The 261,668-nt window shown below is 40.4% G+C and overlaps 10 protein-coding genes and 1 long non-coding RNA gene across 19 annotated transcripts; 7 read left to right on the plus strand and 4 right to left on the minus strand.

The window, feature by feature from the left end:
- Positions 1–7,145: 7,145 nt before the first annotated feature.
- slc16a13 (solute carrier family 16 member 13) lies at positions 7,146–17,765 on the plus strand. Of its 3 annotated transcripts, none has more exons than XM_055007793.1 (8): positions 7,157–7,283; positions 7,585–7,759; positions 8,645–8,700; positions 11,265–11,495; positions 12,264–12,407; positions 13,024–13,280; positions 13,550–14,081; positions 15,225–17,765. In XM_055007793.1, the coding sequence occupies exons 4-8, from the start codon at positions 11,267–11,269 to the stop codon at positions 15,449–15,451; spliced, it is 1,389 nt and encodes a 462-aa protein (XP_054863768.1). In that variant the 5' UTR covers positions 7,157–7,283; positions 7,585–7,759; positions 8,645–8,700; positions 11,265–11,266; the 3' UTR covers positions 15,452–17,765. The 3 variants fall into 3 exon arrangements, with proteins under 3 accessions (XP_023130748.1, XP_054863768.1, XP_054863769.1); XM_055007794.1 differs by having other exon boundaries at positions 7,183–7,283; positions 7,582–7,759; XM_023274980.3 differs by lacking the exon at positions 7,585–7,759 and having other exon boundaries at positions 7,146–7,283.
- On the minus strand, positions 17,757–46,506 carry acap1 (ArfGAP with coiled-coil, ankyrin repeat and PH domains 1). 2 transcript variants are annotated; one of them, XM_023274978.3, is made up of 24 exons: positions 45,982–46,506; positions 39,424–39,481; positions 37,337–37,456; positions 37,052–37,105; positions 36,914–36,972; positions 35,215–35,398; positions 34,867–34,911; positions 34,643–34,738; positions 31,342–31,416; positions 30,968–31,080; positions 30,695–30,746; positions 30,398–30,498; positions 28,619–28,730; positions 28,253–28,464; positions 28,025–28,094; positions 27,786–27,880; positions 25,915–26,108; positions 25,611–25,661; positions 22,746–22,921; positions 20,905–21,014; positions 20,685–20,795; positions 20,546–20,607; positions 19,497–19,523; positions 17,757–18,289 (listed from the first exon to the last, which is right to left on the minus strand). In XM_023274978.3, exons 1-24 carry the CDS (start codon positions 46,032–46,034, stop codon positions 18,192–18,194), a joined length of 2,328 nt encoding a protein of 775 aa, XP_023130746.1. In that variant the 5' UTR covers positions 46,035–46,506; the 3' UTR covers positions 17,757–18,191. The 2 variants fall into 2 exon arrangements, with proteins under 2 accessions (XP_023130746.1, XP_023130747.1); XM_023274979.3 differs by lacking the exon at positions 19,497–19,523.
- Positions 46,507–50,787: 4,281 nt separating this feature from the next.
- On the minus strand, positions 50,788–53,709 carry LOC129348176 (uncharacterized). The gene is made up of 2 exons (XR_008600656.1): positions 53,569–53,709; positions 50,788–52,002 (listed from the first exon to the last, which is right to left on the minus strand). It is a non-coding gene; the product is annotated as an uncharacterized LOC129348176 (long non-coding RNA).
- Positions 53,669–74,844, plus strand: agfg2 (ArfGAP with FG repeats 2). Of its 2 annotated transcripts, XM_023274983.3 has the most exons (14): positions 53,669–53,979; positions 56,724–56,817; positions 58,323–58,438; positions 59,915–60,059; positions 60,428–60,548; positions 60,636–60,740; positions 64,695–64,727; positions 67,158–67,409; positions 69,143–69,215; positions 69,350–69,393; positions 69,608–69,700; positions 71,452–71,571; positions 73,510–73,580; positions 73,733–74,844. In XM_023274983.3, the coding sequence occupies exons 1-14, from the start codon at positions 53,813–53,815 to the stop codon at positions 73,778–73,780; spliced, it is 1,482 nt and encodes a 493-aa protein (XP_023130751.1). In that variant the 5' UTR covers positions 53,669–53,812; the 3' UTR covers positions 73,781–74,844. The 2 variants fall into 2 exon arrangements, with proteins under 2 accessions (XP_023130751.1, XP_023130753.1); XM_023274985.3 differs by lacking the exon at positions 64,695–64,727.
- A 4,216-nt stretch (positions 74,845–79,060) lies between these two features.
- On the plus strand, positions 79,061–139,560 carry si:ch73-335l21.1 (insulin receptor substrate 1-B). The gene is made up of 4 exons (XM_023274982.3): positions 79,061–79,955; positions 99,412–99,713; positions 100,233–103,428; positions 136,075–139,560. Exons 1-4 carry the CDS (start codon positions 79,607–79,609, stop codon positions 136,080–136,082), a joined length of 3,855 nt encoding a protein of 1,284 aa, XP_023130750.1. The 5' UTR covers positions 79,061–79,606; the 3' UTR covers positions 136,083–139,560.
- A 14,756-nt stretch (positions 139,561–154,316) lies between these two features.
- On the minus strand, positions 154,317–156,642 carry si:ch73-335l21.4 (E3 ubiquitin-protein ligase-like). The gene is made up of 2 exons (XM_023274998.3): positions 156,079–156,642; positions 154,317–154,803 (listed from the first exon to the last, which is right to left on the minus strand). Exons 1-2 carry the CDS (start codon positions 156,602–156,604, stop codon positions 154,745–154,747), a joined length of 585 nt encoding a protein of 194 aa, XP_023130766.2. The 5' UTR covers positions 156,605–156,642; the 3' UTR covers positions 154,317–154,744.
- A 9,877-nt stretch (positions 156,643–166,519) lies between these two features.
- On the plus strand, positions 166,520–170,859 carry si:ch73-335l21.2 (RING finger domain-containing protein). The gene is made up of 2 exons (XM_035950362.2): positions 166,520–166,847; positions 169,035–170,859. The coding sequence occupies exon 2, from the start codon at positions 169,117–169,119 to the stop codon at positions 169,765–169,767; it is 651 nt and encodes a 216-aa protein (XP_035806255.2). The 5' UTR covers positions 166,520–166,847; positions 169,035–169,116; the 3' UTR covers positions 169,768–170,859.
- Positions 170,860–175,091: 4,232 nt separating this feature from the next.
- On the plus strand, positions 175,092–196,642 carry dvl2 (dishevelled segment polarity protein 2). The gene is made up of 15 exons (XM_023274977.3): positions 175,092–175,600; positions 179,983–180,052; positions 184,117–184,271; positions 189,067–189,176; positions 189,413–189,542; positions 190,723–190,813; positions 190,968–191,037; positions 191,182–191,321; positions 191,479–191,555; positions 191,669–191,736; positions 191,836–191,970; positions 192,415–192,546; positions 193,298–193,474; positions 193,947–194,171; positions 194,898–196,642. The coding sequence occupies exons 1-15, from the start codon at positions 175,440–175,442 to the stop codon at positions 195,458–195,460; spliced, it is 2,304 nt and encodes a 767-aa protein (XP_023130745.1). The 5' UTR covers positions 175,092–175,439; the 3' UTR covers positions 195,461–196,642.
- Positions 196,643–199,000: 2,358 nt separating this feature from the next.
- Positions 199,001–235,909, plus strand: acadvl (acyl-CoA dehydrogenase very long chain). 5 transcript variants are annotated; one of them, XM_055007490.1, is made up of 22 exons: positions 199,001–199,155; positions 199,380–199,467; positions 199,560–199,626; positions 202,746–202,817; positions 209,924–209,996; positions 210,114–210,178; positions 210,280–210,414; positions 210,552–210,696; positions 212,300–212,429; positions 212,580–212,705; positions 212,914–213,112; positions 216,519–216,623; positions 216,963–217,049; positions 217,423–217,485; positions 221,440–221,541; positions 221,935–222,032; positions 222,760–222,832; positions 223,099–223,171; positions 223,483–223,555; positions 223,754–223,829; positions 226,055–226,204; positions 234,553–235,909. In XM_055007490.1, exons 2-21 carry the CDS (start codon positions 199,394–199,396, stop codon positions 226,190–226,192), a joined length of 1,974 nt encoding a protein of 657 aa, XP_054863465.1. In that variant the 5' UTR covers positions 199,001–199,155; positions 199,380–199,393; the 3' UTR covers positions 226,193–226,204; positions 234,553–235,909. The 5 variants fall into 5 exon arrangements, with proteins under 5 accessions (XP_054863465.1, XP_054863462.1, XP_054863461.1 ...); XM_055007487.1 differs by having other exon boundaries at positions 234,563–235,909; XM_055007486.1 differs by having other exon boundaries at positions 234,581–235,909.
- A 1,321-nt stretch (positions 235,910–237,230) lies between these two features.
- Positions 237,231–242,203, minus strand: zgc:194312 (uncharacterized protein LOC794943 homolog). The gene is made up of 2 exons (XM_023280809.3): positions 241,117–242,203; positions 237,231–238,412 (listed from the first exon to the last, which is right to left on the minus strand). The coding sequence occupies exons 1-2, from the start codon at positions 242,049–242,051 to the stop codon at positions 238,271–238,273; spliced, it is 1,077 nt and encodes a 358-aa protein (XP_023136577.2). The 5' UTR covers positions 242,052–242,203; the 3' UTR covers positions 237,231–238,270.
- Positions 242,204–247,406: 5,203 nt separating this feature from the next.
- Positions 247,407–252,386, plus strand: LOC111575589 (placenta-specific gene 8 protein-like). The gene is made up of 4 exons (XM_023280811.3): positions 247,407–247,587; positions 248,912–249,028; positions 249,873–250,024; positions 251,878–252,386. The coding sequence occupies exons 2-4, from the start codon at positions 248,914–248,916 to the stop codon at positions 252,007–252,009; spliced, it is 399 nt and encodes a 132-aa protein (XP_023136579.1). The 5' UTR covers positions 247,407–247,587; positions 248,912–248,913; the 3' UTR covers positions 252,010–252,386.
- The last annotated feature ends 9,282 nt before the right edge of the window (positions 252,387–261,668 follow it).

The raw sequence follows: 261,668 nt of genomic DNA on the forward strand, positions 1-261,668 counted from the left end.
CTCCAGGGTCATAATCTTCCACGCTCACACGACTAGCCGACAACACGTGTGCGAGCTTGCTGGTGCTTCCTGAAGGTGAGGGGGTGACTGTGGAGGGGCCGCCGACTCCTGCTGAACTCTCCCACCTTTTGAAATCCCCGCTTCCTGCTTCTTGATGAGTTGTGGCTAGCTGAGCTTATTGTCCGAGCTCTGCAGACAAACATTGGAAGTTTGATGGGACTTTCCAACCTTCAACCCCCCCTCCTCAAATTAAGAAACAATTTAACACCGATGAGATGTTGTTTTTTCCCCTTCATCAATTCGTGGCCAATCATGCTTTGCCAGGAGTCTCCCCAAATATTACTTGAAAAATTCACACAGAGTTGGTTAGAAAAAAGGACTTCTGTGTATAATACATTCCAGGAAGTGAATATGAAATTAAAAAAAACTTTGTACTGTACTTTGTTTCAAGTAAGTATTACTGGAAACCTTGTGATGGTTTTATTAAAAATTCAAAACAAATGAGTGACCATGATTAATACAATGAAAATTTCCCATCTTAGGAAAGCCAAATGAACAAAAATCCTCCCACTTATCATACAGATGAACACTTTCATTTGCTTGTGTGTCTGTTAAGGGAAAACTCACAGAGAATGATGTAATAGATATGACAGCAGTGGTGGACAAAGTATTCAGATCCTGTACTTGAGTAAAGCAATTTAAAAATACTTCATTACAAACAAGAAAAGCACTCAGAGAGTGCAGTACTCCACCAAGGCTGTTCAGTCATATCATTTCTGATGGATGAAATCCTTAAAAAATTTGTGGTCCACAGCGGTGGATTTGTAGTAGGATCGCAATCATGTGATCGTCAGCAGGCAGCTGACGTAGTGTTCATTTGTTGTCATAGTTACAGTGACGCCATGATGCTGTCTGGCAATGATACAGGAATCTTTAACAAATCTGTGGATCCAGACTATAAGCCGCATCACTGCCAAAATCTAATCACTTGGACCTTGTGTCATTTCTGACCTTTCCTGAAAATTTCATCCAAATCTGTTAGTCCATTTTTGAGTAATGTTGCTAACAGACAGACAAACAGACAGACCAACTCCGATGGACACATAACTCCGACACGTTCCTTGGCGGAGTTATGAAGTTTCTGCATGAAAAATCCTACTTAAGTAAAAGTATGTTAGTAGAAGCGACAAAATGTAGTTAAAGTAAAAAAGCATTGATTTGTTTCCTCTGACTGGTTGATTAGTTTGACCAGTGTTTAACCAGCCTGTTGCTGTTGTAGCTGCTGCAAGTAGAGCTAGTTTGAACTTTATATATGATCTTATATGTAAGTGCAGCAGACATATCAGAGAAGTTTGGAGGGAAAAATCCCTATTTAGTGGAGCTGCTGACAACTCAACATCAGGAACATGACCTCACACTGCTTTTTGTATGCTGTCAGTGACCAAAAGATGGCTGGAAATCATCGGTTTAATCTTGAACAATGGGTTGTATTGTAAAAACTTGATTTATTATTTGTTGTAGAGCTATTCAATAACTAAAGATGTCAGATGTAGTGGAACGGAAAGAACAATATTTCCTTCAGAAGTTTAGCAGAATGGAAAAAGTAGCATAAAATGAAAAGTACACGTAATGCAAGAGTCAACACCCAACTTTGTTGGTCACTGGCCTGGCAATTTACTAAAGATACATCCATCCATTATCTCTACACAGCTTAATCCTCATTAGGGTTATGGGGGTGCTGGAGTCTATCTCAGCTGACTAAGGGTGAAGGCAGGGACACCCTGGACAGGTCACCAGTCTGTCACAGAGCTACATATAGAGACAAACAATCACAATCACATTCACACCTACGGACAATTTAGAGTTACCAATTAACCTCAGCATGTTTTTGGACTGTGGAAAGAAGCCGGAGAACCTGGTGAAAACCCACGCATCCACAGGGAGAACACGCAAACTCCATGCAGAAAGATTCCAGGAAGGTCAGGACACGAACCATTGATCTTCTAGCTGCAAGAAGACAATGCTAACCATCAAACCACTGTGCAGCCTACTAAAGATACAATGATAATTAATTAATTGGTTTGTGTAATGAGTCAAACTGCTCTGATTGCAGTTTCTAAAATTTTAACATTTCCACTATAACAATAAACAGAATATCTTTGGTTTGTGAACAAAACAAGACATTTGGGGATGTCATCTTGGGACTTTGGATGATACTGATGGATGTTTTTTCACCATTTTCCCACATTTATCGATATAAGCATTAGTTGCAGCTCTACCATATATACGAAATCAAATCCACAAATACACACATAAACATACATGTTTGTGTGAATAACCAGACCAATCCACTAGCAAATCTACATGAAACTGGTAAAGAACAAAGTAAATGGGTCATGGCAACGTGACATAGGAACAGCATGAACAACACCAGAACACTGAACTAGCTACATGGGATTCAAAGATGTGTGACAAAGCAAAACCTTCTATTAAAAAAAAGCCTATAGTTTAGGAACATTATTGAGTCATTACACTGAACAACATGGATTCTTAATGTCATATTTTGATTGATCCATAAAATCATCCTCACAAGACAAGACCAATAAAGTAAAAGTTTGGACTCTGGATGTTCAGGGTCTCACTGTCAGAGTTGCTTAGTAGGAACAGAAAAAACAAAGAAGTCATTTTTAAACCTTGTTGTTGCCTCCCCCTAGTGTTTGTTTCCTGAACACCCATATGACATTTTTCTATCACACCACACTAGGAATATTTTTCACTTTGTTTAGCTGCATTTTAAAGTTGTTCTGCCTCACTTTCACTTTCTCTTTCATTCACCTCGACCTTCAACTTCTATGCATTTTTCTTAGCGTTGTCTTCCATATTACACCAGATCATTTACTGGGCTGATAACGCTCAGAGCAAGTGCCTCTTTGTCACTTTATTCGCTACGTGCTGAGGTCACAAGTTTACAGGTTAAAATAACACTATGGAGTGTTTTCATGAATTGCATTGTTAAAGTTAGGTTTAACAACACGGAGACCTTCTAGTCTCTAGTACTGAATTTTTGCCATTGATTTAACATACTCGTTTTTGGTTAATGTTTAACTGCCTTAAGCTGTGAATCATTTCTCTTCTTGTTTCTGCAGGACAAGCTAATCGAGTCATGGGCTTTCTAAAATCAGCAGCAAATGGTCTAAAGATAGCATTATCTCTGTTCACGTACACTACAGTTCAAAAGTTTGGGGCCATTTAGAAATATGTCCTTATTTTTGAAAGAAAAGCTATTTTTTTCAATGAAGATAACATGAAGTGAATCAGAAATACAGTCTTGACATTGTTAATGTGGTAAATGACTATTCTAGCTGGAAATGGCTGATTTTTAATGGAATATCTACATAGGGATACAGAGGAACATTTCCCATCACCTCTGTGTTCTAATGCTACATTGTGTTAGCTAATGGTGTTGAAAGGTTAATTGATGGTTAGAAAACCCTTGTGCAATTATGTTAGCACATGAATGAAAGAGTGAGTTTTCATGGAAAACATGGAATTGTCTTGGTGACCCCAAACTTTTGAACGGCAGTGTAACATTTGAAGTCAAAAAAGTGCTTGATGACAATTGTGAAATTTATTTCTTGTTTATTTTCATGGGTGTAACTTAATTGTCAATATCATGGTAAGAAGCTATTCGGTGAGCCAAACCTCCAGCAAGGCTCAGCCTCAGGAGCCAGGATGTTATGATCCTGCTCCAGCCCCTGTCCTTCTTCCCCCTTCTTCCTCTTTTTCCTCCTTTCTCCCTTGGGTCCTGATCTGTTTCTACTTTGACCTGTCTCTCTTTGGCTGCCTCTGTCTGTCTGTCTGTCACCTCTCCCTCATGTCTCTCTCTCTCTCCCTGTCTCTCATCCTCCTGCTCTTCCTGTTTCACCTGCCTGCATTCTGCTACCTGCTGATTGCTGCAATGTGTGTCAGCTGCAGTAATCAGTTCACTCAGGACACCTGTTCACAATCACCTCTTGCAGTATAAAGCTCAGCTCATTCAGTTACACCTCCCTGGATCATAAAGACTCACTCCCTGTCATGGACTCACTGCTCTCCCACTCTTGTACTCAGTTTTCCCCCCCTGGATTTTCCCCACCTGGACCCTGTTCTTCTCAGGATTTCCACCTGCCCTGTTTCTAGTCTCCAGCCTGCCATAGCCCCACCTGGACTCTTGTCACCCTCATTCCAGGATAACTGCCGATCCCCCTCTGTCTTCAGCCCTCTGTCTGTCCGTCTTGTTTCCCCGCCAACTTCCAGATTCCCCGTGTCTGCCTACTTTGCCCCATTAGTCCTGTCCCACACTGGTTTTGTAAGTACTTTGTTTGTTGCATAGTTTAGTTTATCCCAGCTTGGTTTTTGTAGTTTAGCAGTGTTTTTTTTTTATAGTTTTTGTAATGTAGTTTATTTTAGAATTAGATTTGGTTTAGTTTCTCCTAGTTGTTTTCCCTTTCCTGTATTGTTTTAGTTTTTTGTTTGGGCTAAATAAAGACCCGTTTCTGTTGCCACCTGTCTGCCATATCTGTGCCTGCACCTGGGTTCTCAAACCAACCCTGTAACGCAGGAGATTCAGAGTGGTGCTGCTGGAGCTGGAAAAGGAGAATAAAAGATTACCAGGAAAACCGAGACCTGTTAGTTGAGTTCCTACTTTCTGCCACACCCTAGTGGTGGCAAACTGTGCCAGCACCCAACTGCCACATCTCAAAGAAAGGAGCTACACTGACAAGAAGTCATAACTGAACTTAACATGAAAAGCTTGACTTTTACAGTTTTTCTCAGTCGCTTTGGTACATTTCTCGAATCATCCTCAACATCTTCAAAACAGTCAGTGCATTTCTCAGAACAATTCGTACAAATAGCAAAACACCATGGATTACCTGCAAAAGCCAGTCTCTTGCTCAAAATCCTTAGTACATCTCTCAAAAGTAAATATGTGTCAATGAACAGGTCGGTGCCATCAGAATGACAAGTCATTGTGTATGGACAAGAGACAGTCAAATTGCTGAGTCATGTCATTATAACAGTGTGTTCTGGAGGGGTTTTCTGATGTAAACTATGACTGAAGTTTTGATGACATTTTTTTTGTAAATTGTAAGTTACACCTTAGTGTATGTGGGAGATTGACTGGACAAGATTCACATTTAGGCTTTTACTGTTTGTATTGTAATCTGTTGACAGACCACGTGACTGCAAAACAGAAAGGGAAACAGCACTGCCTAGCACAAAGAAATAAACAAAAGTAGAACTGTGAACATAGGACAATCTCCTTAGGGAAAACTGTACATGCAGTGCTGTAGGAATTACAATGCAGTCTTCCTACACCTCCTGATGTTCGTGTTTGTTGGGCCACAAATTCTCATCCACATCATGAATATCTTCTCTTGCGTCTTTGAGTGATTTCAGAAAATCCCAACCCTTCACACATTTCCCTTTGTTAGAGGAAGTCAAGATTCACCTGGAAGCAATTTACCAGTTTAGGACAGATTTAGGGGGAAAAAAAGTGTAATGGAAATGCATAGAAACATCCTTGACATATTATGAAAACTTGTTCAACCATTTTGCATGTAAAGACTTATGCGATGAACTAATGCCTAAATGTTGTGGAGGTGAGACTATTCAACAGAGACCCATGATAATACATTACACTGTGAGCCTGGATGAAATGTATTAAACCTTGGAAAAAAAAAAACTTGAACTAAATGTTTGAAGAGCCAGTAGCGTCTGCAGCAGAGGAGGCTGCTTGTTCCAGTAGGACCACATTTCTAGGACCTTTGTTCTTCATGACAATGCTACCTACTGAACTGAATAGCTGATTGAGTAGCATGTGTTGGTTCAAACTTGTCTCACAGCTGCCAGACATTGAATCAACTGAAAAATGGGATTTCTTAAGAATGAAATTGAAATAACTAGAATACAACAACTTCTCTTTTTATGGTTGTGTTGTCATTAAAAGTAAACGGATTAAACAAATTACAAAAAAAGGAAACGACCAAATATGCACTATACTGGAAATAATAACATACAGATGAAGGGTGGGGTCCAGAAGTCAAAAAGTGTCTGTTCAGGAAATTTTCAGAGTTGAACAAATACCTGCAAACAGAACATCCTTCCTGAGTTTTATTGGACACACTTGTGAAAGTGGACCCAGTCAGTCACTGAGCAGCGTCTGTGGCTGAATGCCTCAGCTCATTCAACAAACATCCTCACACATTTCTGATGGAAGTAATTACATTATCCTCACCTCGTTCTTTATTCTCCAGAGAACGCTAGCTTTATGTACTTAATACTTTTCACTGGGGCATGTCTGTACCGATCTATGTACGGTCAGGAGGTCAGGTTTCTGATGTTTGTCATCCAGTAAACAATCGATGTCACCTACTGCTGACATGAACTCTTATGATAGCGTGGGTTTTTACTGGTTATGCACATACAATTTATGCCTTTGTGCAGTTTCCTTTCTTCGGATTATCAGAACCAGCAAGCAGTTAATGTAGGTCAGCTGGGATAGACTCCAGCCTCCCATGATAATAATGAGGATCAAGTGGTGTATAGATGATGGATGGATGGATGTTAGGCTTGCAGCTATTGATTATTTTGACAAATAATCTGTTAATTACTTTCTTGATTAACTAATTAACTGTTGTTTGTCCAGCAAGGTGTAAGAAAATGATTAAAAATGTCTCTCAAAGCCTAAGATGATGTCATCAGGTGTTTTGTTTTGTTGACAACCCAAAGATATTCAGTTCAAATAGTTGCCAAATAATTTTATTGATAACAGCTAGTTGAATAAATTATTAATTATTGCAAGTCTGCTTGTAGTTTCTTTATTTTGCAGTAAAATACCTCAAACATGTTATAAACTGCCATGAAACCACTTAGCAAAACTTTTACTTAACTGAAGAGAAAATGGTGACATGTCATGCCAGTTTTTCATAGTGGAAGAGATGCTGGAATTGATCAAATAAAAAGAACAGCGCTACTTTAGGCTCAAGTCCATGTGTTGTTCAGACCACACAGGGGTACGTTGGTATATTTTGGTTCCTGAGTTACTACCCTGAACTTGTGACATTTTAATGTCCAGTCAGCGCCTTCCCGGTGTAGACTGCGCAGGCGCACCAGCTGTGTGGCGGCTGGGGAAGTTTTGTCCGCGGCGGTACAGTAGTACCTTATGTCAGTATGCTGTTTACCGCCGTGAGCATGAACACTGAGGATCATGTGCCGCTCCAGAGACGGCTGACAGACCGGGGGTGAGTAGTGGCGAAGCACAGTGAAGCCTTTTCTAAGGCTGTCAAGCGTTTAAAAATGCTGTAAATGCTTAATACCTTCTTTGGTCGCCCGGGTTTATGTAGCCATGAAACGGTTAATTTCGCGACGTAAACGAAACGGTGTCACAACCTCGTTAACCGCTGTAGCACAGACCTCATTAGCAACTGCTGAGAAAACAGTTATAAAATATTCTGACGTGCATATGCACGTGCCAAATATGTCTGCATATGTTGCGTGTTTTTGAACGCTCTGTGGTGTTTTTTTTTTCTGTGTGTAAAGCAGTACCGTGTGACAGCGAGTGCGCAAGCGCCGTGTGAGAGTCGTACGTCATGTGCACGTGGTTAGAGACGATTCACGTGCATTGTCCAGTCCACGTTCATCTACCTGTGAATGGCAGTAATTAACCAGGAGTCACTGACTGACTGGAGCAGACGCAGCACCAGCAGTGTCTGTAGGGGTGTGTGAACGACCCACATGTTTTTGGTTATTCAGGCCAACATACTTCCTATTAGGTGTCACAGATTGGTTTTGTTTTATTAGATTTTTTTTTCAACTTTTTTTTCCTGCAGGGGATTTTAGCCCTGGCACCATTTACTATTGAATCTGCTACCGTTTTGTTTACCAGAAACCAATAATACTTACATTGGCCAGGTAAATTTGTATATTATGCAGTATTGTAGGGCCTTGAATAAATAATAGTACTACTATAATAATATAATAATAACTAATAATACACTACCGTTCAAAGTTTGAGTTCACCCAGACAATTTCATGTTTTCCATGAAAACTCACAGTTTTATTCATGTGCTAACATAATTGCACAAGGGTTTTCTAATCCTCAATTAGCCTTTCAGCACCATTAGCTAACACAATGTAGCATTAGAACACATGAGTGGTGGTTGCTGGAAATGTTCCTCTGTACCCCTATGCAGATGAATAAAAGTGTGAGTTTTCATGAAAAACATGAAATTGTCTGGGTGACCCCAAACTTGTGAACAGATTTGTATATATGCTTATCCAGAAAGTGGCTAAATAAAAATTTTCACCTCGTATTAGTCCCACAGGTTGCTTGAACAGATGAGTTGTTTTGTGTGTCTTCAGCCATGCCAAATATGTGATTTTTGATTTTAAGCTAAATAAACAAAACCCTCTTGATTATACATAGACGTTACTATAAATGCTATAACGAAGACAGGAATAAACTTCCTGTGGCAAAAATACATATCGGAAATGTAGCTTTTAAGGTACTGACTGCCTAGAAAAATCAAACCCTTGCAAAACTTTGCAAAACAAAGCAATCGCAGCACATGATGTTAATGTTAAATTGTCTGTTGTCCTGCAGCTTTTGCTCCCCTGGAATCTGGTGCTTGTAATCCCCTTACGCCTCTGCTTCTTCAGGTGGGTTTCATCTCAGTTTTGCGACACACACTGAAGTATTGCACAAAAAGTAGTGAAACCGATAGAAAATCAAGTGCTTAAGCTAAAGTTTGAGTATTTGCTGAAGTTGTTGTTTTACCACCAGTTTTACTGATTGATTTGTGTCATGTTTTTCACTGCAAGTGAGTTTTAGAGTGTGTTGACTGCAAATTCCTTTCATTCCTTGAGCTAAGCAGTGAGTGAGCATTAGGTTAGAAATGGCTCAAGTGACTTTACTGCTCATTCTGACTTAAAATTAACTTGCTACTTATTAAAGTGAACAACACTAAATGGAAAACACTGCTTAACCCAATAGTTTGAATTACTGTCACACTTTACATATTCCTTAGCCATTCATTCCTTAAGAATTGTTTGGCTTGTGTACAATGGTATCTTTTTCAGTTTTGGTTAACCACAAATTATTGTCATGTAACCTTTTTCAGTGCTAATGAACTGATCAGTTATATGAAAGAGGAAGTATAGCAGAATAGCAGTAATACAACAACCAAAGCAGAAATATGGGATATTCCTGTCTAAGCAAAGTTTGAGTCATCAGGTCATGGTATTTCCAAGTGCTTCAGTATAAGGCAAGCCACTGTTCTCTTTTTGGTTCTTTGAGACATTTCAGCTCTCATACAAAAGGTTCAGTTCTACGTGACTGGTGGGAAGTTCCAGTTATATATTCTCACACACAAATCACATGACCCATGGCCTGTTAACAACAAGGTCCATGTAATTTTGGGGTGAAAATAAATTCCTAGGACTGCCCGCCAGTTATTTAGGATTGAGGAAGCCTTTTGAAAGAAAGGTAAAACATCTTCAATAACCAATAAGAGAAGTTGAGTTGTCTTCCTTTGAAGCGCTGTGGTGGGAAATGCCGTTGTACATTCTGGTAATAGCAGATCATACAAGGTCAGTAATTGCATCATGACTGCTGCAGCAGCTAAAAGAGAACTTTGGCACTGTGGTCCTTTGTTTCTGCCAGTAGCTGAAAATGTGGTTGTTAAACACCACTTCTATTAGAAATAAATTCTGGATGTCAAGACTGGCACTGGATTTTAAAACAAGAAAAGCAGTCAGAGAGGGCAGTTCTCCGCCAAGGCTGCTCAGTCATTTTATCATTTCTGATGGATGAAATCTTGAAAAAATTTGTGTCAGAAATCACAGCACTGTAGAATGTGCCCATTTAATATAGATGCACCCATAAACAAAATGACGTGCTGAGCACAGGCGTGTGTTACGCATGTGTACGTTACGTACGGATACCGAATCGCATGACCTAAATATGTAGTGGGTGGCGGGAATTGTTTGGACTTGCAAATACCCCCACAGTTTAAACAATTGTTCCTTGTATCATTTCCAACAGATAAGTCCCAATAAGTCCACAGCAGTGGATTTGTAGTAGAATCACAATCATGTGATCGTCAGCAGGCAGCTGACGTAGTGTTCACTTGTTGTCATAGTTACAGTGTAGCCGTGCCGCTATCTTGCAATTATACAGAAATCTTTAACGAGTCCGTGGATCCAGACTAGAAGCCACATCACTGTCAAAATCTAATCACTTGATCCTTGTGTCATTTCTGACCTTCCCTGAGAATTTTACCGAAATCCGTTCTTGAGTAATGTTGCTAACAGACAGACAGACAGACAAACGTACGCTGATCATCACATAACTCTGCCGTTCCTTGGCGGAGTAATGAACTCTTTAAAACATTACTGTCTTTTGTCCACCTTTAGGGATTTGTAAAAAACATTAACTGCGTTATGAGATCATTTTTAACAGTGATGCAGTACATTAAAACCAGCAACACTGCAATATAGAAAGCCCTGGTTAGGAAAAACATACACAGCTGCATCCGACTCTGTGAATCATTCATTAACACAAATGGGCTCAAACTCACCAAATCCTAAAGGAAATGTATGTCCATTTGTATTATATACTGTATGTGGTCACAAGAGATTAATATCTTCATGTTTTCATGTTAGAAAATGTCTTGTCACTACTTTAATCCGTCCTGTAATTTAAACGAATCTGCAGTTTTAAAAAGACAATGACTTGAAAGGTTCACTGAAAACACATAAAAAATAACTGTTAAACAATGACCAAATGCAGTGACCAACCTTCTTTTATTTTCTCTCAGTTCTGCAGACTACTGTGTATATAGTCACGCTAAAATATTAACAAATGTGAAATTGAAAGTGAACTAAGAAGGTTTTTTTTTATTATTAAACATAGAAACATGAATCACAGCTGATTGTCAGCAGTCACTGTCAGAGTTCACCTCTCACCCACATGTTGTTGTCAAATAAAGGCCAACTTGTTTAACGGCCTAGTCACACATACAAGACACAGCCAGGGAATTTATTGGCTTGTGGGAAGTTAATCATTATTGCACTGAGAGGATCAGACTTGTTCTGCACTGTTACATTTCCTGAGGCGTCTACATTCACGTCCTCGGTAGTTTCTCAATACCATTCCCTGCCCATTCTCCTTTTATGTTGACCAGCATTTTTCTTTCATTTCTGGCACACTTCTCTTTTTTTAGAAATGACCAAAGTAAAGTCCAATCCGGAGAGCCGGAGCGAGGAAGTCGAGGGCCCAGATGGAGGCTGGGGCTGGGTGCTGCTCGCTGCTTTGTTTGTCAGCACGAGCCTCGTGTTCGGCCTGATGCGGAGCTTGGGCGTCTTCTTTGTGGAGTTTGTCCAGTACTTTGAGGAAAGCAGTCAGGCTGTCTCCTGGATCTCATCCACTGGCTTAGCAGCACAGCAGTTCTTCAGTGAGTCCCTAATGCTTGAATGTGCTGGTTGGAATGGTACAGCTATTGACTGCATTTATTGTCCATTCATTTGCTACTTATCTTTACCATGAGTCTAATCATATACTAAATAAAACATAAGCAGAGTGTGAAAAATTTAGAATTTTATCACATCCCAATCTAATATCTTGAAATTCTCCAAAAATCACTGTATACAATTTAAAAAAAAAAAAAAACACCAAATCTTTACTTTTGAGGAACTGGATCCATTGCATGCCGCTTGACAAATTACCTAAATGAATGATCCACTGAGCGTTTCAGCTTTTTTTTCGTTGTTATTTGTTTTTACAATTTTACCTGCTACACCAATACTAGTGCACAAGAAGTACACAATTTATTGATAAATTCTTGCTGCTGCCACATGTTACTCCTTTCTAATTCACCAATGGAGTCCCCCATTACAAACTCAGCAACTATGCATATTTCAAACATTAATAACAATTGCAGTAAAGACCCCAAAGGTTTCAAAGATATGAAATACGTCAGACTGAATTTTTCACGAATGTGTGTAAAATTATGCAGAGGACATCCAGTAATTGTTCTTTGCATGACATAGCCATATAAAACATTTTTCCTTTGGTAATAAGCATAGAACACTGAACAGGGTCAACAAACAGCGAATACAGAATGAATCTGATGGTGTTTGGAACAGGATGATTTTGACGACCTTAAAGCTACTCTGAGAGAGAAAGATCGCCTTGTTGAGATGTCTGTGGGTTTGTTTTCCAGGTCCTCTGGGTGCAGCGCTATGTAACGCATATAATGCCAGGCTGGTAGTGATGACGGGGGGCTTTCTCGCTGGACTCGGTCTCATTCTGGCCTCGCAAGCCACCTGCCTTGCTCACCTGTACCTCACGATGGGTGTAATTTCAGGTAATATGTGTGACAGTGTGGCCTGGTGTTGGGTCAAGACAATATCTGTCTAACAAATTTAATATATAGATTATGCCGAGTTGTAAATGTTTCTTTACCATAGAGCCCAAGGTTTTCATTTTGGCCTTGCAGTTGAGGAGCTGTTACTGAATTTATGGATGTTTTTTACGTGGAAATTCAAAAAATTTGACAAAAGCCCTTACTGTTTAACCCTCTGAACCCCAAGCAGATCATTTTGATAATTTTTCACTGCACTATGACAGTCTTCCACATACAGTCCCTGAGATTTTGTTGTGTGACTATTGCTTGGAGGAGAGTGCAGATTTTTTCCTTTTTTTTTTTTTAAACAGAATCTGGTTACAACAAGTGGGTTATATTTGTGATTTTTAAAAAATGAGACATGTAGAATAAAATGATTTTGATAAAATATCACAAATTAAAGTCTTGAAGTTGGTAATTTTCCCAACAGAACAAAATGTCACACACAAGTTATTCAAAGACATTGGAAACTACGAAATCTCATAATCGCTGGCATTTTGGGGTTCAGATGGTTAAATAATGAACTGCTGATGATCTGTGACCTCTCACGGTTTTACTTTACTTCACTGTCCTCCAGGTTTGGGCTGGGGGCTGGTCTTTACGCCCATGGTGGCCACAGTCATGGCTAACTTTACCCGCCGACGCACCTTGGCTTTGGGACTGGCTTTCTCCAGCATTGGCCTGTCTTCATTTGCCTTTAACCCACTCTTCCAGCTGCTGGTGGAGATGTACGCCTGGCGAGGAGCTCTGCTAATTCTGGGAGGCCTCAGCCTCAACATTGTGGCCTGCGGGGCGCTCATACGTCCAAAGCAGCGCTCTGAAGCCCCAGCAAAGGTAAACTGGATATAAGAACATTGTAGTTGTTTAGCCTGAAGGATATAAAAACATGCGTCAGTCTGTCTGTGTCACTCTAATAGAAATGGCAACACCTGTGCTTTATTTTTGAGATGATAAGTCAAGTGGCATCAGTCATAGCCCACAATGACACCACCACTGTTTATTAGAGTTTTAGGAGGGCTTAACGCTTGTTGAACCTGTCTGCCAAAGAAAAAACAGGGGCATTGGGTGACAGCTCAGCATTTCCTTATTTCCCTTCCCTGCAGGTGGATCCAGACAGCAGGTCGTCATGTGTTGCTCAGCTGCAGCGAGTCTCCTCCTACCTGGAGCTGTCACTGCTCTTTGAGAGGCCTTATGTCACCTACACCTTAGCTATTTCTCTTTTAAACGCCGGCTACTTCGTGCCATATTTCCATCTGGTGGCCCATAGCCGCCAAGCTGGCTTCTCTGAGTACCAAGCAGCTTTTGTCATGTCAGCCGCAGGAGCTACAGACATTTTGGGCCGCGTAGTGTCAGGCTGGTTCGCTGACCTGCGCCACTTTCGGTTAATTCATTTACTAAGCTTGTGGACAGCTCTGGCAGGTGTATTCATCATGCTGCTGCCCGTGAGCTCCTTGTCTGGGTCCTATGTTGCGCTGGTGGTGATCAGTCTCCTGTATGGATTCTGCTCCGGGGCTTTGACCTCTCTGGCGTTTGCGGTGGTACCTTTGATTGTGGGCGTGGAGCGCATGATGGGGGCCCTCGGGCTGCTGCAGCTCATTGAAAGCAGTGCAGGTCTGCTGGGGACTCCTCTGTCAGGTAAGACAGTCTGTTTTTTTTAAATAGATAACACCCCCATATCTTTAATTTGCAGGTCAGGTTGCCCTGTGTATGATTTTATCTGTCAGCGTAGGTCACTGCAACCACTTTCATGTTATCTAGAGTGACCTGGGTCAGTCCATGAACACAAGTTAACACACGGAAGCTTAAAGCAGTGAAACATTAAGTGGAGTAATATGGGTCACTTAGTTCTCATGCTCCTTGCTCATTTCTCAACCTTACCACACATTGTATAGCCATTGCACACAAACTGCAAAATAAACACTGCTTCCTCAGGTACGCTCTAGTGGTATGTGGCCACTCAGATAGGTATGATTATATTTGTGCTTGTTTTGAGATGTATTTCTCAGAGATTGATCTTTCGACATACAGTGCAGATTCCTTAAATTCATTTGTAGGCTTTAAATCATCAAAAATGACTTATATCTGGATTAACATTTAGTAGGAAGAGGCTCTAGTAAAAGTGGCGAAGAAGAATCCTGCTTTTGAAAATGAAACCTTTTAGTTTTTGTTTGTTTTCTGTCAAAAGTCTGTGTTGCACTTTACATGTTGTGTTGCTTCATGCATATATCTTCCGATGTAAACCGTAACAGCTGTGAGGCATGATGGGCCTTCTGGTAAAAACAAATCAAATGCACTTTTCCTCTAGTGATAGGTAAAGCTAGTATCATTTACAGTGACACCTGTGGGACGTTCAGATACCTGCTGTGGAAAAAGTTCCGTGTAATTCAAACTTCTTGCCTCATTGATCTTGGCCAAATGAAAAACTAACTGCACAGCTAGATATCATTAGAGGCAGAGTGGAAATTGTTGTGTTTAGTTTTGAAAAAGCACTTGGTTTACTTAAAAAGTGTCTTTGTTCATTCTTTTTGAATGGTTAAACACATGATTTGACTTGAACCCAAATTGTTTTTAGAGAAAAGCCACAATTTTCTTGCGTAAACTGCAGTGAATGTTTCTCTTAACTAGCATGAGACCAGGCTTTACACAATTACATCTTAATGGTAGGCTTTCTTGTTAGTTTCATTTACTCTTTGATTATCTCTTTGTAACATCTTTATGTCATTTTGTTTTAATGATCTGCCTTTTAATGTGAGTATTCTCCCCTCTATGTGTCCAAAGGGTTGCTCAAGGACATCACAGGCAACTACATGGCCTCCTTCATGGTAGCAGGCTCTTTCCCCATTCTTGGTACCTTGACCATGGCCACTCTGCCTCACTATTTCTCCTGCACCGACCCACCGCCTCCTCAAAGACGTTCCCTTGACGACAAAGATAAGGGTTTAAATTCAGAGTTGGAACAGATGAATAGTTTGCCTTCTGACACAAGTAACAGAAGTGCTGAATGATCTGACAGATGAGATAACAAGGTTCAGTAAGCCTCGAGACTGTGTCAAATTAAGGCTTCGGGAATGATGGCAAATTTCTGAAGATGCCATCAACATGATGCTGTTGCACATGTGTATGAATGGTGGTGTATTGGTGCTATACCTCAGAGACTCGGACCCAAAGTGAACAGTGAAGCTTCCTGGTTGGCAGACAGAGCCTCCTGAGTTCCTCGCTCTGTTACATATCATAACCTTGGTTTAATGTTGAAGCCAGTAGATGCTGCCACAAAGGAAACTCTTCACAGTTTAATTATTTAATTACAGCTCATAAACCTTTGATTAAGATAGGATATGTGAAGTAAATTTCAGTTTGTTTTTCAGTTATTACCACAACATGCTAATTGCACTTTTAGCTTACTTGACTAAGAAACACAAAACTTTGAAATTGATCTTTGAAACTGTGAATCTGATTCCGCTGCTGAAAGACTGACTGGCATATTTACATTTTGTACATAATGATTTAACTAGAAATTCACTATCTTCATTTAAACTATTTTCTGACAATTAACACTGTAGATTCTGTTCATCAGTGACTGGATTAAATCACTGTGGGGCCATTTTTTATTACCCGCTGTTATCTCCAAATAGTCAGTAAACACAATCTTCAACTACTTGACAACATTTCATTTTGTGATCAAAGGCTAACAACTAAATGTTGATATAGGATACCTTTTATACAATACAGTCTTAGATTATGAAGCACAACTTCTGCAAATCATGTGACACACCTTAAGCTTAGCCACAGCCTTCCCAACACTGGTCTTATATTTTTATTTGATGACATAGGGCATTACTGAATCCTACAAATGACTGTTTTTATACTATGTAATTTGTGTGTGAAGATATATTGTTAAAAAAAACTCTTGCAACACACAGTGCCATTCACTGTAGACACTGATTTGAGTCCAGTAAAGCTGCTGGTATCAACTCTTAGACTCAGGAATTTCTCTTTCCACCAGTGCATTATAATTCTTGGCCGGAGCACAAAACCATGTTTTTCCAAGTGCATTTTCTAAAGACACATTCAGCTTGTTTGCATAAGCACTTTGTACTTTTGTAAACCATAAGCAAAGACTGGCTTTGTAGAGCAGTGTGGTTTGGCTTTGATAACAGCTGGATGAACACCATGTCTTGAGCAGAAGCACTGTGACCTGCTGGTAACTGACATACTAACTTGAGCAGCGATGCAAAAGGAGTTTGGTCAGTACTTGAAAGAGGAACCTCAATCACTGTTTTTAAAGTTCATCAGAAATCTTTTCACTTACAGACTCATGCAATGCTGTGGTCCTTCAATCCTAAAACCATCACTCTACCTGCAAAATGTCATTGATGTGTTGAAATGTAATATTTTGTACTTGTACTTGATTAAATACATTGTGCTTTTTTTTAACTGTCTTTTCTTTAACTAGTTTTGTTTCAATTTTGAGTGTATGAGGCAGGTCTTCTGTTGTAATGTCACTTGAAATGTCAACCATTTGCCTCAAAGGTCAATCACAGAATGATGGCGCCCTCTGCTGGGGTTGTGACCGCAAAACAAACCGTTTTACGTTTCTATTTGAAAGCTATCCATCCATTATCTATATCTAATAAGGACATTTGTAAGTGACCCCAAACTTTTGAACGGTAGCATACCTTTTTCTCTAAATAACCACAACTATCCATCCATCCATCCATCATCTATACACCGTTTAATCCTCAGGGGGCTGGAGTTTATCCCAGCTGATTTAGGGTGAAGGCAGGGGACACCCTGGACACGTCACCAGTCTATCACAGGACTACATATAGAGACAAACAATCACATTCACACCTATGGACAATTTAGAGCTACCATTTAACCTCATCATATTTTTGGACTGTGGGAGGAAGCTGGAGAACCCAGAGAAAACCCAGGGAGAACATGCAAGCTCCATGCAGGAAGATTCCAGGAAGGCAGGATGCGAACTGGGGATTATCAAGCTGCAAGGTGAAAGTGCTAAAGTCACTGTGTAACCCCTATTTAAAAACTAGAATCTGTAAAAATTGTCTCATTCCAAATATACAGTTTAAACACCAACACGAAAATACACTTAGACATAAGTTTGTATTGTATTTTATTTGATCTTAATACAAATTTGAAGTACCTCATAATTTAGACAAAATAGACATGAAAATTGTCTAAAAATGTAAAAAGCTACAATTACTACAATTTGTCAAATATCACTTTTTGCAACATTTATGTACATGTCCAACAAGCATTTTCATTTTATTTTCATGTAACAAGTCAATAAAAAGAACAGATTTACTGGTTTTAATTAGGAAATCTTGGCAGAGTGATGGTGTTACCCCTGCTAGACATAAAGACACCTCATGCTGGTCTCATAAAACTGTTGCAGTGTTTCCACTTGGACGCAGTTGTTCTGCTCTGACGTGTTCACACAAAGAATTCACTGTTTGGAACGTTTGTCCCCTCTGAAGTCAACACCAGCTGAGCTGTGACTGAACATGTGGCAGGTAGCCAGGAAGAGAGTGTGTGTGTGTGTGTGTGTGTGTGTGTGTGTGTGTGTGTGTGTGTGTGTGTGTGTGTGTGTGTGTGTGTGTGTGTGTGTGTGTGTGCATGCCTGTGGGCTGAAACTTTTCTGCATGTGTAATGTGGAAGTATGTTAAGCTGAGGTGTGAAATGTGGCATCGTACAGTGGGGTGAGGAGGAGGAGGCAGCAGCTGGTTAAGTTTTGGGATCTGCACTGCGGCGTTTGAGCTTCTCGGGGTTGTTTGAGGCCATGTGTGAAAAGTCTCTAAAAATGTCCTGGTAGGTTTCATCACCTAGAAAGAAACAGGAGAAGAAGTGAGACTTAAAATTCAAATTTTACCAGTAAAAGCTGTACAGTTTAAGAATTAATACTGAAATTAATGGCATCTATTCATCTGTGTCTCTCTCACTATTTTAATGAGATGCAGCTGTTTGAGTCATGACATGGGTCAATTCCATTAAAACATTCAGTTGTTGTGTAAATGCACTTGTCCTGAGACCAAATCTAAAAAAAAAAAAAAAAACTAAAAAAAAAACTAGGAGAATGTTTGAAAGTATTTTTTAAAATACCAAGTAATTCTGGATTCCCTCCTAAAAAGCCATTTTTCTCTTACCCCACCCCCCTGAGGACAAATTGAATCCCAAATAAAACAGTTAAAATGAAATTTAAATCTCCTTTTTTTAAAGTATTTTTTTCATTGATGTCTCTTAGAAAAAAATGAATCAACAAAATATTTTAAATAATTATTATGGATAGAACGTGTGTCCCACAACAACCCTGTTAGCATAAACTTTTTAGCTGGAATTATCATTAAACAGTTTTTCAAAAAGAATGGGTAAAGCAAAGCTATGTCTTCTATTCTTCATATTTTCATAACATTGTCAGCCTTGCTTGAATGTCTCACTCTACCTCATGAAACTCTGTTCTGCATATTTTCAAGATAAGACAAATTCTTTTGACTTTTTTCCATCAGTCAGTTTGTCCTCTTGGTCAGCAGTAACAGCTAAATGTCTAGCTTCTACTCCTGAGAAAAAGCTAACATTAGCATGGATTAGCAACCCTGTTACTGTGATTAGAGTAGGGTTAGCAAACAACACATAAAACATGGAATAAAAATGGTACCATTGATGTGTAAGCTGAGCCAATCACGCCTTTGATAGTTTATTACTTATTACTGATGAATATGGAGCAGAAAATTGTAAAAGAGGTTTATTTTTCAAAAATGTTCAAGCCCAAAGTCCTCCAATTCTGGAATGACCTTAATACTGAGATTAATGGCATCTATTCATTTGTGTCTCTCCCTATTTTAATGAGATGCAGCTGTGTTTGAGTCATGACATCTTTTATCAAAAGCTACATTACATTGGAGAAGACACATTCAGTTTTAATGGCAGAAACGTCAACTATTTCCTGAACATATTAAGAGCTGCAGCCCTAAAGCAAGACACATGCAACTGAACAAATAAACACACATGTAAGGGCATGCACATGCACTTTACCTCTTGGTTTTTGCTGTAGGTGGCACACTGTGAAAGCAGTTGAGACCAGCCGGACGTCCCAGTGGACAGAAGGCAATGAGTGCACACAACAGAGACAGACAATGACAAAGCACAGCACGTCAAATACTGACCAGCAGTCGTTTCAAGCAGACAAACGCATCACGTTTCCATTCCTTCACGACTGAGGACTGGATGCAACTCACTCTCTATGGAGCAAGAGCCTTGATCTAGATCAGCCATGAAGGAATGGACTTTGCAGCTTGAAAAAGAGCCAGGTGACAAACAAAACCCACTGTTAACCTCAAGCTCATGGGCTACAGCACAGAGCTCTTGGACCTAGCTGACAGCATAATAAATATAAACAGAACAGCGTAAAAGCTTAAACTGAGTCACTATTCACAGATTAGTGTGAGAAAATTGTCACTGAGAACCAAACCCAACACTGAATTTAGCTTACATAACTGGAATGAAAGGACAGTTCAACACACATCCAGATACACCATAAAGACTGTCTGAGAGTCAGCACACTGTACATACTGGATATAAAAATATCCAAAATATACTGAGAACAGGCCTGGTATAGGTCTATTATAGATACATGTTCTTAAAGCTCAGTTATACAACAGCGAAACATTGAAAACACCCACATATAGCACTGTCTCCTGAGAGGGGATTTAGATAGTTTGTGGGTTTCAAAGTGCAGGAAGATGTGCATTTGTAATTCAAAGTGCATGCAGATTCCTAAGTAGAATGTTTCAATGTCCGTCCTGTGTTAATAAACCTGTTTCCATCTATGTTCTTGCTTTTATTCTTGTCGTACCTTGTGTTTTTTAGATTTTATTCTTTCACAATTTTACTTTTTTTCCCTCTGTAACTAACAGCTGATGATGTATGTCTCGACTAGGCATTTTATTCCTGTTAATCATTTTGCCCCCCTAGAGCCCAGCCGCTTATGTGGTTCTTTATAGCCTGGAGACTCTTCCTGGTGTGGGCCAGCCCACCCCCTGTCCCACCCACTAACCCTCCAGATCCCTGCCCCCCTGAATGACCTGATTGGCCGAACGCTCCGTCCATCTCCCGCATCTCCTTGTTCATTTTGGCAATCCGCAACCTGAAACACAGAAGCTCAGTTAGAAGGGTTGCTGTTGCTGACTGCTACACGTGGCTCACTTTGACTCAAACACTCACAAAGTGACGATGTCTGCGTTTGCGTTGTCCACAGCGATGCTTATGGGGTCTTTTTGGTTCTTGTCTCTGGCGTTGTAGTCAGCTCCTCGCTTTAAGAAGAGACAAACCAACCTGGGAATGCGAGCAGAGCAGGCATGAGAGCGCTCAGTGTAGTCATTTGCTTTGAATTATGTGGTCTGTAAGTTGCGCTGATGAAAGTGTGAGAGTGTGTTCGTCCTACCCTGTGTGACCCAAGATGGTGGCATGGTGCAGCGGTCCTCTCCCGTTGCTGTCGGCCTGGTTGACATTGGCGCCATTCTGCAGCAGGAACTCGCAGGCTGCCAGAGCATTCTGGTCAAAACAGAAGGAAGTCAACTGCTGCTGTGCTGATTTCTACTCCCAGGCGAGACTCTGATCCTCCCCTGTTATCACATTGTCCAAACGGGTTCACTCAACTGGACTAAAATGATAAAAACCCTGCAGGTGGCACCTAATGGCTGCCCACAGATTAACAGCTTTGCTATTCTTATGCTAGTTTTGAGGATAAAAATGCTGCATTCATGCAAAAGGTTTGCCCCCTGGTTACATAAATGGTCAGTGAGTATTTCATGTCAGTGCAATGTGCAATTTGAGGGTGGTGCATCTTTAACCCCTTGACACCTGAATTTATTTACAATTAAATTTAAAAAAAAACTTTTGCGTGTTTTTGCTTTCCAGCTGATGCTAAAATAAGTAGGGATTGTTAATTTGTCTATTACACATAGAACAGATATATAACAATAATAACAGATGTATAATAATTAGGTCCCACTCCGACTGATCCTACAAGAAACCAGTGCTTACAAAAGGTTCCGAGGTACGTATTGAATATGCACAAACCGGCATTGGGGGAATGGATATGCTATCTTGGCTGCAGTCTGAATGAAAGTGGTATGTTGCGAATTTGCGACAATAGACGTCAAGAGGTTAAAACTCAGTTGAAGGTCACCAGAATGGGTCATAAAAATCATCATCATTCAAGCTCGGGGGAGCAATATTCACAAAAAATTTGATGGCAGTGAATTGTATGTGGGCTGCACGGTGGCTCGGTGGTTAGCACTGTTGCCTCACAGATAGCAGATCCCTGGTTCACGTAATTCCCGGGATCTTTCTGCTTGGAGTTTGCATGTACTGCTTGTGCATGCGTGGGTTTTCTACGGGTTTGGTAAGGGAGACAATTTTTACAGATTCTATTCTTTAAATAGGGGGCTGCACAGCGGATTGGTGGTTAGCACTTTTGCCTTGCAGCTAGAAGTTCCCCGGTTCGTGGCCCGGCCTTCCTGGCCATGAACACAATGGTGCCACATCAATGGTACCATTCTTATTCCATGTTTTATTTGTTGTTTGCTAACCCTACTCTAATCACAGTAACAGGGTTGCTAATCCACGCTACTGTTAGCTTTTTCTCAGGAGTAGAAGCTAGATATTTAGCTGGCTGTTACTGCTGACCAACAGGACAAACTGACTGATAGAAAAAATTTAAGAAAAAAGAATAAGTAAATTTTTTCCCCAACAAATACAAGAGACATCAATGGAAAAAATAATACCAAAAAAAGGAAGTTAAAGTTTCATTTTAACTGTTTTATTTGAGATTCAATTTATTCATCAAGGGGGTGGGATAAGAGAAAAATGGCTTTTAGGGGCAACTCCAGACTTATTTGGTATTTTAAAAAATCTTTTCAAACATTCTTTTCTCCTAGTTTTTTTTTTTTTTTTTTTTTTTTTAAGATTTGTCCATGTCCTTTCTGCATGGAGTTTGCATGTTCTCCCTGTGCATGCATGGGTTTTCTATGGGTTCTTCGGCTTCCTCCCACAGTCCAAAAACATGCTGAGGTTAATTGATTATTCTAAATTGCCTGTAGGTGTGAATGCAAGTGTGATTGTTTGTCTCAATATGTAGCCATGTGATAGACTGGTGATCTGTCCAGGGTGTCCAATGCTTTCACCCTAAGTCAGTTGGGATAGACTCCAGCCCCCCATGACCCTAATGAGGATTAGATAATGGATGGATGGATGGATGGATGGATGGATGGATGTTCTCACCACTGAGACAGCCTGTATCAACGGTGTGCTCGACTCCTCAGCCATATTGACCCAGTTGACGTCAGCTCCATGAGCCAGAGCGTCAGCCATGACGGGGAAGTTCTGCAGGGCTGCCGAGCGGTACAGCAGCGCCCCGGGATGGAGACCACTGAGATCCTCTTCTTCCTCTTCAACATCTGATTGATCATTTTTTTAAAAGTGGAGACACTACAGGTGAATAGGGTAAAGTGTTTAACTAAAAGATATCACCATGAAATTACAGGATTTCTGAAAATGCATGTTTAAATATGAAAATGAGTTATTATATATGTAAAAATTTGCCTTCATGTGAAGAACAAAAATCAGAGCACTGGAGGAAGAAAGCTTTTGTTGATTTGTTAGAGTTCAGGGTTTTTACAGAAGGTATAATAGATATCTTTACCAGTCAACATTTTTATGAATAAAGTTTGGGGTCACTGAAGGCGCTTACTTTTCCACTAGCACCTACTCGGCTCGACTCAACTTGGTTTAACTCGTTTTCCATTACAATTGAGTACCACCTCATCGTGGGTGGAGTCGTCATAGCACGGCGGCCCAGAAGTCCCTTAACGTCATTTGTGTGCGACACAAACACAACACAACAATCGAGGCAAAGGTATACCTGCTGCTCGATCTGTGGATTTTTGTCAGATTCAAAGTAAAAGAAGAGAGTCAGAGAAAGCTGAGGGCGTCGAGTTGTTTCAAAAATGGCGGGTTTGGTTTTCATGAAGGAGTCGCTCTCGTGTGTCGTCACTCCCTGCCCAATCAGTGGCCTGCACTCTGTAGACGTCGCATTATTGGCTCGACTGAGCTCGCTTGGAACCCTGGCCGAGTAGGTACTAAAATAGTACCTGGTACTACGTCCTAATGGAAAACCTCACAAACCAAGTAGAGTCGAGACGAGTAGGTGCTAGTGGAAAAGCGCCATTAGAAATAATAATAATAATAAATTTCATTTATAAAGCGCTTTTCCAAAAACTCAAAGACGCTGTACATAAAATACAATAAGATAAAACAAAACTGTTAATTAAAATCAGTAGGTAGTAAAACAAGTTCAAGATAAAATACAGAATCACTTAAGGAAAGCAGATCTAAAAAGGTGAGTCTTTAAAAGGGATTTAAATGTGGTGAGGTTGGTGCAGTCACGGAGGGCATGGGGGAGTGAGTTCCAGAGTGCGGGGGCGGCGATGGCGAAGGCTCTGTCCCCCCAGTGTCGCCGGCTGGTCCTGTGCGGGATGGAAAGGAGGCTTGTGTGGGAGGAACGGAGATTCCTGGGGGGGGTGTAGGGGAGGAGCAAATCGGTAAGGTAAGAGGGGGCAAGATTATGGATGGACTTGAAGGTGAGGAGAAGCAGTTTGTACTGGATGCGGTGTGAAATGGGGAGCCAATGGAGGTTCTGCAGGACGGGGGTGATATGGTCGTGAGAACAGGTTCGGGTGAGGAGTCGGGCAGCAGAGTTTTGAATGAGTTGAAGTTTATTGAGAACTTTGGAGGTGGAGCCGAAGAGAATGCTATTGCAGTAGTCAAGGCGGGAAGTGACGAAGGCATGAATGAGGGTTTCAGCGGCTGAGAAGGAGAGGAAGGGGCGGAGACGGGCGATGTTGCGGAGATGGAAATAGGCAGTTTTGGTGATCTGATTAATGTGGGGTTCAAAAGTGAGGTTGCTGTCAAATATCACACCGAGGTTGCGGATGTGAGCAGAAGGAGATAGGGTGGTGTTATCAATGGTAATGGGGGAGTGGGGAAATGGTGTGAGTGATTTAGGTCCAATAAAGATGAGATCAGTCTTGTCGCAGTTTAGCAGGAGAAAATTTTTCCTCATCCAGGATTTAATGTCGGCCAGGCAGCTGGAGAGAGAGGGGAGGGTGGTGGTGGCGGTGGTGTTGGTGGAGATGTAGAGTTGGATATCGTCGGCATAGCAATGGAAGTGTAGGTTGTGGCGGCGGATGATGTTGCCGAGGGGGAGGAGGTACAGGATAAAGAGGAGGGGGCCAAGTACTGATCCTTGAGGGACACCATGGGACAGGGGGGCGGTGGCGGATGTGCAGTTGTTGACCTTGATGAATTGTTGTCGATTTGTGAGATATGATGTGAACCAGGTGAGGGCGGTGCCGGTGATGTTAATGGAGGATTGAAGGCGGGACAGGAATGTCCTTATTTTTGAAAGAAAATCAGTTTTTTTCAATGAAGATAACATTAAACAAATCAGAAATACAGTCTAGACATTGTTAATGTGGTAAATGGCTGTTCTAGCTGGAAACAGCTGATTTTTAATGGAATATCTCCATAGGGGTACAGAAGAACATTTCCAGCAACCATCACTCCTGTGTTCTAATGCTACATTGTGTTAGCTAATGGTGTCGAAAGGCTAATTGATGATTAGAAAACCTTTGCGCAATTATGTTAGCTCATGAATAAAAGTGTGAGTTTTCATGGAAAACATGAAATTGTCTGGGTGACCCCAAACTTTTGAACGGTAATGTAAAGTTTGGTAAAGATAAGTGCTACTGAAGTGGAAATTTCCTGACTGAAAAATCTCATTTTTAGAAATTGGCTTTTGAATTGAAATATTATAACTGAAATCTATAGTTGCAAACTGACATGATAGTAAAATAAACACCTAAATGTGTATTCTGATTTTTGCCTTGCTCAAAATCTCAAAACTGACCAGCACATAAAGCAATGATGATTTTGGCCTTAATTTCATTTGAACTTGACATCTAGCATGTAGAGGCTTGGTTTAATACATTTAAGACACTTTCAAAAGGTTTGACAGTCCACATACACCGTCAAACCAATGACTTGTTTCTGTCAAGTCAGGTGACGCATCTCTGTTTTTGATCTCACCTTTGTGAAAGCCTGTGTTGTTCTTTTGGACGATGTCACTGGGGCTTAGCCCTAAGGAGTCAAAGAAAGTTGTGATTACTGGTTCATTCTGCAAACTGACACAACAAAGCACACACACAGATAAAATACAGCAGAATAGGCCCACAGGATTATCAACTTTCTGCTGGGTCACCAAGTTTGGGGATTTGTAGGTGTGTGTTTCTGTTTTGCTAACATCAGCAGGAGTCAGTAAGCGATGAAGATGACGAGAGCAAAGCAACAAGATGAGTTACTTCACATCCATCTTGACTTTCTCATGATTTACCTGTGAGCCGCGGCAGAGTGGCTCGGTTTGGTTTAGGTTTTAAAGCCGGTTTCTGTACGGTCCGATCCTGCGTGGTCGCTCGGTTTCTCCTGGCGCTGGATCGCCTCAGTGGGGGGTTCCTGCCGGTCTCGGGCAACTTTTGGATAAACTTCTTTTCAACGTACTTTGAACGGATCCAGGATTCCTTGTCTCCCCTTGGGGGCAGAAATAATAGATCAGCAAAAAGAAAAAGAAGGCAGCAAGCTTCTCTCCCAATATGAGGCGATGTAAAAACATGAAGAAGCCTACATGCGGGCTTGTGTTTGTCAGTATGTTTGTGGTTTCAGTTGATCTCACTTTCAGTCCACAACTTGTGCTGTGAATCAACAACACGCGATTATGACGCACTGAGTGTCCTTTAATGAAGTGATACATTCAGCTTAAAGAGGTCTTAATGCTCACCCTTTCTTTAATATATCCCAAACTTAAGCTTTGCAAACACCTACAATTCAGGGAAATAATCAGATAAGGCATTAATTTGAAAGTTTGCACATAAAAAAAGACCAAATTAGTGATATAATACACTACCAGTCAAAAGTTTGGACATACCTTCTCATTCAGTGCTTTTTATTTATGTGTATTATCTTCTACACTGAAGATTAACACTTTTTTTTACAACATAATTCCATATGTAATCTTTTATAGTGATGATGTCTTCAGTATTAACCTACAATGTATAAAATAATTAAATAAAAACCACTGAATGAAAAGGTGTGTCCATACTTTTGACTGGTAGTGTAAGTCTAGACAAGAATGGAAGCTCATGCTACGCAAAGCATGCGGCCTCACAACAAGTTTCCGGATGTCACAACATTAACCATCTGCATCATATACCTGCGGCACTTCCTGTCTGCTGCGGCGTAACACTGGAGAGAGAAGAGGAAGTCACAATAGAAGTCTAAAGTGAGTGGTAGGTTGCTGATCAACTTATCTGTAAACTACAGCGAGCACATCTTTCTAACTCAGCCTCTAAGATCACTGATCTTCTCAACAAACTGCTATTTTGTGAAGAGCTGGATCTAATCCCCTCTTACTCAGAGTTAGTTAATGTAAAAAAATAAAATAAAAGGGCATGCACAGGCAGACGTACATGTTCATGTAATGTCATCAAGACATCAGCAGGAGGAGATGAAGAGTGTGTTTTTGTAGCTGCACCAACATTGATATTTCATCAGTTACTTAATAAGTAATGCCAGAAAAAGAGGACCTTATAAAAGAGGACTGCAGTTCTCTAAGTGTAATACAGTCTCATCTGAAGGACCAAACATGACATACATCCAATATTTCAGCATACAGAAGATCAAATATGGCTGAAATTAGGCACTGTAACGTGAATCAGATGCTGCAATTTCAATACACCTCTATAATAATCTTATAATTAATTTAACAAGTCATTGGAAGCTACAGAAAATAAATGAGGCCACGATTGTGGAAAAGTTGGAATGTACTAATACAAGCATTTTCTTGTTCCTTTCTCTTCTTTCAGTAATGTTTAAATAACTTTATTTTTCTTTTCATATTTCAGAACCCTTCCCTTGGGTGCTACAAAAACTTAGTACTGCAATTCCACAAAGTTTAAAGACTTGGAAATGACAAGAATAATTCAAACTGAAGCAACAGAGGCCCAGATATTGTGGCGTTCCCTCCGTAGCCCTCATTTCTAATGAATTTCCTGTTGTTATTGTTGAATCTAAAGCAGAAGCACGATAACCCTTAGAGCTCCTCCACAGCAGGATTCTTTTAATGATCCTGTGACAAGCAAACTGAACTGCACGTGGGAAATCCGTGAAATTACGGTTTAATATCTTTACCTTTGGGTTGATTGTTTTTACCTGGGACTGGAGGAGTGGGGCTTCTTGATGGTGATCTCATCGATCCGAGCCTCGTAGATCCTGTTGATTACTGTGTTTCCTAATTCACACATCAACTAAACAAAGCGGCGAGACAAGAAAAAGTGTTTCAGTTTGAAAAAAAAAAAAAACTTTTATAACACATTGCTTACTGATTAATCCCACTGGAACTTTGCTGCTAACACAGAAAAGGGCCAAAATGAGTTAAATGGTTTAATTACCTTAACGAGCTCAGGCTCCCAGGAGTCGAGAGTGAGGGAGCGTACTTTGGAGAAATGGACTCCCAAGCTCCTGTCGGGGGGAAAAAACATTAAAGAACAGGTTTCAAGATGTGTGTGTGTGTGTGTGTGTGTGTGTGTGTGTGTGTACCTGTGTATGTATGTATGTGTGTGTGTGTGTGTGTACCTGTGTATGTATGTATGTGTGTGTGTGTGTGTGTGTGTGTGTACCTGTGTATTCCTGAGCAGACGATACAAAGTGTGATGCCAAGGTTGATGGAGGCCCAATCAGGACCGGGTTCTCCACAGTCGCAGCACTGCCTGTTCCCTGGAATCGCCTGAACCTCGTCCAGCGCCTTGTAGCCCTCGTCTTCCTGATCCCCGCCCCCCCCGCCTCCTCCTCCTATCAAATGGCTCGCTGACATCGAGCTGCAACGCTGTCTCTGGTAACGCAAAAACACAGGATTGACGAGATGCACGAAGGCGTAGAGCTTCCTCTGTGTCTCTGCTGATTAAACTCCCACTGAAAAATGCAGATGGAGGCGACAGTGTGTGCGCTGTCTGTCTGAGTGTGTGAGCGGAGGTGTGTATTCTCACTGGGCTGTGTGTGTCTTCTCTGCGCTCCTGAAAGGCTGAAGCGATGCTGTTTTGGACGGCGCTGATCCATGCTTGCTGCTGCCTCTCTGAGTCCGCCTGCAACAAGCAGCACCTGCATATACACACATAAAATCACACATAAATACAAACACACGGCGTCCCGGTAGCTCAGCTGGTTGAGAGAGTGACTCATAAACAGCAGCATAGTCCCCGAAGCAGAGGTCATGGGTTCGAATCCAGCTCACGGCCATTTACTGTGTGTCTTTCCTCTGCTCCTCTACCCACATTTCCTGTCTTTCTCCACTGTTGTATATAATAAAGGCCAAAAAAATTATTTAAATTTTTTAAAAATACACACACACACTGACCATCTAATTTCTCAGCACATGAGAAACTAGAAAAGCACTCAAAAAGTGCAGTACTCCGCCAAGGCTGTTCATTCCCCATATGGCATTGTCAGAAATGCAGCATTTTTTTGTGTTAGAAATGCAGCATTTACTTATTAGTTACTGATGATCAGAAATCACGGCGCCATAGAATGTGGCCATTTAATATAGATCTACAGCAGTCCCTCACCATATCGTGGTTCACTTTTCGTGGCGTCATCGCATCGCAGATTTTTAAATTGCATTTGGTGTCGTGGAATTTTCGCTGTATCACAAAATTTTGCGGTATATAAATATTTTTTATATATTTATTATTATGGCAAGCTGTGTTGCAGAACGATGCTGGAGAAAAGATTTCTGCTTTTTATGCGCTCTGCAACTGCCAGATGCTTTTATTTTGACACACACAGCCATCAGCCATTTTGAAAATGTGGCCGGCTCTGCGATTGCTGCATTATTTTAATTATTTTTGCGGCAAAATAAGCATTTTCTAGTCTAAAAAATGTAAAACAATAGAAAATATAGAAAAAAATTATAATTAAAACATATTAAAAGAATAAGTAATCGAAATAAAATGCGTATCTTACAGCATCTGGCCTTGTCCATTTCACATAGACGTCCGATTGCTGCACATGGTGTTGCTCTGCGGTGTTGTGCAGTGCGTGGGGAGGGTTTATGAAGCCTTAAAATATATACAAATAATAAAATAAATATGGTCGCTACTTCGTAGATTTTCGTCTATCGTGGGGGGATCTGGAACGTAACCCCCGTGATAGACGAGGGACCACTGTACCTACAAATGAAATGACCTTGCACTGAGCAAAGGCGTGTGTTATGCATGTGTACGAATTGCGTGACCTAAATATGTAGCAGGCGGCGGGAATTGATGGGACTCGGAAACACCCCCACAATTTAATCAATGGTCCTTTGTATGATTTCTGATGGAAAAGTCCTGATAAGTCTGCAGTGGTCGATTAGTAGTAGGATCACAATCATGTGATTGTCAGCAGGCAGCTGATGTAGTGTTCACTTGTTGTCATAGTTACAGTGACACTGTGTCGCTATCTCGCAATAATACAGAAATCTTTAACAAATCCGTGGATCCAGACTATAAGTCGTATCATTGCTTAAATCTAATCACTTGATCCTTGTGTCATTTCTGACCTTTTCTGAAAATTTTATCCAAATCTGTTAATCCGTTTTTGAGTAATGTTGATAACAGACAGATGGACAAACGTATGTTGACCGTCACATAACTCCCCCACATTCCTTGGCGGAGTAACTAACAGCAACATGCTTTAATCCACACACTTGCTGCTGATGAAAATTCACCACCATCGCTCAAACACATGTATGCACGAATGCAAGAAGCTGTTCTCCCACGCAAACTCACTTTGACGGGGAGACCACTTCAAAGCAGAACCGTCTCTCGTTTTCAGAGCTGGGCTTGACTGTGCAAAGACGCAAGTCTTCCACCACAACTGTAGGCTGGTCCTGCAAGAGACGAGGACAGGAAAAACATGCAGGTCAAACAGTGCATGTACTTGTACTTGTGTGTGAGTGTGTGTGTGTGTGTGTGTGTGTGTGTGTGTGTGTGTGTGTGTGTGTGTGTGTGTGTGTGTGTGTGTGTGTGTGTGTGTGTGTGTGTGTGTGTGTGTTCTCATACAGCTCTTAATAAAATGAGACATACCTTGAATTTTTTTTGATACACCAGCTGATTTTTCTGAATTGAAAACCAGCGCCTGAGGTGGAGAAAGAATATAAAAGATGATAATGGAGTCTGTGATTTAGCTATTTCACTTTTTGTTAAAGAAGAGACAATTAGTGGACATATGCAGCTCAGCTTAGAAAGTAGCATGAAATACAGTGAACATCTGAGTCCTTTTAGTGAGACGTACAGAAAGAAAATGCACACAGACCAATGCAGCTGTTCTGTGTTAAGTACTGGTGGTAAAACGCGTACCTGCTCCAGGTCTTGAAGGCGTTGCTGGCTCTCTTATAGAGGTAGCCCTCCATTGCAATCCCATTAGCTGCGTCAGCATTGAAATCCATGATGGAGTCATCATAGGACATGTCCTTGAAATGTTAAAGAGTCATTTGTGTTACTGAAGTTACTTTGTAGGGATTTGAGAGCTGTAGCTGTTGCATTGTTAATCTGGTTCTCAGTTTCTACAGGTTAAGAAAAAGTCTGATATAGCATCACAGATTCTAAATGTGGAACCTTTGTTACCTTAAATACAACACAACCACAAACATACAACTAGTACTCCCAACATCTAAACAGACTTTGATGTGGTATTAGTGGTGTACCCCTTTAAATTGTAAATCTGTATTCACCTTTTGCTTGATTGCTGCATGCCTTTGCTCCATGTCCCTCTTCTCCCTGGCAGCGTTTAGAACAAACTGGGTGTGCTGTCAGAAAGGAAACAGACACACATTCTTTAGATTCTTCAGAATATTATATTATACGTTATTACACTCTTGCTATGCATTTCACTCAATAGTGCTTTCTTCAGGACATGAACAGTTTTAAGAAATTATTAAGCAATCTGATTTGCACTTTTATTCAGGTCAGTGTGGAACTAGTATAGATTTAGTGTCTTGCCAAAAGACACACTTGTAATAAATCCAGCTCTAGAACTGTTAATAACTGCTATAATCAGCATCTGAATGATGGAAAGTTGCTAAGAAACTCACAAGAATACATAATTGTGTGTACTGATAAGAGGCTGCTTGGTGGTTAGCACCGTCGGCTTGCAGCTAGAAGATCCCCGGTTCACATCTCTGGGATCTTTTTGCAATGGAGATTCCATGTTCCCTGTTTTCTCCGGGTTCTCCAGCTTCCTCCCACAGTCCAGAAACATGATGAGGATAAGTGGTGATTCTAAATTGTCTCTATATGTAGCGCTGTGATAGACTGGTGTCTTGTCCAGAGTGTCCCCTGCCTTCACCCTAAGTCAGCTGGGATAGACTCCTTTATGAGGATTAAGCATTGTCTAGATAATGGATGATGGATGGATGTATTCATAAAAAACCTGCATGGACTTTTTTTCTCCATCTAGCTGTACTTTAGTTTCTGTTTAATGTACTGAAGGACAACTTTTCCCTCCTTATTCTTCTCTCTAACAAATCTGCCTCTGTGTAGGAGAGAAATGGAGTGAGATCCACGGGTTTGAGGCGAGCTATCACCCCTCTAGACTCTTCTGGAAACACAAATAAGGAAGTGTTGAACTTTTTTGTGTATCCAGCGCCAAACAAAAGAACAACACGGGTAGTTTCTCTTGTAAAGAGTCTGTTCAGTGTATCATTCCAGCGTCTTTCCATTTCTCTGTTTCATCTGCTTTTTCTTGTTCCTATCATTTCCTGTTGAAACAGGAAGAAGGCTTCATGTGGTTTGATTCCGCCATCGAACTTTTTCACAATTCATTTCCTGGTGCTGTTTCTTTTCAAACAAAAACATTTTAACCGTGATACTGCTGCTGTTCAAGGTTGACAGTGCAGAAAAGTTTTTCCAGTTTCCTCAGTCAAAGTGCAGGAGGTAACACACACACACACACACACACACACACACACACACACACACCTACACACACACACACACACACACACACACGGACATGTGAAATATTTCCTGTTGTTGATCTCTTTTTCCTGTCACGATGAAAATGTGATGTCATCTTGTGACTACTCTGCCCCACCTCAGAAAGATGCCAAGACCAACAACTTTTGGGTCATTTCACTAAATCTGCCAAACCTTTTGAATTTGTATCCTGCTTCATAAATCATCTGCAAAAGTATGTTTTAGAGTGTCTATCCTTCCTGTCTTTAAGTGAGACACATGTGCTGGCACTTTTACTGCCACTATGTGTCAAACTGCAGTATATGAAGCAGTTCTTCTAAATATTTTGTCTCACGGCTTGTTGAAACTTTTAGATAGATTCATATCAACATCTGTTAGAGGACAGAGGATGCATGCAAACAAACCTTGCACAAGAAAAAAGTCAAGGTTTCAAGAAAGTTTCAGAACCTTGTCTTTTTTCATTTATCCAGTAATGTGCATCACATCATCCCCTAAAGCTCCTGTATGCAAATGCAAACTAATATGATGTTAGGAGAGCAGCACATACAGTTAATACGGAGATCTGGACCCTGTACCTGGATAACTGTGTTTACCAGAGTACAGCATTAAAAGATCTGGATTTTAGGGTTCTGCAAAACTGCCTTAAAAATCACCTCAAAAATAAGTGAAAGCTGAGAAAAGTGCAGATTTATTGGCAGTTACACATCTCATGACCGTGATATTTTAGGGTTTAAATAATACCTTATTTTTAAATACATAAATATAGAATAGACACAACAGAGAATGTTGCTAAAATTGAGATTTTAGGTGATAATATGCAGGAAATTGAAAATTCACGATCTGTTTAGGTAATTATTGCAATTTAATCATCACAAAGATAAATTATACTTAACAAACATAGATTTTTTAAAAGTTATTGCTGGGAAATATGCCTGATATTTGTATGGGTCATTCCAGAATTGGAGGACATTTTATGTGCCATCCTTTAAATTTCGAATAATCCATGTACAAAATACTAAATCATGCAGTTGTGTAAATGTACTCGTCCTGAGGCCAAATCTAAAAAAAACTAGGAGAAAAGAATGTTTGAAAATATTTTTTTAAACACCAAGTAAGTCTGTAGTTCACCCTAAAATGCTACTTTTCTCTTGTCCCACCCCCCTGATGACCAAACTGAATCTAATAGACGACAGTCAATGAAACTTAAACATCCTTTTGTTGGTATTATTTTTTCATCAATGTCTCTTTTAATTGTGGGAACATTTTTTTTTAGATTTTTACTTTTTTCTTTACATTTTTTCCATCAGTAAGTTTGTCCTCTTGGTCAGCAGTAACAGCTAGCTAAATATCTAGTTTCTACTCCTGAGAAAAAGCTAACATTAGCATGGATTAGAACCCTGTTACTGTGATTAGAGTAGGGTTAGCAAACAACAAATAAAACATGGAATAAAAATGGTACTACTGATGTGTAAGTTGAGTCAATCAAGACTTTGATAGTTTGTTATATATTACGGATGAATATGGAGCAGAAAATTGTAAAAGAGAAGGTTTATTTTTCAAAAATTTTGAAGCCCAAATGTCCTCCAGTTCTGAAATGACCCTTCAGTCTCTATAGTAACTATCAAGCTGAAACCTGGAGGTGATTAGAATAGCTTAGCATAACAAAAAGAAACACTTAGCCTGGTTATGCCCTAAGTACAAGGGTCATTCTTTGTCTTTACTTTATTTCTCTTTTCCCGAAGCTAAGCTGACAGCTTGTAATGACCTTTTTTTGCAAAAAGAAAGCATCATTATAACTGCTAAAAAGCACACAGACATGACAGGTATGAAAAAGAGACCAAAGGCCCAGCTAGCAGCATCCTTTAGCTGGCTATTTGCAGCAAAACTGAATTTCTATTCTTTCTATTCTGCACTTTCACGTGCACATAATACATGTTTAGTGTCAAGTTAAGTGTCTCTTTAATGACTTGAGCTAAGCTAGATTTAGTCATAGAATTTCATGTCAACATCTCAAACAACAGCTGTATGACTTGCAGTTGTAACAAAGGAAATGATTACCTCTTCATTCAATTTATGACGATATTGATCGAGTTCTGACAGAGACTGGTGGCCTTGTTGGAAGAGCTGGGCTTGGGCCTCCATCAGTGACAACATCTAACAGGAAACATTTAGATAGACAGGTATCCTAAATTATTACAGTAATAAAACAGCCTGATCAATATGAACAGTACAATGTAGATTTTAAAGAGTCAACAATTTAAAATAGGTCAGAATGAACTCACTGCCATCAGAATGTCTGTCTTCTTCTTGGCCTCAATGACATTTATCTGAAACAAAAGGAAGTCATGGTTAAAGAGATTCATTTTCCCATGACCAAAAAACTCTCTGGTCAGCTGTGAGCCACAACCACAAGCCTGGAGAGAAGCCCTGAGGCAAACTTGTTATCATTCACAGCACAACTAGAATCAGATGGGCTCTTCTATATTTGATCCAGGCTCTTGTCGGAACCTGGCTGATCATTAGCAGTGAACCCTGTACAAGCGTGATTCTCTGCACACAGGTTAATAACTAAAGAGCTCAAAGCAAAAGAGGGGGAAGAAGCTTTAATGACTTTAAGCGTCTTTTCTCACCTGCAAAACATAGTCCAAGGCCTCAGACCGAAAGGCTTTACGTGCATTGAGCAGAGCGCTACTGGCCTCCTCCACTTCGTGCTGCTTCCCTCGTGGAGCCTGAGCGTTTCTGGCCAGCGCCCCCTCCAGGGCTTCACTGCTGCGCTCAAACTCTTTTTTCACATCCTTGAACCGGCGAACATCTCTGAAGGGCAGGAGGTGAAGAAAACAGGCAAATAGGCTTTAATCATCCTGGTTTTGTGACTATTTAGCCTTTATTTGACAAATAAATTAATTACTCTGCCAAGGAACTTGGTGGAGTTATCTGACGATTCGCATTGGTTTGTCTGTCTGTCTGTCTGTTTGCAACATTACTCAAAAACGGTCTAACGGATTCGGATGACATTTTCAGAGAAGGTCAGAAATGACACAAGGACCAACTGATATATTTTGGCAGTGATGCGGTTTATAGTCTGGATTCACGGATTTGTTAAAGATATCATCCAGGCCCAATAAAACCAGTGTATTCAATACGATTTACACTATCAGTCAAAAGTTTGGACACACCTTCCCATTCAATTTTTGTTTATTTGTATTTGTTTCTACAGTGTAGATTGATACTGAAGATTAACACTTTTTTTTGTTTACAACATAATTCCATGTGTATTCTTTTATAGTTTTGATGTCTTCAGTATTAAGCTACAATGTATGACATAAATAAACAAATACCATTGGATGAGAAGACGTGTCCAAACTTTTGACTAGTAGTGTACATAGCAGTACTTAAACAGCACTAACTAATAAATAAATCATCTTAGAGGACTGTAGATGCACATGTTTAAGGGTAAAGACACCTTATAGTGTTAAAGAGAGAAACCCAACAATTCTTCTTTGAGCGAGGGCTGGGCAACACTTTGGAAAAGACTCTCTTTGCATAATATAATGTATGATTTTAATAGACTCTTCTCATCATATGTCTTCCTGTCATATTCTTATACAGTGTATTATACTGCAGGCATGTTAGCTCTGTGACTTCCATAAGCGCTGACAGATTGTGTAGGTGGGAACTGGGGGAAAATAGAATTAAGTCATGTATTATTCATGTAGTGTTGTGTGTTATATACTGTAGAGTGGTGCAGTGGTTAGCATTACTGCTCACAGCTAGAAGGTTCTGGATTTTGATAGTCTACAGATATGCATGACAGGTTAACTGATAATTCTAAATTCTAAAAAACTTGTGGATTAAATCTCATTAAGTTTATTCAAAGTGCACTTTGTTGAAACATGACAAGCAACGACAAAAGTATTTGGCAAAACCAAGACAGAAAACAGGATAAAACTTTTAAATGTTCGAAATATAAAACACTAAAGAACAAGACAAATAGGATAACATCTTGTAAGAGCAATTACTAAAATCAAAACGTGTCATCTTGACTTTGGATGGATGCTGTTTAAATCAAAAAAGCTTACTTGAGGAAAATCATATGAGTCATTGGGTAAAAATGCAGCAAATGACTGCTCACATGCTCCTGACGTCCTCTGTTATCTAATCTACCGTACGATTCCCACTAACAGAAGCACACTGAAGTACGAGGAGAAGGAGAGGGAAGGATCATAAGTTAATGGTTGGCAGTGACTCAGTGTGTGAACTACACTGTTGCAGGTGGGAGAGAGGCACAAAAGGATTACATGAAACTAACAGGGAAAGCAGCTCACTCACTCTTTCACAAAGTTCTGCAGCTTCGTCTTGACTGACTTCTGTGTGGTCTCAATGACTTCCTAAAAGAAGACAAACTGTTAAAAAAAAGTCACATTACGGAGAAGCGAAAGGCTGGAACAGATTGATAGAAGGACTCACCCCCTGTAACTCCAAGATGGCAGACAGCTTTTTGGAAAATTTATCCAAGCAGTCCTGCAGGGCAGACATGCCAGATTAGACTCTCATCAAACCTTAATTTAGCATCTTTTATGTGTTACAACGTCTCTATTCAGTGCAGTTTGTGATCCAAATTCCATTTAGTGCGAATATTCTTAATTTAAACACTTTCTTTGAGTAAATGTGACACCCTCTGAGTGGTAAAAGAGATAACAGGAGTGTATAAATAACTCCCGGATGGCTGGTATGTCAGTGTTCTCCCCTCACCTCCATCATTTTGTCCTCAGAGCAGTGGTGTCCCAGCTCCCGGAGGCCGTTCACAAAGCTCTTGCTGGTCTGGCAGTAGATTTTGCCTGCTTCCAGCATGGCCTGGCACTGTTTCACGAGCTGGGTGACACAAATATGCCAAGCCACAGTCAAATATAAAAATGAATACACTAACAAGAGACACCTGGAGCAACGAACGTCAGAATCAGTCTGTGCAATAAACAGAATTTATTTCAGGAATTGCAACATTAAAGCAGCAATCCAGCTGAATATAATCAAGCTGAATATAACCTCCTGCATCTGACTGTCCTGACCTCATTGAACTCTTCTTGATCATTGATAAAGTTGTAATGACTGATTAATTAAAATAATTGTCAATTACTTTGATCCCTGATTAATTAGAGGTGGATTAATCTGTTATTTTTTAAGATAAAGAAGTTCTCTATTTCCACTTTAAATTTTAATGTTTCCTGGTTTCTGTACTCTTCTATATGAATAAACTATACAGATTTGAGGACATCATCTTGGGCTTTAGAATGCATTGACTAATTGAGAAAATAGTCAAAAGCTCCAATCAAAAGCTGCAGCCTTGTTCATAGATTTAGTATACAACAGAACAAATACTACAATACACATTACATCAGATGTAACATGTAGGGCATCAGCTTAATGAACTACAGACACTTGATAATAATGTCTCATGAACTAATATTTTAAAATGCTTTTTCCATCATAAAATCAACTGTGTTGGCTCTGGGATGGACTGGTGATGTGTACAGGGTGAACCCCACCTTCTACTATAGTCAGCTGGGATAGACTCTCGGTCTTTGCTCCACAAGATAAACAGGTGGACAGAAAATAGATGAATGGATACCAGCAGATATGTCAGTTGAGCTCATGGAAAATGTTCTAACGGTTTCTAAATCTCTGCTTATTCATTGTCATTGTTCTGTGGTAGCAGAACAATTCTCTAAAGGCAGTAGTGAAATGCTACTAAATTCTCCACTTAAGCACAGTGTGGAGATACTATTTATGCTACTTCATAGTTCTACTCCTCTCTGCTTTTTGAAAGTTTTACTATTTACTTGGCAAATTAGGATTTTACATACAAAACACACACTTGTCTTATATAACTACCAACTATGTGTACTTATTTGTACCTGCATCCAATAAAAGAACTCTATATAGTCAACATAACCGTTGACCTGAACACTCTGAAAACAGAACTTGTAGTATTTTACATCACATTATTTTTACTGCAGTAAAGGATCAAACTACTTCTTCTACTAGAGTCTAAAGTTGTAGAGGACTTTTTGGTAACTTCTTCTTGAAATAGGAGATATAAAAGGACTTCCAAAAGTCCTTTTATATCTGTCTGTAGATCAGACATGTTGCAGCGTGATATGATAAAGAATGGGAACAGAAAAGAACTATCTGCATCACTTCTTTAATCTAATTTCATGAGAAAACATGCCACACTAGCTGGGAACTTTGCTTGTTTTTTTGTTTCTTTCTTTGGCAGTAAAGTTGGCTACACTGAGGAAACACTGACACTGCTGTGGTGTTTGCCCAAGGGGTTCTTACACAGAGCAGATTAACCCAGTTAGTCCAGTTTTTGTAATCACTACACGGTGCTGCAGCCAAACATAAATCAATCACCTCTATGATTCTTTGCAGGTACAGCACATCAGGTGCTTTGGTTATTGGTAAAACGTGCAAAAGGTGAAAACCTGGAGTCACAAATTATTCAGTAGGGAACAGAAACACAGTACGGGACTGATGACTGTCAAATGAATAGACCTGAAACTGCGACATGCATGAACCCAACGAGAAACAGAGAATATTGGTCATCTCATCAAAGCAGAACAAAGGCTTGTTCTCTAGCAGGACAATATGATGGGGAAGCGGCACCTGCTGCTACTTCCTGCTCATTGTCAGGTAGAAATACCTCAACAACCGATGGCCGCCTCTCACTTCACTGCCTCTTCTGATACCTGTGCACGTCTGTGTGCTTGTGTGTGTACAATTCAAGCAGAGAACTGAGTCAGTATGGTTTTAGAAAAGCTTCTGTAGGAGCAGCATCTCACCTTTTCCAGCCGTGTCTCAAGTTCACTCACATCGCTTTGGACTACCTCGATGTCAGCTCTGAAAAACACAGACACATAAATATGCAGTCATACGCAGGACTTGGGTGTTAAATATTGCTATAAACGTACTTATAATTCCTGATTTATCCATCTAAAATGTGGTTTTACTGGAAAAAAGAGTAGTCATCACTTGACAGTGGATCATTTCGCTTCACAACAATGATTCTTTGTCAATCAGTCAATTTATCATTCAAATGCAGCAAACATTCACCTCCAAAATTCAGCTTTTTTTCTGTTTTACATCACTGCTGTTTGGATAAAACATTTATCTGATATGTTATGGTCTAAATCAGTTGGGTCAAACATATGGCCTGTGGGCCAAAACCGGCCCATCAGTTGGTCCAATCTGGCCCGTGGGCTGAGTTTGCAAAGTGTAAAAAATAACAGAGACGACATAAACTGCAGTTTTTCAATAAACATAACTGCTATTTTAAATTTGTCCTTTGCCTTTGCAGATACACTGTGATCTGTAAGTTGTCATGCACATGTGTAAATGATGAACTGAGACATATAATATTGTTACTCCGCCAGTTCTGTCACGATCGCCGTTGGTTTGTCCGTCTGTCTGTTTGTCTGTCTGTCTGTCTGTTAGCAACATTACTCAAAAACTCACTAATGGATTTGGATGAAAGTTTCAGGGAAGGTCAGAAATGACAAAAGGACCAACTGATTTTGGCAGCGATGCAGCTTATAGTCTGGATCCATGGATTTGTTAAAGATTTCTGTATCATTGCGAGATAGCGGCACAGCATCACTGTAACTATGACAACAAGTGAACACTACGTCAGCTGCCTGCTGATGATCACATGATTGCGATCCTACTACAAATCGACCACTGCAGGTTTATCGGGACTTATCCATCAGAAATGACACAAGGAACAACTGATTAAATTGTGGGGGTGTTTCTGAATCCTGTCAATTCCCACTGCCCACTACATACTTAGGTCACGCGATTCGATATCCGTACATAACATACACATGCATAACACACGCCTGTGTTCAGCGCAAGGGCATTTTGTGATCCAAATCACATTTGGCGCAAATACTCTGAATTTAAATACTTCCTTTGAGTAAATGTGACACCCTCTGACTGGAAAAATCATGCAAGAGAAAACAGGAGTGTATAAATAACTCGCTGATAGCTGGTATGTCAGTGTTCTCCTCTCACAAAAAGTTTGTGGGTACATCTATATCATCTATATCTGATCATCAGTAACTAATAAACAAATGCTGCATTTCTGAAAAAGTGCTGCATTTCTGACAATGCCATATGGGGAAATGAACAGCCTTGGAGGAGTACTGTGCTCTCTGAGTGCTTTTCTTGTTGAAAATGCACTTATTTTTCTTTAAAAATTCCAGGTTGTTCATTAATGTCTTGTAAAAAGATATGTAAACATTTTCAGGATGTACTATTTTGCGTTGCATATTTTGAGTTGTTGTCATTTATAGGTTATTGTGTTATGATTTTACTGGTCGGGCCCACTTGAGGTCAAATTGGGCTGAATGTGGCCTCTAAATGAGCTAGATACCTCTGGTCTAAATGTCTTATTTAGTGCATAATTCTAATAACATTTTCTTGCTGAGTATAACAGTGTAGGTAATACCACACATTTCTATGCTGCATGTTGCATATTGAGGTCATGTATGATATTATCACAGGCAGTAACTTCAAATCTTAGGGATAATCCTGGTGAATTTACAGAAATGATTGTAAATAGTTCAGCATTCATAGCAGCTTTACAGAAAACATCCTTCTATGATGCTGGAAAAAAGAACACATTTTAAATATGAAGAAGTGAATGACTGCAATGCAGTTTAGTTGTACTAATATAGTTTTATGATAATTACTTGCAACTTAACATTATTCTTACATGTTTTCTTTTCTTTTTCAATATAACAGATTGAGATTTCTTTTGTACATACATAAACAACACTGGTTATTTTGTTATTTTAGTGCTGTGCAGTGAATCTACAGCATTGCAGTGTTATACATCATGGCTGCTGCTAATTTCAAGTCCAGGGACATCTTTTTATACGTGTTTGTCTGTAATTTAGTGTGATGTGTTTGGGTATTTTTAGAAACTGTGTGACATTCAGCACAATTCAGAATACATTCCTGTGGGTTTGAACCAATCTTACTGGACACTTAAGTCGTCGGGAGTTTGTGTAGGCCTGCACGATTGCAAAAACAAACAGCCAGTCTTGAAAACTGCTTGATGACTTTGTTTTTGAGCACAAAATGTGACCTCTTTGAGCATCCCTCACACATGCACGATTGTTTAAAAGTTTGGGCCACTTAGAAATGTCCTTATTTTTTAAAGAAAAGCAGTTTTAGTCAATGAAGATAATATTAAATGAATCATAAATAAAGTCTAGAGCAGGGTTGTCAAATTCATTTTAGTTCAGGGGCCACATTCAGCCCAATTTGATCTCAAGTGGACCAGAGCAGTAAAATCATAACATAATAACCTGTAAATAACAACAACTCCAAATTTCTCCCTTTGTTTTAGTGCAAAAAAGTACATTCTGAAAATGTTCACATGTAAGGAACCATCTTTTTACAAAACATTATGAACACAATGAAATTTGTTAAGAAAAATAAATTAAATTCTAACAACATTATGCCTCAGTTTATCATTTACACATTACAACTTCCAGATCCCAGTGTATCTACAAAGGAACAAATCATTTAGTCACAGGTATCTGGAACTGAATGATATAGTATTTTACTTACTACAACAAAAACTAGACAAAATATTACAAAAATAAGATACATCACGACAAAAGCGAGAAACAAAATGACAATAAATGAGACAAATGACACGAAACAATAAAAAAAAAAAATAGGCACAAATGAGACAAAAATATGACAAAAGTGAGAAACAAAACAACAAAAACAACACCCAAAACAATGAATAAAGCAAAACACAAAATGACAAAAAATGACACAAAAAACACAAGCGAGACAAAAAGGAAACACAAAACGACAAAAACATGAGACAAACGATAAAAAACACATAAAAAAGACAAAAAAAACCCCAACAAAAACAAGACAAAATATTACAGAAATTAGACACAAAATGACAAAGGAGCAATATAGTATTTTACTATATGATCAAAACAATTTGTCAGGGTCTAGGAATTATTTTAAATTTATAGTTTTACAAATTTACAAAATGTAGTTAAAGTCTTCTCTGTAATTTCTAGACTTTACAAAGTCGTCCTGTGGGCCGGATTGGACCCTCTGGTGGGCTGCTTTTGGCTCGCAGACCGCATGTTTGACCCCCCTGGTCTAGACAGTGTTAATGTGGTAAATGACTATTCTAGCTGGAAACAGCTGATTTTTAATGGAATATCTCCAGAGGAACATTTCCAGCAGCCATCACTCTGTGTTCTAATGCTACATTGTGTTAGCTAATGGTGTTGAAAGGCTAATTGATGATTAGAAAACCCTTGTGCAATTATGTTAGCACATGAATAAAAGTGTGAGTTTTCATGGAGAATATGAAATTGCCTGGGTGACCCCAAACTTTTGAACAGTAGTGTAAGCACGAAACTCTGTAAGTGGTCCCGGCTAGTTTATTGCTTCTCTGTATCTCTTTCTGCATGCCGCCTTCTTCTCATACCAATAGCTCAACCATGTGGTTTCCGCTGCCTTCCACCAACAGTACAGAGATACAGAGAGACAGAGGAAGAAAAAAAAGAGACGAGTGTGAGTGAAGAGAAGAGAGGAGGGCCTTGACAGACAGTAACTGTCTGTGTTTGTTAGTGTGGGGAGATTTGAATCAAAGTCTGAGGTCATGTCCTCTTGAAATAGGACCAAATGACATGTCAGCTCAGGACAGAAGGAAAGAAAAGACAGGACAGGATTAAAACAAGTTGAAAAGGAGACCACTGTGGAGGAGGAGTGAAGGATTCTTTCAGTGAAGAGGAACATCCTTTTCACTTGTCCTTGCATGAGATAACACGGAGTAAGAAAGCAAATTAAGACGGTGCTAAAGCTGAGTTTCCGCCGCGATTCTCCCCACAGAAAACACACTTCCTGTCTCCTGTTGATCACCTCAGCACATCTCGCCTCTCTTCCTGTTGCCCTCCCACCCCGTGGTTACCTAGCAACAGGAGGTAGCACATTTAAACTGCTGTCCAAATCTGTACAGTTTCCTCCCCCCTCATTTTGCTCCTTTGTTTTCCTTCACTTTCCCTGTGAATTAGTTTGATTGACTGCTTGATAACCTCCCTGTCCCTCCTTTCCTTCCCTTTCCCTCCTCGGATCTCACCCCGACACGAGACCTCACCCACGGCAGCCGCCACAACTCAAACTTTCCACCGCTGTGCAAGTCCCATAAATTCAAGACGGGCAACGGAGAGAGGGTGGAGATGGAGAGACTGAGGACTGAAATGTGCCAAATCAGCTGTGAGCTACAACCCCGGCCACTGCGGCTCAGGCGAGGTGCCAGAAGCTATCAGGGCACGCCCAAGCTGTGCCAAGCTCTCTCTTCGAGCCGCTTGCAAAAGCAACTTACTGACACTTCCCTTTTGATTACACCACGTTGATGCTGATGTTGAAAGAAAATTAATTGCAGTCTGTTGCTGACACTCAGCACAATGACAGCTAAATTATGCAATTATCTAATTAGCTAGGACTTAACTCTTTGCATGAGTAAGAAAGTTTCTGATTATGACATACACTACCGTTCAAAAGTTTGGGGCACTTAGAAATGTCCTTATTTTTTGAAAGAAAAGCATTTTTTTTCAATGAAAACATTAAATGAATCAGAAATACAGTCTAGACATTGTTAATGTGGTAAATGACTATTCTAGCTGATCCTGCAACCATCACTCCTGTGTTCTAATGCTACATTGTGTTAGCTAATGGTGTTAAAAGGCTAATTGATGATTAGAAAACCCTTGTGCAGTTATGTTAGCACATGAATAAAAGTGTGAGTTTTCACGGAAAACATGAGTGACCCCAAACTTTTGAACAATAGTGTAGATAACTGAGGCATCATTCCATGTTCTGAAGTTTCACACTATAGGGCACGTAAGAGGTTCTTTCTATCCACTAGATACAGTCATGTTTCCTTTGAGAGTATTTGCCTTACTAGATCACATTCACATAGTTTTAGTGGTCTGAGGAAATCAAAATAAATATATTGATGCAACATTTTGACAGTACACAAAAAACTGTCTTAAATAAGAATATACATTCACAAACTCATTTTTACTGTTTACACATTAGATATCAGTATATGATATTAACGTACCATATGAAGAATTATCCATGAGTTTGAACAAAATATAAAAAACACTTTGTATCTCGTGAAAGAGTTTTGAGGGAAGACACAACCCTTGACATACACTACTGTTCAAAAGTTTGGGGCACTTGGAAATGTCCTTGTTTTTGAAAGAAAAGCATTTTTTTTCAATGAAAATAACAGTAAATGAATCAGAAATCCAGCCTAGACATTGTTAATGTGGTAAATGACTATTCTAGCAGGAAACGGCTGATTTTTAATGGAATATCTCCATAGGGGTACAGAGGAACATTTCCAGCAACCATCACTCCTGTGTTCTAATGCTACACTGTGTTAGCTGATGGTGTTGAAACGCTAACTGAAGATTAGAAAACCTTCATGCATTAAGTTAGCACATTATTTATTTATTTATTATTTCTTAACCTTTATTTAACCAGGAGAAATCCCATTAAGATTAAGAACCTCTTTTGCAAGGGAGTCCTGACCAAGATAGGCAGCAGCAATTACAAAATACATGAAATTACACAGTTAAAACACAATTAAGACACTAACAAAAAAAAACCAAATAAAAAGATTTAATTTACAAGCAAATTGTGGAGCATGTTGTGGAGTCAGGCTCAAGAACTCTCAGTTTGGATTTAAAAGCACTCAATGAGATTACCTGGGTTAGTTTCCTGTCTTTCTGCAACATATTCCATGCTAAAGGGCCAGACTAAACAAAAGCCTTTTTACCCAATTCAGTATGGGCGTATGGAACAAAAAGCAACAAATGATCTTGTGAACGGAGAGAGTGATTCAAACTTTTCATGAATAAAAGTGTGAATTTTCATGGAAAATATGAAATTGTCTGGGTCACCCCACCCTTTTGAACGGTAGTGCACATCAGGAGTGTCATCACTATGATCTGATGTTACTGATATTCTAAAACGTAAGGTTTTGAATGGATGTCATCAACTTTTCAGGGCAGATTGAAGCTTCCTGTGTCTCAAAGATACAGGGCAGCAGTGGCAGATCTCAGATCAGGGTTTACAGCCTGCAGGCCTGCATGCAGGGTCTCATTGCTTTTAGTGGCATGACAGCTCAAACTCACTGAAAATAAGACTGTTGGAGCCTGAACAGCCACACTGAAGCTCGATCGTCATTCAAAATAGTTCAGTTTAGTCGCTTTTTTCCTGCCAGGTTTACATTTTTCCCCCATTGGCTGCATCACCATGAGTAATAAACGCACAGGTGGAACTCTTACCTGAAACGTGGAGAGTCTTTCAGACACTCCTCAAAGTCCAGCTTGACTGTCATCCTTGCCTTTTTTTTAACTGCAGATCACAAAAGCGTTTCTGTATTTATCTGAACCGCCACTTGAAGCTGGAGATAATGGACAGGAAGAAAAAGCAGCTCCTCTCGGTCTTAACGCTCCACAGTCGGACTCATGCTTCTGGGTTGGTTTGTTTTCCTGCCGCCGGTCCTCTTCTGTCGTCCGATCACAGCTGAGTCCGAACACGACTTGTCACCACTTATGAATGGACGGAGGGGATGGTAGCAGCTGCGTTGTTACCATGTTATCCGGGAAATTAAAAAAAAGAAGAAGCGAGAAAGATGGAGAAGATGCTGTAGAGAGCAGGGCGCAAAGTTTCCTCGAGTGATCGATACGGATCGATATCCCTAAATGAGTTGATCAGAAGGCAGCTCGTGTATTAGATGTTAGATATGGACTTCCCGGCGTGCAGACTACAGTACTCTGTGTCGCTGTCTCTCACGCACACATACGCGCGCGCACGAGGTCCAACCCCCCCTCATGGCACCATTTCCGGGTTTCTTACTCATGGCAAATTGTGGTTTGCAAGTAGGAAACTGCTGAAAATGAGAGGTTACACTACAAAGTCTGTGCTTTCTTGACTAACTCCAGCAGGTTGCCTCATATGAAATGACATATAATCTGAAATTTTTTATATATATATTTAGATATATAACTCCATACAGGTCGTGTGGGATGTCTCTCCTCCTGCTGCTGTATTTCTTGGTTTCACAGAGACTGGGTGTGTATTCTTGTTAGGCAACCTTGTCTGTTTTGTTTTTGTTGAGGGGTAAAGAAACACCTACCTGCCCTAAAAGATTTCCACCGACTGTGAACCCAATTCTATGGAAGCCCATGTGTGCCAAGAAAAAAACTGTGGTAAGTGATGTATGGTAAAAATAAAAATTCTTATAGTAAGTCAATATTATGTGATAGAGAATAAAATTAATATACTGCAAATCATATAAATAGATGGTTACAATTTTTAAAATACCAAGTACAAATTAGAACTAAGGTCAAGTCAAGTCAACTTTATTTATATGAGTTGTAACTGCTGGTCATTGAAAGAGTCCACGCTTCGTACAGATGTCCACAAAAAGGTTTAATCTTCACAGAAGCTATATCATTTGATGGTACACCGTGAAAACTATAAACACAAATATGACAATATCACATTCAAATCATGAAATGGCAATAAAACACCCTTTTTCTCACAGTTCTCTCTAAACAAAGTATACAGTTCTCTGAAAACTTGTTCGCCTGGATGACCGATGGAAAACAAATAAAAGCAGACGGGATGCAAAATTGGCCGCTTAATCTCACACACGGTACCTCATGTCCGTGCCGTGAGTCACATGATGTGCAATACAATTTTATCTACCAGGACAAATAAACAAACAAAAAAAAATAAAACTAGACTAAAATAATTGTTGTTACAGGGACAAAATGATCAAAAGTACAACAGAACAAATATTCTAACACTGCTTTCCAAAATAAGATTTCCTTAATGATCGTAAAATGACCAACTTCCTGTGTTGTCATGGCAACCTAAGGACTCTTAAACTGCGTCAGCTACGTGGGTCAATATATAATTGCCAGACTTTGTAACATAGTTGACAGGTGTCGTAGTTGAAATTTTTGCTGTTTTCAGGCCTAAAATCAACATGGCTGCCTATAACCAAACACCACATGGCATTTTTACAGAAAGATATTTCTAAATATTATATATACAATTGAGTAGAATTGAAATTGAAAGTTATTTTCAAAGATATTGTAGTAAACCTGTTGACATGCGATAAATCCACACTGGAATAAAATAAAATAAAAATGCATGCAAGATATATCCCATGGACTTCAGAAGTCCCTCAATTATATATATTGACACATATAGCACATTTTAAAAACACCCAAGGTTGACCAAAGTGCTTTAAAGTTCAAAATAGAAACCAAGACATAATCTGTGAGGAAATATATGAAGCAAGATAAACAATGGCATGTATCAAGGTGTCAACGCTCAACTACAATTAAAAGCCAGCGATAAGAGTACATGTATGTCTTCAGTAGGCACTTGAAGGTATCAAGAGACCGAGCGGTTCTAATTTCAATAGGTGGATGGCTAAAAACAACAATCTCTGTTTTGGATTCATTGAGACAAAGAAAGTTAATATCCGACTATGATTTTACATCCTTTGGACAGTTTAGCAATGGCTGCAATGAACCATAAGTTTTGGGTCTAATTGGTAGGTAAATCTGGACATCATCTGCAAAACTGTAAAAGAAAATGTTATGTTTCTTAAAAGTGGACCCCAGGGGTAGCATGTACTTAGAAAATAGGAAAGGGCCTAAAATACACCCCTGGGGTACCCCTCAGGAGAGAGAGGTGAAATGAAATTAAGAGGAAAAAATGCAAATATGATTAAGTATGTACAAATAATTAAGGGGTTATTTAAAATTATGCCATGCTGATGAAATACTAGAAGAAAAAAGAAGAAATACTAGAAGAAAAAAAACAACTCTAGGACCAAATTAAAACTGTGAGATTCTGACTTATTAAATTAAAATGTGGCATAATTAGGTCCCCATTTTTCATATGCGGTTAATAGATGGTAAAACTAAATTACGCAATCCCATATAGACTTGAAACTTCAAAGTAAAAAATATGACTGATTAAAAATGTTGAAATACGAAGTCAAAAAGTAAGTAAAAAATTAGGACTAAACAGGGCAAACAATTAGTAGATACTAATCCAAAATATGACTTAGTATGTAGAAAGTACAACATTAAATAATATTTAAAACTAAAATGAAAACTATAAGGTAATAGGTCAAAACTATGACTTACTATATCGAAATATGAAAGATATTCTAGGTTAAAACTATGCAAACTATGACTCAGTAGGAATAAAATAAGAAACACTAGGTCAAAAGACATTTCAAAATAGAAGTGACATAATACACCTAAATCATGATTTATTATGTCAAAAATGGCCAACTAAAGATTAATACCAAATGTAAGACTCACTAATTGAAAAAAAGCAGTTACAACTACTGAGGCTTACTAAGTCCAAGTGACATAGTTTTCACTCTGCCAAGGAACGCAACAGAGTTATGTGATGATCGGCGCTGGTTTATCTGTCTGTCTGTTTGTCTGTTATCAACATTACTCAAAAACAGTTGGGTCAAACATGTGACCTGTGGGCCAAAACCAGCCCATCAGCGGGTCCAATCTGGCCTGTGAGCTGAGTTTGCAAAGTGTAAAAAATAACAGAGGTGACATAAACTGCAATTTTTCAGTAAACATAACTGCTATTTTAAATTCGTCCTTTGCCTTTGTAAGCTGTAATGCACACGTGTAAATGATGAACTGAGACATATATTGTTACTCCGCCAGTTATGTCACGATTGCTGTTGGTCTGTCTGTCTGTCTGTCTGTCTGTCTGTCTGTTAGCAACATTACTCAAGAATGGATTTGGATGAAATTTTCAGGGAAGGTCAGAAATGAAACAAGGACCAAGTAATTAGATTTTGGCAGTGATGCAGCTTATAGTCTGGATCCATGGATTTGTTAAAGATTTCTGTATCATTGCCAGATAGCAGCACAGCGTCACTGTAACTATGACAACAAGTGAACATGATGATCACATGATTGTGATCCTACTACAAATCGACCACTGCAGACTTATCGGGACTTATCCATTGGAAATGATACAAGGAACAATTGATTAAATTATGATGGTGTTTCCGAGTCCCATCAATTCCCATCACTCGCTAAATATTCAGGCCACGCGATTCGGTATCCATACATAACGTACACATGCATAACACAAGCCTGTGCTTAGCGCAAGGTCATTTTGTTTGAGGGTACATCTATATTAAGCATTAAATTTCTAATCATCAATAACTAATAAACAAATGTTGCATTTCTGACAATGCCATACAGGAGAATGATCAACCTCGGTGGAGTACTGTGCTCTCTGAGTGCTTTTCTAGTTTAAAAAAATGTCATATCACTGAGTCAAAATACCAAGATACCAAGTTAACCTGAAATGTTAGTCAACTATTTTCAATTTAAGTAATTTTTTCATTAATTATATGCTAAGTTTGATATAAATTTTTAGCATCTTTAACTGTTCATGTTTTTGTTTATGTTTTTCCATAATTCCCACATCTCAGGAAAAGAGAAAACAAGCCATTCCAACGTGTTGGGCAACATTAGATATGCAATCTGCACTTTGTTATCATCATGGAGTCAGACACTGAAACCTGTGGTTGACTCCTGTGCAGGGAAGTGTAATTACAGCAGCTCAGCAGGCCTAACTATCTATCTATCTGTCTGTCTCTGTCTGTCCGTCCGTCCGTCCGTCCATCCATCCATCCATCCATCCATCCATCCATCCACCCACCCACCCATCCATCCATCCATCCATCCATCCATCCATCCATCTATCTATCTATCTATCTATCTATCTATCTATCTATCTCCCCCTGCTGGTCACAAACAGACACAGCAGCTCATCCGACAACAATGTCAAAGTTGCGATATTTTTGTGTTGCTTGTTGATTCATTGATCAGTTTTTCTTATTCTCTTGATGTCTGTATGTCAGAGTCTCCGGCGTCGCGATGCTTTTACTGTCTTCATCCCTGGTTTGAGCGTTTTTGTAAGAAACACTGAAATTCACAGACGTCACAAAAAAGGGCGTAGGTAGGTCTGTTGCTACTTCATCAAAAATAAATAAATAAATAAAAATAAGCCAGTAATGATCTCAAAACAAAGAGGTTTATATGTGAAATGGTGCCATTAACTGCAGTTCTGTGGCAAAATTAATTCTGTAAGAAGCTGGAGTTTAAGAAACAAACTCTGACTCTCTATATGTTTTTTTTTAAAAATACAATAATAAGTGCTTTATTATCTCTCTCCTTCCCCTCGTCTGTCAGCATCTGGGCTCAAAAATAATCTCTATCGATTCCAGAGCGCACAGGAGCGTCAGAAGTGCAACGCTACGCCAATAACATAACATGGGGGCGTGTGCGTAAATGGCGCACACAGAAAGCGCAGCGCAGACAGTCCCTCTGGACAGACAGTCGGTTCGGAAGAAGAAATAAAACGGTTGTCGTACCAAGTAAAACTTGGCTACTCGACAGGTTCTTGTTTGTCTTTGACAGGAGATCCCCTACGCATCTGTCCAAGTACCAAGCGACACGGATTATACTTTAAAACATCCGGGAAGGTTTTCGAAGTAAAAGCATGGCTGGCCTGAAACTCCAGTAAACTATTTGACAACGATGCATACAACATTTGAGTAAAATATAGAAGGGTCATTCCTGAATTAGAGGACATTTTACGTCCCATCCATCAAATTTCAAATAATCCTTGTATAAAATACTAACACTTGCAGTTGTTGTGTAAATGGGCCATATTTAAAGAAACAAACCTCCTGTAACTACTAAAAATTAAAGAAATAATACCTGTATATCAACTGCATTACACAAGGCTGGATCAACCAGGGATGAAGTAACCTTTAACTGTGGGCACCTTGAATTCCTTTGATTATGAATTTTGCTGTACAATGGCATGTAGCTGTATTGACTGAATTATTAAAGTATTAAAACTAGATCCCGGGGACCGAATAGTGGTCAATGATAAACCATAACATCCTTAATTGATGCCCAAAGATGGATCTTTTTTCCATTTCTGCCTCCCCTCATTTCTCGAAACTGGAACTAGATTTCAATTTCAGGGTTGAAAAACAAAAAAATAAGTGCTTCAATGGGTCAGGAACTATAATGTTGGTTGATTAAAAGTGACAAATACAAAATCAGGTAGGGTTGCACAGCGGTTTGGTGGTTAGCACTGTTGTCTTGCAGCTAGAAGATCCCTGGTTCGTGTCCCGGCCTTCCTGGGATCTTTATGCATGGAGTTTGCATGTTCTCCCTGTGCATGTGTGGGTTTTCTCCAGGTATTCCGGCTTCCTCCTACGGTCCAAAAACATGCTGAGGTTAGTTGGTAAATCTAAATTGTCTGTAGGTGTGAACATCAGTGTGACTGTCTGTCTCTATATGTAGCCCTGTGATCTGTCCAGGGTGTCCCCTACCTTCACACTAAGTCAGCTGGTATAGACTCCAGCCCCCCCACAATCTAATGAGGATTAAACGGTGTACAGATAATGGATGGATGGATGGACAAAATCAGGTTGCTCCTCATGAATCAGTCATCAAGGATCAAAAAACACTGACTGTCCCACTTCTTGTCCTTCCTTAGTATTGGTCAGCAATCCAAGGAGTTTGCAAGCATTCTGATTTAAAGTACAGAAATCCCTCATAATACATGGATGAAGAAATGTCTTCTGACTCAAAGAGTATTCATCAGGGTGTTGAATCACAGTGTTGGATTCTCTTTGAACTGTCAGTCAAAGCTATAGACATTAACAAGAAGGTTTAATATTTTTTCATCTTTATTAAATGCAAAGTTGTTATACAAGACAAGGGCAACATGATTGGGTAAAACTGCAGGAATTTCCTTAGTACGGACAACCAGTGCCTTCAATGCTAAACACGTTTTCTAAGCCTGTTTTCATTTGGTAAAACTGCAGTTTTGTACTATGCACCATGGGCCTTAATATATTATCTACATAGATGACTATCCTAGGCTGTACAAATGCATCTCTTGTGCCATCCTTCCTAATGAATAAGGCTGAGCATAAAAATCATAATGAGAAGTGATCAGAAATATTAAAAATAAGGCTAAATGATTTGGAAATAATGTCTAATTCTACTTCAGATACCATAATTTGCAGTATCTGCTATATTGAGACTCTAGTTTCATTTCAATATTCTTTGTTTAATAGATTTAAAACATGTGATGGAGCATTCCCACATAAAATAGCATCAAAATATGAACTTGTCTGTATTCAAATGCAAAGATGAGAACAGTTATCACAAACGTTTTGACTCTGTTAGTTTAAACGAGTAAAATAATGATAAATCCAATAGGAAAATAATCAGACCTTTCTGTAAACAGTCTCTGACATTGAAACAGGTCGGTCATTCATGGCTCAGGAACAGCATCTAATCTAATCTAGTAATAATAAAAGTAAACTTTGAGTCAGACATGCTGTAAATTGCAGCTTTTGTAATTTTCCAATTGCATTTTTCAGAAAGCAATTGTCTTTTTTTAAAAAAATATGAACATCTTTCTTATATTATTTTATTTTTTCCACTTCTTGGCAACCAGTTAGAAGCTTCAGATCACCTTTGTGGTGAGACTGACTTATCAGCTATTATTTCCAACTGCTCTTTTTAACAGAAAACTTGAATTTAGAGGAAAACTTTCCCTAAACTATCACACATTTAATGTTTTCTTAGTGTCTTTACGCCAAAGTGATCTGAAAACAGCTGATTCACTGGGCACACACGGAATAACTGGAAAATACCTTGACCTACAAAAAGGTTTGATGAGGTAACCAGTGGTTATATTGGAACACATTTTTAAAGAAACAGGCAACCAAAAAGTAAAAATGTGACTGACATCAGAAGCGTCACCTGTTAGTCGCTTCTTATTTTGAAGGAAAGCTGCAGTATTTCCGGTATGTCCGCGGCTTTTTCTGTGTGACTTGACGCGCCTCTCCTCCGTGTAGCTTTGCGTTGGGGTGAAGCCGCATAAAAGCGTTTCCACAATGCGGGCGTGAGGTGCTCCGTGTGGTTAACGGAGGGGGATCCGGGAGGACAGCGGAGGGCCTACCGGGGGCACACCGAGCCTTGCCTGTCGGGCACCGGCCAGGATAAAATGTCGAACCGAAAGCACCGGGACAACCAAGAGATCTGCGCCCGCAAGGTCCGGGAGCTGGCCCAGTCTGGAGTAAACAAACACTGCTTCGAGTGCAACCAACCCGGGGTGACTTACACCGACATCACGGTGGGCAGCTTCGTGTGCACGTCGTGCTCCGGAATGCTGTGAGTAGAAACCTGCGGGCTTCATTTAGCGCACATTCAGCATCAGTGTGAGGACAGAGAGTAAAAGTACCAGGCCTGAGATTGCACCACGCACCACCCAGAGACAAACCTACAGCGTGTTATGTTATTTCCCCCCCACGTTGACAGGGGCTGTTATTGTGGAGAATGTTCATTTACGCAGTGTCTGCCTGTGTCTCTCTCTTTCTCTCATGCGTGTCTTCCAACAGCTTCATAACCGACAGACAGCTAGTTGGTCATTTTCCAGCTCTGAGTTACGTTTCATTTCGTCATGGTGCAGGTTTGACACTACCTCTCTCTCTCCAGGCTCCTCTCCGGTGTGGGCGTGTGAATGTGTGTCACATTTTGTTCTGCATGTTCAGCCTCCTGTCCAGGGGTGTCAAACGTGCAGCCCGCGGGCCAAAACAGACCCGCCAGAGTGTCCAATCCGGCCCGCGGGAAGACTTTGTAAAGTGTAAAAATAACAGAGAAGACATTAACTGCAATTTGTAAATTTGTAAAACTATACATTTAAAATAATTCCTAGACCATGACAAGTTGTTTTGATCATAAAGTAAAATCCTGTATGCCTCATTGCTCCACTAATGAAGCTGAGCTTCACGAGGTTGGTTTGTCTGTCTGTCTGTTAGCAACATTACTCAAAAATGGACAGACAAATTTAGATGAAATTTTCAGGGAAGGTCATAAATGACGCAAGGACCAAGTGATTAGATTTTGGCAGTGATGTGGCTTATAGTCTGGATTCACAGATTTGTTAAAGATTTCTGTATCATTGCCAGATAGTGGCACAGCGTCATTTTAACTATGACAAGTAAACACTACATCAGCTGCCTGCTGATGATCACATGATTGTGATCCTACTACAAATCGACCGCTGTGGACTTATTGGGACATATCCGCTGGAAATCCTACAAGGACTGAGTGTTACCAGCCCATTTTTGTATAACACCTTTTAGTATTATTGGTTATGGTTCACTGTATATATATATTTGGTCATTAATTCACTGTTTTTTGTATAAATGTTTATTGCATTTGTCTGAACGGGAAGTCACGTGACGCGGGAGGTTTTTGTTAAAAGCTAGGCCCACAGCCATTCATTCGTGGAATGGTGTGTTGGAGCAGCAGTAGCCAGGCTGTGGCCTCCATACAATTTTCATCGTGGCACGTGTAAGTGTTAACATTTGTTTTGTTTCATTTTACTAGTCGAATAACTTAGTCATAAACATAATTTAAAACTGCACTGTATTGTGTGTTTGCAGGGGACCGCTTTGACCTTTGTAACTTTTTCGACGGAGACAAACTTTTGAAAAGACACTTGACACTGGTCATTTCAAGGGGGCAACATGAGCAGCCTTGGAGGAGTACTGCGCTCTCTGAGTGCTTTTCTTGTTCAGAATATTATGTTGATTTAAAAAAAAATGCTCCCACAATTACTAGAGACATCAATGAAAAAAATAATATCAAAAAAAGGAGATTTAAATTTCATTTTATCCGTCAGAAATGATACAAGGAACAATTGATTAAATTGTGGGGGTGTTTGTCGGTAAAGGCCACATTCTATGGTGCTGTGATTTCTGCCACAAATTTTTTCAAGATTTTATCTGTCAGAAATGATACGACTGAGCAGCTTTGGCGGAGTACTGCACTATCTGAGCGCTTTTCCTGTTTTTGTAATATTTTGTCCTGTTTTTGTTGTTTTTTGTCTGACTTTTTTCATTTGTCTCACGCTTTTGTCGTTTTGTTTCTTGTTTTTGTCATTATTTGTCTCGCTTGTGTTTTTTGTATCATTCTTGTCATTTTGTATTTCACTTTGTTCATTGTTTTGTGTATCGTTTTTGTCGTTTTGTTTTGCGCTTTTATCATTTTTTGTCTCGTTTTGTGTCTGTCCATTTTTTTGCCGCTTTGTAACTTTTTTGTCTCTTTTTGTTTTGTGTCGTTTGTCTCATTTTTTGTCATTTTATTTCTCGCTTTTGGTATTTTTGTCTCATTTTTGTGATATTTTGTCTTGTTTTTGTTGTTTTTTTTCTTTTTAAAAGTAAAATACTACATCATTCAGTTCCAGATATCTGCCAATAAATGTTTTGTACCTTTGTAAACACTCAGTGATCTGGAAGTTGTAATGCGTAAATGATAAATTGAGGCATAATATTCTTGAAATTGAGCTTATTTTTCTTAACAAATTTCAGTTTGCTCATAATATTCTGTAAAAAGCTAATTCCTTAAATGTGAATATTTTCAGAATGTACTTTTTTGCACTAAAGCAAAAGAAAAATTTGAAGTTGACGTTATTTATTGGTCATTATGCTGTTATTTTACTGGTCCACTTGAGATCGAATTGGGCTGAATGTGGCCCCTGAACTAAAATGAGTTTGACACCCCTGGTTTAGTCCCAACTCTCCTCAGGAAGACGGTTTCAGCACTTTAGCGAGCGTTGTTGCGCAATCTTGCACAGTGTCCCACTTTGTGTCCCCAGCATGGAGAAAATAGGAGGCTCTGGTTACTGAAAGCATTTGTTTCTCTGTCACAAAGGGTGTGTGTGGCACCTTTTCTCCACAACAAATCTGTCCTTAAATTCACGCAGCACATGTCAGATAATTCCTCTCCCACCTGCTCTGTCCCTCTGTGCTGTCTAGAAGTGAGGACTGACTGCAGATCTTCACATTTTGCTTCCACCCTTCATTTTCTTTGCTTCACTATCCTCCCTCCGTGTCTCCTCTGTGTCCCAGGAGAGGCCTCAACCCTCCCCACAGAGTCAAGTCTATCTCCATGACAACTTTCTCCCAACAGGAAGTGGAATTCCTGCAAAACCATGGCAACGAGGTGAGTGACGTGGCGCCAGGTGGGCTTGGGCGCCTGTTTTTCACTTCGATGCGTTCCTTCTTGTATTATTGACATCTTGAAGACATCTGAGGTTATTAGTCACTGTTTTGTGCGAGTTCAGTGTGATATGGAATATAAAACGCCTCTTAAAGCTACCAGTCCAACAAGTCTTTGTGGTCTGGCGGTTTTTGGAGGCGTGGAGGGAAGAATGCTGCTGCTGGGCTCACAGTGTGCCAAGAAACAAAAGGAGCAGCCATTTCTGTCCCACAAAAACCATGATCTATTTCCTTCTTGTGTGTCTGTGTCTGTGTCTGTGTGTGGTGGACACTGAAACTTTTTTTAAACCAAGGTGCGCCTTCATAGAGATTCTTAACTGTAAAATGATCCCATGAGTACATATTTTGACCTAAAAACTGATATAAGGGATCATTTTTATTAGTGATTCATATTTTTAATCTTGAAATGTTCCTAAAGCTTAAGATGCAGTCATCATGTTGTGTTTTTTTGTCCAATATACAGCCTGAAACAAAGAAATATTCGGGTTACGATCACTTAAAAACAGCTAAACCCTCAATAATCAGCCATCAGTTAATTGATTTTCTGTTGATTAACAAAGAGATATATCTTTGTTATATGTTTGTAATTACTCTGCCAAGAAATGCAGCGTATTTATGTGATGATCGGCATATATTTGTCTGTTTGTTTGTCTGTCTGTCTGTTCGCAACATTACTCAAAAACGGACAAACAGATTTGGATGAAATTTTTAGGGAAGGTCAGAAATGACACAAGGACCAAGTAGGGCTGAACCCGAATATCCAAATTTCCAAATATTCGGTTGATACGGTGGTATGCGAATATTTATTTTGAGATCCGAATATTCGGATTTCAACCCACAGATTTACTGCATTGCGCTCTCTAAGGGCTTTCTTGTTAGAATTTGTTTCTAATTTTGGTAATTAGTCTTTATTTTATCAGATTGAAAGTTTACATTAAATATCAGGCTGTGTAGGTTTCCTTTTTTGTATGTTAAAATGCTATTAAAATCGTCCAGTAAAAATGAAAATGAGCCGCCACACAGCACCCACTCTGGGAACCGCTGATGTAGGCAGCATTCACTCTGGAGCCTACATCACATGGATAAACGGTGAAGTGTTTCAGCCTATCAGGATGAGTGCTTGCTGGTTTTTTTATTAGCTTGTCGGTGGCCAGGATGTGAGTGCATCAAGTATAATGTGCAGAGAGGCAGAGGTGTGTATCGTCCAGCTTTTCCCTTCTAATCGTCCTCTGAGGAGTGATCCGGCCAGTCGTGATTCACTGGCAGTAATATTTGCTGCACTCTGACTCTTACTCCGGAGACGAATCATGGATGAGATGTGTTTTTGAGAGATTCTCTGAGGTTAAAAAGTCACGTGTTGATTTGATACTCCGGCAATTAGACAGATCAATCAAGGCTTTATCTGCATGATTTAATTTTTTTTTCCTGCAATAATGTGTGTGTGTTCAGGTTGGGAGAAGGACCTGGTTATGTGTGTTTGACCCGAAGGCCGATGGCTGCTCTGACATGAAGGACTCTCAGAAGTTCAAAGAGTTCCTTCAGGATAAATATGAGAAGAAAAAATGGTGAGAATTTGGCGTCAAACTTATCCAACATACTGATGTAACCACACAGAAGCAAAGGCTTCAAGGCAATTAGGGCTGCCTTGGAATATTTTGATTGTTTGTAGATCATTGTGTGCGTTCTTTTCTCTTTTTTATTTAAATCAGTTAATTGTTTGATGCAGAAAACAGTAACCCAAAGCCCAAATGTCATAATATTAGAAGAAAATGTCATAATATTAGAAGAAAACTAGCAAATGAGACATTCTGCGGGGATTTATTTGTATTTTTATGATTCCTTATCTTTTCAACTAGCAGCATTACCACATCCAAACATGCATATTTTTCCAAACTTCATTTCTATCAGCCTCTGCTATGCTAGTCATGCTAATTAGCAATGAATGTTAGCATGCTAACGCGGTAAATACACACCTGCCAAGCAACAGCATGCTAACACTGTCAGAGATTTAAAAACTGATGTAAAACAATTTGAGCTGCACTGTATGTATAAAAGTCGCTATACAAATAAAGTTTATTGTTATTATTCTAACTGTTATTGTTAGATTGCTAATGTGGTAAATGACTATTCTAGCTGGAAACGGCCGATTTCTAATGGAATATCTCCATAGGGGTACAGAGGAACATTTCCAGCAACCATCACTCCTGTGTTCTAATGCTACATTGTGTTAGCTAATGGTGTTGAAAGGCTAATTGATGATTAGAAAGCCCTTGTGCAATTATGTTGGCACATGAATAAAGTGTGAGTTTTCATGGAAAACATGAAATTGCCTACATGACCCCAAACTTGAATGATAGTGTACATATTTTACTCTGCTATGATGGTCTTGCTAATTAGCAAGGAGTGTTAAGATGCTAATGCAGTAAATACATACCTGCCAAGCAACAGCATGCTAACACTGTCAGAGATTTGAAACTGATGTAAAGCCATTTGAGTTGCACTGTATGTATAAAAGTCGCTAAACAAATTAAATTTATTATTTTTCTGTCATTGTTAGTATGTTAGTGTTAGCATTTAGCTAATTGCACCAGTGTGCCAAAGCTTTTTCTTACAGATTTCTAGAGCTGCTAACATGACTGTAGAATCTTTTTTTTTTGCATTTTTATATGTGAAATAAATATATTTTGATGGTTAGTTAACTGCAAAAAATGCACAAAAAATGAGATTCACTTTGGGATGGACTACTTTTCAGTGGGTAAATGGTATAAGAAGGTAAAATTAGATCCAGACAGCAGCTAATAAAGTTTGTTCCAAAATTAGACATTCTTTCTTTGAAATGGAGATGCCTGTTTGGAAAAATTTGCTCAAGAAAAAAAGCTGCTTTTGTGCTAGAAATTGAAGGGGGGGAAAAGTAATTGTTACATTCCAAATTCTAGAAATGTCCTTGATGTTTGGTAATAAGATAACTAGGTAAAAGCCTTGGTTGGTCTTCTTATGAGGACGGTTGATGACACAGACAATTTTTTTTTCATCTGTTGCAGGCATTTTTCCAAAAGTAAGAACCGGCGGGATGTAGAGGGTCCTTGGAGTCCCGGGGTCCAGGCTGTACCCCCTTCCCATGGTCCCTTAGCAAACCAGGGCCCTTCCCATAATTTACCACCTAATGCCAGATCCACAAGGCCACTGGTAAGAGGCTAAATGTGTCCTAACTGCGCATTAATAATAGAGATACAGTGAGGCGAGTGAAAGTAAGAGGATGAGGATTCAGGAGGGAAACTGGGTGGGTGTGGTAGAAAAAGAGGAAGTGAAAGAGACAAAGTGCCAAAAAAAGAGAATAGAAGGTGAAGAAACGACCTGAATTCACTTCCACACTGCGGCACAGAGACCGAGACTGATGGGTCGGACAGTCGGAGGGCCAGGTAGCTTCCACATCAAAGCCTCTGCTTATGCATTATTGAGAAAAGATGAAAGAGACTCACTTTGTCTGCCTTTGTGTCTCTTTTTCTGCCTCCCATCTGCTACTTTTCCTTTCCTTTATATCTCATGTCCTGTAGTCTCAGTCCCAGCTGCCTTCGTGGGATCGAGCTCCTGCCATCTCGCCTGCCGACATGCGGACGGACGTGTTCACCGCTCGGCCATCGCGCTCCCAAAGCTTCAGAGACCCCCCTCTGAAAGGTCGGAGGTTGATCGTTATTGGAAGGAATGAGCATTTTTGGCATGAGTCTGATCACTTGTTTGAGCAGTTGTTTCTCTCCGCCACAGATCCAACCCTGTGTGGGATTGAGAGACAGCGGCCAGGCTCCCTGTCGTCAGCACTGGGAGCTCAGAGCCACGGCCCCTCATTCCCTGCCCTTCCACGGCCCTCAGGTTCACCCCCTTTGTTTTTGTTGTGCTTTCGAAAATTGAAACTATATACTTTGTGACCTGTTTTTAAAGATTAGCGCTTGGGTTTGTGCTGAGTGTTAAAGCACAAGCCCAAGGGGAAAGTCCAAAAGTACTGAGCCACATTGTTGGTTTTGCTCTCTAAGAGAGGTTTGTTGACTGAAAGAAAATGTCAGACTAATGCTTGTTTATCATCTACCTGGGTCATTCCAGAATTGGAGAGCATTTGGGCTTCAAAATTTTTGAAAAATTACCCTCCTCTTTTACAATTTTCTGCTCCATATTCATCAATAATAGGTAATAAACTATCACAGGCATGATTGGCTCAGCTTACACATCAATGGCACCATTTTTATTCCATGTTTTATGTGTTGTTTGCTAACCCTACTCTAATCACAGTAACAGGGTTGCTAATCCATGCTAATGCTAGCTTTTTCTCAGCAGTAGAAGCTAGATATTTAGCTAGCTGTTACTGCTGACCAAGAGGACAAACTGACTGATGGAAAAAAGTCAAAAGAATTTATCTTATCCTGATAATATGAGGTAGAGTGAAACATTCAATCAAGGCTGTCAATGTGTTAAAAATCTGAAAAATAGAAGAGAGGACAAAGTTTGCTCTAAACATTCTTTTGGAAAACTGTTTAATAATGTTAATTCCAGTGTTTCATGTCATTCACTGTTTTCTCCTTCTACCAGCTAAAAAGGTTATGCTAACAGGGTTGTTGGGGGGGACACGTTCCATGCATAATAATTATTATTTAAAATATTATGTTGACATCAATGAGAAAATAATACCAAAAAAGGAGGTTTGTTTTCATTTCAACTGTTTTATTTGAGATTCAATTTGGTCATCTTTGGGGTGGGACAAGAGAAAAATGGCATTTTAGGGGGAAATCCAGACTTATTTGGTCTTTAAAAAAAATTTCCAAACATTCTTTTCTCCTAGTTTTTTAGATTTGGTCTCAGGACAAGTACATTTCGACAACAACTGCATGTTTTAATATTTTGTACATGGATTATTTGAAATTTGTTGGGTGGAACGTAAAATGTCCTCCAATTCTGGAATGACCCACCTATTAGTGGAAAGAGTTTTGCCACTTTACTACTGAGCAGAAATACCAACACTGTGTGCAACTGTTTCCTTTTCTGACTTAGAGAAAAAGTTAAAATTTAAATTGCTATGGGTGAAAAATGGTTAAATTCAGCCAATTGTGACCCAAAACCTTTTGAGCTGTTCGACTAGTGGCAAATTGTTGAGCTAATCCACACGATAGTTTGGTGTGTCCGCCAGTACAATGAGCAGTTAGCATGACTAGTACACAGACAGTCCTTTGACCAGTTGCTATAAAAAGCAACCTTAAAATGCAGTGTTATTTAAATAATACCATTACAAGAGAAAGAGAGGAATGGGCTGTTGGCATGTTGAATGCTAGCCGGTCAGTTAGAGCTGTGACCAGGAACTTGAATGCCCACAACTCCATCAAACAGCTCTTTCAGACAGCGTGATGAGACAGATTATCTACAACAAGACCAGAGACCTTGTGTCGCCACCCAAGCCAATTATCCGCACATGCAGTTTGTCCAATTGCTAAATTCTTTATGATTGGCTACAGAGGCTGCTGATGAAATTATTGGTGTGCACACCAGAGAATATCTGCTCATACTGTGAGGGATCGCCTGAGGGAAGATGGGTTGTGATCTCGTCGCCCACACCGAGGCCTTTATCTAACCGCATCACAGTCGGCTCCAGTGGAAGCCACTCGTGTTGTCCTTGTAAGGCAGCAGCTGAAAATGTTCCAGTCCTACCATGGCCTGTATACTCTGCAGACATGTCACCTATCTGTGTGTCCAGATCCTGTTCCCCTTGTATATTCACCAGCTTCTCCAAGCCCTTCAGGAAGAGCTGCACAACACTAAACCCGTAACTCCATTATCGTTTCTAATACAGTGTATGCTTTTTGTTTCATGGTGTCCATTCTCTTGTAGAGAGGCCATGAGTTGGTACAACTAATACATGTTCCCCTATGTTGAAAAGACTAGGTAGAATTTAATATACATGTTGTATTTATGTTCAGTACAGATATATAGATATAGAGTCTTTTCCACACTGTTGCCCAGCCCTTGCTCAAAGAGAAATTGTTGGGTTTGTCTCTTTAACACTATAAGGTGTCCTTAACCTTAAACATTCATGTGTAAAGTCCTCTAAGATTATTTATTTATTAGTTAGCGCTGTTTAAATATTGCAGTGTAAATTGTATTGAATATACTGATAGGTTTTATTGGTCCTGGATGATACTGGAACAAACTGACACTGAAATCTTTTCAGCTATGTACACTACTGTTCAAATGTTTGGGGGCACTTAGAAATGTCCTTATTTTTGAAAGATAAGCAGTTTTTTCACTGAAGATAACATTAACTGAATCAGAAATACAGTCCAGTGTTAGCGTTAGCATGCTAACACTGTCAGAGATTTAAAAACTGATATAAAGCAATTTGAGCTGCACTGTATGTATAAAAGTCGCTATACTAATAAAATTTATTGTTATTACTCTGTTATTGTTAGCATACTAGTGTTAGCATTTAGCTAATTGCACCAATGTGCCACAGCGTCTTCTTACAGATGCACTTCTGTTCAAAAGTTTGGGGCCACTTAGAAATGTCCTTATTTTTGAAAGAAAAGCATTTTTTTTCCAATGAAGATAACATTAAATGAATCATAAATGCAGTCTAGACATTGTTAATGTGGTAAATGACTATTCTAGCTGGAAACAGCTGATTTTTAATGGAATATCTCCATAGGGGTACAGAGGAACATTTCCAGCAACCATCTCTCCTGTGTTCTAATGCTACATTGTGTTAGCTGATGGTGTTGAAAGGCTAATTGGTGATTAGAAAACCCTTGTGCAATTATGTTAGCACATGGATAAAAGTGTGAGTTTTCATGGAAAACATGAAATTGCCTGCGTGAACCCAAACTTTTGATCGATAGCGTACATATTTTTCCAAACTTCATTTCTATCAGCCTCTGCTATGTTAGTCATGCTAATTAGCAAGGACTGTTAAGACGCTAACGCAGTTAATACATACATACCTGCCAAGCAACAGCATGCTAACACTGTCAGAGATTTAAAAATGATGTAAAGCCATTTGAGCTGCACTGTATTTATAAAAGTCACTATACAAATAAAGTTTATTATTATTATTATAACTGTCATTGTTAGCATATTAGTGTTAGCATTTAGCTAATTGCACCAATGTGCTACAGCTTCTTTTTACAGATTTCTAGAGCTGCTAACATGACTGTAGAATCTTGTTTTTGCATTTTTATATGTGAAATAAATATATTTTGATGGTTAGTTAACTGTGCGTTTTCATGGGAAACATGAAATTGTCTGTGTGACCCCAAACTTTTGAACGGCAGTGTAGGTATGGCCTAAACTGTGGTAGCCCGTGCCTTCTGCATAGTGTGGACCAATGGCAGCAAGTGTTATATTTGAGAGGCTGATCCCTCTTCCCACGTGATCTAAGGAAAGAGTTGTGGCGGCATGGCTTTCTTGTCCTTTCCCGTTCTATTCTGTGGCCTCTAGCTAGAACATTTAGTGGTGCACAATGTCATTGAATTATTTCAGTGATGACACTGTGCACGTCACTGTTGGCTCTAAGGGTCACTCTGCAAAGCACAAAGAGAGAGAAGTACTGAGGCTGCAGTCATGTTTTCAGCTGGTCACTGTTTCCTTTATAGAACGCCACGTTGGTTTAAAATGCCTCCATGTCATCAACTTGCCACACTTGGTTACTTTTCATGAATAGTAAAATTCAACAACGGTTTAGTGTGACGTCTGTGACGCTCTCTTTTCTCTCTTCTCCCCTCGTATCCCTTGCTTCTTTTCTGTCTCTGTCTATCCTGTCTGACTTCCCTCTTTTCTCCAACCTCGTAGCCAGTAGCTCTTTCAAAAACCACTTCACTTTAGGTAAGACACAGCGCCAGCTGATGCTTTTGAATGTGTGCTGCTGAATGGCTGAAATCAATAAGCTCTTCTATGCTGTATCATTTATAATAGATGGCCAGTGTACGGGGCGTGCTGGCGCTGCCCATGCCTCACATGCATGTGAATTTATCTGAGGGCGGTTTGAGAAAAGACACGGCGCTCTATTTTCATTTAGCCGTCAGGGTCACGGCTGGCCAGTGTCACATACTGCAATTGGGGTCAATATTTTTCTTCATCAGTCAGGTTTCCCACTTCAAAGCATAGATCTGAAGGCTGTGAGGGTCAAGGAGGTACACACACACTGTTCCCTCAGAGGAAAAAGAACAAGTTTAAAGTTATTTTTAGGCCGTCGCTGCTGCCGCTGCTGCCCCCGTCAGCAGCAGGCCGCTGATATTTCGCACCACGTTGGCGTTGAAGCACTTAAAAACTATCTAGGGCACAGCTGTAATCCCACGGTGCACATCCACATCCCAAACAAGTATTCAAGGAAGTTCAGGTATGTTCACAAAGATAGGCCCTATCTCTATCTCTACAGCGTACCTGATCATATCCCAAAAACATGCAGCCTGACTTTTGCATGCTTTCTATCAGTCTGTATCAGGTCTAGTGTGGTCTGGTCTTCATTTCTGACTCCCCATGCTAAAGGCTTACTGGCTGATACTAGCATGCCTTGTGTTTAATGTTTGCTTGCAGTGATGTTAAATGGAACTTCCTGTCTTTGTTGCATCGAACAATTGTGTCCAAGAACTTCTTGGCTTGCTGCTGTGCCTTTTTTGAATGCTTAGACACAATTAAATTACATGCTGCATTTGGTACGTGCCAAGCTAATCCTGCCTTTGATAAGCCTCATACCATGCAAGTGTTAACCTAGCATGAGATAATTTGCTTTTTTAGATGTTTGTGATTCTCCTTTCAGTATATCTTTCTATATGAACAGTAATATAGTTTAAATTATTTCTGTTTAAATATATTTAAATTAATAGACCAAAATTTTACATGATAAAGCACTTAATACATTTATTTAATTAAATATTATTAGGGTCAACATATAATTGCAGGACTTTTTGAATCATCGTTGACATTTTTCCTGTTTACAGGCCTAAAATCAACATGGCCGCCTATAACCAAACACCACATGGCATTTTTAGAGAAAGATTCTTCTAAATATTACATATACAACTGAGTAGAATTGAAATTGAAAGTTATTTATAAAGATATTGTAGTAAACCTGTTGACATGCGATAAATCCACACTTGACTCACACACTACTTTATATTAAATAACTCAGAAAACCTTGGAGTCTGGCCAGTCTTTTCTTCAGGAGGAAATGACATCATGTGGAGCCGGTCATGTGATCTGGAATTAACACACTTCCTTGAGAGGTGTTTTTGTAATGGGTAACTTAGTTGAAAGTGATTTCTAGGACACAGATACAATTTGTTATTTTCCATATAAAATTTGATAGATTGCCAAAAAATAAAATATCTGTCATGATTATCTCAACTTAATAAAAACACAATGAAAACAATTTTTGAATATTTTTAATATTGTTTAGCTAATTAGAAGGTAGTTGTTATTAAATTGGGATGGTTATTTAGTTGACATTTTAGTGATATCTACTCACTTTTTATTAATAAGTGATTGTTTCCATAATAAATAATTATGGAATTTGTAAAGACATGATCCTAATGAACATGAAAACATCACTTTTTTTTTAACTTTTAATAAAAATGTATGCAAGATATATCTCATGGACTTCAAAATGTCCCTCAATTATATATTGACACATTAATTTTTTCAGATTTTTGACTAAACTGTCTCACTTCCAGATCCATTTAGGAGCTTTCAGTCATTTTGCATGGTCTTCAGCAGCAGATAGGGGACTTATGGGGATTTAAGGACTTCTTGTTAACATTGGCTTGATGTGAGCAAAGACTCCACCTAGCAGTGAGATTGTTGTGTGAAGTGCTGTTTGCAGAAATTCATTTTGCAATGTGTTTCAATGTGTTTTACATTTGAACAGCTTCATATTGCATTTGCAATACACAGTAACTTTATTTTACTATATTAATACACCATTTTATGTGTGTTATGGAGACTGATGGGAAAAACAAAATTTATGTGCAATGTACGTGTGTGTGCCCCGCACAAGCATTCCTATGGGCCTAAATTGTCTGTTTGTGTGTACAAATGGCAAATACAAATCTTGAGTAAGTATTAGTACATTATGACCCAGACCTCTACTCATGTCGAGGATTTGCAATCATAGTTTATATATTTTTTTTTACTGGTAATTACTGAAAAATCATGTGGTGTTAGCTCTGCCTGTTTGAAAGTTCCGAAGTGTAAACTGTACTTGAATGCATCACTGGAACCTCTCTTTTACCATCAGACTTATTCTCTGTCTCTCAGGACGGACGGTGTCGGCCTCGGGGGCCACAGGGCCTTTCAGGGCCTTTCCTAAGTCGCTCAGCGTGGACTTCGGAGGTCTGAACCATCCCCAGCCTCAGCCTCTGCCACAGTCTCTGTCCCAGCCACAGCAGCAGCAGCTGCCTGCAAATGTTGGTCAGACAACACCGCCGGTCAGCAGCTCCAGCTCCCAGGACAGGTACGCTGCTGTGTCACACCTGGACAGCGTCTTCTCTGACACATCATCAGCCCCAGGTAAGAAACTCTTGTGAGCCAGTGCTTTTAATGTCAAGTTTTTCTCACTTTTTTTGGAGAATTTGTTGGGAATTTAACTAGCGGAGGCAGAAGTAGGAAAACGGCTAAGTACATTTTCTCAAGCACTGTGCAAAAGTAAAACTGTGAGGCTTTTATGCCACTTTCACTGCATTGCTACGCCACTTGAACTCAGAGGAAACAGCTGTAGTTTTAAATTCTTGACATTTGTGTGACAGGTTTAGTTACTTTTCTGAATAGCGGTTTCAAAAAAAACAAAATCAAATCATCAGCTTATTGAAATGAAACACTGTTGTCAGAGAACGCAGTGGTGTAGTGGTTAGTACTGTCGCCTCACAGCTAGAAGATCCCCGGTTTGCGTCCCGGCCTTCCCAGGATCTTTCTGCATGGAGTTTGCATGTTCTCCCTGTGCATGCGTGGGTTTTCTCTGGGTACTGGGTATATAATAATAATAATAATAATAATAATAATAATAATAATAATAATAATTTTATTTATACAGCACATTTCAGAAGTACTTTCACAAAGTGCTTTGACAGGCAGAACATGGTGATAAAAAAATATAGAGACAAACAATCACTCACGGAATACTGAGTGTTCTCAATTAACCTCAGCATATTTTTGGACTGTAGGAGGAAGCTGGAGAACCCAGAGAAAACCCACACATGCACAGGGAGAACATGCAAACTCCATGCAGAAAGATCCCAGGAAGATGAGGATGTGTACTGGAGATCTTCTAGCTCCAAGGCGACAGTGCTAACCACCGAGCTACTGTGCAGCCCCAAAAAACTAATCAGTCAGTTGAAAAAATAATTTTAGGAATAATGGAAATAATCATCATAGTTGCAGCCCTGGTGGTTTCTGACATTTTACTTCTATTCTGCCCATCAAATCATATCATAAACCCTCAAATTCAGCATTTCACCCATACGATCAGGCGGCCACTGGACTAAACTGCCCTGCTGTATGCTAAACACTTCCAACTAGCTTCTCCCCTACTAGCCACATCTGTAAAAAGCTACATGTGCATTCAGTCTTATAAGGTCATGTGTAATAATATATCAGTCGCACGCTGTGTTTTTGCACTGTTGTGTTGATACTTTGACTTTAATAAGGACCCGAGTACTTCTTCCACCACCGTTAACAGATAGCTAGCGAGGCAGGGGGAGAGTTTGAGTGTGTGTGTGATCCAGATTGTCACGGCCAGCTCAGCTAGGTTGCATAACATCCTTACTCCAAATGCCAAGGCTTTTAGCAGCTGAATTATGCTCATTGTGTTTGCCCCAGATCATGCACAGTCTGATTGAAAGGACCCCGTTGATACATTTTCAAATCAGCTATATTTGTCTAATAACCAAGCAGGCCGGTTTAACGCATAGGACTCCTGTGAGGAGCCCTCGAGCTTTCTACAAGAAGCTTTGTTGTTTTCCGCCTTCATCGCAGCCTCCCCTGCCTGGCAGAGTAAGGAGGTTATTGATTTTCTGCCCCGGCTCACTTTGATTCATATCAAACTGAACACAAAGGCGATATTTTATTCTAGGTGTTTGTAATTCCTTTGTTCTTTGATGACTTACATGCCTAAGATCACCACTTTGAACTCTGTGAGGTTTTTTTACTCACATTTCAAGATAATAGCAGCACTTGATCTCTTAATTTAAGGCTCATTACAGGCCTGGGGTTATGTTGTGGTGTGTTTGTGAACCGCTTGTTTGCAGCTCCACCTGGTGGCCCTCCGCAGTACAGCACCATCTTCGGCAGCAGGCTCTCATCCAGCTCCACTCCTGCCAGGTGGGGGGAAAAAAATCAGTCTCCTGGAATCAGCTTTTTGCTTAACATGTCTGACTTGCAAATATCCAACGTGTACAGCCCTTTAAAGGTCATATTCTGATCGATCCTCTTTTTTTTTTCAACGTTTCCCCCAGTTCCCCCGGTGTCGATACTGTCTCCAGCTCCCAAACCTTTGCAAGTAGGTACCGAGCACGAACGGCATTGATCCTTCTTGCTAACTTATTTTAATTCGGTTGCTTCATCTTCAAAGCCGCCCAGCAGCCCTAATTACACTGCATCTGTGAGACTTAGAGCTGTTGGTTTGAATAGGCAGGAATGTACCCTGTTAACCCCACGCACTGTGAATTATCTCCCTGTCTCTTCTACCCCCCCCCTCTCCCTGTGTGTCTCAGATTTCCCCAACCCATTCAGTTCCAGCTCCAGCTCGGCTTCCCAGCAGCCTGTTGCCCTCTCCCCCAGTAACCCCTTCAGCAACGCATCAGGAGGTGAGCCTCGTGTTCAAACACGTACTCTAACTCTATATACTTCCACTTTATTCAGATGTTTAATGGGTAGTTTTATATGTAATTGTTTTACTAGTACAATATCGATTTTATGCACATTTTTTATGAGATAATGCTGAAAACTGTGAGTTTATCATCAAGAAATCTTGGTGTTTGTGGGATTATGTTGCAGAATAATCCAGAATCTGCATGTGGAAAGTCTTTTGTAATCTTTCTAAAAGTGCAACATCACTGTCAAATTAGTTTCTTTATTTGACTCTGAGGGGAGAGTCTGAGGATTTTAGAGCAAACAATTCATTCACACATTTACAATAGTCAAAAAATGCTAAATATGTTTGTGTAAAGAATCAAGGTGCAGTAAGTCATATTTGAACTCAACAGCAGCGTAAACACATACACTGCCGTTCAAAAGTTGGGGTCACCCAGACAATTTCATGTTTTCCGTGAAAACTCACACTTTTATTCATGTGCTAACATAACTGCACAAGGGTTTTCTAATCATCAATTAGCCTTTCAACACCATTAGCTAACACGATGTAGCATTAGAACACAGGAGTGATGGTTGCTGGAAATGTTCCTCTGCACCCCTATGGAGATATTCCATTAAAAATCAGCCTTTTCCAGCTAGAATAGTCATTTATCACATTAACAATGTCTAGACTGTATTTCTGATTCATTTAATGTTATCTTCATTGAAGAAAACTGCTTTTCTTTCAATAATAAAGATATTTCTAAGTGACCCCAAACTTTTGAAAGATAGTATATCTGTAAGAAGAAGCTGTGGTACATTGGTGCAATTAGCTAAATGCTAACACTAGCATGCTAACAATAACAGTTAGAATAATAATAAAAATAAACTTTATTTGTATAGCGACTTTTATACATACAGTGCAGCTCAAATTGTTTTACATCAGTTTTTAAATCCCTGACAGTGTTAGCATGCTGTTGCTTGGCAGGTATGTATTTACTGCGTTAGCATGCTAACATTCATTGCTAATTAGAAAGACTAGCACAGCAGAGGCTGATGAAAATTGAAGTTCGGAAAAAGATGTATGTTTGGATGTGATAATGCTGCTTGTTGAAAGAAGATAAGGAACAAAATGAAAATAAATCCCCACAAAATGTGAATTGCAATTAATTAAAGTTGCTCTATATGAGCTAAAGTTGATATTATTAGTTAAAGTTGCTCCATATTATTTAAAGTTGCTCTAAAGGAGTTAAAGTTGCTCTATGTTAGTCAGAGTTGCTGGATATTAGCCAAAGTTGCTCTATATTAGTTAAAGTTGCTCTAAAATGAGTTAAAGTTGACCTACGTACAATAAAACATATAAAAGAAATCCAAATATTCCTATACATACAGCAAAAAAAAATGGAAGCACATGTACAGCAGTTGGTAATGAATTGTGATAAAATTGAACATTCTCATGCTCTTTTTTTAAATTTTGCTTGGTTTATTATGTCAACCAAAACGTCTTTTTTACACATCTGAGCTCCATGTCTTTCAGCAGCTCTATTTTAGTTAATTCACCAGCCGTGTTATGAATTCATGTACTCAGTTCTCCTTTTGACAGCTCTCATAGCTCATTACTGCTTTATGTCTCCTGTGGGTTCTCTATATAGAAGATACAGAAGCTAGCAATAAAAAACAGTTGTCTGCCACTTACTTTTCATTTGCTAACTGTTTTCTCCACGGGCTCATGGTTTCACTGTATATGGGTGTTTCTTTTCTCCAGGTGACTCCAGTGCGTTCGTCACTTCGCCCACCTCAGTTTTTCCTCCGTCCACCTCCTTCCCATTGCCTGCCGCTCAGAATGCATTTCCTCATGAGTCAGCCACTAATCAGGAAGCCAACGGTATGATTTTAAAAGTCTCTTATTTGTCATCATCCCACATGTAATGTGTCAGAGTTGGTGCTTTTAGTCAGAATTGGCAATTCATTTTGCATTGTCTGACCAAAATACTCACTATTTAAAACTATGAATGAACACGTCTGGAATTATGTAGTAAACAAAAAAGTGTGAAAAAAGTCAAAACATGTTTTATATTTTAGATTCTTCAAAATAGCCACTCTTTGCTTTGATTACTGCTTTGCACACTCTTGGCATTCTCTCCATGAGCTTCATGAGGTAGTCATCTGAAATAGTTTTCCAACAATCTTGAAGGAGTTCCCAGAGATGCTGAGCACTTGTTGGTCCTTTTGCCTTCACTCTGTGGTCCATCTCATCCCAAACCATCTGGATTGGGTTTAGGTCAGGTGACTGTGGAGGCCAGGTCATCTGATGCAGCACTCCATCACTCTCCTTCTTGGTCAGATAGTCCTTACACAGCCTGGAGGTGTGTTTGGGATCATTGTCCTGTTGACAAATAAATGATGATGCAACTAAACGCAAACCGGATGAGATGGCATGTCACTGCAGGATGCTGTGGTAGCCATGCTGGTTCAGTGTGACTTCAGTTTTGAATAAATCCCCAACAGTGTCACCAGCAAAGCACCTCCACACCATCATACCTCCTCCTCCATGCTTCATGGTGGGAACCATGCATGTAGAGACCATCCATTCACCTTTTCTGTGTTGCACAAAGACACAGAACCAAAGATCTCAAATTTGGACTCACCAGACCAAAGCACAGACTTCCACTGGTCTAATGTCCATTCCTTGTGTTTCTTGGCCCAAACAAATCTCTTCTACTTGTTGATTTTCCTTAGTAGTGGTTTCTTAGCAGCTATTTGGCCATAAAGGCCTGATTGGTCAGTTTCCTCTGAACAGTTGATGTAGAGATGTGTCTGCTACTAGAACTCTGTGTGGCATTTATCTGGATTCTAATCTGAGCTGCTGTTAACTTGTCATTTCTGAGGCTGGTGACTTGGATGAACTTCTCCTCAGCAGCAGAGGAGACTCTTGGTCTTCCTTTCCTTCCTCATATGAGTCAGTTGGTCGTAGCGCTTAATGGTTTTTGCAAACTGCACTTGGGGATACATTGAAAGTTTTTGCAGTTTTCTGGACTGACTGACCTTCAGTTCTTAAAGTAATGATGAACTGTGGTTTCTCTTTACTTAGCTGATTGGTTCTTGCCATAATATAGATTCTAACAGTTGTCAAATAGGGCTGTCAACTGTGTACCAACCTGACTTCTGTACAACACAACTGATGGTCCCAACCCCATTAAGAAGGCAAGAAATTCCACAAATGAACCTTGACAAGGCACAGCTGTGAAGTGAAAACCATTTCAGGTTCTACCTCATGAAGCTCATGGAGAGAAGGACAAGAGTCTGCAAAGCAGTAATCAAAGCAAAGGGTGGCTATTTTGAAGAATCTAAAATAGAGAACATGTTTTGACTTATTTCACACTTTTTTGTTTACTACATAATTCCAGATGTGTTCATTCAAAATGTTGATGCCTTCAGTGAGAATTTACAATGAAAATAAAAGCATTGAATGAGAAGGTGTGTCCTAACTTATGACTTGTAGTATACTACGAAGTAGATTGCTGTAAAAATAAAAAATGAACAGTACCAATAGTAGAATAGCACAGACCAGACCAGAATTGTCTGTACCACGTGTTATATGTGCACGGGTTACAGATGAAGCACTGAGGCACGTTGCAAATGATTCATTATTTCAAGAGTTGACCACCAGCAACAGCGCTACAGGAATACCAAGTGTACCCAGTATAGCCCTGCTGCTGCTGCTGCTGCTGCTGCTGCTGCTGCTGGCTCTGCGGTTTCTGCTTTCAGTGCTGTCTTCACATCACTGAACGTGTTTTTCTTTCTGTCATGTTATGTGTGGCAGGTTTCGCCTCTTTCCCTGCGTCCGACTCTCAGTCCAAAATCCCTCGACCCATGTCAGTGAACCCGTTTACGGTGAGTACCCCTTCACTGCCTGGCAAGCAAGTGGCGCCGAGTGCACTCCACTGGGGATAGAAGGGGGGCTAATTGGTAGTTTTCGCAGGTTTCTTTAGAAGGCGTAGTAAGTCCTTGCTGCCGTTTCTCACCCTGCCTCTCTTGTCTTACAGGGGAATGTTTACCCCAGTCGGGGGACATCGAAAAATCCTTTCATCTGACCCCTCCTTACTTCACCCAACCACCCTTCTCTGGGAACCGAGGGAGGAGTGAACTTGAGGAGTCGCTGCCATTTCAATGCCTCTGGAGTATTTTCACCCTGTCGGGGAGGGTTGGATGTCCACGCAGACGCCCACTCCTCCCTCCCCGACTCCCCTCCGCTCTCCCCTATCTGTCTGTGTTTACGTGTTTGTGAAGGAACAAAAAAATGTGCGAATGTAATTATGAAATCCGTGTTTGTACGTGCGAGAGTTGTCGGCCTGCTGTGTTCGTACCACGTGACATGAAGTCAGAAAAAGGTGTTAGTGTGCCAGTAGACGCCACCTCAGGGCTCTGTGGGAGTCACGAGTAAACGACGCCTCTATGATTTTCTTTTGCAGAAATGCACACTTACATGCACACATATTACACACACATGTTGCTGCTGCTATTTTGCTTTCATCTCCTGCTTAGAAATGCAAAAAAAAAAAAAAAACCCAGCCCCACCGGTAGTAAATACGTTGTCTCCTGCTTTAAAACTTTTCAAACTCAGTGGTCCATAGGAGAAGCCAGCAGAGAGCCCAACCCTGCATCACGAGTTTCTACACATGGTCTTAACAGCCTTAACAGCCTCCTGATGCATGTGAATTAGCGTTGAAAGATAAGACAGGCTTGTTTCTATGGTGTGTGTGTGTGTGTGTGTGTGTGTGTGTGTGTGTGTGTGTGTGTGTGTGAGTGTGAGATTGTGTGTGTGTGTGTAACATGTCGGCATATGTCACCGTTTTTTTTTTGTTTTTTGTTTTTTTATTTTTCTTTCCTTGCAAGGAGAATCTACGTTTTTCCACTCTCAGGCTGCATGCGCTTAGAGGGCTAAAAGGAGATGCTACTGAATGTAAAAGTAATTTCAGAATAACTAAATGTGTATAAAAACTTCATGTACCTGACCAAAATGTTTTCTCGCTTTTTTTTGGATGAGGCGAAGTTTGATTCCCTTATTTTGCCAAAAAACAAAAGAGAAGAGATTCATGTAACAACATCTTTGTAATGACAAGTATTCATGTTCATAAAATCAGTTTGTTGCTTCTTATGACAGCTTGGCTCCTTTTTTGTGTCTATTTTGACCCTCCTGTTGTCCTGCGGGTCAAAATTGACCTGTTTTAAAGTTCAAAAATGTGGGGAAAAAAATATTTTCAAAGTGAAACTTCTGATGTCCACATTTTCAACATTTTTTTAGAAATCTTTGAACATTTTTTTTGTGAATGTTTTTAAAGAAAATAGAAGTTTTACTGATCTATATGTAATCACTTTAGATATTTTTAGGATTTTTTTGGAAGATTTTTAATCATTTTTTTGAAAATATTTACAAGAATTTTCTTGCCATTTTTTTTTTTTTTTTGCTGAATTTTTAAATTTTTTTTAGACAAGGAAACAATATTTTTTGGTGCCCGTAAATGAGGACAACAGGAGGGTTAATGTGTGTAATTAATCTCAACAAAAATTGAAGCCCCCAAAAATGAAACGAGCTTGTTTATAGAGGCTGCAGTGACTTTTTGAAGCAGCAGGGGGCGTGTGGTGTTCAGTTTTGTCTGACCTCCTGCACAAGGTTACTTTTGGATGCATATTGCATAACAACATACATACTGCATAAGCATACAGCACAAAGATAGAAGCCCCTGAGAGCCACTAGAATGACTGAAATAGCAGCCTTTAAAATATTTACTGGAATTTTATATTCAGAGAAAGTCTGAATCTACAACGTGCCCTTTATTAATCCGTTAAAAGTGGTTTTTGGTTAGATTCAGTGAAGCAGCCAGACAGTGGAGACAGATAAAAACACCGAGCTCAAGAAATATGTCTACAAATCACTTATCTATCCAAATGTAGCAGCCTAATCTATCCAGAAAACAGGAGCCAATAATCTGCATGGAAATCAAAGTATATCCAAATCATTGAAGAGGTTACAGTGACACTTGATTTCTGCTGTTTTAATGCAACCTTCTGCAGGATCAACATTTTTGAGGAATAAATGCTCATTCTGCTGAATTGCTGCGAAAAAATATGTTCACATTTCAATAGAAGGCAGTGGGGGATTTTCTTCTGCGATAAATAGGGCAGGATGGAGTCTTGGAAGCACCAAATATTTTCACTCCACAGACAGACTCGAAGCTTTGCTGCCTTCAGGGGTCGTGGGAAATTCTGCAAGTTGGTCGAGACCACCTCAGATAACCCTCATAAAAAAAATATGCTGAATGGTTATACCAGCAGCAAAGGCAAAGAAAAAGAAACAGGTAACAGAAAATCACTTAAAATGAAAAAAAAAGAAACTAAAGTAATGAAATGGTAAAGCTACTTTGTTTACATTGCAGTACTTTAGATCACATATACACTACCATTCAAAAGTTTGGAGTCACCCAGACATTTTCATGTTTTCCGTGAAAATTCACACTTTTATTCATGTGCTAACATAATTGCACAAGGGTTTTCTAATCATCAATTAGTCTTTCAACACCATTAGCTAACACAATGTAGCATTAGAACACAGGAGTGATGGTTGCTGGAAATGTTCCTCTGTACCCCTATGGAGATATTCCATTAAAAATCAACCATTTCCAGATAGAATAGTCATTTACCACATTAGCAATGTCTAGACTGTATTTCTGATTCATTCACTGTCATCTTCATTGAAAAAAGTTTTTCTTTCAAAAATAAGGACATTTCTAATTGACCTCTTCTATGCTTTTTCTTGCACAGAGTACTAAGACATTGAACTGCAGGTGTAAAGTGTACAAGCACAAATGTTCAGTCCAGTTTTCCAACTCTGATGGCTTTACTAAATAGTAAAGAAGGAAAAGAAAAAGGAAGTAAAAGGTAGAGGGGATTTAGTTGTAGACACATGAGGTGATAAGAACTTTGAAGAATTTACTTTTCAGTGTCCTAACTAACTGTTAATGAGTGACTGGACCCTACATTCTTCCATAAGTGGGTCAAAAATGATGAGAATCGGTGTGTTTTTATGCCATTTTTGTCATTTTGTCAAGAATAATCATTTGTATTATTGTTTGCATTATATTTTTGTCCACACAAGAATGATTTCATGTTTGAAATATGATTATTTTCACTTTACAACAGATTTGATACATATTGATAATTGAAAAAGAAGAATATTACACAGATCAGTGATAAAGAGCTTGGGGTAGTAGTACAAATATTACATTTTTTTTTAAAAGTCGAAAAAGTAACTTAAAAATTGAAATAGAATGATATCACAAATATGTTTTTTGAGGAATAGCTGGAAGATGAAATGATAAAAACTTTTCATGACAAAGATGTTGCAAGAAAACGACCTCACTGGGTCATTTTTGACTCAATTATGCATGTATGGGTTAAGAAAATGTTCAGTATTCACAGTTGTTTAATGTTACTCATCTGTCAAGCACTTTGTACATCCCTTTTTTGCCCGGTGGTTCGAGGCAGGAGCTTGACAGGCGTTGTGCAAATGTTACAAGGTGATGGACAGAAGTAATGGAAGAAAAGCCTGAACTTCAAAAGAGCAATTCCTGCTGCATTTTAAGGTGACCCTCTATAGTCACCAGTGGAAGGAATGTTTGCTGGTCACCTAATCGGATCGCTGTCCTTTAACCCTCCTCCTGTTATGTTCATTTCTCATGAACAGCAGTAATGTTTCTGGGGTACGTTAATCATCCAAAAATGGCATAAACCAAAAAATCCCAATAAACATTGCTTATGTCTCATTATTAACTCCATTATGAACTATTTCAATCAGTTTTTAGTGCAGTGGAGTTGTTTACCTCTCACACATCATGGTTCAATGAGGATAATTCACTTGTTTTTCATAAAAGATGCATGTTAAAACCTGATTTTTAAAAAAATATACACTGGAATAATGCACATATATAATACAACAGTTTTACATGACATTTTTTTGTTTACATTTTATTTTACATTTTGATTTTTTTTCTTTTTATGGAGTTAATATATTATCACAAAACACCTCTTCTGTTCAGGGTGGGGTTGCAAACATGTGAAATGAACCATTTTCATGTTATATGTTGATTACAGTTATTAAGCCAAGCAGAAGTTTCATACTAAAAAAATACTTTCAACATTTTCGTTTATTTATTTATTTTTGGCTTTTTTTTCTTCTTTAAAATGGGTCAATTGGACCCGCAACGTAACAGGATGGTTAAAAACATCTGGATTCACTCAGTGGTTGAGAATCTGTCAACAGCTGAGAAGCTCAATAAACAAATAGATATATTGTGATTATAATAATTCATGCCTTTAAAGCTGTATGTTTTGTTTATTTATTACTCCGCCAAGGACCGCGGTGGAATTATGTGATGTTCGGCGCTGGTTTGTCTGTCTGTCTGTCTGTCTGTTAGCAACATGATTCAAAAATGGACTAACGGATTTGGATGAAATTTTCAAGGAAGGTCAGAAATGACACAAGGACCAAGTGATTAAATTTTGGCAGTGATGCGGCTTATAGTCTGGATCCATGGATTTGTGAACAATTTCTGTATCATTGCGAGATAGGCACAGTGTCACTGTAACCATGACAACAAATGAACACTACATGTCAGCTATCTGCTGATGATCACATGATTGTGATCCTACTACAAATTGACCGCTGTGGACTTATCGGGACTTATTCGGCAGAAATGATACAAGGACTGAGCAGCCTTGGAGGAATTCTGCTCTCTGAGTGCTTTTCTTGTTTACGATATTATATTGATTAAAAAAAGTCACCACAATTACAAGGGAGATCAATGGAAAAAAAACAAAAACAAAAAAAGGAGATTTAAATTTAATTTTTTTCAACTGTTTTGAGATTCAGTTTGGTCGTCAGGGGGGTGGGACAAGAGAAAAATGGCATTTTAGGGGCAACTCTAGACTTGTTTGGTATTTTTAAAAATATTTTTAAACATTATTTTCTCCTATTGCTTTAAGATTTGGTCTCAGGACAAGTACATTTACACAACCATTGTATGTTTTAGTATTTTGTACATGGTTTAGTTAAAAATTTGTTGGGTGGGACGTAAACTGTGCTCCAATTCTGGAATGACCCGGTTAATATTTTCATGATGTATCTTTTTTTGTGTGTTTTATTGGCTGCTGCAGTGTCCTATACGTTCTGTCCGTGTTTATCATTAAAATCGAACCAGAGAGAGCTGAAATGTGAGGGGTGGAAGAAGAAAAAAAAACCGCTGGTTGAAAAGTGTGTTTTCGCAGCTTTTCGGGTGACGTCCGTGAACGCACCGTGTTCCAGCGTACTAGTACAGCGGTGAGTGACAGCGGCGGTGCTCCACGGCAGCCCGCTCCACTCCACGGTACGCCACGAGAACAGAGCCGAGCGGGGCAGGGGTGGGGGGGACGGACGGACAGACAGACGCGCAGACAGATGCGGCAGGACGGGCTCTGAGATGTGCAGTAAATGGGATTAAATCGCTCGGAAACACTCGCACTAGTAGTAGTAGTAGTAGTAGTAGTGGTGGAGAGTAGGGGGAGCTGCGCCGCATGCGCTCGTCAGTGTGCGCGTGGACAACTTGCGCAAAAGAGAGGCAAAACAAGCTAGAGAAGAAGAAGAAAACTAGCGACACTTGCAGTTATCAGCAAACCCTCGTTCAGCTTTTTTAAATTTGTTGTACCTCCGGGGCTGTGAGGAGCAGCGCCGACCTCCGTCTCCTCTCACATGCCTGCGTTGATGGGGGAGACAGGGAGGGGAGCGGAGCCGGGGGATGTTTGAACCTCCTCTCTAAACTTGCACACATACAACAAGAGAGATTAAGCAGGGGTGTTTGTTTTAGTTGGGACACGCAGGAGCCCTCATGGAGAGCCAGGTGAGCGAGCAGCACGGCTCCGAGGACGTGCGGCGGAGCGGCTACCTCCGCAAGCAGAAGTCCATGCACCGGCGCTACTTCGTGCTCCGCGCCGCCTCGGAGCGCGGTCCGGCCCGGCTGGAGTACTACGAGAGCGAGAAGAAATTCCGCGGCAAGGCCCCCGTGCCGAAGAAAGTGGTGGCGCTGGAGACGTGCTTCAACATCAACAAGCGGGCCGACTCCAAGAACAAGCACATGATCGTGCTGTACACCCGGGCCGAGAGTTTCGCCGTCGCCGCGGAGAACGAGGCGGACCAGGACGAGTGGTACCAGGCCATGGTGGACCTGCAGTGCAAAAGTAAGCCAAAATAAAGTCGCACACATACGCGCAAGCACGCATGCATACACTCGTGCACACCACACTGCATGGAGAGGAGAAACGTGGCAGTGTGTGCAGAAGCGCACTGCAGATCAGAACACGTTTCATTCCAGTGTTTTTGGAGAACATGCGGGGATGATTTCAAAACCATTACCGCCTGCCAAGAAGAGTTTACATAGGCCGGTTTGTTTTTGCAGCGTGGGTGCCTACCTGCCTCTCAGATGTTTTGGATTTTAGGCAGTGTTGTGTTCATTTTTGACACTTTAAAAAGCAGGTTCGAGCTGTTTACAAATGGCCCCTTGACTGGAGTTTGCGTAAACATCCGCCTCTGAGCTGCACAGTAGGGCTGATCCTCTCCGCCGCTTCTTATCACGCTGGTGTCACACTCGATATTTGCTCCCAGTTGTCCCCCTCCAGACTTGTTGGGTTTGTCTCCGTGGGCCTCAGCTGTGTGCTCTCTGTCCCAAGTCAACTGTACTCAAACACACCTCTGGCCTCTTGTTTACTTTGCCTGTTGGGCTTTTTTTTTTTTTTGCTTTCTGCTGACACTGCAATATTACATCAAAAGAGCAGAAAAGAAAATCAACCAAAAGCAGTCAGAGAAGCAGCTCCTGACTGCTGTGATCCGTTCATTACGTTTTAAACTGTATTCACTGATTGGTAAATGATGTGCTGACAGCTTAGGGCAGGGGTGTCAGAATCATTTTAGTTCAGAGGCCACATTCAGCCCAATTTGAGCTCAAGTGGAGCAGTAAAATCGCAATACAAGAACCGATAAGTAAACACAACTTCAAATTTTCCCCTTTGATTTAATGCAAAAAATGCATTCTGACAATAATCACATTTAATGAACGATCTTTTTACAGAATATTATCAACAAACGTGAAATTTCTTAAGAAAAATAAGTGACATTTTCACAATATTATGCCTCAGTTGATTATTTACACGTTACAACTTACAGATCGCAGAGTGTCTACAAAGGCACAAAACATTTAGTCACAGGTATCTGGAACTGAAAATTCTAGTATTTTACTTTATGATCAAAACGACAAAAGTCAATCAAAAAGCAACAAAATGTTACAAAAGCGAGACACAAAGTGACAAAAAAGTAGACAAACAACACAAAAATGACCCAAAACGACAAAAACAACGAATAAAGTGAAACACAAAATGACAAAAATAAGACAAAAAACACAAGCGAGCCAAAAAGGAAACGCAAATCGACAAAATCGAGAAACAAAATGGCAAAAGCCAGACAAAAAAAGACTAAATATTACAAAAATGAGACACAAAGCGACAAAAAATAGACTGACACAAGACAAAAAAACGACCCAAAACAACAAATAAAACGAAACACAAAATGACAAAAACACGAAGCAAAACGACAAAAATCTCACAAAAAACAATAAAATATTACAAAAATAAGACAAAAAACACAAGCGAGACAAAAAGGAAACGCAAAACGACAAAAAGAGAAACAGAATGACAAAAACATGAGACAAATGACAAAAGTCAGACAAAAAACTGAAAACAAGACAAAATATTACAAAAGCGAGACACAAAGCAATAAAGAAAGACACAAAATGACAAAAAAAATGAGACAAAAAACAAAGACTAAAGCAAAACACAAAAAGACAGAAATAAGACAAATAGCGCAAGTGAGACAAAAAGGAAACACAAAATGAGAAAAAAGCGACAAAAGGCAGCCAAGACAAGACAAAATATTCCAAAAACGAGACACAACATGACAAAAGAACAATGAGCAATATAGTATTTTACTATATGATCAAAACAACTTGTCAAGCTGGAGAAATGATTTTAAATTCCCATTCATTTCCACATCTGTGTAGTAATTCTGACCACCGTGCCACACAAACTAAAGTGGGAACTATTAAGGAAGAAGGTTAAGTTTTCCCCCTGCCTTGTAAATGTAGAAAATGTATACATAAAAATGCATGAAAGTTGTGGCAGTGCATCAACAATAGGGCTCAACCAAACCAAACCCTGTCATACTGAAGCTGCTGACTCATATCATATCGCACAATGTTCAGTGTCTTTAAATATTTTCACAGTAAATAATCATTTTCACCTTTGCAATTGTGACACTTTGCAGAGTCCTTCCATGGGCCGTTAGACACCCCTGGCTCAGTGTCACATTTCTCCTGCAGTGGATTTTGTTGCCTAACTGTGCAAATGGCTTGAAGCTCCCCCCAAAAAATCACCCACATAGATTTTTTTCTCAAACGGTGTGTGTGTTTGTATCAGCCGCCTGTGTAAACACAGCTGTCGGAGTAATAGCGTTAAGCACAGCAACTCCAGATCACCTGTTCAGCCGTCCTACCTCTCGATGCGAGAGGCCAGACAGGCCACAAGGGACGCATGACGCAATCCTGGCAAACGAAGATACGAGTTCAAGGTGCTTCTTACACATGACCTGCTGCTGTGTTACATAAAGCAGCTGATTAGTGGCGAAGGGAAAAAAAGCACCTGAGAAGAGATAACAGGCCCCACTTGAAATGTTGCACTGCCGTTCAGTAGTTTAGGATCACGTACAAATGGCCTTATTTTTGAAAGAAAAGCATTTTTTTTCAATGAAGATGACATTAAATGAATTAGAAGTACAGTCTAGACCAGGGATGTCAAACTCATTTTAGTTCAGGGGCCACATTCAGCCCAATTTGATCTGAAGTGGGATGGAGCAGGAAAATCACAGCATAATAGAGAAACAAAATGACAAAAAATTAGACGAACGACACGAAATGAAACAAAAAAGCGAAAAAAATGGACCAGAAATCACACAAACAAGACAAAAAAGAAACAAAACGACAAAAACATGAGCCAAACAACTAAACAAAGACAAAAAACAGCAAAAACAAGGTAAAATCTTACTAAAATAAGGCACAAAACGACAAAATCAAGAAACAAAATGACAAAAAATGAAATGACACGAAATGAAACAAAAAAGTGAAAAAAAGGACCAAAAATCACACAAACTAAACAAAAATGACAAAAAACAAACAAAACAACAAAAACACGAGACAAATAAACAAAGACAAAAACAGCAAAAACAAGGTAAAATCTTACTAAAATGAGGCACAAAACGACAAAATCGAGAAACAAAATGACAAAAAATGAAACAAACGACACGAAATGGAACAAAAAAGCGAAAAAAAATGGACCACACAAACGAGACAAAAATGACAAAAAAGAAACAAAATGACAAAAACATGAGCCAAACAACTAAACAAAGACAAAAAACAGCAAAAACAAGATAAAATCAAATACAAACCAAAAACACCCCCAAACTACAAATCCACGTCACCTGATTGTGTGCAAAGGTCAAATGCACAGAAATCCCTGTTTTATAGGCTGGGGCTCAGCAGGTGAGTGTTCCCGGCCTTCCAAGGAAACGAGACAACGAGCCGACTCCAGCATCATCATGCCGTCGCCGCCATGAGTTGTCTTTGAAATTACAGGTCCGGTGTGCGGCGCGGCACTGCACTGCGCTGAGGGCTTCTCGTCTCCTTCCTTTGTCGTTCCAAGTGTTGGGTTTCTTGTGTAGATCACCCTCGCTGACAGTGACAAAGGGCTGCGGCTGGCTGCTGTGTAAACCCCAACGCTGGCAGGCATTTTTTTGTGGTATGCGCTGCAGCCCGTACGCAGTTTCTGCTTGTCGAAAAACGAGGCCACACGCACATGGATGCAGGATCACGGGCCCGTGCAGGGACAGCTTTGCAAGAGAGGGGGAGATGCAGATTCACACTCAGTTGTACGTGTGAAAATGGCCAAACACACACAGCGCCGATAGGATTCTTTGCTATTTCACGTTTTCTATGAAAACTCACACTTTTATTCATGTGCTAACATAATTGCACAAGGATTTTCTAATCATCAATGAGCCTTTCAACACCGTTTCAACACAAGCAAAGAACACCAAATGTCCTGCTGTAGGCTGTAAGAGAGAACACACGAGTCTCTATATCAGGGGTGTCAAACTTGAGGTCTGCGGGCCAAAAGCAGCCCGCTAGAGAGTCCAATCCGGCCTGCAGGACGACTTTATGAAGTGTAAAAATTCCAGAGAAGACATTAACTGCAGATTGTAAATTAGTAAAACTATAAATTTTAAATAATTTCTAGACCATGACAAGTTGTCTTGATCATAAAGTACAATACTAGATTGCTCATTGTTCTTTTGTGTCTCATTTTATGTCATATTTTGACTTGTTTTCGTTGTTTTTTTTTTGTCTGACTTTTGTCGTTTGTCTCATGTTTTTGTTGTTTTGTTTCTCGTTTTTGTCATTTTGTGTCTCCCTTTTGTCTCGCTTGTGTTTTTTGTTGTTTTATTTTGTCATTTTGTGTTTGGCCTTATTTGTTGTTTCGTGTGTCGTTTTGGTTGTTTTGTTTCTTTTTTGTCATTTTTTTCTTGTTTTTGTTCACTTTTTTGTCGCTTTGTAAGTTTGTAGTGAAATTTTTTCTCTTTTTTGTTTTGTTTTGTGTCATTTGTCTCATTTGTTGTCATTTTATTTCTCGATTTTGTCTTTGTGCCTTATTTTTGTAATATTTTGTCTTGTTTTTGCTGTTTTTTGTCTTTTTTTTTAGTTGTTTGTCTCATGTTTTTGTCGTTTCTTTTTTTTGTCATTTTTGTCTCATTTGTGGTTTTTTTTGGTCTTTTTTCTCCATTTTTTTTTTCGCTTTTTTGTTTCATTTCGTGTTGTTTGTCTCATTTTTTGTCATTTTGTTTCTCTGTTATGCTGTGATTTTCCTGCTCCGGCCTACTTCAGATCAAATTGGGCTGAATATGGCCCCTGAACTAAAATGAGTTTGACACCCCTGCTCTATATGCTCCCAGCATCTGAAGAACTAAAGATCTAGTGGATTACTTATTTTTGATTGCATATCACTATAACAGAATGTTAGCCCTGTGCGGCTAATGTGTCTAATACTACCATTAGCTTTAGTCTAAGGGTCAGAGAGTGTATTCTCAAGACTTTCTCTAAAAACCTACAAATCCCAGTGTCGGATAATGGGTAATTACACCCATGGTTAAAAACTTTCTTTGTTGGCCTTTCTTAATCAGACCCTGATCCCAAAAAAGGGGATGTTTAACAAATCATGGCACTTCTCTAATTCAAAATTGGCTGATTAACTGCTGCCTACTTCATTCAAGAAGAGCAGGGTGTTATTATGGAGAACTACAAAGAATGTAAAAATTTGTAATGGTGAAAAGCGCTGTTACCGCACATGATGCAAGGAGAAATGCTGGTAGAAAGCTTGAGTTTCTACATTTTGCCAATGCAGCTGCTTAATACTAACATAACAGCAACACATTAGAGCTACTAAAGTTTAGACTTCATTCATTTAAACATGATAGTCAAGAAGTGCATTTAGGTCTGACATCCCATGATGGATATGTGGAAATCGTTTTAATTTTGGCCAACTCAAAGTGAAATTATTGCTACTGATTGCATATTCTCTGTAAATAATACCAACTGACTGATACATTTTCAAATCTGGGTTCTATTGGCTGCAATATCTGCGGTGTAAATCGGACTGGGCAACAATCAGATTCAAACATAACAACAAAGTTTTGAATACATGTACACTGCTGTTCAGAAGTTTGAGGTCACTCAGACAATTTCATGTTTTTCATGAAAACTCACACTTTTATCCATGTGCTAACATAACTGCACAAGGGTTTTCTAATCATCAATTAGCCTTTCAACACCATTAGCTAACACAATGTAGCATTAGAACACAGGAGTGATGGTTGCTGGAAATGTTCCTCTGTACCCCTATGGAGATATTCCATTAAAAATCAGCTGTTTCCAGCTAGAATAGTCATTTACCACATTAACAATGTCTAGACTGGATTTATGATTCATTTAATGTTATCTTCATTGAAAAAAACTGCTTTTCTTTCAAAAATAAGGACATTTCTAAGTGACCCCAAATGTTTGAACGGTATGTGCAGCTCCTACATTTTCAAGTCTTCGGTGTCTGAGTGTCGATTGAAGTCCTCATACCTCATTGCTCTCCTGCCTCATCCGCTCACACTCTACTACTGCCAGTACAGGAAAGTATCTGCCCCCTCCATTTGTCTCAGTGGGCAGACAGAAGAATTCACAGCCTGTCGACAGCAAACAGGGTGAAGCTGAGCGGCGCAGAGCCAGGAGATGCTGCACTGTGTCTCACATAGTTTCCAGAAGACCACTCCCTCAATTTGATACCTGCACAGCTGCTCGTATTGCCTCTTTAACCCTCCTATTGCGTTGAAATTTACTAACATCTTTTATGCATGGGCTCAATTTGACTCCAGCAAATTAAACCTCCAGAAAATTATTTGTCCTCATTAAATTAGGAAAATTCATTAGATATGAAGAAATAAAATGATGTCAGTCATTTATTTAGTGACATAAAACATTGAATGGGTTCAAATTGACACTAAGGATAATAGAAGGATTAAAGCTTTGCTGCATGGGTGAAGTTCTCTGCTGTACACCTCAACTGAAGGTAGAATCAAAGTTCTGGGTTGAAGTTTGGATTGCTTTTCGTCAATACAGTAGTAGTGCAGTATGTGGTGGATGCACAGTAAATACTATGGAGGTCTAATGCTGTCATATTACACTGTGCTTTAGGCCTGGGAACGTCACCTAAAGTGGCCTAGAATCCATCCAGTATCACACGGGCTCCCCTCGAGCCGGTGGTAATTAAACATGAGCCAGCTGCCGTGCAGGACGGGATCTCAGTTATTTATTCAGCTGAGTCCAGTAAGACCCTTTCAGGCAGCGAGTACAGTATCAGGCTTGAGGGCAGCTATTTGCTCGTCTATTAGGAGGCAGTCGAGTGTGTAAAGGTTTAACCTCCACGAGACGGGCAGCAGCACGGCCCTGCAGTCGCTGTTTGCCAGGAAATCGTTCCCGCAGCTCGGGCAGCACCTCAGGAGTTGGTGTTGACTTCAATAAAACAGTGCGATAGAGTTAAACTTTGGAGCCAGTAGCATTAAATAAGAGAGAAACACTATCTACAGATACACCCACACATTCACAAACATGCCAAAACATACACAGCTAAAAGAAGACAGAGGCTGACAGCAGCACAGCCAATGATGTAATGCGAAAACTGACCTTCCCTGCTACTAGCGGCCGATCGTTTTGGGCTTTTGAATGGCAGATTCTGATTTGTAGAGCAGGGTAGCTCATAGCGGATATGCAATGCCAATATAAGCACTGGAATACGTAGTTAATGATGAATTGTTCTAGTTGTTTAGCATTCTGTACTCATGTTCAAAGTAATTTGAAGATGAGAGGACACCAGTCTTAATTACTGGCAAAAATATACAACTTTTGCTGAGTCTAATTCTGAATTGGGAGAATTTGTTGCTTTTTTTTCTGACATATATAATATAATGGCAATTTTTAAACAATTTTCTGACATTTTCAGAGCAAAATGAACTAGAAAAGCACTTAGAGAATTCAGTACTCTGCCAAGGCTGCTCATTTCCCCCATATGGCATTGTCAGAAACGCAGCTTTTTTCTTCTAGAAATGCAGTATTTGTATTTGATGATCAGAAATCACAGCAACGTAGAATGTGGCCATTTAATATAGATGTACCCACAGACAAAATGACCTTGCACTGAGCACAGGCGTGTTTATACCTGTGTACGTTATGTACGGAAACCGAATCGCGTGACCTAAATATTTTGTGGGCAGCGGGAATTGATTGGACTCTGAAACACCTCCACAATTTAGTCAGTTGTTCCTTGTATCATTTCCAACGGATAAGTCCCAATAAATTCGCAGCGGTTTGTAGTAGGATCACAATCATGTGATCGTCAGCAGGCAGCTGACGTAGTTTTCACTTGTTGTCATAGTTGCAGTGGACACGATGCCGCTATCCGGCAATGATACAGAAATCTTTAATAAATCCGTGGATCCAGACTATAAGCCGCATCACTGCCAAAGTCTAATGAGGTGGTCCTTTTGTCATTTCTGACCTTCACGGAAAATTTCATCCAAATCCGTTAGTCTGTTTTTGAGTAATGTTGCTAACAGACAAACAACCGGACAAACCAACACCAATCGTCACATAACTCCACCGCGCTCCTTGGCGGGGTAATAAACTATAATTCAATTTAAATCATGCAATAATAAAAATAATGTTGATTTCTTCTAACCAAGAGCTGTCTATCCATTTACATGGTTTTGTTTTGATCTTCTGAGGTTTGTTGACATCGCTGGAGTACACTAAATCTCTGTGGAATTTAGTTTTCCGTGTTCAAAGCTCCAACAAAAAAAATACATTTTAAACAGAGGAGCAACATCTGTTTCCAAATATAATCATATGGTTATTCTTGCTGATCCGTAGACCAGTTTCACCCTAAACCTGCTCCTGATTAGGCTTGTGGATTATCGTCATGTCATTGTTGACACCCATAGAGGCCCATAGATCAGATATAGTTGCGCCACTTGTAGCTGCAGCCAGTGTTTCTCAGTGAACCGTACCAAAGGCTTTATGAGAAAGTGCATGTTAGAGTAAAATGTGTTTTGTGATGTACATCTGAGCTAGAAGATCTCGGTCAGACTCTCTCTGTTTCTAAAGCAGGGGTGGCAAACCTGCGGCCCGCAGGCCAACAGCGGCCCGCTAGAGGGTCCCATCTGGCCCACGGGACGACTTTGTAAAGTGTAAAAATTCCAAAGACATTAACTAAAAATTGTAAATTTGTAAAACTGTAAATTTAAAATAATTTAGTTTGTGCCTTTTGTCATATTTTGTCTTGTTTTTGTTGTTTTTTGTCATGTTTTTGTCTGACTTGCCATTTGTCTCTTGTTTTTGTCATTCTTTGTTTCCTTTTTGTCTCACTTGTGCTTTTTGTCTTATTTTTGACATTTTGTGTTTCACTTTATTTGTTGTTTTTAGTCTCGTTTTGTGTATTTTGTTTGTTCGCTTGTGTTTTCTGTCTGTTTTTCTGTGGCTTTGTGTCTTGTTTTTGTAATGTTGTGTTTTGTCTTTTTTTTTTTTTCAGTCTGACTTACCTGAGGTTAAATGTCTTGTTCCTTTATAGACACACTGTGATCTGGAAGGTTGTAATGTGTAAATGATAAACTGAGGCATAATGTTTTTGAAATTGAACTTACTTTTCTTAAGAAATTTCAGTTTGTTTATGATGTTTTGTAACATGATAGTTCCTTAAATGTGAACATTTTCAGAATGTACTTTTTTGCATTAAAACAAAGGGAAACATTTGGAGTTGTCATCATTTATAGGTTATTACGCTATGATTTTACTGGTCTGGCCCACTTGAGATCAAATTGGGCTGAATGTGGCCCCTGAACTAAAATGAGTTCACCCCTGCTCTAAAGTGTTTCTATCCTGTAGTGTTGTTTGGCTGCTCTGGCCCATGAGATCTGGATCTCACCGTTGGTTCGCTGAGCTGGCCGATTAAATGTTAAGCCATGCTTAAGCACTGCTCATCTCCCTAATTAGGCAGTAATTATTGTCTCAAGGGTCAGCCGCTGGTATCGCTGCTAACGAAGTCAGAGATGGGTGGTTACTGTTGAAACTTTTTCAAGTGCCACCATGTCTGCGTTTTCCGCTGATCGACAGCTGTAGTGGAGGTCGACTAGAGCTCTATTAGAGCTTCAATCCAGGCTGAAGAGCGTTTAGCTGCCACTGGGTGCTACTCTGCATAAAGAGTTTGTGCACATTAACACCCTGTAATTTGATTTAACACAACAAGCCGGCCTGCCAGGTTTCAGTATAGCCAGCTTTGGCGTGTTGTGATGCAGCTGTTCATTGCATTGGGTTTACAGTGAAAAAATTGTAGTTAGAAATGGCCTTGAGCACTCTGCTGCTGAGCGTTGGGGTCGGCTCAGTGGTGAAGCAGCCCCGTCAATTAAGTGCTCTGGTTTGATTGACAGTAAAGCAAGGCCAGGAGCAACATAATCCATCTGGTCAATGGGTGCCAATACGTTGAGCACGATAGAGCCATGGGCTTTTAAATGCATAGTAACCTTTTATAGCAGTCCGTATTGATCGCTGTTGGTTGATACTAGCCCATTACCGCTCTCATAGTGGAGGGCAGGAAGTTCATGAGATGGTATTTATCAGTCTTACAGTGAATGCATTAGAAACAAGGACAGAAATGAGTGGAAAAACCCACCTCATTATCTGCAGGCTGTTTCTCTGGGGGATGCAATATAATATATATAAGGTGTATTATAACACCAGCATAGAGGCCGAGATTAGAGGTGGCAATCTATGCAAATTTAACACTGTTCTTCTGTTCGCCAATATTAAGGAGCCCTTATGCATTGCTTTTGGGAGTGAAATCCCATCAAAGGAATTCCTCTCAGCATGCACACCTCTCGCAAATATCACCGATAAAAAGGTATTAATATCAGGTTGATTAATAGTATATAGCTACATATGCTAAAAATATTTATATGTACTCTAATAAAATATTTAAGTCCAAATGCTTAAAAAAATCTGAGTTTTCCTCGCTCAGAATGGCTATTACAGTGTCATTGCCATAAACAATAATCTGCTGGTGCAGAGGGTCTGTGTTACTTCATTTGACAACAATCTGTGCGTTTTCCTTTTTATTCCCTTAATCTCCACCTACTTTATTCTGTCTTTCATGCTTGTTTTTGGTAGATTTTTTTTCTTACTTGAACATCTGGGGTCTTGGTCACTGCCTCTTATTATATAAAACATAAATCTCGTCCTGCACGATACAATCAACTTACTGATGTTTTTCAGGACTTCCTGGTTGTAATGCGATGTGATAGGACAGATAATAAAACTATCTAGGTGTGTCTGGATATTTCAGACATGTAGCCCAAGGGCTCAAGTAACAAAAGAATTAAGTAGAGGATTAAAACTGTAAGCTGTACATGCAAGAGGAGGATATTATTCTTTAAAAGTTGCTATTCAACAATGCCACAATAGTAGTGCTTGTAAGATATAAAGTGCTAGTGCTTCTGCAATGTCTTGTTTTGAGTTGATGCTGGACAGTGAGGCTCCAAATACTAGCTGGAGTAAGTTTCTTGTGCCTCACTTCTGATTCCAACTGAGTTTTTCCAAACTCATCCACTTAACATCCAATTTTCATACCTTTGTTTGGTCTTATTTCATAACTGTCAGCTACTGCTGCCATTATAGAATTATATTAATCTGTGCTGGGCCCATTATTATTCACTATTTATATCAATAATCTAATACAGAATATTCCAAACTCAACTTTTCATTTCTACGCTAATGACATTGTCATATACTGAGCAGCACCCACTCTTGCTGAGCCCTTTCAGTACTTACAACTTGTATTTTGCATTGAGATCAGCGCTGTCTGGAAAAATTTTAACAAGAAATGGTGAACAAAATGAGTTGGTATCTACTTTTAAATATCTAGGATTTTTAATTGACGACCATTTGTCCTTTAAGGAGCAAATTCATTATATTGTAAAAAAAAAATGAAACTCATATTAGGATTTTACTGCAGAAACAAGTCTTGCTTTTCTTTTTGTGTGAAACAGAAATTGGTAGAAACAGCCTTTTTGCCTGTCTACCTTGTCTGTGTGCAAGTGTTATATTTGAGCAAGTTTTAATGTTAATTTTATCTGTTCTTTACTGTTTTTAATGTGACTATGCTGCTGCCCTCTTGACCAGGTCTCCCTTGTAATTAAGATCTCTGTTCTCAGTGGGACTAATCTGGTTAAGTAAACAGTAAATAAAATAAATATAAAGTGTGTGTAACTGGAATTTCAATTTAGATTTATTTATATCAAAATACAATGTATCCGCTTTGGCAAATTTCAAACAAAAAACCCACATTTTCTAAAATATATTATTTTGTTAAAAGCTCAGTTTGGACTAAAATGGTCCTAAACACAGCTACACTGTTTGTTCTAAAGAGTTTCCAAGAATGTTTAGTAACTGAACCAGACTGACCGGCCGTGGCCAAGATGGCTCCGAGTTTGGGGAGCTGGTTTTTGGAGAACTTCAGCTGATTTTCACAGATTTTGTTTTTTTTTTTGTGTGTGTGTGTGTGTGTGTGTGTGTGTGTGTGTGTATCTTGTCAGGGGACAAACCTTGAATGCGTCACCAATCATTTCATGTGTGTGTGTGTGTGTATGTGTGTGAGTGCAAACTTGTGTTTGTGTGCGCTTCTGGCTAATGCAAACCATATGTGAAATTAGCCTCTGGCAGATGCTGGTGTTGGGGAAGCACTGTGTCCCCGAGTGTGGGCCCAGATAGGGGGATTACAGATGGTAGAGATGGATGAAGAGTTAGGAAGTAGAGGAGTTGAAAAAGAGTGAAACGGGTCCACATGGCAGCCAGAGATTAGACCAACTGTTTTCACTGCTGGGTGGCTCGCTTCTCTCTCAAATATGTGCAAGGATAAAAAGCACACAGCTGTCTCCTATCTGTCTGCACTAGTAAGCTGGCAGGGCAGTCGGGGGTGGTGGTATTTGGGGGCACAGTGGCAGAGATAGAGGGTAGAAAATGGGATTTGACCCTCAGAAGTGTCTTTGCAGTGTTTTGGCGCAGCTCAGCGTGTTAGGGCAGTGAGGTCAGAAACTTGAAACAGAACCCAGTGAGAGCCAGCCATTCATCGCCAGAGTAGTTTTCCCTGATTTACAGGCTGCATTAGCTAACTAAGAAGAAGTCCTGCTATAAAATTGAGTCATTTAACTTTCCTCTCCTGCAAATAGTTTTCATGGAATCACATTACTTGAAGGTTGTTCCTTGATTTTTACTTAACCCTCTCAACTGAAGCAATTTTTTGGGACTTTTTCTTCATGTCACATCTTTGCTAATTGTGGGATACTTTTTTTTTTACTGCAATCTAAAGTCCTGCACCTCTATGGACAACAACGGCTACTCCATGTGCTATAGATATTTTACTGCTTGCATTTTAAATTTGTTTAATGCTTGTGTTCTAGCTGCTTTGTGTAAGCAGTTCAGGTCAAAAGTCCCTACATTTTTGCGACGTGACTGTCGGTCACAGTCGAGTCTAACGGCTTCACACCTTTTCTAAAGACTACATAATTTTATCTTTTACAGATTCTTGTTCGTGCAAACCGTTCATTCTTGCCAAATTTAAAATCAGACATGTTAAGTGAAGTAGGCTGCACAGTGGCTTGGTGGTTAGCACTTTGCCTTCCCAGGATTTTTCTGCATGGAGTTTGCATGTTCTTCCTGTGACTGTGTGGGTTTTCTCCAGCTTCGTCCCACAGTCCAAAAACATGCTGAGGTTAATTGGTGATTCTAAATTGAGAGTGAGAGTGTGATTGTTTGTCTCTGTGTGTAGCCCTTTTTGACCAAAAAGAGCCAGGTGCTAGTTCGGTGCTAGTTTGGTGCTGGTGCTGAGTTTGTTCAGATCTTGTAGCAGGGCGTCTGAGAAATAAAACTTACCAGGATCAGGATCGGTGGTCTGAACGGCGGACTCGTTGTGCATCAACTCCAGCATGGCTGTGGCGTTCAGGGCCCGGGTTAGGATCACAGAATGCAGCAGGTCAAAATGGGGGGCTCTTTTTTGGCCGATCACTGCTGCGTCCCAGCTCCCTTTTCTGGTCTGTGTAGTCATTTTTGAGCTTTTTAAGTTTATTGGGAAGTTAGCCGAGGCTCCACTTGTACCCGGCCGCAGCCATCTTCCGCTAGATCTTTTCGAACACCATCTTGATCCGAGAGGCCCCCTCTAACTTCGACTGAATTTCATACGAAGACCACAGTGAAAGGAAATACTGACTCTCCTCCTCAGACCACTGCTGCTTGGATTTGGCATCCATATTTACCATTTTTCAAAACACTAAGACTGAACACTACTACTATTACTGCTGGTTAGGTTGTTTAAAAATGGTGGTTCTGTGTTTTCACCGTTGATCGTCGGTCATTGTAACCCTACCCCCAGCCCATGATGTACTCAGTTCTCAACTCTGACCCAGCAAAGAGTTGGTGCCTGAAGAGCACCAGTTTTGGAGCCTGGAGCTGGTGCTTGGTTGGTGGAAACACAAAGTACTGGAGCTAAGTCAGGCACTGGCTCCGAACTAGCACTGGAACCAGCTTGGTCGAAAAGGGGCCTTTGATAGACTGGTGACCTGTCCAGGGTCTCCCCTGCCTTCACCCTAAGTCAGTTGGGTTAGACTCCAGCCCCCCACGTCCCTAATCGGGATTAAGCGGTGTTTAGATGATGGATGGATGGATGTTAAGGAAAGTGATTTAGATTTTTGTTAAAGCTTTGATTGCGTCAAGTTTTCTGATGCCTTTCAAACCTTTTGACAGGTTTTGGGGTTCAGAGAAATTTTAAAACTTAGCTGGAATTGTGCCAGTGGGAATCAGAATTGCCTAAGACCTACTTTCTTAGAATGTGTGTGATAATCATGACAATAATCAGCTTGTCACTGACAGGGGAGCTGTCAATATCCCAGCAGGGATCTGGCAGCCTCGGGGGTAAGCATGGTCCCCTATATAAAATCACAACCATCTCCCTTATAGCATAATGGCAGTTGAAAAGCATGGGAGACCCCACCAGCCCCATCTCCCCCTTCAGCACCAGTAACTCATCTCATATTTAAAATTGTAGTTGAGAAAATTAGGTTACATTGTGGCCTCTTTATATACAGCCTGTGATGTTGAGGGAGGCAGCTGAAGCATAGCAAATAAATCACCATGAATGGACACCAGTGTTACCCGTGTAGGTTGCAATGCTCAAGCCACATGTCAGACAGCAAGTTTCATGTGTGGCCAGGGCGAAAGTGAAGTAAACAACTTTTTGCGTGAATAAGCCAGTGTAAGTTGTTTTCAGATTTGCTAAAACCCTGAGATAAATGCGTTCACCTTGTGTGAACTCTTGGACCTGGGATGGACCACGCTGCCTCCAAGGTTGTATCAAGGTTGGCTGAATGTTTTCCTGCACGCATTGCCCTTATTCAGCCAGCAAGCTTTAAGCAGATGCTTCATTACCTCCAGGTGTATTTTTGCTTTCATGTGCATCCGGCGTTAGCGCTTAGATTGATCTCCGGCTGAGGGCCATTCTGTGTGCATGTTTTTCTGTGGGCTCATTATGTTGGATAGGGGTGGCGTTGTGCTGCACGGAAGCTGACCGCCTGATAACCTCCCGATGCCAAATGAAAAAAACATGTACTGATTCTCAACAGCCATCTCCGGTGAGCACTGCGCTGCTTTAAGGATTCCCCAGCGGAAGCAAGGGACGGTTTTTATTTGATGCTGTTTTGTGTCAAATCAAGCCCAGCTTTAGGCAACCATGAGTAAAAATCTGTGATGTCTGATAGGGGCAAATCAGTCTGCACCTATGTAGGATTCCAGCAAAGCCTCTTAAATGTTTTCGCTGATTTTGAGAGTGTGCCGAGCCAGAGTGGCCCTGAGATCAAGGGTGCACTGTACACACAACAAACAACACACTTATGCTCTCCTCAAGACACATTAAATGGGCTCTTGAGAAGGAAAAGATACGCTTTGAGAAACATGCTGCACTGCAATCCAAGTCAATCTCAACAAGCAGTGGGCTAAAAAATTAATTTTAAAATAAGCCTGTAATCAGATGCTTTTAACCCAAGTAATCCTAAAATAAACCTCTCCATTTTCCCTGCTTTAAGATTCTGTTAAAAGGCCCTTTATTCCCTTCTTAATGGCTCTCTGATATCTCATTGCAATCTCCTGCAGTCCCTTATTTTCCTTGGTCCCCTCTGAGAAGTCCCAAACCTTCGCTTCCTGTTGTAAATCTAAATCGAGGAAGCAAACAGGGCTTCTTGCAACGAGGTCCTCGCACACAGAGAAAAGTAATACATGACACAGCCATGCATGGCCTTGAGTGAGTCATCTAATGTAGGGGGAGGGCCTCCACACACAGCCACGAAGCCGCAGCCTCGCTGGCTTTCAACAAAACATCTATTCGAGGTCTCTTTCAAGTTGTGAGCGTTCCTTCAGTTTTGGGGAAGCATACTGGTAGAAGACACAGGGAGGCACATAAGACTTCTCCCTGTTTTGCAATCACAAGTAAAAATGTTTTCGGATGAGGATCTGGGGAAATGTTTGTCATAACGGAAGCTCTCTTAATATGGCGTCTGCTGCATGCTGAGGCTTCTTGTCTACATATGGTTGTCATTGTAGGATCTGCAGCAGAAGCATGGGAAAGGAAGTAGAAACGCATGCAGAAATACAAGAATATATTTGTAATGCCGCGGTCAGGTTCATCATGATTGGGCCACAATCACAGCTGAAAGTAGAATGCAACACAGATTTTGTGAGAGTAGCGCTTTTCATTCAGTTAGCTGTCAAAAAAATCATTTTTCCTGTCAGTGTTTCAGTGTGTCACATGTCCTAATGAGACAGGTGTTCCAGTCCATTCATTAATGCACAAAGAACATCCTGTTCCATGAAGCAGCCAGGTGAGCCGTTTTGTCGACATCTTGTTTCTTCAGTCTTGTCATGGAGTTGATTGATTCTGTGTTATAGATACTTATCATGTTTAGACATATCCATCCTGGCAATATGACAGGAAAAATAAGAACCGTTGTACATGGGAGGATTGAAGCCATGTTTAATGTACTTTTTTGGAGGATTGCTTGAAGAAGAATTAGAACCCACCCTAAACATGTATCACAAAATCCTTGAAATCCTTTATACTCAACAGATGTGAGGCCTTTTGTGGGTGGAAATAATGAGGCTTGAGGTAAATCTGTAATAGAGCCGAAGCATTGTCACTAGCTGCTCACAATGAGTTCCACCGCATGCTAGAATTTAGGAACTTTAATGAGATAACAGGCATATTTGTTGCTTCAGATCTGTCAACCTTACACCGCGTTCCAAATTATTATGCAAATTGTATTTAAGTGTCATAAAGATTACATTTTTTGTTTTTCAATTAAACTCATGGATGGTACTGTGTCTCAGGGCTCTTTGGATCACTGAAATCAATCTCAGACACCTGCGGTAATTAGTTGGCCAGGTGAGCCCAATTAAAGGAAAAACTACTGAAGAAGGATGTTCCACATTATTAAGCAGACCACCATTTTCAAGCAATATGGGAAAGAAAAAGGATCTCTCTGCTGCTGAAAAGCGTGAAATAGTTGAATGCCTTGGACAAGGTATGAAAACCTTAGATATTTCACAAAAACTTAAGCGTGATCATCGTACTATTAAGAGATTTGTGGCTGATTCAGAGCACACACGGGTTCGTGCAGGTAAAGGCACAATGAGGAAGGTTTCTGCCAGACAAATACATCAGATTAAGAGAGCAGCTGCTAAAATGCCATTACAAAGCAGCAAACAGGTATTTGAAGCTGCTGGTGCCTCTGGAGTCCCGCGAACATCAAGGTGTAGGATCCTCCAGAGGTTGCAGTTATGCATAAACCTTCTATTCAGCCACCCCTAACCAATGCTCACAAGCAGAAACGGCTGCAATGGGCCCAGAAATACATGAAGACTAATTTTCAAACAGTCTTGTTCACTGATGAGTGCCGTGTAACCCTGCATGGTCCAGATGGATGGAGTAGTGGATGGTTGGTAGATGGCCACCATGTCCCAACAAGGCTGGTTCAAGCAGAAACTCTCCAAAAACTCACAAGTTCAATGGATGCAAGAATTGTGAAGCTGCTATCAAATAAGGGGTCCTGTGTTAAAATGTAACTTGACCTGTTGAGATGTTTTTGATTGAAAAAGCTTTTGATTTCAGTAAATATGACCTCCTAATGCTGCTTGAAAATTATGCTGACTGTCATTTGCATCAGCTATTTAGGAAAATCAGAGAAAAATATAATTTGCATAATAATTTGGAACGTGGTGTATTTTGACTTAAAACACCAATCATACACTATCATTCAAAAGTCACTTAGAAATGTCCTTATTTCTGAAAGAAAAGCTTTTTTTCAATTAAGATGACATTAAATCAATCAGCGTCCAGTCTAGACATTGTTAATGTGGTAAATGACTAATCTAGCTGGAAACGGCTGATTTTTAATGGAATATCTCCATAGAGGTACAGAGGAACATTTCCAGCAACCATCACTCCTGTGTTCTACTGCTACATTGTGTTAGCTAATGGTGTTGAAAGGCTAATTGATGATTAGAAAACCCCTGTGCAATTATGTTAGCACATGAATAAAAGTGTGAGTTTTCATGGAAAACATGAAATTGTCTGGGTGACCCCAAACTTTTGAATGGTAGTGTAGATACTAGGACCAACAAGTTTTAGTATTCGTTAATATAAGGCAACAATTCACCCAACTTTTGCCCTAATTGATAGATTTGAGCATTAAATGTGATCTGTTTAATAGTGCATATTAAAACATATATTAAAAGGTGTAGGATTTAGTGACTTCTACAGTAGCAACAATGTTGGAGATTACATCCAACCTGCCTCACCGTCATCTGCCAAGCATGTAAAAGGACCTACAGTCTGCACCCTTTGTAGATATGAAAGGGTCAATCTGAGGTAAATTGTAAAAAGCAATTATTGTTGTTTTCAGGTTATTATGCACAAATAAAAATGCATTTAGGAATATTAGACTCTGTGTATGCTAATCATTCCCCCTACATCCTACTCTTTGCTCCTTTAAGTAGTTACATTAGTCCCCTTCCTTTGTTTGTCCCTTACTAGTCTAGGATCATATTTCACCAAGACCTTTCTCTCCTGTGTTTCATTACCTCAGTAATTCCTGACTGTCAGAATACAGCACACTTAACACAAAGGGTGAATGAACTGACTGTACTGTTGCTTAAAGACACTACACTTTATTAGTTTACAGAGTCAGATTACTCCTCAGTTGAACAACTCCAGAAAATGGCTTTTGAGGAGCTTTTTGAGCGTGTTCCCTCGGGGTTCTGCCCATCAGCTGGCATTGTTTGCTTTGGTTTGGAGGAGATTCAATTGTTAAGCACTTTCCAAGGTGGTTGATCTAGGTTTTTCCACAACTGTTGTTTTTTTTCCTTTTCTTTCGTAGTCATCATTCTTCTGTTGCGCTTCAGTTGTCAACAGTTTAATTTTTCCAAAGTGGTATGTGTGCCGTTGCATGTGTCAGGATGCCTGGAAGTAGTTGACGAATGAGACCCCAGGTATGGGGCCTTCAGGTACAGTGAGCCAGTCCCACAAGCTGATGCATGCTCGTTTTGAACTCAGATCTGGTGTAAAAATCAATGAAAAACTCAGTGTTATCACAGTTACAAAATAAAGGTACCTTGCCCTCCAATAACCGGTAAATAGTCACGGTTTCACCGACTATTTTCTTTGTTCACAGATGCCTGAAGATCATGTCCATGCATTGTTGCAGCAGTCGTACTTTTTAATGTTCTTTGTAGATTTTCCTCTGTAACATTTTAAATACCTCTGTTTTTTCTATCGAGTCACCCCCACCCCCACCCCACCCCCCCCCCCGGCAACCTTTTAATCTTCTTCTGTCTCTGTTCTGTCTCTGAAGGTAAGAATCCCACTGAAAGTGGGGCTGCGGGGGACTATGGAGTGCCTAATCCTGGACCTGCTTTCAAAGAGGTGTGGCAGGTGAAAGTGTGGCCCAAAGGCCTAGGTCAGGCAAAAAACTTGGTTGGCATCTACCGCCTTTGCCTGACTGACAAGACAGTTAACTTTGTGAAGCTCAACTCTGATGCTGCTGCTGTGGTGCTGCAGCTCATGAACGTGAGACGCTGTGGCCATTCAGAAAACTTCTTTTTTGTCGAGGTGGGACGCTCTGCCGTGACAGGCCCGGGCGAGTTCTGGATGCAGGTGAGCCTGTAATCTGCCTCCCGTTTATGTTGACAGTTTCTTTCACCCTTCAGTGTCACATATACACAAAAAGCCAATAACCCACAGAGTGAAATAACCACACAAGTTAGGGTTTATTTAACCTTGCATTATGGCCTCAGGTTTAGCAAATGCAGAAAATAATTCCAGATGGATTTAGCTTTCTAAATAAAAGAAAAAGACCAATTTTTACATGACTATCGTAAATTTAATTGTCCAAAAATATTCAGTTTAAATACTCACCAATTTCAGGGTTTTCGGTCAATGTGTTGTTCACAGATCAGAAGCAAGAAATTTGTCTTTTGTCTCAGAAAAGTACCATAATTCTATTATGTGATGGTCATCATTGTGAGTAGCTACTGGCTCTGCCTCTGATATATTATAGACCTCTAGGCTCATTTACTGTGATTTGTCACATAGAGTTCGTTTCAAAAAATCTGCAATGCTCCACAGTTTAGGTTTGATTTCAATGTTTTGAAAGTTTGTTGTGTTGTGTTCTAGGTGGATGATTCAGTGGTGGCCCAGAACATGCATGAAACCTTACTAGAGGCCATGAAAGCACTAAGTGAGGAGTTCCGCCAGCGCAGCAAGTCTCAGTCAAACTCTGGCCCTGGAGGGGGTGCTACTGCTTCCAACCCCATTAGTGTTCCCTCACGCCGCCACCACCCAAACCCTCCTCCCAGTCAGGTTGGCTTCACCCGCCGCCCCAGAACTGAGCCTCCTGCAGGAGCTAATAGTGGAGCAGCAGTCAGCAATGCGAATGCTTCTCCAACCCCCCGGCATAGCTTTCCAAGGTCTCGCACCGCTAGTGATGGGGGGAAAGGTGAGGATGGGATAGCAGGGACCACACTGCTACATAGCATGAACTCCAGCCCCTCCACCAATGGCTCTTGTTCCACCACCCCAATCCTCAGATCGAAGTCCGCCCGTTCAGCGCCCAACACAGCTACTAAAACTCCTCTTGGGTTGATGCGCTCCATTTCCACCCCAGCGCCCTCTCCAGCCCCAAGTCTCTCCTCTAGCTCTGGGCATGGCTCTGAGTTTGGAGGTGTAACATCTTCTGCTGGTGCTGGTCCTGGGTCTGGTGCCTATAGTCGGTTGCCCTCTCACTGTGCCTCTGTCTCAGGCTCACCCAGTGACTATGGCTCATCAGACGAGTACGGTTCTAGTCCTGGGGATCACACGCTCCTGCCCTCCCCAAGCCTCCCTGGAAGCTCTGTTGGTAGCACCGGCAGCCAGTCCCTTGGTGACGATGGAGCCAACTATATCCTAATGGGCCAGCGTAGTGGTGGTGGCAACAGTAATCAAGGGAGCTTGACGTCCAGCTCCTTACCTGCACCAGGAACACCAGCCTCTAGCTCCCAACCGCAGACCAGGAGAGTGCTCCGTCGCTCTTCCAGCCGTGAATGTGAAGCTGAACGGAGGCTGTTGAATAAGCGGGCTTCATTACCTCCTATGGCTTTGGAAAGGCTGGCACCACGTCAACGCAGAGCTGAGGAGCCAGCGGATGAAGATTCTGCAGATTATGCCATCATGTCGAGGAGCACCAGCCGAGAGTCTTTTACGTCCACGTGCTCTTCTACACACAGGGAATCTGGCATGGGTGCTGGGTCAGCAGGGGCAGGAGGAGGGTATTTGGATGTGGCAGTGGAGTTCAAAGCTGAAGGCGGTGGAGGAGCAGGTGGTAATGTCGATCTAGGTGTGGACAATGGATACATGTCCATGCTACCGGGAGTCACTCAGCCTCCAGTATCCCTTTCCCAGTCAATGACCGTCTCTGTCCCTGACTCCGATTCCAAAGCTGCTGATGATTACATGGCCATGACTCCTAACAACAGCGTGTCTCCTCCACAGCAGATCCGACCTCCACCAGCTTCTGATGGCTATATGATAATGTCTCCCAATAGCAGCTGCTCCCCGGACCAGCGTGGAGGTCTTTCTGGAGGGGCTTGGGTGGGCAGTGGCAGTGCAGACAGCAGAGCAGGCAGTGACTATATGAACATGTCTCCAATTAGCGCTCGTTCTGTAAATGGCAGCCCCCCACCTCCTGAGCATACCTGCCATTTGGAGACCAATTCCCAACAACAAGCACCCAAGATGGTGTATTCTTACTACTCCCTTCCCCGGTCATACAAACATAACCCCTCGGCCGGACACTTTGATGATGGGCCTGGACGAGGCAGAAGACCCAATGGGAGTTGTAGCAGGGGAGTGGGTGGAGGTAGAACCATTGGAGGGCGTCAGGAACAACCAGCAGCAGGTAATTCTGTGGTTGGACGCCACCTGTCACTCTCGTCATCCTCATATTCTTCCAGCTCAGCCAGCAGTGAGAGCCTCGGGGAGAGTGAGGACCGAACTACTCAGACACTGAGTAACATGACTGGTGGAACTCAGTCCAAAGATGTAAGCTCCGGTAAGCTCCAGCAGAGACGGGGATCTGGTGGGTTATCCAAGCAGGGTAGCCATACTAGAAGCAGACCAGTGAGCCTGTTTGTTGATGTATCCAAGGCTAATACCCTTCCTAGGGTCCGTGAGAACCCTCTGCCTCCAGAACCTAAGAGCCCTGGGGAATATGTAAGCATAGAGTTTAAGGGGGAGAAGTGCAGCCAGACTGGGGTTGGAGGAGGACGTGGCAGGGGTCTTAGGCATGGCCTATCATTGCCTCATGGCTCAAGCAGCCAGCATCCTCAGCACAGGCCAACCTCTTGCTTAGGTAACTTCATACCCCTCTCCCGTAGTCCCTCAGCCCCCATCACTCCCCCAGCTGCCTCTGAATATGTCAACATGGACCTGGGCCCTTCACCCTCCCCCTCACCCCTGTCTCTTACCCCACTAGTTTTCCCTTCTTTCCACACCCCTCCCACACCTCCAACTCTTGCCCATGCCCCTAAAGCATCTAATGAGGGTGCTACTGGCCCTCATGAAGAGGAGGCTGAAGTGGCTGAAGCCTCACTTAGGAAAAGCAGAGAGAACGTTCCATCCGTGACTGAGTCAGAGTCCCCTACATCCTGTGGTGACTACACTGAGATGGCCTTTAGCTTGAATAGCAACACTGTCTCTCGGTCAACATCTAGTGTTTCCCCCAAAGTCCCATCTCCCAGCAGTACTGATCCTTCTGTTCCAGTGCTGTCACGGGGTCTAGACTTCCCCCTAGCCAAGTCAGGACCCAATCCAGACCAGGGGGCTAAAGTTATCCGGGCAGACCCCCAAGGACGCAGACGGCACTGCTCAGAAACCTTCCTTGCCTCACCTTCCCTCCCCACCTCTACCTCTACTTCGTCTTCAACTGCCTCCCTCTTTCCAGAACACACCCAAGCTGTGGCTCGCCGGCTAGGGTTTGATAGCATGCTGTGGGGGAACGGTGCTGTCACTGATCCTCCCACCCAGTTTCCCCTCCCTGGACAGCAGTTGGTTACCACAAACACTCAGACCTCATCCACAGAACAAGGCCTTAACTACATAGACTTGGACTTGGCCAACAAAGAGAGCCCTCATGTGGGTCTGGATGGACCCTCTGGAAGTCAGGCACCATCTCGCCTCTTTTCTGTACTCGGTGCAGGTTCTGGGGTCGGGGGAGTGGGAGTGGCTGCAGCCGTCAGCAGCAACAGCAGCTCTAGCCTCAACACGTACGCCAGCATCGACTTCTACAAATCAGAGGAGTTGCGGACACATCAAAATGGAAATAAGGAAGGAACAGGTAAGCTCTACTTATTTCCTTTTAAAACACATTTGTTTGTATTTAGCATCAAATCTTTAGTTCTCTTCACATAAACAGTCTGCAGTCTCTTCATCACTGTTGTCTTTCAATTTTTGTTCCCTCCCCTTTTCTTCCTACATTACCTGTGCTGAGAAGAATATGTTTTTCAAGGAAATCCAATGGAGCACAGCGACCCTTTCCATCCATGCTTGTAATCAAACTTTACCTGGCACCAGATTAAATTGCAGACACTTGTTTGATTTGTATGACTGTCACAGTATGAGATCCAAATCGATTACTCAGACGATCCTTAAATTGATTTTCTTGTCTGCGGCTTGGTGCACGTACACTTATTACGCAATGTCATTATGTAATGTGTTAAAGGCCAGACAACCTATTGGAATATCAATGAATATCGATATTCTGGAAAGGGCTATTGATCTTCTTGAAGCTTCTTGAATGTTGTGTAAGCATTCTCAGTGCTACAAAGTCACCTCAATTCAGTTTTTAGTTTCAGTGTTTGGGTGCTGATTCATTACCGTTTGTTACACGTATATGACAAGCGTCGGACTCATTCTGCTCTGGTTGAGCCATTGTTTTTAAAAGAGGAGTGCTGTCACAGACATCTCACTGCAGAGCTAATCTTTGCAAAGGCATCCATTCAGACTTACCACTGAAGCGTTTTACTCCAAGTTCACTATAGCTGAACTCTGACCCTGCTTTTCGTTGACCTGTCCAAAAGAAAATCATCTAGAAGAAAAGCTTTGGAGGATAAAAACTGTCATAAATCACATTTCAGATTTAGTTATTTCATGAGTTTCTAGAACCTTACAACCTTTTGAAGGAAAATATGTAAGCAGTCCAGTTTGATTGCTAAGTTTATAGATTTGACTGTGAAAGTATTGCTTGCTCTGATTACTTAATTCAAGTTGAAAGTTCTGAGTGTTTATTTCAGCCTGTTAGGTTGTTTAAAATGATGAGCATTTTTTCCTGTAGTGTCATGCACTCAGTGTGTAGGGTTCCTGCTGTAATTAAAGATGGTTTTATTTGTCTGTATTTACGGTTGTGCAGTGACTGCTGTGCTAAAAGCTGGGGCCAGATTATGAATTTTCACTGTATTTACATTTTTTCCTACTGTGTGGAGCATTTTTCTAACTGTGGGGGACCCCCACAGCTAAACAATGGCTCAACTGACTCACTGTGAGATGTTTTCTCACAGAAAAAACATTCTCTTTGAACCACTGTCTGCACTAAATTGGCCTGTTAAGAAGCAGACGCCTGCAGTTTAAGCAGATAGAGTAGCATTTAAATGGAGATGTGGATTTATATGCATCAGGGAAACACTCAGTAGTCTTGCTTAAGCTTCCACAGTAGGGCTCTTGTGATGAATGCGTCCTGCCAAGTCTTGTTGTTTATGCAGCCCTGCTAGCTTCCACATGATTTGCACTGTAGGCTGTGCTAGACTTACACCTCTAGGGTTTTTGTGGTAAACATTTCATAGCCCGGCTCCACAGTTGGATTTAATGAAGAATCTAAGGCATTAGCAGAAATTCATCATGGGATCTTGTGGTGAGTTGCTGCACGGCTGAGCTCAACAGTTGGTTTTCATAGATTCCACAGATGGAAATGCACCATCAGCCTGCATCCATACGTCGCTGTGGTGGTTTTATTGGGAAACGGAGGCCATGTTGGTGGAAGCAGGGGGTGATTTGGGTGGATTTTAAATAGAAATGCTAGCAGGCTACCACAGTGGGACCATATGGGTTCTGGCCGCTGAGGACGTCGACAGGGCAGTGTGGGGGAGAATGTTACACATTGGCTGTGAATGTTGAGATGGGGCCAGTGTTTCACTCATACAGCTCACAAATGCCTCTGTACAGTGTTCCCCCCCCCTTTCATCCCTTCATTCGACCTCCCCCTCTTTCCTCCTCCAATAAATGATCCTTTTGTTCGAGTGTTTTTGCCGCGGTGGGCTGGCGGGCCTCAGCAGGGCCAAGCCCGAGGACTCGTGGATGCTCCTGAAATTCTTTTTTTTCTTGCAGTCTATAATTTGAGTCTTTTCTATCTGGCTTTCGTGATTGTTTTCTTACTTCCCTCTGTATCTGTCTTTGTATCTTTGTTTTCCTATTTGACTGCTTGTCCTCATTCATTCTTAACAGTGTTTGTCCTCATCTGACATCTAGGCTGATGGATTTTTAAAATTCCTTCCCTCCCTTCTGTGCTACACATACTATTGTTCAACATTTTTCATGAAAAACTCTTTTGTCTTTATGCCTTTCGTCCTCCTCCCCTTTTACATTGTGTTTCAGTCCATCCTTGCAGATGCTTGCAGAAATATTCAGAAACTGATTTCTGTCTTGTGCTGAGACCTTTTTGCTGTAACAATCAAAGAAAGAGACAGACAAAAACAAAACTGAAAAGTGAACATACTGAGATGGTACATAACTACCAATCTATTTACACACAAAAATGCAGGTTAGAAACGATTAATTATCTTGTCTGCGTGGATCCTGTGTGTGTGTGTGTGTGTTTTAGGAGTTCAGATCTACTGTAATTACAGGGTGTTTTTTCACTAACAGGCACCAACTTGTATAGGAAAAGACTGAGTGTATGTCTCAGGGGTGCGCTTTTTTGGCAGTGAGGGCCAAAGGCTAAAATTGAACAGCAGTAGTGGGATGTGTGCCAGAAACATTCCTATTGGACAGCGGTTATGTAATGCGTAGTGTGTAAAAATAACCTCATGATTTAGATAATTAGGAAAAGCCGGGGGAGCTCTTTCACTCCAAATTATATCTTTTAGAAGAAAAATCAAATTAACGACAACAACTATGAAGTGGCTTTTTGCAGTGCCGTGGCCTCAAGCTGAACACAGTGAAACGTGTAGTTTATGAAGTGGAGATGATTTTTGGGGCAAATGTCAACTTAAAATAAATTGTTATCGTTACCATCCAGTTGTCCCTCACCAGACAATTGTTGTATTTTTTACCATCTGGAGGAGAATCTTTATGCCAGTCTCAAAATAACCTGCAAAATTCCTTCCCTGGGACACACTACTTCCCTCCATTAGGATAAAGTTTCCCATGGGAAGATCCATGTGTCTTTAGTTTTGAATTTAGCCTGGATACATAGTAAAATGTAAAGTTATTAATATAAAGCCCACCTCTGACTGGATGAACAGTATTAATTACCTGGCCAAATTAAGATAATCCAGCTCATTGATGCCAGACTCCTGCTAGGATATATGAATTATTAATGCCCCTAAAACAAATATATAGTGTAACTCCCTTCTGCCATCAGTGTAGCAACCAGAAAAATCTGCATGTTATTGAAACTAATCTGAGTTCTAGTGGCATGTAGTTTTAATTGGTAACATTGCTGGATCTCTTGGTGCGGTTTGCAGCTGTTTGGCACTTCGTCTGTTCCTCAAAGTCTCAGGTCATGAGTGCCTGGAAGAAGCAAATATAGTTAAAGTCAGTGAAGCGACCAGGAGTATGCTCACACAGCCGAGTGCTTCTAGTAACTGAATCGTGTTCACTGTAGACCGTTAGAAGAGATGTGAAATTCACTCCCGTTCCTCACTTACCTGTTCTTCTGAGAATGTTGGAAATGAAAGATGCTGTCTTTCTGAAGGGTATTGGCTGTTACCGACATTAGGCACTGAGAATGCAAAAATGAAATTAAAGGAGACTTTGGATGTGTTACAAATTGGGTCTTGCTTTCGTGATAATTTCTTTCGGTTGAGATAAAACTATACTCACCTGAGACCTGCACGAGCAGTCAGAGGAGCAGACAAATTGCAACAAGGTCACGTTCTATAATTTCCTTCATTTGAAAGTAAGACTGAACAAACAATTTGGGTAATAATTTTGCCATTAATATTTTTTCTGAATGACATCTATAAACAATTCATGCTCCACAGCGATCGATTTGTAGTAGGATCACAATCATGTGATCATCAGCAGACAGCTGATGTAGTGTTCACTTGTTGTCATAGTTACAATGACGCTATCCGCTATCTCGCAGCGATACAGAAATATTTAACAAATCCGTGGATCCAGACTATAAGCCGCGTCACAGCCAAAATTTAATCACTTGGTCCTTGTGTCATTTCGGACCTTCCTTGAAAATTTCCTCCAAATCCGTTGGTCCATTTTTGAGTAATGCTGCTAACAGACAGACAGACAGACAAACCAACTCCGATCGTCACATAATTCCACCGCGTATGTGCAGCTATTCCACTGTTTTCCGCATTCATAAGCTGAAGGAGGAATGCTGCTCTGTGCTCGCCTTAAGACTCAAATTTAGATACATTTGTGACATCACAACTACTTCAGAGCAAATTACGGCCAGATATGTGACTTTGCAAAGTGTAATATTGCCGCCTAAACTTGTATATTCATACATTCTGGATTTTTCTAATGTGGAGATTACAAATGCATCTTGGTGGTCATGTTCTCTTATGAACCAATCGCTCGAGGGGGCGGGGGGGATTTGCACTATCATCCAACTGCTCACATTTCTTGCTCTGTCTGACTTTTTTTTTGCTGCATGTTCATGTCTCAGCAAGTTCACTTGGCGAGTAGACTGTTATTACACCCAATAAAAGGTCATCACTGAGGAGATCCAGTGTTGTAATGAGCTGAGCACTGTTCTGTTCCGCACATACATTAAAAACAGCACAGTTTTCCTGCATTAGACAGGCTTATCTTGCTGGGTGTGTAATCCAAGCCAGCACTAGGTTAGACTGACAGCACTAGTGTTATGTAAAACACAACCACGTGGATGGGACATGACCCCCAAAGTGGGTGAGGCTAAGTTTGGTGTGTGTGTATTCACTTTTATCTGTTTATCTGTTGTGATTTTTGCTTTGTGCTGGAGGCAGACCGAGCTCCCGCCTGCTCTGCACAGTTAGGATCTCAGCACAGTGACACACAGCTCCACTCATTTTTATGCAGCGTCTAAGTGCACACAGATGTAGAGTCGAAACAGTGCGTCTAAACATGTGGAGGCTAAATCCAAGGTTGACAGGTGACATTTTAAACTCCTGCATTTCTTAGCAGGTAATTAGGCTGGTTTGAGGACTTCGAATGCTAATTCGTTATTATCTGCAGCCTTATTTTCCATTAAAGTAGCATGTGTTTATTTAGTGTGGCCCGTTTGAAATCAAGAGGGACCTGTCTCAATGCATTTAGTAACAGCAATTTCATAATATCACATTTTAAGGGCCAATTAGCCTCGGAGATTTTCTTCTTTTTATATTCAGCTGTTGTATAATCGACTGTATGGATATGAAAAACAGGACTAGGTGGGAGGTACAATCTTGCATCTTATGATTGCATAATCCATATTAAGCTGGAAATTAGCTTGAATTTCTCCACACTGCAAACCCAACTTTCCTCCACGAGCCTAATTACAGCATTACACAACTGATTTGGCCCCACAGGAAGATTCAGAAAAGTACAGCAGAGAGGCCTGAATCCATCTCCTCTGACGCCTAAGTAAACAAAGACATACTTCAGTGTTTATTTGATATTAACTCATTTATTTGGATTTCTTTGGATTATACCACACAGCATAGCCACCAAGGATCTTTTTTTGGGGGGGTGCAGTTTGTTTTTGTTAAAGGCAAGGATGTGTCCTTCTCTGAAGTCCGGCCTGCTTTGTTTGGGTGGTCTGTTCAGGGAGTCACCGAATTCACACCACACTTAGCAACAACTCCCTTCTGTTTGGGTTTTGGAGGAGTGTTGAAGGTTGTGTATGGTTGTGTGTCCGTCCTACCACATGTGTACACTACCGTTCAGAAGTTTAGGGTCACTTAGAAAGGTCCTTATTTTTGAAAGAAAGGCAGTTTTTTTTTTCAGTGAAGATAATTGTTTGAAGACATTGTTAATGTGGTAAATGACTATTCTAGCTGGAAACGACTGATTTTTAATGGAATATCTCCATAGGGGTACAGAGGAACATTTCCAGCAACCATCACTCCTGTGTTCTAATGCTACATTGTGTTAGCTAATGGTGTTGAAAGGCTAATTGATGATTAGAAAATCATTGTGCAATTATGTTAGCACATGGATAAAAGTGTGAGTTTTGTAGTGTAGCAGTAAGAATACTACAAAAGCAAATATATAGGAGTGACTGTAAATGCTATACACGTATTTACGCCATCCGCAAACATTCCGGCAGCAGTAGTTACAATACAATTCACAGTCATTCGTGATATAGCTCAGTGGAGATAAGAGAAGGGTGTATGACAGTTCAACAAGTGTGCAGAGAGAGAGAGAGAGAGACTCAGATGCACAAAATCCAACACACACAGCAGAGATTTAGTCTCTATTCATTGTGCAGAACCAAATCCTCCCATTTCCTCTTCTGCCTCACACTGCACTCAATGGAAGATTAGTCCGTGGCAGAGTTGACCTCAGGCAACATCTGAAACAACACACACACACACACACACACACACACACACACACACACACACACACACACACACACACACACACACACACACACACACACACACACACACAGGGCAGATGTCAGTAACTACTTTTTAGTGAAGCAACACCTGAAATTTTATTGTATTTTAACAGTTCCTTTAGTATTTTACCACTTGTAGCAGATCATTGGGATTAGAAGAAGTCTAACACTAGCCCAGGGCAGTGTTAAGATTGATATTAGCAGTGTGTGAAAAAATGCAGCCTCCTCGTTCATTCCAACAAGTTGGCACAACAAGATGTGTGCAAATTGGGTGTAATGAGTGAGGGTGTAGACACCACGGTCCTATTATCAACTTGTTTTATGGATCTTATCCAGGTTATTTTCTCCTGACTAGATCTTTGCTCGTGTTGCATCTACTCCAGGAGATCATGCATACCCATATAATAGCCAATCACACCTCCAACCTCACAGAATAACCCTAATCATCCCTAATCATGCATGTGGTCCCTTATTTCTCCACGTCAAACCCTCCGCTGCAACCTGTGACCGCTTACGGCCAAGTTGACAGCTCCTCTGTACTTGCAGAGATGTGTTGTTGAAGCGGCACCGCTGACTGTTGGTGGCCTTTACCGTGTTTGCGCTGAATTCCGCTTTGTGCGCAGCGGTGTGTACGACAGCTTGATCATCCGCAACGAAGCTGTTTGTGTGTGTGTGTGTTTGCAATCAACTCGGATTACTCTCCCATCCCTCGGATTCGCCTAATTGGATGGAGGCAAAGGGCTGTAATGAGACAATATTGCTGCCGCGGCGCACACGGATGACCTCACCACACGGTCTGCACTTGAAGTCACAGAGTCCTCCAACATACACTGTGTTTCTGATTCATTTAATGTTATCCTCACTGAAAAGAATGTTTTTCCTTTAAAAATTACGTTTCTAAGCACACAGTTGGGAATCAAGGTAGCATAAGATGAAAAAAAATCATAATACAATAAAAAAAATTGCTCGAATAGAGGCATGTTTGCGTTTCTTTTTTGTTTTTTTGCGAGAAGAAATTTCATTCATTGCTTGTCTCTTTTTCACTCTCCGTGTACCAACACGTTAGTCTTCCTTTTCCCGAGACCTTGACCAGGTGATGACGCTCATCTCACATGCCTGGCTACTGCTCAGCGTGATCTTGCTGATAGAGGCAAAAAAAAAAAAAGACGCGTGTGTGTTATAAATGACTGTGACTTTGACAGTATATTCACGAGGTCAGGGTGAGACCAACAAACCGGAGTGGCTTCATTCTTGGGCTCATCACATGAAGCTCAACAGGGATAGATTAGCTGATAGAACAAGGTGTGTGTGCGAAAATGTGTACATGTGCATAATTCCAGTAGTTCCACACGCCCAGTAGGGGTCATATCTAGTTTCAGGTTCCTAGTGTAACATTCATCCTTTGCTGCACTTCATGTGTATCACTTACACGCTCACATATGCACCCATCTTATCAATTGATCCAGGCTTTTTCACGTGCTGGATTCACACTAACATAGATGCACTTATATGTTCAGGATGTATTGGTTGATTAGTAAAGGAAGCATTTGAGAACAAGGTGCTCATAAAGTCATTGGAATGGAAACAGAAAATCAGAAGGAATGTGGTGACCTGAAAGGTACTAGAGCTGCAACAGATTATTCTTCTAATTGTGGATTATTTTCTGAATAGTTTTTTGTCAGTAAATGAAAAATTTTGATCAGTGTTTCCTAAAGTCCAAAATGACGTCCTCAAGTCTTGTTTTAATCACAAACCAAAGATATTACTGCTGTAGAGGAGTTTAATAAAAAAGGAAATATTCAAATTTAAGAAGCAGGAATCAGAGAGTATTGACTTTTTTCATCCTAAGAAAAACTATGAACTGTAGAATTACTCCGCCAAGGAACGCGGCAGAGTTATGTGATGACTGGTGTATGTTTGTCTGTCTGTTCGCAACATTACTCCAAAATGGATTAATGGATTCGGATGAAATTTTCCAGGAAGGTCAGAAATGACACAAGGACCAAGTGATTAGATTCTGGCATTGATGCAGCTTAAAGTCTGGATCCATGGATTTGTTAAAGATTTCTGTATCATTGCGAGATAGCAGCACGGCATCACTGTAACTATGACATCAAGTGAACACTACGTCAGGTGACTGAATTATCTTTTTACCAAACGTTATGAACAACCTGAAATTTCTTAAGAAAAATAAATTGAATTTTAACAATATTATGCCTCAGTTTATCATTTGTGTATCACAATGTACAGATCACAGTTTATCTACAAAGGCACAAAACATTTAGCCGCAGGTATCTGAAACTGAACAATCTAGTATTTTACAACTTGGCATGATCTAGAAATTATTTTAAGTTTACATTTATTTCCACATCTGTGTAGTAATCCCGAGCACCTGAACTGACACACCACACAAAGTAATGGGAACTATTAAGGAAGAAGATTCAGTTATCCCCCTGCCTTGTAAATGCAGAAAATTTATACAGAAAAAATGCGTAAAAGTTGTGGCAGTGCATCAACAATAGGGCTCAACCAAACCAAACTCTGTCATACTGAAGCTGCTGACTAATCTTATGTTGCACAATGTTCGGTGTCTTTAAATATTTTCACAGTAAATATTAATTTTCAGCTCTGTAATTGTTGCACTTTGCAAAGCCATCCTGCGGGCCAGATTGGGCCTTATGTTTGACAACCCTGCTCTAAAAGATAGCATGTCTTACAGAGCAGATACCTTATACTGATAAGATACCATATCAGTATAAGATACCACATCAGTTGGGTACAAAAACCCAACATTAAACTGTTCAAAAGTGTAGCTACATTTCTAGAGTCGATGCCGAAAATGTTTCTTGCTACAAGTGCAGAAAAACAATCTGTCTGAACATCCATCAAGAGTTCATCACATACAGGTGGAGAAATGTTCGTGTCTCATTAGCCCAGGTATGTTATGTATGCTAGTCGCCTGTAGCCCTCACGTGGAGTTACCTAATTATGCAAGCATGGGTTAATGACTAAAATTAGCCACCAGCCAGCAGGTTGTGTAGCTTTAACTGTGTTCATAAATTCAAACTGGAACTGTCAGAGTATCATCTGACCTGTCGTTTCCAGAGCGCTCAAAGCAGCGGTGCGACTCATTGATTTAGAGGCTGCAGGCAAACTGCATTTCTTTATGTTCACCCTGTCTAAGCAAATGTTGCTGCTGACTGCGGTGGAAGACGTCCTCTAACTGTTCTGTTTCTTAAGAAAATGTCCGGCATTCAGTGTCACGCTTCACTTAAAAATGAAGCGTGAAAGAGAGGAAATGTTAAAAAGTGAGACAATAGAGCTATGATAATTCTGCTCTTAATTAGAAAATGACAGAAAGGAACCACCAAGAGAACTCAATAAGCAGTACCAGTAAGACAGAACTGCTTTTGGAAACATCCTCCATCAGATTTCTTACCAACTAGACTGAAAGATTGAGAGAAAAAGATTGATTTATAAAACTGTCTTTAACTGTAATCTTGAAACAAATAAGATTTTCTCTCCTTCAGCTTAACGAAATGTTCAAAACTGAAGAAACTTTTTGATGTATTTTTTTTTTTAATTTTGTTTTTTTTAATTTATTCATAGAGGGTCTTTTTCAGCAATGAATCCCTTAGTTTCAACCACGGAATGGCCCAGCTGGGGGTTAAATGACTTGCTCAAGGGCTCCTTGACACGACCTCAGTGTGTGTGTTGCTGGTGAGCTGCCCGGCCGAGCGAATGGTAATTAGGTAGTAAAACCTCGACTAATGGCTCAGTACTCTAGTCATGTTTTGACTGACTAGTGCCTTATTCACATGCATTTGGCACACACACGTACAAGAACATCGAGGCAGGGGAGTGAATTGTATTGGCAGCTCGGTCAGTCAAAGAGGCGCCGCTGGACAGACGAAGTGTGTGTGTGGGTGTGTGTGTGTGTGTGTGTGTGCCTTCAGGACTGTCGCCATTGAACTTGTCATTGGACTTGACAGAAGAGTGTTTGATTGCCACACCTGCGCATTTTTGCTTTTTACTTCAGAGCTTTATATTCAAACGCCTTGGGTTGTTTGGTTTACACACATGCGTGAAAAATGCACAGCTAAATTGCTCTTACACACACACACACACACACACACACACACACAGGTCTTAGGGCTGCCTTGCTCTTAATAGGAAAAGCTCAAAACAAATCATCTGAGCCAATCACCTTTCAGGAAGCAGGGATCAGCCAGAAGCTTCTCAACTAATAGCCAAAGTAACCTTCACTGACCTGGCTGTGGTCCTCAACACACACACACACACACACACACACACACACACACACACACACACACACACCTCTCCTTTCTCTTTTGTCAATACTGTTTTGCTCATTCTGTTTTGAACAAAGCCCCTCTGCCCCGCCATTCCTCCCTCCTCTGCTCCCCAAAACCTCTTTCTTCTCCTCCTCTTCCTGTCTTTTCTCTCTCTCTTTCTCTCTCCCAGTGGACTTTTTTGTTTGCTCTCTCCTTTTATTCTCACCCCCCAGACTCTTTCTTGTTCTTTCTCACAATCATGTCGAGTTTTCACTTGGGCGTGTGAGCGGCGTTTGTGTGCAAAAGTGTTTGAACGAATGAATGAAAGCACCTCTTGTAGAGTCACCGTGGGACCGAGGCCATCCGTCAGATGGGAATACAGTACGTGATTTAGTTTGCCGAGATCTGAGGACAGATTTCTGATAACTTGCAGAGCAGGTCTGGTTCAATAAATCCTGGCCAAACAGTTTGTTTGATTTTCTTTTTTTTAAGCGGGTGACTTCAAGCTGTGAAGTATCTGCCTACTGACTTGCAGCATTTGCTTGCGGGCCAAAACCGTCCCACCAGAGGTTCCAATCCGGCCTGCAGGACGACTTTGCAAAGTGGAAAAATTAGAGACGACACTAACTGCAATTTTTCAATAAAAGTAACCGCTGTTTTAAATTTGCCACAACTTTTATGTATTTTTTATGTTTAAATTTTATACATATATAAGGCAGGGGGATAAGTTAACCTTCTTAATTAATAGTTCCCGCTTTAGTTTGTGTGCTGTGGTGCTCAGGATTACTACACAGACTTGTAAATGAATGTAAATATAAAACAATTTCTTGATCTTGACAAGTTGTTTTGATCATAGAGTTAAATTATACATTGTTCAGTTCCAGATACCTGTCACTAAATGTTTTGTGCCTTTTGTAGACACACTGATCTGTAAGTTGTGATACACAAACAACTGAGGCATAATATTGTTGAAATTGCACTTATTCTTCTTAAGAAATTTCAGTTTGTTCATAATGTTTTGCAAAAAGATACTTCATTAAATGTGTCACAATGTACTTTATGCACTAAAACAAAGGGAAGCATTTGGAGTTGTTGTTATTACAGGTTTTTATATTGTGATTTTACTGGTCTGGCCCACTTAAGATCAAACTGGGCTGAATGTGGATCCTGAACTAAGATGAGTTTGACACCGCTGCACTAAAACAAGTCAGATTCCTTGTATGTTACCTGTTTCTGTTTTTTGGAAAACTGTTAAAGGCAGTCATCACTGCTTTCTGATCTCCTGATCTTCCTCCCTCAGTTGTTTAAAGTTATGTTGGCATCTTCTGTGTGTGTGTTTCCGTCTCTGTATGCGCATACCTCTGTGTGTGTGTTTGCTTGACAGCATGCCAGCTCCCTGTACAAGCGTGATCCTGGCTACAGAGCGCTGATTGTGGTATGGGATGTATGCTGGGCTCGGAGTAGCGTCGGGCGCTGCCTAAAAAGAAACGGAGCAGCCACCCACCAACCGACCCGAGGTTACTGAGTGCAACACGAGGAGGAGGAGGAAGGAAGGAGTGTTTCCCTCTTTTCACACACTCTTTCTTATTTGTCTCCCTCCCTCCTTATACACTCTCCCAGCAAAGCGTTCAAGCTTTCCTTTATGCTTTATTTGTGTGCCATTTTCTGCGTTCCCCTCACTCTGAATTTGTTTCCCGGTCTCTTTTGTTTTCTCTGTCCGTCTCCTTCTGGTACGTCAGTTTCCTTTCCCGCCTCTACAAACACACATCTCTCGTCTGTCACAGGTGATTGTGTTGATGTCCGCACCACCATGGTGTTTCTCGCCATGTCTCCACCATGATCTGTGTGTGTCCGACTGTGTGTCTCGATGCTATTCGGGGCCGCGGCATCGATCAGCTGCTACTTTTCTAACTGGTTTTGTCTGTAAAGAGCTTAGAGCCGGTGGGCGTTGGAGAGCGCTAAGCTGATTACCGTCTACTAACGAGCCACTTTTCAAATGGAGGCCATGTATGTGTGTGTACCTCTGTCTGGCTATAATGCTGTTTATTTACACAGTTGTGTGTGGTTTCGGTGCATATTTGTGGGTGTGTGTTGCGACTTTAGCTGTGTCGAGGCCGGATGGATCAGGGGGAGGCGGTGCAGAGGATGAGAGGAGGTTAAAGTTGATCCTGGGGTCAGGTGAAGTGCTGATGGTGACAACACGGTGAGAATCCAGTTAAGACTCAAGCAGGGGGGGGTCAATTTATTCTCAGTGGAGTCGCCATGAAATCCTTTTTCCCCACTCGCTCGGGCTTTGCCAGTAAAGCTTTGCTCTGACTAGACTGTTTGACTTGGGTCCAAGTAAGCCGTTTTTGACGAGGTTACAGTTTTTGAGTAACTGCTTGCAACCATTCTGGAAAAGAAAGGTGATCAAATTCTGCCTGACTATTTCATGAATTTATCTGGACGGTTATTACACTCTCAATGATGCTTTAAAGTACTACTTAATTTTTGCAATGCTATGTTATTACTCCGCCAAGCAACGCAGCGGACTTATGTGATGATCGGCACTGGTTTGTCTGTCGGTCTTTCTTTTAGCAAAATTACTCAAAAATGGACTAATAACTTATCTAGTTCCTTTATAATCAGTTACATGCCCTCACAACTAGGCTACCAGTTGTTTTTAGCAGCAAACATCTGCAATTATAAAGAATATTGCTTCCGTTTAATAAAAAATAATCTATTCTTGAGCTGAATTTTTTTCTGATGCTTAAAGTGTCCCAGACTACACATAAAGTGACTATTAGATACTGTGTGTTTTTTTAAAAAAAAGTTTTACAGTTTTATCCTCATATAAAATATTAGCATGTTTCAACTTACCTTCACATTTTGGTACAGTACATAAAGTATATGGACAACTGAATATTTCATCTGCTAAATTATGACACATTATTACTCTGCCAAGGAATGGGGCGGAATTATGTGACAATCGTCATTGGTCTGTCTGTCTGTCTGTCTGTCTGTCTGTCTGTCTGTCTGTCTGTCTGTCTGTCTGTTAGCAACATTACTAAAAATGGACAAATGGATTTGGATGAAAATTTCAGGGAAGGAAGAACACGACTGCTAGGATGGTTGTGTGATCATTGTCTTTTAAGGTCCCACGGGATGAAAATCAGTTTTTATTGTGTTTTGTGGTTGTTATAAACTTGGTGGTGTAAAGTAAGAGCTGTTATGATATGAATACGTTTACTCTGCTTTTCCTCACTTAACCTTCCAAGCACAGCATTGTAGGAGATAAATAATCTCTATGCACCAATGAAAACATCAAGATGTAAGTGTTTACCAAGACACACCTCAAAAAACTTCACTCTGTCTGTTCAAATATAACACAGATCTAAACAGTACCACCACAATTTGTGGTCGAGTCAAAATTCTACCTATGTAACATTTTGAAAAATAGCTGTCACAGGTTAAGTGTTAGAGTCCCAGAATTTGTTAAAATGACCGCAAAAATGTGTTATAACCAATAGGAAAGGTGACCAAAGGAAAAAGAGTCTGGTCTTAAAACTGCTGACTTTTATTTAAAATAAAAGCAGAAGCAGTGTGATTGCAGTTGTTTGTAATAATGTGTCAGGGTCAGAGTAGTTGATAGATTTTAGTTTACAACAGTGATAACCTGAAACCAACATGCAGATTTTTCTTCCGTTTATTTTTCTGCTTAACTATAGGTTAAGAGGTGAAAATGCCAGTTTTTATTTGTGGTTTTAGCTCCCTGTGGCTGCCACATGGAGGCTTAAAAGCCTTCTGCAAAGCAGAAGCTGAGTTTGGCAACTGGATGTTTCAAATTAGAAACAGAGAACTGAGGATCACAGGACCAGTTGGGCCATGTTTCAACTTCATATGGATTGCTCAACTCTGACTGCCTGGAGGGAAACTATAGGCTAAACACACACAGCCTACACTTCAGTTACCTAATCCTGTCACATCGGCCTGGGTCAACGTACTCTGTGGCTCAGATGAATGTGATCAGAAAAGGCTGAGAATCAAAAATCTGATGTAATCTCAGAGAACCAACCAACGCAACTTGCATTTTCCAACCGTGACATGTGGACAGTGAGTTTTAGATTTACTCACTGTGTGTGAATGTTCACTTTGCACACACACACTTCGTCCACTGATCACACTGCAATCCATCTACACATATAAATGAATGAAACTCAACATGCAGACACTCATATAAACACTTTCCTGAACCTAAATCATTTCCATTTTCTGTTGGGTAACTGTGAGAAGGAACAAGTGGTACCTCGACCTACCTTATGTAACTCATCAGAGCAGAACGAACGAGGGAGCAGAGATGTTTGCTCATTGCAGCCATTATTGGCTCGAGAACGGTCGTTAACCTTTAGAGTGCTGCCTCACCTCTACGTCACCTCAACATCAGCGCCATAACCGGGCCTCAGTGGTAGAACTAACAGTTTCCTGTGCTTTGCAGGGTTTTTTAAAATTAAATTGCCCAAATTACTGTGGGGAACAGGGTCTGTGTGTGTCTGTGTCTGTGTGTGTGTTTGTGGTTGTGTGTGCATGTGTGCGCTGGCTGCAGAGGCAGTCAGTCACATGGGTTTTCCGACTGGAGTTAAGTTAATTTCTCTCATTTGGACTCAGGTTCTGTCTTGTGACGCTTAACCATTAACCCATCAGTAGTTAATTAATTCACATAAATCTCTTATTTGTTAAAAGTTTAAGTGATATATTTCTTCATAAGTGATATATATGAAGAAAATGCATTTGAAAGTTAGAATATTACAATTTTAAATTTTATGTTATTATTCTGCCAAGGAACGGTGGAGTTATGTGACGATCGGCGTCTGTCTGTTTGTCTGTTAGCAACATTACTCAAAAACGGATTAACGAATTTGGATGAAATTTTCAGGGAAGGTCAGAAATGACACAAGGACCAAGTGGTTAGATTTTGGCAGTGATGCGGCTTATAGTCTGGATCCACAGATTTGTTGAGGATTTCTGTATCATTATGAGACAGCGACACAGTGTCACTGTAACCATGACAACAAGTGAACACTACATGAGCTGCCTGCTGATGATCACATGATTGTGATCCTACTATAAATTCACCATTGTGGACTTATCAGGACTTATCCGTCGGAAATGATACATGGGACAATTGATTAAATTGTGGGGGTGTTTCCAAGTCCCATCAATTCCCGACGCTCGCTACATATTTAGGTCACGTGATTTGGTATCTGTACATAACGTATCCATACATAACACATGCCTGTGCCCAGCGTAAGGTCATTTTGTTTGTGGGTACATCTATATTAAATGGCCACATTCTATGTTGTAGAGCAGCTTTCAAGATTTCGTCCGTCTGATATGATACAACGACTGGGCAGCCTTGGTGGAGTACTGTGCTGTCTGAGTGCTTTTCTTGTTAATTCTGTTTTGGTCTGTGTTTTATTGGGTGGACAAAACTACAAAACAGCAGTAAAATAAAAATATCCTGACATCTGTGATGGAGCTCACGACTTAACCTGAGAAAGGCTGTGTTGTTGCAGATGATTTGACTGCAGCTTATAACCTGCGATGTTGTGTGTGATAGTTCACCTTTCTGCAGTGAAATGAAGCACACAGTGTGACTCAATGTTAGATCCTGACCTGGACTGATGGGTTTTTTGTGTTGGCAATAAGTAAGTAATAAAGTTATTGTGCTGTTGTTTGAGGATACAGGTCTTAAAAACACACAGTGGAAAGACTCTTACAAACAGCTGGAAGCAACAAACTTTCGCTCCTGTTATTGTTTTCTCAACAAAAACAAAAAAGGCCTTAATTTTTGGTTAGTGCCATTTATAAGAGCTGTTTGTATGGACACTTCACTTTGTGATCGATGTGAAATTGTAGAGCCAACTGTTACGGAAAAGTGACCGGGGTGCTTATTGAGACATGAAGCCGACATGTTCAGGAGCTGTCAGTATGATGGAAACGAGTGTCTGAGAGGGGCTTAAATGTCACAAGGAATGTGTCTAGCTTAGATTGCTAAGTAGCATTAACTTTTCATCCACTGAAGCGTCAATTGTTGAGCATCTCTCTTTGAACAGTGAGAGTACAGATTAAATGACCTACCATTCTCTTAGGACATTCATGTTTTAACCATCAGACACTGCTGGTAAGCTTTTCGTCTATTATATCTGTTTCCAACAACTGAGCCTCCAAAATCTAACAGTAGATCATGAAGCATCTTCAATTCAATTTCAATTCAATTCAATTTTATTTATATTGCGCCAATTACAGTATATCAGTATAAAGTTTGGAGTCACCCAGACGATTTCATGTTTTCCATGAAGACTCACACTTTATTCATATGCTAACATAATTGCACAAGGGTTTTCTAATCATCAATTAGCCTTTCAACACCATTAGCTAACACAATGTAGCATTAGAACACAGGAGTGATGGTTGCTGGAAATGTTCCTCTGTATCCCTATGTAGATATTCCATTAAAAATCAGCTGTTTCCAGCTAGAATAGTCATTTACCACATTAACAATATCTAGACTGTATTTCTGATTCATTTAATATTATCTTCATTGAACAAAACTGTTTTTCTTGTGACCCCAAACTTTTGAACTGTAGTGTATGTACTGGTGGAAACCCTGGGTAAGCTAATGCTAAAACATCTCTAGCTGATCAAGCCAGCAGACAGCTAACTCAAAACAAGGACAAGCATAAGTTTATTCCAATCTTTGGCTGAAACATCACCCTCCACAATCTACAAAAGGCCAAGCATTGCTCCTGTTACAGACCCATCTACGATTTTGTGGTGTGCAGAGAAATCTGAAGCTCGACAGGCCTGCTGTGGCTTGTCACTGTTGCTAGGCAGTGATTGGACAAGTTAGTGAACATTCAGTTGACAAGTAAACTAATTGTTTTCTTGCTTTTTTTTATCACCTTTTTTATAGATGCATTAAAACCAGTCAATTATAGGCATAAATCAAATCTCCGTGTCTCCCCAGAATCACAGCTCGTAAATTGCAACTTGTATAACAACGGACGAGACACGAGACGTGGATGGATGTGATGGATGTGTGTGCTGGTCTTAAGAACTGCTTCCACTGAGTGCTGGGAGCAGGCATTCAAACAGGAATAGTGTCAGGTAGTGCAGATGAACCTATGATGAGGATGAGTTCGATATACCAATTAGGAGAAAGTATAAAGCATAATAAGCCTTTGTCTCTCTTTGTATTTAATTATCATTAAGGCTTCTTTCTTCTAGGAGTTGGCAGTGAACGTCCAAAGTTGTCTGAATTCAGCGGCTCTAATCATCGTGTTTGCCACTTGAGCAGCATGTGCCATGCATTATTTCGTGTGCCAGTTTTAATTGGTGTGGAAACCACACCCATCCGGCCTCATGTCGGTCGGACTCTGAAGGTTTCTATTTGTAAATGTCCACTTGTATGCTCACATCTCTCTACACATTTAAATGTGCATGTGTTTCCAGTGTAAAGAATGAAGCCATGTATGTGCTGCTGCCTGTGTTTGTGTGTCTGCTTACGTGGTCTGCATGAGCACATTGTGTTTCCTAAATGTTTGTGTCTTTTTATGTTTCAAGGAAACTTGATGTTCTCTTTTGGTCGGCCACTCAGAGACCGTCTGTGGAATCTCCAATTACAATCCACTCCCCACGCCTCTCCACAGCCGTTAACACAATGTTCTTCTCTCTGCTGCAGGCGTCACAGCACCTAACTAGAGCACTGAACGCTTCAAATCATGGCAGTGGACAGGAAATGAGATGCGCTTTAACTCTCCTGTTTACTCATTAGTCATACCTGGTCAAGAACAAACAAGTAGAAATAGCACACGGAAGAGACGGATGGTCAGGAGCAAAGTGATGGGAGGAGGAATGATTGAGAGGCAGCACATGCTCTATATGTGCATGCACACTCTGTGTTTACTGTTTATGCTCCTGCTGAATTTCATTTGCCATTAATGAAATTGTTTGTATTCATGACCAGTTGTCACCCAGGAGAGCTGAATGAAACGTGACATGAGTGTTTTTTTCCACGTGTGCCACGTTGTACATGGCTCGTTGATTGTGTTTGTTCACATGTAAGAACGCTCATCATCAGGACTTGTCTGCTCGCTGTTTCCGCATGAAGTGGTGACGTCGTGTTGCTTTCCGCCGTTAGCTGATGATGGAAGAGCTGAAGGATTTTTGGAGTTCATCACAATCTGCATATGAATCATCGCCTCCTGTCCAAAACAACTCATAGACATACACTCAGAGCTTGTGATGAACCATGCATCATGAAGCTTATTTACATGACACGGGACATCATGTCCATAGCGATCTCTCTTTATGCATGTGTGACAGAGAGAATATGGTTACAGTTAAAACAAGAAAAGAACTCAGAGAGCGCAGTACTCCACCAAGGCTGTTCATTCTCCCATACGGAATTGTCAGAAATGCAGCTTTTTTTTGCTTAGAAAGGAAGCATTTATTTATTTATTAGTTATTGATGATCAAAAAACACGGCACCATAGAATGTGGTCATTTAATATAAATGTACCCACAAACAAAATGACCTTGCGCTGAGCACAGGCGTGTGTTATGCATGTGTACGTTACGTACGGATACTGAATCGCGTGACCTAGATATTTTGCGGGCGGCGGGAATTGATGGGACTCGGAAACACCCCCACAATTTAATCAATTGTTCCTTGTCTCATTTCCGACGGATGAGTCCCGATACGTCCGCAACAGTGAATTTATAGTAGGATCGCAATCATGTGATTGTCAGTTGGCAGCTCATGTAGCGCTCACTTGTTGTCATAGTTACAGTGACGCCATGCCGCTATCCCGCAATGATACAGAAATCTTTAACAAATCCGTGGATCCAGACTATAAGCCGCATCACTGCCAAAATTGAATCACTTGGTCCTTGTGTCATTTCTGACCTTCCCTGAAAATTTGATTCAAATCCGTGTGTCCTTTTTTGAGTAATGTTGCAAACAGACAGACAGACAGACAGACAAACACACCAACGCCGATCATGACATAACTCCGCTGCGTTCTTTGGCGGAGTACATTTTGCTGTAAATCATAACTGTCGCTGATTGTTGATCAGAAAGTAGCATACATGCGATGAAAACCACTGTTTCTTCCTACAGTAGAATTTTTGAGGGCTTTGTGTGGTGGATAATTTTAAACGCTTAAATAAAATGGCCGACAGTAAATGCAGTGTACTATATATTGTATAGGCAGCGCTTTCAGACAGAGTCCATGTTGTTTTTATGATGTGTCTTCATTCGCCTGCTGTGTGTGTGTGTTTCTTGTCCAGTTAGAGGCTGTAGTAATGCGCTCCTACAGCCCTGACCCAAGCCAGCCACCACAGTTGCCTTGCTGCCCAGCTCTACTACACACACACACACACACACACACACACACACAGCGAAACATACTCATTTCCCAACGGCTTGTGGTGTATTGACTCATACATTACACACACGACCAGCGTGTCCTGTTATTGTGTCATCTGACACTTACATCCAAGTCGCCATTTAAGTCAATTAAACTGCTGTTCTTTTTTCTGACATGTTTTTCTTGTTTTTTCAACCATCCACACATAACGGACTCCTTAGAGGACCATACCAGTGGTTTTGCATGTTTTAGCCTTTTACTGCAAATCACATATACTTTACAATACAGCTAGGCATTTTGCAAACAAGGCTGGTGTGATAACACGCTGCGTTTGAATGCTATAGTTGTATTTGACCTTTTTTCCCTTTTGGCTCTATAAACCTGCACATTGGATCTGAAGTTAAATGACTATGAAGCTTGTGTGGGGATTTCAGGTTTAATTTTAGGGTGTTTACATTCATTATGGTTCAGGAGCGCACAAGCCCTGTTATTGTCTTTCTGCAGTGTTCAAATATGGCAGAAAATGACTCTTGCTGTAAACTACACAATATGCTGTAGGTGTAATCATTGTTAAACAGCAGTGAAGTTGATTTCTGTAAGTAGCCCAGCACAGAAGCACTCCAAAACACGCAAAGTAACACATTGACCCTGTCTTGTGTAAGTGCACGGCATACTAAATGTGCAAAACTTTGAGGAATAGGAGAGATTAAGTGGGGCGAGGAGGCCAAATCCAAAATGGAGATGGAGAGTAGAAGGGGTGAATTCTTTTATGAAATTTTTTCCTCCTGTGGTGACGAGGAGAAGGCAAGAGGTGTCACTAGCGGAGCCTCCAGGGGGTTCATAGACAAATATTTGCTGTTCATGCTGTCCAAATCTACTGCCAACCCACAGGCAGACACACACACACACACACACACACACACACACACACACAGAGGCAGTCACCCACACCTACACTCATACGTGCATGCCTGCACAGTCAATCATGCTTTTCAGTGTGAACACACATACACATATACAGTCACACTCCACCCTGTTCCCCAATGCACCACCCTCAATAAAGCAACATGTAGAAACTTAAAACCAACGGGAGCTGTTGCGGTGCACAGCGGCAAGGGCGTCTCTATTAATAATTACACAATTCATCATCAGACTGGAGCAGAGGCCAGGAGCTGTCACGTGAACGCACACACAGTGGCACTGCGAGACACGGCTTGGCATCAGTTTCTAAACACACGGGGCAGGATTTCCAAACGCGGTGCAGATTCCACATTGTTCACCCCCACCTTGTCGTTTTAATGATCCAAAGGTTTGAGCGTTGTTCTCTGCCCCAACCAAACAGTCCCAGACAAACAGCAGAGTTATTTCAGTTTAGCAGGTAAGTGAGGAACACATTATTTAAAGTCACATCACAGTAGAAGCAGGACGCTTTCAGGAAGTGTCATGAAATTTTTTTCTCATCGTCATCAGATGATAAAGGCCAGCAGTTGAGCTGTTATTTAAATTTGAGCAAAAGTTTCTTTAAACAATATACAGAACATTAAAGATGGAACAGTAGCAATGACCAAAAACACACCATGCTTCATCGTCTGTTTTACTCTAAATGGGACCATAATATGCAAAATGAACATCATGCTGCTTGAAACTAGCAATTCAGAGCAGAAACTTATTAGGTAAATGTTTATTGGGACAAAAATCAAGTCAGAAGTAGGGTCATTTTCCAGCAGGCTTTTGTATATTTAAATTTTTGGGTCATTTCAGAATTTGAGGACATTTTGGGCTTCAAAATTTTTGAAAAATTACCCTTTTACAGTTTTCTGCTCCATATTCATAAATAATAGGTAATAATAATAGGCTCAGCTTACACATCAATGCTACCATTTTTATTCCATGTTTTATGTGTTGTTTGCTAACCCTACTCTAATCACAATAACAGGGTTGCTAATCCATGCTAATGTTAGCTTTTTCTCAGAGTAGAAACTAGATACTTAGCTAGCTGTTACTGCTGACCAAGAGGACAAACTGACTGATGGAAAAACGTCCAAAGAATTTGTCCTATCCTGATAATATGAGGTAGAGTGAGACATTCAATGAAGGCTGACAATGTTCTGAAAATCTGAAAAATACATAAGAGGACATAGCTTTGCTCTAGCCATTCTTTTGGAAACAGTTTGATGATGTTAACTCCAGTGTGTCATGTGATTCATTGTTTTTTTTGTCTTCTTCTACCAGCTAGAAACATTATGCTGACAGGGTTGTTGTGGGACACACGTTCCATGCATAATAATTATCTAAAATATTATGTTAACTAAAAAAATGTTCCCACAATTACAAGAGAAATAAATGGAAAATTTAAATTTCATTTTAACTATTTTATTTGAGATTCAATTCAGTCATCAAGGGAGTGGAACCAGAAAAAAAAAATGGCATTTTCGTGAACTCCAGACTTACTTGGTATTTTAAAAATATTTTCAAAAATTATTTTCTCTTAGTATTTTTGGATTTGGTCTCAGGACAAGTACATTTACACAACAACTGCATGTTTCAGTATTTTGTACGTGGATTATTTGAAATTTGATGGGTGGGATGTAAAATGTCCTCCAATTCTGGAATGACTCCTTTACTAACAATCCCTCAAATTCATCCACTGATAAAAACTATTGATCAGTGCAGCTTTAAGGTTTGTGTTTTACATGTGTGAACATGTTGCACGCAGTGGAACTTTTTCAGTACTTTGAACATCAACTGGTCAATAACAATTTTGCACACTTTTGCCATATTGTGATTCAAATCGAAAAACATTGTGGCATCACGATTGTAATTTTAGCCATATCGTCAACTTTATTTAGCATTTAGGGACTTTTCAAGGATGGATTGTTGATGGTGACCAAATCTTTAAATGTTTGTGTTGAGAAATTACCTAAATCTAAGGATTTCAAGACTTCTCTCATTTAAACGAAAGATTTACCATCAAGTTTAAACGTGTCTCAAAAGAATCCAGACAGTAATATATGCAATTATCCTTCAGCTGAATATGTTGTTTTTCACACTGTGAAGCAAGAAAAGAAACAAATGTTTCAACAGCAGTTCGGCCACTCAGCTGCCTTTCTTAAATATGGCAGAACAGCTTCTTGTGTTTCATTTCGTTTGTCCGTCTTCGTCGGAGAGCCGGAGCAAGCTGGCCACCGGCATTCTGGGAAAAGCTTTACTCCGAAGCGAGGACCCCACCTGCTTATGCTATCACTCCATATATCACTTTACTCGAGACACCACCTCCATGTGTGTGTTTGTGTGGGAATGTTCCGCAGGGCCGTCAGCATTCGCAGAAAGTGGCAAAACGGGTGGAACGACACGACGCAGAGAAATCGCTGGTCTGAATCAGCAAACAGCGAAGCCGCATGTGTGTGTGTGTGTGTTAGGCAGAGACTGAGAATGAATGAGATAACATTCCCCAGAACCCGTTATTCGTATTGGCTTTAGCTGTGTGTGTCCTGTCCAGGGACACGATGTCCCCTGTCAGATTTCAGTACAGTAGCCAGTTTTTGTTACACAACGATGTTTACAACCACTTAATGAAGTTTCTGCTTAAACCGGCTTCAATGTTTACATCAATATGTTTTTTAAGTAGCTTGCTCCAAAATGAATGTATATCCCTTATTCTGTTGACTTCTGGATCTACAGTGAAATCACTGTGCTACAAGCAGCATGGATTTATTTGAGAAATTATTGACACTTGAAAACTATTGCTCTTTATATTTGGAAATGTGCTCAAAGGTTAAATTGCAGCTAGTGCAGGCAGTGACTCAGGATCTTGCTGCAATTTCAACTAACACAGTCTGAGTAATATACATGCATTGATATATAGCATGTGACTGTAGCTGGTGGTTATTGTATCATTGATCGATTAGTTTCCTGAGTATTTATCAATTACCTATACTAAAATATCCCATCACAGTTTCCCAGAGTTCAATGTGATGTCTTCTCCGGGTGTTTTGTTCTGTCGGAATAACAGCCCCAAGCCCAAAGACATTTCATCTGTAATAATTTAAAACAAAGAAATATGGCACATCTTTAAATTACAGAAGCTCAAACCACTGTGTAGTCTAACTGCTTTACTAACTAGAAAAGCTCTCAGGGAGCGCAGTACTCCGCCAAGGCTGTTCATTCCCTCATGTGGGATTATCAGAAATGCAACGTTTGTTTATTTATTAGCTATTGATGATCAGAAATCAGAGCAACATAGGATGTGGCCATTAGATATTGATGTACCCACAAACAACGTGACCTTGCGCTGAGCACAGGCGTGTGTTATGCATGTGTACGTCATGTGCGGATACCAAATCGCGTGACCAAAATATGTAGCAGGCAGCAGGAACTGATGGAACTCAGAAACACCCCCATAATTTAATCAGTGTTCCTTGTATCATTTCCAACGGGTAAGTCCACAACGGTCGATTTGTAGTAGGATCACAATCATGTGATCGTCAGCAGGCAGCTGATGTAGTGTTCACTTGTTGTCATAGTTACAGTGACACCGTGCCGCTATCTCGCAATATTGCAGAAATCTTTAACAAATCTGTGGATCCAGACTATAAGCCGCATCACTGACAAAATCTAATCACTTGGTCCTTATGTCATTTCTTCACTGGAAATTTCATTTAAATTCGTTTGTCCGTTTTTGAGTAATGTTGCTAACGGACAGAAAAACAGACAGACAAACGTACGCCGATCGTCACATAACTCCGCTGCGTTTCTTGCCAGAGTAATTAATTAAATCGAATTCTAGATGATCTAAAAATCCTTGAATGTGAGGCTGCACATGGGGCAGTGGATGTGGTTTTCCCGCAAATGTGCTGCCCTTCACCCTTTTTCCCCCGACTCTGCAGTGCTGCTTTTCCTGCTTCCAGCTTCTCTCTAACACACCCACTCAAGCTTCCCACTGTGTTGCCGCATAATGTAAGCTATCACAGCCTCTTGTTTTTTGTATTATTTTTGTATTATTTTTGTTTTTTTACTTGCCTCATTACACACTCATAAAAATATGACACAATACTGGCAAATTACAACCTATAATGACATTTCAAACTTTTAATATGTCATGTAAAAAGCCTTTCACAAGTTATGTCTCTTTTGAGGTTTCCACCTTGTCATAGCATCTTGACTATGTTTTGCACGTGTGGGAATCCTCAGTCCATCTGTGTTATATACCATGTAAGCCTTGCAACTCCCACGTACATCATGGTGTGTACATACAGGTTACACACACACATGCTCTTGCACATGGTTAAATAGCTTTCTGCGTAGCTGTTGTAGCCGCTGCAAGTGTGATTGACAGCGGCAGAGTTTAAAGAGGGAATGGAGTGGGTGGGAAAGGGTAATAGATGTCTTTCAACACCACACAATCTGCCTTCCGTTGCCGGCTGCAGTGCGTAATGTATGGAAACTTACAGCTTAACATGGGGATGTTTAAAATGATTTAAAAAAGCTTCCTCTAGTCATGTGGTCATCACCTCAATTTTTTATTAAGCCCCACAGTATTAAAGTAGTTATGTTCATGTCCTGCAATCTCTCACAATCACTTGTTAGTCAAGCAATGATGGCGTAACAGCAGGGCCTTTTTAAAGTAATTTTTTAAATTTTTTTTTTCCTTTAGTACAGTGCACAATGGAGAGGGAGACAGGAAACTTGGGGAGAAGAGTTGGGAAATGCTGAAAAATGGCCATGGGTCGGACTCGAACCCATGACTGTTGAGTTGGGGACTATAGCCTCTGTTGATGGGTCACAGGGGCGCGACAGCAGGACCTTCTTTGGATTATCTGTGGCAGTGTTTGGTAACAGGGTAATGGACTCTAGTTGACCTTTATGGATCCCCACCTTTAAGCGCTCGTGTGAACCACGGATTAATTGCAAAATGTCATGAATCCATCCATCCATTATCTATAAACCACTTAATCCTCATTAGGGTCGCAGGGGGCTTGAGTCTATCCCAGCTGTTTTAGTGGGAAGGCAGGGGCCACCCTGGACAGGTCACCAGTCCATCACAGGGCTACATGTAGCGACAAACAACCACACTCACATTCACACTTACAGACAATTTAGGATTATCAATTAATGGACCCGTGAACAGGGGCTATAGTCTATGACGCCGCAGCCTGGGTTTGATTCATGGCCCTTTGCTGCAGGTCTTCCTTCCATTCTACTCCCTACTTTAATGTCTGCCACACTAGTAACCTGTCAGCCAACAGAAGGCCAACAAAAAAACTTTAAAAAAGGAATTATCAATTAACCTCAACATGTTTTTGGACTGTGTGCGAAAGCCGGAGTACCCGGAGAAAACCCACAAATGCAAACTCCACACAGAAAGATTCCAGGCCCAGGAAGGGATGCGAAGCAGGGATCTTCTAGCAAGGCGACGGTGCTAACCACCGGACCACTGCAAAATATCATGCATTTGCAAATTTAATTGTATAGTACAGTTTTACTGCTGCAGTTACTTTCTAAAGTAACTAGAACTGCACTCTAAGGGCTGTCCTCCACCAAGGCTAATGCCCATTATCTTGCCATTTTAAATAAAGATCCGCACCCGGTAGTTTTGTTGTAATCCCACTTACAAATAGAGACGACTAAAATATTCTAAATGTATCCCTAAATTACGATGGAGGGTTTCAAGACAAGATCCAAAGCAGTTGTGCGTTCACTTTAACGAGGCATGTTAAATGCAGTTGACTGTTTGTGTGTTTGATTTTTTAGAACTGTCCTCAGACCTGTTATACTTGTATTATCTTTGGGATTCCAGAGGTTCAATACTTTCTGTTATTCAGTATCCAATACAGCTACAGCAATTAATCACCAACTATTGTGATAATCAATTCATCACTTTGAGTAAAGCACAGTTGAAATTTTCTGATTCTTTACTGTTTTTTTTTACTCATATGACCATAAACTCAATATTGTTGGTAATGTTGCGGTCAAAACAAAGCATTTTCGCCAGATTAATCACCAATGTCAATAATTCTTATTTGCAGCCCTGATATCCAGTGTAAATACTCCACCCATAGTCTATCATTTGTTCCCTGTATGCTTGAAAGGTGGCTTTAGAAAGACTGCGCTAGGTGCCTGTGTTCAGTTTAGAGGAAAAATGTCTCGCTTTGACCCTTAAACTGTGGCTGTATATAACACTCTTTAGCACTTTTGCCTTAAGGCATTTTCACATCATGCGACCTAGTTCATTTTGCATACACTGAGTCTTAGCCTCCCTTTGTCCCATTACTGATTTGTATTTTATGTGTTCCAAACCCTGGAAGACTAGTGGCTGAGGGTGTTTTACATGGAGATTAACATGTACACTTAAATTATTCAAATGGAAACTATGTATTTAATAGGTCTGGCAGAAATATGACATTTCCAAAATTATGAGCTCCAAACAATGTCCAAACAATGCAAGGGTCATGAAACTGGGTCGCCATTGGAGGCCATTGTTACCATTGTGTAACCAAGTGGAGTGCAGCTGACGCCCTTCATGAAGAAGCAATTTTCATACTTGTTACGAGCACCTTTGAAGCCCACAGAGGCAAGTGTTTGATACTCAGATAGATATAGGGTGGAGTATCACTTCAACCGAATTGTCATGCACACATGTGCCAGATTCATGACTAACAAATAAGTACTGTGAAATCAGAAACTGGTCAGAGTGCAAACATTATATCTTCATTACTGACAGACTTTCTGGCGTCACTGGAAGAAATTAAATGAGGTGACACCGGAGCTATCGTGCCTGTTCAGCCTGCCAGTGTTCGGCCCGTGTTTCCGCAGCTGTCTTGATGCTGGATCCCAGTTTATGTTGCACTGTTGTACCTCTTACCCTCTTGCCTGCTTGCAGGATAGACGATTTAATGGAATCAAGTTTAATAACGGTACTGGAGGATTGCGGAGCTAAAGTCACTGGCAAAAGAAGTTGCTGCCATTGTGGAAAAAGTTTGTGGAGACTTTCTCATTCTTAATTCCTTAATGATCTCCAGAAGAAAATTCTTTGTTTCCCATAATGTGGAGGTCAAAGGGTCGCTGTTGGCTGCTATCGGAGTTAAAGAAATTTGTGCCCAAAGACGTTGCTGCAGGTTGGAACCATCTTTTGCTTGAAAGCACAAATTGGCATACCTGAGGAGAGACACATCTTCTGCCACTGGAGAGGCTTGTGAAAGAAGATCCAGTGATAAACTCCTCGGGGATTTCTAGTGATTCTCATTAATCTTTTCCCCTCTGAAGTTCTTCACGGTGGGGCGTGGCGTGTAGTGATATCCAACATTACAGGTGTTTTTTCTTTTTAGTTGCTGTGCACTGTTTTCATGTATTTCATTTATTGTAAGCACATGATGGAATCTAATACCTCTAGTGTGGGTCTGCCCAATTCCCTTCTAAGTAAAACATGATTTAACCCAAACTGACTGACCGGTGGACTCAGTGACTCACATAATGTTGCTTAGAACAGCCCCGTGCCTTGTGGGAGTCTGGGCGGCACGAAAATGACAGACTGACACACTCGATTTACGACCGGAGAACAGGGTGGCTTTCAATTTTAGGCAGCCCTCGATTAAGACATCACACAGACCCAGACCCTCCTAATTACACACATATACACACACACACACGTACACAAGCAGCCGGAGAACAGTTATTGGAGAGCCATGGACTGCAGATGCAGATAGTCTTGTGTAACCTCTTGATTTAAACAGTCTGGGAGAGACAGGCAACGAGAAAGACACACACACTCACACACTACCGTGGTCATTATTGCATCGATTTGCCAACTGATGGAGAAGCGATGCGAGGAAACGAATGAGATCAATATGCAAAACACAAAGTAAGGTTAAGGCCAATGAATGAGGTAGCTGGGCGGACATAAGAAGGCAATATCTGACTGGTGTGAGCAGGAGAGGAAGCATTTCAGGTGTAAATAAGAGGATGTGTGTGAATCAGTGCATTAGGTTGAGGCAGTGGACAGTTTTTTTTTCCTGAGTCTGCGAGGGAGAAAGGTCGTTATTAAGTGAATGTCATCCATATAATTATAGCGTCTTCCTCCACATTGCTGTGTGTGGCTGGTTTCAGTGTGTCTGTATCCATGGCAGAGCATCGGTGCGTGTCCAGCCTGGCTCCTCTGGATGCTTTGCTTGGACGGCTTGTTTTTGTTGCTGTTTTTCGAGCTGCATGGCTGAATGAGGGAGCTGCTCTGCTCTGCTTTAGGCCGTCGCGGCTTGGCCGGCTGGCGGGCACCGTCTGTGCTGAGGGGGGACTAAATATAGCTCACTGCACCAGGAAGAAGACAAACTGGGAAGAGAGGGAGGGGCGTAAATATAGAGTACCCTCATGCAATTAGAGAGTCGAGCAACGGCTGGGAAATTTTAGGGAACTCTCTGTGAGCCTGTTCTCTGTACCAGCTTAACAGACAACAGCCTGAGCTTATTGTGAGTCTCTACTTTTGGCACAGAGTAACTCATTTATTAATCTTTATAGCCCTAATCGTAATCCTGCTTTTAGTCCAAACTAAGTCACTCTTCTAGAATTTTTCATTCACTCTTTAATTAAACCATTGTACCACAAACTGTTACAAGAGAGGCAGAATAGTTCTACTCTATGCAGTAATTATGCTCAGCAATGCATTAGTCCGAACATCTGGTTTAAAGGCTGCTATGCACTACATTATAACCTCAGTCTTGAAGGTTAATTGCACATCACACTGGGTTAGCAGCTGTCAGAGTGCACAGTATTGAGACAGGCAGTGCATTCTGCATCATTTCAATCCATATTTTGTAGGGCTGTCAATGATGCCATTTTGGGGGATTCAAAACTTAAATATTAACTTAAGTAAAACTTAAATATTGGGAGGTTTAGCTCATTAGCAGTTGCGACATGGCGGAGACCTCACTTAAAGTTTTCAGGTAATTTTCCAAACTTGTAGGTTAGACCAGCCTTTTGGGCGTAATCTTAAGAATGTCTTAGAATTTGGAAATTATTCCAGACTTCGGACTATATCCAGAGATTTGACCAACACCACTCTGTTCCAGCGGTAGAGACTTTATCAACAGAAGTAGAAAAATTTCCTTGATGGAATGTTTTGATAGTTTCACTTAAATGCATGAGATGTAAGCTGTCATCAAAGAACAGAACTACAAGGAAAAGTTGAGTCCCATGGACAAAGCTAAGCATGCTCCCTCCCTGGCTCATAACAGCTTATCATACCTTGAAAACAGAGCCAGTCCTTCTTCCCATGTCTTCAGTTCAGGGCCTGAGCCTCTTGTTGCCTCCATGTGCTCCCCCAACTTTCCCTGCAACCAGAGGAAACTGGCGTCATGGTTAACTAGGAAGCTAGTTACACACTATTAGCAGCGTGTTCAGACAACTGCCGAAAAAGCAACTGGCTCAGTCATTTTCAACGGAAGCCTTCCATGTGAAGTTACAAACTGATGCCTAACGTTTGGGTGGCATGGTGAAGCATCAAGTCACATGTTACTGTTTCGCCATTTCCACTTTCTCTCTTTCTACACATCATCCTCTGTTCAGTTCTGTTTGAACAATGGGAGAAAATTCTATTCTTCCCGTTAACCAGTTTCCTGTTCTATTTGACTCTACCCTGCGACACTAACGACAGCGACAAGTGATTGAGCAACACTTCAGCAGCGACTCAGTGACATTGCTGCTGGCGAGTGTCGGCCATTTTGTAACTTTGTTGCTCGTAATGTAAACCTAAAAGTCATCATATCTTGCTCTATTGACACTTTAGCCCTATTCACACGGGATTAGTATTACCTGGGGACCTCCGGTGATTTGTAATAATTGCGAAAGAGGTCGGTGATCTTAATCCCGTGCGAATGCGCCATGTCGGTATTTGGTAAAGTAATAATTCCCCCACAAATTGCCTACTATATTTCACCAAACACCAATGTCCTGGGATAATACTAGTCCCCTGCGAATCTGCATCTCAGTGACCGGCGAATATTTGGATCTCAAAATTATTATCCGGATACCACCGTCGGGACCAAATATTTGGATAGTCGGGTCCAGCCCTAACTTAACCAAGTGGTTTTTGTGCCCAAACCTATCGAGACCCTAACAATAGCGTTGTTATAACATAGGCTTTTAATGTTTTTAGTGTTTATTCGCGCGACCGGTGTCTGTATGTTTTTTTGCGGGGAGCAGCAGGCCACTTTGCACATAGACATGACAACAGCGGCTGTTCCGACTGGCACAGAGTTGACATCATATCTGGGCTGTAATGTCAGTAAATTCGAGTAAAATACAGACTTCGCTTATCCCGTGCGAATACACAGCGAGAAACACAGACGTCCTGGGGTGATTCACAAATTACCAGAGATCCCCAGGTAATACTAATCCCACGCGAATAGGGCTTTTGTCTTTTTTTGGGTCAGGTAGCAGTCTCCTAACCTGTCCGTATACATCTATGGTGTTAAACCATATTCCTAAAATATCCCGCGAGTATTGGTCCAATGCAATCTGTTATCACTATATTGAATTACCAACTAAAGACTATGCAGTGCTTCTTTCATAACTGTCTACATTCCTGAAATTTACAGTTTATAGCATCCTTTAAACTATGCTCCAAAAAAACTGTTTTTACAATGTGTTTTCTGGATACATCTGCATTAGGAGAGCATGCTTGTCAGATTGTAATCTTTGGAAAGCTACAAAAATGACTGACGCAGCCCTCCTGCGCTCTGTTGCTCAGTTGTCCAACCAGTACTTTGTTTGAAGCATGCTGGCCCCTTAAATCACCTCTCAGTGTCCCACAGCATGATCTGTAGCCACCATTTCACAGTTTTGGACTGACAAGCAAAGATTTGACCAGAAAAGCCTAAAATAGCACTTCATATAGTTAACATTATGCAGACAGATGGCCGCATGGCACCGTGGGATTCTACACCGGAGCAGAATTACCATCAAGTCTGCATCTGCTAATCCTATCAGCTGTGCAAATAATGCCAGGAAAGACCTGACATTTTGAATTGTTACAATCATGGCAGTTCCTCACAGACCTGAGTGCTCACATGTCCGACATGATGGGATGCTTCGAAAATGCCAGAAAACGTGATACATATCCAGATCTTTGTTTTTCCACATGCTGGCACACACACATTTGACTCTGTGCCTGTAGCAGTAGGTGTCCTCACTTTCTCCCTTCCTGCTGTTCCCTTTATCACCTCCTGTCTACATCTTTTTCCAGCCTGTTTAGTGGTATTGTATGTTTCTGTTGTTCGTTTTAGGGTCACTGCGTTCCCGGGCCGATAAGCACACACTGATAAACAGCATTACATATTATAATTACCATGATAAGAAAGAGGTCACTGTATAAACATGTCATAATATTTATTTCATCCCCATATCTCAGTGAGTGTTTATTCCGCGTATGACAATATCATTTCCCCTTTCTCTGTGTGTGTCTTTTTTTCCAGAGTGCTGATGTCAGTGCGTCGTCCTTGGGGAAACAATCTGGTACCACTCAGGGCTTCGAAGCTCCGCCTCTTCCTTTAGTGACAACCAATCACATCGAGAGAGCAGCTGGATCGGACACAGCCCTGAAGCACTTTGACAGAGAATGATGGATTTTTTTTTTTCTTCTCTTCGCTTTCATCTACTTGGTTGTGGAAACCAACAGGGATGTGTGCCAAATGACATTCTTATAAAGCTATTTGCTGCTCTCATTCCTCGAGTGAAAGCCAATCAGAGAAGGGTACAAAAATGGAGGACAGTGTTTTGGTTATTTTGTTGATTTTATTTTTCCTAATTGAAAAAGTTAAATCACTAAAGAGTACAATGGTGGGTGACTAGTGTGTGAAAAAGAAAATATACAGAATTATGTATCTGCTCAAAAAGTGCCTCATTTTCAGATTGTAGCCATTTTACGAAGAACTGCAACGTAGCGTCGACTAACTATAGCTTTCGGTTGTCATTTTCGTGCTTGATTTAATGTAGTTTCCAAAAAAAATGCAACAGAAAATACTAGTAAGTGGGGAGCACTGGTGTGGGCTTTCGCTGCGTTCATGTTAAACGGGTGGATGTTAGAGAAGCAAAAACAGCTGCAATGAAAACATGAAGTTTGAGCTTCTAACCCTCTCCAAGCCAAACAGGTTGGGAAACACTGTTCTAGAGTATACAACAGAAGTCAGTAAACACCTGTGCAAAATCCCCCAAAAAACATTTTCAAAAGACAGTTATAGGTAGCACCATGAATGCTGTGGATATACCATGGCATTACCTGACAAAATGACTCCCAGTTTGCAGAAGCTTTGCAGAAGAGGAATATTCCAGCAGTATAATCATCCAAAGCACACTTCCAAGATCGCATAAGAGTTTTTAAAGGAGAATATAGTGTTGCCTGACTTGAATCCAATAAGAGCCGCTTGGGGTATTTTAAAGAGGAAGTCAGATCCACACAACCCCTCCAGCTAAAAAAACAATACCATGTCTGAGGAATGGCAGATCGTCTGTCCAGATACAATAATTCTTAACTATTAGGTTATAGTTTTACATAAGTGCAACTTGGAAGTGATGCAGTTATTGTAAGGTGATACTATTTTATATAATCTGACATTTAATTGATTTTGCACAGACGTGTACTCGCATCTCTTGTCTACTGTGTATTTATTTGGACAAAAGTGCTACAATAGATATAACTTTTCCTAACTTTGATGCTGCCATAAACTCTATTTACAAGACAGAAACCTGGAATCACAATAAATCCAATATGACATGAACGCAGCATTTTATTAATAACAATAATAATAATAATAATAACGATAATAATAATAATAGTACTAGCAATCTGCTAGCCTTCCTTTCTACTGTAAGAAATATTAGCATAGCTGCTGTTAGCTAACTGCTCATTAGTGTGTCGCATTTCTTCTTTAAATCCTTGTTTTCTTTTTCTCCTGACTTCTCTTACTACTTAGGTTTCTTGAGCCATAAATGAAAGTATTGAATACAAACGCTTGAAATAAAAGATACTTGTAGCAGGGAATATAGTAGCTTGCTAGCTAGCTAAAGCCAGGTAGATCAGATTAACATATTAGCATCATGCCAGGACATAAATTCAGCATCCTGCTGACTACAGCTCAGGGTTAGATCCCTGACATAGAGCCAAGCAATCCCATTAGTGCTATTAGTTCCAGACACTTGTGTCTCACTTAATCCCCTTCATCTCAGGATGCTAAATAACATACAGTACATACAGCTTAGGACAGAGACCCTATCAATAGCCATTCTAATGCTAGCTTTGTAGCTGTCAGCACACTGCGTATAGCACTTGAAAAGGGGTCAGTTCTCATTTTACTTATGTGAATATAAAATCAATCAAACTGCTCATTTGTTCTCAGTTATTTTATACACTACCGAACAGTTTTATTTTAGTTTTTTTTTTTTTTTTTTTTTTTAAATACACTTTTTCATTTTAAACTGGTTGAATTAAAAGTGCTTTGGCCCAAAATCCTTCTTTAAGACTCTGTTTCTATCACCCCCCCTCCTCCTCCTCTTTTGCTTACTTTAATCTTTGCTATGCATTAGCACTTAAGTGCCTGTCTGTCCTATTTGTCAGTCTGTCTCTCTGCTCCATTTTAGCAACTAGCACTACTACAGTTGTCCCAGTGGAATATATCAAGGCTATTTTTGTGGCTATTTTTGTCTCTTTCGATGTACAGTTCTCCTAAATTGTTTGATTGTTTGTTTGTTCGGGATGGCAACGATCTATCAAATGACTGACAGCCGTTGCCCTAATCTGAGGAGTTTTGGACCGTTTCTCTTTGCCGGTAATGGAGGACTTAATCGTTGCAGGGCCGTCAGTGCCAAATACAACAACAACAAAAACTAAGCCTCTCTGACAGCACCTCAAGAAGCAACTTTAGGCTCTCAAGTCTGGACACATTGCTTTGTTTTGTTTTAAAAATGTAACCTTTTGTGTTCCCTCGTTTTCTTCCACAGCGGGGTAAAGAACTGTGACATATTGCCTCACAGTCTGCTGATGTGACTCTCTGAGATAAAGGTCATTGTGAAGACTGCTTGGACCAGGTTATAAAAGAATGCACGAAGAGGAAGAAATGGCCGTCACAGAAAACAACAGCAACAAAATCCTTATGTTTAAATACATGTGTATTTGTGTAGCTCCAAGTTTTACTCCTGTTTGTCTGCCTGCCTTCGGAAGTTCATGAACTTTCTCATTCTGGTCACATGACTTTCAGGGCCTAGAGCATAACAATGCAGCTTTATTGTGAGCAGATTGGGATCTGCTGTTGGAATTGTCCCTGATAGTGGTTACTAATTCAGAAGTGGAAAAAAAACAATTGGGACTTCAAACCAGATTTGACACGTAAATCCAAGACTTTTCAGCAGACTTGCAGGCAAACACGTTGATGAATCTAAATGTTTCTAATGTATTTTGGAGATGTTCTCATGTAACTCAGCCAAAACACAAATGCTTGAAGGTATTTGTAGTTTAGAAAGAAAGCGCACAAACAGACTTTCAATCCTAACAAGCAGACATTACTATCCTGCCATTTGCCCCTTCAAGCTCTGAGCATCTCATGAACTTTTGAAATTTTGCTTCGTCAAACTGCCTGCAGTCTTCTTCTTTGGCTGCCCGTGGCAGTCGCAGCCACATATCGTGACTCAAGATTCTTTGGGAGAACTCAGGCAAACAGGGGGTTCAGCAGTTTTAAAGTGGCTGTATGATATCATTCATTGCATTGTTAGCAAATTTAGTCGTGCTCATAAAATGTGCAGAAAAGTGCTGCTGCTGTTCTAAATTGTTTTATCTATTCCTCCTGTTCCCCTGAGAATGGTACTGAATGGGAATATTGTGAGGTTTGCCATTGATGTAGACAGTTTTACTTATGTTGCTTGAGAAAAAAAAATCTGACTAAATGGGAAAAAAAAGTCATACAACAAAAGCACTTGTGGTTTCTTTTATTTCTGAGGCTGCTTGCTGAGTTTTGAGTGATGTCATGGGGATAATTGGTAAAAAGTGGCAGAAAAACAACAGAGCTACTGAACTAGGGGGTCTGGGGGCTGCGGAAGAAGCTAAATTTTGACTGTCTAAGGGAAGTGTGAACATCTGCATGCAATGCCACAGGCGGCTCATGCCCCGCACAGTCTTTGACTCACACACACTCAAACAACCACGGCGCAGATGTCACACTGTAATGTGGAAAAGAAAACAGCCTGATTGTTATCCACAAAAGCCTTTTTGTCACATTCACCGCTCCCATTGATAAGATCATTTGCACTCGAGATTGGCAGCTTGCCAGCAGAGTTAATCACTCGTCTTACCGGGAATTTGACCGACATGGTGTTTGCTGGGCGAGCTCAAATACCTCCCTCTGTCTTATGTGATACTACCCTCTCACTCAGCACTCGCTTTGATTAAAAAAGCCTCTGTTGGCATGATAAATCTGTGCCTCTCTTTCTCCTTATTGTTAACATGCATGGGATCTTGTATCATCCTCGTCCACAGATGGCCAAGTAACTCAACCCGAGCCGGGTGTGATTGTGTGCTGACTGGCACCGCAGGAATTAATAGAAATGAGAGCCCACACAGACCAGACCTGCACCTGCAGAGGCTTTTACTGTCCTCATTGAAAAATATAGTGTGTGTAGACAGTAAAAAGCCCTGCGACACCTGTGCGACAGAAGATGCCCCCACACCCAAAGGATGCTGAAACCTATGCTGTTGCCACAATGTCCATTAATTCTCTTTATGGCTCACGCTCTCTTAACTTTTGTTCCTGTACACTACCGTTCCAAAGTTTGGAGTCACTGAGAAATGTCCTTATTTTTTAAAGGAACAGCATTTTTTTTCAATGAAGATTAAATGAATCATAAATCCAGTGTAGACATTGTTAATGTGGTAAATGACTATTGTAGCTGGAAACAGCTGATTTTTAATGGAATATCTGCATAGGGGTACAGAGGAACATTTCCAGCAACCATCACTCCTGTGTTCTAATGCTACATTGTGTAAGCTAATGGTGTTGAAAGGCTAATTGATGATTAGAAAACCCTTGTGCAGTTATGTTAGCACATGAATAAAAGTGTGGGTTTTCATGGAAAACATGAAATTGCCTGGGTGACCCCAAACTTTTGAACAGCAGTTTACATCTTAAAGTGAGCCCCGGGGGATTTCAAGATCTACTTTGTAAGATTGGTTAGTTTGCCAGTTTCAGCAGACATTTCTCTTTATACTCACGAGAAAAGCTACTGATTCGGTGGCTGATTTTAAATGTGCTTGATACTTTTCCTCAAAGGTTTAATTAAGGACTGAATCATCTTGTTTTTGACGCACAGGCCAAAAAAAGTACAGCTACTTTTACCCACATCGGTGATGCGAAAAAGACCGACATACTGTAACTTGACCCACATTCTCATTCCCATTGATGTTTGTATGGACATAGACGGAAATTCAGAGTGCTATCAGTACTTTTCTCAGATAAGGAGAGAATGTGCACAGCTGCCATCTGGTTGTCGTGGAGACAGGCAGTGACAATGCCGCTCTCAGCTGTGGTGACAACATCTCTGGTCAAGAAAGGAGTGAAAGAGAGCAGAGGAGGGACGCTGGATGAGAGCCAAGGCAAGAGGACACAGAGTTCAATAGCAGAGAGGTGTTCTGGCCAGAGGCCAACAGGTAAACCTGTTGCGTCTGAGCCGGCAGAGGATCGTCTCCTCATTGTTTCTGTGTGTCTGTGATGCTGTATCCTTGTATCCCAGCTCAGATGTAGATAATGCAAACACACTTTCATACAGCTGTGGGTACAATGGGCAGCAGAAATCGACTCAGTATCCATATTTGTTTAAACACTGCAGGAATATGTGTGCAGTCTCATGTGAATTAATCCACTACAATAACCACAAAGCCCACGGTATGTAGTACCTCTTCTGGAGCTTTTGATCATATGGCTTAATCTTCATTTGCGGATACAGTTCCCAGAGCTGTCAGCTTAGAAGTGCTTAAAGTTGTCAAGTGGATGTCCGTAATTTTAATGACAATTCTATCAGCTGATGAAATGTGCACTTTAAACATCAATATATGCCCAGTTTTGTATAGATTGTCACTTTAAAACTGCAATTACTTTTATGTTAAAGTTACTTGGCAGAAAAAAAAAAGTTCCAAGACTACCTATACAACTGAGAAAGTGAACCAGGGGTACATCATCTACATCAAAGTAGTCTAAGTATGTAGCAATACACTACTCTCTTTGCTCCCATAGGGCTTATAATGTTCTATGGAAGTCTTTTTCTGTAAACATGCCAAGCACCATTCATGTGCAATGACTGTGCTGCACTTCAAAGCATGAAATTGTCTGGGTGACCCCAAACTTTTGAACGGTAGTGTAGATACTAGGACCAAAAAGTTTTAGCGTTCTTTAATATAAGGCAATAATTCACCCAACTTTTGCCCTCATAGTTGATAAATTTGAGCATTAAAGATGATCTGTTTAAAAGTTTACTGCCATTGCATGCTGTACTAGATGTAAGAGTTTTCCTGTTTAGTCTGTTTAATATTATAAGACATAAGGCAAAGCTATTGAACCTGCTTTAGATACACTGATTGAATCCCTGAATATTCACAAAAAGTTTCAGATCCCCTTCAGAGCCTTTACACCTCTTGTTCTAAGTGCAGTGAAAACATGTCCCAAAGCTGTGTAACCAACTGGTATAAAGGAGTGGCATAAATTCCCCGCCACATGTATGTATTGGCCTCTTTGATGGGGCTCAGAGTGCTATTTTTATGGTTTTACATCACTGGTCCCTGGCCTTTCAGATCATGTACAGTTCATACCGCTGCATGTTGGCAACGATACAGGAAGTCTTCCTGTCTTTATGACTTCCTTCATGGCACAGGCCACAGGAAGCTCTCTGGATGTAGGGCACGTACGTAGCTTTTGTTCCCATAGCAGATGTGGGAATGTTAATGTCGGCACTATTCCATGCTCCTAAATGACTTCCTTCTTGTCATTTGCACTCACACAGGAATGTAGTGGAGGTTTTGTGTCCCAAACATACAGAAAGTGGATCTATAGCGATTGAGAGCTATGCAAAGCCAGGTTTTGTGTTTTCTTTTTCATTCTTTTCCCCATAATAAAGCCCTTGATTACAGTCATGACACTCCAAGCTGCTTCTGCTAATCCTCCCAACTTTCTTTCTTTCCCCTGCCTTAAACCTTCCATATAGACAAAATTATCCACTGTGAACTCAATAAAGTTAGTTTATGCACACAGTCATGGTCAAACTGAAAGGATCTGATGCTCGGGTTTGTCCACCGCATGGCATGTAAAGTCATCTGAGCCACAAACGCCACAGCCGACGCAACCATTTTCTAATGTATTTCCAGCTCTCTTTTCCTCACCGCCCCCACTTTCACATAGTGTACTTAGCCAAACAAAAAGCCTTTCTCTGTCTTCCCCTCCCTCCCCTCCAACCAACTAACGCTCTCTCCCTCTCTCTCCCTGCCTCTGATGATGTTTATGGATTTGTCTGTGTTGCAGGACAAAATTAGCTCGGTCACTCCGTAGCTGCTTGGCTGGTCACTGTGACAAAAAACGGAGGTTGAAACTGCAAGAAAAAATGCCAGATGGAGTGAGAAAACAAGAAGGGGAACAACAAGAAGAAAAAGAAGGAGGAAGAGGGAGGAGGGAGGTGAGGGCGTTTTGGGGGAGTGGTGGTGGTGGGGGGGGGACTGAGAGGCCTCTGTGCTTTATTTTCCTTGAAAGCTCCCTGAAAACCGCAGACACATGGTACAGAATTCCCCTCACAGTAGGAGAGGAGGGAGGGAGGGAGGGCCAGCTTTTGCAAGAGAACACCACGCCGTCTGTGATCAACACACATGCACACACACACACACACACACACACACACACACACACACACACACACACACACACACACACACACACACACACACACACACACACACACACACATCCAGGGAATATTATAGACACACACTTGGAAAAGGAGGGATTGTGTGAACCTGACACACACACACACACACACACACACACACACACACACACACACACACTCAGCTACACAACAGGCAGAGAGGAACTTTGATGGAGCCGGCAGGCCAACGCCTTGACATGCCGGCGCATGGGAACCTCATAGCATAACATCAAACAATCATATCACCTTAATACCTCTCAGCTCTATGGGAAAGTGGACGGCTCCACTTTCCACGGGTATTTATAGGGTGGTGGTGGTGGGGCCTTAATCCAATGTACAATGTGTTTAAGTTTGACTGGCAGATCTCGTCAAAAAGAACCCTCCCACCTTCCATTCGCGTTGGGGCCCCTTCCAGCTTGTAGATTGAGGACGAGAACTGGTATTTAGGTGGAGGTGGAGGTCAGGTGGTGTGAATGGACCTGCTAGGAGCTGTGATCTGGGTTTAGTGTGGACCCAGTGCCCCTGAAACTGAATACTTGATCCCTTGACTGAAAAAAATTGGAAGCAAAAAAATTGTTCAGTGTTTTTTAAGTTTAAAATCACCATTAAATTTTTTAAAAAAAAATCTCTAATTTTATTTTGTGAATTTCTTCTTTTGATTTTAAGTTAGTGTTACTGTTGGCATCACGCATGGCATATTAACATGGACGAGTCACGCCATCTAGTGGAACATCTATGCTTTTTCTCAAACTGTACATCAGGTCACTAGCAGGGGTGTCAAACTCATTTTAGTTCAGGGGCCACATGTAGCCCAACTTGAACTCAAGTGGACCGCACCAGTAAAATCACAGCATAATAACCTATAAATAACGATAACTTTAAAAGTTTCTCTTTGTTTTAGTGGAAAAAATACATTATTCACATTTAAGGAACTATCTTTTTACAAAATATTATGAACAACATGAAATTTGTTAAGAAAAAAAACCCAATTTCAACGACATTATGCCTCAGTTTATCATTTACACTTTACAACCTACAGAACACAGAGTGTCTACAAAGACACAAAGTATTTATTTACAGATATCTGAAACTGAATAATATAAAGACAAAAAAAGCAAAAAAAGGCAAAATACCCCAAAAATGAGACACAAAATGACAACAGTGAGAAACTAAATTCCTAAAAATGAGGTGAATGACAGAAAACAAAACAAAAAAAGAGACAAAAAATTAGACAAAAAAGTTACAAAGCGACAAAAAACGACAATGCAAAGGAGACAAAAAATGTCAAAAGCATGAAACAAAACGACAAAAACAATACACAAAGCAATGAATAAAGCAAAACACAAAATGACAAAGATGAGACAAAACGGCAAAAACAAATGATGAAAGTCAGACAAAAAAGACAAAAAACAACAAAAATGAGATAAAATATTGCAAAAATGAGACACATAATGACAAAAGAACAATGAGCAATATAATGTTTTACATTATGATCAAAACAACTTGCCATGGTCTACAAATTATTTTAAATTTATAGTTTTACAAATTTACAAATTCCAGTTAATATCTTCTCTGAAATTTTTACACTTTACAAAGTCATTCCACGGGCAGGATTAGACTCTCTGGCGGGCTGGTTTTGGCCCGCAGGCCACATGTTTCACACCCCTGCACTGCAGGTAACATACACAGCAAATTCAGTTACCATGAACGAGGCAGATGAGATTAGCAACATAATGAAAAGCACATCCTTTTGTTTACAGCTAATAAATAGATTTCTTGATGATCTATATTTCTAATGTGGTCTAAATCTAGAGAAAAAATGAAGTACCTGGGGTTTTATTTCAGTTATACTGTGTGTACTTATCAAAGGCTTTCTCAGAAGAAGAGGAAGATCAAGTTTTTCCACCTCATAGCACGCTAGCCCTGAGACCAGCAGGCTGAAACCATGCTTGTAAGCTCGAAAGACGAGATGGAAAATCTGTGTCAGCACACTGAATAGCCACTGTCTGCATGGGAATGAGGACACAAGGAATGGGAATACAGACAATTTATAAAAAGCTACGAGGATGACCTTGGCTCATTTTTCCTTTTTATTCTTGACGTTTTATTATGCAAATCATTTGCCAAATGAGGCAGATGTTTCAACCAGAAAGCCACGTTTTCCACTCAGGTTTTAATTCGACCCAGTAAGGACCTGAGGTCAGAGCTGGAGGGCATCATTTAGTAAAAATATTGCATTACCAGACATGATTTAGAGCAAAAAGTATTTTCAAATAATCCTCAGCATTCCAGTAAACTGCCGGACGACTGTCTTTAACCACTTGAAACAATGGGAATGTCATCAAGCTGAGGCAGACACTAAATGCAAAAACATTTTTTTCATGCACAAGTTTATGGTTATTGGAGAGAAAACAGCTACAAGATCTTCAGGTGTTCATTTACGACATTGTGTCTAATTGCATCAATAGATTTCAGTTATGATACGTATCTTGTTTTTTCTCCTACACTGAACCAGAAATCTCCACTTCAGTAACACTGAGATACACCAAACTTTACAATTTTGTTCCTGTCGGTATTCTGAAGGTTTTTTGAGGGGTTTCTTCATATTGTATATAATTCCTAACCTGATTTATACATAATACATATACATACATACAGTGCTGTGCAAAAGTATTTGCCCCCTCATTGAAATCTTCTATTTTTGCAAATGTGTCAGTCTTAAATGTTTCAGAGCATCAAACAAATTTTAATGTAAGACAAATATAACCCAAGAAAACACAAAATGCATTTTTTTTATTTATGGTTTTATTTTTTGAAGGAAAAATGCTGCCCAGCCCATCTTGCCCTATGTGGAGAAAGTAATTGCCTCCTTACCTACCAATCTACCAAATGACCAAATTCAATTGGTATTTGGCTTCAGTCTCACTGGCAACAATTCAAGAACAGATGGGAAACAACGTCACAAGCCATTCCTAAGGCTCTGGGACTTCAGAGAACCACAGTGACAGACATTAGCCACCAATGGAGAAAACATGGAACAGTGGGGAACCTTCCCAGGAGTGGCCCAGCTACCAACATTTCTCCAAGAGCACATCAACATCTGTTCCAGGAGATCAGACAAGATCAAAGACGAACATCAAAATATCTGCTGACCTCAGTTTAGGTCCGTCTACATGATTCCACAATAAGGAAGATTCAGAGCAAAAATGGCATCATGGGAGAGTTGCAAGGATCAAACCACTACTGACCAATAAAAACATAAAGGATCATCTGGTATTTGCAAAACAATATCTAGATGAGCTCCAGTCCTTTGAGATAACAGTCTGTGGACTGATGAGTCAAAGATGGAACCTTTTGGAAGACATGGGTCCGGTACATCTGGTGGAAAGCTAATAGTGCATTCCACAAGAAGAACAGGATACCAGCAGTGGAACATGGTGGAGGTAGTGTGATGGTCTGAGGACCTGGACGACTTGTCATCATTGATGGAGCCATGAATTCTGCTCTCTATCAGAAAATCCTCCTGGAGAATATCCACCATCAGTTCACGACTGAAAGCTCAACACAAATGGTTCGTGCAGCAAGACAATGATCCAAAGCACACAAGTCAGTCCACCTCTGAGTGGCTCAAAAGGAACAATCCAATTGAGATGCTGTGCCAAGACCTTCAAAGGGCAGTTCATGCTTGAAAACCATCTAATGTGACCGAATTAGACTATTCTGCGGCGATGAGTGGGCCAGAATTCCTCTATGGCAGTGTTTCTCAAATAGTGGGGCGCGCCCCCCTGGGGGGCCGCAGAGGCATGTCAAGGGGGGCGCGAGCGACTGGGAGGAAAAGGTCCTTCAACACGGAACTAATTAGCTGAACTATTGTTTTAACGTCGGCCTGTTTTTCGCGGCGTACAACAATACTGAAATTGTGCTGACCCCATAGACTGTATATGCCATAGATATAAATAATAATAATAATAATAATAATGATCTTCTGTATATATCTATGGTACATGCACTGGCCGTTCAGACTCCGAAGTACAGACTCCAGAGAACGGGAGAACGCATCGTTAATGTGCAGACGGAACACCAGCGTACTTGATCACGTCACGTACTCCTCTCATCTCCTCCGATTATTTTTACCAGCGATGTCAAACATACGGCCCGCAGGCCAAAACCGGCCCGCCAGACGGTCCATTTCGGCCCGCAGGTCGGATAAAAATTACTGTAAATGGTAAATTTGTAAAACTGTAAATTTAAAATAATTTCTAGACCTTGACAAGTTGTTCTGATCATAAAGTAAAATACTAGATTGTTCAGTTCCAGATAGCTGTGACTGAATGTTTTGTGTTTTTGTAGATAAACTGTTATCTGGCAGTTAGAATGCATGTGTAAATGACGAACTGAGGCATAATAGGCTACTCTTGAAACCGAACGTATTTTCCATAAGAAATTTCAGGTTCATAATATTTTGTAAAAAGATAGTTCATTAAATCTGAATATTTTCACAATGTACTTAAAAAAATAAACTAAAACAAAGGGGAAAAGTTGGAGTTGTGGTTATTTATAGGTTATTATGCTGTGATTTTACTGGTGGGGCCCACTGGAGATCAGATTGGGTTTATGTGGTCCCTGGACTAAAATGAGTTTGACACCCCTGATCTTTACTGTGAAAAACAACAAAATGGAATCAGATAAAATAACACAGCCCTGCATATTCATGTTCTCACACACACACACACACACACACACACACACACACACACACACACACACACACACACACACACACATATATATATAAAAAAATATATATATATATATATATATATATGTATATATATATATATATATATATATATATATATATATATATATATATATATTATATATATATATATATATAGGGTTTCAATAAATCATAATTTAAAAAGTGCACTATCTATCTGAAGATCTTTAGTCCAAAAAAGAAATAAACCTCATGAGGGGTCCATCCGTCATGCCATAGATGTTGTGTTTACAGAAGAGCAACATAGCAGATTAGCAGTATAGACACTTAAAATTAAATATTCAGAATAATGAAGGTGTCAACCATCTTCCAGGTGTCACAGAGGAGGGAAAGCCACATGACATTCTCATCAACTGGATATTGTGTCTTTACTCATCCAGATTATGGGTGCAGGGTTTTTCCTGGCTCAGAATGGGCCTTTGGGAGGGTGACTGTGCATGACTGGTCTGTGCACAGTAAAGACAATGAGTCTGTGTTGCCTTATTTGACTGAATTCTACACATCTTCTTGTTATGTCTGATCATTTGACAAACCTTTGCCCCTGGCTAAAAGGTTTTTTGTGGGTGCCACAAATCATTACCCAGTGGTGGCGTTAAAGGACTAGCTCAACAGCTTAGGGAATGGGAATGTTCGTTTTCTTGGAAAGATTGATATCACTCTGCAGCATGACGACAGCCAGCAGCTAATTATCTTAGATAGCCATGTAGAATCTAATCAAAGGGAAACGGCTCACTTAACCCTCTTCAAAGGTAATACACCACACCTATCAGCACCCCAAAAGCTCACAAATTAACACATAATATGTCTTTCAATTTGTATGAAAACATAAGCGTGGAAACTGTATTGCCAATACCAGATGTTTTCTTGCCCAGGACCAGTTTCCAGGCAACTGGAGGACATGCAGGACATGTATGTCTAACATATTATGTTCTCTCCATAAACCACTTACAACCTGAAAGCAATTATTTATTGGCAAAAATGCTATGAGACAGATTTGGATAATGTTCCAAAGCAACAAACAGGCTTTTCTGACAAAAATATTTTTTAATTGTCTGCACAAGATCAAAATCACGAGTTACTTTATTGTTATTGTTCCAGCTGTAGAACACTTCATCACATTTCTATTGCTTATCTGGACGAGACAGTTTCATTGACTTGAAGGAGATGTTCCCAGTAGATGTCCGTAGGTAATCTAGCTCTGACAAATCTTCACCAAGTGCCAGACTTCCTACATCAGACACATTAAAATCTCCACTTCCACTTCCTTCTTTATCTAGTAAAACATCAGCTGATTTCATTGTATTGTTGTCTTTTTGACCGACACTACTGAAATCTTCTTTCTCATCTTCAGCTTCAAGGTTTTTGCTCCTGTTTTTCCCACTGCGGACACCATCGGGAGAGTTTAAAGTCCTGGGACTCACCGTTACTTGTTGCCTGGTTGTAGCTGTCATGTTTGGGAAATGATCATCATCAGGTGGTGTTGTTGGTGTCTGGTTTGTAGCCCTGACACCACTGAACGAAGCACTTCCAAGAATATCAGCATATGTGATGGCTTTAACACCGGCAGGGCGCTTGGGCAGCCTGACTATGACTACATGTCTGGTGTTGTTAGTGAAATTAGACTGATCCAGCTCTTTGCTGTTCTTGGGTGTTACCCTCACGAGTCTGCCTCTTACAGTGCTGCTGGTGGAGGAGTTGTGCAGGATCGCGTTCATTGCAACAAGCTTGTTTTTGTTGAGCGTTCTTGGCTCTGATGTTGGACTGGGTGCAAGTTTGAGGCCTCCTACAGATCTGAGATGAGCCGAAGAGATAAAAGGAAGATTTTGCTCCGTGTATTTCCAGTGTGTTTTGCTGTGAGCCTGCTCAGTTCTGCTTTTAACAGACTGGAGTCCGAGAAAAATGTGAGTTTTCCTGTCAGGTGTAAATCTGGTGACAGGTTCAGTGCTTCCTGCAGTCTTTAGAAGGGTTTTAACATCTTTACTGCTTTGCTCATTTTGCCTTACTGTGGATGGATTTTTTGTATCTGTCTCTGGTTTACCTGTTCGATTGTACCCCCTGATGATTTTTGGTTTCCAGGTCTGTGATCTCCGTAGTTTAAAACTTTCAAAACCTTGATGGAGAGTGGCAGACTCGTCTATTTCCCCAACTAAAGTTTTGGCTCCCTCCAGTGGTCGACTGCCAAATCCTTTCAGACCATACTTTCTTTTGTAGATTGTAAGTTGTCTGTGGTTGGGGTTTCTGTCCACACTGGCATCACTTTGAGGCAGAAGATGCTTAATGTCCTGAAAGCCTGATGTGAACGGCGTGGTTGTAGGAACTGTTGTCATTTGAACTCCATCTAAGATACCAGGAGAAGGTGAAGAATAATCTGTGGGTATTTGTTTAGGTTTTACTGATGTTGTAGTAGTTGCTCCTCTCTGGCCAAAGCTGTACTTTCTTGACAAAGAGGGGAATTTATTTGCAATTTTAAACCCATAGCTCTGCCCTTTATCAAAATTGTATTGTTGAGAGGCGATTTTTCCTTTGACAGAATGGCTTAGTGGATTTTCAAACCTCCTGAAGCCATAAATGCTTTTTGTGGACCATCCTGGTTTGTACATAGACTCTCTTGCAGTTGCATTCGTTCCTCCTGGAGCAGATTTCTTACTGCTGGTGGCATCCCAGGAATGTGCATTAAGTGGTGAGACAAAGCTTTGCATAAACGGACCCTTTAAAGAAGCAGGATGTGTGAAGACTTGAGTGGGAGGTTGTGCTCTGATATGTTTGGGGGTATAGATGCTAGAGACTGGTTGATAATTGGTAAATCTTCGTGTCTGACTGCCATACTGAGCCACATCGATGTTAGGATACAATAGATTGACATTATCTTGCTTGGTTCGGTCTTTTCTGTGTGGCTCTTTAAAATTTGAGCTAAATCTGCTGTAAATGTGTGACCCAGAAGGCCTTAGCCTATATGGCATTGTGGTGGCGTTGCTCAGTCCACTTGAAACTTCTTGTCCATCTCCTGTCCCTGAGTTATGGGAGTCCTTGAGGAGATATGACTGGACCTGTTTGTGTCTTAGTGTCTCACTGCTGCTCACCGAATCCAGCCCCTGGGAGGAATCTGCAATGGATGGTGTCATTTTTCCCAGGCTTGGGTTTCTTTTAATAACAGAGGCGTCCGAGCTTCTGATGATTGATGTTTCATGCGGGGCTGTGCGACTTGCGAAGCTGAGAAATTTGCTTGATTGAATCCCACTTGATGTGCTCTGTGGCCCGACTGCAAGAAGCCCATTTGTCTTTTTATAGCCACTGTAATGCACTCTTGGTGGTAGAGCACTCCTGTATCCACCAATCTGGGATGGAAAAAGAGAAGAATCAAAGAATTTGCCAACAGATATATCTTCACCCATCTTGGGAGAGTCACTTCTAGCTTCTTTTGCTCCATTGTGAGATTTCTGAGTATATTTGTCATCCAGAATTTGTGAAAAAGCAGAACTTGGAGATGAGGGTCTAATAATTGCAGAGTATGAATTATAAGAGTTTGCACCTTTAGCTACTCTCTGAGAGAACGTGTAGTCATCCTCTGTGGAATGCCGTGTGTCAAAGCCTCCGTGGCGAACGTGACGAGTGAAAATGCTGCTGGCTGGCATCACTCCACCTGTCCTGTGACCTCTCTGCACTTTGGTTATTCTTGCTCCAGACTGGCTGTTATCTGGGTTGTTTTGATGGTAATCAAAGCTACCTTGTGTAAACCGCAAAGAGTTTGATTGATGGTCAATAATTGACAGGGCTTCTCTATCATTCTCGCTTGTCCCAGTTTCTCTGTTCATCCCAGTTTCTGTTGACAGCAGACCAAAGGAAGGGGGCTGATGTTGTTTGCGTGTGGCATACAGTCGTCTCGGGACATTGTGCTTCACTCCATTGTGTTCTTTAGTTACTATGGGACTGGCTGCACAGAAACAATAAAGAAAGTATGATGAAATGCTATGATGCTGGAAATAATAATTTTACATTGTTAAGTTTCTTTCTAAAGATACCAGTCATGTCTTTTTATTCGTAGTGCTTATTCATAACCTACACAAACCAAAATGACTGTCTAAGAATAAAATAAATTTGCTTTAATCTCCTTCAAATAAAAAACATATCTAAACTGGCAAAAGGAAACATAATTCTGGCTTGCCTAGTTAACCCTTAGATGCATGAGTGATTGGAACTTACGCTCTTCCATAAGTGGGTCAATAATTACCTGTATCAGAATTAATGTGTTTTTATATCATTTTTGTCATTTTGGTTCAAAATAATAATTTATATTATTGTTTGTTAGCATAATAACCTATAAATAGCAATAATGATAATTTTGATGATTGAAAAAGAAGAATATTCCACAGAACAACAATAGAAGAATGTCAACATCAATTTTCTTGACATTTTTCCAGTCTTTTTCTCTGTTGCTGCTCTCCATCCCTCCAAGTTTGTATATTGCATCACCTCTTGTATGATATTATCAGTGATAAAGAGCTTGAGGTAGTAATACAAATATCACACCATTTGGAGGAATAGTTGGAATATGAAGTCATAAAAACTTTTCATTTCAAATATACTGGAAGAAAATGACCTCACTGGTTCTTTCTTGACCCACTTATGCATCTAAGGGTTAAAGACGTGCCAGAGAAAATGCCTGCTCTGCTGTTACTAAAACAACCAGCTGCAGCTTCATAAACACAAACATGTAATCATCCGTTGAACACAATCAGCTCACAGACGCCTCATGACGTTCGTCAGTCAGCCATTAAGTTGAGCTTTAGCTCAGTGAAACTGCAGACCCTGCAGTACTGGCCTGGCACATACCGAACTGCATGTGCTCACCTCTTGCAGCATCCAAACACATGATAAACAACATGACAGCTGCACACATCAGCACAAAGACAAAGAGTCTGCAGAGAGAAACACACCCAGGAGTGCCGTGTTAACGTATGGTAATTAAAATACTGCCACAAATAATTACCACTGTATTTCAAATTTTTAAAACTAAATGTGCAAAATGCTCCAAAAATATGATATTTACCTTATGTAGAGAGCAAAACTGCCTAGCATGATTGATAGCTTCTACCTAGCTGTCAATAACACACCTTAAAATAAGTTATTTGTATTTACTTGAGCCATGCAAGAGCTCTCTGCTCTGCTGCTGCTTGTGAGTCTAATTGCAGGCAATGCTGTCCACCTGGCCTCAGGTAATCTACTTCCTGGAGCACTCTGTGAACATTGTAATTCTGTTTCAACCCATTTGACTTGTTCCTGGGGCTGCGCAGTGGCTCGGCAGTGAGCACTTTCACCTCGCAGCTAGAAGGTCCCAGCTTTCCTGGGATCTTTCTGTATGGGTTTTCTCCTGGTTCCTCCCACAGTCCGAAAACATGCTGAGGTTAACTGATGGTTCTAAATTGTCCATAGGTGTGAATGTGAGTGTGATTGTTTGTCTCTATGTGTGGTCCTGTGATAGACTGGTGATCTGTCCAGGGTGTCCCCTGCCTTCACCCTAAGTCAGCTGGGATAGACTCCAGCTCCCTGTGACCCTAATGAGGATTAAGTGGTGTTTAGATATGGATGATTAGTTTTTTGATCAGAAAATGGTGAAAAATGTTGACCAGTGCTTCCCAGAGCCCAAGAGTGCATCTTTAAATGTTTCATTTTGTCCACCACCTAGAGATATTTAATTTGCTGTCATAGAGGAAGAAAGAAATCAAATGATATTCAAATGATTCAAATGTAAGAAGCGGAAATCATATGATTTTGACTTTTTTTTTCTTGAAAAAGTGTAAATTTATTAGACTCAAGCTCCCAGCAGCCCTAATGAGGATTAAGTGGTGTATAGATAATGGATGGATATTTTATCTTTAATTTTTTTAATTCAGCATTATCCTACTTGAATTTTACCAAAGGTTGCTTTTAATACAGTACAGTGTGTCATTTTAACTGTATTTTGTGCACATACAAGCCAGAGCTATGCTGTTGTTTTTAATTTTTTTTAATGCACACACACATCCAAATGTCATCAGGTGACCAAAGCTTCAAAGTGAGTACAAAAAACAACATTTATTTTTCTTTCAGCTTACATCAGAGATGTTAAAATAAATACATTCATTTAAAGAATAAATAACAAATATAAACACCTCTGCATAGGCCTAAAATGTACTTTCTTATTTTTGCCTGCTCATTTGAATGCAACGGCTACATCCATCATCATTTAAACAATTACACAACTGAAAAAAATCATTTAAAACATCATGTGGATTGTGTCCACGTGTCTTGCCAACAAGATTGTGTACCTATGTAACAAAATTGGAATGTAAAAAAAAATTCAGCCCATGTTGGAAGGGTGAACCATTGAAAATAAATACAGTGTCACATTATGTAGGGTATTTGGGAGTGGATGATGCTCAAAACATGCTGGACATTATGGCGAGGCTGGTGAAGTCCTCATCGGTCAAACAGCCAACTGAAAGAAAAGAGCACATTAGAAATAAAGTTATTTTTCAAAAATTATGAAGTGTTGTACTAATTTTGAGAACTGTAATTGATAAATTAAAGCTAAGCTGGATGTGTTCGGCTGCTTGTTAGAAATTAAGATGACTACATCTTGGAAGGGGATTTATAAGATAATATACAACACTGGTTATAGGTGCATTAGATATTTAGATTATTTCATTGATATCAATTGAATTAATTTAGCCGCCCAAGTACACTACAGTTCAAAAGTTTCAGGTCACCCAGACAATTTCATGTTTTTCATGGAAACTCACACTTTTATTTATTTGCTAACATAATTGCACGAGGGTTTTCTTATCATCAGTTAGCCTTTCAACACCATTAGCTAACACAATGTAGCATTAGAACACAGGAGTGATGGTTGCTGGAAATGTTCCTCTGTACCCCTATGGAGATATTCCATTAAAAATCAGCTGTTTCCAGCTAGAATAGTCATTTACCACATTAACAATGTCTAGATTGGATTTCTGATTTATTTAATGTTATCTTCATTGAAAAAAATGCTTTCTTTCAAAAATAAGAACATTTCTAAGTGATCCTAAACTTTTGAATGGTAGTGGATATAATTTTTATGGAGGGGGAATCATAAGTGATGACCTGATTCTACCTGGAACAATGTTTTACTGAATAAGAGTGAAACGTTTAGATATTTTTGGTATTGTTAATGAAATTTTAAAAAAAGAACAAATCTAATCCATCATATAGTGAGTGATCTTGTAGGTGTGTGTTATGTCATCTGTAATCAATGTTACTGGTTGTGGGACCATGTGTGTGGATGATTGTATCTCTGATTATTTAATGTTATCTTCGTTGGAGAAAAAAAAAAGCCTTTCTTTCAAAAATAAGGACATTTCTAAGTGACTCCAAACTTTTGAACGCAGTGTACCTTAAAAAACTACAAAGGATATCAAGGAGAATTTGTTTTTACAGCAAATGGCATCAAATGTTGATTTGATTTAGTTTTTTCAAATTTGCTGCACTTTGTATGAAATGTATTGATCAATATCACTGATGGCATTACTTTGCTAAACACGACTTCTAGTGACTACAACTTGCACAGTAAGCTACTGTATATGACAAAAATCACTTTAATTATCTTCAATTAGTTTTACAGCAAAGATCAAACTAAAAGCTTTGATTAGTGGGACAGAACACTGTTCCTGTTCTCATGCTGTGTCCCACTCTGTCTCTCTGATCAACAACTTGCAGACCACAGCTGACTTACTTTCTGTTTCCCGCCCTGCGTCCTTCCCAATGATCATCCGCCAAACTCTCTTCCAGGACCGGCGGAGACGCCCACCTCCGGTACCGGCGGCGGAGCCACTCTCCTGGCCTGAGCTCCCGCCCAGCCCCGCTTCCACCTCCTCCTCTTCAGTTTGGCCGCTGTCCTCCGGATCATCGTCCTCCTCCTGATCCAGGGCTCCCGCTGCTACCAGCCGCTCCAGGGCGCATTCATCCACCCTCAGCTCGGCTCTCAGCCTCCTCTCCCCGGAGATGGACGTGGTGTGTCGGCACAGCGGGCAGAGGATCAACCTGTCGGCTCCCGGATCCCCCTCGGCGGGTCTCGGGGGTCGGGACAGAGCCAGGAGGCAGCTCTCACAGAAGGTGTGTTTGCAGTGGAGCTCCCGGGGACACCGGCGACCCGTGTTGTAGGTCCGGTAACAAACCCCGCAGTCGATCTCTGAGTACATGCTGCTTTCTGATGGTGGACTGTCTGCGTCTGGATGCAGCCGCTGGGGGGATTTATTCATCAGGGTGTGGGGAGTTTCACTGGAAGAGGAGGGACTCTGATAACCTGCCAACCGACCTGAGTCACAAACACAACCCATGAATCACCAAACTGAAAAAAAAAAAAAAAACACGTGATGCAACGAAACCCAAGAGACCATGACATGTAGCTCACGTCTATCCACACACCCACTGGTCTCCAACACACACACACACACACACACACACACACACACACACACACACACACACACACACACACACACACACACACACACACACACACACACACACACACACACACACACACACACACGGTCCCACAACTAGCAACACTGATTACAGATGACATAACTAATATATGATGGATTGAGATTTTTTTCTTTTTTAAAAACATGTGATTAACAATATTAAAAATATCAAAAAGTTTCATTCTTATTCAGTTAAACATTGTCTCAGGTAGAATCATGTCATCCCTTTGTTTGATTCCCCCACCATTATAAATAACATACACTACTTTTAAAAAGTTAGAAATGTCCTTATTTTTGAAAGAATAGCAGTTTTTTTCAATAAAGACAGCATTAAATGAATCAGAAATACAGTCTAGTCATTGTTAATGTGGTAAATGACTATTCTAGCTGGATTTTAGTGGAATATCTCCATAGGGGTACAGAGGAACATTTCCAGCAACCATCACTCCTGTGTTCTAATGCTACATTGTGTTAGCTAATGGTGTTGAAAGGCTAATTGATGATTAGAAAACCCTTGTTGCAATTTTGTTAGCACATGAGGAATGGAAAACATGAAATTGTCTGGGTGACCCCAAACTTTTGAATGGTAGTATATTTGACAAATATTTACAAATGTTTTTTTTCCCCATATTTGTGTAATATACACGGAAGTATCAATACATTCACAAAAATACAGAATTTGCATGTCGATGTAAATAGCAATACAACTATGTAACTATGAATAACCCTAAATGTTTTAAAAATTAGACATAAAAAGACTGTTAAAATGCAAATGTATTGCCATTTTACAAATATTTCTTTCTTATTTAATACACAAACTTAATTTCAAGCTGAATACTGTGAAGATATTTCTAATAGATACAATTAGAGACAAATAATGGACTAGCTTACAGTTACATGTCACTTCATTGATTTTACACATGTAAATATCCTTCATCAAACACTGAAAAGTGATTTTTTTTCACATTATATTACACTTTTTCAACTGCCAGAAAGAATATCTTTTGATCTATATTTTCCTTTCTGTGTAACTTTATCTCAGATGTCCAACCCCTCCCTGCCTACACTGACACTCTGGGAGTGTGTTTGTGTGTGTTTAAGTGACGTCAGCTCTTCCTTCATGTTGGTAATCCCCACATAGCCCTCCTCCTTTTATCAGTTGTTCCAGCTTGAACTCCTTTCATGGTTATTTCCGCTGGACTCTAAGCCAACAATCATAAACTCACAAGTGATTTCTCTCTCTCTTAATCTCTCTATCGCTCTCATAGTACAGTCTTGCTTTTCTGCTAAGGCCTTCCTGCTTTTGTCTCATGCGTCAACCTTACCGTAATTATGCTGTTGAAGGAATTTACCCAAAGTCCTCAGGCGAAGATTGCTGTAGTGGGGTGTTTGTTAGTGTTCTGGTATATGGTCTTACTAGCACAGAACATGAGTCTGTGAAGATAAACTGACCCAGAACATTTACAAAGTAAAACTTTTTATACAGTTGGTCACACAGTTGGGAGGAGACGGTATGTAAATACAGAAAAGAATAGTGGCCAGTTTGCATGTGGTTGCTAATTAATGACAAATGGTGATGGAGCTGGTGGGTCTGCTAGACAACAAAAGGTTAGAGGCAGGGTTGTGGCAGATAACAACAGGTGAGAGAATTCTGAATAACAATGGGTAATGGAATGAAAGAGTGATACGAGAAGGTGTCTGTAGCAAAAGATGTGCTATTCCCTTCATCAATCCACACTTCAACAAAAAAATTTTTTTTTTTTTTTTTTTACACAAAAAAGTTAAAAACTGTTCAAAACAATGCAGGGTGTAAAGTGTAAGTCCAGCTCAAGCTTACAACATGACTTTCATAGCCCTGGGGAAAAAGCTGTTTTTAAGTCTTTCTGTACGTGTCCTCATGACTCTTGAGTCCTGCCAGAGGGGAGGGTGTCAAAAAGACATTGTCCAGGGTGTGTGTTGTCCGACCTGATCTTCTCAGCTCTGTTTCTCACTTGATACTTGGAGGTCCTTGAAATTCCCCACTTGTTCCACTCCAGTGATCACCAGACTGGCATGGGTTGTATCCTTGTTTTTTCCTGAAGTCAATGACAAGCTCCTTTGTCTTGTTGGTGTTGGTGACATCGCAGTTTTTTTAGGGGTTGGGCTGTTTTCAGCTACCAAATTGGCCAGCTGAAGGCATGTGTTACTTGATGGTTGTGGCTGGTTTCACTCATTGTGAACAGTAATGTCACATTTGTGATTTCTGTGACTCCTTCAGCCAGATGTAGGATTTTATATCGCTGCATGTGGCTTTGCAACTCTGTTGTAGGTGTTCTGCATCTTCTTTTGGGTCTGCGCTGCTCCTCTGTAGACAAAGCTCCATTAAGCCCAGTATTTTAGGTCTCCACAGGTGATGAGGAAGAGGAGCCCCATGGTGATGAGCCCTCCTGCTGATCTCTGGTGGAGGTGGAGAAGCTGCCCTCCTGTAGTCGTCTATATTCAAGTGTGTCCTTTCACACTTGATGCCGTGTTGCTGGTGAGAAGGATGTTGTGTGGTTTGGACTAGCAGGAGTTCAGGGTTTCTTCTAGTGGAACTCTCTGATGAGGTCCCAGTCTCCAAGCTGGTGCGGGCTCTCTTGTGTGAGGGCAACGTCATCAGAAGAAACAAGATCAGTCACTGCCTGATGTCTAAGGTTTGTCTAGATAGCAACAGTTTTAGTATGGTCAGAATGTGATCTAGATGCACACGTAATGATACATAGAAGAGTTAGAAAGAGTCTGAAGATGTGAAACTTGGCATGCTCTCAGTGAAAGGACCTACAGGGAACAAAGGATCAGAGACAAGTTAACAAACGCAAATGTCTTCAACCCCCACAGCTGTTAGTTTCCTTTGATAATCTACCAGAAACAGTTCTTTATTCATCTTTGCCAATTTAAATAGTGGAGCTTAAATCACATGTGTTTCAGTTTGGTTACTGTCCTAGCAGCTCTACAGACTGTGCAGTGGAGATTGTTGGTTTTCCCTCTGACTGACTAATGGAGGAGCCATAGGCAGGGTTAGCTGGTCATTTCCATGGGCAGTTTCTTACCCATCGATTTGGATTACCACAATAATGGCAGTCCTCAAAGTCTTTGTTTGAGAAGGGTGAGGTGTGGCTTTGTCTGTGATGTGAGATCTCAGCAGAGACTTCACTTCCCCCTCTAAAGGCTCCTCCACTTTGTCTTTACCTCCCCTGTGTAGTGAGATACTCAGGCAAGCATTACCATCAAAATTTCTATGTTTCATGTCGTCTTTATTAACAGAACAGTGAAAACATTAAATGCCATCTAACAATAGGCAAGCACTCATTCAATGGAAAATCTCTACAAAACCTTTAATGAGATTTGATCATTTGAATTTAGGATTTTTTAAATCAGTTATTTCTGTTTACCTTAGTTCTTCCAGAAGACTTGTCTTTGCTCGGTGTTGTATTGTTGAAATTGTGCTAGTGTTTTGATATTTGCTCTTGTTTATGCACAAATCATTTCAATTCTTAATTTCTTTCATTGTATTTATTTCTCAGTAAAGATCATTATTTTTTATTTCCTTCGTCCTTTGGCATCTTGACAACTTTTCTGTGGTTTCTTCATCATTTTGTTTCATGTTGCTCGTTTATTACTCCGCCGAGGAACGCAGAGTTATGTGACAATCTGCATTGGTTTGTCTGTCTGTCTGTTAGCGACATTACTCAAAAATGGATTAACGGATTTGGATTAAATTTTCACGGAAGGTCAGAAATGACACAAGGACTAACTGATTAGATTTTGGAAGTGATGCGGCTTATAGTCTGGATCCATGGATTTGTTAAAGATTTCTGTATCATGGCGAGAGAGTGGCGCATGATCACATGATTGTGATCCTACTACAAATCGACCGCTGTGACCTTATAGGGACTTATCCGTTGGACATGATCCAAGGAACAATTGATTAAATTGTAGGGGTGTTTCCGAGTCCCATCAATTCCCACCGCCCACTACATATTTAGGTCATATGATTCAGTATCCGTACATAACATACACATGCAAAACACATGCCTGAGCTCAGCGCAAGGTTATTGTGTTTGTGGGTACATCTATATTAAATGGCCACATTCTATGTTGCAAAACTCTTATATGGGATGGAGTATACTGTTCAGTAATTTTCCATTACAACACAAATTCCAGTTGAGAATTTGATATTTTCTGGGGCGCTCAGCAGGCTGAGTGGGCAACCCATAAACAGGGGCATAGTCCCCGATGCAGCGGTCATGGGTTCAAATCCAGCCCATCGCCATTTAATGCGTGTCATTCCCCCACTCTTCTACCCACGTTTCCTGTCTCTCTCTCTCCACTATCCTATATAAGAAAGGCCAAAAATTAACTTTAAAAAAAAGAGAATTTGATATTTTCTGTCAGTTGTAAGAATGACACTTCAGGGTATTCTTTCCCATTCATCACTGCTAAATGATGCGTTAAATGTACACTAATGTATACACTAATGTCCAGAAGATCCCTGGATCGCAACCCGGCCTGGGCCTGTGATCTTTTTCCCATGTTCTCCCTGTGCATGCATGGGTTTTCTCCATGTACTCCGGCTTCCTCCCACAGTCCAAAAACATGCTGAGGTTAATAGATAACTCTACACTGTCGGTAGGTGTGAATGTGAGTGTGATTGTTTGTCTCTCTGTGTAATCCTGTGACAGACTGGTGATCTGTCCAGTATGTCCCCTGCCTTCACCTTAAGTCAGATGGGATAGACTCAAGCCCTCCTACAGCCCTAATGAGGATTAAGTGATGTATAGATAATGGATGGATGGATATTTATTGCCTCCACTAACAGGTCAAGTTGGAGTTTACATCCATGCTTGTCCAGACTTGACCTTTGACTTTGATGGTGATGGACAGACATGCACAGGTAATTACGACAGAAGAAGAGGAGGAGTGCAGCAGCCCAGAGCAGTAACACTGTGGCAGAAGGAAAGTGCAGGTGGGACTAAGAACAAAACATTAGAAGGCAAATATCAGCAGAGTTTGGCTAATGATACTACGACAGGAACCGGTGGAACAATCTGCCAAGAAATGGAGTAAACGTATTCCAGGAGGTGACTAGTCGATGATTGTCAGGTGTGTGAGGTGATGGCCTGTGAAGAGGAACAGGCGATGCCCAGTCACAGACCACATGCAGAGACACACTGAGGGCAAACGAGGACAAACAAGAAGAAAAAAACTGTACAAACAAGGAACATGGAGCAGAAATGCCCGTACTACATACCCATACTCTTGGGAGGTCATAGTGACTTTAGCTTTTGACCACCAACTTGTAACAGTTCCTCCTGGACTCCATGTTTGTGCAAAATATGAAGAAATTCCCTATTGGTGTTGAAGAAATATTGTAATCACAGAATGGGATGGAGGTACATAGGTGCATATTTTTACTACCACAGTTTTTTCAGACAAGTTTAAATGAGAGATCTGGCCTGAACAGGCCTTTTTTCCCCAAGGAAAACATTAGGCGTAGGAGACATTTGGTCATGACACAGTAGGACCGACCTATAGCTTGATATAAAAATGCATCTCATATAATCAGAACACGGTGGGAAAGGTTCAATTATTTTCATCAGACATTGCTCAAAGCGAAAAATATGTATACTCTCGACACAGTACACATAAACAGAAAAACGTCAAGCCCTTGTTTGTTTTAATATTGATGATAATAGCTTACAGCTTATGAAACCTCTTCAAAATAAAAAAATATATTTCACAGAGGGCAACAGAGATTTCAATCAAGGACATCTAGACACTCTCACACAGTCCTTATCAGCAGAATAACTCAAAACACCTCCAAAGAGCCATTCAGTTCTCAGTATGGTTGAGTACACACAACAACAATGATGGGGAAGACTGCTGACTTGACAGCTGTCCAGAAGATAATCATTGACACTCAAAAGTACCTTGTTGAAAGGACTGGTTGTTCACACAGTGCTGTATGAAAGCATATTCATGGAAAGTTAACTGGAAGGGAAAAGTGTGGTAGGAAAAGGAGCACAAGCAAAAGGGATGACCGCAGACTTGAGAGGCTGATCAGAAAAAGCAGATTCAAGAATGTGGGAGAGATTCACAAGCAGTGGACAGAGGCTGGAGCCAGAACATCCGGAAACACCAAGCACAGACGTGTCCAAGAAATGGGCTACAAATGTTGAATTCCTATAGTCAAGGTGTTGCAGCCCTTTAGTGCTGTATGTGTGGCCTTCTTTGTATGAGCCTACATTTCTAACAGTCTTGTACAAACCAAGTATCTTCATACTGTTCACTAAAAGAACAAGGTCCATCTTAACACAGCACGTGTACAAATAGACAACATGGCAAGGCAATTTATTTGTATGTTTTATTTCTCATCCTTTTATATTTTTTATTTATACACTACCAGTCAAAAATTTGGACACACCTTCTCATTTAATGTTTTTTCTTTACTTTCCAACTAAACGCAAACCAGATGGGATGGCATGTCACTGCAGGATGCTGTGGTAGCCATGCTGGTTCAGTGTGTCTTCAGTTTTGAATAAATCCCCAACAGTGTCACCAGCAAAGCACCCCCACACCATCATACCTCCTCCTCCATGCTTCATGGTGGGAACCATGCATGTCCAGACCATCCATTCACCTTTTCTGTGTTGCACAAAGACACAGCGGGTGGAACCAAAGATCTCAGATTTGGACTCATCAGACCAAAGGACAGATTTCCACTGGTCTAATGTCCATTCCTGGTGTTTCTTGGCCCAAACTAATCTCTTCTACTTGTTGCTTTTCCTTAGTAGTGGTTTCTTAGCAGCTATTTGACCATAAAGGCCTGATTGGTTCAGTCTCCTCTGAACAGTTGATGTAGAGATGTGTCTGCTACTAGAACTCTGTGTGGCATTTATCTGGACTCTAATATGAGGTGCTGTTAACTTGCCATTTCTGAGGCTGGTGTCTCGGAATGAACTTATCCTCAGCAACAGAGGTGATTCTTGGTCCTCCTTTCCTGGGGTGGACCTCATGTGAGCCAGTTTTGTTGTAGCGCTTAATGGTTTTTGCAACTGCACTTGGGGATACATTCAAAGTTTTGCAATTTTCCAGACTGACTGACCTTCAGTTCTTAAAGTAATGATGGACTGTGGTTTCTCTTTACTTGGCTGATTGGTTCTTGCCATAATGTGGATTCTAACAGTTGTCAAATAGAGCTGTCAACTGTGTACCAACCTGACTTCTGCACAGCACAACTGATGGTCCCAACCCCATTAAGAAGGAAAGAAAATCCACAAATGAACCTTGACAAGACACACCTGTGAAGTGAAAACCATTTCAGGTGACTACCTCATGAAGCTCATTGAGAGAAGGACAAGAGTGTGCAAAAGTGTCATCAGAGCAAAGGGTCGCTACTTTGAAGAATCTAAAATATAAAACATATTTAGAGTTATGTCACAATTATTTGTTTGCTACATAATTCCACGTGTCTTGCTTCATAGTTTTGATGTTTTCAGAATGTATCTACAATGTAGAAAGTAGTAAAAATAAAGAAAAAACATTGAATGAGAAGGTGTGTCCAAACTTCTGACTGGTTGTGTATTCTGCTAATATGAACCTATAACCCTCTGAACCCCAATCATTTTTTTTTTGCACATGTCTTATTCCTACTTGCTGTGGACTCATTTTTCAGTACAATATAAACCTCTGCCCCTCTTGAAACAGCACAACCATGACTAGAAGTAAAGGACTCAATAAAATTATAAAAAATGAAAAGAAAAAAATGCCTTCTTTAATTACCTATTTTCAAAAAAAGTGGAATCAACATATGCAACAATGTAAATGTATGCTATTCATCTGGACAAACAGTGTCTCCAGCCCTCCAAAGATCACCTGTGCAGATGGCTCAGACCTGAGTTCCTACAAGTACCTTGACCTCTGGCTGGACTCTTCACTCTCTTTCATTTCTCACATCAATATTCTACAGGTTAAAATCAAATCCAGACTGAGGTTCCTTTACCGTAATAAGGCCTCTTTTACATCCTCTGCCAAAAACACTCTTGTGAAGATGACCATCCTCCCCATTTTTGACTATGGCGATGTCATCTATAAAATGGTTCCTAAGTGTGCCCTTAGGCTCGATGTCCTCTACCACTCAGCTTCTATCCCATCCCTACCCATCTTGCTATCGGTGCACCTTTCTCCACCCACCATTGTGATCTTTACAAACTGGTAGGTTGACCCTCCCTTTATACCAAATGACTCCAACACTGGCTTTTACTCATCTACAAGACCCTATCAGGGAAGACACCTCAATACTTCTCCACCCCTCCTACACCCCTCCCATAACAACTACCACCTGAGGTCCAGTGATTTCATAACACTCTCTATTCCCAAGGTTTGCACTGTCTTTGGCCAGAATTCCTTTCGCTTTGCTGCAGCAATCAATTGGAATTCCCTCCAAAAATCTCTGAAACTGTCATCGCTTCCATCACTTTATATGTTTTAGCAGAAGCTGCAGCAGACCCCAGCTGACCACTGCACATGCTGAATGTTTTCTTTGAATTTCTAGCATTAATTTAGGGTGTTTTTAATCTCTGTTTAAACACTTGTGTGTCATTTTTTGTATATGTATTGTTTATTTGTTATCTTTCTTCCTCCTGGGGCCTCTTGCCTAGTCATCACTGTAAATGAGAAATTGTTCTCAACTGATCTTACCTGGTAAAATAAAGAATAAATAAATAAAACAATTTTCCAAGTGCCTACAGGTCCTACCATTACTGGGGAAATGGTGACTTCTATAGATATTGTATCACTTGCATATTTAATTTGTTGCCATACTTGTCCCTTGTCTGCTTTGTGTAAACAGACTTCAGCTCAGTGCAACCAAAAAGCTTTTTAATTCTTTTTATGTGACTGCTGATTGCAGTTCAAAAATTAATGGCTTCACAGTTGCATCAAAGAGATCTGATGTTTTGGGGTTTTTTTGTCATTTACAGATTGTTGTTAGTGCACGCTGTTTGTTTTTAGCACATTCTTAAATGACACATGTAGAATAAAATGATTTCAATGAAATATCACAGTTTTAAGCGTATTTGGTTAAAGGACCATATGAAACATGGATATGTTTTCACAGTTTCTAGCTCTGATAAATGATGTCCTTTTGGTGCTTTTAAAAAAAGAAAACATACCTTTCAATCCCATCAGTGGGTTTTGGGGTTGAGAGTGTTTGCGGCTGCTCCAAATTTAAGCATTTTCTCCACCCATCAAAGAAAAACAAATCCCTTTAATACTTCTTTGTAGAGAAAGTCAATTTATAACATTTTTTTGTTTCTTGTTGGGTTGTCTAGTGAGACTATGTGTCCAGCACAGGACAAACTGTGACTTCTTCACCTGTCAATAATTTTTACACTTTATCCCGTTCATCCTGCTCTGAATGGACACTCATTAAGTATTTTGTTATTTTCTATGACACACCCACCTAAAATGTTAATTTAATAGACCTTTTCAAACACCCACTTTAAACAAAGAAAAATGTAAGGATGTTAATAATTATACAGTATCCTTTATTTACACTTGCTATTTCAACAACTCCAACATGCTGATTGTGAGGAATCATAACAACATAATATGCGAGTAGATAAGTGTAAGTCCAGATCAAGAGGCTCCAATCTGTCATTTTCTGTCTTGTGTGTCCTGGTTACCATCATATCACCAAGGGTTTAATTACTGCTGAGCAAACCACAGAGATGCCTCATGAGGGAACTTGACAGAGAAGACTAGGATGAGTAAAATCAGGTAAGACGCCGTACAACAGGGGGGTTGCCGGTAAACCAAGCTCAGACACGTATACAGATACAGATAGGAAACTTCAGTGGTTAATGTGCCCACAGAAGACGGAATAAGACATCCTGCCAGGAACAGATCTGCACCGACATGAGAAGAATTGTGTGTAAGTGGGTTAAGGAAAGCACCGAGGTCAAAAGTGTGCTCTGATCAAAGGGCTGTGCAGACGGTAAGTGGCTCTTGTATCTGCTTTATGGTGTGTAATGATAGAGTGTTGCCACATTCTTTCCTTACAATCACAATGATATCTCTGGCCTGCAAAAAGCTTTTTAAATTTGCACAGTGTTGGCTTCTACATGTCTCCTTCAGAACTTCACAAACATTTCATACACTGTAGTTTTTAATGAAACAAAAATGCTTATTATAAATTGTATGTTAACTGCTACTTTTGTCCTGATTGCATAAATATGTTGTTAAAAGGTTTTAGGCTACTTGTTGCCATGAAGGAGGCCCCATCTGCTAAGCAACACTTCCCCCATGAGTGAGTAAGCAGTTGTCCCATGTGAGCAGCTTACAGTGTCAGTAAAGTAAAGCAAATTTATCGCTTTGTTATATGAATCAGATCATCTACATACATTCAGATGTTGATGTTGTGTGCCAAGTGAAAATCTAGTGGAAGTGGGTCTGATTAGAGGATTTTCACACCTCAAGCAAATAGTTTGACAGTCTAAGAAATAAACTAATATTTTGTTTTCTTACGGAGATTGAGAAAGAAAATTGATATAATAGTTGTGGAAAACAGCTAAGTAAATCTGACATGAACTACACTTAACCCATAGATGCACAAGTGATTGGACCCTACACTCTTCCATAAGTGGGTCAAAAATGATGAGAATCAGTGTGTTTTTATGCCATTTTTGTCATTTTGGTTAAGAATAATCATTTGTTTTATTGTTTGTATTATATTTTTGTCCACACAAGAAGGATTTCATGTTTGAAATATGTTTATTTTTCACTTTATAACAAATTTTGATAAATGAAAAAGAAGAATATTAAATAGAACAGCAATAGAAGAATGTCAACATCCATTTTGTTGACATTTTTCCTCCAGCTGTTGCTGCTCGCTGTCCCTCCAAGTTTGTGCATCACCTCTTGTATGATATTATCAGTGATAAAGAGCTTGGGGTAGTAATACAAGCATTAACATTTCTTTAAAACTATAAAATGTGACTGAAAAATTTTAATGGTTTTTGATGTCAAAAACGTGCTTTTTGAGGAACAGCTGGAAGATGAAATGATAAAAACTTTTAATTACGAAGATATTGCAAGAAAACGACCTCATCGGGTCATTTTTGATCCAATTATGCATCTAAGGGTTAAGTACAGATTTAAGGTACTTGTAGTTAACTGAAGTATTTCCATCTTATGCTTCTTTATACTTTCACTCCACCACATTTCAGAATGGGTGATACTTTCTATTATGCTACGTTTGCTTGACAGCTTTAGTTACTTATAAGATGATTTATTTTTTTTTACATAATAAAGGAGAGATGCAGAGGCACACTTGGTCATCTGTGTAGTCATTATTATAGTATTTTCTAGTCTGCTTGGAAAATTCAGTTCTATGCAATTCCTAGTACACAATACTGCCCTGGTAGCATAGTGTCTGCACTGACACAAACTGGGACTGCATATAGAAGTCAGCTGAGGGCTCCTCATGAACTCAAGAACTCTGCACGACCTTACAAGAAACTAATATTAAGGCAGAAGAGTCTAAATCAAAGCAGCAGAAACTGGCCTATTCTTACTTTTAGTCTCAACGATGGTCCAACCAACCAAAACACTGAATCCTGCATTTCCAATTACACAGCTCAGTACTGCCTTTTGTCTTCAGTCACTTTGCAACACAAGCCCTCCTCTCAGAGACACCAAAGAAACGACTGCTGATACTGTTACACAACGCTTTCTTAAATCAATAAAATCAGTGGAATACCCCTTTAAATGACTGAAATGAAAGAAGTCTGAGAGGAGAAAGGCAGACGTGCTCACACACGAACATGTGGAGAAAGTCTTACAATGAGTTATTACTTCCTTAATGGCCGTTCATTTTTTTCTTTATTTCTTTCTTTTTGTATTTTTATTTCCCAACTTTCTAGACATACTTTGGGTTTGTGTCATGCAGTCCAGCCCACTTAACATTGAGCTGAGGTGGTTGTGAGGAGATCAGGGGGGTGGATGTCTGAGCGGTTAAATGGATGAATGCTATGACTCATGAGCTCTGGAATCTGTTCATAAAACTTAGAAGAAACAAAGCAGCATCCCTGGGAGAGCAAATCCTGGTGTAAAAAATCCATTTAAGCCTCTGGAGTTGTTTTAGTCTTACAGAAGGAGACCTGAAGCTGTTTTCTCTTTACAGATCTCACCATCTGTTGGTAAAGATTAATCCACAACTTGCCTCTTCCCATCACCGAGTTCACAATTCGTCCCACCTTCCCGCTATGACGGGAGATGTTGCCCCAGCTCCCCAGCAGGGGGACCCAGCTGCTGCAGCACCCAGCCCCAGCAGTGGCCCTGGGGAGCCCATGGATGTGGAGTGTCCCATCTGCTACCAGGAGTACAACCAGTACAACAAATGCCCCCGGATGCTGGAGTGCCTCCATGTTTTTTGCACCGAGTGCCTCCAGAGGATCCAGCTCTGCCCCTGCGAGCCCCCGGACACCCACAGCCCACCAGCCATCCCCTGCCCCCTCTGCCGCCATTTAACCCCACTGGAGGCCGGGGACGCCCTCACCTTGCCCTGCAGCTCCCGCATCCTGGCCAGGCTGCCCCCCATGGCCTTCCGCCTGCCCGTGACCATGGCCACCCGTCTGTCCACGGTCACCCAGGGAGTGGTGCTGTCCCTAGAGGGCAACAGCAGGGACACGCGCTTCATCATCCTGCCCACCGTCAGCTTGCGGGTGCAGCAGATGCACCCAGACAGGTCGTACGGCACTGCGTCAGGCCTGGTGGGTGAGGAGGAGGCCATACAGCAGAGCAAGGGGACGCTGTTCTGTGTGCAGCTCCTGGCAGTCATCTTCTGGGTGCTGTTTGTGATCATCTGTGTGGTCGGAGTAGTGTTCGGACCACATTTCTTGAACAGGAATCTTTAATGGAAAACAGGATTGATCTCCTCTATATAGCAGTCTTTATATAAAATCATGATATACTCTGCGGGAAAACACTATAAAAAGAAGCCAGACATACAATTTTATCGAATATAAAGCAGTTTTTTTTTTAAAAATCATGAAAGTACTTCTGACTAGTGTAGCTGATATTTACCCACTAGTTAAGTTAAATTCGTCTTTTATATATGATCGAATAACCCACCTGTCGTCACTGTACTGCATATTTACTGCTATTTCATCAGCGGTAGACTGATGAAGAGGTCCCTCTAGTGGTTTGTTTTGAAACAAGTGAACTGTACTCAGATTTGTGGTTTTTGTAGTTGTTTAAAGCTTAACATTGCCCTTGAGGTTTCATTTATCATTAACATCCATGTTGTTTGCTGTTTGTCTCAATGCCTGCTTCAATGTTACAATGCTTGATCATGTTATTATACAACTGATGACTGTTCTGCCAATAAATAAATCGAATGAAACTGGCTTTCATAACACATTTACACTGTCAGGTGTGTATGTGTTGAGGAAAACCCAGAAAATGGTAAAGAATAGTGCCTGTGAGAAAGTGTGAGTGTATTTATTTCCTAAACTGCATTAACTTCTCTAATTTGACCCCCAAAGACACATTACTCATGGAATCTTATCTGAGCTCCAGGATTTCCATGATAAGGAATCTAATTTTCTTATCCTAGACACTCTTTATTGGATAAGAAATACAATTACCTTCAGAAATCCTCATTCGAAACAATGCTGTTGATAATAATTTTTAAAAGGCTGTCATGATGAATCTAATAATTGGCCAGAAAAAAAATAATTTGCTAACTTTAATGATGGGATTTACACTGATTTTCCTCATGTGGTTCCTTTTGTGTGTGTGTGTGCTATGTGGATCTTTTTTGGTTTTGTTAATGGTGATACATTCTTATATATTTAACAGTGTTCATGTACTCTAGTGCCTCTTGTTAGATACATTCACTGAAACATACTAAATAAGATTCAATAGGTGTTGAACAAATGCAAATGTGAACAACTGTGCATTTTGAATTTAAATATAGGGGTAGGAAATAAAAGTGTATGCATTTATTTGACTGTCTTTTTCCCTGGGGATTGAGGAGCCTTGGCCAGAAATAAGTTATGGATCCTTACTGGGTGCTTGCTGTAGTCATTAAGCGAATCACCAAATTATTTTACTTATTTATTTATTTATTTATTTATTTATTTGATCAGGGACCATGCAATTAACATAGAACACATCTGATGTATTACATATAGAGTGTATAGCATTGAGCTAATTTTCAGCTTACTTTACTTAATTTACTGTCTTAATTTTCACTCAGAAGCAAGACCAACAAGACATGTGATTATACACACTGCCGTTCAAAAGTTTGGGGTCACCCAGACAATTTCATGTTTTCCATGAAAACTCACACTTTTATTCATTTGCTAACATAATTGCACAAGGGTTTTCTAATCATCAATGAGCCTTTCAACACCATTAGCTAACACAATGTAGCATTAGAACACAGGAGTGATGGTTGCTGGAAATGTTCCTCTGTACCCCTATGGAGATATTCCATTAAAAATCAGCTGTTTCCAGCTAGAATAGTCATTTATTAACAGTCATTTATTATTATCCAGACATAAACAATGTCTGGATTGGATTTCTGATTCTTTTAATGTTATCTTCATTGAAAAAAATGCTTTTCTTTCAAAAATAAGGACATTTCTAAGTGACCACAAACTTTTGAACAGTAGTGTAAACCCTGCCTCAATTTATTTGCAATTCATACCATCATGGTAATTTGTATTGTCAAGGGTAGAGTTTCAGTTTATTCATCCATACATTCATGTCAGTCACAGTGCTCACACCTTAATCAACCAACAATGATCGAACATTTTACAAATGTGTTGGAATTTGGACTGATGACAAGTTGACATTTACATTTTATGTGTCTAAAGAAATGTTTTTCTTTTACAGTAATTAATCATAATTTCTTTTTCACCTTCTTATGGCACTTATTTAGACAACTTTTTCTATTTGTGTTGAAATTTAGGGACATTTTACACATGCATGCATCAGCTGTGACTCTTAAGTCCTTGGACACCATTAATCATTCTTCCTTATTACTGTTGATAATCATAACAACTGTGCGCTTTATGCTAAGCTTTGTTGGTCCTCTAAGACATGATAGACACCAACACTGGGGTTTATTTCTTTATAAGTACCTTACTGTTTTTTGTTTTTTTTTTTAAAAACAAATCTCCATACAGTACTTCATTGCTAATGTGGGCTTTTAACATACACTTAAATGGTTGAATTACATTTCAGTTGTCTGTTGTTTGTACTCAACTTAAAAAATGCAGTTGTACTCACTAAGGCAAGTCAGATTTCTAATTTTATCTTAGTTAATTTGATTTATTTCCTTTAAATTCTGAATGCTCTTATTAGTATTTTTAAAAACTGTTTACCAACTTTGTCTTTGAATATTTTTAGCATTGTCGTTATCCAAAGTTTTTCTTCTTTGTGTTTCTACATCTTTTATTTTCTTTTTTGGCTACATTGTAAATGAAGGCTTCATACCTTATTGTATTTGAAGTCAAATGAATGAATGAACGATCACATAACATGGCCATCAAAAAACATTGTAGATAAAAACAATGAAGTTGTTCAAAAGAAGCATTTAAACAAAATCACATAAACTGCTGGTGTATGAATTTGATTTAGGTATAGATGCTGTGTTGGTTATTTGTGTGTTGAACAGTTGTCTGATTTCACACAGTTTTGTCTTTGGTTTTACAGTTCATACACATTCATATATGAATGTGTATTTGGTCAAAAGTTTGAACACACGTTTCCATTTAATGTTTTTTCTTTATTTTCATGACTATTTACATTGTAGATTCTCACTGAAGGCATCAAAACTATGAATGAACACATTTGGAATTATGTAGTAAAGAAAAAAGTGTGAAATAAGCCAAATGTGTTTTATATTTTAGATTCTTCAAAATAGCCACCCTTTGCTTTCATTACTGCTTTGCACACTCTTGGCATTCTCTTCATGAGCTTCATGAGGTAGTCACCTGAAATGGTTTTCCAACAGTCTTGAAGGAGTTCCCAGAGATGCTGAGCACTTGTTGGTCCTTTTGTCTTCACTCTGTGGTCCATCTCATCCCAAACCATCTGGATTGGGTTTAGGTCAGGTGACTGTGGAGGCCAGGTCATCTGATGCAGCACTCCATCATTCTCCTTCTTGGTCAAATAGTCCTTACACAGCCTGGAGGTGTGTTTGGGATCATTGTCCTGTTGAAAAATAAATGATGGTCCAACTAAATGCAAACCGGATGGGATGGCATGTCACTGCAGGATGCTGTGGTAGCCATGCTGGTTCAGTGTGTCTTCAGTTTTGAATAAATCCCCAACAGTGTCACCAGCAAAGCACCCCCACACCATCACACCTCCTCCTCCATGCTTCACAGTGGGAACCATGCATGTAGAGACCATCCATTCACCTTTTCTGTGTGGCACAAAGACACAGCGGGTGGAACCAAAGATCTCAAATTTGGACTCATCAGACCAAAACACAGACTTCCACTGGTCTAATGTCCATTCCTGGTGTTTCTTGGCCCAAACTAATCTCTTCTACTTGTTGCTTTTCCTTAGTTAGTGGTTTCTTAGCAGCTATTTGACCATGAAGGCCTGATTGGTTCAGTCTCCTCTGACCAGTTGATGTAGAGATGTGTCTGCTACTAGAACTCTGTGTGGCATTTATCTGGATTCTAATCTTAGATGCTGTTAACTTGTCATTTCTGAGGCTGGTGACTCGGGATGAACTTATCCTCAGCAGCAGAGGTGATTCTTGGTCCTCCTTTCCTGGGGTGGTCCTCATGTCAGCCAGTTTTGCTGTAGTGCTTGATGGTTTTTGTGACTGCACAAAATTTTTTCAATTTTCCAGACTGACTGACCTTCAGTTCTTAAAGTAATGATGGACTGTGGTTTCTCTTTACTTAGCTGATTGGTTCTTGCCATAATATAGATTCTAACAGTTGTCAAATAGAGCTGTCAACTGTGTACCAACCTGACTTCTGTACAACACAACTGATGGTCCCAACCCCATTAAGAAGGTAAGAAATTCCACAAATGAACCTTGACAAGGCACAGCTGTGAAGTGAAAACCATTTCAGATGACTACCTCATGAAGCTCATGGAGGGAAGGACAAGAGTGTACAAAGCAGTAATCAAAGCAGAGGGTGGCTATTTTGAAGAATCTAAAATCTAAAACGTTTAGAATTATTTCACACTTTATTGTTTACTACATAATTCCAGATGTGTTCATTCATAGTTTTGATGCCTTCAGTGAGAATCTACAATGTAAATAGTCGTGAAAATAAAGAAAAACCTGTTATGTTTCACATGTGTTTATACTAGAGTTTTCAGTTATTTTTCTGACTTCCTCCAAGCATTTACATATGCACTAGTGTGTGTTATTAAGTTTGTGCCTTTTCTCTCCTGTAGTTTGTACTTTGTCTTCTCTGTGATCTTTTTTGTGCCTTTCTGTAGGTATTACTAGCTGTGGAGTTGCACAGGTGTGATCTGTGGATACTGGTTTTACCAATCTCACCAGTGTTTATGTCCTCTTGTTCTTTTTTCTGTCTTTCTCTGCTATCCTTTTCCCCCTCCTCTTGACCCTCACCCCAACTGGTTATGACAGAGGCTCACCCAATTCTGCTGGAGGTTTCTTCCTGTTAAAGGGAATTGCTCCTCTCCACTGTTACAAATACACTTGCTCATAGGGAATCTTTGGATTTATTGGGGTTTTCCATATAAAACTTTGTAGGGTCTTAACTTTAATTGTTAAATTAGTGATACATTTTGTCGGAGTACATAATATTGCAGCTGCTTTAAAATTTCAGTCAGTTAGGTTAATTTAGATTATATCTAATATTTTTAGCAGCTTCTTATCTATTGTATTTAAATTTGTCATAATCATAATTATTGTTGTACAGTCTTAAACTCAATATCTAATTTTGTCACGTAAATTTGTATTGTATCTAGTTTTGTGTTAATATTTAAATTTGCAGGTAATCTCGCATAATAAAACTGTAGAGTATTAACCTTAATATTTAACGTTCTTAGTTAAATCAGAACCCTAATCTTATTTCTGTAATGGAACACACTTTGGCTAAACGACTGTAAAAAGCAAAAACTTGACGTTCACAAAAATGATTTATCTGTAGTAAAAATACTGGGGGCTGTGGGGGCACAGAGGACGTAAAGAAGAAGGGGGTACGTAATTACGTCACACGCCGCGTTGGCTCGCAACAAGTGGTGAAAAGTTTCAGACCCCCTCCCCTGAATGTTTTTGTTGGGGGAAAAGTTGTTGGTAGTTAGGTCGTGTGAATGTAGCGTGTCCGTCGTTTTTTCGCCCCTCGGTAACAGGGGGAATGCGAGTTTTTAGCCTTCGTAAAGTCGAAGAACGAACTTTTAAGCAGAGTTTTAACGCTTTACGTCCTCCGGCTTGGACTGAAAATCTCAGTGGCCATCATCGTTTCACCTCTGCCGTCTCGTTAGCCTCCTAGCTCTGCTAGCTAACTACCCAACAAAGTTAACGCTACCTCGCCTCATAGTGTGTTTCTTTTCAGGTTGAGCAAAAGCAAACGTAGAGATGGCGGAAACCAAAATAATTTATCATATAGACGAAGAGGAGACGCCGTATTTGGTGAAGATACCCATTGCTGCCGAAAATATAACTTTGTTGGATTTTAAACAGGTCTTGAACAAACCAAACTACAAATTCTTCTTCAAGTCTATGGACCAAGACTTCGGGTGAGCTGCAGTGTTTTTTTTTCCTTCAGGAGAAGAGAGCTGTGTGATTTGCATGCAAAATAAGAAGTCATAAAAAGCTGAAAAGCTACAACAGTAAGACTTAAAACCTCATGCAATATACACGTTGGGGGCAATAGATAAAAGGCAAACCAAAGCCCGTATTTTCCGAGTAGAAGAGCGGTCTCTTAGCATAACGTTGCCATTAAAAATGCCTGATTGATTTGCAAAAAGAGGCGTCTTTAGTGAAACGACTGACTGTATGCGTGTCAAAAACTCGTACAATCCTATCTTGTGACCTGGTTGTGGTGTATTTGTCACGGGGAATAACTTATGGCAGAGGGAGAATAAACATGAATGAAGCCAGCCAGTCAGGTCGCCATTCAAACAGCACATCCTAATCAGAAACTGCAGCGTTATAATGACTGGTGATGAATATCCAAGTGGTTCTAGAAATACTAAGGGTATGTAGGCTGGGACATTTCTCAGAAAACATCATCATTACAATGGGAGGCATTCCCTGTCCCTGCTGCTTTTCTTTGCCCTAATCCTCATGCCTCCCTCCCTCCTTCAGTCCATCATCTGGTGAAATCCTCGCCTTTTCTTTCTTTCGGGACTGAAGCCAGGGTTTTGTCTCCCCTCTTTAACACTTTGGCCTGCCAGCCATCCTTTCATTCCCTGGCTTCCTCCCTTCCTCTCCCCTTTCTTCCAACCCCTCTCCTCCAGAAAGAGCTGTCTCCTCTCCTTCTCTATCAATTAATCTTTTTCTTGTCTGTGTGACTGCTGTGCATTTTCCTGCAGAGGAATGCATGTTTGTGGTTGATTCACTGAGTGAGACCCTTAGGGCTTCTGTTAAATGCATTGTAGTCTTGGATGAGTATTAAGACTGGGCTATTTGCCTCATTTCCTTGTTGGATGGCACCATCAGAGGCTGTGCCAAGCGAGCCACAATATCAACCCAGGCACGACATTGGATGAGATGGCGTTTCATTGGTTCCTGTCAGACAGAGCTGGTGGGCTAGAGCTGCCCATGAGATGCAGATAATTTGAATATTAATAGCAGCAATATCAATAGCTGGTTTGTGGAGATATTTCTTTGGAGTAATCTGTGGAAGGGACCTTTTAGACTTATGGTGTAAAAGGTTAGTTGAGTAATCTAGTCAGTACGTTGACAAGAAGCATATTCTACTCTCAGTTTGACTGTTTGATTGAAACGTTGATAGTTGTTCTAAATAAGCAGAAATTGTCTATTTCAAGTTCACAGAGCCTAAAGGGATATTTTCAAATGTCTTGTTTTGTTCAAGTAACGGTCCAGATATTAAATTTAAAATGATGCAAAACAGAAATAAATTCCACATTGAAAAAGCCTCGGAGAGATCAAAGTAGTTTTTGATTGAATTATTATTTACTTAAGACCTAATGACATTTCAAGGGATGGTCTCTAATGCAATTCAAAACCAACAAACTGCAGCCTCTAAAGTGAGCATAAAGTTTAAACTGTTTTAGCAAAAGCTGAAAGTGATCAACTTTACACTCTAGGCTTTATTGCAGTGTTGCTGTATTAGACTTCATTAGTTCATTAGTTGTATTTAGATGTAGCTAATAAACTGCTGAATGCGTACTCCTTATAACTGCAAAAAGCTATTATCCTGCATTTGTCATGCCGACAGTTTGATCACTAGAGGCCTTTTTACAGCTTAACCGTCTCCATCAATTATTTTAACTTGACTAGACTTAGCCCAATCTTGTTGTTGTTTTAAAGCTAGCTGTCAAATTAAGAGCTTGTCCCCATATAACCAAACACGAGATGATTACATTTAGTATGCTTGTTCGTGAGCCCACAATGTCCTTTTCCAAAGGTAAAAGCTCCTCACCTCAGACAAGCCACTCACACAAAACTCTCTCAGCAGAGCAGAGCATAGAAAGTCTTTCAAAGACCGTTTGGCCAGGAAAAACCCTGTCCTTAAGTTAAATGGCACTGCCTGGGATCACACTCTCTCATCTGAATATCTCCAACTGAGTTCAGATGAAAAATTTCAAACATAGCTCTGAGTCAGCTGTCCAATCAATGCAGGGACGTTTCCCTCCCCTCTCCGACCCAGGAGAGGAGTGTGTAATAGTGTGTGTTTTCATTTGCCCTGGTACGAGGCCAGCTGTCGACCAGAGCTGTGTGTGTGGCGGAGGGGGAGATCCACGCAGCAGAGCAGGCCAGGGCTGGTGCTGGGAACCTGGGGCTGGACGGAGGCCATTTGCTGGGTGTCTGGGGTATCTACAGGGAGAAGAAAGGGAAGAAAGAACAGTGTGGTGTTCTCATAGAGTTACTGGATATTCTGCTGTGTACATGTGTGCTTAGAGGGGATCAGGGAGCCGTTTCAGTAAGATTAATTGTTAGAAAAGTGATGCTGTGCCGAGTGTGAGGAATTTAATGGCAGCAGGGGACTTGAAGAAAGGAAGTGGAAGGGGGGAGGCTTAAGGTTTTAGTAAATACAACAGGACTCAACATATTTCAGGGTTGTTTGTGTTCGAGGCATTTTAGAGTGTGTGTGAAATGAGTGTGGTCACTTGTTTGTTTAGAGGGCAGAGGAATGGAGGCAATTACAGTCTAAGGACAGGGTTGTTGCATCTGTTCATCTGCTGTCTAGATGCAGCTTCTCACAGCGTGTGAGCAGGGATAAGGTCAAATAAATTGGATGGAGGAAGTTTGCTAACTCGCAGTCAGTGGCACTATACACACAGCTCTCGAAAGCTAAGACTTCCTACTACAGATCTTCACCAGTGCCCACAACAATCTGCCTTTCTGCTAACACTCGCCCACAAAACCAGCTCTCAGCAGCTGCTTACAAAAGCCCAGTGGAGCCTGACCAAATCTAACACACATAAGAAGCGGCACATTGGCAAATGAAACTGGAAAGAGAAACTTTTGAAGGAGTTGGAGTAGTCAAGTGTCCTCTGTGTAGCACTTCGCCCAGGCCCATCTCGTAAAACTGCTTTACAAATGTAGCAGCCCTCTGCTGGGGGGGGGGATACATAGCTGAAACCAAATGTTTACCTTTCTGACAAACATGGAAGATGAGTATAGAGAGGGGAAGAAATGCCAGACGGCTGTGCTGTCTTAAAGAGCCTTGGCCCTGTGGCTGTGAATGTGAAGTAGCTTTTGTTGTGTTTATTGGATTTGCATGCATATTAAGTTGACTAGGTTGCGTAATTTGCACGGAGGCACAAAAGCAGAAAGAGTACGTGTGGTTTAGCTCGTTGTGACAGCCACAAATTCCATAGTGTCTCTCACTTGGTAGAGGAAGCAAATTAGTCTTGTTTGTTGCTGTTTGGCAGAATTGGCTTTAGACGTAGCTTGGTAATAAAATTAAAAGTCAGAGTAGAGTAGAGATACAACTATATTGTCAACAGTAGCTAACTTTTAATGAGGGAAAAGTGAAGCTGAATGAAACAATAGTTACCTTTATTTGTTAAACTACTTGCAACGTAGAGCAACTAGATTCCCATGCAAGGAGTCAGAGGTCATGAAGAATAAGTTTTCCCTTTTTGGGTTGCAGGTTTTATAAAGCACAATTTACTCAATGCAAAAAAAGATGTGTGCGACTGTTCAAGTGCTGAAAACGGCAGCCCTAATGGTCGATGAAATCATATCATAATATGGTATAAATTTGTCAGCCCAACTGTGTTTACCATGATAGCTATTACTGTAAAATTCTGATTATAGTAGGCCCTCATGGACAAAGTTGCAAATTAGTGAGCAGGAATGTTTAAAGTTTTGCATCAGATGTGATGAGTTTCCTTTGTTTTATCTATGACCAGCCTTCTGATAGATTTGTTAGAATATTCACTTCTGACTCACTTACATGCTGCTTTATTACTGTATGCAAACGCTTACAAAGGTGAAAATATTAGTTGACAACCATCAATTTAACATTACATTCTGGTGAAATAAATGTTAAATTTGTGGTGAATTTTACGACTGTTGTTTTGATGTTATATAAGCTGCTGGAGTATTACTCAACTAGCTGCTGCTCAGTTCTGTTGAGCTGCTCTACCTGGTAACACACCTAAAAGAAATATGGAAAGTGAACAAGACAGCTTGTCAAAACATATTTTAGTATTATATTGTAGATTTAGACAAAGGATTTGATATAGTTCAGCTATGTTATTATCATAGCCTCATGTATTCTATGTAGTGTGTCACTAATGTAAACTATTTACCTCTCCTACACTTTTACTTTTTTCTTTATGGTTTGACTAAGGCCTTGATAGCGTTTTCATCCCTCATTCTTCCTCTGGCTGGGTGAAACAGATAGCATATATTATGCCACAATGTTATGAAATTAGGACAATTTATACCTCCTAAACTGTACTCTGTCTCTGTTTTTCAGGGTGGTGAAGGAAGAGATTTCCGATGATAGTGCCAAGTTGCCATGTTTCAACGGCAGAGTGGTGTCATGGGTAAGAAATAAAACTTGCATATTTGTACCAAAAGCAGTGGTGGTAGCTCCCCATGTTTATCTGATGGCCATTGTTCTAAATCTGTAAATGGCCTAATTTTAGCAATTTGCTCCTGAGGTTTGTCTGAAAATGTCAAGATTTGGCTTTTATCTCAAAAGTCAGCCAACACTATCAGCCAGAGGGGGTTTCAGAATCCGCTTTTCCTTTTCCTGTGCATTCCTCCAGACCTTCATCAGATTAATGAGCTTGTCTAACGAGCAGTAATAAAATGAAGCAATTAAATTTGTACTATTGTGTGTCATGTGGCAACATCGCAGACTTTGCAGATCTTGTTTAGGCTTGTTCTTTGCTGAGTGTTTGGTTAAAAAAAAAAACAAAAAAACATGTATCCAGTAAAATGTGGGAAAAGTGGGAAAGCAGAACTAGATGAACTGTCCCGTCAGGTTGAACAGGAGGAAACAGACTCGGTAGATGTATGAGAAAAATATTCTTGGAGCTCTATCAACAGGTGGAGTTACTGTAGCTAGCAGTATGCACTAGACTATAAAATGTTAATCTCAGCCTTTATTCAACCTTGAGTGTTTTTTTTTTCTCCTCCGTATCTTTCTTTGGTATTTTGTTTGCCTTTATTGCAACATTTAAAACGTTAAAAAAAAAAAGTAAGAAAAAATACAAGCATCATTGAGACCTGAGATCTACCTGGTTACAAGTTATTTACTTAAAATTCAAAATATCTGAGTTGTCTTATCTTAGATTTACCCAGACACAGATATGATAATGTCCTTGTTGGTTACACAAAAACTTTTCCCAGTGCTGTTAAAGGTCGTCAAAAACTATGTTAGATTATTTCTTCTAAAATATCACCTTTGTTCGTACCATTCAAACATCTAATACTCATTTGGGCTTATATTTTTGAGATGTGCTCTCAGTTTGCTTCGACTGAAATGGGGGGCTAACTGTAGATTAAGTAGCTCAGATACAGTTTTCTAACTTTCCACAATTGTGCCAGCTACACATCTAAATCAGTCACATTTTTGGGCTTTTTAGATTGCTCAGATCACTCACTCTGTAGCAGAATTGGGTTATGAACATTATCATCATTACCACATTTTATTTTCAGTCAGTTAAAGTAGCAGTGGGTCACGCCTGTCCCTCAGGCAGTGCATTCAGTACAGTTGCCTCTTGCTACAATAGATCTTGTGAGGCAAACAGCCATGCTGCATTTTTGCCACAAAAAACTAATAACTTTCACAATTGAATGTCTGTCTAGCTTCTTATTTTTTCACAAATTGATTAAATAATCAAATTTGAGATATTTGTTAATATCTGTTTTGCATCCACTGTTAATACATTTTTGCAGGCAACAGATCATGCAAGGCATGTTAAATTAAAATTCCCAAATTAAATAAAGTAACTGCAAAGACAAAATACAGTCAAGATGCAATCCATCACAATTGGTTTGGTCGTAAATTCAGTATAACCTCCATGTTTTAACGTGGAAGTTATAGTTGGTGGTAACAGTATACTGAACTGCATTATATTCAAAGGTTTTTCTAAAATTCTGCCGTCCCCTGTGTTGTAAATGTAAATGGAGGAGCCAAAGAGTTAGGATCACTTTAATTTACACTCGGTTGCCTGTTTATGAGCTACACCATAGCTGAAATTTATACAATCTTTAGGTACACACACTTATAGTCCAGTTCTCTTGTTCTGGACCACAGTAGAAACGATACATTTTACTTCTCGTACACTTGGAGTTAACGCTGGCATTTTTAACATCAAGAAAATAATGAAGAAATGGTATATGAAAAAGGTCACAGGCAGACTGTAAACTTTAATGACATAAGAAGTTTTATGAAATGTAAATGTTTAATTAGGCAATAAAGCCTTAAAATGTTTCACTTCAGGTGCAAACTTCAAGAATATATTGCATTTTCACTTAAATAACTCATGAAAAATTATGAACGTTTCATGATGTTTGAATTTTTTGAGATGCACTACTGGGAGCATAGAAATATTTCAAGCCTTTGTTTTAATTTTGATGATTACGGCTTATAGCTCATGAAAATCATAAAACCAGTATCTTTTATTTTCAGGTTGAATAAATTATTTCATTAACAGTATAAATACAGCATTTATCTCTGTCTAGTTCAGTACAAACAGCCACAATCATGGGGAGGACTGTTGACTTGACCGTTGTCCATAAAAATGATCATCAACCCTCCCACAAGCAGGGAAGGTCATTGGGTTAAGGTTAACCCTGGAAATCAAGGTCCTGGAGTCTTGAGGAAGAGTGGAGAGGCACAGAATCTAAGATGTTTGGGGTGCCTTGTCATCTGATGACATTGGTCCATTGTCTTTTAACAATTCCATCTACTAAGATATTTTAGAGCATTTCATGCTTCCATCTGCTGACAAGCTTTATGGAGATGCAGTTAGTGGTAAAACTACTACCAAATGGTTTGCTGACCATAATCGTACTGTAAGTCTTACCTGAATTGTAAAGAGGACAATGAGAAAGACTTGACCCAAAAATACAAACTAACCAAGCCAACCAAGTATTAAGTGTATAATTAAACATACTTCTCAAAAGTCGGACATTTCTGTATTGTAAATCTTATTTTTTATCATTGATCTTATGGAATATTCTAATAATTTGAAATACTGGGTTTTCTGTCAGCCGTAATCATCGACACTGAAACAAAATAAATGCTTAAAATATATATGTGCTACTAGTAGTGCATCTAAAAAAAATAGAACACTGAAAAAGTTAAATATCTTCCATCAGTTATTTAAGACAGTGAAAATGTTGCATTGCAAGCAATTGCAAAGTAATGACATGACATAATCTAGCAAACCTACACATTGTAATGAAATGTGATGAAACATGTAAAGCCTAAAAGGGCTTTCAGTTTGCTGAACAAATCATGAAGAAGGCACGTTTCGCTCATTGTGTTAATCGATACTCAAGGTGAGCGACACGCAGCACGACTTGTTAGCAGCTACAGTTCAGTGAGTTGCCAGGTACAGTTTTCATACTTTCCATTTCTCCAGAAGAAAGCCCAGTTGTTGCACCCCACCCTGCAGTTTACATTTCAATAAAGACAAAACATCATGACTTGGCCCAGATAAGCAGGTTTGAGGCTGAAGCATCTGTTAAGTGCATAAGAACGAAAGAAGGCATTAAAGAGAGAGGGAACAAAGCTTAGAGACCAGAGGGACTGATATGTGATCTGCACGCCAGGATGGATGGATGGATCCCAGAAGAGTTTCATAGTCACATAGCCATTAGCAGGGAGGGAAGAGCAGGGAGGGACTCAAGACAGAGGGCGAATGTCTGCTCTGGCTGATAACCTCCCATTTGTTGAGTTATTTTGACAGTGAATGCAAACTTTATCTGTCTGAATTCACTGAATGCACCAGACTTCCAAAAAAACACTGAACCGATAAACAGTATGTGATATAAAAATGTATATGTGGGGATTTCCAAGTGTTCTGCTGTAATTTGATGTTTTAATCCTCAGATCGGAATATTTCTAGCTTTAAGATCACGTTTTATACTCATATTTTTCTGTCTCCCTCCCTTTCTGTCTGTTTTTTTATGGTTCATGTAATTAGAAGCTGTATGGCATTTGTCCTAATTGTTGATGTGTGTTACCTTTCTTTGTGTGTGTGTGTCTGTGTGTGTCTGTGTGTGTCTGTCTGTGTGTGTGTGCAGGCACTTTTGTTGTATAATGGAGAGAGACAGGTTAAGTGTAGGATAGTGTTTCAGTTTGCCCTTGAGACGTCTGTCTGAAAAGAGTACAGTGTTTGTGTGTCAAAGTAATTGACATCTTACCCGTTTTTCCTCCCTCTACCTTCTACTCCTTTCTACTCCTCCTTTCATTCCTTTTATTTCTCACCCTCTCTTCCCTCCCCTCTTTCTCGATTTGTACCACTTGTTTGGTGCAAGTTTCTCTCCACATATTCACCTTTTTTCTGACATTGTACATCCCGACTTAACCTTCAACTCGTATGTTTTCTTTTTGTCTCTAAATCTCTCCTTTTTTTCCCCTTTTTATCAGTTGGTATCTTCAGACACTCCAGCAGCAGAGCCTCCAGTGGCAGTGGTGCCCCCTGTGGAAGCGACTACTCAGCCTTCACCTCCTCCACCGCCTCTACCGCCCCCACCTGCAGAGAGGACTGGGGGCATCGGGGACTCCAGACCACCCTCCTTCCAGTAAGTAAAGCGCACACGCTCACTGGAACATTTACTGAACTGTATCTGAACAGAGACGGCACAAAAGTCTTCTCAAATCTGCACACTTCATACCTTAATAGTGAACACTCAGTTGCAATGTTCTCATAGTTTTATTGTAAAAACTGTATCTTTTCTGAATATCTCACACGCCCAGTGTCAACTTCCTGCAAGAATAGCAGTAGCACAAATACTATGGCTGATCTGAAACTGATCTTAGCCTGTGCAGCCCTTGTGATTAACATGGCCAGCTCTAGGAAAGTGCACTGATACACTGTACCCCAATGTGCACTAACCAGATTTTAAAATACTGTTTACTGTAAAATCACTGTTGTGGTCCAATAGAGAAGGTGCAACAAGCAGTGACACAACATTGACTTTTTTTTTTTATTATCGCTGTATTAAATTCATATTGCAAATGTGTTGGTTAATTTACACATTCAGCAGACACAGAACAACATGAGCATTTATTTGTGTTTTAATATTCACTCTTTGTTTACCTCTGTCTTGGTCTTCACCAACCCCTGATGGGAACATCTGGATCTTTAACTTTACATTGTTCGCAATATTGCTTGGTGTTAGGTGCTTGACAGGGACTGTACAATGATTTTATCAGAGCTTTCATAATCTGAAATAGCCAGTTCTGTCTACTCATCTCTAGAGAATGAATATAGTCTGGCTGCAACCAATATTATTCTAACATAGGGGAACTAAACACTCAGGCTTGTTTGTATTTATTTAAAACAATCACAGTCTTGGGCTGCACCCAGGATGCTGTATTCTTGCAGAATGTTTATGGAAAGGAATTGTTTTGGTGGAACATTTGCCTGCCTTATTGCACAATCCAAATCTCTGTCAAAACTTACCATTTTCAGCCTGTAGGTTGGTGCTTGAATGTTGTTGTTTCTTTTAGTGAAGACAGTTTTGAAGATGGTAACATTCAGATAGCAGAAGCAGATGAGGCTGCCATGCCAACTGTGCAGCAAAAAGGCAAACTTTTACCTGCTTCTCGAACTGAAAGAGTAAACTTTATCTAAATGGGGGGTTAAGACCATTTTAAAGAGCACGAAAAACGTTCACTTTCAGAATGATCTAACTAATGATAAAATATCATAATGCAGATTTTCTTCATCTTTTTCTACTGCTTTATCTATGCTAATCTACTAAAATGTAAGGAAATCCATCCATCCATTATCTATACTACCGTTCAAAAGTTTGGGGTCACCCAGACAATTTCATGTTTCCATGAAAACTCACACTTTTATTCATGTGCTAACATAACTACACAAGGGCTTTCTAATCATCAATTAGCCTTTCAACACCATTAGCTAACACAATGTAGCATTAGAACACAGGAGTGATGGTTGCTGGAAATGTTCCTCTGTACCCCTATGGAGATATTCCATTAAAAATCAGACGTTTCCAGCTAGAATAGTCATTTACCACATTAACAATGTCTAGACTGGATTTCTGATTTATTTAATGGTATCTTCATTAAAAAAAAAGATTTTCTTTCAAAAATAAGGACCTTTCTAAATGACCCCAAACTGTTGAATGGTAGTGTATACACTGCCTAATCCTCATTAGGGTCGCGGGGGGCTGGAGTCTGTGCCAGCTGACTTAGGGTGAAGACGGGGGATACACCTGGACAGGTCACCAGTCTATCACAGAGCTACATATAGAGAAAAACAATCACACTCACATTCACACCTATGGACAATTTAGAACCAATACAATACAATAACTTTATTTATCCCCGAAGGCAAATTCAATTGTCTGGGGTCTCATGTGTTTACTTTAGAATTAAATAGTCTAATTGCTGATGGTCAGAAAGATTTTCAGAATCTTTCTGTCCTGCAGCACAGGGATAGGAGCCGTCACCACCAATGTTTTGTTGCTCATTGAGGCAGATATGAAGTGGATGATCCATGTTTCTCAGAATGGCCTCCACCTTGCTCAGTGCACGTCTCTCCATCTCATCCTCCAATGAGTTCAATTTGATTCTGACCACAGAGCCAGCTTTTTTAACCAGTTTGTTTAGACGCCTTGCATCCTTGTTTTTTATACTGCCTCCCTAACAATTAACCTCAGCATGTTTTTGGACTGTGGGAGGAAGCCGGAGAAAACCCACGCGTGCACAGAACATGCAAACTCAATACAGAAAGAGCCCAGGCCGGGAAGTGACCCGGGGGTCCTCTAGCTGCAAGGTGACAGTACTAACCACCAAACAACTGCAGCCCATGTGAGGAAATGATTACTGTAATTTGAACTGTTTCTATAATGGCCAAAAACAATTTTTCTTTCATTGTTGCTGGGAGCTTTTTAGGTTTGATGTTGGTTGTAAAGCATTCACCAATGCAAACTCCCCTTACTGCTGCAGTGCACTCATTCATCATTTCTTGAGTTTTGATGTCTTTGTTGGTGATTTTGGATTCCAACTTAAATTGAACAATTTTTACTTAACTTGACTAAATGTGCGGTTTACAGTCAGTCAGTGGAGAATTAACCACGTCTCTTTTTTCCATACTGCATTTGAAGCTGGATCAACAGCAATGGTCACACTGGAATACTGAAACTAAATTTTCTGAGACTACTAAATGTAGAAAGGTTGTCTTTTGTTGGTTTGCTGTGTTTTTTAGTTTCGTAACAGGCAATATTATGTTACTGCAGAAGTTGCTATATAGAAATGCCAACCTAGGTCTAAGATATTCTACCACATTACACACACTACAAAATAGTGTTCCAATAGTTTATTCACTAGTGAGCACTGGAAAATGTGTTTTTCAGCTGTAAAATGTTCATTTTACTGTATAATAATAATAACAACAACAATAACAACAATAATAACAATGAACTGTCATCAAAAATTGAGTGTTAGTCGGGCTGTAGTAATGGTTTATTGATTGACTTTGGACAGTGTATTTTTGCACAAGAAGAGACTGCAAATATTTCCTAAATTTGGCTTTGTTTTTGTTTTGTTGCACTTAAAAATTCTTAAATCTTATCTTTTTTTTTTTTTTTTTTTTTACTAAGAACTTATCCTAAAGAATAACACGTAATCATTGATGGTGACATCTAAGTGTATTTCTGATACATAGCCAACTGCTATCATGGCACCTAGTTCAGGCTGGGGGGTGACTCTATACAAGGTACTTTTGATGTGAGTTTCATGTGTTAAGTTTTTGTTACGTTGATTATACATATGTTAAAAAAAAATGAAGAGTTCAGGTGACAATTGAGCTATCGACACTACAATGAGTGGGTCAAATGTGTTTGCCTTGTATCCTCATATTAAGTGGTTTTGGGCTTCCCAGTCATCATATGAAACTGCATACAGGTCTTTTGTTATCAGATCCACGCTACAGATTTAGGTACAGCCACAGTAGATAAAATATTAAGATTCTGGATTCAGTGTAATGTGAGATGATGTCGAAGCCTTCCTACAGTGAGAAGTTATTGGACCTGTTACATGTCAAACAAAACTGATCAACAAGTGCACTATAAACAAGAGTTGTTCAGAAAGTGTTGGTTTTGTGCAAAGACCACTTCACAGCTCAGCTTAAATAGTAATTTAGTTCTTAACTCAAAAAGGCAACTGGTAATAAAGGTGAAGATAGCACTTAGTTTAAAGTCTGACTAAAATATCAGATGGACTGATATAGGCTATTTCTAGCTTTCTTGGCAAATACCTCATCTAGTAACGAGAAATGTGTGCAAAAATTACAATAAGACATATTTCAGATGATTTGGCATCAGTATGTCAATTACATTACATAGTTTGTCTACCAGAGAACACTAACATGCTTTCTGTTTGTCCTGCTCAGTAAATGTTGTCAAAGTTATTTAGAAAACTGATTAAGTGAGCTGTATTGATCAAGTCTGATTCCTAGGTTCATCAGTCATGAAACTCTCAATTAAGTTAGTTTAATAACCTGCAGCACTGACTTATTTTGGTTATTTATTTATTCGTGATGAAAAAAAAAAACAACTTCACAGCATTTTCCAATGACTTGCTTTGTTACTACAAAATATATAACCTACTTGAAAACATCCAATCAACGCATTTTTAAAAATTATATATAAAACGAGATGCATAATGAGTTTAGCACATAAAATTATTCACTACTTGAAGCTAAAGGCCAAAATACGATATGAGTTCAGGAATATTCTCCTTCAAAAACCTCAATTTCAACCAAGAACTTTTCTTTTTATAATCTTCTTAACAAATGTGTCAGGCAGAAAACATGTGCAGTCCAGTGGGCCTGAGGTGGGTCTAACTTTAAAATTTGCTCAAAGCATCTTCACATTTTTTCATGGAAAAAAGTAAGCGACAAATGTTAGGGGTAAACTTTTCCAATATGTAAATGAGAATCGCTCCCCTAAACTCCCTCAACTCTGGTGCGGATTCTTTTTTTTCTTTCCCCCCCATCAGACGTGTTTTATACAAGTATGTAAGTGTGAAATTATGAAAATATGCCAGATTATTGTATTTTCATTACCAGGAGGCACTGGGAAGGTTGCTGGTATACATTAAAATTGACATGCAGAACAGACAAAAACTACATCAAAGCACACAATAATTGTCAGCACATGACTCTAACAGCCTGTTACTACAGTGCATACAAAAATACCATTTAAAAATATACACATGTACCTAAAAATGCCCTAGTCGTAAGCTGTATTTTTTACTAAATCTTTTCTAAAAACGCCACAATTAGATTGAATTTTAAAACTCCGTCGCGCTCTAATTCCATCTATAATTGTACTTTCTTTGCAGTCCCAATGCTACTGGCAGCGTAGAGACTTTGGACGACCAGACTGAAACAGAGTCTGTAGTTTCCTTCAGGAGAGAGAGACCTCGACACAGGGAGAGCATGGAACAGCATGGTGAGAAACGGCAGATCATAGTACTGATGAAACAGTCCTTTGATTATGGTGTTATATCAAGATCTGGCATGCCCCCATCCTCCGAACTCTGAATAGAAGATGATATAATCAAGGAATGTTGAGAAGTGAGGAATGTTTGTAATCTATAGGAAAATAGGTAAACGCTGACTTGAGCAAACATGAAAAATCATGTTGAATATTTGCTCTTGTCTCCGGGGCTTCTTCTGTGGTGCCAGGCCCTCGTATGAATGGACAGAGTCGTCTGGAACGCCACCTGGCAGGCTATGAGAGCTCCAGCACAGTGATGAGCAGCGAGTTGGAAACCACCAGCTTCTGCGACTCTGAGGATGATGACACCATGAGCAGGTGAGATATTGATAAAAGAGAAAAGGGTTCCTGAAACTGCATAGGGATTAGATATCTGTTTGTGTATCAAAACATCAGATTTAAAAAAAAAATAAGAACAATGGCAACTGTAGCAACAAGCCATTGATAAAGTTTATGGTTGTCTCCTTATTTAACTTAAGAACTGTTTAATCATAACTCCACCAAGGAACACGGCGGAGTTAAATGACGGGAGTTGACGATCGGTCTTGGCTTGTCTGTCTGTTTGTTCGCAACATTATTCAAAAACAGATTAACGGATTTGGATGAAACTTTCAGGGAAGGTCAGAAATGACACAAGGCCCAACTGATTTGATTTTGGTAGCAATCCTATTACAAATTGACCGCTGCGGACTTACCAGGACTTGTCTGGAAATAGTGCTACAAGGAACAACTGATTAAATTGTGGGGGTCGTTCCGAGTCCCATCAATTCCTGTCGCCTGCTACATAATTAGGTCACACGATATGGTATCCGTACATAACGTACACATGCATAACCTGTAGTGTGTTCATTTTGTTTGTGGATACATCTATAATGATTTCGTTATACACTGTATAATGATAATAAAGCATATTCTATTCTATTCTATTAAATGGCCACATTCTGTGTTGCCGTGATTTGTAGGGCTGGACCTGAATATGTGAATATTTGGTTATTGTGGTGTTACCCAAATATTCATTTTGAGATCCGAATACTCACAATACCCCCCTCCCCCGTCGCCGCCACCGAGTAGCTACTTTACCATCATTAAGCATTGGTATATCACAGTCTTATTGACTGCAGTGACCTCTGGGGTCAGTGTTACTTTTGATTGGCCAGTGGCTGGCTGGATCACGCAGACCTGCCAACTCTGATGTCAGGCCTCACTTCGCCCGTGTTTGTAAACAGAAGACATAATGCCCAAGACGGAGATATCCATGCTAATGCTAATGCTGTCGGACTCTGACGATGAATATTGTGTTCTTTCCATGCATCAATACCCAAACTAAATAAATAGATTTAGATTTCAACAGCAATTGCTGTTTGATCATCTTGATATTCTCTTATTGTTTTCCCTCTTATATTTATGGTTTATATACAAAAAGCAGCGTAAACGAGGAGACAAAATATTAGAGGGGTATGACAGTATATTTTTCTTCTTCCTTGACTTGAACTTGTAGGTTCAGCAGTGCAACAGAACAGAGCACAGCCTCAAGGCTTCTTAAGCGGCACCGTCGACGGAGGAAACAGCGCCCCCCACGTCTGGAGAGGGTATGTACAGACCACTCTGACAACTTTTTTTGTGTAAACTTTATTGCTTTACCTTTTCTTAAGGTTTTTTTTTTTCTAGCTTCTCATGTGTTTACATAAGCACTCAGGTCGGCGTCTGGAACCTGATTTCATAGTGGTGTTTTATTGTTTTCAGGCCTCCTCCTTCAGCAGTGTGACCGATTCAACAATGTCCCTGAACATCATCACCGTCACTCTCAACATGGGTTTGTACACTCAAGATGTGTTTTTGGTTTTGAACTTCACTCTGTATGTGATATTTGAACAAGAATTAGATATGTTGCTACTACGCTTTATTTCACCAAATGTTTACTTCATTCTGACACTATTCACGTTTTTCCACCATACAGAGAAGTACAACTTTCTGGGCATCAGCATTGTGGGACAGAGCAATGAAAGGGGAGATGGAGGCATCTACATTGGCTCCATCATGAAGGGAGGAGCTGTGGCTGCAGATGGACGCATTGAACCTGGTGACATGCTATTGCAGGTGAGAGGGGAGGATGGATTAAAGTCAGTGTCTTTGTTTCACATTTTGAGGTTACTGTTTCTTTAGCTGAGAACTACAACTGTAGTTTCTTTAGTTGAAATGAATCTCTTTTTGCATACTGAGATAAAGTCTTCGTTATGCTTCGTTACTTTCCAAGGTGAATGACATAAACTTTGAAAATATGAGTAATGACGATGCAGTGCGGGTACTGAGAGAGATTGTACACAAGCCGGGGTGAGTTGTCATTTTCTCATGTTCGATTTTGTCAGTCAAAAATTTTCAAGTTTTGTCTCCTTAAGTGTTTATCAGTGATTAGTGATGATTTCTTATTCTGTTGGTGTTTCCAGGCCTATCATCCTCACAGTGGCCAAGTGTTGGGACCCGTCTCCTCAGGGCTACTTCACTCTGCCTCGCAGTAAGTACCTCACACTTACTGTCAAGGCAGCTTTTCTGTGGTTGATATCAGTAACAGTTTGCTAATCTTTTTTTTTTTTTTTTTTTTATACACGTGTAGATGAACCGATCCGACCCATTGATCCAGCAGCATGGGTCAGCCACTCAGTGGCTATGACTGGGGCTTACCCTCCCTACCCAGGCAGCTCCTCCCTCAGTACCATCACCTCCTCTTCCTCCGTCACCGAGACTGAACGTGAGAGTCGTTTACAATGTCTCTATTATCATATTGCTTTCTGTGTGCTGTAATTAAGCCTCTCCTCTTTATTCTCAGCTCTTTCATATCTGGATAATCTTCTCCTACAACTGTATTCTCTGCTTTTAAACCTTGCCTGTTTTCTTTGTCAGACTGATGATATTCAAGATGTTCATCATTGTAATTTATCTTTTCCCTGTTTGAGTTTCTGTCTATCTTTATCTCTGGAAAACATTGACACAGGAATCATTTTTCACATGTCTTTCTGCTTTTGTTGCTGCTGTTATGTGATTTGATAAATGATGTCTGCTGCTTTCCTGCCTTTGATCCCTTCAAAGCTCTAGTTCTTCCTGATTTCATCTGTCATTCTTTCATTTTTCCTACAGGCCTATAGTTCGTCCTTCTGAGCTTCCCTGAAATGATCTTCTTTCTTTTTTTGTTTAGGTTTTGATGACTTTAATTTATCACTGCATTCTGATATGGCATCCGTTGCCAAGGCAATGGCCTCACCAGAGTCGGGCCTTGAGGTCAGGGACCGCATGTGGCTTAAAATCACCATCCCCAACGCTTTCCTCGGTAAGACAAAAGGTGGAAACGAGCCAAAAAAGACTGCATCCAATTCATGAACTTTGTGTGCCTCAGATGGCCTTACAGGGCAGGCATTATGCTCACAGAATTAAAACCGTGTGACTCGAGCGAAGGGAAAAAAAACCCAAGTACAGACGTGAATGCCTGTTTTGAATGAAAACGTGTTAAATTGGAATCACCTGCAAATGAATCACAAGGAACAATTACGTAAACTACATGTTTGTTTGTCTGTGCCTTTCGGAATGAAAATTTGGCGTTGTAGTAAATTTCTTATTTTATATTCTCAGACTTAACTAAAGTTATTGTACTAAAGATCCAACAGCTTACAATAAAATTCCTGCTCAGCCACTTAACATAGCAGTAGGTGATCCGATCCTAGATTCTCTGCTTTCTTTAGTTATGCTTTATTACTTCTTGATGAAAACACTTTATATTTAGTCCTTCTTACTATGTTTAGCTGCGTGACATCATATATGCTGCTACTGCATGCTTATAGGATTGTAATTTGCAGCAATTGTAGGTCTTTTTTACGGTACCCCGCATTTGAATTCATGTGTGTATATTTTTGCAATCCAATAAAAACAAACAATTAGTATGCAATATATACACTGTATAAACAGGGTACATTTATTTTAAATATAAAAATATACTAAGAGTCTTTGGCAAAAAAAAAGCATTTTTTTGGGATGAATGAAATTCGGCCTCGTCTTACCCTCTTTGTCTCTTCACCGATCGGCAGGCTCAGACGTAGTGGAGTGGCTGTTCCACCACATCGAAGGATTCCAGGACCGCCGTGAAGCCAGGAAGTACGCCAGCAACTTGCTAAAGGCTGGCTTCATTCGACACACTGTCAACAAGATCACTTTTTCTGAACAGTGCTACTACGTATTCGGAGACTTGAGCGACTGTGAGAATTGTGAGTTACTGGAAAACACTGACATCAAAGACTGTCTGCTAAATGTTATGCCTAATCACATTTTGCACACAGGCCTTTTGTGGAAAAACTGGTGGTTGTAGGGTTAAACATGTGACATGTCAGCTATGGAAGGATTTCTTTAATGTCCTGCCAGCCCTAAATTTAGAATGTCCAGAAAGCATGTAATAACAAGCACAGAGAACCAACACACTGTCTACAAGCTGCAGCTGTTATTACAGCTTTAAATGTAACTATGTTCATGGGTGCAGTCTGGACTGGATCCTAATAGATGCAAAACACAGTCTATTCATGTCCAGTGGTGACATTTGAAGACGGATGTAATGCAAATGTGACGATTGTTTTGTTTATTTTCATGTTTTTCAGGAACCTGTTGTAACTGCAGGTTTCTGTAGTTTGTTTAAATGCATCCTTTGCTTCATTGTCAATCTTATTTCCATTGTCTTCCACCCAGACATGGCAAATCTTTCTCTAAATGACAATGATGGCTCCAGTGGAGCCTCAGACCAGGACACCTTGGCCCCGCTGCCACTCCCTGGGGCCTCGCCATGGCCCATGATGCACACCTTCCCCTATCAGCCCTACCCAACACATCCCTACTCCAGCCAACCACCTCCGTACCACGAGCTCACCAGCTACAGCTACGCACCTGGCAGCACCGGCAGCCAGCACAGTGAAGGTGAGCACGAACGGTGACAAAATGTCATTCAGATTTTTACATACATCAGCCCTCTAACTGCAAAACACACATACTTAAAAAAAACACTGCTGGTCCTTTGTCAAAGTGTATTATAGGTTTTAGGATTTTGTTAATTTACTCCTATATGGTCACTGATGCAGTAGTTATGCAAGGAATTTCAGTATTAATTAAGACCTACTGCAAAAATTTAAAGCTTCCTTGAGATAATCCAGTTGTGAATATTGTTAGTCTGTATAATTGTATTTTTGTCAAAGTTATGTGCTTACGGTATGGTAATACAGATGTAGACATTTAATATAGATGTACCCACAAACAAAATGATCTTGTGCTCGCAATGATACAGAAATCTTTAACAACTCCGTGGATCCAGACTATAAGCCGCATCACTGCCAAAATCTAATCACTTGGTCCTTGTATAATTTCTGACCTTTCCTGAAAATTTCATCCAAATCTGTTTGTCGGTTTTTGAGTAAAGTTTGTAGACAGACAGACAAACCAATGCCGATCATCACATAACTCTGCCGCGTTCTTTGGCGGAGTAAAAATAGTAAACCATTCATATGGAGCTGCCGTACGAGGCTGGTTTCCTTCCTCTTTAGGCTTGTGTGTTTGACTGAGAAGGATACAGCTTCTGGACATTGAATCTAGCCTGACTGGCTAGACTTGTTTACAGTTTATCTTAGTACATTTGCCTTCTTCCCCCAGGGAGCCGAAGCAGCGGATCGACAAGAAGTGAGGGTGAGCGACGTCGCAGCAGTAAAGGCCCTGGCAGCACCGTCGGTGGAGGGGAGAAATCCCCCTCTGGCGGAGGTGGGGAAGGTGGTGGGGCGGACTCACGTTCCGGCAGCGGCAGTGAATCAGAATACTCCACCCGCAGCAGCCTGAGGCGTGGCCACGGTTCGGCTGCCCCCAGCGAGCACAGCCACGCCTCCTCCCAGCGCTCACATCACCACCGCATGCCCCAACCGCCCCACATGTCTCCCTACCCGCCAGGAATCCTCCCTTACAACCCCATGATGGTGATGATGGTACCCCAGCACCCACACCCAGCCATGGCAACCGCTCACGCTCTTCCACACACGCAGCAGCTATCAACAGCTCCCATGCACCCAGCGTTACCCCCGCCCCCCTCCTCCACTCCAGGGGGACCTCCTGGTGCCCCGCCCACTCGTGACCTAGGCTCTGTACCCCCAGAGCTGACTGCATCACGCCAGTCCTTCCACCTTGCCATGGGCAACCCCAGCGAGTTCTTTGTGGATGTCATGTAGTTTTGCTGTCTTGGTGTCGAGTGACCATTCATGTGAAGTTAGTGTACGGTTCCCGCTTCTTTTGATGAGAATCTGGTGGTAGCTTGTTGACCTCACAAGTGCCTATTGGATTGAAGGCACTTGTTACAAATTTGGTGAAACAGGGTTTTAAAATGACAAAGGAGATAAGACAGAATTAATAGATAATTGATGTGGGACACAGTCTGACCAGATGTGTCTACAAAGTCTAGTTTTGGCTTTACAAATCTGCTACATAAGTCAGTTTATTTAGTCATTAACCCAAAAAGAGTGGTTGTACTTCCTTGTTTCAGTTGTAAAGTTGTTTGTTTTCTGAAAAAAAACAAACTCAGTACAATATTTGCAGTGCCGTCAGAGCTGCCCAGCGCTCTGGTTACTGCAATTGTCAGAACAGATATTAATGCAGGGGAACCACATTCCCAAATTGGTCTCAGAGCTGCCCATCCAGGAAACACACAGACCGCAAATTAACACTAGAGGGTGCCAGGTACACTGTGTACTTGAAAAGGATACAATCCTGAATATATGTCAGGATTTTAATGCCAGATGTATTGGCAGGTGTATATCGAGTGCCTTACTTTTTCCATTTTTAGAGACATTTTCACACTCCAGGTACATAAAATATTTCACTTTATTCCAGCATTGTTTGACAATGAAAGTCTTTGTATATATCTACTCCTTCTATGTAAATGAAACAGTACAGTACGGAACAGCAGGCTCTAATGTGAAAAGAAAATAGGTCCAAGAACGTCAGAGGAACTTGAGTTTAATAATCACTGTCTAGGCCTAGTCATCGAATCGCTCCTGATTTGAGGAGCATCGTGGTTTTTGGTATGCGACTGTAGAGGCTTGATGCTCCTTGTGGTACTAGTCGGTGAAAAGAGAAGAGGCTGAAAGTGGTACTTTTTGATTACATGGAGTGTATATCTTAAGTAACTGACCCACATGCCCCAGCTCTCCATGCTTTTTTTTGTTACTGACTCGCATTATTCACCCATTTCATTTTGTATGAGTGACTATATAAACCATGTGTAACCCAACTGTTAAGGTGCTAAATGAAGAGTCAACATTTCAAAAAAGATTGACACTGACAATGTCACATTGTTTGATTTCATATTGCCACCTTTGCTTGTGTATTTGAGAATAAATTTGATACAAACTCAGTGTTCCGACTTTTTTTTTTTCAGATGATTCCAAAGTAATTGGTTTGTGAATGGGAACTTTGTCACAGTCAGCTGATTATTAACATTGGTCCTTGACATGTTCCAGCTCAGACTTTAGTGGTCATATTGCATAAATTGTATGCTGTAGCTATTTGTATTTCATTCACCATAATAATTTTTTAAAAATTCCCCAGCTGAGCTATATAAACAACGGACGTTTCTATGTGCTTGGTCTTATCCATGACCTATCGCCATTTCAAATATCTATTTTTTAAACACAAATAATCACTGCCGGATTGATTAATATATTGTCGCTAAAGGAGCTGAATTTAACTAACAGTGGTCGCTCTGCATAATGAAACCACTGCAAGTATGCTTTGCTAATACACAAACGGAAAGCTGTGTTTCAAAACAATAATCTGAATGGAAAAAAAATAATCTTTTTCTACACTTTCCAGCTGCATTTAGGTGAACTTCTAGGGCCATTTGTATGATCTGGTCAAAAGTTGTAGAACATCCCTATTTTTCCATTTTTTTCTTGAAAGTGATCCATGTTCATGTCTCATTGTACTCTAAAATGAAAGCATAGAACAAATGAAATTTTAAAAAAATCCATTTAGAAACCAAAATGTATTCTAAACTTTTGACTCATCAAAGTAGCCACCTTTGGCAGATATAACAGCTGAACACATGACATTCTCTCCACAATGGAAATCAGCTATTCTTCGGAAAGTTCTTCCCAACTCTGTTGCAGAAGTTTCCATAAATGTGTGGGACTTGTAGGTTTCTTTGCTTTCATTCTTCTGTCCAGTTCATCCCAAACCAGCTCCATGGGGTTTAAGTCTGGAGACTGTGCTGCCACTCCTTGGTTTCAAACTTACCATCTTGTTTTTTCCTAAGGCAGTTCTGGCAGAGCTTGGACTTATGTTTTGGGTCATTATCTTGCTGTAGGATGAACCCCTGACCAACTAGGAACATACCAGAGGGTACTGCATGGTGCTGCAGAATGCTGTGGTAGCTGTTTTGGTTCAGGGTTCCTCTCACTCTGTACAAGTCACCGACCCTGGATCCAGTAAAACAGCCCCAGACCATCACACTTCCTCCTCCATGTTTGACAGTTGATGTCACACACTGAGGAACCATCCTTTCTCCTACTGACAAAAATCCTTTGTGATGAAGCAAATATTTCAAATTTTGATTCATCAGTCCATAATACCTTCTTCCAGTCTTCAGTAGTCCATTTACGGTGTTTCATGACTCAGGCAAGCCTCTTTTTCTTATTGTGACGTCTTAGCAATGGCTTTCTTGCTGCAACTCCACCTGTCAAACCTGCAACTCCAAGTCTTCTCTTCACATTTGAAACTGAGACTTGCTTACTTACTACGACCACCATTACGCTGTGCTTGAAGCTGTTGTCCTGTGAGCCGCCTAACATGTCTTCTGATTCTGTTGTGGCTTTGGGTCTTCCAGACCTCTTCCTGTCAGAGTTCCCCCCAGTTACTGAGTGTTTTTTAATGGTGAAGAAAACTATACTCACTGACACCTTGACTTTCTTCATAATTTCTCTGTAGGAAAGATGTACATTTTTAAGTGTTATGATGGTCTGTCTCTCTTCTATTGCTAGTTGCCTTTTCCTCCCCATTTTAGAGCATCACACTACTTTCTGCAGTAAAATACTGTTCAAATAATGCTCTCGAGGATTTGGTGCCACGGTGTGTTCCAACACTACTTTTATGCAGACAGAGGGGGTTGTAAGAAATCAAGAAAAGTTGGGGCACTTGTAGGATTTAGCAGCACCAGCTTTCAAGGCTTAATCAACCTCCATTGCTGCAGAACAGATTTAAGTTGTTAATCCATTTCTTATTCCCTTAAAAAGACCTTTTGTATAATTCTGAAATGTACATTGTTTTTCAGTTTTGAGTAGCCTTACTTTTTTTTTAACCTGTGGTACTTCACCTCTTACCTTTGTGCCATTTCAAGCTATTCATTGGACTTGAACTACTTGGATTTCAATAAAAACTGGAAAAAACGGGGGGATGTAAAATTTTTGAACAGTAGTGTATATTTAGTAAGATTTTGGTTTTAGTATTGTATTGTACTTAAATGTATTTATTTTTAGCATTTAGCAGAAAGTGCAAACACATCATATTTTTAATAGATGTCGAAGCATTTATTTTTATAAACCTTTTAGCTAACGGCTGCAAAGAAGGTGCTAATACAAGACAATAACACTGGATAACGGGTAACTAAAACCTGCAGGAGAACAAGACGGCAAAGCAAGTTGCACATTTGAGATAATAGAGTGATCTACACTCCATTACCAGGTGGTGGCGCTACTGCACCAATTCCGCAAACCGTCAAAAAACTCCACCAAGTAGAAGACGAAGAAGAAGCGGTAGGAGGACACAAAAACACAGAAGAAGAAATTGACCTGTTTGAGGTTTGCGGTTCATTTTTTGGAACGGCTGTGTACTGCTCGGACGCTGAGGACATATTATAATATTACTTGAACAGGTATGTCGTAGAAATTAATGTTGCTGGTTTTCGAGAAGGAAACAAAAATGTTTTAGTCTTTTTTTGTTTTTATTCGAGGAGTGAAGCTGGCCAAGTTACAAAACAAGCGGACGTCGTTACGTAGCCGTTAGCTAGCAGCTGTGTTAACCTTCACCGTCTGTCTGCGTTTAGTAATTTTTTACATTGTATATGTTTAAAAGCTGTATATAATTTATCTTTTTTAGAACAAAAGAAAATCATGCTGCTTCGTAAAGTGAGCCAGTCTTCCGCCCTGTGTGGTACCATTCTCAGGATTCCTCCGGTGCTATCTGGGTGGGCAATGATGTTTAAGTTGTTTTAGAAACTGCTGTGTTTTCTATTATAAATGAGATTTGTTTGAGCAAACTATCGTTTCTGGACTACAGAGGTCAGCGTCAGGCCGGGGTGGTAGCATTGCAGAACAGCCGTCTGTACGCCAGCCAAGCTGCCCAGGTACGATACCTTTAGCATTCTCTGTATTCTGATCAGTATTTATATCACTTTGTCCGACATGTTTGTTCCACATAGAGGTTTTACCATGATTTGTACATGTTCAGTTTGTTGTCCTTGTTTGGTTCAATGTATGTCTGACATAACGTCACCAGCCTCTCCCGCTGGAAGTGGGGGAAAGTTCACTGGTCATGTGACTCAGTTATTAAAGGTGACACCGTGAAAGTGGGTGACACTGCTGTTGTCCAGACGGGTTCACAGCAGGATAGCTGAGTGGAAGGTGCTATGTGTGCTTTACTTCACACTGATGCATTAACAAAGCCTCTTCATCTGCTGCTTTTTAGAGATGGGATTTGTGGCTCTTTGAAGGGAGCCGTTCAAAAAGCTGGCTTGTTGTTATATTCATTTATTCTTTAGGAGTCTACCAGAGGTAACTTGTTTTTAACAAGGAAGCAATCACTTGTAGCAGTTATAAGATACAATATGGATCTGAATATTTTAAATTTACACATCCCACCAATATATACACTCTATTGAGTTTTATTTATGTTTTTTATATACATATATACATTTTATTCCAATTTGTTCTTTTACTATTTTTTTCTGTATCATTAGAATGTTCTTGTGTGGTTTACATTGTTTCTGTTCTCATACACTACCAGTCAAAAGTTTGGACACACCTTTTCATTTAATTTTTTCTTTATTTTTACTATTTTCTACATTGTAGATGCATACTGAAGACATCAAAGCTATGAAGCAACATACATGGGATTATGTAGCAAACAAAAAATTGTGAAATAACTCTATTTATGTTTTATATTTTACATTCCTGAAAGTAGCCAACCTTTGCTTTGATTACTGCTTTGCACACTCTTGTCCTTCCCTCCATGAGCTTCAAGAGGTAGTCACCTGAAATGGTTTTCACTTCACAGGTGTGCCTTGTCAAGGTTCATTTGTGCAATTTCTTGCCTTCTTAATGGGGTTGGGACCATCAGTTTCGTTGTGCAGAAGTCAGACAGCCCTATTTGACAACCGTAAGAATCTTTATTATGGCAAGAACCAATCAGCTAAGTAAAGAGAAACCACAGTCGATCATTGCTTCAAGAACTGAAGGTCAGTCAGTCTGGAAAATTGCAAAAACTTTGAATGTATCCCCAAGTGCAGTTGCAAAAACCATCAAGCACTACAACAAAACTGGCTCACATGAGGACCGCCCCAGAAAGGAAGACCAAGAATCACCTCTACTGCTGAGGATAAGTTCATCTGAGTCACCAGCCTCAGAAATGGCAAGTTAACAGCATCTAAGATTAGAGCCCAGATAAATGCCACACAGAGTTCTACAACCTCTGGCAAAAAATATGGAATCACCAGTCCTGGAGGATGTTCATTCAGTTGTTTAATTTTGTAGAAAAAATTATCACAGATATGCCACAAAACTAAAGTAATTTAAAACGCCAACTTTCTGGCTTTAAGAAACACTTAAAGAAATGAAGAAAAAAATGTGGTAGTCAATAACAATTGCTTTTTTAGATCAAGCAAAGGGGGGAAAAATTATGCAATCACTCAATTCTGAGGAAAAAAATATGGAAACACCCTGTAAATTTTCATTTCCAAAACTAACACCTGCATCAGATTAAATCTGCTCATTAGTTTGCAGTTAAAAAGGAGTGGCTCACACCTTGGAGAGCTGTTGCACCAAGTGGATTGACATGAATCATGGCTCCAACATGAGAGATGTCAATTGAAACAAAGGAGAGGATTATTAAATTTCTTAGAACTCCTTTAAGACTGTTGGAAAACCATTTCAGGTGACTACCTCATGAAGGTCATCCAGAGAATGCCAAGAGTGTGTAAAGCAGTAATCAAAGCAAAGGGTGGCTATTTTGAAGAATCTAAAATATAAAACATGTTTTGACATAATTCACATTTCTTTGGTTACTGCATAATTCCATATGTGTTCATTCATAGTTTTGATGCCTTCAGTGACAATCTACAATGTAAATAGTCATGAAAATAAATAAAAACCATTAAATGAGAAGGTGTATCCAAACCTTTGACTGGTAGTGTACATCATTGTCTACATAAATTTTTGGTCAGTCTGGTTTGTCCAACTGTTTTGCTTGTGGTTTGGCTGAAGTGGAGTGTTTCATTTTCTAAATGTTGCCCACCTCTTCCCACTTACTCACTCAGGTGTATTATAGCTTAGTCTACTTTTAATAAGCACGGTATAGTTATATGTTGTTATATATCTGTTAAATGTTACAGGTTTACTCTGGGGTACCAGTTTTTTTATTTCTATAATCAAATGCAGTTCTATACAAGTGTTGTGTAAAAGTCCTATTATAACATGCATTTAGCTGGAAGGAAATAGTAAAGTAAATTGGTGGCATAAATTTTGTTGCTTTACTGATAGTGGAAGGTACTGGAAAAATTCATATCATATGCACAATACTCAGATGACTCAGTCATGGGACACTGGCTTCCCCTCTGACCCATTTGGACCTTAGGAACAGTCCTTCGGGCATCGAATCAAGCAGGTGTCCTGGCTGGAATTGGAAAATTGTTTCCTTCTGTTTCATTAGCACTTAACACTACATCATGAAACCACAGCGCACAGCACACTGCTGACTCCATTTCCTTTTGTCCCAGTGGTTCTTTTTCACTTGAGGGCAAAGCTTGGCACTAAGATGTTTTTGTTCTATTGCATCTTTTGACCTAATAATTCATGCCAGCTGTTTTATAAATCTAAGCAAACTGTACAGAATGCAGTTAATTTGCTCATATAGCACCAAGCAAAACTAGCAAACCTTCTAATATTGTAGAGAGAAACTCAACAAATCACCCTTTGGCAGTGCAGGGTGGGTGGTCATCTGACTGGTTTGTGTGGAGAGGAGAGCAGACAGTAGAGATGATCGCTGAGAAACAACAAAGCAAACACTTGTCAGATCAGTTGGGCTCGTTAACAGATCAGAAACCTGCAGCTCCAGAGCCATGGATGAATGGAGAATTGCTTACAGAGACAGTTTGCAGTTCACAACACTTAATTTTTTTTTGCTAAATTGCTGAAGTGTTTGTAAGCTTGTTCTCTACTGTGTTCAACCCGTTTTGCTTTTTCTCATTAGGCAGTGCTGGAGAAACCTGCAGCAGTCAGCAGCGATGCAGCTACTAAAGTGGAGAACAAGGCAGCTGGTGCTGTACGTTCATTTGTCTATTACTATTTTATGAGTAAATATGTTCGAGATTCTAACTTTATGCCTTTTTATTTGTAAAGATTATTAATCAGGATTTTAATGGTTAAAATTGGCCTCTGCTGGTCCAAATCAATGCATCATGTTAACACATCTCGATAATGAAAGCTATACAGTGGTCCCTCGCCATATCGCAGTTCACTTTTCGCGGTCTCGCTGTATCGTGGCTTTTTAAATTGCATTTGGTATCGCAAATTTTTCGTTACATCGTGCGACTTTGTGATATATACGTATTTTTATATACTTATTATTGTGACAAGCTGTGTTGAAGAACGACGCTGGAGAAAGGATATCTGCCTTTTATGCACTCTGCACCTTGCAGATGCTTTTATTTTGACACACACAGAGAGATACTGGAGAAAATGTGGCAGGAAGTAATCAAACACACTACATATCACAGTCACGGTCCTGACAACAAAACACTTAACCAAACTAACTAGGCTAAGTAAACTACAAAAACACAAAATAGTGAGTCGTCTCAAGCAAGCATAAGTTATGGCAACTGGACTAACCTCGTGTGAGTCGAAAACGTTTCACCTCTCATCCAAGAGGCTTCTTCAGTTCTGAAAGCCTGGTGGGGAGTACCAGATATTTATCCACCAGGAGGGTGGTGGCAAAAACAAGTGGACAAAGACCCGAAACCAATAGACTCGTTAGGAGTCGTTAGCCTTTGATGGGCGGTCGACTGCCATCTGTCCCACCTGCAGTCAGGTGACCCCCAACCACCCTCCTAGAGGGCTGGGAGGGGTAACGACCGCCCATCAAAGGCTAACGACTCCTAACGAGTCTATTGGTTTCGGGTCTTTGTCCACTTGTTTTTGCCACCACCCTCCTGGTGGATAAATATCTGGTACTCCCCACCAGGCTTTCAGAACTGAAGAAGCCTCTTGGATGAGAGGTGAAACGTTTTCGACTCACACGAGGTTAGTCCAGTTGCCATAACTTATGCTTGCTTGAGACTTATCATGACCTGGATGACTGAGAACATCCACAGATTTACGAAATAGTGACATTTAAACCCCCAACACCTCAAACTCCCATGGTGCATTGCAGCACAACAGTTCAGGCATAGCGACCGGCTCTGCAGTCACTACATTAATTTAGTTATTTTTGCGAAAATGAGCATTTTCAGGCCTAAAAACAAATTTAAAAACAAATAAAAAATATATTAAAAAGTTATAATTAAAACATATTTAAAGAATATTAAATGGAGATAAAATGCGTAGCGTACAGTGCTGGCCTCTGATCATAGACTGTGTATAAAGATGGACGTAGCTACCGTGACATCACCCGTTGGTTTCTGCACTGAGAAAATGAAGCCCGGATGTTGCTACTTCCTGGTTGACAGCTTGGATTTTTGGAACCAGTGACGTCAACAAAGGCGGCGCCAGAGAGCAGTGATTGGTCAGACTGACTGAGAGCCGAGGACTGTCTGTCCCACCCTCATTTACCGGATCTGCTGTTTACTGATGCTGCTGCTAACGTCAGCCTCCAAAAGTCAAGCTAAACTTTACAGGTAAGTGTTAAAGTCGTCTTTGTTACTAGTTATACTCTTCTCCACAACTGGACTATATCACATATAAAGCAGTCATCTACGTTACTATAGCTGAAGTTACTGAAAGTTAACATCAGACTGTAATCTCTGATATAAACATGTTTTAACATTATGTTTTAAAATTGTTCTGTACATCTCAAGTTACGTTTCCTAACTTTGTGTTCACACTAATGCTAAATCAGGTTTGTGAGTGTCATAAATTAGTTAACTCTAAGCTGTAGCCAAGTGTCCTGCAGGTCACAGCTGATCAATCACAACAGATCAATAACTGCTGTCTCGAGGTGCAGTTCGTTAGTAATCAGCAGATAGAAATGAATGTACGTTAACGTCCCTCCACAGAACTCTGTTACTGATGAGTGTTGATCTCTCATTTCAGTGAATGAAGAACAGTTCAGTTCTGAGTTAATATGTCTGTTCTTTGCTTCAGACATTTTTTTTCTCTACAACAGTGTATGGTCAGATAACTGTGGAGCTCATGTTAATGCTAATGACACATTAGAATAAAAAGAATAAACTTTATTGTCCATCTAAGGCAGTAAAATGTTCTTTGGCCTCAACCAGGAAAACATACATTTCCATAAGATTAAAAAATATGACAAAACACAACACTCTATTGTGTTCCATTCATATGCTGCGGTGTTCACTCTAGTGTTCCTGCAGTTGGAATGAAAGAACTTTGTAGAACTTTTCCTCACTGTTAGGGTCTTTTCCTTCCAGCCTTGGTCTGGATCATTGGGAACATCTGGTCTGATGTGGACTGAGAGCTCCAGAGAACATGAACATCCAGCTGTGGTTGTCTGAAGAGTCTTTTCTCCTTCATCACTGTTAGGAAGAGCAGCACTGATGTCCTCCTCATCCTTCCATTAATAACAATAATGCTGCAGATTCAACTCCTCTCTTCATAATACAACTTGTGACTGTTCTGGATTTACACTTCACTGTCAGCAACACATTGGGTATTTCATCCATTTATTACATGTGTTTACGTATCTTTACAGTTCACAATAGTTAAACAATGCAGTTTTTAAATGTGCAATAAAGGTCATAATGAAGCTCTTGACCTCAATGTGTTGATGTTTTAATGCTGCATATCAGCTCCACGTCGTCCTCCTGGAACACGTGGGTGGGTTTTAGATGATCCACGGAAACCCGGTCCTGACCCATCCCCATCTCAACCAGAAAAGACTTGTGTCCCGCTTCTAGTACGCTAAAGGGACCGTCATAAGGGGCCTGCAGGGGAGAGCGGTGTGCATCATGCCAGATAAAAACATATTTGGCCGACATGAGGTCCTTAGGGACATACAACTGAGGGAAGCAGTGGTGCGCAGCTACAGGTGAAAAAACTCCAGCATCCCCTTTGCCACCAAACCTCCCAACAACCCTAGGGCCCAAACCTGGAACATCAGTCAGGAACTCTCCCGGGACTCTCAGAAACTGACCCAGGACCACCTGAGCAGAAGAGGCATGCAGGTCTTCTTTGGGGGCAGAACGCAGACCCAGCAAAACCCAGGGCAGCCTGTTGGCCCAACTACTGTCCACCAGGGACGCGCGGAGAGCAGCTTTCATAGTATGATGAAACCACTCGCACAGTTCATTGGCCTGCAGGTTTTAAGCAGTGGTCCGGTGAAGATTAACTCCCAAGCTCTCAGCCACTCTGCATTCCGGAGCGCTGAGGTAAACTGAGGGCCCCTATCAGAAGTCATGTCAAAAGGTCCACCGAACCGCGACGCCCAGGAGTAAATGAATGCCCGGGCTATCTCAGGTGAAGTAGTAGATGACAGGGGAACCGCCTCAGCCCACCGTGTGGTCTTGTCCACCATGGTCAGGAGGTGAGTAAACCCACAGGACGGGGGAAGTGGACCAACCAGATCCACATGAACATGGTCAAAACATCTCTCAGGAGGGGTAACGGGCCCTAAAGGAGCCTTAACATGCCGCTGCACTTCAGCGCGCTGGCACACCACACACTTAGTAGTCCAAGCCTTAGCATCCTTCCTGTGGCCAGGCAACACGAACCTGGCACCTACCAATTTGACTGATGCTTTAACCCCAGGATGTGACAGGGAGTGGACAGCATCAAAGACGCGGAGGCGCCAAGAAGCAGGAACCAAAGGGCGTGGCTTGCCCATAGAGACTTTGCAAAGGAGGAACGCCCCACTGTCATGAAGCGTGACATCCCTCAACTCCAAACTAGACTCGGCTGTGCGCAGCGCCTGTATCTCAAAGTCCTTCAGCTGATCCGCAGCCATTTCAGCATAGTCCATTCCCAAATGAACAGTGGCAATCTGGGCATGAGACAGGCAGTCCGCAACCAGATTGTTCTTCTCAGCCACATGCTCAATGTCAGTCGTAAAGTCAGAAATGGTGGAAAGATGCCGCTGCTGCGCGCCGACCAAGGTTTGGACGTCTTGGCCATCGCAAACGTAAGGGGCTTGTGATCAACAAAAGCTGTAAACTCCCGGCCCTCTAAGAGGAACCTGAAATGGCGTGTGGCAAGGAAAAGGGCTAAGAGTTCCCTGTTAAACGTACTGTACTTCCTTTCAGAGTCATGCAACTTCCTGCTGAAAAAAGCTAGTGGCTGCCAGGCTCTGTCCAACCATTGTTCACAAACTGCACCGACTGCGTAATCGGACACGTCGGAGGTCAGGGTGATGGGTGCAGCTGGGTCGGGGTGGGCCAACAGGGCAGCATTGGCAAGCGCCGCTTTGTCAAAAGCCAGTAACCTCTCTGGGGTCCACTCAATGTCTTGGTTACCCTTTTTCCCCTTTAATGCATCGTATAAGGGGCGCATAATGTGGGCAGCTCGGGGGATGAAACGGTTGTAAAAATTAACCATGCCTAAAAATTCGTGAAGGGGCTTCACAGAGCCAGGACGCAGAAAAGCCGAAACTGCTTCGACTTTGGCCGGGAGTGGCACAGCGCCCTGTCGCGACCCGCAGTGTCCCAGGAACTCTATCTCTGAAAGTCCAAAAGTCATAAACCTGGTGCCATAGGTGCGGATAGGTGTGCCATTAGCTGCATCCAGTGGGGGCCCTTGTCCATGTCCCAAAGTGTCAGCAGAGGAGGGGGGCACGATGCTCCGCTGCGCCCCCGAATCCACGAGAAAACGACGTCCAGAAGCGCTGTCCTCAATGAAAAGCAGCTTATTGTTGTTGTCACCGGTACACGCAGCTGCTAGCGAGCGCCAGCCTGCTCGTTTCCTGGCCACTGAAAGGAACACAGTTGTACACATCGTCGAGCCTTCACTCCGAAGCGGCGGTGGAAGAAACAAAGGCTGCTTTCCTTTCTCCGACGCTCCGTGACAGCGGCCACCTCCACAGAATCGTCACCATCGGGCCCGCTTGGCAACAGGGCGTGCACTGAAAACTGCCGGGACACTAGTTAAAAGTCTGTCAGCTTCTTCGGCCAAACCCCTATAATCTTTAGTGCGGATGAGGGGAGAGGTGGCCAGGGCAGTGCGTACCTGAGGCGGAAGCTGGCACAGGAACAAGTGGGTGAAAAGAAATGAAATGTCACCGGAGCCCAGCAGTGTAAGCATATTCTCCATCAGCTCGGAAGGTTTGCTGTCTCCTAACCCACTCAGAGATAACAGACGATTGGCCCACTCCATATCCGAGAGCTGGTATGTCCGTAGTAACAGAGTCTTTAGCGCTGCATACTTGCCGGCACTAGGCGGGTCCCGTAGCAGTCCCATTAACCTGCGAGTAGTGGCTGAATCCAAGGAAATATTTCGTGTTGTCCGTAGTGATGCCACGTAGGTGAAACTGGACTTCAACATGCTGGAACCACGGTTCTGGGTCGTGCGTCCAGAAATCTGGCAGCTTTATAGTGGCTGTGAAAATAGTCGGCAGAACCACAGCAGCAGCAGCAGACGAGGTCGCTTCAGTCGACATCGTTCTTATTTGTCTGGCGAGGTTCAAACGTCGGGGTCACCGATGTGGAGATTGAAGAACAGGACACGAAAATTGCAGGAGTCTCAGCTATTTTATTCAGCTCCACTCTCTTTACTCTGCGTCAACAAAAACAGCAGTACACAACTTCCTGCTGCCCGAACTACAGAGGAAAACCCCCCCGTTTTTGCCCCTTCAAAATAAAACTGTCTTTTGTGTGTGAGACCTATATATGTTGTGTACCACAGTATCAAATTTTAGTTTTTCCCGTGATTAATTGGAGTCTATGGAGCCAGATCTTTTTGGAGCCAGCCCCTGGCGGACGGTGTGATATTGCAAGTTTTTGACACTTCAGGGTAGGCTTCATTTTTGGAGCCAGGCGCTACGTCCATCTTTATTATACAGTCTATGCCTCTGATTGGCTCAGCGACCGTAGCATCAGTCTCCTCTGTCTCCCGTATGTAGCAGCATGTAGTATCTCCCCTTGTCCATTTCACATAGCTGCTGATCGCTGCACATAGTGTTGCTCTGCGGTGTGTGGGGAGGGTTTATAAAACCTTAAAATATATATGAATAATAAAATAAATATGGTCGATTCTGGAATGTACCCCCTGTGATAGACGAGGAACCACTGTACTATACAGGATTGTAGAAACCAGCAAAATAAACTAGATTTAAGATAAGGTCAACTTTATTAATCTTGGAGGAAATTGTTTTGCCAGAGTACAATAGAATAAACAAAAAACAAAGGTTAGTGGAATATACACAATTACACAGATTAGTAGTGAAGTAGAAATCAAAAAGAATACAAAGTACAAAAAGCAAAGTGTCTTAAGTGTTTGTGTGAAGTGTCTACATGGATGCCAAGGAATAGTGTCTATAAAAAATAAATAACACAAATACAAATATTTACTGTAGCCTGATAACAAGAAACAGATAAACAGAAAGTGAACTGAAGGTAAACAGATATATTGCACTTGAACAATGATAATACAGATCATGATACTCTTAAGGAAACGTCCGATGATATTGCACATGGAAATAAGTCCATTGGTCATGTATCCCTCCTGCAGAAGGGGGAAGAATTGTACAGTCGGATTGCCAGAGGTAGGAAGGAACTCCTGTGGCGTTCTGTAGTGCACCACAGTGGTCTCAGTCTACAAGAGATGTTCAACAAGTGTAATGGAAAAGGCCTCAGTAATACATTACAAGCTCTCGCTTTAAAGGTTTTCTGACTTGTTTTCTTATGAATGGGTACTGTTTTATTTGAAGACCCATAATTCTACACTCCATAATGACAGTCCTGCTGATGGCTTCAGCCTGTTCCATTGATTAGCCGATGGAAGTTATAAAAAACAAACAAACAAAAAAAAAAACACAGAAATGCACCACTAAAGGCAGGGGAGGAAACTGCAAGCTGCTAAACATGAAAGTTACTAAAGCTATTGTTTCATAAGGCTGTAAATGCAGCAAATTTGTTAGGCCTCACTCATGCATTAGGACAGTAAATGATGATGTGTGTATGCAGTTTTGTTCCACAAGTCACCTTTAGCTAAACATTTGTACACTGTGTTAGCACAAGATTTACTGTGTTTAATTTCCCACAGGAATCCAAATCATTTGCTGTCAGCATTTTCAAAGGGCAGATTGCAACTGCTCAGGTGTTTCCCTTTCCCTCAGGTAATCCCCAAGATATTCATATCAATATTTGTTTGAAAATTTTCCAGCATATAATTGACAAGCTCTGTAGAAGTGAAGGCACGGCTGCAGCGTAATCTTTTTTTGCCTGTGGTCCAGTCCTTAGTGAGGAGCAGGAACAGTTCCTTCGAGAGCTTGTGGGACCAGTCAACAAGTTTTTTGAGGTAATTTTCAACCTCTGAATGCATTTGTTTGACCTCATGGTCACAGTCTCTTTACAACACTCTGGCTTCCCTCTGTGCTTCCATGTTTCTCCCGTGGATAGGAGGTCAATGATGCCGCCAAGAATGATGCCTTGGAGAAGGTGGAGGATCACACCATGGAGGGACTGAAGGAGATGGGGGCCTTTGGTCTGCAGGTGCCAGCTGACCTGAATGGCCTGGGCCTCTCAAACACCCAGGTACATGCATGCTTGAGTAGGTTTAGGGATGTTACCTTTAACAGCACGTATTCATTAATGATTGTTTTTGACTTGTTAATTATATCGGGCTGATGAGTGCAGTGAGTCTAATGTGATCATATCCATCCATCCTACAGTATGCCCGGCTGGTTGAGATTGTTGGGGGTTACGACTTGGGTGTTGGCATCACTCTAGGAGCCCACCAGTCAATTGGCTTCAAGGGAATTCTGCTTTTTGGGAATCCAGCCCAGAAGGAGAAGTACCTGCCTAAGCTTGCCACAGGTAAAAAGACTAGCATTCATATCCTGACTTGCATCCACCTTTAGATCTCATTTGTAGCTATGTGTTGTAGTAAACATGTTTGTTATAGGGTAAGGTTGAAGATAAATGTATTTTTCTCAGGAAATGTGTTCTGACGGGTTACAGTTAGAAGGATATTCTCATCAGATCTATGGCATATAGGAAAAGCCTTCCAGGCTGCAGCCATTTAATTGGATTTTGTCATAATATTTGGAGACATCGCTGTTAAATTTTATAATTAGCAGCAACAGTGCAACTTGCAAATATGTCTCTTGTTATTTCTTATTTATTTGTTTTTCTTTTACCATTCCATATCTGTGCACGTGTGTGTATGAGTGAGATAAAGATTGGAGAAGGAGGAGAACTAACACAAGATTCTTGTCATAACAATGCTGTGATTATGATGAGACAACAGTTTTGTGCGGGATGTCATCTACCTATGTCAGATCCATAAATATGCGTACTCTCACTCAGCCCTTTGGCATCAATACAGCAAGTTATCCATTCATTACAAAAAAAATCACTTCAGACCCTCTTCTGCCACTGCAGTCCATCATTTCTGATAGCTATCATTCAGATGAGGAATCAGGTAATCCCATATTGAGACTGTCCAACCGGTTGACTCAAGCAGTTAACCTGGCTGAGCTATTGCTGAAAATAGAACAGCAGGTTGTTATTATATAATCATATGATATAATCAGTTACCAAGTAATTTCGAACCAGCCTGTTTGTAGCACTTGGAATTTCATACGTTTTTTCCACACTAGGACTGTTTATCTATCGCAAATTTCAGGGGCAAATTTTATTGTATTTTTTTAAACTTTGCTTTTTCTTTTTTAATCAGTTGGTGTAATATTGACACAGTCAGCTGATTATTAACATTGGTCCTTGACATGTTCCAGCTCTGACTTTAGTGGTCATATTGCACAACTTGTGCTGTAGCTATTTGTCTTTTGGTCACTATAAACAAAAAAAAAAAGATTTCCCAACTGAGTTATATAAACAATGGATGTTTCTATGTGCTGGGTCTTATTATGCATGACTTATCGCCATTTCAAATATACACTACTGTTCAAAAGTTTGGGGTCACTTAGAAATGTCCTTATTTTTGAAAGAAGAAAATTTTTTTCAATGATGATAACATTAAGTGAATCAGAAATCCAGTCTAGAAATTGTTAATGTGGTAAATGACTATTCTAGCTGGAAACAGCTGATTTTTAATGGAATATCTACATAGAGGTACAGAGGAGCATTTCCAGCAACCATCACTCCTGTGTTCTAATGCTATATTGTGTTAGCTAATGGTGATGAAAGGCTAATTGATGATTAGAAAACTCTTGTACTATTATGTTAGCACATGAATAAAAGTGTGAGATTTCATGGGAAACATGAAATTGTCTGGGTGACTCCAAACTTTTGAACAATAGTGTATGTTGGTCACAACACATTCCTAGCTTTATGCTACAGGACAGACAATAGACCTGATCTATCCATCTGTATTTGAAGGCAAAATATGAAGCTGATCAATGACTTTTGTGTGTGTTTGTGTGTATATTACACTGGGCTTGTGTTTGTGTCCCACCAGGTGAGCATATAGCTGCCTTCTGCCTGACTGAACCAGCCAGTGGTTCTGATGCCGCCTCCATCAAGACTACAGCTGTTCAGTCTCCCTGCGGACAGTATTTCACTCTCAATGGAAGCAAGATCTGGATCAGGTGAGGACTCAGAGTATATGTAAACTTTTTTTTATACTTTCACCACACGGAGGCAGCATTGCATAAAATATCTAATAAGACAAGTAATGGCTGGAAGGTGCTGCTGTGTTTTGTTTTTCCATCTTGAAACTTTTATTTTCATCTTGTCAGCAATGGAGGGTTGGCTGAGATCTTTACAGTGTTCGCCAAGACACCCATGAAAGATCCCAAGACGGGGGAGATGAAAGACAAGATCACAGCTTTCGTTGTTGAGAGGAGCTTTGGAGGAGTGACTAGGTGAGCGAACTTATTCTGAACTTATCAACTGCTTGTTACTAAATTCTGGTTTTCAGATTAGATGCTTTGGAACTACTATTTTCTTTTTAATTGTACAGTAGTATTTTTTAGGTTTAGGTTTTTCTTTTTCTTTTGGATCAATGAAATCATTCTTCTCATGTTTTATTTCTTCCCTCTTATCAACGTCACCTCATCTTCTCACTTGCAGTGGCCCTCCAGAGAAGAAAATGGGCATCAAGGCATCCAACACAGCCGAGGTCTATTTTGATAATGTTCGCGTGCCAGCCGACTGTGTGCTAGGTGAGGTGGGAGGAGGTTTCAAGGTGGCCATGAACATCCTAAACAATGGCCGCTTTGGCATGGCGGCCGCCCTTTCCGGCACTATGAAGAGCTCCATCGCCAAAGCTGTAAGTAAACTACCTATAGCACCATATGGGGTCAGTACAGCTCTTCTATTGAAGCCTATGACTTTTACTTACTTTGTTATTTCTGTATGTGCTGTGTGGTTTCCTGTTCGATTCTTACCTGAATTGTCTGTTGCACCATTTGTTGCAATCTTGCATTTCCTCCATTGTGGACTACTGGGAAATTCCCTTTCTGGTGTGGCCCTGTTTCCTTAAAGAGTTTCATTTTCAGATTGACAGAGGCAGATCTGCAGTTTGTCTAATTTGTGTTTTGTAATACTAGTTACACTAACTCAGTGTTTCTCAAATAGTGGGGCGCGCCCCCCTGTGGGGGCGCAGAGGCATGTCAAGGGGGGCGCGGGCGACTGGGAGGAAAAGGTCCTTCAACACGGAACTAATTAGCTGAACTATTGTTTTAACGTCGGCCTGTTTTTCGCGGCGTACAACAATACTGAAATTGTGCTGGCCCCATAGACTGTATATGCCATAGATATAAATAATAATAATAATAATAATAATGATCTTCTGTATATACCTATGGTACATGCACTGGCCGTTCAGACTCCGAAGTACAGACTCCTGAGAATGGGAGAACGCATCGTTAATGTGCAGTCGGAACACCAGCGTACTTGATCACGTCACATACTCGGCTCATGTCCTCCGATTATTTTTACCAGCAATGTCAAACATACGGCCTGTGGGCCAAAACCGGCCCACCAGACGGTCCATTTCGGCCCGCGGGACGACTTTACAAATGATAAAAATTACAACAACATTAACTGTAAATTTGTAAAGCTGTAAATTTAAAATAATTTCTAGAACTTGACAAGTTGTTCTGATCATGAAGTAAAATACTAGATTGTTCAGTTGCAGATACCTGTGACTGAATGTTTTGTGTTTTTGTAGATAAACTGTTATCTGGCAGTTACAATGCATGTGTAAATGATGAATTGAGGCATAATAGGCTACTGTTGAAACTGAACTTGTTTTCCTTAAGAAATTTCAGGTTCATAATATTTTGTAAAAAGATAGTTCATTAAATGTGAATATTTTCAGAATGTACTTTTTTGAACTAAAACAAAGGGGAAAGTTGGAGCTGTGGTTATTTATAGGTTATTATGCTGTGATTTTACTGGTGGGGCCCACTGGAGATCAGATTGGATTTATGTGGTCCCTGGACTAAAATGAGTTTGACACCCCTGATCTTTACTGTGAAAAACAACAAAATGGAATCAGATAAAATAACACAGCCCTGCATATTCATGTTTTCACAGTTTCATATATATATATATATATATATATATATATATATATATATACACACACACACACACAAAGTTATTGGGGGGGCACGAAAGTTTTTTGTCCTCCAAAGGGGGGCCCGACAGAAAAAATTTGAGAACCACTGCACTAACTAAAGGTCCCAAAAAGTAATACTTTCCCAAATGCAAACAAGACAGTGTTGAATCTTGTACTTAATGCAGTGGCCATTTATATACAGACGGTCCTCGGATTACGTCGGACTTCCGTTCCTACTGATCGATGTAAGTCAATTTTTTTGAAAATGTAAACAAAGCCATTGCGTGCATCACAATATCGATCAGTTCTTTGGAAAAGTCATGAATACCAATGACTTTCATGCATCTATGAGTCATTTTACAAGAAGATAACAGAACAGTGTAACGCACTGATATTATTGCTGATGTTGAGGTTTCAGTGTTTATTGTTCTGTTCGAGATTCACGTAATGTCAGTGGACATGCCATGCTGGGTTAGCTCACCACTGATTGGCTCAGAGTCAGTAGTGTGTGTGTGTGTGTCAAGCGAGATAGAGCTGGGAATGACGCCTAATTCTGGAGCTAAGTTATAGGGTTTTTGTAGTTATTTGGGTGTTGACTACGACCCACAGTAGCCTGTGTGAAAGTTCAATAAATGACCAGGGAACGAGTCTCACTAATTCATCACAGAGGATCGCTACAATATGTTGTACTGTTTTTACTACTTGACTGCTGTTCGTCAGTGTTTCGCCCTGTATCTAATTTCACTTCCATTGAGATGGCTGTCCTTTTCTTTGAAGCACTGCCATCAGAAGAGTCTGACTTATGCTTGGTGGCCATGATGAAGGGCAGAAAGTTAGTGAATGTAGCACAATCCAAGGTGGCGTACAACCGGAGAATATAAACAAAGCCATCTTATAGTTCCTGTAGTCAACTAGTTCCACTTAACCAGTTCCAAAATAACGACGAAACGCCATAGGTCGATGACGTCGTAAACCGAGGACCCCCTACACTTTCCATACAAGTGTCAGTCATCATTAGTTTGTCACTCTAACAGACCTACATTTATATTTGGTAATTGGTGCATGGATAGAGAGTGAAATCACAGATGAAATGTTACATATGCGATGAAATTTCACAGAGATTTTAAGAACACCATCACACGTTTATTTTTCCCAAGCTGCAATCCCAGGGCTGCATGAAAAACGCAAGGCACAAGTTGAAACAGAGCTGTCACAGTGGAATATTATTCAGCCACAGCGGACTTGTGGTCCAGCCGGGCAAAAAAATCTCTACATAAGTCTGACCAGCCACTTTATTAATGAGGACTTACAACTGCAGGATGAAAAGAAGAAGACAGCAAAATCATCACAATTATTTGTACGACAATTAATCGTCATCTGTGATTTGAGGACTTTGACAGCCCTGCTTGTGGCATTGTGTCATATTGCCATCAGCTTTGCAGCTCACCACAACAGCGATCATGCCCGTTGTGGTGGCAAGCAGACTAGCCAAACTTCCTCTTTCTGCACAGAACTAGACAATAATAGTGTTTCTGGAGAGCACAAAAAAAGGATCCTATAAGTGTACAGAACTGTAGGGCTCAAACTTTAGTAAACTGTCTAGCAAATTACTACCTAGTAGGCCTCACAGACTTTTTTTCCTCTAACTCTTCTTATTTGCTTATGCAGGAAAGACTGTAAATCAGTGGACGAAGTCCACAGCTAAACCTGAATCATGCACACTAATGAAAACATGAATAAACACAGATGCATTTTTATACTGTCTAAACACTTTTCAGTCTCAGAATTCTGAAATCGTTAAATTGCTTCAAAAGCAGTGTAAAATTTTCTAACTAACCAGAACTGGTTGTAGTGGGTCGAATGGGGAGCACTCAGTTTAAAAGAAATGACAACTATAGAGATATAATTCTTCAAAAAAGCTAGTGGTTAATAGATGTAACTGCAATGAATACATGCTTAGTGCTCTATTGGGCTTCATTAGGTTTATGGTGTGGGGTGGCCAGAAGGATGGCCAGACTTTGGTATGTGTGGACTGTGGCCACCATGAGCCACCACTTGGCTCCTCCTCTCGTGATAGTCACCAGCATTTCTTTCATTGTATTTTTATCAGGTGGACCATGCAGCAAACAGAACCCAGTTTGGAAGCAAGATCCACAACTATGGAGTCATCCAGGAGAAGATGGCTCGCATGACTATGCTGCAGTACGTTACTGAGGTCAGTCGTTGGACACAGAATTTTTCTTTACCTGCACTTCAGTCGGAGTCACATTTATTTCAACTAGTTTGCCTCAGGGCATTGAGTTGTGTAAACCAAAGTGTATTGAACCACATATTGCTATTTTCTTAACATCAGGCATTATCATTCTGTCTTACTGGTTTTGCCACCAATTTGGTGTGTTACCTAACAGACTTAAGTTAAAGGTTTAGGTTAAAATTGTAATTAGAGAAAACTACATTCTAGTACTTATTATTCTTTGATGTGGAGAATTAATGAACAAGATGCCATAATTCATGTTGACGTTACGTTTTGTGTCTGCTTTGTTGTTTTTTTCAGTCGATGGCCTACATGATCAGTGGGAACATGGACAGTGGAGCAACTGAATTTCAGATCGAAGCTGCCATCAGCAAGATCTTCGCTTCTGTAAGAATTTTAGTAGCACATATCGTGTCAGTCGATCGGTTTATTCAGGCTAATGTGTGTTTCAAAGGCCTTTCAATGTCAGATTTTAACTTAACTTGGGAACCTTTTAGAAATGATTGCATTCTTCTCCCATTGATTCTCTCATGATGCTTGTATTTTTCATACATTTACTTCTTAAACAACACAGCACCTCTTGCATAATATTCATGATGTTCCTTATTTTGTAAAAGCTTGAAAACTGTGGCTGGCAAATAGAGGAAGTAGATGTCCCAAGGCTTATTTACTGTTTAACATGAACTTTGGTGGTGCATTTGACAGAGCAAAAGCTCATTTGCATCTCTTTGTGTGTATGCGTGTTTTTAAATTGGGACAGGAAGCAGCATGGAACGTGACTGACGAATGTATTCAGGTTATGGGCGGCATGGGTTTCATGAAGGTGAGTGTTTAGTTCACATCCTGTCACATAAAAACCATGTAACATCTCAGAAGTCCTTGGAACTATTATTCAAGCAGTTTTAACAGTTTGTTTTGCTGCCAGCTGGAATTGCTTCTTAATAGCACTTGATAGTCCATATACAGTAGATATAGTTTCAAGTGGTTGACAGCAAGTTAATAAAACGGTTTTTCTCAGAAGTCAGGAACCTGACCTTTGCTCCACAATTTCTGGCCACCCAAAAAATACCCTCCTTGTGTATAGATTGGGCTAGTTTGACCGCAGGACTTAGGGAGGTCTTTATATATCAAAAAATTCAGAATTTTTAAATATCTGCATATACTTTAACAACTTGAAATATGGGTGCTGGTTGAGCGGGCGACACATAAACAGGCCATGGGGTCAAGTTCGACCAATGGCCATTTGCTGCATATCCTTCCCCCACTCTTCTCCCAATGTTTCCTGTCTCTCTCTCTCTCCACTGTCAACTATAAAAAAAAAAAGAAAAAAAAAAAAGGGGGTCGGGGGCAGATGGAGTTGACATATTGGAAAAGAATAAGTCTAACATTGAAGAAAGAAAGCCACAAAAATGGTCATCAGATATTCTATTGCGATGTGTTATCATGTCATGGATTATTTAATACATTGCTCTCCCACATTGCTCTCTGCTTGCCAACAAGGAATAGCTCGCCTCCTAAGGTCCCCGCAGTATTAAACAATGAGAGGTTTTGACTGGTGGCAAAGCCAGGTGCTACAGCTCATCTAAAATGCTTGAAATGTGTATCACCTAAAGAAATGGTGCCTCGTATTGGCAGATACTAAATATTAAATGACTTGGATTGGATCGGGTGGGAATCACATGAAAAAACTTGATTTTTATTACTTCTTTTGCAAAAAACAAAAAAAAACTGCAATCACCAAATAAAACACTTTCCCAAGTGCCCACGTGTTAGTACTGAAAGAAACAAGAAAAGTTCTTAGAGAGCGCAGTACTCCGCCAAGGCTGTTCATTTCCCCATATGGCATTGTCAGAAATGCAGCATTTGTTTATTAGTTATTGATGATCAGAAATCACAGCAACATAGAATGTGGACATGTAATATAGATCTACCCACAAACAAAATGACCTTGCACTGAGGAAAGGCATGTGTTATGCATGTGTACATTATGTATGGATACTGAATCGCATGACCTAAATATGTAGCGGGTGGTGGGAATTGATGGGACTTGGAAGCACCCCCACAATTTAATCAATTGTTTCTTGTATCATTTCAGACAGATAAGTCCTGATAAATCTGCAACGTTCGATTTGTAGTACTATCAATCATGTGATCAACAGCAGACAGCTGACGTAGTGTTCACTTGTTGTCATAGTTACAGTGATGCCGTGCCACTATCTCGCAATGATACAGAAATCTTTAACAAATCTGTGGATCCAGACTATAGGCCGCATCACTGCCAACATGTAATCACTTGTTCCTTGTGTCACTTCTGACCTTCCCTGAAAATTTCATCCAAATCCGTTTTTGGGTAATGTTGCTAACAGACAAACAGACTGACACACAGACAAACCAACACTGATCATCACATAACTCCTTGGCAGACTAAAAATGTGGTTCTGCATACTAACGATACTTTAATACTTATATTTTCAATTGGTGCTCTGTATAAACATAGCCCATTTCAGCTGAAAAGCTCCTGAATTTTCATCGCGACTGTTAGTTGCAGCTGAGTTGCTAATGGCCTCAAGGTTGTGCTGTGGAGCGTGGAATTTAAATAATTTTTTTTTTTTTTTTTTTTTTTTTTTTAAACAAAATCTAATAAGAGCAAACAGTTTATTTTTATTGAGGTTATATTTTTTTAATGAGACATGTTGCAAAACAACAAAAAACAAAACAAAGCAACAAATGAAAAAAGCACCTGGATTTGAATATACAGCCCTGCTGCTGCAGCTACTGCAGCTTTCCCCTTTTTGTTCTCAGCGCCACCCATCAGGATGTATGTATGCACTTCAAACACATAGAACATAATCATGCTAAAAGTCAATATTTACTTGTGACTTCACACACAATTCAAACACCACTCTCCTGAGCCGCAGTCCTCTGTTTAACACGTTTAGTCATTATATTCTGCTTTTAATATGGTCTTGGTGTCTCTTTATAAGATCTTATCTGATCTGGGTAAAAGGACCAGAGATCGGCTGAAGCCTTTCGTCATCAGATAGATTCTCTAAAGCTTGAAAACAGAGCCAAGAAGAGGTGGAAAAGTCTATTTTTTTGTACATGAATGCTGAAACGCAATTATGATTTTTTTATTTCCCCAATAACACCAAAACTATGGCCTACCACAGCCTTAATTGTGTTTTGAGCACAAGACTAGGGTCTGAATAGTTTCTCGCTCATAGTTGCTGTTTCCAAAGATGTCCGTACTTCGACATAAATGTCAGATTCTAGAGCTGGAACTTAACACCACTAACAGATCAGACAAGCATAAAGGCTGCTTTAACTTATTAACAACAGACATTCACACAAGAAAACTTGACATTTCCAGCTGACATAATGTACTTATAAAGCTGAAATATATGACTGTTAAACAATGATGTAGAACCCAGGTGATTTCTCTGTAGCCATTCTTGTATTTTCAGTTCCACTTCCTGGTGTGCCCTTTGAATCATCCATAAACATTGTAGTAGGGAATCTGTAGACTTTGTTGATATCCTGCTTTACTTGGATTACTCTGTGTATTTAGTGTGTACACAGCTAATGCCAAAAACCAAATAAAACCAATATTTTGTTAGCAGCGATAGCATATTTCTACACTGATAAGTAACCACTGTGTTGTTACACAGACAGTAACAGTGTAGTGGATTTTATGGGTCATCAGCTTTAAATAATTACTTAATAAGCCAACACTATCTATATGGTGGAAATTGCTCGACTTGCCATTGCGGTATTGAGTCACGAAGTTGCGACATGTGACAGACACACTTACACTCAGGCAATGCTAAAACCGCACTGATGGTTTCCTCAGGTAACAAACAAAAGTCGCTTACAAGAATAGACTTTGACAGGCTTGCTGAAGATATGGGGGCGAAGTGAAGTTTGTAAACAGTGATGTTGTTCTGCTTAAAATAAACCACGATACGGCGGCTGCCCTGCAAACACGTGCTACTTTACCAGGTTCTTAATACAGTGGAAAGTGTGCTCTGTCATGGAAACACACGCTTATTTTGCTGCAAATTGTACACTGTTGGCACTTAAATGGGGCTGGATAAAACAACCTGTAGAATTTAATGCAGATTAGTTTAGCAACAGTGTTATAATACCAGAAAAATTTAAGCCTCACAAAGTTTTTACTGCAAAATATTACATTGTGGCTGTGCAGATTATTGAAAGTATTAAAAATGATGTTGCTTCCTTCACGTTTCTACTAGTAATTCTGAAATTAGTTGTGTAGCATGAGCCATCTAACAGAATGAGGGGTGAAGACACTGATGCAACAGACTTTGATTAAATTCTGCTCATAGTGCGCATTTTGACTCAGGTTTCATTTCACCAAGGAAGCAAAAGTCAGAAGTGCCTCGATGTACATTTTCATTTCTGTGCTGCTTAAAATACAAATGTTGCCTTGCAGAGAAAGCATTGCAGTGAACAGGAACTGTCCCGATTCCCCTTTGCAGCTGGGGTTTTCATTGCCTTATTTTAACATGTGTGAGAAGCTGAGTTCAATGTGGGAGATGTGATAAATATTACAGCTCTTATTTGTTGCTTGAAATGCCAATACAAACATCCGGCTTTACTCAAAGAATTACAGAATAGCTGTAATAGATAATGTAAAATCTGTACTTCTATGACTGTAAATTGGTGGTTTTATGCAGCTGTATTTTGGAATTATTTGAAAAAAAAAATGGCCTATGGTTCTCTCTTCAGTGTCATTATCAGTTTTACGTCTCCACAGGACGCTGGAGTGGAGAGAATAATGAGGGATCTGCGGATTTTCAGAATCTTTGAGGGCACAAATGACATCCTGAGACTCTTCGTGGCTCTCAATGGCTTCCAGGTGACATAAAAGCTCTTTGCTCTAATGTTTCTAGCAGACTGCTGTGGTGACTTGATAATGGGCGTGTGGAAAAATACAGAGGAAATGATTTCTGTTTGCTGACTGAAACTCCTACCAGTACTTCCTATGTGTCTTGCAATGTGCAACAGCATCTTGTAGTTTTAAAAATGGGTGATCAAGAAGCAACTTCCTTAAACATGTTTTACACTATTTGTATTTGGTCTGTTTTCCTAAACACACTGTTGACTGGGCAGACAGACAAAGGGCCACTTTAATAGGATGGAACATGTAACTTGGTCATTTGCTCGAATTGAACAATAAGTAACCCAAATAACCACGCTATTTTGACCTATCCACTCAATATCACGCATGTGTCTCTCTGCTTCCCTCCAGAGTGCTGGAAACCAACTGAAGGGTTTACAGAAAGCCCTGAAAAACCCTCTTGGCAACGCTGGGCTGCTTGCTGGAGAAATCACCAAGAGAGCCAAAAGGTTGCACCACCTTTAGCAACACACTTCCTCCTTTCTGGGAGGAAGGAAGTGTTAGACTGCTGTAGTTGACAGTACGAGATGAGGACACCTCTTACAATGCACATTACATGCATGAGACAGTTTGATTTCCTGACAGATACCAGTTCCGGCACTTATTATGCAACCCTTCAGGTGTAGCTGATGTCTTAGCAGAAACTTAACCCACTAACTGACAGTAATTATCTCTTCCACTTACAGAAAAAGTAGCATTTGTAGGATTTGGGGGAATTTTATAGTTACTTCCTCTGTCAGCAAAAATCATAGTGTAAATATTGTTTCAAGAAATTAATATTGCCAACACAAACTGCAGACGGCTCATTGTGTAACTTAAATACAGCAAATTTATCCTACTTTTTGTACCCCCTTTGCCGTCCCCACTCCTCTAACCCAGCGATTTAGCACTTAATTGATGAAAACAGTGACTTCTACATAATAAAACAGGATATCCTGAAAACTAACTGCAATACATTCTTACATATCCAGAATCTGTTGCAGTGTGTTTCATCCTTTTTAAATTCATCTGATCTGGTTCAAAAAGTTAAACAGTAACTGTCCAGTGGCCTATCTTTATTCTTTATGTATTTTATTCTTTATGTGAGAGGACGGATTAGATGCTGTTGTCTGTGTTAGGAATGTGTGTTTGTACTTCATGTTCAATAAACATGGTTCTCCTTCTTTGTTGTTACAGAAAGGCAGGTTTGAGCACAGGTCTGACACTGCAGGGAACTGTACATCCTGAGCTGGCACAGAGCGGTGAACTGGTATGTTAAACCTTTATTTTTGAGTTTGTGTTACAGTCTTTTAATTTATTTTTGACTGAAATCATTTGTATGTGAATATCTGCTCAGCAATAAAGCACATTCTGATCATTTATGTGAAGTTCTTACCAAAAGCAGCACGACCCTTTGTTTTGTTTTTGTCATGAAATTATGTGGATTTTTCTGTTGTGTTGCTTTTAATTACAATTTATATTCTAATTATGATATTCTGTAATTCTATGTTTGTTTGTTTTTTTGCTGCTTTACAGACAGTTAAAGCCATTGAACAGTTTGGAGTGGTCGTTGAGGAGATGTTGATCAAATATGGCAAGAAGATCATTGGTAAGTGCATATATGTGGCTACTAGAGCAAACCTGGTGGGTGTCGGATGCAAATCTGCAGAAAAGTTGCACAGTTTGCACCAGTTAAATGTGTCACTTGGAGGCCAAATAGTTTGAAATGTTTGGAATTGCAAATTTCAGCTTACTTGAAAGACCATAGCTGCTCTTCTAAAGTCACACCCGACTGTTAGAAAGTGAAATAGTTGACTTATTGATTCTTACAAGGAATCATTTTATCACCTGGCAAATTTGTTCTATGGCAGTGTTCCAAATTTGTCGTCGGTTAGCTCAACAAGCAGTTTCATTTTTCAGATGAACAGTTTGTCTTGAAGAGAGTCGCAGACTGCGCCATTGACCTCTACGCCATGGTAGTCGTCCTGTCGAGGTACGTGCAAACACAAGAAATAAACAGTGTCAGGTTCAGTTTTTTTTTCTCCCACTTAACCACCCTTGGCCTTTTGTCTGTGCCCGTTTCACGCTTTCTACACCCTCACTTAATCTCTATGGTCTTCTTTTATTCCGCATGCAAACTCCTACACAGCCTAATGCACCATTTCTTGTGTTTTTTTTTCCCTTTCTGCAGGGCTTCACGTTCGCTGAGTCAGGGCCATGCTTCAGCTCAGTATGAGAAGATGCTGTGTGAGACATGGTGCATGGAGGTAAGGTCCTCTTCACAGCCAGACGAGAGTAGAGACTCATTGTAGTAAATGATTGCTTAGAAAAGTAGCTTCTTTACAGATAGGACTTGGTGATGATACAAAGAAATGTAAAAAGAAATTATTTTAAGTTGGATAACATCGACAGACAGTAGTCATTCATTTTGCAGTGACAAATATATACATATACATAGATAAATGTTAGTCTCACTGAATTGCAATGCACATTAGTATCAGTGGGGAAAAGAACAATTTCAGTTCATGAATTACATTAAACAAAATCCCAGATGATATCTAATAACATGATATTCCAGTAGAACAACTGTCTGGAGACCAGAGTTGTATTCCACCACATATGATGAGATGTTTAACATGGATGTCATGATATGTTTTTTACAGATACACAATGCTGCTTGTGATATGTGAAACAAAAATGTATATATTAATATTTATGTTTTATATAAAATTTCAACTTTTATTGTATTTTTATTTAAATTTTCTTTATATTAGCTTTTTTCCTGCGGATGCTTTTTTTGATGTAACACACATTTACAAACTAGAAAAGTACACAGTACCCCGCCAGCTTCCCATATGGTATTGTCAGAAATGCAGCATTTATTAATTAGTTATTGATGATCAGAAATCACTGCGACATAGAATGTGGCCATTTAATATAGATGTACCCACAAACAAAATGATGTTGCGCTGAGCACAGGCGTGTGTTATGCGTGTGTACGTTATGTACGGATACCGAATTGCGTGACCTAAATATGCAGCTGGGAATTGATGGTACTTGGAAATAAACCTACAATTGAATCAATTGTTCCTTGTATCATTTCCCACTGATAAGTCCTCAGCGGCTGATTTCACGTAGGATCGCAATCATGTGATTGTCAGCAGACAGCTGATGTAGTGTTCACTTGTAGTCATAGTTACGGTGACACCATGCCGCTATCTCGCAATGATACAGAAATCTTCAACAAATGTGTGGATCCAGACTATGAGTCGCATCACTGCCAAAATCTAATCACTTGGTCCTGGTGTCATTTCTGACCTTCCTTGAAAATTTTCATCCAAATCCATTAGACCATTTTTGAGTAATGTTGCTAACAGACAAACAGACAGACAAACCAACGCTGATTGCGTTATAACTCCACTGCGTTCCTGGGTGGAGTGAAAAGGTCACCCCACACACAGTACATATCAGCCAACAGAGATGCACGATGATATCAGTTTGGCATCAGCATTAAAATGAACATTAACAGACAAATGACATGATGCTGACTCAATACATTGTGCCCCTTTTGCCACTTCTGAATATGGTCAGATCTATCCTGCTTGTGGCTGTCAGGATTGTCTGTTTTTGAGTAATGTTGCGAACAGACAGACAGACAAACCAACGCCTATCATCACATAATTCCATTGCGTTCCTTGGCAGACTAATAAAGATAGCTCCCTTACCAGTAGATATGAAAATACTATTCATAAATGAAGCTTGATTTAGTGCATAGCTGACACGTTTTAAAGAAAAAGTATTATATTAGTTATTAATCAGTTTCATCAAAACGTAATATATTGCAGGGATGCGCACGGTTAGCTGAATAAACAGTTAAAACGTTACTACTGCACTTGTCAACACCAAGAATACTAGGCAGTCAAACAATTACTATTGTACAATGCAGGTTGACTGTTAACGGTATCTGATCTGTCACAAGGCTTGGTTTGACCTTATGTTGATCTAAGAAATGACAATAATGTTGTATGTAGGCTGTTGGATTAAGCTGGGATATAACCACTTGACCAAAGCAATGGTTGATCATTCAGACCTGACTGATAGAAGTTAACCTGCACAGTAAGAAGGCTACTGCTAGCGTTAGCAGCGAGCCGATATGACGTGATTACTTGCAGATGCTGTAATTGCAGTTGGTCTGAAAAGATAACACAGCTCATTTATTAAAATGTGCTCAGTTATGAGTGTTTTCTCTCTATAGACGAGTATAAATGTAGCTTTCTGCTTAAAAGAAAGGAAAAAATGTCACCAGGACATCTCTAGTATTATCCCAACATAGTTTGTATAGTCTGTTTGTGTTGCCTCACTTGGATGACAAGTTAATGACTTTTACAGACAGTGTCATCTAACCCTTACTCCTTGGATGTTTTGGAGTCAGGTTTATCAGTTTTGGAGATATACCATTTTAACACCATCTCATCCTCTCTCTACCCCTCAGGCTTCTGACCGTGTCATGCGTGACATCAAGCTGCTGCGTTCCGGTGAATCCAGAAAACTCTTCAAGAACCTGCGGGCCATCTCTACTGCATTGGTGGAGAATGGAGGACCAGTGTCTCCTCACCCACTGGGCTTCTAAGCGTGACATGTCCACACACACACACACACACACACACACACACACACACACACACACACACACACACACACACACACACACACACACACACACACATACTTGTATTTCTTTCCCCGTGAGACCCCCTGACCAGGACCCTCCTCATGGGATCCACCCTTTCTGAATGGTCTAGAGACACCATTTTAACTCCTAAATTTTTTAAAAATTCCTGTGAGGTTGAAAATCACTTGAAACTTCAAACACTCTCACAAAAATTTTAGACCTGAAATTTTGTCCCCTCTGGGGTCCAGTCACCTCAGTCAGATTTGTAGCCCCCCATGGGGACTAGTAACTCCACCACCACCACTCAGTCATGTTACGTCTGTTAGCCTCACAGAAGCAGAGAGAAGCAGTTCTTCAGGTCTCCACTGATGGAACCAGAGAGAACAGCATCTCCTGTGACCATTAGAAGGATCATTCTTCTCTGTAAGGAAGTGTTACTGAACAAAAGACTTCTGAAGGCTTCTGAAATCAATCTGCTATGATTTTATTTTGTCCCCCATGTTACTCATAAGTAACCATGGTGATAAGTCAGCCATTTCACAACAACAGCTGAACTGAAAGGTACTTTAACAACACTAGATGGTTTAAGTACTATATATGTCCATACAGAGCTTTACAGTACTGTAACAACATCTCTTCAGTCCTCAACATGTCAACCAAACATGCACAATCAGTGCATACAGAGCTACACAGAACTGTAGAGAGGAGAGAGGACAGACAGTGGAGAGGTGAGACAGTGGAGAGGACAGACAGCAGAAACAGCAGGGAGGAGAGACAGAGAAGAGAGACAGGAGAGGAGAGACAGAGAAGAGAAACAGAGGAGAAGAGAGACAGAGAAAAGAGAGAGAGGAGAGACAGAGAAGAGAAACAGAGGAGAGGAGAGACAGAAGAGAGAGAGAGGGGAGACAGCAGAGAGGAGAGACAGCAGAGACAGCAGAGAGGACAGAGAGGAGAGAGGACAGACAGCGGAGAGGTGAGACAGCGGAGAGGACAGACAGCAGAGAGGACAGACAGCAGAGAGAGTAGATAGAAGAGACAGCAGAGACAGCAGAGAGGAGAGACAGTAGAGAGGAGAAACAGCAGAAAGTAGAGACAAAGAAGAGAGACAGATGAGAGGAGAGACAACAGAGAGGAGAGACAGAGAAAAGGAGAGACAGCAGAGAGGAGAGACAGCAGAGAGGAGAGACAGAGGAGAAGAGGAGAGACAGCAAAGAGGAGAGACAGCGGAGAGGACAGACAGCAGACAGAAGAGACAGCAGAGAGGAGAGACAGCAGAGAGGAGAGAGGACAGACAGCGGAGAGGACAGATAGCAGAGAGGACAGACAGCAGAGAGGACAGACAGTAGAGAGAGTAGAGAGGAGAGACAGCAGAGAGGAGAGACAGTAGAGAGGAGAGACAGCAGAAAGGAGAGACAGAGAAGAGACAGATGAGAGGAGAGACAACAGAGAGGAGAGACAGAGAAGAGGAGAGACAGCAGAGAGGTGAGACAACAGGGACAGCGGAGAGGAGAGACAGCAGAGAGTAAAGACAGAGAAGAGACAGCAGAGAGGAGAGACAGGAGGAGACAGCAGAGAGGAGAGACAGAGGAGGAGGAGAGAAAGAGGAGAGAGAGGAGAAGAGGAGAGACGTAGAGAGGAGAGACAGAGGAGAAGAGGAGAGACAGCAGAGAGGAGAGACAGCAGAGAGGAGAGACAGAGGTTTAGAGGAGAGACAGCAGAGAGGAGAGACAGGAGAAGAGGAGAGACAGCAGAGAGGAGAGAGGGAGAGACAGGAGAAAAAAGGAGAGACAGTAGAGAGGAGAGACAGGAGAGAGGAGAGAGGACAGACAGCAGAGAGGAGAGAGGACAGACAGTGGAGAGGAGAGAGGCCAGACAGCGGAGAGGTGAGACAGTGGAGAGGACAGACAGCAGAGAGGACAGACAGCAGAGAGAGTAGAGAGGAGAGACAGCAGAGACAGCAGAGAGGAGAGACAGTAGAGAGGAGAGACAGGAGAGAGGAGAGAGGACAGACAGCAGAGAGGAGAGAGGACAGACAGTGGAGAGGTGAGACAGTGGAGAGGACAGACAGCAGAGAGTAGAGAGGAGAGACAGCAGAGAGGAGAGACAGTAGAGAGGAGAGACAGCAGAAAGTAGAGACAGAGAAGAGAGACAGATGAGAGGAGAGACAACAGAGAGGAGAGACAGAGAAAAGGAGAGACAGCAGAGAGGTGAGACAGCGGAAAGGACAGAGGAGAGACAGCAGAGAGAACAGACCGCAGAGAGGCGAGACAGTAGAGAGGAGAGACGACAGGGACAGTGGAGAGGAGAGACAGAGAAGAGGAGAGACAGCAGAGAGGAGAGACAGAGAAGAGAGACAGATGAGAGGAGAGACAGAGAAGAGGAGAGACAGCAGAGAGAAGAGACAACAGGGACAGCGGAGAGGAGAGACAGCAGAGAGGTGAGACAGCGGAAAGGACAGAGAGGAGAGACAGCAGAGAGGAGAGACAGCAGAGCGGAGTTGATGTCTGAGTGGATGCTGGTACACACTTCCTGACTTTTGCGGCACCGAGTCAGAGGTAAGGGAGAAACACACACCTATAGCGGGCCCCATGCCGACTATGGGGGATGGGCATGGTCGGCGTGGGGCCCGCTATAGGTGTGTGTTTCTCCCTTACCTCTGACTTGGTGCTGGTACACACCTTTACTGTCTAGTGGTCCCCATGGTGACTATATCATCCTCCACTCAGTAATGACATGGCAAAGCTGTGTTAAGTTGCTGTTAAGGAAAACTTAACATTTCCTGTTGGTATTCCTTCACAATAAAAGTGATCCATCAGGGAACAAGTGGGATACTTCAGTTATGAAGAAAGCAACAGGAAATGTGATGTTTATGACACTAACTTAGCAAAGCTTCATTACTGGTGCTTTACTTACGTTAAAATGGGTCTAGTTATGTAGTTTTTGGCCATTTTCTGTTGTTTAATCTGCAGATCAAGTTAAATATTGCAGGAGATCATAGTGCAGTGGGGATGAGCTGTTAGATGAAGAGATGCATTAAGCAGATTCACACAGAACGTGACCAGTATTTTCAACGCGTCAAACAGGACTTATTAAATGGCCATACATGGAGTGGAAAAACGAACAACTGGCCAAAAAGGCAGTACACAAAGCACCTCATTGTTTAAAACATTGCAAGAGGAAGGATTAATGCAAACATTTTCTGAAAATATGAGTGGAGATATACTTCAGCACAGAAGCTATACTTCTCCAGTTGTGCAAGACAGTCAAAGGTAAAAACCATAGCCATAACTTCAAAGTTAATGTGGCTTTTCATGTCAGTAAATGCATGATGTATGACTTGGTGTGGATGAAATTTATTAACCAGTCAATCTTTTTACCATGTCTGAATGCCCTTCTGCCAGTGGCATGTCAGGACTCTCCTTGTTTACATGATATTCATCTTGACTTACAGTGTAAACTGTTAAAGCTGGCCTATTGAAAATATAAACCTCTTGTGGTTCTTCTTCACCACACCATCACTTTGTTCATAATCCCCCAAATTAACAACAATACACTGCCATTCCCAGAATGATTGTTCTGTTTGTCTTTTGATTGAAGACCTGCTAACTATTGTGCAAACTAATTTTCTGGTTGCTTCATTTAAATCTCGCAATCAAATGGAGTACACCAGTACACTGCTTATTGTCTCTTTGGTAAAGGACATGTTCTGCTATTTGCCATTTTCATATTTGTGGTTGGAGAAAAGATTTCTTACTTCTATAACCTTCATCAATATGCCCAGCTTGTGTGTCCATTTGTATTTTTAATAGACTAGTTGACTGCGTACTTGTTTTTAGTAAGTGTTTGATATGAAAGTGTCATTCTCCATTAGCGTAACCATTTCAATTCACTTCAATTCAGTTTTATTCATATAGCGCAAATTACAGGTCAAACTGTATCAAGACGCTTTACAGAAACCATATGCCTGAACCCCCAGAGCAGTCCTAATGGGGCAGTGGCAAGAAAAAACTCCCTTTTAACAGGGAAAAAAACCTTGAGCAGAACCCGGCTCTTTATGTGGGGGGACCCATCTGTTGCTGGCCGGACGGGTTGAGGGGGACAGAAGAGGTAGAGGAAGCGAGGTAGAGGGGTAGAGGGAGAGAGGGAGAGGTAGATGTAGAGAGGTAGATGTAGAGAGGTAGAGAGGTAGAGGGGTAGAGGTAGAGAGGGAGAGGTAGAGGTAGAGAGAGAGAGGTAGAGGTGGAGAGGTAGAGGTAGAGGAAGAGAGGCAGAGAGGGAGAGGAAAGGGGAGAAGGGGGGGAGGGGAACAAGGAACATATAACATACAGTTGGATACATGTATGAATAGCTAGATGATACATACAAGGTACAAGCTAGCATTGAAATTGATTCATAGTTTACTGTTATGATGTATGACTTTGGCATTAAATATACAACGTATATAGCTGGTAAATAAAATTCAAGCAGTGCATATGTGTGTGAGCATATAATTTCAACTTCCATAACAAACCCACATTTGTGTTTAAGGAGCCTTTTTGAGAGGTCTGTAGTTGGTCATGTACTCTAGCTGTAATCAAGGTTAATTTTTACCAGAGCATTGTATTCAAAATCTGAAATGCTCTTCTTCCTGGTTGTCCTAATTGTCTGACATGCTCATACCCATAACATTATGACCCACACTCCTGTTTGAACAGCTAGGCCCTGTCCTTGTGGAGTTTGCTTCTGCTCAAGCTAAAGTAGCACATCTTGCCATTTCAAATAGATTTCTTCAGTTTGGCTCAGCATCCCAATCTAATGGAGTGAGTAAGATGCAGAGGTCCCACCACTATGTTCCATAATTAGACAATATTTTATAGGAACCAAAGACTTCACACCAGATTTCGGTAAACATTAGCAAAGTTACCATTGCAACCACAGCTGGCAGATGAAGGCTATGCTAGGTTGGTAGCAAAATTCAGAAACAACTCAAAAAATGTTCATGCTTCAGGGTTCCTTGCATAACGCTTACTGCACAGGAAAGGACAGGTAAATGCTACATGCAATTGAGGTTGGTAGCTGACTTGAAGTGAGCCAGAAGACCCTCATGCTAATGGTTAGAAATGTGATGCCCTCAAGTCCCTCCACTGCTGAAACAGCACACTGAAACACTGTTAGTTACTGATATCCTGGCATGGTTAATCAGATGATGATCAGCTGTGATAGAAATGAAGGATGGGACTGAGTCTGAGTCAGTCTGCAAACATATAGGAAATATGTGGGAAACAGGGCATAACTATGGCCTCCAACATCACATCAGACTAAGAAATTGGTCAAAAGGCAACAGAATCATTGCTGTTGTTCAGACAGTTACAAGTGTGACTCAAGCAGAGCCCTGTTAAAGTGGTACAGTTAATGAATCAGTGTAAAAGTTTAAAAATAAGTAAAGGAAAAGGCCAGGATATATCCAATTGCTTTTTTAAATCTCCCAGCTTAGTTTTTTGAGTGATTCACCTTTTCCTTTGACGTACTTTGATATACACTGTAGGTGACTATTGTTGACAGACAAGCAGTGACATTGTACAAATACTGAATACTCAGTCAGGGAGGAGAAGGGCACAGAGGGCAGATTTTCTGTTTACTGCGAATTCAGTTTGTAGATATTGATATTATGTATTCCCAAAGGAGACACAGAGACGGATGCAGGTTTAGAGTTAATTACAAAAACCAAAAACTATAACTGAGGGAAAGCAGAGCTTAGTAGGAGATGGGGCAGTGGGCAAAATCCAGGGAGGAAAACTGGGTCTAATGAAGGTAGCTTCATTACCTATATGGAATTCACATTCAAGATACAATAAGACACAAAACAATGACTGTGTCTTATGGATTTAATGAGTGTGGGTTTGAGGCTGGCATGTGCTGCCATGTGCAGCCATGTGCTGTTTGGTGGCTTCTCCTTGCAACATTGGGTGAAAACCCTGCTGAGGCCTACAAGGCAGAAAGCAACAGTTTGAGTACAAGGATTAATTGATTGGACTTCATTTATAACTGAATGCCTGTAGAAGTGGGTGTGGGGCATTGTTTTGATAATGCATAAATTGAAAAGTGTGACATGACTCACCTGTCTTTTGTCACTGCAGGTGTTCCAGCCAAAGAGTCCCCATGGGCTGGAACATCTTTTTAAAGGTTCCGGGAGGAACCAAGTGTAGGTGAGGAGAGGGTGAGAAGAAATCTCTTCAGGTGATAAAATAAATGTATTGCTTGATGAGGATGTTGGTAGTCGTTTTTCGGAAATGGATATCCAGTTTTAATGTTTGTTATTATAGTTAAAATTAAAGACATTGCGTTTTTGGGAAATTCTTGTGTTTGATTATTTTGGTTAACCCTTATGTTGGTAGGCCTGAGGGGCTGATTAGGGGGATGCCTATAAAAGACTGGCAGTTGAGTGAGAGCGAGGAGAGAGGAAAGGAGCGACACAACACACCAGTTAACCACCTTTGCTATTTGTGTTCTTTTAATGTGAATGTTGGTGAACAAATGCCAGGTTGACCTGCATCTTATCTCGCCTCAAGCCTCCTGTTTTATCCAACTGTAAAACAGTCATCCTAACACTGGGGTGTGATGGGGAAGCAGTCTGAGTGAGGATTTACAGAACTGGAGGTAATAGCAGGGCTACAAGCAGAAAGAAACACACGAGGAAAAGAAACTGAACAGATAGCATGAGTGGATTTACAATAAACTGGTGGAGAGCGGAGGGAGAGATTGGTCTTTAAACTGCAGGTGTTGGGAGTGGCAGTTAGTGAGGATGAGCTGCAGGTGTGTCAGGAGCATGTTAGCAGGCACTGTCAGCTGAAGATCAGGCATTAGACAGGAGAACAGGCTTAGAAATAGACATCACTCATGTCAACTGATATAGGAACATGAGAGATGTTGGCCATAAACTGACATAAATAGCATTTTTGTGAGACAGTGTTCTGTTGTTGACCTTTAATCTTTCAGACATTTGTGTGTTTTGTCATCATTAACAAATTAATTTGACGTGATCTCATAAAACAAAGCCAAAAACATGTTTTGTTAGGTCACAGTGACCTTGACCTTTGACCATCAAAATCTACTCAGTTCATCCTTGAGTCTATGTCAACATTTATGCCAAATTTGAAAGAATTCTCTCAAGCCTTTCTTGAAATATCTGACTATTAGGAATGAGCCTGACCTTTGACCTTCAGTGTTATACCTTGGATACATGTCATCACTTAATAATTTTATCTCAGTTGGTTTTGTTTGACGCTTTGTCATAATTAATGTGAATTCTTGAGTCATAGACAAAAACATGTTTTGACATCATTTGACCTTTGACCTTCAAAATCGAATCAGTTAATGTCCAAGTCTAAGTGGATGTTTAAATTCTTGAGGTGTGGCATAAATGTGAAGAAATTCCCTCAGGACTTTCTTGAGGTATGACATTCACAGTTTGCCTTTAACTAGTACATTCATTATATTTGTAAAAAGGATTCATTGCAGTTCTTGTGAGCCAGGTTGCATCCTCTCTCCCATGTGAGTGACATGCTCACCCCTCATGTCACCTCAGCCAACAGCCAATAGGATGTTACGGCTATTGGTAGTGTATCTGACTGTAGTGGAGAGGAGACTGAAGCTGTGGGAGATACAGAGCTGCACAGAATATGCATGGAATGTGTTATATGTGAGGCAGTGCTCAATAAAGACGTCAAACTACAGTGGCATCTCCTCGTGTTTCTGACCGAACACATTGCAGTGGAACAGCACAACAACCATCCTAACATTGGATAGTGAGAAGATCCTAAAATCACTATGACAATATTTATATGAAAATATGTATTTATATTTACATATACATACTGCAAATAAAACGAATTGACTGCTTTGACAGGATGCTATAGTGATTAAATTGATTCCTGAATTGATTTTAGGCAAAGTAATTCAATAACATTCGAGTTTAATCACTTGAAAATGCATAAATCTGTATGAAATATGAATTTTTTTGTCACACACACTTACACACACTCTCCGTTAATGGACCCCACGGATGCAAATTTACACACTGCAGTACCCACCAATGACCACTGGGGACGCTGTCCGACACACACTTTGTGTGAAGTCAGACTCCATGGGGTCCATTTTTTTTTTTCAAGAAAATCGCACCAGGCATGTCAGGAGGCCATTTTCTATTGATTGCAATGCTTGTGCCTGTGGGGCCCCGGTTTTGGGCCCCACGGGAAAAATTGGACCCCACGGCGTGAGTGATTTGTCAGGTTGTGGACCCCATCGAGATATAAATACAAACGCACACACACACACACACACACACACACACACACACACACACACACACACACACACACACACACACACACACACACTCTCTCGACATCTGTTTTTGGTTCTTATTTTTATCACACTTCCTCTAACCACAGTCTGGGTCTTGCTCCCAAACTTCATCAACTTCATTATTGCCATCATTGCTCCGTCACACACCAGTGCCCTTATACCTGCTTTGTACAATTAGACTTTCATGTAGGAGTTCAGTTTGCACAAGGAAAGATTCTTAATTGTACAGATATCATAAGTCATTGTTTCATCTTTATATCAGTTGTTTGCATTTTTTTGTAATTTATTTATTGAACTCTGACTCAAAGCCTCTAACACTTGAGCTGGAGTTCTAAAAAATATTTAAATTGCTCAAAAATATCACAACAAGCATTCAGTCCTCCTACCTGCATCTAAAATAGCCAATGACTGACACCCCCAGTGTGTGCATCTGAGACGCCATTTGCTTTGTATATCGACCTTTACGAGTGTTGCTAATTATTTAATCTGTTGTAACATTAAGCTATGATGTCATTTTTGTTCATTTAACACGAACACACGGCAACATCAATGCAGCTGTGAGACAGGAGGCCAGTTAACGGGAAGTTTATGTGTTGTAAGCAAGTAAATGTATGGGCAAAATTATAATACAAGACAGATTTTAGCTTTTGTTGTTTATCTGCATTATGTTTGAATGTAAGAGACAGGGTGGTGTTTCTGTATTGCCATGCCTTTCTGCCTCTTGAGCTCACCCGGTGCTCACAGATACATAAACGTCGGAAACAAAACCTTTGCCTTAGAAACTGGTTCACAGGTGCTGTTTGAAGTGAGTCCAACACAGAAAACTTTCTCTTCAGCTGTACTCTTTACTTACGGCTCTCACATTAACTTCATAAGTGCTCATTTCCTTAGTTCATGGTAGCAAGCATTGTTAACTGTAGAGAATATAACAGTGTGCTTACCTAGTTGTAATATAATTCTAAGAAATGCTTATTTCTTACTGCTCAGACTTTAGGCTTATGACTGTCTATGTACATATAATGGAGTGACACAATCTACAGGTGAATATTCTGAATCAAAACTGCTGTTAAATGCGATCATACTGCTTCATAGAGATCAAATATTATCTAAAAGGGAATCTGATAGAGACAACACATGACTTATTGTATCGATTTAGTGGCGTCTCAGTGATTGAGCAGATCCACTTTAAACATACAATTTGGATTAATCAATAATCAATTTATCTGCCTTAGTAAGCATGTGTAAGTGCAGTGGATGTCCATATAAGTGTAGGTTATTTGTACTGCAGTTCTTCTGTTATTAAACAGCTTTGTTAGGCATTTGCCTGAAAAAGTACTGTCTCTGCAAAGTTTTTGAAATGTTTTGTTGCTGGTTTGTGTTTTTGTAGGAGCTTTTGTAGCTAAAACTACTGAAACTCTGAAAAGAAATCGTCTCATCAAATATTTTTACCATCTTCCCGCCAAACTCACTTCCTATTCTGTCACGTTGATAACAACCTGCCGCTTTGGTTTCACTTCCGCAGCCGAGCTGTTCCAGGGAAATACAGGCTTGCCAGTAAGTGCTTTGCTGTTGTTGCATACGGGTTCCTCTGTGAAATACAAATAAGAACCCCTCGCTGCACCTATATACTCACTGACTTGACAAGTGTTACTTCTGTGCGTGAGACATAATGCGGCTGCACCGACGCCTAATAAGACCTGTGGTTTAAACACTGAGAATTCCCCTGCATGTGTCTCTCCGTCTGACTAAAACCAACAGACAAGCTCAATAGCAGCCATGCAATAGGTCGAGCTAAACGGCTTTGCTTGCCTAATGCCCCCACAATGACTAGATTTTTTTCCCTTATTTTTAGCAGTGGTGAACACTAAGAGGAAGCATTCAATGGAGATGGAAGAAGAGGTCGGCTTTGATAAGAGAGTTCTCAAGAAAGAACCAGGCATCTGGAGATTACACAAATTTTAAAAGAAACAGTTTGGGGAAATAAAGATTTATTCACTACATTGCGAAGAGCTGACCAGATAGGAATATAGTCAGCTTTGTTATACTGTTATGGTTAACTGTGAAGCTAAAGCCGGGATGTTGTTAGCTTAGCATAAAACTGGGAACAGTTAATCTCATGGGGTCAAAAAACACTACCAGCACCTCCAAAGCTCACTAATTAAAACAATTCTCTTATATTTACAGAAAATGTAATGTAAAGATGTCAATTTATAAGATTTGTAAGCTATAGCTCGTTGAATTAGTGATCTTCAGAGGAGCAAACTAGCTGTTGCACCTGCTCCTCTTTAAGCTAACCCTCTCTTCACTACTGCAGCTTCATACTTAACTTCACAATTCCTTTCCAGCTTAGTTTGCCAAATATAAGACATTTAATTCACCAGTTACCATGTCCCATCTTGTTTGAGTACTCTGCACAAAATTGTAACAGTGCTCGTGGTGATTTGATGCAACACTTTTAAACATGTTTGATGTTTGGACATAACTGTTCCCTACTTATTTAACCAAAATGAACCCTCTCACCATCATTAGCCAAATTATTTTGTCATTAATATACAATGTTAATGTAATGTAGAAACAAACTGAGGCCTATACATCTTTTTATAGGCTACTTCTGAATATATTTAACCATAAACAAACTACACTGAACAAAATATAACTGCAGATTGCAATACTTTATTCAATTCTATCCATTCTTTCATCATAATAAGTTCTAGTTGCCCCATACGTTGTACCTCTGCAACAGAATGAACACCATGAAACAACCAAGTGTGGATTGTGTTGGAAATAATAGGCAGATCATGAGTGGGGTCACAGACAAGAAATCACAAGTTCAGTACGGAGTCATACATCTTCAGCACACAGCTAATAAGGTTAGTGATGCTAGCTTGTGAAATGTGTCCCCTGTCTTTTTCTGAAGGGTTTTGAAAAGTTGGCAGACATTTTGGTGTTACATGCTTTGTTAATTGCTTACAAGTTAAAATGTGAGACAGCATGTTAGTAGGTTAACTTAATATTGTGTAAATTCTACCCTTTTTTTGTTGCATTTTTTTGGTCGAAAATGGTCTTGATGCCACAAAAGCTGCCCTTTGTATCACTTGTATGAATCCTTTGCGCTCTGCCTGTATTTATCTCCTGATATGTATCTGATCATGACACAGCAAATATTTACTCATAATGTAAAATAGACCGTTAAATGCCTTCACATGACCTCCCCTCTCAAGACAAATTCACATTTTAAAATCCACCATGTTATTAAGAATAAGATTCACCACGTGATATGTTATAGGAGTGCATCGTCCATCCATGTCGTAATAAGCTCAAATGGTGGAGAACTGTTTTCAGCTTCGAGGTCAGAGAGGCAGAGTTGTGACCTGAACACTTAACTCCCTGGACCAGCCAGGAAATCTACATCAAGAGAACTGTTCCCTCTGGTCAGTGAGCAAGTTCCACTGTTAGTCAGCACGTGTCCTCACCAGACCAACAGTCAAAAATAGACCAAAATAAAAATATACCGAGGCCCCATGCTGCTGTACCTCCTGGAATAAACGTTCTCATGTCAGGATAACTCCTCTCTGGCTGGTGTTATGAACTTAAAGGTGGTTCCTTTAGTTCCTTTCGGGTTCGAGAACACCAGCCACATATCCGTGTGGTCCTATTACAGTTAAGATCCTGACATCAACCTACTTTTTCCCATCAGGCATCGTCTGTATTGCTGTGAGATGCATTCAGGTCATGTGAGGAACTCCTGACTGGCACTGGCGTGGTTTCCCTCTCCTCCTCTGTGACTGGTGGGACTTCTAGGGAGATGATGGTTTGACTTGTCAGTGTTCGCTCCCTGAAGAGGAAACAGGAGACATAATGAGCTCATTTGCTACTTTTGTGGTGTTGTGGCAGCTCAAGTTTCCAAAATACTTAAGAAAGTATTTATACTTACACTACCGTTCAAAAATTTGAGGTCACTTGTCCTTATTTTTGACAGAAAAGCAGTTTTTTTCAATGAAGATAATATTAAACTTATCAGAAATACAGTCTAGACCAGGGGTGTCAAACATGCGGCCCGTGGGCCAAAAGCAGCCCGCCAGAGGGTCAAATCTGGCCCGCAAGACGACTTTGTAAAGTGTAAAAATTCCAGAGAACACATTAACTGCAGATTGTAAATTAGTAAAGCTATAAATTTAAAATAATTTCTAGACCATGACAAGTTGTCTTGATCATAAAGTACAATACTAGATTGCTCATTGTTCTTTTTTGACTCATTTTTGTCATATTTTGTCTTGTTTTCATTCTTTTTTTTAAGTCTGACTTTTATCGTCTGTCTCATGTTTTTGTCGTTTTGTTTCTCTTTTTTGTCGTTTTGTGTTTCCTTTTTGTCTCGCTTGCGTTTTTTGTTGGTTTTTTGTCGTTTTGTGTGTTGTTTTTGTCGTTTTGTCATTTGTCTCATTTGTGTCAGTGTAATTTTTTTGTCTTATTTTTGTTTACTTTTTTGTCGCTTTGTAAGTTTTTGATGCAATTTTTTTGCCTCTGTTTTGTTTTGTTTTGTGTCATTTGTCTGATTTTTGGTCATTTTATTTCTCGATTTTGTCGTTTTGTGCCTTATTTTTGTAATATTTTCTCTTGTTTTTTGTCCTTTTTTAGTTGTCTCATGTTTTTGTCATTTTGTTTCTTTTTTGTCATTTTTGTCTCGTTTGTGTGATTTGTGTGATTTTTTTGTCTTTTTTGTCCATTTGTTTCACTTTTTTGTTACATTTCATGTCGTTTGTCTCATTTTTTTGTCATTTTGTTTCTCTATTATGCTATGATTTTCCTGCTCTGGTCCACTTGAGACCACATTGGGCTGAATATGGCTGCAGAACTAAAATGATTTTGACAACCCTGGTCTAGACATTGTTAATGTCGTAAATGACTGTTCTAGCTGGAAACAGCTGATTTTTAATGGAATATCTCCATAGAGGTACAGAGGAACATTTCCAGCGACCATCACTCTGTGTTCTAATGCTACATTGTGTTAGCTAATGGGGTTGAAAGGCTAATTGATGATTAGGAAACCCTTGTGCAATTATGTTAGCATATGAATAAAAGTGTGAGTTTTCATGGAAAACATGAAATTGCCTGCGTGACCCAACACTTTTGACAGGGAGTGTACATGTGGTATAATTGTGAAATCAGCCTACAAACATGTGCAATTTTGTTACACATTTAGTCATAGTATAGTGGTATTAGTCACTGAACTTCAGGCAAATCAACTAGTTTCGCACATTACTGTAAATCCTTATCTTGGTGTTACTCACCAACTACATTTTACTCTCTTATTTTGTGCTGTTTTACCTCCACTGTACACTAAAATGTACTAATAATTACAGTAATGTCTGTAGGGAGACATGGATGTTTTATACAACTGAGTAACAGTGGATGGTCCTGCTGTCTCACTCCTGCCATTATTTACTAATCCACTGATTTGTGAGAAGAAAAAAAACGTGTTAAATGGAGGTTTTGGAAGAGTTGGTTGCCATGTGAACTATTTTTGACACTATATTCAGACGGCATTTCATGTGACTTCATGTGACAGTGTTCTTTTCAGATGTGGAAATCTGAATAATTTTCCACTAGATGCAAATATCAGTACTCACATAAAGACATGGGGAAAGTTTGCACATTCATATCTTGTACTTTACTTTGGGTTACTGTGACTGTCTTTGTTTTAGTAACTCTTGCTGAAGAATGAATAGGTTGAAACAAAAGGTTTGATTAACAGCTTGTTGTGGAAAGTCTCTGGCTGGCATTTATCTTATACCAACAGGACACTGATTTATTTATTTATTTTTCTGAAATTATCTTTATTTTAACCTCTGAGCTGCAATCAATAGCAGTCGACTAAGTACTCAGATCTCATATCAAAGTGAAAGTACTACTGTGTTACAAGTAAAAGTCCTGCATTTATTTCAAAGAACAAAATTATTACCATCAAAATACACTTAAAGTACCATAAGTAAACATATTGATTAGGAGAATAGGTATATTTCAGAATAATGTACATTATTGGACTGTAATTACTGATGTGTTTATCACTTAAATGTTAGAAACAACTTCATGAAGTATTATCTTAATGTTCAATATTACATCATAATTTATTAGTTGGTTCAAATTTCTAGTGTCAAACAAAATGTGCAAAGTATCTGAAGTCAGTCAGTTAAATGTGGTGGAGGTAAAAATAAGTAAATGAATAAAATAAAATATTTGCCTCTGAACTGTAAGAGAGTAAAAGTATAAAGTATCAGAAAGTGGAAATACTCAAAGTACTTAATTAAAAACTTGTCTAGTGACTCTCCACTGCTGTTACTCTCTATCACTTCATAAATATCTGCAAAACCCATTAATTAAAGGTTATTATATTTACAGTTATAGGTGGCACATTGTTTTTTTTTTCCTGGTAGATTATTAAAGGTGACTGCAGAATTAATGGTCTAGATTCTGTCTCATTGACTATAAACCGTCTAAACATCTGGGGACATGAGCGCATGCCTGTTAAACAGATGGATCACCTTGCTCTGTGGTGCGTTTGAGGCCAGCTGGCTCGCACGGTCCACCCGAGGACAGCCTTCATGTATCGGGAACAGCAGGGGAACCTGTGACTCAGCTGCTCCAAAAGTTCCTCTTTACGCAAACCGTAAACAACCGGCGCAACGCACTGCGCCAGGCTGAAGAAAGCAAAGATGACCACGGCCGACAGCTCTTTGGTGTCCCTCTCGATGAGCCTCCGTTTGTTGAGAATGGACAGCACGAAGCTCACAAAGTTGGGGAGGATGTACACGGCCAGCTGCGAGCCGTGCAGGGCGATCGTCTTACATCCCGCCTTGTTGCGCCGGTTGAGAACCCCTAACCGGCGGCTCTCCACCAGGATCCTCACGTAGCTGTACAGGATGATCAGCGTGCACAAACCGATGAACAGCACCTTCTGCAGCTCGCCTGTCCTCAGCTGCTCCGGCCCGCATTCCCCGTGGTAGGCGTCCCTGCTGGTCTGGGAGTCCGGCTGAAGGAGCAGACTGAGGGGGATCGCCAAAGCCAGCAGCCAGGTTAGCGCTCCCAGCAGCCAGGGCCAGCGCCGGGCGGTGCAGGCGGAGGTGTAGCGCATCGGGTGACACACGGCGCAGTAACGGTCCAAAGCCATCGCCGTGAGCGTCAGGAGGATGTTGGAGGCGCTGCTGATGAGGACGGTGATCATGGCCAGGCACGCCGAGCGGCCCGGTCTCGCCTTCAGGTGGATCTGGTAGTAGAAGACGCTGCTCGTGCCCAGGTGGACCAGGGCGGACACGAGCAGGTGGAACACGAGCACGAAGCGGGCATGACTGCGGAGCCGTTCCTCGCGCACGATGGTCCAGTTGATGATGAGGTTGAAGAAGAGCAGCACCGAGAAGGACACGGTGGAGACGTAGAAGCGCACGCAGGTGTAGGACTCCGCGGTGCTGTTGGCGGACATTATTCCTCAGCTGGTATTGGATGGATTGTTGGATAACGACGATGGCAGCAGTGGAGCTGATGGGAAAGAAACGCCGTCCGCCGCATCATCTTCTCTGTCTGCACTCTCTGAAAACTGACTCAAACTTCCTCCGCGCTCTCTCTGTGTCTCTGTCTGTCTGTCTGTCTGTCTGTCTGTCTGTCTTGCACATGCGTCTGTCACTTGTGTAGTCCCTCAGTGACAGAATGCATTCCTCACAACTCAGTTCTTAACTGCAAAAACTAATGCCAGTCTCACCCTCAGACAGTCCTCTGGTTTCAGAAATGTTCTCAGTATGAAGACCACAACTGGTCCTCACAAAGATTGTAATGTAAACCCATCCAAGCACAACCCCAGGCAATCATTACAGTTAATATTAGCTTTTTCCAGCAATGATTACATGGGCTATAGTTCCATTTTCTTATGATCTTTAGTAATAAGTAATATAATTTTTAAAAGGAATTGCAGAATTGTTTTAGCTAAAATAGCTTTTAATAATAAATTTTCGGTGTCTGTGTCAGCAAATCTTAATTACTCACATTTTCCCTTGACAGCTCCTTTCTTTAAAATTTACATTTTAGGATTGCATCACTTTATAAAGCCTACTTAAAATTGTACAGACAGTATGCTGCTGCCACCTGCTGCTGTGAGCAGGAAAGTTTTCTGAACTTCAGTGTGAACATTACATCAACCTGTGATGATAGATGCCACCTCTATACACTCACTGGCCACTTTATTAGGTACACCTTGCTAGTAAAAGGTTGGACCCCCTTTTGCCTTAAGAACTGCCATAATGCTTCGTGTCATACTTTCAACAAGGCGTTGGAAACATTCCTCAGAGATTTTGGTTCATATTATCATAATAGCATCACACAGTTGCTGCAGGTTTGTCAGCTGCACATCCATGACGTAAACCCTCCGTTCCACCACATTCCAAAGGTTCTATTGGGTTGAGATCTGGTGACTGTGGAGGCCGTTGGAGTACAGTGAACTCACTGTCATGTTCAAGAAACCAGTTTTGTGTCATGGTGCATTCTCCTGCTGGAAGTAGCCATCAGAAGATGGTCCACTGTGGTCATAAAGGGATGGACATGGTTAGTAACAATACTCAGGTAGGCTGTGGAGTTTAAATGATGCTCAGTTGGTTGTAAGGGGCCCAGAGTGTGCCAAGAAAAAATCTCCTACACCATTACACCACCAGCAGCCTGAACCGTTGATACAAGACAGGATAGATCCATACTTTGATGTTGTTAACACGAAATTCTGACCATCTGACTGTCACAGCTGAAATGGAGACTCATCAGACCAGGCAACATTTTTCCAATCTTCTTGGTAAACCTGTGAGAACTGTAGCCTCAGTTTCCTGTTTTTCACTGACAGGAGTGGCACCCACTGTGGTCTTCTGCTGCTGTAGAACATCTTCTTCAAGGTTGGATGTGTTGTGTGTTCAGAGACTGTTGCCTTGCTATCATCTCCAACCAGGCTGTCCATTCTCCTCTGACCTCTCACATCAACAAGGCATTTTGGTCCACACAACAGCCGCTCAGTGGATGTTTTCTCTTTTTCGGAACATTCTCTGTAAACCCTAGAGATGGTTGTACATGAAAATCCCAGTAGATCAGCAGTTTCTGAAATACTCAGACCAGCCCGTCTGACACCAACAATCATGCCACGTTCAAAGTCGCTTAAATCCCTGTTCTTCCCCATTCTGATGCTCGGTTTGAACTTCAGCAAGTTGTCTTGACCACGTCTACATGCCTAAATGCATTGAGTTGCAGCCATGTGATTGGCTGATTAGCTATTTGTGCTAACAAGCACATGAACGTGTACCTAATAAAGTGGCTGGTGAGTGTAATTCCTTGCCCACAGTTGCAAATGTATCATTTTTAGATACTGTAAAAAACCCAAACTATTTTGAAAAATCCTTTCAAGACCACATTTACACATACTGAACAGGTTCTATTGTTAAGCCTTGCATGGTATTAGGCAGTAGATCTGCATACAGGCCCAGCCATCATTCCATGAACTCACACAACTTGCAAATTTTACGTATTTAAATAAATCACAACTACATCACATTAAATTCTTATGTTTGTGTTGCATTTCTACAAATATGGCTGAAGTTAGTAACTGCATGTGTGAGGCATCGATGAGGGAAAAGGTAAGAACTATTTTTTGATGTTTAGAAGAGCAGTGGCCTCCATGACTGAAATGGAAAAAATTTGAAACTAGGACTTATTGTGAGGTGGCCTGTATAAACTGAATAACTTGAGTAGAAGGTCCTTGGTCTGGGAGGAGACCAGCAGTCCGATCCGCTTCAAGTCCTCTGCAGAGATGGAGAACATGCTGGAAGGACAACCATCTCAGCAGCACTCTGTCAGTCGGTCTGTCTTCATGAATGATGAAGCCACGCTGAGTAAAAGGTACATGACAACCTGTTTGGAGTGAGTCAAGCTGCACTTATCCCTTTGATGTACAATATGGGTCAAAAGTGACCCATATTCAATGGGAATGGGCATTTCTTAACCCATGTTGTGCATCAAAGGGTTAAAGAAGTCTAAAAGCATGACAAAGAGGATTCTCTGATCTGACCAGACAATGACACTGTCTGGGCAGAACTCCAAGTGCTGTACATTTGTTGAACTCAGTACTTCTGGTCACCTGTTAGCACCATTTCCAGGTGAAATATGATAGTGGTAGCATTAAAATACTGCGGTGTGTTAGGGTCTGATATTTTGAACTACTCGTGTTGATCATACAACTTGTGTTATTCTTCGTTACTAATCGTAATATTCACATTATTCCTCATTATTCTTGCTAATCACACTATTGTCACATATATGCTTGCTTTAGTCCTCTATATTCTTGTTAAACATAATACCTGCTTGGTACTGGTCTGCACATGTCTTCTTTAAGGCCTGTCTAATGATTTACTGTTTCTGACATTCCCGTCATACATGATGCTACTCTGAGCATTCCCATGAGACACACTGATAACTCTATAGTGATTTACACGTTGCTTATAAGTGCTAATAAAAATGAGGGGGTCTCAAATATTACCTCACACTAGATGAATTGGGGTAAATCAAAGTTGAAAGAAGACAGGTCAGCAGAGGGCGAGACACAGATGCCTACAGTCACTACAACCACGGACATGCCTATCTGATACACACACCAGCACACACACACACACATGATGTGCACACACACTACACACCCTCACAGTCAAGTGCTGAAAGTCACTCCAGATAAATAAGAACATCAAATGAGAACAAAAAACTACTGTGTTAAGAACTGACAAACAATCAGGACTGAGTTGGGGATGGTGGAGTTACCAGGAAGTGTGATAATCTCGTATGAAGGAGGCGGAAGTCAGCGCTTGATGGTGATGGTGCAATGCACTTTATTAACTATGATACACACATCAATCACAATAGAGAAGGACACTTTTGTAGGATCTGGAACCATCTGACTGGAGGATCGTTGACCAAGAGGCTAAAAGACAGATGTGTGGACCAACGATGAGAGGGCTGAGATAAGAGCAGTTCCTCTCCAACAGTTTTTTACCAATGAGATTGTTGCACATTTTCATAAATACACTTCTTTTGTCAACTACAGTCCTCTGAACAGTAATGGTTCTTGATATCATGCTACTTGTTGCAAAATAAACAGCCTTAATTGAGAGAAGTTGTTTGTCCTCTATCTCAAAAAGCGAACATGCTCAACAGATGCTTCATAGCAGCAGGGGTTGAGCGAGTGGAAAGAGTTATGTAAAGGATCAGTGTTACCAAATACAGAGAGGTCGTTGAAGAAAATCTGTTTAGCGCTAAGACCTTTCAGCATGACAGATGTTGAACGTGTTTGTTTTTTTGAGAAAGAAGACAAGCTACTTCTCTCCAATGAAGCTGTTTATTTTCTAAATATCAGTGTCTCAAAAGAACAGTATTTAAAAAGAAAAAAATCTTAACAGAGAACAAAGCATTCAGCCATGACAAGGCTGGAGAGGCCTCTGACTGAGCCACTGACCGTCAGAACAGCTATGGGGAACCCTGAAGCTGGCACTTCAGATGCTTTCCATCCAATCTGACAAAGCTTTACAAGACATATCAGGAAGAATGGGATATATATCTCTCAGGAAAGCGAGGGACGTGTCAATTAATCCCATGTACAAAAAGAAAAGCATTCAGAGAGTGCAGTATTCCAGCAAGGCTGCTCAGTTGTATGATTTCCGGCAGATGAAATCTTTAAAAAAATTTGTGGTTTACAGTGGTCAAATTGTAGTAGGATCGCAATCATGAAATCGTCAGCAGGCAGCTGACATAGTGTTCACTTGTTGTCATGGTTACAGTGGTGCTGTGCCACTATCTCGTAATGATAAAGAAATATTTAACAAATCAATGGATCCAGACTATAAGCCGCATCACTGCCAAAATCTAATCACTTGGTCCTTGTGTCATTTCTGACCTTCCCTGAAAATTTCACCCAAATCCGTTAATCCGTTTTTGAGTAACGTTGCTAACAGACAAACAGACAGACAAACCAACACCAATCCTCACATAACTCTGCTGCGGTCCTTGGCAGAGTATTAACTTAAATCACCTGTGAGGGTTCATATGTCTTTTAACAGAAATCTGACTGCATCAGAGACCTCTCTGATCCCCTGGATTTCTTTTCTTTGGGCCCAAACATCTCTCATTTTTTCATCCATCCAGCTGTTTGTTTGATGTGTAATGATCACCACAGCGTCACCAGTGTGACATCCCTTAAATTTCTCTACAGTTCACACACGTGCAGGCTACGCTGGCCTTGGGTTTTCCCAGCTGTATGTTTGTGTAAGTTATTTGTCATTTTATTTAAATGTGTATGCAAAACACCTAGCTGCTGTAGTACCTACACCTTCCTAGAAATAGATGATCACCAGCTGGCACATGTAACATATTAGATGAAAGATGAAGTTTTTTTCCGATTCAAGCCTTCCAATTTGACAGTCAAAGGAAAAGCACACACATTTTAATTTCAGATCAACCCTTCATGCTATCTGAAACCCACTTTCACATTTGTCTGGTCAAATCTAGACTCGTGTGCATGTGAGGCTAAGGATTCTTTAAAACACCGTTTTTGATTTGTGAAACCTGCCGTCTAAAGCCTACTTCCACATTTGTGAAAGCAAAAACCAAAAAAAAGAGGAAATGTGCCTGCTTTCTGTCCTAACGTTGACCACATTGCATCAGTACTAGATTAAAATCACAAATATATACAAATATACACACCGTAAGTTATTTTGAGTTAATTTGGTTTTCAGTGTTTTACTCGTGCAAACTGGAATTTGCATTTTTCCAGTGGCATATTAGTGTATATGAGCTTTCTGTGTGCAGCAGAGGGGCTGGGCTTAACTTTCCTCCTAAACAGAAAGTTTACAGAGCCAAGCACTCTTATTTTTTCTTCTCCTCATTGCTTTGTAGTGTTGCACACTGAGCAGACCACACTTTTATCAGGTGCTCACTGAACCAGAGAAAAGGTAAGAAAAGCTCTGTATTTTAGCCTAAACCAAACAAAACAATGAGAAATATTCGTGAATGTACAATTTAGATATATGTAAACTTATCTTAGCCAGTATCATTGGTTAACTTGGCTGTAATTCACATGCTAGTTGCTGTAATAAAAACGGCAAAACTGAGGTCAGAGAGGACACGAATAGTTTGTTTTAACCTGAAGTTACTGAATTTACAGGCCACAGATGTTGGCTTTCAGGACCAGTTTCCTTTCTCAAGAAACAGTAAATAAACCAAAGACCGTTAATTTCAGTGCAGTCTGATTTTATACTTCTAAGACTCATAAATTAGTTTATACTTGACATGTTAGAGCCACATTTACATTTTCAATTGTTCACTTCTTATGGTCATCTGAATAAGTTTCTTTAAGATGTATTATTAAAGGCGTTTCATAACATCAGCACGTTAATAATTTCTTCTGACTGCTTTGAGTAAGTTAGCTAGAAAGCTAATGAAACGTCGAAGCTAGTGGGACAATTAAATGGATAAATGTTAGCCAACGAACCCTTAACAGGTGCAAATGCCTCTGTTTTTGTATTAATTAAAAAAGCTAAGCCTGCAGGCAGTCTGTGATAGAAGATGTGACAAAATGATGAATGCTAAAAATTCAAATAACGTGTAATTAATCGTTTTAAAAACTGAAAAGACGAGAAAAACGTAGCTAGCTAGCATCTAACAGTGAAGCATTGGCTGTAGCTTCTAGCTAATAGCAACTTGCTAATCTATAGGATTCACTACCCACAAAGAGTTAGCGATTTCCGTCTGACAAAATAATTTCAGATTAACTTAAACTGCTACCATAATCAGAAAATGGATTTTATGTAAAAACTATTAATTGAAGGGTTGTATTTAAAATTTCAAGCAATCCATAAATCTGTTCAAGCTAGTCACACATGCTAACATTAATGTGAAGACAGATAAACTTTCAAACCGTGGGAATCAAAATAAGTACTTAAATAAATTTGTTTTGAAATTTAAAGACATTTAGGCCTGTCACAACATGGCCAAATGTATAAGAGCATTTAAACATAATGGCAGTGTCCTATACAGCCTTACGGTCGTCCTGCTTACTCTTTTTCCTCATCACCCATCAACATTTTTGATGAATGGTAGATTTTGCTTGAACAACACAAGGTGTTTGTAGCAACCACATGAACCAGATCACACCCTGATAAACATGTTACAGGGGCAGGAATGCTTTAGACCAGTCTGTGACCTTGGTCATATACTTAGGAGCAATGACCACCATCTCCTTTCCCACTGTCTCCTTTTGTGCCTTGTGTCCTCCAGACATGGCCGTCACACATCAGCCAGGACAGGTGGTGATGGTTTCCACTACTCAAGGTTCTCAAGGCCCATCAGTTTGGAGTACCGGCCTGTGCGATTGCTGCAGTGATATGGCCACCTGTAAGTCAACCAAACAACTACCTTTCAATTCCAGTGACTTTCCTCTCCGGTTTGCAGCAGCAGTGGAGTTTCCCAGTTGTCATGGAATTATAGATATGCTTGTTACCATTTGTGTTTGGATTTTAAGGACCTCTCACCTTTGATCGCATCAAAGCTCAGACGAGATCCTAAAAACAGCAAAACATTTTGAGAATCTGAGCTATATTGGTGATAATTCATGAGAAGCATAAAATACCGGTCCACACTTTTGTAAAATAAACTAAATGTATGAGTTCTCGACACTAGGACAATAGCTATTTAGAATAGCTCTTCCATAATCATGATGTACTCAAAGAAAAGATTTTAAAAAACCAACAGCATCTTTTTAAACCCGCTCTCTTTAGTAATTGCCCACATCTTTCAAACTCCACGATGTTAAACTGTAGCAAAGATTTTCTGCTCTCCCAGTGTCCAAAGTAAGATGTGAGCTCTTTTAATTTTTTCACTTTTCAGTAACCTAATGTTGCTCCCTTCAGTTTTAATTATTCAGGGTAAATACTCAGCTGTTACCGTAGTCCAGATAGGAGAAGACCTGAGATGATAATGACTTATTTTCATTAATAATATAACAAAAGCTGCTTCCACAGAAACTATGCCGATAAGATAAGAGCAAGTGAAAACAGTAAAATATATGGCCAGACAGCCAAACACTGAGCTGAAACTCACTATAACTCTCCATAAAGTGTGGGACAAATGTACAAATGATGCCTTTCAAAATGTCATGTTGTTAACATTGTCATTACAAACATTGATTACAGTCGCTTTCACAATTTTATCTCTACGTTTCTTTTCTTCTGCTCTCAAGGTTGCTTTGGTTATTGGTGCTTCCCCTGCATGCAGTGTCATACAGCCAGTGAGTTTGGATGGTGCTGCTGTACGCCACTCCTGGACTACTGCTGCTGTGGCGTGGTGTCCTGTAAGCTGCGCTCCGCCATTAGAAAGCGCTACAACATCCCTGTAAGGCTGAGTACACATGTTCTGCACATACACATGGTGAAAGTGAACAAGTACACATTGCTTCAAGATTCTAAGTTCCCATAAATGCTTGAGGATTGTGTAATGAATGATTGGTAATATGTAAACTGACAGTTTCATTTCACTTGTTTCACACTGTTTTATTGTAGGCAGGGCTCCAGACTTTGACCTTAAATGGTTGCATTTGCGGCCTTTTTTTAAGAATGTGCAAATTAAAATTTCAAATGCCCTCACTGGTGGGACTATGTGATAATCATGAAGTTGTTTTCGTATCGCTCTAAGAGGCACATGCAACTGCTGTGTTAACCACGGGTGGAAAGTACTATTTTTAACCTTCAGTGGTTTGTCGCTCTGTTCCTGCCTGATGTGTAAAACATACTGTTTAGATGGCGTACTTTAAAAAGGTAAGGTGGTCTGTAGCTGATTGTTTGAAAACAAAATGAGGAAATAGGAGGATGATCAGAGTGCAGGTGCAGGCAAGAAGATACTGACTGAAGTGGTGAAGAAAAAAAGCAACACATTCAATTACAAAGGCTAATGCAGAAGTAGTGCACACATTAATCACAGTAATGATTTTAGCTTCCCACCATTATATGAACATGATCGACTGTGGTACTTGCATTTAAAACAGGACACCTGCATGCACTGGTTTTTCCTCTTACAGAATACAGTGCATGCAGAAAAAACTCACTGTGTTTCATTTTGGGCAGATCTGACAGTAGAGCGCCCTATTTTACTCTGCCCAAAGTCATTTTTGGTCAGACCACTGCAGCCACCAAGTAGCTTCTACCGAAGCCTGCAAGGTGAGGCGTTTAGGGAACATTGGTAAATATAGTGTCTGTCGATACGCAGATGTTCAACAAGTGAGGTGTTTTGCCTGTGATAAGATGAAAGATGCGACCTAATAAGAAAGTTGGTCGTACTGATGCTACCAGTGAAAAAGTTAGTCTGGAGCCCTGATTATGGGGGACTAGTACGATGTACAGGGTTTTAACTGCCTTACTGGTTGTTGTCCTTTTTTACACATGGTCGCTCCCTATTTGAAGCTAGTACGCCATTCTGTTTGATCACAATGTTTATTATATTGTCACTAATGGATTTCTTGGAAGTCATTTTGCTAATGATACTCACCAATGAGACATCTAACACTGAACATAATGGGTACAAAAGTCTGGGAGGTAGTTGAGCAACGTATTCAGAGCATTCAAATACTGTTAAAGAATACTAAACAATTAAGAACTCATGGTTTGACACAAACTGAAAAATATCATTTTACCCAACAGTTCATACTGCTTTTGCTTCGTAAATAACAGCTGATGGCTTGTTGAGTCATTGCTTGCAGTAATATAGTTGGTCAACAAGGAACATATAACGCACAATTTGATACATATTATCCAGTACTCATAAAATAAACCAAAATGCGTTTTTAGTGTATATATTTTTTTATATCCACTGATGTCCTCAGATTTGTTAAAGATTTCTGTATCATTGTGAGATAGCGGCACGGCATCACTGTAACTATGACAAGTGAACACTACATCAGCTGCCTGCTGACGATCACATTATTGTGATCCTACTACAAATCCACCGACTTATCAGGACTTATTCTTATCAGTTGATTAAATTGTCCCATCAATTCCCTCTGCTCGCTACCTATTTAGGTCACGCTATTCAGTATCTGTACTATATCCTATATGAGGGACTGAACAGCTTTGGCGGAGTACTGCGCTCTCTAAATACTTTTCTAGTTTTGTATGCATTCACATACGTACCACTCACAAATGAACAGTCATTTTTACAGCTGCCTCCTCTCTCTCTCTCTTTTTGTCTTGCAGGGCTCGTTCTGTGACGACTGCTGTAAACTGATGTGCTGTTACTTATGCGTCTGGTGCCAGATGAATCGTGAGGTGAAGGTCAGGAAGAACCAGGTCACCTCAGTGGTCACTACCCAGGTCGTCCGTACTTAGGACGCAGCTTTTTGGGCTGTGGGTTGAAGGCATATGTTGTCCAAATATTGCCCTCTGGTTATTTTCTTACTGCTGTTACGATAAAAATATCTAAAAAAAAAAAAAGAAAAAAAGATTAGTTCTGTTTGCGCAGCTATAAGCACTAGCACAAAGACAAAGCATTTACTTTGAGTAATTAACACAGAGCATCATAAAGATCAGTATGATAGTGTTCTGGAATTAGCTGTTAAGTGAAACAAGCTTGCTTAAACTCTCTATTAATGCCAGATGATTTGAGTTTTGTTCATATGATATCATGATGAATGTTAGAATTCGGGTAAGATCAGTGTCTCTGGTTCACTCTGGTCAATAAAATATTTTTGTTTCATCTAACAAAATGTCTGTCATCTTATTTCTCTTGAGTTATATTAAGTAGTGAACCGTGTCATGAGAAAAACTTCATATGATGCATCATCTTGATAGGCAAATGACCAATATTATGCGGTCAACACTGATACATCTTAGTTTTTTATTCACTTAGTACTATGTTCCCTGATGTCATAAACATTTATAGTGTTGATATATTGAACTAAGTGTTAAATAAGTTGTTTTTTAATTGATTTAAATTTTTATTGCATGTCCAAATACAGTTTTCCCCAGACTTTTTTAAATCATTGTTTGCAGCTTATGTAAAAACACAATGTTTAGCATCTACCAAGCATCCCACCTCTGGTTCTGACATGCTAAACACCACATACCACCAACTGCATTGTCCATCCATCCATTTTCTATACACCGCTTAATCCTCATTAGGGTTGCGACTTAGGGTGAAGACGGGACACCTTGGACAGGTCGCCAGTCCATCACAGGGCTACACAGAGACAGTCACACTCACATTCACACCTACGGACAATTTAGAGTTTCCACTTAACCTGAGCACTTTGGACTGTGTGAGGAAGCTGGAGAATTTGAAGAAAATCCACACATGCACAGAGAAAACATGAAAACTCCATGCAGAGAGATCCCAAGAAAGCGGGGACATGAACCAGGTATCCTCTAGCTGCAAGGCGAAAGTGCTAACCACCAATTCGCTGTGCAGCCCCCCTCCACTATATTATATTTTTGAAATTCATTTTTTTAATTTATCAAATAATACATTTTATTCTATCTTTCACCACTTTTTATTAGTGTCTTATTTTGCTTTTCTAATTTCACATCTTCTGGTGGTGGTGGGTGTTGTACACTGACATCTCTGCAAACCGGTCTGTGTATATTTTGGTAATTGGATTTTCCGTTCTGAAATGGGTATTGAAAAACAAAAAACAAGTGGTTATTTGATTTTCGTTTTAAAATACAAAAATTTAAATTCAAATACAAGGCGTTTTTCCTTTTCGTGGTCAAAAAGGGATATACAAAATTTTTAAAATGCTTTGATTTTCATGTTATATTTAGAATAACAAAAAAGTAAAATCAGTAAGAGACAGAAACGAAAAAAGGTCCGTTTTTTCATTTTCTGAGACCGGAAGTGGTCATCAGCAAGTGTGGAGGCAAACAGTACGGTGCATAGACTGTATATACATTTTTTTTCGTTAGTTTTCATGGTCAAAATGAGAGATCAGGTGGCCGATCTTAAAATAAATCAGTATCGAATTTTTTATAGAACGTTAAAGTGTTGCGAAGCCAGGGGGCGGGACTACTTGATTGACAGTTTGGTCTGGAATGATTGACAGGTCCTATGGAGGAGGCAGCAGAGACTCTGTTCTCCTCGTTTGGATTAATTCTGATATAATAACTGTTGGTTTATTTATCGGTGAAGCAGCAGAACATTTTCCACAGATAGTTTTCCTGCCCGTTGGCTTGTTTTAACCAGTTTTCTGCCTTCGGCTGATTCTACCAGCAGACACTGAAAAGACTCTGATTGTTCGGTAAGTAAGTGTTTGTTTTCGTATCGGTGCCGCTTTTAATGCACTTTATATGCAACTTTAGTGTCAGATATAATGTGTGCCATGCACTCCAGGAGTTTATTTCAGTGTGTGCTGACCAGAGAAGAAAGTTAGCATAGTAAATATTAGCTTTAATGTTAGCGATGCTAACCGAGCTAGCTGCTCAGTCGTAGCCTGATTAAAGCTAATGTAGCATTAAGCAAACGATGTTTGCGTTGTGTTTTATGTAAACTCGGGCTGCCACAAACGACGAATCGCCGGAGCACGATACGTCATCAAAAGCGGAAGTGAGCGCGCATTGCAACAGAAATCACTGTCCGAGCAGAGCGCAAAACACGCACGGACATCCGCGCTGTATCGTGCATATATAGTATATGCACGTTACAGCGCGGATGTCCACGCTGTATTGTAATAATATATGCATATACTATATATGCACGATACAGCGCGGATGTCCGTGTGTGTTCCGCGCTCCACTCGGACGGTGATTTTTGTTGCATTGCGCGCTCACTTCCGCTTTTGATGACGTTTCGCGCTCAGGCGATTCGTCGATTCGTCGTTTGTGGCAGCCCGAATGTAAACACCTGAAGTGTGTTCTGTTAGTGTAATGTGGTACATTTAGTTAATAAAACTGTTAGTGGAGACATTGGTTCACATTAATGTAACGTTTAGAAAGCCTAAATGTGATTATAACAGTAAAGTTAAGGTTCTGTGTTGTCAGTAGTCCTGAATATCTGCTGAGTCTCTGAAGTTAAACTGGAGAAAAAAATACATCTACTCTCTAGTCGTTAAAATTGTTTAAATGACTGATTCACATGTCGTACTTTATGTTCAACTTCAGTCAGATATAATGTGGGCAGTGAACACCAGGAGTTGGTGGAGTTTATTTGTGTGTGTTGACCAGAGAAGAGAGTTAGCATCCAGTGAATATTAGCTTTAATGTGAATAAGCCAAATCGGAATTATCAGTACGCATGCGTGTTTATCCCTCAATAGCTTCCGGGTCAGAGTTCATCCCACACTACGTTATCAACAAAGCCATACTATCGCAGTGGAACGACCTGCTATTTGTAGCAACTATTAAGTGTTTACACTGCTTAAAGTCTTTTTAAGGCAATATGCCAGGTCCCATTGTTCAGTGCGGGACTGCCACAACGGTACCCGTGGGCTAAAGAAGTGGATGGAAGAGTTTTGCCCTATTCACGAGTGCAATAAAGGAACCTCGCGCTGTATATGTGACCCGCCTTATGTACTCGTCACGTTTCCTACTGAAAGAAAAGATCCAGAACGTCGTGCCGACTTTGTAGTCGTTAGCAAGTCTCATTAGCAAGTTTTGCTCGTCCTTGCTAATCAGATAATTATTGATATCTATGTACATGCAGGGTGGCCATTTATTTGCTGCTGTCAACTCATTCTCCCAACCTTCTCTGAGCTCTAAAGGATCTGGAATTCTCAGGTGACACCCGTCAACATCGATCTCGAGCAGGGATTTATAATCAAGGTTGACAGCCTCCTTTTCCTGCTGTTTTGTTAAAACTATTGGGGCCTTTTGAAATGACAGTGCCCAAGCAAGGGACACGAGTTCTTTCTTTCGCTTCCTGATAACACTGTATCCTCGTTTCTTATAAAATTCCTTTAAAGTATCGACTTTACAACGCTCAAAGTAATCAATATCTGCGTTGCACTCGGCCATGTTTATGAACTGGGGGATCCCGACCTTTCACCCGGACCAGCATACCTTGCGCGTGGCGAGATTCCGAATTGGCTTATTAGCGATGCTAACCTAGCTAGCTGACCAGTCCTGATTAGCAGCTAAATGTAGCATCAAGCTAACGATGTTTGTGTTGTTTCCTGTCAGCAGCTGAAGTGTGTTGTGTTCCTGTAATGTGATTCATTAAGTTCATAAAACTGTGCCTGATTGACGTTAATGTAACGTTCAGGAAACTTAAATGTGATTAAAACAGTAATGTTAATGTTCTAGTTGTCAGTAATCAGCTTTAATCTGACACTAAAACAGACTCTGATAGTTTTAAATGACATCAGTTTTATGAATTTGTTGAAAATTGTCTCATTTGTTGTTGTGATGTTACTGCTGATTCATTTAAACCAGATTATCTGTGTTGAAGATACGTTTAGTTCTAGTATCTGGAATAAAATAACTAAATGAGTCTTAATGCCTCAAACTTTATTTTACAATAATGAAATAATGAAGTAATCACAGATAATAAAAATATAAATAGCAGAGAAAACCTGAAAGAATAATTTCCTGAAAAGTCTGTGAAGGAAAAGCAGGTTTTTATCCTGAAAGATCAGAATCAGCTCCAACATCTGCATCTGACAGCAGCATCAAGTCAACCAGAAAGAAAAGAAAAAAGAAAATGACTTCTTTCTGATCACATCTGCTCCACTGCTCACAGGCTGCTGCTGCCCGCATTCTTTACATTTATAGTCCACTTTTAAAAATTCAGCAGACAGGTGCTCTGCTTTGGAGTCTGTCGTCGGTGATGTGGAGAGTGAAGTTTCCGTTTCACCCACAACATGCTTTAGGGCAGCCGGGTCGAACTTGATGTTTGAAATACCGACCGACAGCTCAGATTCAGCTGTCTGTAGTTCCGTTTTGATGGATGTTAAATTTTCACTCAAAGCCGCCAGGAGCTGGGTCTTTAAAATAACCGCCGTCTCGTTACAGAGTGAAAGTAGCAGTTCCTCCTTAAGGTCAGAGATTGCAGCATCTGAGTGCCTCTTCAAAAGAAGACGTAGTTGATGAAGGCTTTCTGGAGCAGGACCAGAAAGACCACGACCAAGCAGCCTTGAGATCTTAGGCAGCATCTCCCTCAGGTGAGTGTCAACGGTGTTCATGGTCAGGTCTGTGGTAATCCCGTCAAAAAACAAAACAGAAAAAAATCTAGATTACAAATCAACATGTAACCAAAGCCTCTGTATATAACGCCATAGTATAGGATGTAGTTCAGAAAATGTCAAAGTATTGTTTACTTTTCAAGAATAACATAGTGTGGCCTGTAGTTCATAGTATAGCATGTCAGCAAAAAAAACCCCCCGTAGATTATGTGGTTCAAAAAGCGCAAAATGATAGGATGTTTTCTAAAATTGTCATGTATGATATGCGGTTCAAAAAATGTCATAGTGCAGTATATTGTCAAAATAGTATGTTATTCAAGAAAACATCAGAGTATAATATGTCGTGTAAAAAATGCCATAGAATAATATTTCATTGAACAAGTAAAAGTATGGTCATTTTTGAAACTGTTCAAATCCTTATAAAATGTTGCCAAAAAACCAAAAAAAAAAAACTAAAAATAAAAAAAGTCATAGTAATATGTCAACTAAAAAAACCTATAGTATAGCGTGTCACCCAACAAATATCATAGTATAGCATGTCGCCCAGCAAACGTCATCGCATAGCATGTCGCTCAAAAAACATCATAGTATAGCATGTCGCTCAGAAAACGTCATAGTATAGCATGTTGCTCTAAAATTGTCAGAGTATATATAGCATGTCGCTCGAAAAACGTCATAGTATAGCATGTCGCTCTAAAAACATCATAGTATGGCCTTTGGTCTAAAAACATCGTAGTATAGCATGTCGCTCTAAAAACGTCATAGTATAGCATGTCGCTCAAAAAACGTCATAGTTTAGCATGTCGTCCAAAAAACATCATAGTATAGCAAGTTGCTCTAAAAACGTCATATTATAGCATGTCGTCCAAAAAACTTCATAGTATAGCATGTCACTCTAAAAACATCATAGTATGGCCTTTGGTCTAAAAACATCGTAGTATAGCATGTCGCTCTAAAAACGTCATAGTATAGCATGTCGCTCTAAAAACGTCATAGTATAGCATGTCGCTCTAAAAACGTCATAGTTTAGCATGTCGTCCAAAAAACATCATAGTATAGCAAGTTGCTCAAAAAACGTCATAGTATAGCATGTCGCTCTAAAAACCTCATAGTATAGCATGTCGCTCTAAAAACGTCATAGTTTAGCATGTCGTCCAAAAAACGTCATAGTATAGCATGTCACTCAAAAAACGTCATAGTATAGCATGTCGCTCTAAAAACGTCATAGTATAGCATGTCGCTCTAAAAACTTCATAGTATAGCATGTCGCTCTGAAAACGTCATATTATAGCATGTCGTCCAAAAAACGTCATAGTGTAGCAAGTCGCTCTAAAAACGTCATATTATAGCATGTCGTCCAAAAAACATCATAGTGTAGCATGTCGTCTAAAAACGTCATAGTATAGCATGTCGCTCAAAAAACGTCATAGTATAGCATGTCGCTCTAAAAACGTCACAGTATAACATGTCGCTCAGAAAACGTCATAATATAGCATGTTGCTCTAAAATTGTCAGAGTATAGCATGTCGCTCTAAAAACATCATAGTATAGCCTTTGGTCTAAAAACATCGTAGTATAGCATGTGGCTCAAAAAACGTCATAGTATAGCATGTCGCTCTAAAAACATCATAGTATGGCCTTTGGTCTAAAAACATCATAGTATAGCATGTGGCTCAAAAAACATCATAGTATAGCATGTCGCTCTAAAAACGTCATATTATAGCATGTCGTCCAAAAAACATCATAGTGTAGCATGTCGTCTAAAAACGTCATAGTATAGCATGTCGCTCAGAAAACGTCATAGTATAGCATGTCACTCTAAAAACAACACGTTGTTTTATCCCGGCTGTCTGAAGTAGGTGAGGAGCAACACCAAAACAGTCCAAACGCTGGTTTCCAGAGGGTTAGACGAGTATTTATTTGAAAGAGGAAGTTTACAACAACACAACATGTGAGGGGGTTAAAAGCAAATGGGTGTTAGTAAAATAAAAATAAATAAACAGAACTAAAAGTGAACTTCATGTTGACATTGATGGGCATTCCAACCAGGAACAAAGTAAAAGATAATCAATATGGAAACAAAAACTCTTCCTGTTCACCTCTTAAAACCAAAAACACACCGCAGTAGCACCCTAAACTAAAACTACCAATGGGTTCTCTGTTTTCCTTTGTGAACAATTCAAAGGTCCCTCTCTATCTCCCCACACATCCACCAACCACTGGAACACATCTCCAAAGTTCTGCCGGGCCAGCTCAGCTTCCCCTCAGAAGAAGTGCTGCCACCTGCCAGGTGAAGGAGCCTTTTGAGAGGCAGCTGGCATCGTGATTGGACTCTACTTTGGTCTGTTTCAATCCAGCTTCAGCTCCAGAGACGGCAGGCGGGACGAGTCAACGGAGGCCGGGTGGACGAAGGCATGCAGCTGAGTACAATCCAGAAAACAACAGAGGAGGAGTGCAGCAGCCCAGAGCCAGAACAAACAGAGTAGCATCGTATGTCTCTTAGAAAACATCATAGTATAGCCTTTGGTATGAAAAAACGCCATCATATACATCGTATATTGTACAAATAACAAGTCAGAGGAAAGAGACATACATTGTAGAATTGTAGTAATTGTGGGCTGACTGATTTACTGATTTTCAATATTTTATTTTTTACTGATTTACGGTAATAAATACATTTAAAAATGGCGCTACTTTGGCTCTGAACCTTTATCTACCTGTGGTCGCTCTGTCTTCTGGAGTGATTTGATTGGTTATACGTCACGAATAAAACTCCTTTAACTTAACATCTGTAAACAAAACAAAAACGTATCAACAAAGTTTTCTGTTAGAGTTTGTGTTCTTCTAAATTTAACTCCAAGATTTTAAATACTTTCATTTACTGCAAATGAATATCGACTCCAAATGTCTCAGTAATAATCATTATCAGCCTTAAAAACCCACAAAACACCCCACTATACTCGACCACACTTAGTACAGTCCGGTTCCCCCTTCTATAAATCTGCTTGGAATCTTCCGCTTCCTGTTTGTCAAAGTGGCCTTCTACCTGGACAGGTTTTGTTGGAGCTCATGCAGCAAACATTTTGGGTAACTGCACTTTAATATGGATGGATGACACTGAATGAGTCTGTTTTAATGAGACTGAGTTAAGATGTGTAGCTCTGTCATTAAATAGGAAATTATTTCTCAGAATTCACAGAGAAAAGTCTGAAATGTTTGCTAGGTTAGCGTCCCACATGTTCTTTGGCTCAGCTAAAGCTAACTCTGTCCAACTTCTGGATCTCTTGAGTTGCTTGTTATCTTAAGTTATATTAAATTATCTTGCTAGAGGTGCTGAAGCTCAGAAAGTCTGAGATGTTTGTTCAAAATAAGTTCATTCTCAAGTCTTATCTGAACTGTCCTCTTTTGTTTGAACTTTCCCTAAACTTAGGAGTTAATGACAGAGCAGCATATCCAGACTCAGTCTCATTTATGTAGAGATTAAACTTCAGTGTCATTCATTGATGTTAAAGTGCAGTTTTTCAAATGTTTGTTGCACATGCTCCCGACCAAACCAGTCCAGGTGGAAGACGATGTGAAGAGAAAGCTCCAGAGGATGAATATCACACATTTACGTTGGAAATAAATGTCCTTTAATTAGACATTGTCATGCAAAAGTTGGATTTCCCTTTAATGATGTTCAAATCTTTGTTGAGTGTTTTGTTGATGTTGGTTTCTAAATGTTTTTTGACACTCGGCCCCAAAGATTAAAACCTTCTACGGCTCACAAGCTGCAACAATTCACACATTATTAACTATCTTTCTGACTAAACTAAGATAAAAAGTGAAAAACTGCCTGATTCCTGCATCATGACTGTCAATCTTTTTGGTTTTTATGGCAGTAAACTGAATATATTTGGGTTTGACATTTTATAAACCAAAACAAGAAATGAATTAGTGGAGAAAACAATCAACAGATAAATGGACAAAGAAAATGTGTTTTCCAACATATATGGCTGAATTACTCCAACATTACAAGATACATCTAATTTGAATTCAATTTTATTTATATAACGCCAATTACAGGTCAAATTGTCTCAAGACGCTTTATTTTTATATTTTTTGTCATTTAAAATATGACAAAGTAAGAAATTTAAAGCTCCTGACTAATCCAATTTATTATTTGGTTTTTAAGAGACTAATGGACAATTAAAATAAGTTTCTCCACTAAAACTAATAAACATGAGGTCAAATAGAAGGAAGCGTTTTAAATACTGCAGTCCCACGATGACAAGAATAAAGTTCGTCAACAAAAAGTAAATCTGCTGGTGGATTCCATGAAAGTCCTAATAGATGATAATAAAGTAAAGTGTGATACTAAAGGTTTGTGGTGCTAAAAATGTCCAAGTAAAGATATCAAGTTGAACATGTGGATGGAGGTTGATAAAAGTTGACCGATTTTATGGATGGTGGTTAAAGACCTGCTCTTCTAGTGGTCGTCCTTCTAGTCGCTGTAAAAAGTCAGTCCATCCTGGCCGACTTCAACATCTCTTCATGACAAGTTGTTCTTCCTCGGACCTGGTGGAATCTCCAGAAACTCGGGAAAACCCGTGGAGACTCGAAGAACTCGTGGAGACTCGAAGAACTCGTCGGGCGGGGGAAGGTGTGGTGGGGGGTGGGGGAGTAGGGGGGGGAGGCCGCCACCCACCTCCCCGCCTACTCTCCGCCCTGACTCCACCCAGACTCCGCCTTGGCTCCACCCATGTGGTCACTTCAGGAACTACGATGCCAAAGGGACGACGAAATCGTTCCTTTTTATCTGATCTGTAGCTCAGTGAGTTAAGGATTTGCCTGTGGAGCTGCAGGTCGCTGGTTCAAGACCAGACACTTCTTAAAGTTT

This window comes from Amphiprion ocellaris, chromosome 23 (assembly GCF_022539595.1).
Source record: "Amphiprion ocellaris isolate individual 3 ecotype Okinawa chromosome 23, ASM2253959v1, whole genome shotgun sequence".
In the NCBI taxonomy this organism is placed as follows: Eukaryota; Metazoa; Chordata; class Actinopteri; family Pomacentridae; genus Amphiprion; species Amphiprion ocellaris.

What these genes read in the sequence shown, in the direction of transcription:
- agfg2 (XM_023274983.3), top strand. Translation starts at nt 53,813, where the DNA reads ATGTCGAACCGAAAGCACCGGGACAACCAAGAGATCTGCGCCCGCAAG. An exon ending in TGCAAAACCATGGCAACGAG is followed by an intron (nt 56,818 to 58,322) that starts GTGAGTGACGTG and finishes GTGTGTGTTCAG; the next exon opens with GTTGGGAGAAGGACCTGGTT. An exon ending in CACTAATCAGGAAGCCAACG is followed by an intron (nt 71,572 to 73,509) that starts GTATGATTTTAA and finishes TATGTGTGGCAG; the next exon opens with GTTTCGCCTCTTTCCCTGCG.
- si:ch73-335l21.2 (XM_035950362.2), top strand. Translation starts at nt 169,117, where the DNA reads ATGACGGGAGATGTTGCCCCAGCTCCCCAGCAGGGGGACCCAGCTGCT.
- dvl2 (XM_023274977.3), top strand. Translation starts at nt 175,440, where the DNA reads ATGGCGGAAACCAAAATAATTTATCATATAGACGAAGAGGAGACGCCG. An exon ending in CATCCCCAACGCTTTCCTCG is followed by an intron (nt 192,547 to 193,297) that starts GTAAGACAAAAG and finishes ACCGATCGGCAG; the next exon opens with GCTCAGACGTAGTGGAGTGG. An exon ending in CTTGAGCGACTGTGAGAATT is followed by an intron (nt 193,475 to 193,946) that starts GTGAGTTACTGG and finishes TCTTCCACCCAG; the next exon opens with ACATGGCAAATCTTTCTCTA.
- zgc:194312 (XM_023280809.3), bottom strand. Translation starts at nt 242,051, where the DNA reads ATGTCCGCCAACAGCACCGCGGAGTCCTACACCTGCGTGCGCTTCTAC. An exon ending in CAAACGCACCACAGAGCAAG is followed by an intron (nt 238,413 to 241,116) that starts GTGATCCATCTG and finishes TTTCCTCTTCAG; the next exon opens with GGAGCGAACACTGACAAGTC.
- si:ch73-335l21.1 (XM_023274982.3), top strand. Translation starts at nt 79,607, where the DNA reads ATGGAGAGCCAGGTGAGCGAGCAGCACGGCTCCGAGGACGTGCGGCGG. An exon ending in GGTGGACCTGCAGTGCAAAA is followed by an intron (nt 79,956 to 99,411) that starts GTAAGCCAAAAT and finishes CTGTCTCTGAAG; the next exon opens with GTAAGAATCCCACTGAAAGT. An exon ending in CGGGCGAGTTCTGGATGCAG is followed by an intron (nt 99,714 to 100,232) that starts GTGAGCCTGTAA and finishes GTTGTGTTCTAG; the next exon opens with GTGGATGATTCAGTGGTGGC.
- slc16a13 (XM_023274980.3), top strand. Translation starts at nt 11,267, where the DNA reads ATGACCAAAGTAAAGTCCAATCCGGAGAGCCGGAGCGAGGAAGTCGAG. An exon ending in GCTCTGAAGCCCCAGCAAAG is followed by an intron (nt 13,281 to 13,549) that starts GTAAACTGGATA and finishes CCTTCCCTGCAG; the next exon opens with GTGGATCCAGACAGCAGGTC. An exon ending in GCTGGGGACTCCTCTGTCAG is followed by an intron (nt 14,082 to 15,224) that starts GTAAGACAGTCT and finishes ATGTGTCCAAAG; the next exon opens with GGTTGCTCAAGGACATCACA.
- LOC111575589 (XM_023280811.3), top strand. Translation starts at nt 248,914, where the DNA reads ATGGCCGTCACACATCAGCCAGGACAGGTGGTGATGGTTTCCACTACT. An exon ending in CTGCAGTGATATGGCCACCT is followed by an intron (nt 249,029 to 249,872) that starts GTAAGTCAACCA and finishes TCTGCTCTCAAG; the next exon opens with GTTGCTTTGGTTATTGGTGC. An exon ending in GAAAGCGCTACAACATCCCT is followed by an intron (nt 250,025 to 251,877) that starts GTAAGGCTGAGT and finishes TTTGTCTTGCAG; the next exon opens with GGCTCGTTCTGTGACGACTG.
- acadvl (XM_055007490.1), top strand. Translation starts at nt 199,394, where the DNA reads ATGCTGCTTCGTAAAGTGAGCCAGTCTTCCGCCCTGTGTGGTACCATT. An exon ending in GGTGTTTCCCTTTCCCTCAG is followed by an intron (nt 209,997 to 210,113) that starts GTAATCCCCAAG and finishes CCTGTGGTCCAG; the next exon opens with TCCTTAGTGAGGAGCAGGAA. An exon ending in GGAAGCAAGATCTGGATCAG is followed by an intron (nt 212,430 to 212,579) that starts GTGAGGACTCAG and finishes TCATCTTGTCAG; the next exon opens with CAATGGAGGGTTGGCTGAGA.
- acap1 (XM_023274978.3), bottom strand. Translation starts at nt 46,034, where the DNA reads ATGACAGTCAAGCTGGACTTTGAGGAGTGTCTGAAAGACTCTCCACGT. An exon ending in GCCTTCAAGACCTGGAGCAG is followed by an intron (nt 30,747 to 30,967) that starts GTACGCGTTTTA and finishes TCTCCACCTCAG; the next exon opens with GCGCTGGTTTTCAATTCAGA. An exon ending in GAAGTGGTCTCCCCGTCAAA is followed by an intron (nt 28,731 to 30,397) that starts GTGAGTTTGCGT and finishes GTGTATATGCAG; the next exon opens with GTGCTGCTTGTTGCAGGCGG.
- si:ch73-335l21.4 (XM_023274998.3), bottom strand. Translation starts at nt 156,604, where the DNA reads ATGAATAAATCCCCCCAGCGGCTGCATCCAGACGCAGACAGTCCACCA. An exon ending in CGCAGGGCGGGAAACAGAAA is followed by an intron (nt 154,804 to 156,078) that starts GTAAGTCAGCTG and finishes CTTTTCTTTCAG; the next exon opens with TTGGCTGTTTGACCGATGAG.